The following is a 286,963-nucleotide window of genomic DNA, read 5'->3' as shown; positions in this document are numbered from 1 at the left end:
AGCTAACAAGCTTTCAAGTAGTTGCATGAGGGCCCTTGCTTCCTCTCGATGGACCGAGACCTCAGGTACGTATATCCCCATTCCCACGCTGAGTCCCCAGGCTGTGTGTAGAGCATGAAGGCTGAATGAAGAGGCCGGTTTGTGCTTTATCCAAGAATGATAACATTAACTCACAGACCTGAGTGTGCAAGCCCTTGGGGCTCGAGCCTTCCTGAGCAGTTCTAGGCAATGCCTCAACCAACTCCCTGTTTCTTAGGGGGAGGTCTCCCAGGCCTCAGGCTGACAACTCCCTGCCCCATCTATGTCTTACAACCTTCCAGGCTTCTTCTTGCCGATAATAAGAACATTCTCGTGCTCACAACCTGAATAACCTGAATACTGGGCTGAGGTTACAGGGTTCCGGGTGTTCAGTGGTTTCCTTGTGATTCATCTGTTTGCTTTCTTAGTTCTTTCTCCCTCTCCCTCTCCCTCTCCCTCTCCCTCTCCCTTTCCCTCTCCCTCTCCTTCTTCCTTACCCCTCTCCCCCTCTATATATCCCCCCTTCCACCATATCTAACTCTCAGAAGGTAACCTTACTTCCTATTTCCAGGCCTTTTTGGAAGATATTTTATTGTTACCCCATCTGCTGCCAACAAGGGTTTTTTGGGGGGGGAAGAGTTGTTTTTTGTTTTTGTTTGTTTGCTTTTGGTTTTTTTTTAATTTGTTTTTTTCGAGACAGGGTTTCTCTGTATAGCCCTGGCTGTCCTGGAACTCACTCTGTAGACTAGGCTGGCCTCGAACTCAGAAATTTGCCTGCCTCTGCCTCCCAGAGTGCTGGGATTACAGGCGTGCGCCACCACCGCCCGGCCCAACAAAGGTTTTTGTTTATTTGTTTGTTCTTGTTTTTTTAAGTCTCATTTGGAAAAAATCCTCAAGGCAAGTGTCTCTAATGTCTGAGGTCAGAAGTTTCTCTCCTCTTGTTTTTACTTTTCCTCTCTGCCTCTCTTTCTCTTCTCCATACATTAGGGGAGTGTGAACAGGGAAAATATCATAAAAGATTTCTGAGTCAGATGGGCATGGTGGCAAACACCTTTAATCCCACCATTGGGGTGGGGTATCGGGGGAGGGGGGAGGCAGGTGGATCTCTGAATTTGAGGCCAGCCTGGTCTACAGAGTAAGTTTCAGGATAGCCAGGGCTGTCTCCAAAAGTAAAAATAAAAATAAATAGATAAGATTATATACAAATATACGTGTGTGTGTGTGTGTGTGTGTGTGTGTGTGTGTGTGTGTGTTGGGCTGGAGAATTTGTTCAATTGGTAAAGACCTTATGTAGCATACATGAGGCCCTGGGTTTGATCCCCAGCTCCTCCTAATCCAGGCTTGGACTCTGCTGTGCAGAGTGTACAACTAAAGGATGTGCTAGAGAGTGACTCAGTGAGGTCATCAGTGACAGCCTCTCTGAAGGGTAGCATTTTAGATGAAACTTGAATGATGGGAAAGGAGCCAGTCCCCCGTGTCCCCCCCCCCCTGAAAAAAGAAGGAGGCGGGATCACAGGAAGATGAGGATAGAGACCAGGTCAGGGCAGCAAAGGTCAGGACAGAGCTCAGTCTAGGGAAGGACAGGGAGGAGAAGGAGACCAAGAAGAACAATCTTCCATTAAGAGGCTGTAAAAGGTGTTCGTGGCAAATACCGCCCATGATTTCCTCATTTAGAGAGCATGGCCACTGGGATTGCTTTATGCTGCCTCGTTTTATTTGCCCTGTTTTTAAAATGTGAGATAAGGAGGGAGGGGTGCGCCGCATGGGCTGTTTCAGCCTTCGTGACATTGGCCCTGGCCAAGCTCACTGTGTGTCTTTTCCAAATTTACTAGGCTATGACTCAAGCGTACCATGACAAATGGCATTCGAAAAAGCAAAAGGGCAGAGATGTTTAAACTTTATCGACATGGGCCTCAGTGTCTCAGAGGTCACAGGTGCTGAAAACCAGAGGATAAAATGACAGGACCCAGGGGAGTGACTCCGGCTGAACAAACTTTGCTCTCTGGAAGGACAGAAGGACCAGGATTCTGAATTTCTACATGTTTCTTCCCATTTGGTGCATGTACAAATTAATAGAAAGATAGATGTCCTTAAAATGTGTGTTGGCATGGTATAAACTCACTGATAAGTGGATATTAGCCCAAAAGCTCAAAATAAACAAGTTACAATTCACAGACCACAGGAAGCTCAAGAAGAAGGAGGAGTGAAGTGGGGGTGCTTGGGTTCCTCTGAGAAAGGAAACAAAATAGTCACAGAAGCAATAATGGAGACAAAGTATGGGGCAGAGACTGAAGGAAAGGCCACCCAGAGACTGCCCTACCTGGGGATTCATCCTATAAACAGTCACCAAACCCCGACACTATGGATGACAAGTGCATACCAAAAGGAGCCTGTCATGGTTGTCTCTGGAGGGGCCCTGCCAGAGCCTTATAGATACAGAGGTAGACGCTAGCAGCCAACCATTGGTCTAGGCATGGGGTCCCCAATGGAGGAGCTGGAGGGTGGTTCGGAGGAGCTGAAGGAGTTTACAGCCCCATGGGAAGAACGACGATGTCCCAGGATTCCCAGGGACTAAACCATCAACCAAGTGGTACACATGGTTCCAGCCAAAAATGTGGCAGAGGAATGCCTTGTCAGGCATCAATGGGAGGAGCGGTCCTTGGTCAGGTGAAGGCTCAATAGATGCCCTAACAAAGGGAAATGGGGGCGGGAGGGGGGAGGTGGGAGTGGCTCAGGTGGAGAGGTATATATGTGGAGGCAGGGGGTGGGAGGAGTGGTTGGGGGTTTTAGGGGAGGGGGGAACCTGGAAAGGTTTTACCATTTGAAATGTAAATGAAGATTAAATTCAATAAAAAGAAGAATATATCCAATAAAAATATTTTTTAAAAAATGTGTGTTGGATCCAGGCATGTGACTCAGCACTTAGAAAGCTGAGGCAGGAGCACTGCCAGGAGTTCAAGGTCAAGGCTCAGAGAGAGAGAGAGAGAGAGAGACAGAGACAGAGACAGAGACAGAGAGAAACAAAAGGAGAGCTAAGCAGAGAGCTCTAGATGTAAAATCTTTGCTAAACAACTATGAGAACTTGAGTTCATCGTGAAAAAGCAAGGCATGGTGATACAAATGAGTCAAAGATGATAAAGATGGTTACTGAGGCTCGACGACCAAATCAGTGAGCCCCGGGTCTCGGTAAGAAACCCTGTCTCAGCATACAAGGTGGATGGCTCCTGAGGATCACGCTCAAAGTTAACCCCAGGCCTCCACACGCTTGCACACACAGTGCAGGCCCACGCACACACATTCGCCCTTAGCACATTCTTTTTCTAAATTATGTTGGTCTGAGGTCAAGAGTTTGTAATTCCATTGCTTTTGGCTCCCTTAAAGAGCTGGCACTGAAAAGACGATTAGCATTAATCAGAATTATAATGGGCTGACTAATAAGTACAATATCAGTTATTCATTATTTGTATCTGTTGGTCAGCACAGGCTCTTCCTGGTAGGATTCCTGGTTGTGAGAGGTCTTGGGGATTGAACCCAGGACTTAGTACAGGGAAGATAAGCATTCTACCGCAGAGCTACACCTCAATCCTTAATTTTATTTATTTTCTATTTCTAGACAGAATCACTAAGTGGACTAGTCTCAGACTCAATAATCCACCTGCATCAGCCTCTAGAACTCGAATGACAAGCAGGCACTACTGCACTCAGGCTAGATCAATGTAGTTAGGACACCAAATTAAAGCCAGTAAGGTGACATGTCTCTGCATTCCTAATACCTAAGAGGCCAATGAAGAAGGGAAGCCAGTTAAAGGCCAGCCTGGGATCCACAGCCAGAACCTGTTTCCAACAGAGGGGAAGGGGCGGTAAGGGGTGTGAAGGAGAAAAAGAGGAACCGATTTCCCATCAAGAAATTGAAATTTTAGATATTCTGCTGTACTTATAGATTGGAGCCTAGCCTGACTCACCAGAGAGGCTTCACCCAGCATCTGATGGAAACAGATGCAGAGAGCACATAGAGCTTGAGGAATCCTGCGGAAGAGTGGGAGGAAGGATTGTAGTAGGCAGAGGGGCAAGGACACCACAAGAAGAAAACACAGAATCAAGCTGGGCTTATAGGAGACTGAACCACCAACCAGGGAATCTGCATTGGATTGACCTAGGTCCTCTGCATATATGTTCCAGTTGTGTCACTTGGTCTTCGGGTGGAACTCCTAACAGTGGGAGCAGGCTGTCTCTAACTCCATTGTTGGCTTTGGGACCCTTTTCCTCACACTGGGTACCTCGTCCAGCCTTAATATGAGGGGAGGTGCCTACTCTTAGTGCAACTTTGCATGACATGTTTGGTTGATATCCATGGGAGGCCTGCCCTTTTCTGAGGAGAAATAAAGAAGGAGTGGATGGGGAGGGGAGCAGGGGAGAGGGAGCAGGGAGGGACAGGGAGGAGAGGAGAGGGGAAATTTTAGTAGGGGCATCATCACCAATCACCAATCATCATCATCATCACCATTATCATCATCATCAAGCTGATCAAAGTTTGTGTTACAGAGCATTTTCATTAAGCAATAGAAGGCTGTGCACCCTTTGATGATCAAAGAAACCATTGGCAGACATTTCCTGGGGAGATGGAAAGAAGCATTTATTCACCCTCAAATAGACCAAAGACAAGGTTCCATCCAAATCCAGAACCCCAGAGTTTATTTAGTTTATTTAATAGACTCACAGGTTACTTAAAGGTGACTACATGGCAGGAAGCTTCTCGGGCAACTTGTAATCAGTTACAGCACTGAAGCGACGGCTACACTACTGAAGGGTTCAACCTGCAGTCAGCTTCTCCATAGACAGACCCTTGTGAGGAACGCATGAAGACTGCGAGTCTTGTTGAGCCCATATGCCTTGTGAGACCCCACCCCACCCAGTCCCTCCCCGAGGGAATAATAACAGGTTGTATCTCCTAAAGGTTCCATGCATAAATGGTCACAGATGATTTGACTCAAAAAGACCATGGCCATATCCAAGAGAGAGGGGCCAATCACATGACAGGGGAATATGGTCCCAGTTGGGCAAATGACATTCGATTCAGCTGGACGGGGAAGGCCGATGCCAGGGAAACAGTGGCAACGTGTTCTTTTCAGCCTTTCCTCTAAGCCTGCACCCCAGTGCCCAGAGGCTAAGCTAGAAGTCATTCATACTTAATTTGCCTGGAGGATTACTTTTAAGCCACACCTGTAATCCTAGCACTGGAGAGGCCAATGCAGTAGGACCACCAAGTGTTCTGGGCTAACCTAGGCTACATAGCAAGCCCAAGCCTTAGTGTGAGAACCAGTTTCTCAAAAACAAAACAAATTGCCACAAGTAAATGTATATACATTATTTTTTTTTCCATACTAGTTCCGAACCAGAGCAACTGGCCTTAGATTGGGAATATACATTCCTACCTGTTCTCGGAAGGGCTATCATGAACATTTCTGTTCACAAAACCACGGTTAGTTGTCAAGGTGTACAACCTTGAAGCAGTTGCTAAACTTCTTTAAGCCTCAGTTTGCCTGTTAGAATCACAATGGGTTTTATCTTGAAGGATTAGTTCGGGGGTGAATGGTGTATGAGCTATCAATACAGCACTCGCTCACGGCTGTCGCTGTCACCTCCTTTGCTGTCATGCTTCACGTCCTTATTCGGCGACCACAGTTCTGTTCGCTCAGCTTTGAGTTTCTCAAAATCAAGCATGACCACGTTCGTTGGTTACAGGATCAAGGAATCACACTCTTGCCAGACTCTGAGTACCGTCTGCCAAACCGCTTTTTGTCTATATGTCCGGGCTATGATTCTGAAGGCTGGAAAAGCTGGCCTGTGAACCCTAAGCCATTTTCCAGCCACGTTTCTAGCAGTAGCCACAGAGTTTGACTTAAAGTTCGCTCACCTTTGATCTCAAAGTTTGACATATTTTTGCCCTGCCTTGGAAGATGAGTTGCATCCTATTTCTGAGCTGATAGTTTCGTGTGCGTGTGTGTGTGTGTGTGTGTGTTCCTATGGAAATCAAAGGTCAACTTCAAATGTTGTTCCTCAGATTCCATTAACCTGTAGTTTGATATTTGTTGTTGTTTTGTTTTAATTTGTTTTGTTTCCAGTTTTTTGTTTGTTTTTTGGGTTGTTTAGGGGGGGTTGATTTGTTTTTTTTTTGTTTTTGATACAGGGTCTCACTACATAGCTCTGCCTGGTCTAGAACTTGCTGTGTAGACTGGGCTAACCTTGAACTCATGGAGAGCTGCCTGCTTCTGCTTCCTGAGTGCTGGGACTATATAAAGGCATGCACCACTATGCCTGCCCTGCCTTGGTTTTGGAAACAAGAGTTTCTCACTGGCTGTCAGATAAATAAGGCTACCTGGTCATCAAGGCTCAGGAATACTTCTGTCCCAGAAGTGGAATTACAATAGCAGCACAGGCCATCATGCTTAGGTTCTTTCTGTAGGTTCTGAGGCTGGAATTCAAGTTCTCATGCTTGGAAGTCAAGCACTACACTGACAGCTGTCTCCCCAACTCCAAGCTGGACGCTCCTTATGACTTCAACAGTGCACCAACTTATTTAGAACCATCCCTCCAAATGTTTTAATTATACACCACGTTATAGTGGCACTATCCTTAAAAAAGAGAGAGAGAGAGCAAAAATTAAAATTAGAAGCTGGGCAGTGGTGGTACATGCCTGTAATCCCAGCACTTCGGAGGCAGAGGTAGGCGAATTTCTGAGTTCGAGGTCAGCCTGGTCTACAGAGTGAGTTCCAGGATAGCCAGGGCTATACAGAGAAACCCTGTCTCAAAAAAAATTAATACCCAGGACATAATCCACAAATTAAATGATGTCCAAAAAGAATGGAGGAGTGGCCACTGCTTCTGGAAAGACTCAGTGCAAGAGTATAGGGGAATTCCAGAACAGGGAAGAGGGAAGGGGTGGATGGAAGAATAGGGGGACGGAAGAGGGCTTATGGGACTTGTGGGGAGTGGGGACCCAGAAAAGGGGAAATCATTTGCAATGTAAATAAAAAAATAAAATAATAAAAAAAATTGGAAAAAAAAAGAAAAAAATTAAAATTAGAGTCCCATCTTTGGCTGAGGAGCAGCAATCAGGAGGAGGCAGAGGGGCTGTGCTAGCACAGTCGAAAGGGAGACCACACATCACTTTCCAACCTTGCTGGACTTTGAAGGGAGAACTTACAGTGGAGCCCTTCCACTGCCTCTTCATAGGAACACTTCAAAGCCGTTTGTGAACAGTCATTAAAGCCTCAAAGCATCGCTGTGACAGGGATAATTACTCCAACCAGAGAGGGAAGAAGACAAGTGGGGCAAATTCCTAGACTAGGCTGAGTCGGCAGCAAAACCATCTGGCAAACCTTTTGTCCCTGCAATGCAACTGTTTCTGCACCTGTTTTCTCCAAATGTCAGCATAAGATTTAAAACTGAGCTACTGGGGGTTGGGGAGATGGGTCAAGGACTTGGGTTCAATCCCTTCAACCCCTAAAACTCAATCCCTAGGAGCCATGCATACAAGCTGTCTGGGCATGCAACTGCAATCCAGGCAGTGGGGAAACGGAGGTAAGTAGACCACTGGAGCTCCATGCCAGGATGAGGAACTCACTTGGAGAACTACAGGCCAGTTAAAGAACCTGTCTAGGAAGGAAGGGAGGGAGGGAGGGAGGTAAAATAAAATAGGAGTTGGTAAGAAGGCTCAGAGGCTAAGAGAAGCTACTTGCCCCTGAATATAAAGACCAGAATTAAAATTCAAAAGGAAAAAAAAAACCCTCTGGAAAGTTATCCTCTGACCTCTATACCATGTGCCATGGCACACACACACACACACACATAAACACACACACACACACCACAGGCACACACACACTAGATAGATGATTGATCGATAGATAGATAGATAGATAGATAGATAGATAGATAGATAGATAGATGATAGATAGATAGATAGAGATAGATAGATAAAATAGTTTAAAATTTTGAGGACTGTCCTTTACACATGTACTCAAACACATCTACTTGCACATACATAAAAACAAAACAAAACAAAACAAAAAAAACCGACTTGTTAAAAAGTTTATCTATTTTTACAAAAACAAAACTGGCTAGACTTACCAGGGGAGGAGAAAAGGAAAGTATGGGTGGTACATTTGGGGACTAGCCAGGGTTTAGGTTCTCTGAGATCCTTTGTGTCTGGTCAGCTTTCCAGTGGACTCCTGTCCCTCCCTCACCCCCACCTCCCAGTAACTGAGCTCCTACGCTCTGATACTGGCCAGACTAGGACAGCCGGGGTTCCTGTTGGCTGGCCCAGCCTGGCTTAGGAGAGCCACTGAGGATCGCCCCAGCAGCCGGAAAGCATCCGCTCAGTTCTACCTCATTCTTCTCCAGCTCCGCTCCTGCTAAACATAGCTCAGCTCCGGCTGGCAGGACTCTCAACTATTTTTAGCTGGGTTCAGAGATCAGGGCAATAAATGGAGATAGGTAGCTCAGATTTAGCTCTAGTTAAACACACACTCCTAAAAGTGAAAGGCTAGAAAATGTTCTACTCAGTGCATATGCAGGAGAAATTTTGTTTTTAATTGCTATTAAAAATGATACTTTTGTGACATATTCTCAGACTTTGAATTTTCTCATCTATGCCATAGAATAAAAAGCCCAACTTGGTGGCACACAGCTGTAATCCCATGGCCTTGGAGGCAGAGACAGAATATTTGCCAGGTGAAGGCTAACCTATGCTCTATTGTGAGTTCAAGGCTAACCTGAGCTACATAGTGAATCACTGTATCAAAACAAAACAAAACAGAACCAAGGGCCAGGACTGCAGCTCAAGGGCATAAGCATGGCTAGGACTCTGGGTCCGATCCCAGGGGTTCACAAAGGGAAACAAGCAGATGCAGGTCCTGACATTAAGATCCCCCCAACTTCTAACATCTCGCTATTTCACTTCATGAGGTTTGTCGAGTTCATGGGGTCAAAACAGTTGAATTGAAACAACCAAAGCAAACATATGAGGAAAAGCACAGAATGACGGGGAAACACATATGCTAAACATGAACAATAGGAGCTGCCCATCCCTGATGGCTCAGGTTGATGGTCAGCATGACCTGAACCTACAGTCACCCAGGAGACAGGCTTCTGGGTATTCCCGGGAGTGGCTATCTAGATGAAGTTAATTAGGTGGGAAGACCAGCCCTGAGTGAGGAATGCTACCCTTCCACCCACTGGGGCTCTGGGTTGAATAAAAAGGAGAAACAAAGTCGTACTCCAGGATTCACTTCCCTCTGCATCCTGATCACTGATGCAATGTGAGCAGTGGCTTCCAGATCCTGCCGTCGTGACGTCTCTATCATGGTGGACTGTACCCTGAACTGTGAGCAAAAATAAACCTTCCTAGCCGCCGGGCGGTGGTGGCGCATGCCTGTAATCCCAACACTCTGGGAGGCAGAGGCAGGCAGATTTCTGAGTTCAAGGCCAGCCCAGTCTACAGAGTGAGTTCTAGGACAGCCAGGGCTATACAGAGAAACCCTGTCTCGGGGAAAAAAAAATCCAAAAATCCAAATAAAATTAAATAAGTAAACCTTCCTTCTTAATTGCTTTTATCAGACAGTCTCTGTAGCAGTAGGAAAGGCCACATGCCATCCGAAATATGGAAACTGAAATAAATAGATTTAAGTGTGAATAGCCAATGTCCAATTATATCTTCCTTAAGTAATCAAGAAAAGCGAACAAGAGGGTCATAAATCATAAATACAATAAGGCTCATTAAAATAGACAGCTAACACGTGGTGAGCCTATCACCAGATACCCGTTAAACTAGCAAAAATAAATAGGAATATTAAAATGCCAATATGTCTAGATGGTGGAGAGACACGCCATTTCATGCTTATGAAACATAAAATGATAGGTTTGGCAAGGGTAGAGATCAGAGGGCAGGGCCAGATCAGGGAGAACGAGATGCAGAAAAGGCGAAAGCCACACCTTGGATTGGGCAAGGCACGGTACACCCAGCTAGGTATTTAGATGCTATCCTGAGGATGAAGTGCAGAGGCTTGACGTGAGCTGGTAACTGGTGCAATCGCTATTCTGGTGAAGTGTGAGTTGGAGGATCGGGGAGGAGTAGCAGGTTGGAACAGTGTTAGTGCTCAAGAGGATGAATTGACACTATCCTTCTCCTGTCGGCATACATGCCTGGTGAGGAAAACCACCCGACTCTGCTGTCTCCCCAGCACAGAGGATACCCAACAACTACATATTAAATAAACACACACAGAACATTTCTTGTGTCAAACAGCATCCAGCTCCACTCTCCTTCCTTCACATCTTAGAGCCTTCAGGACTGTCTTCTTACTCACCCCATCTGCTCTGGGGGGGGGGGGGTCCAGCCTCCCTGCTATTGTATAAACTTCACCTGGGGCTCCTTGCCAGAATGAGTCTTTTTTAACAAGTTTTGCTGGGTTTCCTTTAGTTCGGGTTTTTGAAATCTACACCAGTGAGAAGTCACAGAGGGAGTGCATAGTGCTCTGAGGGCCCTTCCAGAGGCAACACCTCAAAATACAACATTGAGTATTGTTAAGAAAGTTCCCTAAGTAATTTAGTGTTTTGAAACAGAATCTCACTTTGTAGTCTGGCTTGGAACCCACGTCTTAGGCCTGGCTTTGCCTCCCATGTGCTGGAGTTATAAATGTGGACAACCATAGCTGGCTCCCTAAAGAGATTCCACAATAAACACAGCAGTCACTTTGATCACAAGTCTCTGATCTAAATGGCCCAATGCTTCACAACACAGGTCAAATCCTCTCTCAGCACTGAAGACTCGTGTAACCTCCTTGACCTCCCTAACCTCTTTTTTGTTAGAAGTCTAAAAAGGGCTTAGGAACTGACCCAAACCTCTCAGAGCAGTCCTGCTGGATTTGCATAAGAGAAAAGGACAGATGAAAGCTTCTTGGGTTTGTTTGTTTGTTTTTTGAGTTTTCGTTTTTTGAAGGGAGGGTTTCTCTGTGTAGTCCTGGCTGTCCTGAAACTCACTCTGTAGACCAGGCTGGCCTTGAATTCAGAGATCTGCCTGCCTCTGCTTCCCAAGTGCTGGGATTAAAGGCGTGGGCCACCACTCTCTGGCTAGATGAAGGTTTCTTATGTGTGAGTATTGATCTGAGCAGGGAACTATAAGCAAAGACAGTAAACTCCCAGTCTTTTCTCTAGTAGGGGACTTGGAATCCTTCTAGTGCTTCACTTCTGAGAGGACTCCCTTCATTGTCTGAATTGCCTGCATTCCTTTCTGCTGTGAGTCTAAGCTGACCAACCCACAAGGTTGCATCCAGAACCTCAGGTCCCTATACGTTCTGCTTCCTCTCACTCCAGCTTCCAGGGCTGCTACCTAACTAGCCCCAGGCAGTTGGAGGCAATCAACCCCTCTGCCTTCAATTCCATACCTAGGAAAGGAAAACTACTTATTGTAAACATTCTCAGTCGGTGGCTCTGGGATGTGTGTTCATGGGTTGAGGCTGTCACCAAGCCTGTGTTCAGTTTCCAGGACACTATAAAACTGGGTGTGGTGGTGCACGCCTGTAATCCTAGTATTCCAAAGGTAGAGGGGTAAGAGGCTAGAAGTGGAATGTGATCCTTGACTGTATAGCAAGTTTAGGGCAGCCTGAACTACAATGAAGCCTTGCCTAAAACAAAAACAAAACAAAACAAAACAAACCCCCACCAAACACAAAAGAAACAAACAAACAAACAAAAAACCCAAACAGCAGCAGCAGCATATGGAGAATCCAGCCTATGGCATTTGACAAAAGAATAATGTCTATGGTTTGGGTACTGGGACACAGAGCATCTCGATGAAAGCACTAGAGTGGGTTGCCCATCACATTCCCTAGGTGGTTTATGTAAGCTTTCAGTGGGAGAGCAAGGCCCAGTTGTGAGCAAGCGGGCTGCCATCCTCTGGGCTGCCGGGGTTGTTAAAGCGAACCATGGGGGCAACAGGAAAGTATTCTTCTGGTTGCTCTGGAAAATAAAATAAAGAATGTGGGTGGGCAGGGGCTGCCAGGTTCTAAGATCCCAGAGTAGGAAGCAGAGAGGCAGAAAAGAGGAGTTTCTTGCCTAGTATGGTGCCTCTCAAGTAAAAATCTGCAAGAGACAAAGAAGAATAGAAACAGCAAGGCTCAGAGGGCAGGTTTCAGTGTCAGGATTATGTCAACAAGATTTAACCTTTATAGACCTCAACTACTAATTAAAAATAATTGTGGTTTTGTTTTTTAAGTTCTTAGCACAGTCTCAGCACATTTGCTGTGTTCCTTTTGTCCTTTCATCCCCATCCTTTGGTTCAGAAGCCAACTTCTTCCTAGCAACCAAACCCCTAGATACCATGGCTCTGCTGAGTCCACCCTGCAGGTAGGCTCAGACGTATCAGAGCATCCCTGTCTTTTTGGTCTACAAGGCTAACCTTTGATCTAGGACCATATGAAATTGGAAGAGAATAGACTTCAGCCATGCCAAATTAGAATCCAGGGGAATGATTACCACTGATGTTTTAAAGACTGGTGGTTGAAATTCACACCACCATAGACCTTTCTTTCTTTCTTTCTTTCTTTCTTTCTTTCTTTCTTTCTTTCTTTCTTTCTTTCTTTCTTCCTTTCTTCCTTCCTTTCTTTCTTTCTTTCTTCCTTCCTTCCTTCCTTCCTTCCTTCCTTCCTTCCTTCCTTCCCTCCTTTCTTCCTTCCTTCCCTTCTTTCTTTCATTCTTTCTTTTTACAATTGCATTAAGTATCAAATTGGTTTTGCAGACCAATATAGAAATTCACCATGGTCTTTGTGGAAAAACATATTCTGTGTTCCAAGCAATTGACCTTTTGAACTGAGCCAGTTCCTAAGCTGGGACCTTCTGCACTGTTATATATATATATACTTCATTTGTGTGCCTTAGAATCAAATAATTCTCAAAAGGAAAAGGTGCCATGAAGACCACTTGAATAATAGAAACCATTTGTAGATAACAACAGCCAGAGTCAGAAAGACAGCTTTAGTTGTTCAGCTACCCTGCTCTTCCACCTTTAAGCCAATTTCTTTCCTCCAATCCAACTCATTTTGTTGTCCTTTTCCCATGTGGTCAGTGACTTTCCCAAAGTATCTTCTTTAGTGCAAAATTAAACAGTTTCTTAATGCTCAATTGGTCCATTATTGGTCCATTTAATTTTAGAAGTCTGTTCATTGTAAGCTTTCTGTAAATAGCATAGACCACAGGGTATTTTAATTAATAACATATTGGGGGTGAAATGGCTCACTTAGTAAAGATGCTTGCTGTTCGAATTCCTGGAACCCATGTATAGGTAGAAAGAGATAACCAACGCCACAAAGTTGTGGTTGTTATTGTTATTCTTCTTCTTCTTCTTTTTTTGGGGGAGGGGTTGGTTTTTTCGAGACAGGGTTTTTCTGTGTAGCCCTGGATGTCCTGGAACTCACTCTGTAGACCAGACTGGCCTCGAACTCAGAGATCTGCCTGCCTCTGCCTCCCAGAGTGCTGGGATTACAGGCGTGCACTGCCACGTCTGACTTATACAACTTTTTAAAAAGAACATATGCAATGAACTAGACATACTTTAAGTTGTAAATAATAATTCATAAATACGATATTTAATCAGTATTTTCTACCTAAAAGGATTTATTGGTAATAAGTCTAACCCCAGTAAATATTTCTCAGTCACAGATAAATATATGGTTTTATATTAAATATAAAAATAAATGGTTTTAGTTTTAGGAGATCTATTGATTTCATAACATTTTAGAAAACTCATCTTGGGCTAGAGATATAATTCAAAGGCAGAGCACTTTCTTAATATGTGTGTGGCTCTATGTTCAATTTTCCAGAACCAAAAGGAGAGAGTGGCAGGGAGGGAGAGAGTGGGAAAAAAGAAAGGAAGAAAAAAAGAGAGAGATCAGCAAATTATCCTATTTATCAGAGTCAATTGAAAGAGGAAATCAAGTAACTAAACTTCCAAAGGAGAAAGTGAATGGAAAGATTTTGGTTGCAACAGACTAACTTGTATTAATGACAAATTGTTTCAAGTATTTCATTTGAAACAAAGTTTCATTTTGTATACTTTTCCTCACCAACAAGAGCTGTGGGTTTGAACTCCTGGTCTGCTGTTTGAAGGACGCATCCTCCAACACTAAAATAGAAACACTAAAATAGAAACACTTTTACCTTTGTAGAGGACAGGTTTCTTGTAACAAACTAAGGCTGACCTAAATACATACTGCCCCTATAATCAATCTCCTTGTAAGAGAAAAGGAAGGGCCACAGACTCAACAATTCAGCCATTAAATAGTCACCATTGATGGTGACTGTTCATCTAACTTTAATTACCTTCTACTTAACAGTTCTCCTAGCTTTCTGTGGCTAGTTAACTCCTTCAGTCACTAGGGATTTGTTTTCTATTCAGTTTATCTTGAAGAATAGTAAAAGATAAATTGTTCCACTGAAAATCAACTACCCCACTCCAGGTGGTGGCGGTGGCGGTAGCGATGGTGGTGGGTGAGGGGAATATCTGTGTGTCCCTTTTGGGAGCCAGGATAAAGGCAAAATCTTTGCCCAAAGTCAGGAAAGAGGCATTTGGTTATATTTGCTTTAATTATTTTGGACTAGGGGAGCATAGTGTGTGTATGATAAAAGTACATATGTACATATAAATATAAAAGATAAGGAGTCTCTTAATGGACTGTGGACATGTCTTATGGCCCTAGTTTCCTTTTCTTTCTTTATGTCTTGTTTTGTTTTAGACAGGATCTCATTATATATCTCTGGCTGGTCTGGAACTCACAGAGATCTACCCACCTCTGCCTTCCCAGTGCTGGGACTAAAGGTGTGAGCCACCACACCTAGCTTTAATTACTTTTCTATAGCTTCAATAGACACTTTGGCTAAGGCAACTTTGAAAGTGGTTAATTTGGAGTTTAACAGTTTCAGAGGGTCAAAGTCCATGATCATTATGGTGGAGAATAGGCAGCAGGCAGCAGGCAGGCAGGCAGGCAGGGTCTGAAGCAGTAGCCAAAAGTTGGCATTTTTTTTTCCTTCTTGGTGTTTTTGTTTGTTTGTTTGGTCATTTTTTTCTTTTTGCTTGTTTGTTTTTGTTTTGTTTTGTTTTTGAGACAGGCTTTCTCTGTGTAGCCCTGGCTATCCTGGAACTTGTTCTGTAGACAAGGCTGGCCTTGAACTCAGCGATGTGCCTACCTCTGCCTTCCAAATGCAAGGATTAAAGGTGTTTGCCACTGCAACTCTACCAAATTTTTACATTTCTTTAGGTGGGGCATTCCATAGAAAAGTTCGTTGAAACACTAGTAATAAAAATTCTCTCAGCCCCGTGTAATGATACACACATTTAATCCTAGCACTAGGGAAAACTCAGATTTTCCCTAGGCAGGCAGATTGCTGAGTTTGATGCCAGCCTGAGCTACATAGTGAGTTCCACGCCAGCAAGGGACTGCATAGTGAGATACTGTCTCAAAGTCAAATATACCAAAAATGATGCCCCTCCCTGCAAAAACAAACAAACAAACAACAACAAAAAAAAACAAAAAACAAAAAAAACCCCAAAAACCAAAAACCAAAAATAACCAAATCCCAATATTTTTTACTATGACCCATTTTTTTCTCAGCCTTCCAAGACACTGGAAACTCTGACTGGAGTGGAAGCCTTGAACTTCTCTCTTGTTTCCTCTAGCCCATAGTTCAGTTGGACTGAACTGTGTCCTGTTTACAGCATCTCTATCTATCTCTCTCTCTCTCTCTCTCTCTCTCTCTCCCTCTCTCTCTCCCCCTCCCCCTCCCCCCTCCCCCCCCCCTCTCTCTCTCTCTCTCTCTCCCTCTCTCTCTCCCCCTCCCCCTCCCCCTCCCCCCCCCTCTCTCTCTCTCTCTCTCTCTCTCTCTCTCTCTCTCTCTCTCTCTCTCTCGGTTTTTTGAGACAGGATTTTTTTCTCCATGTAGCCCTGGCTGTCTTCGAACTCACTGTGTAGACCAAGCTGGCCTTGACCTCAGAAATCCACCTGCCTCTGCCTCCCAAGTGCGGGATTAAAGGTGTGTGTCACCAACGTTGGGCCAGCAACTCTTTTGAATGCTTACTTTCTCTCTTTGCAATCACACTGGGGGAGGGGAACCCTTCCCTTTTTAGCATGACTGCATATAATTGAACCCTACTTGTGGTTAAAACTTAAAGCTCTACCATGGGATTCATGGGTCCCATAAAAACATAAGACATCTATGTAAGCATTCCCAAGTATTCTAAATTCTTAAAGTCATGGAAGAGTTTTGGAGAAGTGGCATCACAATACTTACCTCCATTTGTAACTGATGTTTCAGTTTTAGTTTCTAGAAAGCAGAGAGTCAATTTTGTGGCCCATCCTTTTCAAATAAACAGGATCTTCCAGCATGCATTTTGCCAATAAAGCTCCTGGTTTAATCTAATCTTTCCCATGCTCAGTTCCCTGTTATTCTATTTTCCTCTGTACTTTTAAAAAGTATTTTTATGTATATGAGTGCTTTGTCTGCATGTATGTTTGTGTACTGTCTATGTATAGGGCCCACAGAGCGGACAGAGAGGGATGCCCTGAACTTTTTAGGTCTCAAGCCTGGGACAAATGACAGAGGTCAAAGTGGATGCTGGCCCCTAGGTTCTCACAGCCATTTCTACCTGTTACAGGGTATGTCTGGCATACCCACCCTAAACTTCTCTCCCCCTCCCCCTCAGGTCACGGTCACTCAGAACTTTCCGAGATGTCTCTCCTTCTAACTATACTCTCCTTTTTATCTATAATTAATCTTCTTCTTCATCATACCTAGGAGCAATCGTGTCCTTTCCTTTTTTATTTTATTTTTATCAGAATCAAAATTACAGATTGTTGTGAGTAACCATGTGTGCTGAGAATTGAACCCTTCTCAGCCCTGCAAAAACAGGCAGTGCTCCTAACCTCTGAACCATCTCTCCAGCCCCTATATTTGTTTTTAATTTACCCCAACTGCAAGTATTTATTTAAGTTATCTTAAATACTTTCTTCTGGAGTAAAGTTTGGCATAAGTGATGTGTACTTGAATGAAATATAGTGAAAAGGGGGCATTCCTTTACCTCTAAAAATCCCCAAAGCAAACTGCTAGTTTTCATGGATTAGTTCAGAGTCTGTAGTTTACAGTAGTTATCAATATACAGGCTTAATTCTAAAACAGAGAAATGACTAAGGGGAGGGAGTAAGGAAATTCTAGCATTCATCTGGATGTGTAAGCACTTGATTAGACAGTGACTTTCTAAAACAAAGCTCACATGTGCATGAGTGAGTGCGTGTATGTGTGCGTGCACGTGCGCGCGCGCACACACACACACACCCCTCAATTTCTAGTCTCCAAGCTTGTAACAGAGCATTTGCATGCTGGAAAAACTATTTAGTTCACATTTTAGCACTAGATTTCTCGGCCAGAATCCCAGCTCTGATGTTTGTTTGGAGTGAGACTTATTAATCCATTCAGTGTCTCAAATAATCTTATTGACAAAGTAGACGTAATAATGCTACCCAACACCTAGGACTTGCTGTAAGGATTAAGTGAGATAATATTGGGTATTATATCTAAAATAGTGCCAGGATACATGATCCCAGTAAGTGTTAACTATTAGTTGTCTGTGAGCCAGAGAAACAGCATCAAGTCTGCGTTTTGGAAAAGCACAAGTTTGGGGATAGGTAAAGGCTTCGACCTGACTTCTTTAAATCTTTGCCTAGATCTTTTTCGTGGTTTCTCCTCCTGCTGTCCTTTGATGGCCATATTAGGTGTTGGAAGGAAAGGTGAGTAAAGAACCTTTCCAAGTCCCTGAGTTTCTATTTCTCCCTGACTTGTAAGAAGCAGGGAGGCACTTGGTAGGTGCTGCAGACTTAAAGATCAATGTAGTGTATTTGGTTGGTTTCTTGAGATGGGAAGTTCTGTAGTACAAGCTAACACACACACACACACACACACACTCACACACACACTCATTCACATACTCCAATTATGTAGCTGAAAATGACCTTGGACTTCTGGATCTTCTGCCTCCATCTCCCAGTTGTAGGGATTACAAGTGTCTCATGCCCAGCAAATGTGATTTTATCCTCTAGGAACCGAGTGCAAGAGAGAAAAGTTTAAAACCACAAGATAAGAGGATTAAGCAATATAAGAAACCAATGAACAGAAAAGAACTATTGAAAAGTGGTATCCTGAGTGTACGGAGATGTCGGGAGTGTGTAAAATCATATTGTTGTTGACTGACTCTTTGTTGACAGACCACTTTGACTCTTGTTTCTTCAAAGGCCACCTGGCGAATCAGATCACTGGTGACCCGATAAAGAGCCCCTGATCTGCAATGTCAATCTTTTTCCGCCGAGAAGTCTCTATCTCCAACACACCTGTGATTACAGCATGGGCAACTGCAGCCCACGTTTCCGGGGTAGCGGAAACACGAGCAATTGTTTGGAAAATCAGTGAATGAAGCCAAGAAAAGCAAGGCGGGAAGAACGCAATCGTTAACTCTGCGGAACCACCAGGCCCCAGGGAGCAGGGAAGAGGAAGGTCATTCGTGCCTACGCGGGCTCTGCGTTCACTTTGCTCCGCAAGGCTGGCTCCGCCCTGCGCCTGCGTAGTGGAGAGTGTTCGGCGCGGTGGACCGGGAGAGGGAGGGAGTCGCTCCTGCGCATTAGCAACAGCGGAGGGGAAGGCGAGGCGCCGGAGAGACCGGAGGGGGACGTGGCGCGCGTGCGCGCGGCTCGGCGCGGCTCGGCGGCCCGCAAGGGCGGAGGGGAGGGAGTGACGCTGAGGGCGGGGCTCTCCGCGGCGCCCGCGAGCTTTGCGGAGCTGGGCGGTGCCGTGCCGAGGAGGAGGCGGAGGAGGCGGTGGCGGCTGGGGTCTGACGCGGCCCGGTTCGTGGGGGCCTGCTTATTTATTTATTTATTTCTAGTGAGTGCCGCCAGCGTGTGCGCGCTCACACTGCTCGGCGGGGAGGGGGTGGGGGGAGGGCCCGCGCCCGGGGGGAGTTGGAGCCGGGGTCGAAACGCCGCGTGACTCGTAGGTGAGAACGCCGAGCCGCCGCCGAGAAGCCCTTGTTCCCGCTGCGGGGAGGAGAGTCTGGTGCCGACAAGATGGCGGACGGGGAGCTGAACGTGGACAGCCTCATCACCCGCCTGCTGGAGGGTGAGTGCGGCGCCGGCTCGCCTCCCCGCCCGGCCGCGGGGCCCTTCCCGCTCGAGCCGAGCTCGGGGAGAAGGGCGGGCGGGCCGGGTGCCCCGGGAGGCCGGGAGCGCGGGCGGGCGGGCGGGCGGGCGGGGAGGCTGGGCCGAGGCCCATCGGCCGGTACAGCCTTCCCGAGAGGCGGCCGGGCTCCGCTTGGCCGCTGTGCTTGCCTCCGCAGACAGTCCCGAAGAAGGGGCGAGGATGGCTGCCGCTGGGCTTTGTGTGTCCGTGGAATGTGCATTTCTCGGCTCTCTTTGTGCGTTGCCCTTGGCAGCCTCCGATTGTCGTTCCGGTAGTGAATTTTACAAAAAACCCTCCCAGTAAGGCTCTCGGATCGTTTGCATTTTACTGGATGCTCTAGAAAGAATAAGGGAGAGAGTGCGGTGACAAGTTTACCATTTATTATCAGGCGTACAAAAGTATAGTAAAAAATCTTGGATCAGGTTAAAGACGTCCGTTAGAACTACGAAACGCTCGGATACCAGTGCTGAGGGGATTGATTTGGGGGGCTTGCTTTTTTTTTTTAAACATGTTTGAGCCGAGTTTAATATCTGCACAAACTTAGTACATGTGTGTTGTAAAGAATCTCTTGGGTTTAAAAGATATTTTACAAGTTTTGGCAGCATTTGAAGTTCCGGGTTCTTATACTTTTATTGATTAGTTTTGTGTTGGTGGGAACATACGGAGAAAAGAGGAGATGGAGAGGTCAGTAGTTAAATGTATTGGTCCGTTGAGGGATACTATTCCAAGTTAAAGGCGGGTCTTGGCCAAAAGAACTCTTTTACTCTAAAATTTGCGTCGTTACTAATTGCTTGGGGAGTGTGTAAAAAAGAATTGTCTTTTTGGGTGATTAAGAGTCCTCTTTGTCAGCCTCCTAATGAATGTGTGTTTACTACAGCTAAGCAGTTTGTGTTTGGAATCTTACCAACGAGTATGGAGAGGGGTGACTTTTCTTCAACTAAAGTACGAAATATTTATTCTTTCTTTAAAACAACAATAACAAAACAACAACTCTGTATACTCCAGATGTAAACGCTTTCCAGCAGCCTTAAGGCTGAGAAAGAGGCAGAACTTTTTACCAGGAACTCTTTCTTATTTACCTTTTCTTTTAGTATCAAGTTATTCCTGGGAGGCCCCCTGGTGCTTGATGTGTTCACTACTCGGGATTTTGTGGTCTTTAATTATAGAAACATCTTGCTGGGTCTGTGAGAAATTTGTTTAGAAAAAAAAAAGTTATGCTTGTAGTATATGGCTGGCTCTATTAGGGAAATATAGTTATTTTAAAATTTTATATCTTGTTACTCTTCGTAGAAGGGAAATTTAAGCCAGCCGCTGTTTTCATATAAGTTAAATTTTAAATTAAATTTGGATCGGATTTTATCTCAGTTTATTAATATTTTTTATTTTTCATAAATAACTTGTAGCAGAAGCATGTATTTTAAACTGATCTAGAAGCCTTTAAATCAAATGTACTTCTATATGGTTACAGATGCTTAAATGTGATTAATAGAGTGGGAGTTATAGAGAAAAGGGGGAAAGTAGCCACAGCTATATCATTGTTAAATATTTGGTTCTAGCGTCAGTCACCACCACCCACCACTCCCCCCTTTTTGGGTAAGAATACATTATTCTTTTTTCTAATAGAGCAAGTGTTTATTGACTGCACTGCCAGGCACCAGGAATCCAAGATAAGGCACACTCTCCTCACTCAAGGAGCGCAGTATAAACAAGTGACTCTTCAGTGTTTGCTGGCCTTCCTGTTCTTCCTGTGTTGAATGCACAATTTATTAGTACTTTTGTTACATTCTTGTTCCTTAATCCAGAAGAAGACTGTTTTTGTTATTCCTTTTCTCCCCAAACCTAAACCTGTTCAAATAAATTTCAGAAGACTTGGATTTTCTAGTGAGTAATTTTGGTCTTTAAAAAAAAGTTTTTTGAGACAGGGTTTCTCTGTGTAGCCCTGGCTGTCCTGGAACTTGCTCTGTAGACCAGGCTGCCTCAAAACTCTGCCTCCCCAAATATTGGGAATTAGAGTCATGCACCATCTCTGCTGGGCAGTCTGCCTTAGTTTTCAGTGATGTTACATGCTAATTTACCTCAAATTCAAGTGGTGCTATTCTGCAAAGTTGCCTAGCAGAACAGAATAACTTGGTTATATAGTTTGTATGTCCTAAATGAAAGTGAACATTAAAAAGATACATAATTAGCTGGGTGGTGGTGGCGCCTGCACTTGGGAGGCAGAGGCAAGTAGATTCTGAGTTCAAGGCCAGCCTGGTCTTCAGAGTGAGTTCCAGGACAGCCAGGGCTACACAGAGAAACCCTGTCTCAAAAAAACAAAAACAAAACAAAACAAAAGATGTAATTAAATTTCAGAAGACATCTATCATAGCCACGTACTACAGTTAGTGATCATTGCATTGAAAATGTGAAAAATCAATCTGTTCTGCCATTTTCTTTCTTTCTTTTTTTTTTATGTATAAGCACACTGTAGCTGTCTTCAGACACACCAGAAGGGGGTGTCAGATCTCATTGCAGATGGTTGTGAGCCACCATGTTGGTGCTGGGATTTGAACTCAGGACCTTCGGGAGAGCAGTCAGTGTTCTTAACTGCTGAGCCAACTCGCCAGCCCCCTAGTCTCATTTTAAAGTGTTTATGTTACACTTTATTCATTTAAAAACATATTAAACTCTGATTACCTGTTAAGTGCACTCACTTTCAGTAACTACTTTTTATGTTACTTTGTTTGATGTTAAGACATTTAAATAAAAATAATGGTACATTGTTTGGACTGGGTGCCCATCTCCAGTATTATTTTCTTGGTTTAAGTTTTACTTACAACTAAACAATAACTTCTACTGTTTTGTCAACTGTAGTGACCCTACTATAATATTCTTGTGATATTATCATATTGATTACTTAAGTTCAGATTAGATTCTGTGGATGAGCTAGAAAGCCTAGAAAAAGGTTGTGCTTAGAGTAGTTGTTCTCTAGATATTTGAAGTGGAAATGGGAGTCACCTGGGGGCCTTAAGTCACATTCCAAATGCCAAGTTTGTTTTGGAAGAAGTCAAAAGGAGTAAGTAAAATCCCGATGCTTTGAGAAAGAGAATCAAATGATGCCCTTGGAGGCCAGAAGATGCCCTAGAACTGAAATTATGAGATTGTGAGCCACCCTGTGGGTGCTGAGATTTGAACCCAGGTCTTCTGCAAGAACAGCCGTGCTCTTGCTGAGCCATTGCTCTAGGCCAAACCTTCCCTTTTAAAGACATGGCTTGCCTGCGGCTGCTGTTCAGTGATTTTTTAGTGTGCCGAGTGTTTTGCAGCTTTCACCACAGTCAGCTTTAGAACATTCTCCCTCCCTCCCAACACCTACCCCTTCCCCCCCCCCCCCCCACACACAAGCCCTGTTTCCTTCATCTGTCTCCCTCTAGTCTAGGCTGTAGAGGGGATCATTAATCTGCCTTTCTCCATAGATTTGCCTGTTTATGCACATATTATGTAAATGAACGTATATGATGTGGTCTTTTATGACTAATTTTCTTTTGGCTCTTTTATTTTTTTGAGACAAGGTGTTACTGTGTAGCCTTAGCTGGCCCCAAACTCACAGTGATGCTGCTGGGATTAAAGGCTCTGTGACTCCTGGGCCTCTTAGTGTTTTCAAATTTCATCTATGCTGTAAAATGTATTAGTACTTCATTCCTTTTATGGCTGAATAATACTCCATTGTCTCTGTGCAACACTTTTCAGAAATACTCACTGGTTGATGGCTATTTGAGTTGTTTTCCCTTTTGACCTTTGTGGACAATCCTGCTCTCAAGTGGTTTTTGGATTTAGGCTTTCAGTTCCCTAGGCTATATTGCCGGCAGTGGAATTGTTACATTGTAACTCTCTTTTGACTTTTGGAAAACTTTCCCAGGGTTTAAAGCTTTACTGGTTACACTGTTTCAAGTTCAGGCCCCGCAGTTTAAAAGACAGGTGGAAGTAGGTGCTAGCTGCTCTGCTGCCTCTGCACAGGGGACATCATCATACTGTGTGCACATGAGGTAGGGTCCAGTAGAAGTAGGAGCAGGCTGGAGAGTAGCTCATGGGATGGAGGTGGACTGTTCTGGGTGTAAAGCACTAGGTCATAGACCAATCCTTGTTTGTCCAGCAAAACAAAACAAAAAAACAAACTCCAGAGATGTTTTCTGTGAAATTTCCAAATAAGAATTCTTTGACATTTAGAGATGTATTTGAATTACTATCTGTGAAGAGAACAGTAAGCTAACTCTAGTATGATTTTTGTTTTGATACCACCCCCTCCCTTTATGTTGCAGATGCTCTACTGGTGAGATACTTCTCCTGTTCTTTTAACTTTTTTAAACAAATTTTGCTAAGAGAGTAGCCATTCTGGCCTTGAGTTTGCCCAGTATCCCAAGCAGGCCTTGGACTTTGAATTTTCTGACCTGGACTCCCAAGTAGCTAGGCTTACAGGTGTATGCCCCCATACATACTCTTTACCTTTGTCATTTGACTGTTCCATTTCCAGTGGCCATAGTGACAAATTCATACCAGTAAGTAGAAATGTTAAGGTATTTTTATGTGACTAAACTCCTGTTGAACATTTCGGAAACAAAATTTCAGAGTTAATGTCAATGTCAGTAGGCAAGAAATGGCTTTCTGGGTTATGTTTGGTAGACTCTTGACTGTCCTGGGGTGTTTTAGCTTTGTTAGGGTACAAATTTAAAACCTCTGGCAACCACTTTTTTTGTAACTATAAATAACCATTTCAAGGCTTGTTTTCTCTAAGAAAAAAAAGTAGGATCCATGAAGGTTGGGAAGAGAGATCAAGGTCACTAATCTTTCTGTATATCACTTCATTCTGAAGACCAAGTTGCCATACTTCCAAAGTTGTTTTTAGTAGGTAAAGTGTGATTTTTACAGCTGTTTCTGAAGTACATTCTATAACAGAATCTCCATTTGATTAATGAGATGGAAAAACTGAGACAGTCTTTATTTTACTGTGGGAGGTACAAGACCAAAAATGGAGAAACCCATTCTGAAGTGAGAGGAGTTCTAAACAGCCCTAGCCAAGGCCCTGCTTGGTGGAGGAGGATCTTTAATGTTTGGTAGGAACTTGTAATGCAAGAAGCACAGGTGTGGTGCTTTCATCCAGCTCTTCATGTGTGTAGCACAGTGATTGATAAAGTATTCCCAGCTTCCCTGAATCTCTGGCCAGTTCTCAAATTTCCTTGCCCTGTAGAAGGAGGGACAAACAGATGTTGTGGGAACATTTTTTTGGTGGTTGGTTTGTGTTCAGACTGTAACAGGGAGGCTTTGACCCAGTTTAGTTTACCATAAAGTAGTTTTGTTCCAAGAGCATTAAAATATCCCAGTGTAACAGAAGCTACCACCAGAACATCTACAAAACATAAGAACTTTTATGATTAATTTATTTGAAGCAATAGTCATTGTAATTTAGCATAAGTGATTATTTGTGAAAAAACCTTCATAAATTATTGAGAATGTTGGTCATTTTTGTAAACCTAAAGTCTGCACAAGAGACAGCTAAATTCTTTTTTTTTTTTTTTAGATTTATTTATTTTTATGTGTATGAGTACACTGTAGCTGTGCAGATGGTTGTGAGCCATCTTGTGGTTGCTGGGAATTGCACTCAGAACCTCTGCTCGCTCTGGTTGGCCCCACTTGCTCCGGCCCAAGGATTAATTTACTGTTATATCTAAGTATGCTGTAACTGTCTTCAGACACACCAGAAGAGGGCGACATCTCATTGTGGATGGTTGTGAGCCACCATGTGGTAGCTGGGATTTGAACTCGGGACCTTCGTAGGGCAGCCAGTGCTCTTAACTTCTGATCCGCCTCTTTAGCCTGAGACAGCTAAATTCTTAGCCCTCTTTGTTTTATTGTGGTTGGTTACTGTATTTTGTTTGCTTGTTTTGAGACAGGGTCTCATGTAATCTTGGATGGTTTGGAACTTTCTGTGTTGATGAAGCTTGCCTGGAACTTGCAGGGACCTGCATGCCTCTGCCTTTGCCTCCTGGTATCAGGTTCAGTCTGTTTTGATTCATGGCCTTGGCTGAAATACATGAAAAAAAACCTGTATTTGTATTATATCTATGTTGGTATTTTAAAATTACATTTATTTTGTATGCATGCATGTGTGTTTGTATGTGTAAAAATCAGAGGATGGCATTTGGGAGCTGGTTTTTCCTTCTCCCACCGTGGACTCCCGACTCAGCTACTCAGGCTTGGGGGCAGGCAGCTTTGCCTCTGTCTGTATTTTTACTAAGTTAGGAATTGGTGCCTTTGGGGCACCGTGGGGCACATCTCTGTGAGTTAAAAGTCACCCTGGACTCCACAGTGAATTCCAGGTCAGCCAGGGTGACATAGTGAGGTACCATCTCAAGTAAGTAAATAAATAGCCAACCGTTGTAGATAATTGTGAATACTTTTTGGTATTATCAGGAATCAACAAGGGGCTTTTTTAATTGTAATACAAATTATAATTTATTTCTATGTTAACCTAGATCTATCTTGTACTGTACATGTCTTACGCATGACTTGGTGATGGACATTGGCCGTTTGGAAAATGGTTCACTGAATTATATAGATCTAAACTCATCTAAATGTCAATAGAGCTCATCAGAAGAGACCTTAAGACTGGAATGAGGTAGAAGAGGAGACAAGGTTTTCAGTGTTTACAGAAATCTTGAACTTCATCATTGCCTACAAGGACTGGTTTCTTGGAAATAATTGTTTCTGTTTGGTTTGATTTTCAACTATCTGTTAATTATCTAAGTCTGGTAACAACAGTTTTCAGGCATGCATTTTCTTTTGAGACAGTTACTGTGTGGTAGTATGCAGCAGATGCATGTTTGGATACTTTGCATTTTCTCATAAGGACAATTAAAGATAGAATTTTGGGAGCTGGGCTTAATTGATCATCTTACTCCTCTTTTCTCAGTCTTACTGAATTGCTTGGCAGTGAACACACTAGATTCCCAGTGTGTTCCCAGTGCTTGATACCTCAAGTCAAGAATGTGTCAAAGTGTCGAGAATTTTAAGGACATTGCTTTGTCCCCTCAATGTCAGCACAGTAGAGCTCATACTTTGAACTGGATAGTTCTTTATTCCTGAGCAGTATCATCCAGCCCATCTATAAACATCTTTCACTCTTTGTACTATACCACCTGTTTGTTTTGGGGGGGGTGCAGGGGGATTACTTATAGTGTGTCACAGATGCCTTTGAGAATTCATGAAAAACACTAAAAGTGTTACTTTTGCTTTTGTTGCTAGTAGACGTGTGCTCAATTTAGGAGTGGTGCCTATACAGAGTTTAGGGACTCTAGCTGACATTAGTCAGTGGTGGGTGATGCGGGCAGGGGAGGAGGGCAGTAATGAGATGAGGCACACTGTAAGGGGATACAATTGCTTCCTTTTGTTTTCCTGCTGTCCTTTCTGTTTTAGAGTGAACTGGAGAAAGTATACGCAGCAGTGAAAGAGAAACTCTAGTGTGCATGCAGGGCCCATGAAGACACAGCACACATCCTTCTTAGTTCAGAAGACAATTCTGTAATGGGAAATTTTCACACCTAAAAAAAATTGTACTAAAATGGTTAAGTACAGTTTGGGTTTTTTGTAATCACTGAAATGGAATTGGAGAGACTAACATTTTACTTAAGATTCAAAGTTAGCCTTTTCAGTATTGATCATCAAATTTGATTTAAGTGGGATTTTATGTATTTAATCTTGGAAGATGTCCTTTCAGAGAGTTAAGAATCACCAATGTTAACAGTGGTCTATACGCATACGAACACATTTGTCTTTTAACATGTTGTTACCTATTATTTTTACAGAGCTAGGGGAAAGCTGCTTAGCTACAGTAAATGGACTTTGATGTGGAAATTGCTTTTGCACCCAAGGTCTGAAGGAGGCTGTATCTTGAATTGAGAAACAATTTGCTGTAGATTTATGAGAATAAAGGCCTAACTTATTTTAACTATTAATAGCATGGAAAATGAAAATGCTATTGTTAAAATGATGTACACTATGTTTGCAAACTGTGGTGGTGAAGTTCTTACAGGTTTAAGTTGAACTTGTTAAGTAGGTTAAGGTATTTTTTCCACAGAATAACTATCATAGGCTTTAAAGAGCCTTTACATTTTTACAAACTTTATAGTTTGTCCAGCTAAGGCTTTCCCAACTCCCTGTTTTATTTTTACCACCATTGGGTGTGACTTTTATTAGGGTCTGCTATTAGTTATACTGAGTTGTTTTTTTCTCAGCCTCTTTGAAAACATTCTTGCTGTAGTTCCACACTGGCTATCCTAGAGGCTAACTTTGCAGTCTCAATTTGAACACCAGCTCCTAAAACAGTTTAGAGTGTTAGTAACAACTGCCAACTAGCCAGGACTATGAAAAAACACTTGAAGTCATCTCTTTAATTGTTGATATTGCCCTCAGTTTCCTTAATTGACTGGTAGTCTTTAAAATTATTGCCTCAAGATTTTTTTTAAAGAGTATTCCAATCAAAACATAATTGACATACCATTGGTAAAATAGCTTACCTCTCTTGGCTGACATTTGAAAATTTCTTTTTGAATTCTGAGTTTGAAGCGAGCCAGGGCTACATGGTGTGACTGTGACTCAAAACAAAACTAAGCAACCAAACAAATGAAGAATGCTACTAGAGTTCCCAGTCCCTTTAGGGAACAGCAGAAAGGGTAATGGCCGATCTGTCAGCGAAACTACAAAAGCCCAAACAGAATGGCTTTTTTTAAACAGCAAAAGAGCAAAAGAAAAAGAAATGCTTACCTAGAATTCCAAATCTAGTACGATCATTCTTCATCAGTAAAAGAAGAAATAAAGACAAGTTAGAGCTGAGAAAATTGGTTGGTTAAAGCGTCTGGAAAGATGGCTCAGTGGCTAAGAGCCGGGCTGTGGGTGAGTCCCCACATCCACATGGCAGCTTGCAAACATCTGAGACTCCAGTCCCAAGGAATCTGAGCCTCTTCTGGTATCTGTAGGAAGCATTTCACCAGTGTGATACATATACACATAGGCTGGCAAAACACTCACTCACACACAGACAACTTCAAAAAGCAAGGAGGAGCCTGGCCTGGTGGCACAGGCCTCTTTTAAAAACATTGTGGGGATAGAGGTGAGGAGCGGGGAGGGGAGGGGATGGGTGGGTTGGAGAGTGAGTAAGAGCACTCACTCTTGCCAAGCACCAGACCTGGGTTACATGAGACCTTGTTTAAAAAACAAACAGTAAATGAAAGACAACCAATGGAATTGGGAATAGAATGAGTTGATGTCCCCCACCCCAAGAAATGCAAAATAAGAAAGAAAAAAGGAAATATAGAACAGATAGGTTAGAATGGAAACAAATAGCAGAGTGAGAAATTCTGACCTGACTTGTCTTATTTACATAGTGAATGTAAATAAATAATAAAAAAAAAGAATCTAATCAATACCCAAAAATCTTGAGCAAATTTGTGTCACCATGAAACCCATTAATGTGTGTTAATAATTAGGATCTTAAAAACTCAGCAAAAATATTTGCATGTTGAATCTGGCTCTGTATAAAAGATAGCACGTCCAAAACTAATGCGCTTGTTTTAGGAGTCCAAATTCACTAATACTCAGAATGTCAGTTAAGATAAATTCTGTTAATATAAAAAGGGAGAGTTAGTGGTTATCTTGATTTAAAAGTATTTGGTAAAATTAAATATCTTTCCCAGCAGAAGATCTTAGTAAAGTAGAAACAAGCTTTTCTTCAAGCTAAGGAACATAAAGATGTAGGTGACCTGACTTGGGTTGCAGGATGCCATTTCCTCCTATTCAGGAACATGATGAGAGAAGCAACATTACTCTGTTCCTGGATGTTCTGGCCAATTCAACAAGGAAGAGAAAATAAACAAGGATTATATCTTAGTCACTGTTCTATGGCTATGAAGAGACTTTATGACCAAGACAACTCTTTTTTTTTTTTTTTTTAAAGATGTATTTATTTTATGTGAGTACACTGTAGCTTAGCTGTCTTCGGACACACTGAAAGAGGGCATCAAGATCCCATTACAGGTGGTTGTGAGCCACCATGTGGTTTCTGGGAATTGAACTCAGGACCCCTGAAAGAGCAAACAGTACTTTTAACCACAGAGCCATCTCTCCAGTCATCCAGAAATTGAGGCCTGAGCCTTTTGGAAACTCAAAGCCCACCCCCATGACACATCTCCTCTAACAGGACCCACCGAATCCTACACATAGGCTTATAGCCGTATCATAATGCAAACAAATTTTGATTGAACTAAAAAGTCCCCATAGTCTCAATGCTGTTTAAAAGTCCAAGTCTTTTCTGAGACCCAAGACAGTCTCTAACTGTAATCCGGTGTAAAATCAAAAGGCAAATTACATACTTCTAACACACAGTGGCACAATATACATCACCATTCCAAAAGAAAGGCAAGAGAGCTAGTGATAAAAAACAGGACCAAAGCAAGACTGAAACAGAGCAGGACAGACTCCAAATTATGTATCTGTGTCTGATGTCAAAGCACTATTCAGATGTCCAACTAACTCCTTTCAGTTTTGTTGACTGCAACACACTTCTCTCTCCTGGGCTAGTTCCATAATCTGATAGCAACTCTCCTTGGCTGGTTTCCCATGACTCTGATGTCTCCAACATCTTGGGTTCCCTAACACAGTCAGGACTTCACTTGTACCTTCATGCAGTCTGTACTAGGAAGTCTTTGAAGTCTGCCAATGACATTAATCCAAGACTCTCTGGGTTTTTTTTTTTTGATCCCCCCTCCCCCCCAAACAGGGTTTCTCTGTATAGCCCTGGCTGTCCTGGAACTCACTCTGTAGATCAGGCTGGCCTCAAACTCAGAAATCCGCCTGCTTCTGCCTCCCAGAGTCCTGGGATTACAGGCGTGTGCTACCAAGGCCCAGCCCAAGACTCTTTAATTAGCCTCAGATGCTTAGGATGGGGGCAGGCACAAAGCAGCTAAGTTCTTTGCCAAATTATCACAAGAATGGTCTCTGGGTCACCTGATAATATTCTTCCTGTCTGAAAACTATTTATTTGTTTGTTTATTTGTTTATTTATTATATCTAAGTACACTGTATCTGGTCTCTGGGTCACCTGATAATATTCTTCCTGTCTTAAAACTTTATTTATTTATTTATTTATTTATTTATTTATTTATTATATCTAAGTACACTGTATCTGTCTTGAGACACACCAGAAGAGGGCATCAAATCTCATTACAGATGGTTGTGAACCACCATGTGGTTGCTGGGATTTGAACTCCGGACCTTCAGAAGAGCAGTCAGTGTTCTTAAGAACCGAGCCATCTCTCCAGCCCCCGTCTGAAAACTCTTGAGTTGGGCCTGCACAGGTTCAAATTAGCCTTCAACACTACTATCTTTCAGGCTCCTGCTAGAATGTTAAGCCTCACATATACTCAAAATCTTCTACCACAAACTTCTGTCTTAGTTATTCTATCTTTGCTGTGAAAGAGACCCCAATGACCAAGCTTTCTGGGTTTTTGGTTGTTTGTTTTTTGTTTTGTTTTTATCTTTAAATAAGGTTTTTCTTTGTAGCCTGGCTGTCCTGGAACTCTCTCTGTAGACCATGTTGGCCTGGAACTCAGACCTGCCTGTGGTTCCCAAGTGCTGGGATTAAAGGCATGCAGTATCATGCCTGACTTCAAGGCAACTTTTATAAAAGAAAGCATTTAATTGTGGGCTTGTTTGCAGTTTCAGAGGTTTATTCCAGGATCATTATGGTAGGAAGTGGATAGGCATGGTGTTGGAGCAGCAGCTGAGAGGTGGGGAGGGCACAGGTGACTGAACAGCTAAGCTTGGGCCTTTGGAACTTCAGAGTACACCCCTGTTGACACCCCTGCTTTCCAACAAAGACATACCTCCCAACCCTTTCCTAATAGTTTATCAACTGAGGGCTAAGCATGCAAATATGTGAGCTTATAGGGGGCATTCTCATTCAAACCACCATGGATTGGAAACTAATGAAAACTTATAGCAAATGATTTGCTTTAAAGATTCAAAGAAACTGTAAACTTATTTAGTAATACACAGAGTCAGCGTACAAAATTGAATCCTATATATATTCCAATTATATATAATATCACATAGTGGGAAAATAAAACATATTAACCCATATATTGAGGCTTTAAAAAGTTATGATAGCGTGATGTAAAAAGAGACAGCACTAAGAGGATGGGTTCTGTTTTTACAAAGCTGCCAATGCTGTCTAATGGGGGAAAGAATCGTCAATAACAAATGCTACAAATCGGTTGGTTTTGCGCTTGGATAAAAATGAGCTCTGGCGTGAAGAGATGGCTCAGCAATTAAGGGCTCTTGCTGCTTTTCCAGAGGCCCTAAGTCCCATGTGATGGCTCACAACTGTCTGTAACTCTTACTTGTTTTGGATCTGACATCTTCTTGTGTTTTCTACCGGCACTACACACACCGGGCACACAGACATACATGCAGGCCTATACACATACACCTGTACACATAAAATAATCTTAAAAACAAATCGACTTTTATTTCAAGCAGTATAACAGCCTAATTTACAATATATTATACAATTAAATGTCAAAAAATAAAAAAGAAATGTTCTTAGCAAGGGTAATGGTTTCTTGGTAAGATGCAAAAAGCACTAAGAAGTGAAGACAAGATTAACCTAGTTGAAATTGTTTTAAAATTTATGTTCATTAAAGAACTTTTCGTTGAAATAGTATTAAGAGAAGGGAAAAGATCCATCACGGTTTTTAAGAATAAGCAAACACTATTTAAATGACCCACTAATTATAGGAAAAGGCACTCAAAAACCTTAGTCATCAGGGAAATGCACAGTAAGGTGTCCGTGAATGCTATTACATATACAGCAAAGCCATTAAAATGTAAAATACAGGTAATAGCTAGTGTTGACACAGTTACAGAGTAGCATGACGGTTTTATTATAAATTGATACAATCACTAGGTAAAACTGTGCTGGTGCCTCTTAAATAAAAGTCAGCCTTCTGTGACTTTGTTCTACTCAGTGTTAAGACATGTTCAAGAGAAATGTACTTGAAGCTCTTGGTAACGTTGATGGTGGCACCAAAGTGGGAAATCCTTCAGTGGAGCACTGCAGATGACTGCACAGTTACCAGGGTAGTCAGTGTTGCAGAAAAGATGATGAACAAAAGAGTTTATTTCCGTTTTCTAAAATTCAAAAACTTCAGCCACCATCATTGCTACATGGGTTTATTTGATAAAATGTTTAGTTTTGTCGATTAATGAATTTTAAACTTTGTAAATGTGTTAATACAAATCATAGAATTACTTGGGGGTTTAAACATTAAGCCTGCACTGGGGAAATGGCTCTGCAGGTAAGAGTTCTTAGACCAAACATGAATGAAGAACCCCAGCACCAATGTCACAAGCCAAATGTAGCCACCTGGGCCTTAGCCCACCATGCTGTGGGGACGGCTGCCAGCCTGACTCCATGTTCCATGAGGGACCCTGGAATAGCACAGTGTGGCTACAGAAGGTCTAGTGTCCTTGTCTGTCTGCTGCTGGACTTACGGATGAGTCTGTACCCAAATTAAATACATTTAATTTACAGATAACAGAAAAGGATGTCAACTGTAAACTGACATTTTAAATGACCCACACTAATCTTTTGACTTAATTATAATTGCCATTTAGTTTCAACTAATTTTGTTCATAAAGTAAAAATCATAAATTGTGAACCTCATTGATGTTGCTGAGGGCTCATGTTGTTCAGGCTGACTTTGAATTTAGAGTCCTTTCACCTCAAGTACATGCTGTTGTGCCAACTTTAAATGTTCTTGTGGTAACCAAAAGTGCCTTTGTTGGCTCCATTGCTACTATCCTTAACAACTAATGCACAGTGGGCTTGCTGAATTGATGACTTCTGAACACTCATTTTTAGCTCTGCATTTACTTGGCCAGAGACCTTATCTTTCACGGAGCATACTTTCCCCAGTGAAACTAAAAGTTTTCCAATTTAAAACTAATGCCAAACCAAGTATGGTGGCAGATACCTTGTGAGACAGAGACAGATGGATCTCTGAGCTCAAGGTCAGCCAGAGCTACACAGTGAAGCAGTAACATACATGCATGCATACATACATACATACATACATACATTACATACATTACATACAAGCAAACAAGGGAATTTGTCTGTCCTTCCTTGCTTGAACATATTTAATCAATGGCATGAATATGCATGTGCGAGGACAGGGGACAGCCTCTTGATATCATTCCTTAAGTTACCTCCACTTTAATTTTGTCATTTGAGACAGTCTCTCACTGGCCTGGAATTCACCCTTGAATTCAAAGTAACAACCAGCAAAACTACTTTTTTATTTTATTTTTAAATTATTATTTTTAAAGAACGATTTATTTATATATATAAGCACATTATAACGGTCTTCAGACACAGCAGAAGAGGGCATCTGATCACTTCACAGATGGAGATGGTTGTGAGCCATCATGTGATTGCTGGGAACTGAATCTTTTTCAGAAGAAAAGTCAGTGTTCCTAACCATCTCTCCAGCCCCAACAGTAAACTTGGTTTTGTTGTTGTTGTTGTTGTTGTTTTTAAGTAATTTTTATTCACACGGGTTTTATTTATTTATTTACTTATTTTTAAATTTGTTTGTTTTATGAGTACACTATGTAGCTGTCTTCAGACACACAAGAAGGTGCCATTACAGATGGTTGCAAGCCACCACGTGGTTGCTGGGAATTGAACTCAGGTCCTATGGAACAACAGTCAGTGCTCTTAACCACTGAGCCATCTCTCCAAAAAGCCATCTCTACTTTTTTAAAACTGCAAACCCAACACAACTTTACATGAATGCTCAGATTCCAAGTGAGCTGGCCAGGGATCTACTTCCTGTTTCTGTCTTTGTGGTGCTGGGGTTACTCCACTATGCTTTTAAAACAGTCTTATTAGCTGGCATATTTGCCAACATAAATATTAAGTGATCCATACTCATCTTTTGACCTTAATTGCCATTAAATTTCAACTAATGTACAATGTTGTATTCTTTTATCTTTCTTGCTAGTTTGATGTTAAATATAGTCACAGAACATACAGTTTTAATGTATGAGTGCCTGGGTTGACTTTTTTGTTGTTGTTTTCTTGTTTTGTTTTGGTTTTGGTTTTTTTGTTTGTTTGTTTTTTTCGAGACAGGGTTTCTCTGTGTAGCCCTGGCTGTCCTGGAACTCACTTTGTAGACTAGGTTGACCTCGAACTTAGAAATCTGCCTGCCTCTGCCTCCCAAGTGCTGGGATTAAAGGCCTGCGCCACCACTGCCCGGCAACTTTTGTTTTTTTGAGACAGGGTTTTTCTATTTACTTTTGAAGTTCATTCTGTAGACCAGGCTGGCCTCAAACTCATAGAATAGAGATCCACCTGCCTCAGTCTCCCAAGTGGTGGGATTAAGGGTGTGCCACCATTGACCATTTTAGCCTGTTTTAGTCTGACAAAGGAATCAGCAGAAGGATCGAGGGGGAAAGGGGAGTCATTCACAAATGGGAAATAGCAGGGCTGGGATGTTGTAGTATTTATTTTAATCAGCAACTAGAAGAATGCAGTTGGGAGGCCTTGGTGCGGCTGATACTTGATGGAACTGGTTGAAGCAGGATCACCTCACCCGTGTTCTTCATGGCCACTGGCTCCCTAGTGATGCTCTTCTGCTTCCTGCTCAGTACAAAGCTTGAAGTCCATTAAGTATCTTAGTCTACTAGCTCATGCTGGCCGCTGGAGAACAAAGAAGAACACGCATAATTGGTATAGATTTGAGGAGTATTCTCAGAAATCAGCACATTGGGGATTAATACCACAGTTCATAAAATAAACTTATTGTTAGCCATGCAACCCAATCCATGTGTGATTTTGTTGTTGTTCTTCAAAATATGGATGTAGCTATTTTTAAGCATCTTTATGGATGATTTTGTAAAGCTAATGAACTTCCTCATTGTTTTATCAGTACGAGGATGTCGTCCGGGAAAGATTGTGCAAATGACGGAAGCAGAAGTTCGGGGGTTGTGTATCAAGTCTCGGGAAATCTTTCTCAGCCAGCCCATTCTTTTGGAATTGGAAGCACCACTGAAGATTTGTGGTATGTAAATGGGTAAAGTTAAAAATGAGTTTTCTGAAGCATATTTTCTCCTGTATGTATAGTGAGGGTGATTTAGAGAAAAATTCTAAATTTAATGGGTTTATTAAATTGGACTCCATTGGAATTCATAATAATGACAAGTTAGAAGCAACAGAAATATTTGGTACATTACAGAAGGTCAAGGTTGCTGTCTGTAGTGTATAAAATGGCCCTGGAAACAAAGAGAAAGAATAGTGTTAAGAAAATGGGTAGATCCTAGGAGATTCTAAAATCAGTGGAATGCAGTTTAAAACATCCCTAATTCATCAGATTACGAACAAAAAAATGCCAGAGATTGGTATTTAGTGCTTTTAAGAATGTGGTGAAATTGGCATTTTAGAATGCTGCTTAGAAAAACAGTTAATAGGGCCAGGCAGTGGTGGCCCACACCTTTAATTCCAGTACTCTGGAGGCACAGGCAGGCAGATCTCTGAGCTCAAGGCCATCTTGTACTACAGATAGAGTTCTAGGACAGCAAGAACTACACAGAGAAACCTGTCTGGAAAAACAAAAGTAAAGAAAAATCAGTTATGGAATCTTGAGTGTCAGTTGTGGCAGTGTCCATGGTCTTCTAGTGATTTTCTTTCTTTCTTTCTGTTTGTTTGTTTTTTTTTTTTTTCTCTCTCGAGACAGGGTTTCTCTGTGTAGCCCTGGCTGTCCTGGAACTCTGTAGACCAGGCTAGCCTCGAACTCAGAAATCCGCCTGCCTCTGCCTTTCAGAGTGCTTGTATTACAGGTGTGCGCCACCACTACCCGGCTTGTAGTGATTTTCAAGATAATACTTAGACTCTGTGTTTGTTCTTTAAAGCTTATAGTTATTTTAGCCCAAGGCAAAAGCTTAGAAATTATTACATTAAAGGTGGCATTTTTCTGTAGTTCACATACAACAGGAAGTGGTATAAATACTACAGCGTACTGGCTCTTTTTTTTTTTTTTTTTTTTTTTTTTTTTTTTTTTTGGTGATATAGGCATTCTTTGTAATGGGTATAGTGTTTCTAAAGATACATACATCATATGCACTTAGGATAGCTTTGGCCATACACAAAAATACCCTTCTTTTTGCTTGTTTCTACCTTGAATCCAGAGAACTTGGAGATGTTTGAGGCATTTTCTTTTAACTGCTTAGAAATGTTTATTTGCTGATGGGGTACTTACTGTCCTTTCCAAGGCTGCTGCCCTTCCACACCAGGGTTCCACTGAGCCCAGCATCGTAATGTCAGGGCGCAGGTTTAGAGGAGGAACTCTCCCCTCTCTGGGGTTGCTGGTCTATTGGAACAAGGTGGGAAGGGACACGTCCATCAGGGCTCAGAGCTCCACAGTGCCCCCTGCTGGGGTTGCAGGGTAGTGGGTTGGGAGTAGCTCCTAACCTCAGTACCAGGCTTCTGGGATAGTGCCAGAGAAGCAGCTCTGGACAAGGAGACAGGATTTAGGGAAAAATCATGGGCCTGCAGTAAGTTTGGTCATTTTATAGGTCAAGTCAGGAGAAATGGGTGGCCATGTTCGCCTTGGACAGGACTGCTTGTGGAAGAGCTCCCTAGAGTCCAGGCAGAAAGTGACCCCAGTGGCTGCCCACTTGTCCCAGCTTGGAGGGCCTCCTCACTCCAGGGGTATTGTAGAGCCATTGTGGTTAGATTGAGGGTCCTGCAGATTTAGTGTACATCTTTTGTTCTTTGTATTCTCTTTCTCTGTGGGGTTTATTAAGTCATGTGTGGTGTCTTGTATGGTATCCATCAAACAAATAGGAGCAAAGTGAATGTTGATTAGTCTACTTAGAGTATCACCCTAAGGCAGAAGAGGTAATTTGAAACTTTGTACAAATGTTCAGTATCTTATGATCATAAATAAAATAATAACATTAAGTTGAAAATATGTTAAGTTCTAAAATAACATTTAGAACACTAATATTGAACATTATCACTGGATACATCACACTGTGAACCATCGATTTTGCAGTCATGATCACTTGACTGGTGAGGAGTTAGAGCTTGCTACTGCCAATCAGCATTTCCCAAACATTGTGCCACATTTCACTCGCACAGAAAAAGTCAGCAGAGCTACAGTGCTCATGAAGTGAGAATCTTGTAAATTAAACCATTTTAAGTCATTGTTTGTATTTCTTACTAGTTCCCCTTTATTGTTTCTTAATAAAGCAATAATTTTAGGTAATAGAAGTATTTTAGTTCTTGATATTTGGTATAACAAGTATGACTTAAGTTTAGCTATCAGCTAATAAGAGTAACTGTGCCAGTTATCTAATATTTGATAAGAAATTGCCTGACATTTTTGTGGAGTACAACAATATTAGTTTATCATCCCAGTTTCTATGGGGTAGGGATTCAGACACAGCTTTGCTAGATCTTCAGGTTCTAAGTCATAGAAGCGTAAAATTGCAATCAATTTTTGTAACCTGACTTCTTTTGGTTTCAGGAGATATTCATGGACAATATACAGACTTACTAAGATTATTTGAATATGGAGGTTTTCCACCAGAAGCCAACTATCTTTTCTTAGGAGATTATGTGGACAGAGGAAAACAGTCTTTGGAAACTATTTGTTTGCTATTGGCTTACAAAATCAAATACCCGGAGAACTTCTTTCTTCTAAGAGGAAACCATGAGTGCGCTAGCATCAATCGCATTTATGGATTCTACGACGAGTGTAAGTAGATTTAAAACAGGGGACGGGAGTTTCCATATGCTTGTACAGTTCAGATGAGTTTCTTCAATTTAGGAAAACTGGGTTTTTTGTTTTTTAAATAGAATCTCAGACAAAGACCCAGAAAGAAGAGCCTAAAGCTAGGAAACACATTAAACTGTTTTCTTGGGATCTCCTTGGTCTGTTTCAGGCTGGCTGCAGCTTAGTTGGCTGAAGGAGGTCCTCTTTTGATTAGTTTATCTGGTAAAATATCCAAGTGAAACAAATACAGGTCACTACAGACAGTGGTCTCTGTTTTTCTGCCTTTTGACAGGGTTTGCTTTTTACATTTATTCATTATTGTAATGGTGTGAGTGTGTGTCCGCGCGCGCACACACCCACACACAATGCATACATGGTATCATGACACATTTGGAGATCAGAGAACAGCTTGTAGTTGGTTCTTTCCTTGTACCTAAAAGTTGGAAGTCGAGAAGTGGCTCAGCAGTTAGGAGCCCTTGCCGCTTCTCCAGAGGCCTTGGGTTTGGTTCCCAGCTTCCACATTAGGAGATTCACAAACTGCCTTTAACTCCAGTTCAGGGGATCCCATTCTCCTATGGCCTGGACAGTCACTTCATGTACATGGTTTATATATACAGAAGAAAGTATGTATACATGCATACACATAAATAGGATGCTAAATAAACATTAGATTTCACTACTAGGATTTTAGTCTGTTTATACACCTAGAGAGACTACTGAGTCCTTGGTCATATAGTGTTCTTGTTTTTTAATCAGTCTGATTTGCTGCTGTGTAGCAGTCTTTCCAGTGTCATTAACCCACATTTGGGTTTAGGTTTTCAGTTTAATTAAATTAAATATGGGAATAGGTGTGTTTGGTCACTTAGAATTGAGTCATTTCCAGTAGTTTCTTGGTTAAATTTATTTTTGACTGCTAAATTATCCACTAATATCTATTTTTCTTTCTTTTTTTTCTTTCTTAAATATGGTAGTCTTCAAAAAACTCATAGAGCTTAATTCCTGTGTTGATATAGCAAATGTTTGTGACTGTGTTGTGTATGTTAGTCACTTCTAACATTGGAATGTGGTCATACTCAAGGCAAATTACTAAAAAAAAAAAAAAAAAACCCAACAACCAAAACCCTCAGAATTTATGTTATAATAGTAATCAAGTATTTGAGTTTTACATTACGTTTTTATGACCTTAAAGTCAGACTTGTGCAGGGAAAGTAAGTTGAAGTGCATCAGATGATAGCTATCTTTCTATGAGGTGTATTGGTATGTTCTTAGAAGATATCGTGAGGTGTGAGTGTCTGTACAGGTAGAAAGGACATCAAATGGAACAATGTATGGGAAAACTGCTTGTAAACAGTCTATAAATTATACTTATTCATTAAAAGGTAGGCTTGGACATAAAACAAGAAATTAATAGTTGTGACTTTAATCCTTTCTCTGGCTTGGTAGTTGAACTTAATGCCAAACCAGGAAAATCAGGTAACTCTCAATGGAAGCTGCCTTTGTTATAGCTGGGCTATGGGAAAATTATAGCCTTGTGTCTTTTCCCTTGCTGTAGTGGCAAGGTGTAATTTGCTCTAAAGTGAATACCACTTAGGCACTTGGAAGTGTTCCTTTGCTGGCAGTAGGTTTCTATTTCATTACTTAGTGCATTAAGTTAACATGGACTAGCTCCAGAGGTACCATTTTCACTTATGTCTACTTACTTGGCTAGGAAATGTATTGAATGGGGAGAAATTAACTAATACTCTATTAGATGACTTCAAAAGTATCGTACTATAGTGATTTTTATAAGATTAAGTTGTTTGGTGAATGTGTTTCATAGAACAGTACAGTATTTGAAATCTTTGCAACTCTACAGAAGGTGTTGAATGTTTTATTCCCCTTTTAGAAGTGTATATAAGAACAAAAATTACGTGTGGCCATAAACCAGAATGCTGGACAAGTACTGAGACATGAGCTCCATCTCCAGTGTGTAAAACAACATAGTTTATTCACTTCCAGAAAAGGGCTAAGTAATCAAGCACAGAGAAGAGAATTAAGACATCATATTCTGGCGTTCAGTTAACTAATGAGAACAGTTATTGATTCTTTAATTCTCTATGTTTTCCCTTTTTATAGGCAAACGAAGATTTAATATTAAATTGTGGAAGACATTCACTGATTGTTTTAACTGTCTGCCTATAGCTGCTATTGTTGATGAGAAAATCTTCTGTTGTCATGGAGGTAGAGTAATAAATTTGCTATTTAGAAGAGAACTGTAATCCTCGCAGTGCTGTGGGAAAGCTGAGTGTGGCAGGAGGTGAACAGCAGCTAGACGCCAGCTCGCCATAGCAGATGTCAGGCCAGGCAGGGCCCCGGCCGGCGCCTTGGAACACCGTCTCAGAATAGTAAATTCAACACTGGTCCTTATAAAAGTGTTAACGTAAGAGTGGCCCATACAGACGGGCGGTGGTGGCGGATGCCTTAAATCCCAGCACTTGGGAGGCAGAGGCAGGCAGATTTCTGAGTTTGAGGACAGCCTGGTCTACAGAGTGAGTTTCAGGACAGCCAGGGCTACACAGAGAAACCCTGTCTTGGAAAAAAATTTTTAAAAATTAAAAAAAAAAAAAAAAAAACAACAAAAAAAAGAATGGCCCATACACACTGTGATCCCAGGATTCAGAGGCTGAGGCAGAAGATTCTCAAGGCTATCTTGGGCCATAGATTCTATCTCAAAAAGAAAAAATAACTAGACAGTGTAGGAAGTATTTTTACTTTGCTTTAGTCAAGGCTTGACCAGCTGGTCAGATAATTTCCTGTGGTATTGGGATCTAACTCATGCCTCAGATTTTAATAAAAGGTACTCAGACATCATTCAAAATGAGAGGCTAATTATGTTTCTGTCTGTAAATGCCTTTTTATCAAACTCTAAACACAACATAATTCATACAACTTCCAAGTCTTGTGCACGACGTCAACCTGTTATGAAACGAGGACATTAGAAAATGGAGATTAGAATTCAGATCAAAAAAGTTTTCAGTTCTCCAGCCTTAGCACCCAGCTTTACCTCAGTGTGTTTCGGTGCCTCTCTCAAGGAACTACATTTCTGATTAATGCTCTGGGGATCGTAAATGGCCATGACTAATTGATTGGGGAACTTTCTAAAGAACCCCAAATGAACAGTTTAGTCTACTTCAGATGAAGATTTTATGAGTTCACATACATGAGAACTCACTGGAGAACATGCAGTAAACTTTTCTATGATATTACCATACATATGCACACACATACACACGAAAATTTTTGTTTTCAAAAGTTAGGGAAGATTATGGTAAGGACTTGCTTTGAAAGCCCTGTGACCTAAATTTAATCCTTAACCAGTGATCTTGAGGCCATTGAGGTAATCTTCCTTAGAACAAGGTAGAGGCAAGTATACTTTTACTCTCAGCACCCAGGAGACAGGCAGGTGCATTTCTGAGTTCAAGGTATCCTGGCCTGTATTCCAAGGACCATGCCAGCCATGGTCTCCATAGAGAGAATCGGTCTCAACATGCACACTCAGTGCACATGCACACACACACATATGCACACATGTATACATACTTGCACACACTGTGGAACAATTTAATAGTTATTAATTATTCATGTAGGGAAGAAATATAATGAAATACAGGAAAAATGGTTTCTTGGTATCATACATGGTAGTGTCTTATGAGAACTGTTGAAGTGGAGATGCTGAAAAGATGGTGGCAAGGCCTGAGGGGTGAGCAGTTTATTCTGACAGCATGATTCACTATATTCGTTGAAATGTTGTTTTCCACAGACACTGACCATGGAGGGGTGTTGGCACAGTTGAGATGGGAATATGGCAGTTTGGAATGTGTGTATTTAGCTTCATTTCTTGTGGTGATACATGAGTTACCCTCTTGAGAAACAATATCATATTTATGTTCTACTTTAAAGATACATTCTTGTGCTTTCTTTGTTTATCCTCCTGATTAGTCGCTTAATACACATTTTTGCAGATAATGAGCATGTTAAGGTGGGATATGGGAAAGGTTCCTAGGGGACCAAGAGAGGTGTTTCCAGTGCGGTGGCCATGTAGGGACAGAAAGTGGGAAGGTTACAACCGAGTGTGTTCTCAGGGAAGGGAAGAGCAACAGGACGAAACAGTGCAGGTCCTCTATGGAGTCTCTGGAAGGACTCCTTGGTAGAAAACACAGTATAATTCTGCTAGATATCAAGTCTTTCTTTTTATAGGACTGTCACCAGACCTACAATCTATGGAGCAGATTCGGAGAATTATGAGACCCACTGACGTCCCTGATACAGGTTAGTATGTACAGAAGTTTAGTTAATGGTCTTATGCAAAATACTCATGTGCTTGGACCGAAGTATATTTAGTGAAAGTCACTTAGACACCTACCTAGAGCCAGGCGGTGGTGGCGTACGCCTTTAATACCAGCACTTAGGAGGCAGAAGCAGGTAGATTTCTTAGTTCGAGGCCAGCCTGATATACAGAGTGAGTTCCAGGACAGCCAGGGGTACACAGAGAAACCTTGTCTCGGAAAAAAAAAAAAAAAAGAAAAAAAAAAAGAAACCTACCTAGTATCATCCCTGAAAACAGTTAACAAGGGGTCAGAGCAAGAAAAGTAGTCACCTTGCCAGTCTTATTTAAAAGCATTAGTGTTCATGGCTTCATGATAAATAAGTAAAGTAATGCAATAGGCTGGCACCAGCTCAGTAGTAGTATAATGTAAGGAGCAGATAAGCTGACTATATAGGAAGCGATAGCCAGGAATGAAATAAAGGCTTCTACCTATCATACTTGAGTGTGCCACACACATATTTCCTGTATGCAGAAGTCAATAGAAGGAACTCCCCAGGAACCCAGGGAAGGTTGGACTTGTGTGGTTGCTTTAACAGACTGGTTTAGACTGGAGTGCTAGGGACAAGTGATGATCATTAAAGCAGAAGAAGGCAGGAGAGATGTGCTGTAGTGTGTGCTGTACTCTGTGCTTGCTTCTATTTCATTGTTTTGTTTTTGTTTTTGTTTTTTTTTTCTGTTTTCTAAAGGTTTGCTTTGTGACTTACTGTGGTCCGACCCAGATAAGGATGTACAAGGCTGGGGAGAAAATGATCGTGGTGTTTCTTTTACTTTTGGAGCTGATGTAGTCAGTAAATTTCTGAATCGCCATGATTTAGATTTGATTTGTCGAGCTCATCAGGTATACAGTATAAGATATTTTGTTGTTACTTTCACACATTTTCATTTGTTTGTTGGTTGGTTGGTTGGTTGGTTGGTTGGTTGGTAGGTAGGTAGGTAGGTAGGTAGGTAATTTACCCTGATGTCTTTTAGTTACTGTGACACTTGACCAAGGCAACTTATAAAAGAAAGAATTTAATTTTGAGCTCACAGATTCAGAGTCTGTGACCATCTGGCGTGGAGGGTGGTGGCAGGCATGTAGGCATGACTCTGGAGCAGTAGCTGAGAGCCTCATCTGAGGCCACTGCCACAAGGCAGAGAGAACTGAGAGAATGGCTTCAGCTTTTGAAACCTTAAAATCCCCAGGAACGCCTAATACTTCCCAACAGTTCCACCTTCTGAGGACCAAGCATTCAAATATTCAAATACTGATATTTAGAGAGGCAGTGGGGGAGGGGCTAGAGAGTTGGCTCAGTGATTTAATACAGCTGGCTTTTCTTCCAGAGGACCCAGGTTTGATTCAAAGTATTCATGTGTCAGCTCAAGACTGAAACTCCAGTCCCAGGAGATCAGACACCTTCTAGCCTCCAGTGGCATCAGGCATGCAAGCCATGCACAGATACACTTGCAGCAAAACACCATACACATAAAATAATGAACTATATTGTGGCACACGCCTGTGATTCCAGCACTTGGGAGGCAGAGGCAGGTGGATTTCTGCATTTGAGGCCAGCCTGGTCTACAGAGCAAGTTCCAGGACAGCCAGGGCTACACAGAGAAACCCTGTCTCAAAAAACCAAAATAGTAGTAGTAGTAGTAATTAACTACAAACTTAAAAGGTAATGATTTATATGTGAAGAACAGAGATGAGGAGGCCAGACTATAGATCTCACAAGTCAGTGGCCCAGGCAGTATTAGCTAAGCCAACTCACTCTGTGTGATTGTTTTAAAAGAGAACATTCTGTAGTACAGTGAGCTAATTGCCGCCCTAACAGTGCTCTGCTGAAGTTTCCAGAGATGATCTGTTCTCTGTGTGGTCTCTGTTGTAATACAGCAATACTCTGATGCTACCCAAATGTGACAGTATTGCTTTTTAACTAAAATAAATTGTGAGAATTTTTCTGAAACAGTTGTGGAATGCAATTATAAACTGATTAATAATACAGTTAATTATTTTAGCTTTTAAAAGATCATTGAGGGCTGGAGAGATGACTCCGTGGTTAAGAACACTGACTGCTCTTCTGTAGGTCCTGAGTTCAGATCCCAACAACCACATGGTGGATCACTATCATCCGTAATGAGATCTGACGCCCTCTTTTGGTGTGTCTGAAGCAAGCAAAGGTCCTGAATTCAATTCCCAGCAACCACATGATGGCTCACAACCACCTGTACAGCTACAGTATACTCATAATATGTAAAATTAAATAAATCTTAAAAATAAAAAACATTGATACTACCTATAAACCATAATTGGTTTATAATACATTGGTTGAAAATAGTTTTGACCTCTTTGGTTTTTAAAGTATGTATTATATTTTGTATGTGTGAATGCTTTGCTTTGGTGTATGTGCAGGTACCATAGGCACGCCTGGTGCCTACAGAGGTCAGATGAGCATGTCACATCCCTGGAACCTAGAGTTTCAGGTGCTCGTGAAACCATGTGAATGTGTGAGAACTGAATTCAAGTCCTTCTGAAAGAGCTACATGTGCTCTTAACCACCGAGCTCCGTTGGCCCCTTTTCTTTGTTGGTTTGGGTTTGTAGGTTAAAAAAAGTTACATGTGTATATGTGGATTGTGTGCAAATGGAAGATTCATTTTTTTTTAGTGTTCTTACCATATTAGGAATAAGGTCAGTGTTTTTGTTGTTGTCTGGCCTTCGCTTCATTAACCTGTATTAGCGCATGTGGTTTAAATGACCCACTAATAAGTGGTTTTTTGGTTACTTCCTTTGACAGGTGGTGGAAGATGGATATGAATTTTTTGCTAAACGACAATTGGTAACTTTATTTTCTGCCCCAAATTACTGTGGCGAGTTTGACAACGCTGGTGGTATGATGAGTGTGGATGAAACTCTGATGTGTTCATTCCAGGTAAGACAGGAAATGCAAATGGATGGATGGATGGATGGATGGATGGATGGATGGATGGATGGATGTCTGTCTTTCCCTTCCCCTCTTTTTCTTTGAGACAGGATCTTCCAATATAGCCTGGGCTGACCTTGAACTTGCACTTGGAGTCTTCCTGCCTCTCCCTCATGAGTATCAGGATGATGGGCATGTATGGCCCTTCTGGCTTGGTAGTTTTCTAACAATTTAGACATTCATTACCCCTGTTGTCAAGAGTAATTTTTAAATAATCCCTCTGAGCAGAGTATGTTGAAAATGAGTTTAATTCATAATTTATTACCATTCAGGGCTAGAGATACAGTTCAATGATGAAATACTTTATCACATGTAAGACCTTTTGTTCAATATCCAATACAGCAATGGAGGGGACACCCACTCCATCCCCTCAGGAAAAACAAACAGACAAAAGTGATTACCATCCAGACTCCACTAGAATATTTTTATTTGCTCGTGAGCTTTCTAGCTTTGGGGCTGTATATCTGAATAGTTTGAGAAAACTTTAGTTGCACCATTCTTGTTTCAGATGGTTAAACTGTTGATCCTTCTGTTATATACTGGATAGAGTATAATTACTAAAGGAGTATGAACGGCAAGTGGGAAGGTGGCTCGTGAGAATAGTGTTTGCCATAGAAGGATGCAGACTTTAGTTTGGATCTCCAGGACCCATGAAGCAGTGGCAAGTGCCTGTAATGTCAGGGTAATGAGGTGGAGACAGGAGGATGCCAGGTATTTGCTTGCTGGCTAGCCACCGTAACCCATTAATTGACTCCAGGTTCATGGAAGCAACTGAGGAAGACACCCAGCTTTGGCTGACCTTTCTGTCATACACAGGTACCCTCCTACACAGAAAAGAATGAATGCAGCAGATAAATTAGGTTTTTGTTTCCATTTGCAAGATTAGTGTATGAGCTAGGCTTTGGAGAAGAAAGATGAAAATAAAATAAGATAGTGTATTTACCTAAGAAGGGGATTTCCAGTCATCTTAAGTGCACTTACAGAAACATGCACATTTCAAAGGATTTGCTCTCATTGGTTGTGCTTGGTTGTGCTGCTTGTGCAAACTGTTCTTTCTTACTGACTGAGAAACTGCTGCAACATGCACACATTGGGATTGCATTCAGAACTCTCATTACCAACATCTGAGAATTCATACATTCCTTGTATAAAATGGTGCAGTATTTACATATAACCCATACATAGCCTTCCTTTCCATACGGTTTAAATGATCTCTAAATTGTTTACAATTCTTGGTACAGTGTATATGCTGTTTATATTAGAATCATGTTGTTGGCCTGGTGGTAGTAATGCATTTTATTTAATCCTAGCACTTGGGAGGCAGAGGCAGGCAGATCTTTATGAATTCAAGGTCAGCCAGGTCTACTTAGTGAGTTCCAGGACGGCCATGGCTATATAGAGAAACCCTGAGGGAAAAAAAAAAAAACAACAAAAAATCAAAACCAAAAAATTTATGTTTAGAGAAGGCCGGAAATGTCCATACATGTTCAATCCATAAGCTTCTTTTCCTGAATAATTTCACTAATATATAGTACAGTCCAACAGCCAAACTAATAGGTTGCAGACTACTAGTGTGTACAACTGTCAGCAAGTTTTCTGTAGCTCTTTCCCCTTGTTTAAAGCACATCCATCAACTACAGTTGAATTTCAAACGTTGGTGTCTTCATTGTGTAGTAAGGGTGCTAATCAGGTCTTGTTCTTCAGCAGTTTTCATAGAGCAGTTGGATTAATGTATTTCTTTTTTACTAGGACACTCTAGTATGTAGCTTAGTATTAAGAAATACTCTACAGGGACTAAAGAGATGGCTTAGCAACTAAAACCACTAGCTGCTCTTCATTTAAGCAGACCAATGTTCAATATCCAGCACCTACATGGCAGCTAACAATTGTAACTCCAGTTCCCCGGGATCCAACACCCTCACACAGACATAACACCAATGCACATAAAATTAAAAATAAATTATTTTTTAAAAACTATATAAATTTTTCCATACTTTTTATTTCTAACAAATAAAACTCTATATGCCTACTATAATGAGTGTAATAAAAGCAACAACTGTTTATGCTTGATGTGGTTGCATATATCTTTAATTCCAGCTCTCGGGAAACAGAGACAGGCAGTTATCTTTGAGTTCAAGACTAACCTGGACTACATAGCAAGTTTGAATCCAACAAGATGACATAGTCAGACCCTGTCTGAGAAACAAAATGGTGCAAGGGCATGGTGGAACAGTTTAAAATTTAATACTAATAATGGGAATGCAGATTACTGCAGCTGCCTTGAAACAGAGTTTGGCAGTTAATTAGAGGGGGTTAAACATTGTGTCATTAGATGATTGAGCACAATTAGATCCACACAAAATCTTTTATAGCATTATTTATAATAGCTAAAAGTAGAAACAACCCCAGAGCCCAGCTATAGAATTGACAGATAAAATGTTCTGTCCATCCATACAATAGAACATTTTAGCAATAAAAACTGCTAACAGATCTTGACAGCACAACGTGGTAGAGGTTTAAAATCTTAAGTGGAAGAACCTATTTGCAGAGATCATGTTATTTGCTATCAGTATTGATGATGCTAATAATTGACATCAGTTATATAAAATAATATAGACTAGGCAAGTCTGTAAGGACATAAGGTGAGTGATTGCTAACACCTATGAGGAAGGAGATACTAAATAAGTAAATAAAAATACTAAAAACTTGTATACTTTAAATGATTAAACCTGATGATATGGAGTGGGCCATATTGATAGATGCCTTTGATCCCAGCAGTCGGGAGCAGAGGCAAACAGATCTCTGAGTTCAAAGCTAGCGTGGTTAACAGTGAAGTTTAGGACAGCCAACTACACAGAGGAACCTTGTTTTGGGTGGGGGTGAGAGGGGAGACTTTTTCCTATGAAAAATACCATAAAAACCTCAAAATAAGATTTGCCTGTATATGAAAGATACAGTGGCTTATGCCTGTAATCTCAACACTCAAAATGGTGAGGCAGAAGGATTGCCACAGATTTGAGGTTGGCCTGACTACACCAATAGTGTGTCTTAGAAAGCCAGGGGGAAAGGTCAAAATTAAGATGAGAACCTAGGGTTTTTTACCCAGACCAGTATTTTTTCCTCTCTAATAAGGTGAACTAGTAGAGAATTTTTTTAAACATAATTTTAAGGGCTCAGCGGTTACTGAGGCTATATTTCTAAAATCTCAAGCAAATGTTAAGCAAATGTTCTACCTTGGGGGAGGGCGACGCTGGAGACCAGATCCAGGCACTTCCTGTTGAGCCCTCAGGAGCTACTGCTCTGCCAATTTACACTTCAGTCTAAGAAATGCTTGTGCAGAGTTGCTGAGCTATTTCTAGTTTCACTGGACAATTGATGGCATTTATTGAAAGAATAATATTGTTAATAAATTATTTATTTCAAGATATTGAAACCATCTGAAAAGAAAGCTAAGTACCAGTATGGAGGGCTGAATTCTGGACGACCTGTCACTCCACCTCGAACAGCTAATCCACCGAAGAAAAGGTGAAGACAGGAATTCTGGAAAGAGAAACCATCAGATTTATTAAGGACATACTTCATAATATATAAGTGTGCACTGTAAAACCATCCAGCCATTCGACACCCTTTATGATGTCACACCTTTAACTTAAGGAGACGGGTAAAGGTTCTTAAATTTTTTTCTAATAGAAAGATGTGCTACACTGTATTGTAATAAGTATACTCTGTTATAATATTCAACAAAGTTAAATCCAAATTCAAAAGTATCCATTAAAGTTCTATCTTCTCTATCACAGTTTTTAAAGTTGAAAAGCATCCCAGTTAAACTAGCTCTGTTAGTTACCCAGATGAGAGCATGAAGACCATCTGTGTAATGTGGTTTCAGTGTCGCTTGGTTGTTTCATTATTTTGGGCTTGTTTTGTTTTGTTTTGTTTTTGCTAGAATAATGGCACTACTTTTCCTGTTTTTCCCTAAACATTTTAAAAAGTGAAAATGGGAAGAGCTTTAAAGACATTCACCAACTATTCTTTTCCTTCACTATCTACTTAACTAACTGTTGGATCTTACTAAGAAAACTTAGGCCTCATTTTAATGAAAAAGAACTTTAGAGGTCGATAGGTTTTAAAAATACACAAACTATCTGATCCAATGATTTTAATCAAACAGTTTGACTGGGCAAACTTTACAGCTGATAATGATATTTCGCTTTTTACAAAATTGCCACTGATTTGGATTTGTGCACTCTAATCTTTAATTTATTGATGCTCTATTGTGCAGTAGCATTTCATTTAAGATAAGGCTCATATAGTATTATCCAAAACTAGTTGGTAATGTGATTATGTGGTACCTTGGCTTTAGGTTTTAATTCGCACGAAACACCTTTTGGCATGCTTAACTTTCTGGTATTACCCTCACCTGCATCGGTTTTGTTTTGGGGGGTTTTTGGTTGTTTGTTTGTTTGTTTTTAGATCCACAGAACATGAGAATCCTTTTTGACAAGCCTTGGAAAGCTGGCTCTCTTCTTCCCCTCTATGTGAAGGATGTATTTAAATGAACGCTGATCAGTGGGACATTTGTCAGCTCTGAGTACTGGGTGCTTCACTGTCTAATAATTGCCATGTGAATGTTGTTTTTGACTGTAAGGCTATGTCACTAAAGATTTTTACTCTGCGTTTTCATAATCAAAGGTCATGATGTGTATAGACATGCTTTGTAGTGAAGTATAGTAGCAATAATTTCTGTACATGATCAAGAGTTTATTGCAGCATTTCTTTCCCGTAATCTTTTTTTAAGGGTTAGCATTAACAAATGTCAAGGAGTAGCAAAGTCAACAACAATGTCAGAAGGAGGAATTGAGAACTCACACAGATTTGTGATTCTTTGGATGTGACACTTACTGGATGTGATTCTAAAGTCTTTTATTGAACATTGTCAAATTTGTAAGCTTCATAGGGATGGACATAATGTTTATATAATGCCCTTCTTATGTGCTATACCATGGATGTGAAACCTTATATTGTCTTTGAAAATGTTAAATTCAGAACTCTGTTAACATTTTATGGATTGGCACATTATATTACTGCAAGAAACATTTGATTTTCAGCACAGTGCAAAAGTTCTTTAAAATGCGTATGTCATTTTTTTCTAATTCCATTTTGTTTAAGGCACATTTTAAATGTAGTTTTCTCATTTAGTAAAAGTTGTCTAATTGATACAAAGTCTGAGTGATTATTCTGTGTTTTGTTTTACAGCGAGACATGTAAGCACAAGTTGACATAGACTGAAGCATGGACAGTCCCTGAGCTGTAGCCATGTTCCATTAGGTCACACATGCTTTTTATTGAATGCTATTTGATAACTTTCGTACTGGAGTATAAATCAAACAATTGCTAATAGGATTTTAGATGTTATCAATGAGAAATCAATACTTAAGGTAGTTCAAGAAAATAAGCCTTAGTCTTAATATTAATCTACACTAATCTTTATCTTAAACTGTTTTTTTATAAATGCTCATTCAAATTAAAACTAAGAGGGGAGTAAACAAATTAGTATTTGTTAAAAGATAGACATTTACCATGTTGAAAAATTATTCAGATCTCTTAAAACTACAGCTTCTCATACAAGTACTTAGTGCTCCTAAGAATGATAACATATTATTAATTATACCAATTTACTGACAAAGTCACAAAGACAAACAGTAAAGTACAGGCTGCCTTTACCCTCATGATTGGTGAGGCAGACAGGTGGGTCTGTGACTTGAAGCCTAGACTACAAGTTACAGCATCTGTTTACTAGATGAAAAAGCACAAGCAATTGCAGAGGGTTTGGGTTCAATTCCCAGCACTCCCAAGGCTGTCTGTAGGGCCAAGCCAAGGGATCTGCTGTTTATGACCTCTGTGGGCACCAGGCACACACATGGTGGGTGCATGGACATACATGTAGAAAACCCTCATATACATAAAAAAATAAAGGATTTTTTAATTGAGTGTTGAGCAAATTATGTTTTTTGATTGGAGTGATTATCACTGTTTTTGTTGTTGTTTGTTTAGAGACAGTCGAGTCCAGGTTGGCTTCTATCTTTAGCCACTCTTCCATGAGTTCTGACACTGTAGGTGTGATTCATGCTGGGTTAAAGCAGCCATGTTAGTTTATAACCCTCTGATAACTGGCAGCTTCTACGAATGCTGCAGAACCTATCTGTGATTGACCACATGAACCTATTTACATACCAAATAAAGCTGCTTGCTGATTTGCAAAGTTTTGTTTTTTGACTTTTAAGATTTACTCATTTATTTAATGTATATGAGTGTTTTTGCCTGCGTGTATGTATATGTACCATGGGTACCTGGTAGCTGTAGAAATCAAAAGAAGGTGTTGGGTCTCCTGGAATGGGGTTATGGTTGTGAGCCATCATGGGTGTTGAATGCAGCCTGGATCCTCTGCAAGAGCAACAAGGGCTCTTAACCTCCAGCCCATGCTTAAAAACAGTCCGCCAGGCAGAGGTGGCGCACGCCTGTAATCTCAGCACTTGGGAAGCAGAGGCAGGCGGATTTCTGAGTTCGAGGACAGCCAGGGCTACAGGGAGAAACCATCTCTCAAAAAAATCAAATCCAAAAAACAAAAGGGGGGGGGGGGACAAACAATCTTACTGTAAGGTGTAGTGACACACACCTATAATCTCAACATTCAAAAGTTGGAGGTAGGATTACCATTTGAGCACAACCTGACAAGATACTACCTCAAAAATATTAGTAACAAATAAAAATGTTCCTCATTGGCCAGGCGATGGTGGTGCACACCTTTAATCCCAGCACATGGGAGGCAGAGGCAGGCGGATTTCTGAGTTCAAGGCCAGCCTGGTCTACAAAGTGAGTTCAGGACAGCCAGGGCCACACAGAGAAACCCTGTCTCGAAAAACTAAAAAACAAAACAAACAAAAAAAAATCTTCCTCATCTTAGCCAATTGTAATGGCATCTGCAGTCCAGTTCTTAGAAGTTGGAAGCAGGAGGATCAGGAATTCCAAGGCCAGTCTGAGCTACAAGAGACCTTGTCTTAACCACACATGGCAGCAGGGAGGCTGGGTATAAGTGTTCAACCCTAAACCCATCTAGGACCCAACCCCCACGCTTCAGTCTCAGAGCATGGGTGAGGGGGTGAGGGTGGAAGACTGGGAAAGGGTGCCATTGAGCACTGTTGGTGTGGTATAGCATGGCAGTATACATGAAACATGGCTCGCTGCAGAGAATCGAGCCTGTCAACATACAGCCTGCATGGTTGATGGGCTCATAGAACCCTGCCCCAAGCTGAGGATCTTTTGGCAGTTAATGGTTACTGGGGGAAAGGAAGTCATCTTCAGTGGTGTAGCCGGTGCTGGGTTGTGCCACACCCATGTTCATGCATGTAACCTTAAAGTCAGTGGGGTCAGAACAAGTCAAGATGGGGTGTGGGAAGAAGGGGGCCAGAAGGAGAAGGTAATGGGATGAAAAGTATCATGGTAAATGTGCTCAAAATTGTCAACAAATAGTTTTGAATCTACTCTCCTAGCATTAGAGCCCTGAACCTACTAACAGACCTGTTGACCCCACTGAAGCAAATTCACCCAGTCACTGGAGACCTAGGTTGCAATCCTACCACACTGTTATTGTCTGATTTGTTAGGAGACTAGACTTTTAACTTTTGAATTCCCCAAACTGAGTGAATTGTAAATTCTGACTTGGAGCCTTGTGTGTGTTGAGTTGTTCCTTTAAGACTATGTCAAGCTTGATCTGAAAACCTTTGGGGGGTTGGGGGGTGGAGAGATGGCTCAGTATTGAAGAGTATTGATTTTTCTTCCAGAGAACCTGAGTTCAATTCCCAGTAACCACATGGTGGCTTACAACAATCTGTAATGGGATTGGATGCACTCTTCTGGTGTGTCTGAAGACAGCAACAGTACTCACATACATAAAATAAATAAAACAACAACAACAAAGAACGTTTAGGTGATTTAGACAAGCTCCAGGACACAGATTCATGGTTTTATTACTGATGTATTTCCTAGAGTGATGCTTGGTACTTCAGACATGCAAGTATCTAATGAATCACAGATTTTAAAAATGATTGCTCCTTTACTGTTGGCACTTTGACCTTATGGAGAAATTTATAACACAATTCCAATTTCCCTTTATTCATGTGTCCTAAAACAAGAATTGTCTCTGAGGAATTTGAGTATGTACCCCCAAAATAACTGGTTCATTGTGAAAACTGTAGTCCTAATAGTTAAATATAAGAAGAAATAGAATAGTTGGTTTGTTGAAGGAAGCTGACACCTTTTAGAAAGGAGGTTTATTAGGAGAAAAGTCCTTGAGATCATGATCTTGTCTAAGGAGCAATAGAGAACATTAGAAAGAGGGTCCAGTGGTGGTCACTGTTTTAATCCCTGCACTCAGGAGGCAGAGAGAAGCAATCTCTGAGTTCATTGCAGTCAACCTGGTCTACAGAGCCAAGGATTACATAAAATAAAACAGAAACAACCAAACCTTGTCTGAGAGGGGAGGGGGAGAAAGGGATATAATATATTAAAAATTACATAGGGGCCTTAAAGGGAAAGAGATTTTCCTTTAGATCCTGAGGGGAGTTTAGGATGAGTGAAGAGCAGAAGAGAAGTCATCATGAGAACGGTTGGCAGGGTTGTGGGGAAGAGAGAGAAGGACTTCCAGAAAAGTCCAATTTTCCCCAGGCAAAGGGGATACCCCCTTTATACATGCTTTCACGGGGTGACAGGAAGTTTCATACCATGCAATTTTTATCAAGGTAGCCTATGTGACAGTGCACAGATAGTAGCCAAGTTAATGCTCGCACCATAAGTTAGCTGTTAGCCACTGCACAGCTCTCCCTGAAAGCCACAGTGCAGGTGTGGCCTGAGAACTTCTGGCTATGGGGTGTACATGATCCCAGTCTTAAAGGGCAGGTTTATGTACAGGCACTAAGAAGTCCAAGTGCTCAGTTAAGATTTTGCAGCTAGCTCATTATCAGCAAGGTGGGAAATTTACATATTCAAAGTCAAACATCCCCAGATACTTTGTCTTGATTTCTGCAGTCTTCCTTATCTTACAGACCGGCTAGTGAGCCACTGCACATTTTTGAGAAACTGGCATACTTACATAATGGTGCATTTTTACACATACATCTACTCAGTATGAACATTTTAAACAAGACTTGAAAGCAGAAAAGATTTTTGCCTCATTTGCAAAACAAGGATTGTGTCATGGGTTCAAGAAAATATGGAGAACACCAACAAAAATATTTTCAGTAAGGAACAAAGTGGCTGGGCAATGGTGGTGCACTCTGGGTAGATTCCTGAGTTTGAGGCCAACCTGGTCTACAGAGTGAGTTCCAGGACGGCCAGGGCTACACAGAGAAACCCTGTCTTGAGAAACCAACCCCCACACAATAAAAAAAGGAAAAAAATGGTACTGTGGAAGAAACTGTTAGAAAAGCAGATTTTATTTTTGTATTAAATGACCAGGCTGAAAACTTGGTTTCAGTTTTTAAAATACACAAAAAAGAATTTTGCACAGCCTGTGTCTCCCAGTAACAGGGCTGAGGAAGAGATGGGTATCCATGAATGTGGTTGCTATCCTTGGCTCATAAGGCTGCCAAACCAAAAGAAAAAAAGAAAAAAAGGAATGCACAAAAAGTCACCTCCTCACCTGTAGGAACTACAGCTGGTGAAGGAAGAGGAATATGCAGAATCTAAACAGTATTGGTAATCTGTTCCTTGGATATAAATTTGGAATGTGGGCTGGAGATGACTCAGTGGGTAAAGAGCACTTAACTGCTCTTGCAGACAACCCAAGTTTGGTCCCCAGAGCAGCTCACAGCCACCCGTTACTCCAGTTCCCGGGCTGTCATGCCCTCTTCTGACCTCTAATGGCACCTGCACGTGGGTGTTGTACTTAGACACACATATACACACACACACACACACACATCTTTAGAATTGAAATGTTTGATGGGTGATGCCTATTTACATCTTTGTAATTGTTTCAGTCTACATGGTTATATATGTTCTTTGTATATATTTTTGAAATATATGATTTCCTTCATGTAAAATTGTATATGAATACAAAAGTAGCTTTATTTTAAAAACCTAATTACCTAAATGAGGACTGCCGAAAATGCTGTAAGGACTCAAAAGTTGCACAGCAGTCTGTTTCCAGCTCTGCAGGCAGAATGTGAGGTCTGAGGGTGAGACAAGGCTACATAAAGCACCATGCTGGACTTCAAAAGACAACACTATGTGGCCCTCTTTCGACTCCTGCACATAGCAAGCAAGTCAGGCTCACTGGCTTAGGCTGGGCCTTGCAGCACTGACATCAGGAGGAAAGTTAAATGGTGGAGAGAGCGTATCATAAGCTAGGTTTGATTTTTTAAAATACTATGTTTTTACTTATTTTTTTAAAGATTTCTTTATTTCACATAACTACACTGTTGCTGTCTTCAGACACACCAGAGGAGGGCATCGGATCCCCATTACAGATGGTTGTGAGCCACCATGTGGTTGCTGGGAACTGAACTCAGGACCTCTGGAAGAGCAGTCAGTGCTACTATCTGCTGAGCTGTCTCTCCAACCCCTAGGTTTAATTTTTCCAAACTGGAAATGTTTCAGACATACTTAAGAAAACAAAAATATAGAGGCTGGAGGATATCTTGGTGGTTAAGAGCATGGACTGCTCTTCCAGAGGTCCTGAGTTCAATTCCAGCAACCACATGATGCTCCCAACCATCTATAATGGGTATCCGATGCCCTCTTCTGGTGTGTGTGAAGACAGAATAGTCATATACATAAAATATTTTTTAAAGGAAAACAAAGTATAATGTTTAGTCTGAAAAGTTGTGATTATGGATGCATTATTTAAGTACAATGAGAACAAGCTGCTTTTATTTCAGACAGTGCAAGAAATAGACACTTTTATATAGCAAGGTTATAGGCAGTTGTGAAATTCTCAGAAGGTGAATACCAAAGGCATGGCTCAGAAATTGAAGGAAAGGGAGGATAAGAAGAGGGAAGAGATCAGGGAGGTGGTGGCTCACACCTTTAGTCCCACTACTCAGGAGGCAGAGGCAGGCAACACTCTGAATTCAGAGTTCAAGGCCAGTCTGGTCTACATTTCCAGAACAACTAAATCTACACAGTGAAATGCTGTCTCAAAAAACTAGAGATAACTTACTTTCATATATGTGTACTACCTGTGTGTGCCCACAGAGTCAAGAAGAGGGTGTTGGATTCTCTGGGACTGGAATTACCAAGAGTTATGAACTGCTATATATGTGCTCGGTATTGAACCTGGATCCTCTGGAAGAGCAGCTGTTGTGCCCAAATTAGGAAAACCCCAAGCAACCGCCAGGAACCACAACTCCAGTGCAAGCACATGAGTCTTTTTATCAAGCTGGAGCTTGGGTCACAAACCTCCCTGATGCAGTAGGATAGGAGAACGACCCTGAGGTCTAGGGGGTTATAAAGGAAAAATCCTCAAGCGAGGGTTACCAAGCCTTGATGTTACAGGAGAGGGTAAAGAAATGTTGGCCTTTAAGCTATTTGATTTACAGCACCTGTTAAACCACAAGGCGGGAGCATACATCCTAAGGGAGGGCTTTGACCTGGGAAAGACGGGTTTCCTTAGCCCACTCTGTTACCAGCCAGCTGCAGCTGTCTAGTTTGCAACTGCCAGGAACATTCTGTGATTTTTCTCAGACCTCAAGGGTAGGAGCCATGCCTCTCTAAGGGCAAGTTAACCTAGAATGGAGTCTTAAAAGCAAAATGGAATTTATTCTGCTACCTCAGTCCCTTCACACCCACCGCCGTCTCTCAAGCCTCCAGAGGCTTGCTTTAAATACTGAGTCATATCGAAGTCTCAGATGTGAGAGAGACAAAAGAGAAACAATGCTTTCTGTGTATCTGTCCACTACTAATTAACCCACATTATATGAGATTTGTTCCAGGATGACACATTTGTGTTTATACTAAGACATACTAAGGTCACATCAGCCGCCTACAATTATACCGCCAGTAAAAAAAAAAAAAAAAAAAAAAAAAAAAAAAAGTAATACTAACTTCAAACCTGAACTCAAATTCTCTAGTGCATTCACATTGTACACAAAAATAGCTTTAAAACAGGAGTGAGAACATTCTTGAAGGCCTCACTGGTTGTAACCTTTTAAGCCAAAATATTAGCACTGTTACTTTCTCAATACCTTTATTTTATCAAATTGACCTTGATACAAAAATACAATAAAATACAAATTTGATTATAATTATTTAAGGACCACCGTCAGTCATGGTGGCACGCCTGAGAGAAGTTACTTCAGTTATTGTCTACTATGTATGGATGGAGTGGAGGCGGGCCTTGGATACACAAAATCCTGTGTGTGTGTGTGTGTGTGTGTGTGTGTGTACTTTACCTCTCAAGGATAGGGCTCATTCTGTCTTGTATTCTAGTTATTTCTGTATCTGTTCTCAACTATTTTGCAACATAGCGATGTTTGTGTGCTGGACATTCATTGCTCAGTAAATCACACTTTATACGAATGGTTGGAAATTAGTGATCACAAGGATGCCTGACACCTGGGGTCTGGGGGTGAAGGGAGGACAGCAGGGAAGGATCCTCAGGAAAAGCCAGATGAATAAAGCGTGGAGCAGCCACCCAAAGAGGTTCTTGACACATTTATTCACATAAGGGCCATGGATAAAACAAAAACAAACAAAACCTCAAAAGCCTCTCTCCCCCACGAAAAATTAGTTCTCAAAGTACCCCTTGTAAAAGTGGTTTTTAGTGTAATTATAATATGCGTTTGATGATCAGAGTAACTGACTGAGGAACTAATTGCTAGGAAGTACCGCAAACAGGCAAGGCTGAATCTCTCTTAAATGCTATAATTACAGTAACAGAAACCATAGAAGCAGCATTAACCATCAGTGATTTAAATATGGAGTATGCAGTCAGTAAGACATGAAAGACTAACAGCATGGAGAAAGGATGCGGTATGTCAACGGGCGCGGGGTAGGGGGGTGCGGAGGGAGCAGATTCTGGGGCTGGAGAGATGGCTCAGTGGTTTAAGAGCACTGACTGCTCTTCCAGTAGTTCCTGAGTTCAATTCCCAGCAACCACATGGTGGCTCACCACCATCTGTAATTCTATCAGATGCCCTCTTCTTGTGTGTCTGAGACAGCTGCGGTGTACTCACATACATAAAATAAAATCTTTAAAATTAAATAAAAAAGGGGGGGATTCTGTATTAGAGAAATGGGGCTGGCAAGCATATGATTAAGCACCAGCTATATCCTAGGCGTTTCAGGAAGGCATGGGGATGACAAAAGGAGCATTTAGGGCTGTGAATGGGGGAGTGTTGCCCTTTGCTCACGGTCACTTTATTCACACCTTTTGGGCTAGCGTGGGTGAGCTCTTCCTCCTTTTACACACTTGTGCACAAGAGAAGCAGCGTTCTCTCAGAAGCACCAGGTTCAAGGCGCGTGCAGAGAGGCAGGGAAGGGGAACGGCGAGGAGCCGGTCTCCGTCCTGTGCGGGGCTCCTCAACCGCGCTCCATACAGACATCGTTCGCGGGAAAGCGCGATCGCGTCAAGAAGGTCCGGAGAGCTAGAGCAGCGGAGTAACGGCAGAAGGGTTCAGCAGAAGGCTGAGGCTCGTAGGTCAGCGCGGGGGCGGGGCGGGGCGACAGCGCCGGCCCCGCCCTCGGCTGTTCCCGTGCTCTGATTGGCTCAGGCGGCCGCAGCTTAAGGCCCGTAGGCGGGTGTTGCGGCCTGCGGTGAGCGACCAACTCGCAACCGCCTGAGGTGGACCACTGAGGCGGAGGCTGCGGGCCGCTCGCTCTTCGCAGGCCTGCACAGGTACCCTCGCCCACACCGAGCGGCCGGGCCTGAGGGCGAGTCCCGAGTGTCGGCGGCGCTAGTGCCTTCCTCTCGCTCCCGCAGTGCTGCGTGAGGAGGCGGGAACCCCTCAGCGCCGCAGCCCCGCGGTCTCGAGGCCTCGAGCGCCCCGCCAGCTCCAAGGGCCGGGACGCGGGCGGGCATCCCGGAGGCGGGGACCGGAGCTGGCGGCGCGGGGCGACAGGAGGGACCCCCGAGGCTGAGGAGACCGGAGCTGCGGCTCCCGCAGGGGGCGCGGGGTGCTGCACCGAGGGGACCGAGGCGCTGCCTCTTCACCGGGCTGAGGGGATGTGAGTCCTGCCGCTTTGTCCCGCGTCCCACGCCCCCAGCCCAGGCCCTGCCGGGGTGCGGACTTCTGGGCTGCCGCGTCTCATCGCGACACTCTTAGCCGGTTTCTCCAAAAGTACGAAAGTTGTCGTGCCTGCCTGTCCCGGGCGTCAGGGACTGGCTGTCAGATTTTCATCCAGAGAAACCATTTCTATTTTATGATCCCGTCGCCAGGCGCAGAGAGAACTTTCTTCCGATGCTTACAAAACCTTTACAAAGCAAACAAACAGAACCCCGACCCTCACGAACCCAGACGTCGCCTTTATGAATTTTGGTATGAGTTTTCAAATGTTGCGTAGAATGCGAGCAAGTGAATTGAAGGATCGTTACCTCACGTTGTGAGACGTTTCCTTCAGAGGTCCAAACCAGTAGTATCTGCTCGCCCTAGTCAGGGAATCTAGGGAATGACAGACCAAAGCAGGGATTCCACCCCAAGTCCAGTTTGGTGGAGCCCGAGTTAACTGGGGTCACTTAGAGGGTATGGGTGAGGCTCACTGACAAGCTGTGACTCGAGCTGCCACCGAAAAGCCCCCCAGCGCGGGGACGCCGGGAAAGCTGCCCTGCGACTCCTCTCCCCGCAGCCCTTACTGCTTTAGAACCTCCGGCGACCGACCCGGTGGTGAATCTTGTGAGTTGTTTATTTTTCTGAGCCTTGTTTTGTTCACTTCGTGAGTCTCAAGCCGCTTCCCTTTAGGACAGAATGTGTCTCGTTTGGAGACAATCACAGAGCTTCTCTTATTTCTCCTGTCACTCTTTCTCTTGAGAAATGCTCTATCTTTTAATGTGTTCTTTCTTTCTTTCTTACAGCACAACTCTTAGTCTCTGATGCATCTAAGCAAAGCGCTAAATGAAAAGGATACCCCAAAGCAGAATTTGACACAGGCTGTAGTTTTTCTTCGTAAGCTCTTAACTGCACAACTTTGATCCAGTCGTTATTAACTTAAGTGAGTCTCTATTTGGGAATTTCAGATATTCCCTTTTCCTGTTTTCTCAAGTCTTAGATGAAATAATCTGATACATGAGGTTTACATTTTCTTAATTACCTATAGTTTCAATATAAAAACATTGTTTGAAAGTCACTTACCATTGAGTAAAACCACTCCTGGAAAGTGTGCCACCGTGTTCTTTATTCTGTTATGTTTGTTGTCCTCCTTCTGAATCTAGCCCTGCCCCCTTCCATTTGAGAAGTTTAATGACTGTTTGGGTTGTTGTTGGTTTTTTCACCCAGAAGAAAGACAGATGAAGGAATCACAAGACAATAATTGTAGAACTAATTATAATTTCTGTCTATTTTGGTTGTTGGTTTGTTTGGTTTTGAGATAGTCTCTATATATTGTCCATGCTGGTCTCAGACTAAAGACACAGCTGTGGCTACAGGTGCTATGGCTAGCAATCCTCCACCTAGTTCCTCTCCCCCCTCTCTCCCTCTTCTTCCCCCTCTCCCTCTCCCTCTCCCTTTCCCTCTATCCCTCTCTTCTTCACTCCCTCTCCCCTCACCCCTCTCTTCCTCCCTTCCCTTTCCCTCCCTCCCTCTTTTCTCCCTCCTTCCCTTTTTACACACACACACACACAAACACACACACACACACCACTTGCATTCCTGCTGCCTTCCAAGGCCAGGAGAAGGCATTGAATTTCCTGGAACTGGAATTGGATGCTTATGAAGCGCTGTGAGTGTTGAGATTCAAACCTGGGTTCTGTGTAAGAATGGCAAGTGCTCTTAACTATCCAGCCATCTTTCTAGGCCCTCTGCCTAATTCTTTATAATCTAACCCTACACTGACTAATACTGTAGCCACTAGCCATATGTGACCATTAAACACTCGAATTTGTCTGGGTACAACAGAAAAGATTGATTTTTATTTAATTTAAATATAAAATGAAAGGAGTGTAAAATATTATCTTATATATTTTTTGTTGTTATTGTTTTTTTTTTTCAAGATAGGGTTTTTCTGTATAGCAGCTCAGCTTGTAGACCAGATTGGTCTTGAACTCACAGAGAGCCGACTGCCTCTGCTTACCAAGTTCCCATGGATCAAAGGCATGTGTCATCACTGCCCAGCGCTACTTAATTTTTTTTTTTCTGAGACAGGGTTTCTCTGTGTAGCCCTGGCTGTCCCAGACTGGCCCCAAACTCAGAAATCCACCTGTCTTTGCCTCCCAAGTGCTGCGAGTAGTGCCCGGCTGCACTACTTCATTTTTATAGGTCTATATTTCAAATTATTTAGTAATTAGCATCAAAATTGAGATATGTTTAAAATATTAAAAAATGTACCAGACTTAAATAATGTAGGATTTCATTAGTGGTTTCAAAATGATTTCATTAATTTTTATAATAATTAGATATTCAAATTATATGTTAGAGCTATTGCATTAGATATATCAAAATTAACTTCCATTTTTTAGCACTGAGGATTGAGCCCAACTCCAGTGTGTGCTAAACAAGTAGCTATAGTTCCAGCCTTCATGGGTTCTCTTAGTACAACTTTAAAAATATAAAACTATCGGGGCAGGGTTGGAGAGATGGTTCAGTGGTGAAGAGCACTGGGCTGCTTTTCCAGGGGATCGAGGTTCAATTCCCAGCACCCACTCACAACTACCTGCCACTCCATTTCTAGCACATCTGACATCCTGCAAGCAAAATACCAATGTACATAAAATACAAATAAATATAAACTATAAAACTATGGATGTGATGCTCAGATTGGACAGTATTGATAGTATCCAGCTAGTTTTTATACTGGGTATAGCCTCACCCACAGGAGGGAAACTTTTAAGAGTCAGGAGAGAAAGTCTGTACATAACTCTGAATACTAAGGGCAGGCAGTGGCTGCCTCAGTCACTCTGAGACATAGATTCAGAGATTCTCATTAGCATCTTGGAGTTGTTCCTTACTTTGTCTATCCATCTCTCGATTCCTTATTATTATAGAAACAAGTTGACCAAAAAGTAATATTAATTGTAATAATATTCACTAGTCACCAACAAATCCCAAATAGTAATGAGCATTCATATAGCTATAATGACAGAAAAATTTCATTTCAGACTTACATAGCACTATATGTTAACATATGCTTATAGTCAGCTATTCAGATAGAATGGTAACAACTTTAAAAATTAGATTAATTTAGAGCTGGGCATAGCGGTACATCGTTTTTAAGCCAGCTTCAGGGGGGCAGAAGCATGCAGATCTCGTGAGTGTGAGGCCAACCTACTCTGTCCAATTAGTTCCAGGCCAGCCAAGAACTACATATTGAGACCCTGTCTCAACACCACCACCCCCAATATTAATTTGTAAGAACCCTACAAAGCACATGTGCCATTTATTTGCTAAAACTTTTCAGAAAATACCAATAACTGCTTATTGAATATGGAAACTTTGTGACCAAGGAAAACTTAGCAGGAAAAAAGGAAGACCACAAAAAAAGAATAAACAAGTTTATGATTTGATTTTGAGTTCTAGAATAACCAAAGCAAAATGGAACAAGAGGGAGTATACCATTTACTCAGAGGAACTATAGCATTTCTGAGCACTGTAAGAACAATTTCTAATACGGCTCAGGGTTACAACTAACATTTTAATAGCAAAATCAACATTTGTATGTCTGTATCTGATAGTATCCAGTTAGTTTTAATATAGAAATGCATGAATGTGATCAATAATTTTGTATTTTTATTTTTATAGGAATCTTGGGAAGCTAAAATGCGGCATAATCAGATGTGTTGTGAGACACCACCTACTGTCACTGTTCATGTAAAATCAGGTTCAAATAGATCACATCAAACTAGAAAACCTATTAGTCTGAAGCGTCCTATACTCAAAGATAGTTGGCAAGCATCTGAAAAAAATGCACATAATAACAAATCTAAGCGGCCCAGAGGGCCTTGTCTAATTATACAGCGTCAGGAAATGACTGCTTTCTTTAAATTATTTGGTAGGTGTAATATTTTATTAGTCTAACATTCTTAAATATGAGAATGTAACTCTATTTTGCCAGTTTTTTTTTTAACAGTGTATTTATTTGTGCGGGGTGGGGGGAGTGCACACATCCAGCATGTCTGTGGAGGTCAGAGGACCACTTACTGTAAGTAGGTTCCCTCCTTCCATCATGCACTTCCCAGGGATGGATGCGGCCGTCCAGTGTGGTGGTAAGAGCTTTGCCCACTGAGCCATCTCACCAGCCCTCTTTTGTCATTGTATAATGAAAATATTCAGATTGATCTGTTTAGGCTATTTAAATCTAAATGTCAAGTGTATATTTTGAACAATTCAGAAAACAAATTTTGTTTGACCTAAAAAAGTATAGGGATTCAGATGAGGTACCAACCCAGTCTGACTATGTCAGAAGGTGTTTTCCAAGACTTTTATAGCTAAAACAAAGCAAAGTAGGACTATTGACCGATCTAGAAAGTTTCAGTCTTATTATTTGGAATATTATTAAAAAGTAAGAATATTTATCAACATGTTCATAAAATGACGTTGAAATTGAAATTTCATTTATATAAGACTATTTTGTTTATATATTTAGTAACAGACAAATAGAGACTTCTTTGTAGTATTTATTCCAGACAAGAAAGGAACCTGTTTTGCAGGCATGGCAGCAAGGTAGACATTAAAATAAGGGATAGTGTTGTTGTTTACTGATAAGGAATCAAATCATACTACACAACTGTCTCACAGACCTCCTTGTTTATAGAAGAAAGTTATGTACATTCAAGCAAACTTGGTAAGATATAAAGAATATCTAAATTAAGAGATGATATAAAATATGTAAGGAATATAAACAAGTTACAAAGATTTCCCCATTAGAATATAGAATGTTAACATGTTTCCATTCTCCTTATTAAGAATAAAACAAATTACCTACAAACTTTCCTTTATTCCCCCGATTTTGTTTTAGAAAGTGTCTCACCTATGCTAGGCTAGCCTTAAACTCTTTATGTAGCTAAGGATTACCTTGAGTTTCTAATCCTTCTGCCTTGACTTGCCAAATACTGGGATTACAGGCAAGCCAAATTCCTATTTTGTTGGTCATCTTCAGCCCTTATCTACAAACTTTTTGAATACTCTTCACTGTCCTAAGAAAACACTTGATTCTACCATTTTAGCTAACTTGTGAAATAGAAACAGAATTAACAAAACGAATTCTCAGAAAATCAATAGTTATTCCTAGAATTTTCCAAATATTAATTACAGTTTTATAATTTAACATGAAAAATGAATATAAAGAACTTTTTGCCTTGTTCTTTATATTACGCCTCATAAAATGAAGGGGACTTTCTTATATTCTGATAGTTTTCAACTATTTTAAGATTATCTGTTTTAATGCTTTCAAGTCAAAACAAGAGTTGTTTTTGTTTTTGTTGGTCTTTGCTGTGTTTTGTTTTTGTTTTGAGACAAGGTCTCATACAGCACTGGCTGGCCTGGGGTAGACCAGACCAGCCTTGAACTCACAGAGATCCGCCTGCCTCTGCTTCCCAAGTGCTGGATTAAAGGCTCGCACCACCAATGCTGGGGTAGATATTATTCTTGATTTTGTTCATCTTTCAATCCTAAACAATTTCTCAAAATTGAATCCTAATTATAAATCTAAGTAAAAGTTGAAGTTATTATATACACATGGTTATATTTTTGTTTGAATAATAAGTAAACTAGAGAGAAAAGGATCCACCCCCCCTAAAAAAAAAACAACCCTGTTCCTTGAAAGGAGAAAGTAATAGAAAAATAATACCCTTAGAACAGTATTAAATTATTTTTTCTTAGCTGGGCAGTGGTGATGCACGCCTTTAATCTCAGCACTTGGAAGGCAGAGGCAGGAGGATTTCTGAGTTCAAGACCAGCCTGGTCTACAGAGTGAGTTCCAGGACAGCCAGGGCTATACAGAGAAACCCTGTCTGGAAAAAAGAAATTATTTTTTTTCTTCAAAGTTGAATTATCTTGCAACAGATTCCATTTCTGCCTCTTAAAATTGACACGCAAAAGACCAAAGAGCTGGAGCACCTAACAACTTGTTGGATACTCAGGAAACAAAATACATTATTCTCCTTTAAAACTGAGTATATACATAATAAAGTGAATCAAATGGGAAATGCATAGTCCTTGCAATGATAAATATACTAAAAACCTGACAACTACACCTTAGCAACCATCTTTGTCTAATTTCTAAACCTTTCTTTCTTTCTTTCTTTCTTTCTTTCTTTCTTTCTTTCTTTCTTTCTTTCTTTCTTTCTTTCTTTCTTTCTTCTTTCTTTTCTTTCTTTCTTTCTTTTCATTTCCAGACAGAGTGTCTCTGTGTAGCCCTGGCTGAACTCACTCTGTAGTCCAGGCTGGCCTCGAATTCAGAAATCTGCCTGCCTCTGTCTCCCAAGTACTGGGATTAAAGGCCTGTGCCACCACTGCCCAGCTAAACATTACTTTAAAATGTCCCAATTTAGAAATTATTTCTTCAAAAGGAAACCTTTTTTAAGAAGATAAGTCAAAGTTATCTTTTGTTATAGATGATGATTTAATTCAAGATTTCTTGTGGATGGACTGCTGCTGCAAAATTGCAGACAAGGTAAACTAGAAATAGTATAACCATAAACCATCATTGTTATTGTTACTAGACCATTAAAATTTTTATGAGATACAATAAGAATTTTCTCCTTCATTACAGTTAGAAGAAAGAACTAGTCTAAGTTCTTTCTTCAGAGTGAAATTCTGTTGTTATCATTTGTGTGTGTGTGTGTGTGTGTGTGTGTGTGTGTGTGTGTGATAGCATGGATGCCATAGCCAGTAATGTGAAGGTCATAAGTCAATTTATAGACAGTTGATACTCTCCTTCCACCATGAGGGACCTAGGAATTGAACTCGAATCATCAGTGTGTACCTTTGCCACTGAGCCATCTTACTGTCCCCCAAAGCAGAATTTTTATACTTAATTTTTACCAAATCTATCTGGAAACAAGAATCTATAGGGATTCCATACTTTGGTGAGGGAAGTGCAAGTATACAGTTTCTCTCCAGCTTCACGTTACCTCAGCCTCATAAGAGCTGGGAGAGCAGACACATACTATGCTCAGCTGGATTCAATACATTTCGGTTAGAATGACTACCTTTAATTGGTATAGAGAAAAAGATCTTGAGAGTCACTCCATTAAGGCAGTCTTCTGTAAGTTTGAAATATTTTATAAGTAAATCAGATAAAAATATCCAATTGTCTTTTTAAACAATTTTTTTTACTATTTCAATAGGTATTAAGTTGCTGTTGCTATAATTTATGATAGTATAAATAATCTCTTATTCCATGTTGGCTTCCTCAGTGCTAGATAACAGCCATAGATTAGCATTGTCACATTTTTTGAGAAACACTAGACAAATGAAAATTGAGAATTATTCTATAAAAATAGATTAGCAGTTAAAAGCACGTATTGCTTTTCCAGAGATTTCAAGTTTGCTTGTTAGCACCCAGATCTGGCTGCTTACAGCTACTTGTAACTCCAGCTCCTAGAGGGCATGTGCTACATACACACACACACACACACACACACACACACACACACACAATTTAAAATATTTTAAAAATAATAGCTCATCCTCCTTTCATTGTGACATTTTGATCCATGTGTATCATTATTCTTTTTTTTCTGAGACAGGTTTAACTGTGTAACACTGGCTGGCCTAATACTTTCCTTGTAGACTTGAACTGGAAGATACCTGCCTCTGCCTCTGCCTCTGCCTCTGCCTCTCTGCCTCTCTGCCTCTCTGCCTCTCTGCCTCTGCCTCTGCCTCTGCCTCTGCCTCTGCCTCTCTGCCTCTCTGCCTCTGCCTCTGCCTCTGCCTCTCTGCCCCTCTGCCCCTCTGCCCCTCTGCCCCTCTGCCCCTCTGCCCCTCTGCCCCTCTGCCCCTCTGCCTCTGCCTCCAGAGCGATGGGATTAAAGGAATACGCCATGGTGCCCATCTACTTTATTTTTATTCAGACTGGTCACTCATTATCCTCTTCCTAGTAATCTTACAGGCTAGAATTCGTTTAACATGTTCTCCATTAGATATTGGAATACCATAAACTGTCTAATATATTAGAAATAGTAATGGTAAATGTTTATTGTGGACATATTTCAACATTTGTTTCTATGTTTTTGAGTCTGCTGAACAGTTGTCATTTTATTTTTGTAGATACCCATTTAGATACTAGGCAGTCATATATCAAGTTCAATAACAGTTAAAATATAAGCCAGGCGGTGGTGGCGTACTCCTTTAATCCCAGCACTTGGGAGGGAGAGGCAGGCGGATTTCTAAATTCAAGGCCAGCCTGGTCTACAGATTGAGTTCCAGGACAGCTGGAGCTACACAGAGAAACCCTGTCTTGAAAAACAAAAAACAAAAACAAAACAAAACAAAAACAAAACAAAAACCCCAAAAAAACAAAACAAAACAAACAAAACAAAACACACACACACACACACACACAAAAACCAGTTAAAATATAAATAAAAAATAAAGGAATGTTCAGAAGATTAGCATGTGATTTCATACTAAATGTCAAAATGAAAGCTCTTTCATACTTAAACGTGACAAAGATAAAAATGTTTAACTTTTTTTTAATTTGGAAGACTGGAGAATTTGTTAGCGGTTAAGAGCACTTCCTATTCTTCCAGAGGACCTGGGTTCAGTTTCCATTACCCACATGAAGTAACTCATAACTGCCTTGTAACTCCAGCCCCAGGGTAGCTGACAACGTCTGGCTTCCTCAGGCATCTTCACTCATGAGCACACACACACACACACACACACACACACACACACACACACACACATAATTAAAAACTAAAATCGGAAGCTGGGGAGATGGCTCAGTGGTTAAGAGCACTGACTGCTCTTCCAGAGGTCCTGAGTTTAATTCCCAGTAACCAAATGGTGGATCACAACCAACCATCTGTAATGGAATCTGACGCCCCCTTCTGGTGTGATTGAGGACAGCTACTCATATACAATAAGTAAATTAATAAAAATCCTAAAATAATTTTTTTTTAGATGGGGTTTCTCTGTGTAGCCCCGGCTGTCCTGGAACTCACTCTGTAGACCAGGCTGGCCTCGAACTCAGAAATTCGCCTACCTCTGCCTCCCAAGTGCTGGGATTAAAGGCCTGTACCACCACCGTCTGGTCCTAGGTTTTTGTTTTTGTTTTTTGTTTTTTGTTTTGAAAATAATTTTTAAAAATTAAATATTTTGGAAACTTAAAAAAGCTTTAATGTATTTGGATGTTTAGCATGTATGTATGTCTGTGCACCACTTGCATGCCTGGTCTCTTTGAAGGTCAGAAAAGAGTATTAAATCCCTAAGATCTGGGGTTATAGACAGTTATGAGCCACCATGTGGTGCTAGGAATCAAACTTCGTGTCCTCTGAAAGAATAGACAGTGCTGTTAATGACTGAGGCATCTCTGCAGCCTCTGGAAACCAATTTAGAAAAATTGAAGCACAGCCGGCAGTGGTGGCGCACGCCTGTAATCCCAGCCCTTGGGAGGCAGAGGCAGGAGGATTTCTGAGTTAGAGGCCAGCCTGGCCTACAGGGTGAGTTCCAGGACAGCCAGGGTTACACAGAGAAACCCTGTCTCAAAAAAAAAAAAATAAATAAACCAAAAAAAAAATTTGAAGTACATACAACATATAATAAAAACAAAGACCTTCCATGTGGCTCTTAAAACTAATCAGTGTGACTATTCTTGTTTCTTCTCCAAAATGTAAATTATTTTGAGGTAAATCTGAAGCATGCTAACATTTTATCATAAACATTTGATAATGTGGTGTTGGTGGGATACATACAACTGCGTCAGCTGGTAAAGGTGCCTGATGCCAAGTTTGATGATTAAGTTGATCCCAGGGTTCACATGTGGAAGGAGAGAATGGAACAGACTTCCATTGTTCTCTGATCTCCACACCTGACATATAACATACATAAACAAATAAAGAAATATAAATAAGTGTAAAACTATATCTCCAAAAATGTAATTTTTAAAACAATCGAAGTATCACTTTTCTTTTTTTAAAAGATTTATTTATTTCATGTATATGAGTACACTGTAGCTGTCTTCAGACACACCAGAAGAGGGCATCAGATCCCACTGCAGATGGCTGAGAGCCACCATGTGAGTGCTGGGAATTGAACTCAGTACATCTGGAAGAGCAGTCAGTGCTCTGAACTACTGAGCCATCTCTCTAGCCCCAAAGCATCACTTTTCAAATAAACAGTAATTATATAACCAAATACTCAAAGTTTCTTTAGAGTTGTGGTAAACAGTACAGCCTAAGTGCTTTAATGCTGGTGTACAGCAGGGGGCAGTGTTTGAAAAGTAACTAACCCAGAATACCTGACTATATTATTTCAAAAATCCTTTACTCAGAAATAAATGGAAGCCCTGGAATCATCTTGTTGTACAATGCAAGATAAGTATAAGAGATAAAAACAATATTCATATTATAACTTGTTTCAAATTTGAACCATTAGATATTGACATATGTTCTAATAAGCTAATTGTGTGTCTTTGTAATAAGACATTTAAAATGTGTTTTTCTCAATGAAAATTGGGCCTTGCTATATAGTTTTAAAACTATTGGTGATTCTAGGTGAAAGATGTTTGGCTATTAATTGAACTATTTCAACTCCTTTAAGTTTGAAATTTAAGAGAAAAAAATGGAGTTTTAGTTTTAAAATGTACCAGCTATAAAAAAAAAAGTTAGAAATCCTCCTAGCTAAATATAATAAATTATTGATAACTGCTTCTCACACTATTCAAGTGGATTAACTACAGGGGACCTGTATACAGGTGATTGTATACAGATAAATATTTAAAGTTTAAAGTCAACTAATTTATAGCAGTTATATTACTGAAAGCAAACCATTAATACTAATTTCTAACTTTTCCTTGTAGTATCTTTTGGCTATGACATTTGTTTATTTCAAGAGAGCTAAATTTACTATAAATGAGCATACCAGGATAAATTTCTTTATTGCTCTGTAAGTATGCTTTCTACTAAATTTTAGTAGAATTTTATTGGTTATTTTAATATATGTGATTTGTAATTTAAAGCAGAAATGTTAAAATTTTATGGCTATTATTAATAGCCATCTTGTGTATGAAATTTATGTATTTTCACTTTATGTTAATAGTTTTATGTTCTTTTCATTGGCCTTACATTACATGCCAGAAATGTGTTATTCCTACTTCAAGTTATGTTGTCTCTTTTACATTTTTTACAGTGTTCTCATATAAATTTCCCCAACACACACACACACACACAGTCTCTTATCTCTCTGACACACACACATACACACACACACACACACATACACACACATACACATACATACACACACACACACACACACACACACACACACATATCAGGGGTTTTTTGTTTTGTTTCATTTTTTGAAACAGTTTCTCAGTGTAGCCCTGGCTGTCCTGGAGCTCACTCTGTAGGCCAGCTTGAACTCACAGAGATCCACCTACCTCTGCTTCCTGAATGCTGATTAACCATGTGAGCTACCACATCTAGCAATTTATATATATATGTTTTTAAATATATATATTTAAAAACAGGCTATTCTCTTTTAAACTGTCAATTAGTATGTAATAAAACCATCATTATACTTTTATAATGTGAGCCTTTGTGGAGAATATTTTGCATATATTCTTTGTAGGTCTGTATCTAAAAGTAGTTATGCATATTTAATACTTTCGTGTTCACCGATGGTATAATTATTTTCCAGATTTTCTGTTGATATTACATTAATTAGTAATAGCTTTACTATCATTTAAATTGTTTCCAATGATGTTTTTCTAATTTATAGATCATAACTTAGTTAGGAAAAATATAATTTCAAAGCTGGAGATAAAAACTCAGTGGTGGAATTCTTGCCTAGTATGCACTAAGCTCTGAAGTCACTCCTCAGTACTGCCCGCCCCCCCCCAAAAAAAAAACAGGGTTTCTTTGTATAGACCTGGCTGCCCTGGAACCCATTCTCTAGACTAGGCTGGCCTTGAATTCAGAAATCTACCTGCCTCTGCATGCTAAGGGCTGGCATTAAAGATGTACACCACTACCTGGCTTCATTCCACACTGCTTTTTTTTTTTTCTTTTAAGGGGAAAGCTTAAATTTAAGAATACATTTTGGAACTTGTGGTATGCCAAGAAGTAGAGTGCTTCCCTTATATACATGAAGCCCCCCTCCCCAACCAAAAAGAAAAAAAAAAGGACAAAGAACATGCTTTCTCTACCCTGTAACTGGACATAGTGAACATGCTTTCTCTACCCTGTAACTGGACACAGTGAACATGCTTTCTCTACCCTGTAACTGGACACAATGACACTAGAACGAATGTACATAATTTTAGTGTTAAATTAGGGAACTACATAAAAGCATTGCTCAGCTGTTTAAGATGGCTGCTCTTCTAGAGGACTGAGGTTCAATTTCCAGCACAACCATCGTATCTAGGGAATCTGATGCCCTCTTCTGGCCACTGTGTGCACACACATGGTTCACAGATACACATGCAGGCAGGACACTCAAATAAAAATGAATAAGTAAAAAGATATTGGAGTATCACAATAGCTGTCAGCATTGAGAAGTAAGTTGTAACTCAATATCTATTTAACTCAGAATCAGAATTGGTAAATCAGACCAGAAGAACTTGATCTCTGATTAATTAGATATTTTCCAAAACATAGGAAAAATGAACTGAATTTAACATTTGGTAATGATTGGTAAACTAGAAGAATTTAGTAGTAATAGCTAATTCTGAATGTTATGAATAAATCACCACATCTTTTATATTTATACATTTAGTTTTCTTGGGTTTTGTTTTTTTTATTTTTCAAGACAGGGTTTCTCTGTGTGTAGCTCTGGCTGTCCTAGAACTCCTGTAGACCAGGCTGGCCTCAAACCCACAAAGATCCACCTGCCTTTGTCTCCAGAGTGCTTAAAGTCATGCACCACCACTGCCCAGCACATTTAGGCTTCTTATGAAATACATTTCTTATTCCTGTTTTATGGACAAGGAAACACTTTGACAATAAAGCACTTTGAAGATCAGGGAAATTAGTAAGGTGTCCGGGTATTGTAGTATGCACCTATACTCCCAACATTTAGGAAGCTGAGGTAGAAGGATCATGAGTTTGAAGCCAGCCTTGGCAAGAAAACAAGCAGAGATGCAAATGCATGTATGATATATTCCCAAGAGCCAAATTCAGCCTTAACACTGTTAATTTGCCATTTATAGGTTTCCATTTTATACCATATTCAATATCATTCTATTCTGTAGTTTTCTCCATCTGAGAATTAAAGACAAGCCAAAATGGTTTTAGTGCAAATCCATGTAGAAGCCTGAAACTAGATTTGTTTCAATTGTTTGTTGGCTATAGCCATTACAGTGCTATTTAGCTTTTACTGTGTAGTTATCTTTTAAAATTACATTGCATATTGTATTATATTTTAGGTAACTTAAATTATAATTTCTATCCTGTGTCTAATCATATCTTTTCTGAAAACTAACTCAGTATCTCTTTACATTAAGCATCTCTTATTAGCCACAGTTCTAAAGCTCACAATTTCCTTCTATATAGTCATGTAATGTTTCCTTTCAGTAGTCTTGTAACACCCTGAATTTCTTTTTCTTCTTGTTTTTTTAAAATCTTTTTGAGACAATGTATTTGTAGCCTAGGCTGGTCCCAAACTCCCTGTGTAGCCAAGGATGACTCTGACCTTCTCCTCCTTCCTGCCTTTGCCTTCCAAATGCGGAGATTCCAGGCATTGACACCATGCCGGCAATGCTGTTTCACCTCCCACATCCTCGTCTGTGTTTATTAGTTACATGCTTTTTTTCTCCTTTACCTAGTTACTGATTGAGCTCAAATCCAGCCAAAGCAACTTAGAAAGACCTTTACTTAAAAGAAAAGGTAAAAAGAGGAATGGAATTAAGTTGGTGGTAAAACACTTGCCTAATATGCTTGAGATCTTTAGCCTTCCTTTCTAGCTACCTTTAAGCCTTTTAAAAAATGTTGTTAGAGCCTACTTGAGATTAGATGAGCTTCCTTGACTTCAAGATACCTTTCAACAAAGAACCCTTAGAAAATTCTAGCTACTATCCTTCAAATTTTCCCCATCTCCTCTGTTAACTTCCATTGAAATCCACTAAATATGCTGTTATATGCTGCATTCTGCTTTCCAAATCTGTTTAATAATTTGGAGGTGCTGGGCAGTGGTGGCAGATGCCTGTAATCCCAGCACTCTGGGAGGCAGAGGCAGGCGGATTTCTGAGTTCAAGGCCAGCCTGGTCTACAGAGTGAGTTCTAAGACAGCCAGGGCTATACAGAGAAACCCTGTCTTGAAAAACCAAATCCAAAAGAAAAAAAACAAAAATAAAATAATAATAATTTGGAGGTATTTTGCCCAAACACTGTCAGATTTTAATGTGTGTAGGTGTTTCTATCTAGGAATATACACTCATAAATAAGTGGCACGATATCCCATTCCTGTAACACTCTCAGTATGCAAGAGGTTGAGGTAGAATGATCCTAGATCAAGGCCAGCTTGGACTACATAGGGAATTTCAGGCTATCTTGAGCTTTGTAGAAAGATCCTGTCTTAACCCACATCCACATCCACACACCCACCACATGCACAGGCACATGCTTTAATCCCAGCACTCAGGAGACAGCAGCAGTCTCTGAGTTTGAGGCCAGCCTGGTCTACACAGCATGTTCCAGTTATCCAAGATATCATAGTGAGACCTTGTCTAACAAACAAACAAAAAGAGAAAGAAAGAAAGAAACCTTTGTACAACGTCTGCACCCTGGGCATCAAGGACATGATGGCAAGGTATTACTAGGTGGGCTTAAGAAGTGAAGGTAGAGCCCTTGCCCTCTGCCCCTAAATGCTCACATTCCTCCTGAACAGGGGAGTAGACATAGGATTCTGGGGAGGGAAGAATCACGAGCTCCCAGGTTAGTGGTACAGTGACAGTCTGTAAGAGGGATCTGAAGGAACTACAGTATTGTTTGGTGTCACTACTGCAGGGTAGCTTGTTGCTTGTATATCTTCCATGGCAAACTTGGAACCATATATAAGCTCCATACTACTCAGGATGTGGTACAGGCAACGATGACTGTTTCTAGCCTTTGCCAGGAGGATAGAAAAGAAGCATTTAGATTCACATGGATAGTTGATGGTACTCAATGCAGTGGCAACCACCATGATGTTATACAGTTTTATATTTGTTTCTCCAAGCTACATTTTGGATATTTCTTTAAATTTATCTACCATTACTAATTTGATCTTTGTTATATTTGTTATGCATTTTATGTATATATTTTTAATTTTTTCAAATATACTTATTACCTTATTTTTACAAACATATTAGTTATTTTTATTTGAGCATATAAATGTGTATATGTGTGAATTTATGTGCACCATTTACAGGCAGGTGCCTGTGTGAAATCTTCTGGGCTGGAGTTAGAGGTGTGAGCTGGCAGATATGGGTACTGGGAACTGAAGCTAGATCCTCTGCAAGAGCAGTAATCAATCACTCTTCCCCGCGGAGCCGTCTCTCCAGCTCATAGACAGCTATTTTGTATTCTGTTTAAGTTTTGGGTTGTACTCTGATCGTGATGTCTTGCTTTCTTGTGTGTTTGGAATGTTTTTGTTGTAAAAAGTGGCCTATGGAGGCTGAACTGCTTCTGATTGGGAATCTCTCCCATTATTAACTTTATTCCTATATTGATATCTTGCCTCATTTTTGTTTTGTGGAACAGGGTCTCATGTGGCCGAGTCTGTCTGGACTCAAACTCACTATATAGCTGAGAATAGCTTTGAACTCATGATTCTTCTGTCCGGATTCCTCAAGTCCTGGGATTAGAGAGTGTGCCAACACACTAGTTTAATGTCTCTCTCTTTTCTGACCGCTTTTAAAGATTTTTATCAATGCTTTTGAGCAATTCATCTATGATGTGCCATCATATAATTTTCGTGTGATTTCTTGTTTCTAATTCATTTCTTATTCAACTACTAGTACAGTTTCAATTTGTCTACTTTTTTTGAGTATATAGAATAGTTATAGTAAGGGGGTGGAGAGATGGCTCGGGTTAAGAGCACTGGCTGCTCTTCCAGAGGACCTGGGTTCAATTTCCAGCAACCATATGACAACTCACATTTGTCTGTAATTCCAGTTCCAGAAGATCTGATACCCTTAAACAGAGACACATATGCAGGCAAAACACCAACAAACATAAAATAATCATATTAAAAATAGTTAGAAATGTTTTGATGTCCTCCTAGTATCAGTTTTGGGTTGGTTTTGATTGATTATTCGCTTTATCATGATTTGTGTTTTTCTGCTTCTTTTTATGTCTGGTCCCCTTCAAGTATTGGCAAAATACTGACTTCTAAATGTGAGGGAGCTGTTTGAGCAATGAAAGATTTAAAAAAGAGAGTGCCTTAAAGAGAGTGTCCTACAGTCATTCATCTAGAATTATAAACAGTTTTCCTCAGCCAGAGTAAAAAAGCCACAGTCCCTGAAGTAGTAAGAAAAATACTCTAGAAGAAGGAGCTAATTAGTTCCTGATTGAACACTGCTTACAGATTCATCTATAAAGTCAGAAAAATCTCAAAAGAGATTGTTTCATGGTAACTGACTTGCATCCCAGAACAAAGTTCAACATTTACAGAAACACCTAGAAGGTGCAACGATTCATTGTATCACTGCTTTTGTTATGTATTTTAGATATGAGGATCCTTTATGTATTGGTAAGTCTTTCACATTTCTTTTTTTTATTATCTATTGTTCTTGCCCTTACCCATTTCTTTTTTGGGTTGTTGATCCAATTTGTTAGGTATCTGGCTAATACAGTTGAAGAAGATGAAGAAGAAGCCAAGTATGAAATTTTTCCATGGGCTTTAGGGAAAAACTGGAGAAAATTGTTCCCTAATTTCTTAAAGTTAAGGGACCAGCTCTGGGACAGAATTGACTATAGGGCTATTGTAAGCAGGCGATGCTGTGAAGAGGTAAGTGTTTAAAATCACTTTTTATAATTTATCTTTGTTTATCTAATTTTCCTTGGCTTATTATTTATTTTTAGTTTGGTTTTATTTATTCTTCCTTATTTGGGTTTAGATTCTTGCAACTAGCCCAGCCTGCCTTGTAACTCACAGTCCTATTTGGTCCCCTTCAGTTTAGGATAAAAGGATATCATGCCACTATGACCTCCTACTTAGTTTTTAACAATCTATGTCTGTCTTTCTCTTTGTATATGTATGGAGATCATTAGCCTCAGACATTATTATGAGTGCAAATTTTATATCCTGCTTCTATTTGAATTTTATCACATTTATTAAAAATTGTAATATCCATTTTTCAGAGCAAATTACTTCTGTATTATTCTTAATGTAGTGTTCCCCTTCCCCCATCTAAAAGATCACCAGTATTCTAGCAAAAGGTTTGTGGACATACTAAAGCATCTTATTATTATAAAACTAATAATCTCCACTAAAGTATATGAATTTTCAAGTTTTCAACATTGATGCCAATGGCATGGTTATATAAATTGGATAAATTTAAATATGTTTAAAATCCATACCTCTTTTCTCAAAGAATATATTGTTTTGCAAGAAGTCGAGGTCTCATGAATTCTCCCAGTAACCCTCACACTTCCTCTTCCTGTAAGTGGCCAGAGACTTCTGAAGATGGTCTGCTACTCTCTTAACCCAAAAAAACCCTACAAAATCACGCAAATCAAGAGGTTCAAATCTTCCTTACTTTAAGAACACCCATTAAGTTGCCCAGGCTGTCAAGGGTATGCATATCTGAAAATCGACTAAGTATCTGAAAGATGTCACTTTATTTGTTTTTATTTTGTTTTGTTTTTCGAGACAGGGCTTCTCTGTGTAGTCCTGGCTGTCCTGGAAGTCACTCTGTAGACCAGGCTGGCCTGCCTGTCTCTACCTCCCAAGTGCTGGGATTAAAGGCGTGCGCCACCACTGCCCGGTGAAGATGTCACTTTAAAGAAGCAGTATTTGGTGGTATAAATGGTGGAGTTGGTAGGTACCCAGGCTAAAGAGTAGGGCTGGATACACAGTTGGTGGTCAAAAATGAGTGCTGAATTTTTGCCGCACATGCTTAAAAGCACAGAGAGTAATGCTGAACTTAAGGGTTTAGATGTAGATTCTCCAGGCATTGAACATACTCAGAGAACAAAGCACCTCAGATGTGTAGACAAAGTCACAGAGCTTATGGCTGGATATGTGAGATCCCCCTGCCTCGATGAGATGATTCTCACTGAGAAGAAACAAATTGTCCCAAAGCCAGAAGAGGAGGCTGCACAAAAGAAAAAGATATCCCAGAAGAAAGTGAAGCAACAAAAACTTATGGCATGGAAATAAATTCAGCATAAAATAAATGCAGATAAAAGTTTTAAAAATACATTTTTTAAATTTTTTAAAAAAGTTTTTTTAAAAGTTTTCTTTTTTAAATTTAATTTTCTTAAATTTCATTTGAGACAGGGCCTCTATAGCTCTGGCTGTCCTGGAACTGTCTGTGTTGGCTAGGCTAGCTCAGAGATCATACTGTCTTTGTCTCCCAATAGATGGGACTAAAGGTATGTACCTTCATGCCCAGCACATTGTTTTCTTATGTCAGAGCTTATTAAGATAGTTTTATTTATAAAACTAATGTTTTATTATAAAACATTATAAACCAAATGTTTTATTAGTATTTTAAACAAAAGTTATAGAGTAAAATTAAGTGAAAGCAACAATTATTGTCAACTCTTGTATTACTGTTTCAGAAGTAATGTAAGTTAGATAATTCTGTAATTAAATCCTACCCAGCTAAATAACCTTAGAACAAAGGAGCCCAAAGTAATGAATTCATTTCAAACTTGAGTAAAGACTTTAGCTGCATGCCACAGAATTTTCCCCAGAATTAATGTTGTTAATTATATTTGTTAATGAGAGAAGATACAATTATGCATATTTAAATTTGGATTATTGACTCTTGAAGGAAATGCAAGGATTCAGAAATAATAGAGGACAGAAAATAAAAGAAAAACTATATAGCAGGCCAAGACTATACAAATTAAATTCAATGGGAAAAGATAAAAAGTTGCATATGCAAGGACTCTAAAATTAATGTACTCTCATTCAAACTGAACTCAATCCAGTTACATGATACTGAAAGAATCCTGTAACTTACGACTCTATTTCTTGTATGCTTTTGTTAGGTCTCTACTTGGGTTAATGTTGTGGTCTGTTCCTCTAATCTCAGTACTCAGGAGACTGAGGCAGGGGGATATAAAGTTCAAGGTCAACCTGAACTATGTAAATAGTGAGACCCTGTCTCAAGAAGAAATAAATGGCAATTACATAGCAATTTGCCAACTTGGAGAGTGACAGAGGGCCATACTTAAACACTCTAATCTTTTCCAAGTACATGCTACTCTGCTTCTGTTCTGTTCTCTGCGGTTCTCCATAGAACTATTATGGAAAGCCTTTTCTCTATTGTTCAACAGAATTTGTCAAAACCTCCTGATCGCATTATGTTGCCAAAGCATAGATTAGCTTTTAGTTTCTAGCCTCAACTTAGCCACATTTGGCACTGCCTTCATGTGCTTTTCTGAATAGTGGGATTGAGGGTTTCCCACTTATTTTGTCAGCTCCCTCTCATCTCACCAACCTTAAGGTGTCTGGGAGTTCAGTCCTGAGACTTTTTTTGCCTCGACTGGAATTAACTTAGTAATGATCTTGTTCATTCTCAATATGTTAACTATGAGGGACTGGAGAGATGGCTCAGCAGTTTAAAACCACTTCCTAGTCATCCAGAAGACCAGAGTTCAGTTCCTGGCACCTATATCTGGCAGCTCACAACCACCTGCAAATCCAACTCCTCAGACCCTAACTCTTAGGAATGGTCCCTACAGGCACGTGCTCATACATATAAAAATATTTCAGAAGACTTAACATAGAGATCTAAAGGTATCTCCTAAGTCCAGATCTGCATATCAGATTACTTGTTTATTCCATTGTCTGATTGAACCCTTAAACTTGACGTGTAAAATTCAATTCCTGATTCCTACACACAGACCCATACACTTGCCTTTTTAAAATCTTCTCTATGTTAGTAAAAGGCAGCTCCATCCTTCTAATTGCTCATGTTACAAAACTGTATCTTTGGTCTTTTTCTTCCCCTTATATCCTTGCCTTCAACCCTATTCAGGAGGCTGGAGAGATGGTTAAATGGCCAGAGGCTCCTAGTTCAATTTCATGGCTTCTCACAACTGTCTGTAACTCTAGTTTCTTGGGATCTGATGCCCACTTCTGACCTATGTGGTCACTAGACGCTAGACATACAAGTGGTGCAGGCATACATGCAGCCAAAACACCCTTACACATAAAAAAATTTAAATTTAAAAGCCCTAGCATCCTATTTCTAGCAAGTCTACCAGTATTTATCACTAGTTGTCTTAATTGTTGTCATAACTTTGCAAACGGTCTCTCCTGGACATAGGATGTACCTTAGAATGTTTGCCAAGCAAGCCTTGGGTTCAACCCCTAATATCTTAAAACAAAAGCAACAGAGTTTCATAATATTCCCCCCTACTCCCATAGGCTGTTCTTTATATAACTGTGAAATCATTTGTTAAGTCTTCATATAGTAAGTTATTTTTAAATTGTATTTGTATGGGTATTTTTACATGCATACCTGGTGCCCACAGACCCTGAAAGAGAGGATCAGAACTCCTGGGGCTAGAGTTGTAGACTGTTGCAATCCATCAGGTGGGTGCTGGGAATGAAACTCAGTGCTCCTGGAAGATCAGTTAAGTGCTCTTAAACACTGAGCCACCTCTCCAGTCCCTACCCCAAGGACGTCTTTTTCATGACTTCTTTTCAAAAGCACTCAGTAGCTTCCCACTTTTTATAAAGTATAAGGCAACATTGCCCTTACCATGGTCTACACCTCCTCTATCACTTGGTCCATATCTCCTGACCTTGCTTATCCATTGTGTTCTTTTTTAACCTATTATATATAGTCGTCTTTCAGCTACTCTAGCCTCCTTACTACTCTCAACCAAGCCAGACATATTCACCGTGTAGGATCTTTGCACTTGCCATTCTCAAGGGAAGGCATGGGGATATTTGCACTGGTCATTGTCTATGACAGCCCTAAGTTTTTGTTTGTTTGTTTGTTTGTTTTGTTTTTGTTGTTGTTTTGGATTTGGTTTTTTTCAAGACAGGGTTTCTCTGTATAGCCCTGGCTGTCCTGGAGCTCACTCTGTAGACCAGGCTGGCCTCGAACTCAGAAATCCGCCTGCCTTTGCCTCCCAAGTGCTGGGATTACAGGCATGCGCCACCACCGCCCAGCTATGGCAGCCCTAAGTGTGGCTGACACACCCAGTGACATTCAAATGGAGATAAATGACCTTCTCTCTCCCAGTAAGCATCAACTGCAAGGATCCTCTTGGTTTGGGGTGGGACTGTGTCTACCTTTACTTCTGAGTGCTGGAATTTTGTCTGGCTTGAACCCATGTAGGTTTGAATACTTGCAGGCTAAGTAATAAGTTATGTTGTTAGAAATTAAGCATCCTATACATTTGTTACTGAAATCCTGGTACTAGCATACTGTCAGTCAAAATAATCTTTAGTCTTATATTCTAAAGTTAAGTTAAACACCTATGAAGCTACTATGGAATAGTAGCTACCAATGTGCTTATAATAGTAATATGTATTTGCATAGTATTTGTGGTATTCAAATTCATAGTATTTGAATTAGTATGCCCCCCCTTAGGTTCATAAGTTTGAAAATTAGTCTCCAGATAGTGAAAATGTTTGGAAAGGATTAGGAGGTGTGGTCTTGTTGGAGGAGGTGTGTCACTGGTATGTCTTTGAGGTTTCAAAACCCACTGCCTTGTGCTAGTGAATCAATGGGAGAGCTCCTAGTTCCTGCTCCAGCACCTTTCTTGTCTGCCTGTGGCCATAATGGTCATGGGTTCTGTCCCTCTGCAGCTATGAACCCCAAATTGAACACTTTATGAGTTGCCTTGTTCATGTTTTATTACAGCAATAGGAAAGAAACTAAGACTATATTATGACTCAATATGCACTGCTTATCCTCACAAAGATATCTCCGAGGATGGAGGCACTTTTCCTTTATAGCTGATGAGATTAAGGGCCCAAGGATATTAGAATCTACTTAAGCCCGTACAAAGACGTACCAGTGCCACATCTTGACTGGCTGCATATGTCATGACTTCCCACTGTTCTGTTTTCTCTGATATATAGCTTCCACATAAACTTTTCAATAGTAACTTAGAAAAATCATTTGTATCTTATCTGGGGAATTAAAAAGCATAACTATTCTATTTCTCAGATTTAAAAAAGGTGTCACTAAATTATGGTACTACTGTTAAAGAACATATGCTCCCCTTTTAGGTAATACTGAGTTTTGTGATTTGTCTCTTTTTCTTTTTCTTTTTTTTTTTTCGTCTTTTTTTTAATTCGATATATTTTTTATTTACATTTCAAATGATTTCCCCTTTTCTAGCCCCCCACTCCCCAAAAGTCCCATAAGCCCCCTTTTCTCCCCCTGTCCTCCCACCCACCCCTTCCCACTTCCCCGTTCTGGTTTTGCCCTATACTTCTTCACTGAGTCTTTCTAGAACAAGGGGCCACTCCTCCTTTCTTCTTGTACCTCATTTGATGTATGGATTATGTTTGGGGTATTCCAGTTTTCTAGATTAATATCCACTTATTAGTGAGTGCATACCATGAGTCACCTTTTGAGTCTGGGTTACCACACTTAGTATGATGTTTTCTAGCTCCATCCATTTGCCTAAGAATTTCATGAATTCATTGTTTCTAATGGCTGAATAGTACTCCATTGTGTAGATATACCACATTTTTTGCATCCACTCTTCTGTTGAGGGATACCTGGGTTCTTTCCAGCATCTGGCAATTATAAATAGGGCTGCTATGAACATAGTAGAGCATGTATCCTTATTACATGGTGGGGAATCCTCTGGGTATATGCCCAGGAGTGGTATAGCAGGATCTTCTGGAAGTGAGGTGCCCAGTTTTCCGAGGAACCGCCAGACTGATTTCCAGAGTGGTTGTACCAATTTGCAACCCCACCAGCAGTGGAGGAGTGTTCCTCTTTCTCCACATCCTCTCCAACACCTGCTGTTGTCTCTTTTTCTTTTCTTTTCTTTTCTTTTCTTTTCTTTTCTTTTCTTTTCTTTTCTTTTCTTTTTTCTAGGTTGGGTCTCTCTCACACCCTTGGCTGTCCAGGAACTTATTTACTACATAGACCAGGCTGTCCTAGAACTCACAGAGATCCTCCTGTCTCTGCCTCCCGAGTGCTGGGATTAAAGGCATGTGCCACCATGCCTGGCCCACTATTTTTTTAGAACTATTTTGAAAAACTATTGTCTCTAACCATATTAACTACATGGTATTCTATTACTCTATGTCTGCTTTTTCTCATTTGAGCTCAGTTTCTCTTTGGATCCAGTTTAATGAATTCTTTTTAAAAAAAAATTTAGACTTAAGTATATGAGTGTTTTACCTGCATGTATGTATATATGTGTGCCTGGTGCCCACATCAGAAGAAAGCATTAGATGCTCTAGAACTGGAGATGCAAGTGTTTGTGAGCTACCATGTGTGTGCTAGGAACCCAATCCAGATCCACTGAAAGGGCAACAAGTGCTCTTAAGAGCTTAACTTTCTCTCCAACCCCTATCCCTTTAGTTTTATGTTTAGCTCCCTTAAATATGTGTTTGAAGAAAGATGGACCATAATTATATGCAAATAAAAATACACACTTTATATATGCATACATACATACATACATGGATACTTATACACACATTGTGTGTGTATATATGTGTGAGTTTGTGTGTGTGTTTGTGTGTGTGTGTGTGTGTAAATGGCTTCTCTGGAAAGAATGGCTATTTCCCTACCAACTCTGATCTTGTCTTCTTACATTATTACTTTTTAGACACAGTTCTTTTGTAGTAGAATTAATTTACATTCATGATGGCTTAATTTCTAGACTGGTCCACATATTAGAGTGGGTGCCTATCCACTGAGAGATTCTATCCCACTGCCTTTCAAATACCATAGAGGATAGCAGTTGCTTAGAGGGATTTTTCTTTATGCTGCTTGGTGTACTCTGGTAGAGTTTCTATAGTAACATCATAACTAAATTCTGTTTATTCCTACTTGATTTCACATTAGTAACTTAGGAAGTATTGGGCAAAATAAAACAATGAAGGTATACGAAAGATATCCTCTATTGAGAATGCGCTGGAAATAGCCAAACTTGCTAGAGTTTAGGAACTAAGTAGCAGTACTTCAGAAGTGATGCCAGTGTTAGAAATGCTACAAAATTCTAATTGGCATGACTTAGTAGTAAGCTGGCTGTAGCATATCTGGACATAAGGATACTTTGACTTCTTTTCATTATTTTTACCCTTTTAATTTCTTTTTCTGTCTTATTACTTTATAAGACTCAAAAACACAAATACCACTTTTTTCTCTTTCGTGTATCTTAGATTTTTATAGAGAAGTACAGCTTATATATATGTACAGCTGACCTGAAAATTATGGCTGGGTATAGTGGCACATGCCTTTAATTGCAGCATGTGGGAGGCAGAGGCAGGTGGATCTCTGTGAGTTTGAGACTAAGCCTGGTCCCCAGGCCAACCAATAATATTTATTATTATTATTACTATTACTATCATTATTATTAAAAAAGAAAACACCAAAAATATAAAGGGAACTAATAGAGAGGATAAGGAGCAAAAATAGTGAAGGTAGCTCAGTATGGGTATATGCTTAATTTACATTACTTCTGTCTTAGGGTTTTACTGCCCTGAACAGATACCATGACCAAGGCAACTCTTATAAGGACAACAGTTAATTGGGGCAGGCTTATAGGCTCATTATCATCAAGGTAGGAACATGGCAGCATCTAGGCAGGCATGGTGCAGGAGGAGCTGAGAGTTCTGCAGCTTTATCTGAAGGCTGCTAGCAGAATACTGACTTCCGGGCAGTTAGGATGAGAATCTTTTTTTTAATTTATTCATTATATGTAAGTACACTGTAGCTGTCTTCAGACACCCCAGAAGAGGGTGTCAGATCTCATTTTTGATGGTTGTGAGCCACCATGTGGTTGCTGGGATTCAAATTCAGGACGTTCAGAAGAGCAGTCAGTGCTCTTAACCACTGAGCCATCTCTCCAGCCCCAGGATGAGGGTCTTAAAGCCCATGCCCACAGTGATATACCTACTCCAACAAGCGCACACCTCCAAATAGTGCCACTCCCTAGGCCAAGCATATTCAAACCATGACATTTTACTCACTGGCCCCATAGGCTTGTTCAAACACATGAGTCTATGGGGGGCATATCTAGCTATAACATGATAAAGAAGTACATTTATTACAACTTCCAAAGTCCCCATAGTCTGTAGCAGTATCAACAATGTTAAAAGTCCAAAGTTCAAAGTTTCTTCTGAGATTTATCCAATCACTTAACTGAAATCCCCAATCAAGACAGGAAACCAGCTGGGCAAACTCCAAACTCTGCGTCTCCATGTCTGATGTCAAAGGTGTTTTCAGATCTCCAACTCCTTTTTCATCTTTGTTGACTGCAACAAACTTCTTTTCCTGGGCTGTTTCCACTCCCTGTTAGCAGCTTTCCTCAACAAATATCCTATGGATCTGGCATCTTGAGAATCTTGGGGTCTCCAAGGCATCTTCAGTGTTACAGTTTCTTGTTTCAATGTCTGGGATCCACACAATCTTCTGGGCTCCTCCAAAGAGTTGGTGTCACTTCTCCAGCTCTGCCCTCTACAGCACCCTAAGCTCAAGTTGATCCACTCCACTGCTGCTGCTATTCTTGGTGAATATCCCATGGCAATACGCTAGAGTCTTCCGCTGCAACTAGGCTTCAACAATAGCCTCTCATATGCTCTCTTCATGGTGTCAAGCCTCACATCATTTGCATGATTCCTTTAGTCCTAGGCAGTCAACTGCAACTGAGACTGTACCTTCACCAATAGCCCTTCATGGCCTCTCACAGTGCCAAGCCTCAGCTGCTTTTCATGACCCCTTAGTGCTTTCAAAACCAGTACCACCTGGGTGACTCTTACACATTACCAAGTGCAGCTGCAGCACAAGGTACAACCTTGGCTATCTCTGGAACACAGCTTCTTTGTGCTCTCATAAAACTTCCCAAATTTCACCTCAATGATTCTGGTATCTTAATTACTATTAATCTCTCTGTTCCAACTAACCAACATCAATTGTCCCAGTAGTCTCCTTTTCCTCTTGACTATAAAGCAAGAGCCAAATAACCAAAGCTGCTGAGTTCTGCTGCTTGCTGGGGCTAGAACATGGCTCTCTTGTTAACTCCATCTGTCTTAGGGTTTCTATTCCTGCACAAACGTCATGACCAAGATACAAGTTGGGGAGGAAAGGGTTTATTCAGCTTACACTTCCACATTGTTGTTGATTACCAAAGGAAGTCAGGACTGGAACTCACACAGGGTAGGAAGCAGGAGCTGATGCAGAAGCCATGGAGGGATGTTACTGGATTGCTTTCTCTACCTTGCTCAGCTTCATTTCTTATAGAACCCAGGACTACCAGCCCAGGGATGGCACCACCCACAATGGGCCCTCCCCCCTTGATCACTAATTGAGAAAATGCCCCACAGCTGGATCTCATGGAGGCACTTCCCTACCTGAAGATACTTTCTCTGTGATAACTTCAACCTCTGTCAACCTGTGTCAAGTTCGTCTAAACCTTGTTCTAGGCTGGCCTTGAACTCAGAGATCTGCTTGTCTTTGCTTCCTGGATTAAAGGCTTGTACCACCACGCCTGGAGCTAAATTTAGCTGGAATCTGGCACCAAGGTCACTAACTCCATTACTTCAATTTAATATCCTCAAACACAGGATTCAGCTCCATTTCACTTCCTGGTGCCCCTTTACTACTCTAACTATATATATTGTATTTTTCCTTTCTCTGCTTTCATGCTTCTTTGAAATGCTCTTCATGAGACTTAACCAGAGAACAGTCTGTGATAGGTGTATCTGAGACTTCCTTTGTCTCTTCACCTTAGACTCAGGCAGACTTTCAGACAATGGCAAAAATTAGGTACATTTTTCACCAAAATGCCACAAAAACAGTCTCTAGGCCACATACTGAAATTCCTCCCCACTGAAACCTCTTGTGCCAGGTCAGCACAATTCAAATCACTCACAGCAGCAAAGTCTTCCATAGTCCTTCTAAGATAGCCCATTAAGCCCCCGCTTACAGCATTCCAATGCTTTCACAGTTAACATTCTTTTTGTTTGTTTGATTGATTGATTTTGTTTTTTTGAGACAGGGTTTTTCTGTGTAGCCCTGGCTGTCCTAGAACTCACTCTGTAGACCAGGCTGGCCTCAAACTCAGAAATCTGCCTGCCTCTGCCTCTCAGAGTGCTGGGATTAAAGACGTGCACCACCACCGCCTGGCCACAGTTAACATACTTATTTTATGGATGAAACCTCATTAAATGGTTTTAGTTGAAAACTTAATGGATATAACTGACTTATAAACAAATTCAATCTTTTTTTTTTTTTTTTTGGTTTTTTGGATTTGGTTTTTTCGAGACAGGGTTTCTCTGTATAGCCCTGGCTATCCTGGAACTCACTCTGTAGACCAGGCTGGCCTTGAACTCAGAAATCCGCCTTCCTCTGCCTCCCAGAGTGCTGGGATTACCGGCGTGCGCCACCACCGCCCGGCTCAAATTCAATCTTAAACTATACTTATGAGCTGAAAGTGTGAAGCTCAATTGGTAGAGTGCCTGCCTAGCATGTCCAATGACGTCGGTTTGATCCCTAGCACCACATAAAAGGGGAATGGTGGTAAACACCTGTAATTGTAGCACTTAGTAGGTAGACAAGAAGCTCAGAAACCGAAGGTCATCCTTAGCCATATAGTGAGTGCAAAGCCATCCTGGGCTAAATGAATTGTAGTTTCTCTCTTCCCCATACCATCTTCATGTGTGTGTACATATATATGTGTGTGAATATTTTATATATGTATTTATTATTTTATAGATTTATATATTATTTATATGTGTGTTTATATAAATTTAAGAAACTTGCATGGAGACTTGTGATATGGCTCAATGGTATAGCACTTGCTTTGAAAAGGCATTATACCACCACTTGCTGAATAATCTAATACATTTTTACTTTCATATTAAAAGTTCTTTCTTGAAGGTAGTTAGTCCCAGCACTTGTGAGGTAGAGGCAGGAAGATCTCTTCTCTGAGTTCAAGACCAGCCTCGTCTACAGAGCAAGTTCCAGGACAACTAAGGCTACACAGATATGTCTTAAACCATAAGAAACAACAAAAAAGAGATCTCATCAAAAAATATATAAACCCTTATACATACACCCCTAAAACAGCTCCTCTACCGCTGCCTTCCTTTGTCCCTCCTAGGCCCCCAACATAGCTCTAAAATTTCAGAAATTTTAAACATTTTTAGAAATCACTAGTTTAGGCAAATAATTTGGCTCTTATTTTTAGGATTATTATACTTATTTACTGTGGGTCATTGATAACTTCAACTAAAGACTTTGACTAATCTCATTGATATTTTGGATTTCATAAAATCAGTACATTATGCTTTTCCCTAGCTTTACTTCTTAAATGGCTATCATTTGCCAGATGCTAATTATGCAGTAAGGGTTTTACATATAATATTGAATCTCAAAACAATATTTGTGGTAGTTAGTGCCCCCATTTTATCAATGAAGTAACAGAACCTCAGAAAGGTTAATAATTTGCTTTGTAGCATATATAGTCAGCAAGTGGTAGGACCAGGATAAGAATGTCTATACCTAAAGCCCATGCTTTAAAAACCTTATATTTTTTAAATAGTGCCTGATAGTGAGAAATCTTAAGTGCTTTATAAAATGTATCCTTTCCTCACAACTTTCTAAAAATAGACCCTAGTCACTGTGTAACAAATGAGGAAACTGAAAAACAAAGAAATCAATTTATATGTTTTTTTGAAAAATAGCACATCCCTTTATATAACTGTAAATATTTTAAGATTAGCCTCATATAGTTAAGAGCCGATTTTTTAACAACACACACAAAAGTTAAGAATTATATAATGTTTTATACTATATTATTGTTTCTAAACCTAGAAATATTTGAAATTTTAAAAATAAATACCCTGGTATACTCCTTTAATCCAAGAAGTCAAGAGGCAGAGACTGAGTTTGAAGATAGCCAGGTCTGCACAGAGACCCTGTCTCAAAAAAACCAAACTGACTGGCTAAACAGCAACTGAAAAAGTTTGCTTCATCTATATTATCTACTTGAACTAATTTAGATACTTTGTCAATATTAATAATCCAAGAAATCACTCTACAGAAAATGTTGCTATGGATCACTTGATGTTGTTGATTTAAAGTTTGTAACTTCAGTGTTTTTATTGTTCTGGGGGGGTGTTGTCTGTTTGTTGTTGTTGTTCTTCTTAAGACAGGGTTTCTCTGTTTAGCCCTAGAGGTCAATTCTGTAGACCAGGCCAGCCTCAAACTCAGAGGTTTACCTGCCTCTGCTGGGATTAAAGGTGTACACCACAACTGTCCTTTTTTTCTTTCTATTTTAGGTAACTTAACTGTGATTTTAACTTAAATGTTTAGAAAAATCTGCTTCTGAGGTACAATTTCTGTACTTTACTCCATTTTAAAATGCTATTAAATTCACAAAGTAACCTTTTCACTCTAGGTTATGGCCATTGCACCCACCCATTACATCTGGCAACGAGAGCGGTCTGTGCATCACAGTGGAGCTGTTAGGAACTACAACAGAGACGAAGTTCATCTGCCCCGGGGACCTAGTGCCACACCGGTGGATTGCTCACTGTGTGGTAAAAAAGGAAGATATGTGAGACTGGGACTGTCTTCATCATCATCTTCATCCAGTGACACAGTAGAGCTAATGGAAAAACGTTCTCAGCAATTACACAATTCATTATCAATGGACACGATAGGTGATCCTTCTCAAGCTAATACCTATTCTCAAGGTATGATTTAATGGTAAAGTAGAATTAGACTAATGCATGTTCTTTATTTATCTAGTCAGACCTACAGGCAGGGATGTATAATTTACATAATTGAGTTAAATTTGTATTGAAAGTTTCTCCCCTTCAAGTTACCACTTTTTATCCTGTATATACCCATTTCGTGGTAGCCTACACACACTATAAAGGATCTTAACATATCCTAAACTGAACCTCACTATGCTATGAGGTCCAGCTATTAATAATAAGGCTTGAAGGGTTTCTATGACATGTTTATTTTATTTTAAAATGTTTTCAAGAAAATAAATTTACTTCTAATCACCATCCAACTACTGGTTTCTTCTCTATACTTTTCTATTTCTAACCAAGTTAGGCCATATTTTAGCCAGGCTAGTTTTTTATTATTTACTATAAATCATTTTCCTATGTCATTTAGTCTTTGAAAACCTTATTGTTACATGTGTAATTTATTTGCATATATCATTGTTGAGCTCTAAATGATTACTTAGAACAATGATATATTAACTATAAAATAATTAACCATAAAAACAAACTATGCCATAATTTTCAAATTATTTTTATATGTAGTATCTCCCTGTCCTTTCTTTTCTACATTTGAAATAGTCCTAGAATACTCTGCAATAGGATCCCACTTACTTCCATCAGATTTCCCTCATTTGAAAAATAGATTTTGCCGGGCAGTGGTGGTGCATGTCTGTAATCCCAACACTCTGGGACAGAGGCAGGCGGATTTCTGAGTTCGAGGTCAGCCTGGTCTCCAGGACAGCCAAGGCTATACAGAGAAACCCTGTCTGGAAAAAAACAAATCCAAAAAAACAAAAAACAAAAAAATAGATTTCACTAGGCATTGGTGGCACACACCTTTAATCCCAGAACTTGAGCAGTAGAGGCAGGAGAATTTCTGAGTTCGAGGCCAGCTGGTCTGCAGAATGAGTTCCAGGACAGCCAAGACTACAGAGAAAACTTGTCTCAAACAAGACAAAACAAAACAAGAAAAAGGAAGAAAAACAGATTTCTTGTAGTCTGTTCTATCATAGAAAAAAACCCAGACCACATCAATCAGATTTTTACTGGTTTATTTTTACCATATTCCTGAGAAGGACAGGTATGAAGAGGAACTTCAGAATGACTTCTGAAGCTTTACTAAGGGTGAACTAAACTCCAGTCCAGTGGCTCTCAACCTTCCTAATGCTGGGACATTTTAACACAGTTCCTCATGTTGTAGTGACCTCCAACCATAAAATTATTTTTGTTATTACTTTATAACTGTAATTTTGCTACTGTTATAAATCGTAATGTAAATATTTGTCTTCTGATGGCTGTTTGGGGGTCACGACCCACAGGTTGAAAACCACTGCTCTAGTCCCTTGACAGTAGAGCATAGTTCCTGTTCCTTTTACTGGACACAGTATTTGCTTAACAAATTTTTCTGGCAGTATAGTTTCTTGCTTTTCAACATCTCCAAGCACATGCTTTTTGTCATATACATATTTGACAATAAATAGGACTAATTATTAGCTCAACTATAAAGTGTCATTGTCATCCCAGGTTTTTACTTTTACATTCTTTGATTCTTAGAATGGGTAACGTTTATTGGAAAACTAAATGTCCCAGGCAATACAGAAAGCTTCTTATATTCATAATACACTTAATATTCACTACCACTGAAGGTTAAGTATTGTTATTTCCACATGGCAAACAAGGAAACCACGGCTCATGTTAATTTTCATAAGGTTTGTAGAGTAATATTAGAATCCTGGTCTAGTGACTGGAGCCTGAATTCTTACCTATTATATTCTACTGCCTTTGATAAAACACTGCTTTTAGCAGTGAAAATAAGCTGTGGTAGGAGCCTTTAAGAAGGCTGCTAAAGGAGAAATGGAAATACCAAGAGACAGATTCTTCCTGGAATAAGTTGGGAGTAAATTTTAATAATTTGAACCTGTATCTACAGAAAACAGAAGAGAAACCACTGTGTTTTATTTTGAGCAGCCCGGTAGATGTCATTGGAGCATGTATATAGATTCTAGACCTTGACATCCCACTAGGGGACTGGAGCACATGCCAGAGGTACGGTGCTTCACTAGTCATTATGCTGAAAAAGCTGAGGGTAGAGGATGTGTCAGTGGATAAAGGCTTGCTGCTAAGCCTGATGTTCTAAGTTCAGTGCTTGGTGGAAGGCAAGAACTCTCTCTCTCATGTTGTCCTCTAACCTCCACAGGAACATTGTTGTGCATGAAGCAACCCCCCCCACACACACACACACCAGGGGGAGGGGAAAGAGAGAGAGAAGGAAAGAAGGGGAGAGAGAGCAAGAAGAGACAATAAATGTAATTTAAAAAACCTAAGGCAAGCCTTTGAGGGATTATAAACAAAAGTAAGACACTGATGTAGGGGAGTTGTAAAAAGAACTATGCTTTTACTTTATTGAAATTTATTGAATTTATTGATGAAATTCCCAATTTAGGGTTTATAGGTCCATTTTAGGAAGCAACAGTTTTTGTTTTGTTTCCTTTTGTTCTTTTTATTCATTGTTATATGTAAGTACACTGTCACTGTCTTCAGATATACCAGGAGAGGGCGTCAGATCTTATTACAGATGTTTGTAAGCCACTATGTGGTTGCTGGGATTTGAACTCAGGACCTTTGGAAGAGCAGTCTGTGCTCTTAACTGCTAAGCCATCTCTCCAGCCTTTGTTTTGTTTCTTGAGACGTGGTCTCACTATGTAGCTCTGGCTGTCCTGGAACTTAAGGAGATCCACCTGCCTCTGCCTCCTGAGACTGGGATTAAAGGTGTGTGCCACCATCGGGTAGAGGAAGGAATAAATATTTATCCAACAGTTTTCTTGTGAATCTTAAAGTTAACTCTAAAAGCCTTTGTTAGTGTTAGAGGGCAAACAATATAAAGAAAAACTATTGCTTAGGTATGGAGACAATGCCTTGGGATCCCAGCACTCAGGCTGAGGTTGAAAAGCCCCAGCTGGAGGCCTCTTGGGTCTACACATCCATTTCCTTTCTAAAAGTGTCGGGGAGGGAGGATACACTGAAGAGATGTCACTCAATGGTTTATAGTCATCAAAAACTCATTCCAACATTCTACAAGAAAGACACACAGGAGCTGGTCTTGGCTCCAGGCCTTTATGTTACAATTTATGTAGGTAGTGATCACTGTCCCACCTTTCAAACTAAAGAAAACAACTTTCTTTCTTCCATTCATCCTAACTTCCCTTCCCTTTTTTTTTAAAATACATGTTCTCATTGTGTGATACTGGGTAGCTCAAACTCACTACATAGACCAGATTGGCCTCAAACTCACAGAAATCTACCTGCCTCTGGGATTAAAAGTGTGCAATATCATGGCTAAAGTGGTTTGTTTGCTTTTGTTGTTGTTTATTTCCAAGTAACATGTACCAAAAAGCAATTTTAACACAAAAATGCCTGTAACATTTTTAAACAAAATGTCAGTTTGACAAGATAGAGGGAAACACTGTCAAACACTTTGGGGGTGATAGACATTCTAAGAACTCAGAGGTGCCTGGCGGTGGTGGTGCACACCTGTAATCCCAGCACTTGGGAGGTAGAGGCAGGCGGATTTCTGAGTTCGAGGCCAGCCTGGTCTACAGAGTGAGTCCCAGGACAGCTAGGGCTATACAGAGAAGCCCTGTCTCTAAAAAACCAAAATAACAAAAAAAAAAACAAAAACAAAAACAAAACAAAACAAAACAAAACAAAAACAAAAACAAAAAAAGGTCAAAGGTATTATGACTATCAATATTATGCTAGTCTTTTATACTAATCACATCTAAAAAACCCAATCCCCCAAGACATTTTGAAATGACTAATATTCATTTTACTGCATAAAATAAACTCAGAAAAGTTACACCATTACCAGCTAAAGCAACAGAAAACAATGAATGTTTTGTCTACATGTATGTCTGTTTACCATGAGTTCAATGCCCAAGGAAGCTGGAAGAGAACATAGGATCCCTTAGAACTGGAGTTACATGTGGTTGTGAGCCACCATGTATCATGTGGGTGCTGGGAATTGAACCCAAGTCCTCAGGAAGAGCAGACAAGTGTTTGTAACCACAGAGCTATTTCTCCAGACCTCGCTTTTCTACTTTTTGCTTTAGTGTTGGTGTTTGAACCTAGGGCCTTATATATGCTACACATAGGATCTTCCCTTCAGGTTATACCTTCAAATCTGTAGGAAACTACTACTGTTACTCTTTACCCTGCTCGCAGCCTCAAGGCACCTATGCTAGTTCAAGTGAAACATGGGTAAGCACTATCTGCAAACCTGAGGTGTTAAAATAAAGATAAGGAGAAAATACAACTAGCCTTACCTTTGGCATTGATGGGCACAGAATAGTCTATATGTTAGATAACCTATAATGAAATAATTTTCCTAAAAAGTAAGTCTCCTTTTTGAACTTCATTTTGTGCCATATTGTCATTCACTGTTCTGGTTACAATCACCTATGTTTAAAATCTTTGCACTTAACTATCAATGTAACTTTAAAAGTGTTAGTTTTTTATCTACATTCCAGCTTGCTCCTAAATGAATGAGACAGAGACTTTAAGAAGTATTTAATCAAGCTTTTGATACATAATAGCTGAGCAGTTATTAATCTATCTTAATCATCTGAAATAATCTGGCTACCTCCCAGCCCAAATCTCCAAGATACTTGAAATTTAGTATTCATCTGTGTCTCGATGAATTACTTAATAAATGCTAGTTTATCGTTCAACTCAAAATTAAAATAGGCACAGTGATAGAGAGGTATTGCTCGGTTCATTATTCATCGAACACAATGTGCTAAGCAGAAAGTAAGTACACTTAGTTTGAAATGAAACAGGTTAAAGGACAAAATTTTCCTCTGCTGTAATCCATCTTCTTCATGTAGACTCTTAGGACCTGACAATTAATGGGTGTCAAAGCTCTAGTTATAGTACAGAGAGAATATAACACCAGAAAAGCTAGCTCTCCTCAGTCAGAACATAATGCAGCCAGAATAACTTATCCAAACATAAATCTAAGAATATTACATATTACCCTTAATTAAATCCTTCAATGGCACCTCAGGGTTTTGTTTTTTTTTTGTTTTTTTTTTTTTGCTTTTGTTTTTTTAAGATAGACAAAATTGGGTTGGAGATATAGCTTAGTGTGTAGAGTACTTGGTTAGCATTCACTAAGCACAGGATTGACCACCAGTATTATGTAATAAAGGCATTCACACCCACAATCCCAGCTTTTAGGAGATGGAGGAATCTGAAGTTCAGGGTCAGCTTCAGCTACGTACGGAGTTTATCTGAGACCTTGTATTCAAAAAAATAAAAAGACAAACTCCTTAGAAGGCCTCTAAGGTCCTACCTAGCCTGATAAATGACTCCAATCTCTGATCTTCCTGCCTCTTCCTGTTAAGTGTATTTTGACTACTTTCAACTCCCTATTTCCCTCTTTTATACCCCCTCCTTCTCCTTCTGGAACCCTTTTTTACAATATATCCCACTCCTAATTCCATATCTTTAAATTATTATTTTTAGTAGTAGTGTTATTATTGACAGGATCTCACTGTGTAATCTTGGCTATCCTGAAGTTTGCTATGTAGACTAGGTTGGCTTGAACTCACAGAGATGCACCTGTGCCTGCCCCTGAGTGCTGGGATGAAAGGATTAAATGTCCTTAATCCTTCCCATCGTACTAAGTTGGGTTTGTTTTTTGTCCTTTGTTTTGTTTATGTTTTTGTTTTTGGTAACCACCAAGTTTAATTAGGGTTGCATACATGTTCTGGGCTTGGGGTTATTTTTTACTGGAGCAAGGGCACCTTACTAGCAAATACACTCCTGGGAGAAAATGACTGTCCTCTCCCACCTATGCTAGAGTATTGGTGGTTTTGATCTTGTGCAGGGAAACTCAGCTGTTGTGAGTTCATGAGCACAATGCCCATGTCATTTGCAGAAGTATTTCACAGCACTTTGCCTCTGACGTTCTTTCCACCAGCCTTTCCGAACTGGGAATGTGTGTAATATGGAGATATCCCATTTAGGGCTGAGCATCTAAGAGTCACGGGTTCTCAGCACTTTGACCAATTACATGATTCTTCACTAGCCGCTGTCCACTGCACAAGGCTTCTCTGACCAAGGTTGAGAGCAGCATTAACCTAGGGGTCAAATGTTTAGAAAGCAGTTTGACATCATGTCCATTTAGCAAAACAACAGTAGTAGGTTCCCCAGCCTTGGGCTAGGATGTTCTATATAGCTCAAGCTGGCCTGGAACTCACGGCAGTTCTCCTGCTTCAACCTCCTGAGCTCTCAGAATCTTTTTAACCAAGTTAAAAGATTGTCAGACTTAATGACATACATCAAATGATGGGAGAAATATACTTTAGGAACATGAATTAGGAACAGGGATTATTCATAGATACCAGTTATATTAATTCTGATGTTCTTTTAACCTGGTTAAGAGTTCTATGGTGACTCACACCTGTAATTCTAGTGCTAAGAATTGTCATGAGTTCTAGGACAACCTGGAAAGTGAGATCCTGTCTCAAACTAAACAAAAGCAAGACTTGAGTGTAACATAAGAGATTAAAGAGCTGTTACATCTTGAAACCAGGTATGGTAGAACATGCCTGCATCCTGGCACTCCAAGGCTTTTGAGCAGGTTGGCAATACCACCTCCTGTGGAATGGAAGTGGTTGATGACCCCCAGAGTAATCATGCCACTAGTTCACCAGTAGGCACATCCTGTTTTCAAGTCTGGTGTTATAGCATGCAGGGGTCACTGAGGTGTAAGATGAGTAGTTTTCCTCCTCTGCAGCTTGCCATAGCACCACCCTCCAGTATCGTGAAAGCTAGCCAACAAAGAAACATCTACAGCTAAACAACAAAAACTGAGTAACTATATAAACATACAACCTTGAAGATGTGTTGTTTGAAAAACATGAATAAAGTTCTTTAAACAATGTTATTATAAAATACATAACAACTGCTATCTATGAATATTTCCTATTCCTAATTCACATTCCTAAAGTACATTTCTCCCATCATTTGATGTATGTCATTAATTCTGGTGGCCTTTAAACATGGTTAAAAAGATTCTGTCTTTGGCAATTCTCATCTGCTATTCCAGTGCTCAGGAGACTGGAGCAGGAAGATTTCTCTTAGTTCCTAAAAGCTCTAGATGATTATTCTGTCTTCACTTCCCATATTGCTATAGGAGTGCTGGGATTGTAGATGCCCACCACTGCATCCAGCTTTTAAAAACAAGACATCCTGGGCTATATATAGTAAGTTCCAGGACAGCCTAAGTTATAGAATGAGACCCTGTCTCAAACCATATCAAACCAATATTTAAGTAGACTAAAAAGATTTAAGAATTGTTGTACCTTGAAGCAATGTATGGTAGAACATGCCTGTATCCTGGCACTCCAGAAGCCAAGACAGGAATATCACTATTTAAGGCCTTTCTAGAATACAGAGGGAATAAGAATGTCTCAAAATAACACTATAGATAGATGGACATGGTAGGCTTATGTCTATAATCCCAGCACTCTATAGAAGGGAAAGCAGGAGCACCAGGAGTTCAAAGCCAGCCTGGGCGACATTAAACCTCATCTTTTAACTCTAGAAAAATAAAAACCAAACAAACAAAAAGAGTTATTATATCTTGAGGGCAAACCCTATTAATAGTATGATTTATGACATACCAGGTTCTAGGTTCTGGCTTCAATACCCAGAACCAAAAGCAACAACAAAGTTACATTTTTATTATAATTTTAAAAATTATATTATTCTCATCAGTTCTCCCCTACTATTTACTATAGCCCTGTTTTCTTTTTGTTTATGGTGTGTGTGTGTGTGTGTGTGTGTGTGTGTCTATTGGAAGTTAGAGGACAATCTTCAGGAGTCAGTTCTTGCCTTCTACCTTGTTGAGGTAGTGCTGCTGCACCAAACAGTCCAGGCTAGCTGGCCAGTCTGCAAGCTTCTAGATGATTCTTCTGTCTCCACTTCCTATATTGCTATAGGAATGTTGGGATTACAGATACCCACCACTGCATCCTGCTTTTTAAAACAAAAACAAAAAACACATGAGTGGGTATCAAAATCAAGCTTGCAGAGCAAGTTAGTGGTTTTACACACTGAGCCATCTTCCTGAGCCTTCAGCCTTCATCTGTCTGTCTGTCTATCTAGTTCATTTATTTACTTACTTATTATTTAGATTTTTAAGATTTATTAATATATAAGTATACTGTAGCTGTCTTCAGACACACCAGAAGAGGGCGTCAGATCTCATTACTGAGGCACCATGTGGTTGCTGGGATTTGAACTCAGGACCTTTGGAAGAGCAGTCAGTACTCTTTTTTTTTGGGGGGGGGGGGGTTGAGACAGGGTTTCTCTGTATAGCCCTGGCTGTCCTGGAACTTACTATAGACCAGGCTGGTTTCGAACTCAGAAATCCACCTGCCTCTACCTCCCAAGTGCTGGGATTAAAGGCGTGCTCCACTAAGTCTGGCTCATTACTATTTTGAAGTTCCAAATAAGCACTCAAAATATGTACTGGGTCCAGGCAATGATGAATGCCTGTAAGTCCAGCACTGAGGAGGCTGAGGCAGGAATACCAAGAATTCAAGACTAGCCTGGGCTACACAGTAAGACCCTATCTCAATATTTTTGTTGTTTTGTTTTTGTTTCTTGAGATAGGGCCTCATGTAGCCCGATCATGCTGCTGCTTCCTCTAAAATGCTGGGACCAAAAGCAGGATCACCACTTCCAAATCACAACTCTGTCTCAAAAAAGACAAAATATTTAAAATACATAAAGTTTTATCTTAAATATATACAATTTACCTTAAAATGCATATTTTATTTCAGTAGCCAATGACCATCAATCAAACAAAGAAAATGAAACTAATTTTGTGAAGAAAAACAAATCTATGGGATGGTTCGCAGAGAGTGAAGAATGACAAGCTCAACTAAAGCAAGCTGGAGTCACAGCTACAGAGTGGCAAACCAAATGCGAGGAAATGTCAAATGGGACAGTTGCCCAGTTGTACAATGGTCTTTAGCTTCTGTTGTTTTTCAAACATATGTAAAAGTCATACAAATCATAGTAATGACTAAACATACCAAAATAAGGTAAAAATACTTTCTGAAGTAGTGACTGATAATATACAGTTCTAATTTGATACTTCTTTATCTTCAAATTCAGTGCTTTCATCTCAGGCACCAGTTCAGTTGTGGTCTGAACTTCCTCAACCAGTTTAAAAGGCTAAACTAGAAGACAAGGAGCTAGTTTAAAAGAGAAAACAATGTCATAACACTGAATTAATTAAAAGAAACATTTAATTAATATATTCTGAAAACAGTATTGACATGTGTGACCACTTTACCAGTGAACAAGTCTAGCAATATAGGGACATGATCTGTGTGGAAGATCAGAATGTGACTCTTCTGTAACAGAAATTGAACACTACATTGTATAAATGTTTTATAGTTTGTTCACAAAAAGTGTTGGAATGTTAAACACTGTCCCTTTCCTGTAATCTTTTTCTCAGAACTTTCTTTTTGAGCATTTATTTTGGGACGGTTTGGCTAGTTAGTAACAGAAACATTTGTCAGTGATCATTCAGTAACTTTACAGAAAGGCTTAAAACCAAATGGATAAACCTGTTTCATAAATCAATGTATCTCAAACCATTTAATGGCCTCAATAATGTGTACTTAAACATATGAGTACTTCAACTTGTTTCTTGGAAGAACTCCAGCAACATTTTAGGAGCTGCATTTTGCACTCAGAAGAACAGAAAAACACATTTTATTTTCTGTACAAAAAATTTTTTAAAAATCCCTGAAGAGTATCTGATAGTTATTGTATGAATGTGTTAGTCAATATGGTCAATATACTTAAGAATCTACATTATTATCAAAAACAAGCATAAATTAAAACTGAAGTTTACCATGGTTCTCCTCGTGAACTACTTCATTTCCAAACTCCAATTTCCTTTTGAGAATGTAACTGTAGACTTGCGTTGATGTTTGGTCTGATTTTCGGACCACTTCTGACCTCCCTTATCTGTTCCCATGAGAGAGCAGTTCACAGACGCAAGTCAGATCCAACAGTTCAATCCCCTGTGTGATGCTTTCAGAAATGAAAAGTGCATTTTATATTTTGATCAAAAAAGTGAGAGTATAGTCTCTTTAACTGTATTTCTCATCCAAATTTAAATGCTATTACCTAAATCTAGATGTAATAGTTAAGTGAAAGGAAGGATTAAAAAGGCAAGTTAGGCCGGGCAGTGGTGGCGCACACCTTTGATCCCAGCACTTGGTGCGAGACAGAGGCAGGCGGATTTCTGAGTTCGAGGCTGGCCTGGTCTACAGAGTGAGTTCTAGGAGAGCCAGGGCTACACAGAGAAACCCTGTCTCGAAAAAACCAAAAAAAGGCAAGTAAGGTGGGGATGCAGCTTAGTGGCGCATGCTTGCCTGGCACGCACGACCCAGGACTACAAAAAAAAAAAAAAACCCAAAAAAACAAAAAATAAAAAGGCATCAGGTCATGTGTCAGTTTATAGTCTTAGGTGAGAAAACACCATTTCTTTACTGTTAACATTAAACTTTCAATTTTCCAACCTGTCAGAAAAAATACCTCATTACTTTTTTTTTTGTAAAAGATGATTCAAACAGCAATATGGAGTTTGGGATGTGTGGTCATTTTATAACATTTTTATGAAATGATATGTACACCTTACCAAGTTACAAAATTATTATTTTGTGTTGTCTTTCAAAACAGGGTTTCTCTATGTAGCCCTGGCTGTCTGGAACTTGCTCTGTAGATCAGGCTGGTCCCAAACTCACTGATCCACCTGCCTCTGCCTCCCAAGTGCTGGGATACAAGACATGTACCACCACTGCCTAACATGAAATGATCGTTTTAGCCTGACATATAAACAAAATAAAACTTTTCATTAGGAAGCTTAAGCAAGGGAAGTTACAGCCTAGACTAGACAGTGAACTGAAGCTCCAGACCACCCTGGGCTGCAGAGAAAGACCCTGTCTTTAAAACCTAGGGAGTTTCTTTCACCCCTCCTTACCTGAGGCAGGCAGGAAAGCTGGCTCCCCACCCCTCACTAGCTGCAGGAAAGTGAGTCCTGCACCTTGCCTGGGCTACACAGTAGAGCTGGCCCTGGTGGTGTTCATGATGGGGAGCTATTGGGCTGACCAACTCAGCTTCCACCCAGGCAGATCCAGAACTCTTGAGTTGACCCACCCAACATCTACCCCGTCTATGAACTGCTGGAGCGTGTCAAAGGGTTGTAGATCCAAAACACGACCCCCATGGCAACAACAGAACATTAGGAGTCCCAGTGAGGATCCAGTATTGGTAGTATAGCAATAGCAGAAGCCAGAGGTCTGAAAACACACCAGTTCATACTACAATGTGTGGACAGAACGGTAGACTGTGGGACACACTGTGACACACTACAGCTTCCAAGATTTTTTTTAATCCTAATTTCATTTTAGGAGGGTGGCTAGGAAGGGATGGGGACATGAATGGGATTAGGGTGCATGACAAGAAATTTGCAAAGAATAAAAGTTAAAAACATGCAGGAAGAGAGGGATAATTTAAAAATCACCACAAAAACCAGGCTAAAGCTGTAGCTCAGTGGTATGACACAGGACTAGCATGTGCAAGGTTCTGGATTTGATCCCTGGCACTCCAGACATAAGAAACAACAAAAGCTCCACTCCTGCTACTCTCTTTGTCAAGTATCCAGCACACATGCCACAGTTTAAGATTTGGGACCAAGGCAGGCAAAGCAACTTGAGGATTTAATACATCCAAAGCTACCTGTGGGGAAGAAAGAATCTAGCTGCAGATCAGCCTATTCGTGCTTAAGAAGAACACAGGGAATCCACAATATGAAAAGCAATTCTGCAGGTAAGGAATTGCATTTTGCTATGTTCCTGCTCCTCAAAGAGATAGGTTTATTATTATACAATGATACAGTACTGAACTATATATAACAATCCTAACAGTATTTTGAATAAGGAATCTTTCCTTGGCTATGTATGTGTGCATACAAAGATACCTGTATTAGCAATATTGCCCAATTTTAAGAAGGAATATATATATGAGGTCCTATGAATTCCTACTGCAAGTTTATACATAACTGCTTCAGCTGAACTTTGACAATAAAAGTTCACATGGTTTCTGGGTGTGGTAGCTTATGCTCCCAGCACTCAGGAGGTGGAGGCAGAAAGACTGATTTCTAGGCTAGCCAGGGCAAGGAAAGATTCTGCCTCAAACAAAATGAAAAGGAAAAAATTCACATTTCAATGATGTTTAAATTTTTCTTGTTGTTTTGGAGTCAGGATCTCACTATGTAGCTAGTCTTGACTAGTCTGGAACTCACTGTGTAGACCAGGCTAGCCTCAAACTCAGAGCTCTATCTGCCCAAATTCTTTCCTTATCCTGAAAATAGTGAGCTTCACAGTGCTCAGCTTTTACTTCTTGCCATTATTCAACAGTCATGGATGCTTCGGACATATTAAAATTAAAGTATTCTTTGTACCCCGGAGAAAAGGGCAAATATAGTGAAGACTGCTGCCCATACAAAAGAAGACAGATCCTTGGTTGCTTTTCTTTTTTCTAATTTAAAATTTTCACTGTTGGGCACATGCCTTTAATCCAAGCACTTGAGAGACAGAGGCAGGTAGATCTCTGAAGTATAAATTTCTGGTTTCTTGGGAGACTCAGTTGTGTTATGTGATGTTTTTCTGGAAACTGTCTTATGAGAGGATGTTTTTGCTGAAACAGACACATGAGAGGATGTTTTGCTGAGAACAGACACATGGTATTTTTCTGGAAGCTGCCTGAAAAAAGGACATGTGATGTTTGCTAGAGTGAATGCTTGAGAGAACACGAGATGTTTGGAAAGGGTATAAATATAACACAATAGACAGTGGATGATGCTGTGTGATACTGGTATGCCTTACCATTCTTTGCTGGTCATTGTTGAGCTTTGCTGTTGCTGGTCTTCACTGTCATTATTTGTTTTGAATTCATAGAAATGCACCAAAGAATTTCTGGTGGTGTTTTGGTGGCTTCTTGCCACTTCCAAGGACTAGGACCGATTGGTAGAGTCTTGCCGTTTCTTCTGGATTGAACTGCTGTTGCTGATTCGTGAATAGTGTTTGCTAGTGGGTAGAGCTACACTGGTGATTTGTGTGATATGCACTGCTGTGTGGGCCTTTGGACTGAAAGTCAGACTTGGTGGCAAGTACCTTTACATGCTGAACCATCTTGCTAGCCTTAATCCTTTTTTCCTTCATACTCAGTAACACAGAAACCATTTAAAACAACTTAGTGTATCAAATGTTCGAGACTTTATGCCTTCCTTTGCTTTTGAAATATCACAATGAATGAAATTCACATGGTCTGGCCATTCTTGGATTTGAACTAAGCTCCATGAATTAAACTAATGATAGTATTCTCCTTAATCCTATCAAGGTGTTCTTTCATATCTCAAAACTTAGAACTTGCCCTTGTGATCCAACTGCAGCAAAAAGTAATTTATATCCCATAGTATTAGTTTATAATTTATTTTCTCAAGAATTGACAAAAACAAAAATCTCTTCCCAATCCCTAACCCCAAATTTTCCTCTTTGAAGGCAGCCATAGTATTAGGCCCTTCCTGTGACAGCTTTTTTGTTTGTTTGTTTGTTTTTGTTTTGTTTTGTTTTTCGAGACAGGGTTTCTCTATGTAGTCCTGGCTGTCCTGGAACTCACTCTGTAGATTAGGCTGGCCTCAAACTCAGAAATCCGCCTGCCTCTGCCTCCCAGAGTGCTGGGATTATAAGCGTGCGCCACCACCGCCCGGCCACCCACGACAGCTTTATTTATACAAACCTGCAAGTAATTCTGTGTTTTTAATCCACAGTACGGCTAAATCACATTGTTTGCAATATGCAAACACTGTGTTCTTTTTAACTACTGCATTCCATGATTTATTTACATAAGTGATAAACATTTACCTGTTTCTAGTCTCACTTTCATATGAATACTTGAGGGAACATTCTTTTGCCTAATGTGTAATGGCCATCAGATACAAATTAAGCTCAGAGAATATGTAAAGTTTTATATTAAAAAATATGTATAGTTGTTTACACTAGAGTGCCTGTTTCTCCATTCCCATCCCAACAGTTATCCAACATTCTATGTGTGAATCTAAAATGTGAAGTTTGTCATTGTTCTTTTCTTGAGATAGGCTCTTATTGCATAGCCCAGGCTATCCTAGAACTCATTAAGTAACCCAGATTAACCCAGAAGTCATGTTTCTCCAATGCTGAGATTATAGGTATATGGTTCCATGTCTGGTCTACCACTGCATAATTTTCATTTAAAATTACAGATGATATTGAGACTTCCTTGTGCGTCTGTTCATGGAGAGTATGTACGTCTGGGTAAGGTCAGGGTTGGTCCTGGATGTCTGCCTCTTCTGCTTTCCACCTATCTCATCACTGAACCTGGAGTTCACTGATTCTTCTAGATTGGCTGGCCAGTGAGTTCTGGAGATCCACCTGCCCCAAGTCATCCTTTATCTACTCCACTCTTACCTGCTTTGGATAGAAATGAGCTCATTCTACCAGAGCCTGAGTCTTCTTCCAAAACAGTGTCCCCTGGCTGATGTCAATAGTGTCATTTATATACTATGATGGAAATATGGTGTGGGTGACTCATAAATACATGCTTAGCACCCATTCTTGCCTTATGCTACCATCGGAGAGTCAAAACAAGAATGGAAAGTGGATTAGACTCTGGCCCAAACCCAGCAGCACTATGGAACCAACTAGAAATTACAGCTAAGGGCCATACAGGCTCAGAGGCAGCAGAGCAGCCTAGTGTGAAGACAAGAGTGGAGAACTGGAGAAAACTACTAGGGTAGGGACGGTTCTAAACACAGCACAAGAAGGATGCGCGCTGCTCCCTTAGGAGGGGAGACAGACTAAAAAGCCAGCCTGAGGCATTTGCACTTGGCCTGGTAAGCAGTCGGGGCACGTCCCTGCGGCTATAGAAAGGGTATTTTATTTAGATTAATATGGCAAGGAAACATATGAGAGGCTGGAAAATCAGTTATCAAGTTATTAGACACCTTTTGCTTGAAATAATGAAAAAAATTTAATGTAAAAAAAACAGGAACTTTACCAAGAAATTGACTCCCACTCCCCTGTTGAGATGGGGGGGGGTCTCAATGTTCCCCAGGCTAGTCTTAAACTTACTATGTTGCCAAGAAACTGAACTCATCTTCCTGCCCCCCACTTCCACATGCTGGGATTACAAGTATGCACCACTGCATGCTGACACAACAAAGAACACTCCTTTGGGTAAGAACTATGTACTGAAAAGAAGGAAGGGAAGGGGAGGGGAAGGGAAAGAAAGGGAAGAGAGAAGAGAAGAGAAGAGAAGAGAAGAGAAGAGAAGAGAAGAGAAGAGAAGAGAAGAGAAGAGAAGAGAAGAGAAGAGAAGAGAAGAGAAAATGGGCTGGAGAGATGGCTCAGTGATTAAGAGATCCTAAGTTCAATTCACAACAACCACACGGTGGCTTACAATCATCTGTATTGGGATTTGATGTTCTCTTCTGATGTGCAGACATACATATAAGCACTTATACATAAAATATATAAACAAACAAACCTTTATTTACTAGAGTGTGATGGCACATGCCTTTAATCCCAAGAGGCAGAGGCATGTGGATCTTTGAATTTGAGGCCAGCCTAGTCTTCAGAGCAAGTTCCAGGACAGCCAGGGCTACACAAAGAAACCCTAACCAAAAAAAAAAAAAAAAAAAAATTAAAAAAGGGAAGGACAGAAAAGAAAAGGAAGAGGGAAAAGGAGAAAGAGGAGGAAGAGGAAGAGGAGGGAGAAAAAGAAGAGGAAAGAAAAGAAACTGTTAACTTCAACTTTTAATTTAGAACTATAATATTAGGGAGTTTGGAACCTTGCTATGTAGACTAGGTTAACCCAAAACCACAGTGAATTTCCTGCCTCTACCTGCTATGTGCTTAAGGCATGCACCACCATGCCCTGCTACTTGTCTAAAAGCCAAAGCAGCCAGACACAGTGGTGATACATCTACATGGCTTTACTATGTTTTGTGGGGCTGGGGTAGGAGTAAAGGAACTCCATCCTTTAGGGAGATAGGACCTCTGTAGTCTTGAAATCAGAGTAGCTGTGATTACCCAACTGAGACCCCAAAATAGGCATGGATGGCCTAGTCACCTCACCTTCTTGAAGTTGGGCAGGGGCGTGTTTTCAGCTCCGGAGCAGCTCCTGCTCACCCACCAACACCAACCAACTTCCCCACCGCCCCATGGCGGTTTCACACGGTCTTAGGGGTGGCCCAGCTGACAAGAGGTAGGTTTACTGGGGTTGGGACTCCAGTGATGTGGCTTTAGGAAGGAGTCATCCACAGTTGGATGGGGCTTTCCCAGGCTCCTTGGCATGTCCACACATCAGTATTTAACCCAATAATCAAACTGGCTTTAACCCCAGTAACCAAACAAACTGGAACTGGATGGAGTGGATTCTTTGGATGAACTTGAATGGAGCGGATTCTTTGGATGGACTTGGATGGAATGGTCTGTTGGTATCCTAACTGGGGTGAATCTCCCCTGGGAAAAGGCATGCAGGCCTTTGATGCACTCTAGGCAAGCCCTCTACTAAGTCACATCCCTAACCCTAATATAAATATGTATGTGATAACGTATTTCCAGTAACATACCTTACTAAGCATCATTATTAAAATACTGCCACAGGGGGCTGCTGAGGTGGCTCAGCAGGTAAGAGCACTGAAGGTCCAGAGTTCAAATCCCAGCAACCACATGGTGGCTCACAACCCTCCCTAATTTGATCTGACTCCCTCTTCCAGTGTGTCTAAAGACAGCCACAGTGTACCTACATGTAATAATAAATCTTGGGGCTAGAATGAGCAGCGGTCCTGAGTTCAATTTCCAGCAACCACATGATGGCTCACAACCATCTGTACAGCTTCAGTGTACTCATATACATAAAATAAATAAATCTTAAAAAGTTACTGCCACAGGGCCTGCGAGATAGCTCAGCCAGTAGACACTGTGGGCTAGCCTGGTAACCTGAATTTAATTCTAGTATTCCAGGTAGCAAAAGAGCACTGACTGGGAGTTACCCTCTGACCTCCAGACGCAGCGGGTTCCCACTCAGGCCCACTCCCCTGGGCCTGACTGAGTGTGTGTGTACACACACACACACACACTATGGTATTATTACAATGGTACTACAAAATTTATGCTCAAACAGTTCAACATCCTAAGGTCAATACCTAAACACTTCAGAGCTGTGGGAAACAAGTGCGTTTCTGTTTAGCGAGTCCACACCATTCTGCTAATAAACTGGCATAATCTTCATTTTAGATAAGGGGGTGGCAAATATCAAATGTAAATTCTGTTTCTTTCTAAAATTATCACTATCTGAACATGTTTAAAAATTCAACATGTTTAAAAAGTCCAACATTCGGCGATGAGAACATTCATCATGCTGTGGTAGTGAGCCTGTCCTTGCCCTTCCTGGAACCCACAGACTCCTAATTCCCATGACAATTATCTTTGGATATTGCGGGCCCTCTTCCATCAGTAATACATAGTGCTCCAAAGGGGGCCTCCGCAGAAAACTCTTACCCGAGAACTTGTCAGGATCTGGTCAGGAAACTTGCCCTCCATCTCCCTGAATGCAATTGCTCCCCAATTACTATTAAAGTGTCCGACGTTGCAGGGTCGAAATAATTTCTTTAATTGCCCGGCCGTGGTGGCGCACGCCTCTAATCCCAGCACTTGGGAGGCAGAGGCAGGCGGATTTCTGAGTTCGAGGCCAGCCTGGTCTACAGAGTGAGTTCTAGGGCAGCCAAGGCTACACAGAGAAACCCTGTCTCGAAACCCTCTCTCACTTGAGCACTTGGGGCACCGTGTACAGCTCGCGATCCTCGCAGTCACACCCTGTAGGGGGTCAGCAGCCCCGCTCTCTTCTCTGGTCCTCCAGATCTCGAGGGGGTGGCTCCTCCTTCATAGCCCGAGGGTTTCCACATACCAGAGACAACCAGGTCGGGACAATCCGGACGCCGGGAGCAAGAGGTGAGAACGACCTGCGCACGCGCGCTCCAACTCGCGCGTCTCCAGGCAAGAAGCCGCAAGCCGGAACTGAGCTCCCTCGCAGGGCACCGACCCAAAGTCAAACAGGAATGAATCTCCGAGCTTCGGCCGCCTCGGAGGCGCCTCAGCTTCACAAGGAAGAACCACGGCGACCCTTGAGAGCCGGTCGTCCCGAGCAGGTGCGGTCGTACACGTGTGATGTAACCACACCCCCTTTGCCGGGTTTCGGGGTGATGTCGGCTGCAGGCGCACCGGCGTCGCCGGCAGAGTGCGTCACTGCCTCGGCGTCCAGCAGAAGCGGTGGCCGGGGCTTAGGGCTCGTTGGCCTCGGGGCTAAAATTCCGGCTTTCCCCGAGTGGCAAAAGCACAGAGTTTACTTACTGCTCACAAACCTCCGCTAGCCGCCCAGGGACAGCAGGACCAGGAAAGACAACGTAGAGCTCTGTGGAACCTGGAAAGTCTTCTACCAGGTCAAAGTTGCTATTGGTGGACAGGAACGTCATCTGTCACCCCCAAGAGTTAAAAGTAATCTAGCCCAGAGAACGTTGGTCGGGCGTCACTGCTTGCTGACCCGCACACCTTGCTCATAACTGGCAGGTCCTTTTCGAATGACTAGGGACTGTCTATTCAACCTCAGCCCGAGGTCTAGAGTGTCCACAAAGGCAGAGTCAAATAACAACAGTTGCTGGGGGTATAGCTCAGTGGTAGAGCATTTGACTGCAGATCAAGAGGTCCCTGGTTCAAATCCAGGTGCCCCCTTGCTACAGTTTTTGGAAAAACTTGTGTGCTTGTTTAACAGAGCTTTAAAAAAAAAAATCAACACAACTGTTTTAGCCACCCTGTCCCCAAAGAGACCTAAATAAACGCTTCTTAAAACTGAAGTTACCTTCTGCACTCAAATTATTTATCATTAGCCCGCCTACAAGTTTATTGAGAATCAGGCAATACCATACATATATATTGAAAATTTGCAATATATGTGGGATATTGTAGGATCCCGGTGGAAAAACAGACTTTCATGGTGCCCACCTCTGGTACTCACACATATTTTGTAGGATGCATTTCCATCCCTCCCTTCCTCCCTTCCTCCCTCCCTCCAATATTTCTTTTAAATCAGGGCATGGTGACACACATTTCTGTATGCATTTCTGATCCTAGGCGAGCAGAGACAGGCAGACCTCCCTGCACACCCTCCACTCCAGGATACTTTGTTTTCCTTCACTAACAGGCCGATTGTTGGCCACAGTGTCTGTCCTCTAGGCTGCTTCATTATGCTGTTGGGTTCAGAGAATAGATCTCTCTTATCCCGATCATATCCCTAAAGTCCTAGCAGGACTGAATAAAGGAAAGTTGCAAACCAAAGCCATAGTACTTCCCTTGCTGGCAATATACATTTGCTGTGATGCACCTTGACATAGGAAAACAGACCAATGCTCAGAGACAGGGAGAAGAGAGGACTCAGTCACTTAACTACTTAGCTACAGTATCAGTTCCTCTGCTCAGAGATCAGAGAAGAGGGTCCCAAAGTTTATGTTTTCACATCCCTTAAATGGACGCATCTATGCAAATGTCACTTTTTAGACAATATCTCCTTTCTGCAGTTTTGCTTTTGTTTTTTTGAGGCAGAGTTTCTCTTTGTAGTCCTGGTTGTCCCAGAACTCATTCATTCTGTAGACCAGACCGGCCTAAGACTCAAGAAATCTGTCTGCCTCTGCCTCCTAACGGCTGAGACTAAGCGAAAACTGCCACTGCTGCCACCACCACCCTGCCCCCACCATCCCAACCCTGTGGCAGTTTTCAAATTTCTATAATCCACTATCATCCCGACAAGGAAGAAGAGCGGCTTTCCCCTGTTGTCTGTGCTGCAGGAAGAATGCAGAGAGCAGTGAGGTTTGGGAAGTCATGGAGGCAGAAAGATTCGGCTTGCACGTCACTTGTGGAGAGAATGCCGTGCGCCAGAAAAACTAGCCTGCATGACCTTGTTCACAGAGAAGTTCTCAGAGCATAGAATCGCCACAACTGGACTTAGAGCTGGATAAGTCCCTGAAAGGCGCCGTGCAGCTTTTTTCTCCATACTTAATTTTAGTTTTCTTCTAAACATACTTTAAAAAATTCAATTTTGGTAAGTTTTCTTTTTTTCTATTTTTTTTTTGTTTTGTTTTGTTTTATTTTTTCAAGACAGGGTTTCTCTGTGTAGCCCTGGCTGTCCTGGAACTCAGTCTGTTGTAGACCAGGCTGGCCTCAAACTCAGAAATCTGCCTGCCTCTGCCTCCCAAGAGCTGGGATTAAAGGCGTGCACCCGGTGGAAGTTTTCTTTAAAAAAAAAAAAAAGATAATCTCCAGTTGTTTACATTTAAGTTTTCCAAAATGACTATAATTGCTCAACTACATTCTTTTATTAGTAGTGTGGATTTTTCAGCTATATGCATCATTTATTATTGCCGTCTCATGATGCAGCTGAGATTTTAGCCACCTCCCTCCATTGTATTCCATTAATGACCCATGCATTCCGTTTCCTACCTGTGTTTCCCAGAGCTATCTTACCACAGTTCTAGCTACATTGATATTCAATGCTCAGATAACTGTAGTCGTATGAGTACTATTTGCCACTGGATTTTGGGTTTCACTGAGCCACATAGCAGAGCTTTGTTTGTTTTTTTTTTTTTTTTTTTTTTTTAGGAGACTAGAGAGATGACTCATTGGTTAAGAGTGCATACTCAGGAGTTAGGATTTAGCGCAATGATAGCATACACGCCTAGCAAGCACAAGGCCCTGAGCTTAGACCCTGAGAATAATTGGCAGAGCATGGTGGCACATGCCCTCCACCCCAGCACTTGGGAGGCAAAGACAGGAGCATGTCTGTGAGTTCAAGGCCATCCTGGTCTACAGAGAGAGCTCCAGGACAGCAAGGCCTCCATAGAGAGACCCTGTCTCAAAAAGACAAAGTCGATGCTGCTCTGAGTTCAGTTTCCAGCTCAGGCACAGCACCCACGTCAGGGAGCTCACAACCTCCTGTCACTCCAGCTCCAGTGGAGCTTGTGGTGTCCAAGGACACTGGCATCCGTGTTTAAAACTGTTTTAAAGCCTTTTGAAGTGTGTGTGTGCGCGCGCGAGTGTGTGTTCAGGATGCACATGCACGTGTGTGTCTGTGTGGAGGCCAGAGAACAACCTTTGGTGTGTTATTCCGGAATACCTTCCACCTCATTTGAGGTAGTGTCTGTCACTGACTCACTAATTGGGATAGAGCCCTCACTTCAATCTCTGCCTTCCTGGCACTGGAATTATAAGCCTGCCACCATGCCTGGCTTTTGACATGGTGCTGAGCAAAGTTCCTCAGAGCAAGCATTCTTCCCAGCTCTAAAATAACTCTTTAACATTTTATTTTTTTTTAAAGATTTACTTATTTTATGTATATGAGTACACTGTCGCTGTCAGACACACCAGAAGAGGACATCGGATCCTAATTACAGATGGTTGTGAGCCATCATGTGGTTGCTGGGAATTGAACTCAGGACCTCTGGAAGAGCAGTCAGTCAGTGCTCTTAACCTCTGAGCCATCTCTTCAGTCACAATATTTTAAATGAACCCAGGCCTGGCGATGCAGGTCTATAACCTCGTTTATTCAGGAGGCAGAGGTAGGAAGATCACTCTGTCCAAGGCCTGCCTAATTTACAGAATGAATTTCAGACCAAGCAGGGCAAGTTAGTGAGACTTATCCCTCCAAAAAAGGGGAAAACTACATAGAAGGTTGAGGATGTAGTTAGGATCTGCTTTGTTTGCCCAGCGGGCATGCGACTGTAGGTTCAGTCCCAGTGTTCCCAATGTATCAACCCCAGGAGAGTTTAAATCGGTGATCCTCAGCCAATGGGTAAATCAGTAATGCTCAGCCTACAGGTAATGACCACTTGGAGGCTGAACTAGCCTTTCACAAGGTCACTCAAGACCGCTAGAAAACATTTACATTACGATTCATAGCAATAGTAAAATTACAGTTAGGAACTAGCAATGAAAATAATTTTATGGTTCAGGGTCACAACAACATGAGGAACTGTATTAAAGAGCCGCAGCATTAGGAAGGTGATGTCATAAGATTCAACAATGTAATCATATATTTTATAGTTGTTTGTTCTTTTCTGCACGTTTTAATTGTTTTGTCATAATCAGTGGGTAATTGCAAAGTCCATCATGACCCAGCTGACCGGCTTCCAGCTGTATGATGCTCCGCCCATACCCGCATTCACATGGTGTTTTGTCCTTCTCACCCTCTTCTGTTCCTCAAAGACGTTGGATCCTCTTGTGTTCATCAGCTAGCCCTGTCCTACGGCGTCTCCCTTGACTGCGGATTGCTCTCCTTGTTAGTTCTCCATGCTTCCTATATTCCATCTTTTTCTTCCTAATCTGCTCTCTTTCTGGTAGAGAACATCACCCTTCACTCACTTCCCACAAGAACTTAGGAAGTAAAGTCTTTGACACCCCATACACCGGAAAGCACCTCTCTTCTGCTCTCCTGATAGCTGTGTTTTCTGACTTCAAATTCTATTATCCCTTAGTGGTTTGACCTAGTTTGATTACCCTCTAGCTTTCACATTCTGATAAGACAGATCTCATAGTAATTTTTTGCCCTTTCTTTCTCAGAATCTCCTCTTGAATTGTTCAGTGATGTATTTTTCAAGTCTGATCTCACCCACAGTGTTCATCATTTGTGGGCATTTCTTTATTTTTTAAATTTGTTTTTGTTTTGTTATGCTTTTTAAAATTAATTAGCTAATTAATTAATTTATTCACTTTACATCCAGATTTCTCTCAGCCCCCTCCCTCCTCTCCTCCTAGGCCACTATCACATACCTCTTCCCCAATTACGTCCTCTCATTCTCCTCAGAGTATCCCCGCCCCCACAAGGGTACCAACATCAAGTAGCAGCAAGACTAAGCACATCTTCCTCCATGGAGGCCAGGCAAGGCAGCCCAGTTAGGGGACGGGGATCCAATGGTAGGCAACAGAGTCAGAGACAGCCCCCGCTCCAGTTGTTACTGGACTCACATGAAGACCAAGCTGCACATCTGCTACAAATGTACAGGGGGCCTAGTTCCAGCCCACGCATGCTCTTTGGTTGGTAGCTTAGTCTCTGTGAGCCCCCATGAGCCCAGTTCAGTTGACTCTGTGGGTCTTCTTGTGGTGTCTTTGACCCCTATGACTCCCTCTATCTTTCCCTCCACTCTTCCACAAGACTCCTCAAGTTCCCCCTGATGTTTGGCTATGGGCCTCTGCATCTTTTCCATCCACTGCTGGATGAAGCCTCTCAGGAGACAGTTGTGCTAGACTCCTGTCTGTAAGCGCAGCAGAATATCATCAACAGTGTCCGGGGTTGACTTGCTCTCTCATGGGGTGGGTCTCAAGTTGGGCCAATCATTAGTTGGCCATTCCCTCAGGCTCTGCGCCATCTTTACTCCTGCATATCTTGTAGGCAGGACACATTTTTTGGTAAAAGGTTTTGTGGGTGAGTTGGTGTCCCTTCTCCCTTTATTGGAAGTCCCACCTGGCTACAGGAGGTGGCCACTTTAGTTTCCATATTTCCAGCTGCTAAGAGTCTCAGCTTGGGTCACTTCCAAAGACTACCTGGAGCATCCACCCTCCCAAGTCTCCAGTTTGTCCCAGAGATGCCTTCCCACTGATTTCCTTCCTCTCCCCCAGCCCTCTTCCCCTCCCCTTCCCCATACCTGGTCCCCATCCCCATTCCAGTCCCCACCCCCTCTCGCCCAGTTCCCTCTCTTCATCTACCTCTGATGCCTATTTTATTTCCATTTCTGAGTGAGATTCAAGCATCCTCCCTTGGGCCCTATTTGTTACTTAGCTTCTTTAGGTCTCTGGATTGTAGCATGGTTATCCTGTACTTTGTGGCTAATATCCACTTATAAGCGACTACCATGTGTTTCTTTCTTAGCTGGGTTACCTCACTTACTATGATAGTTTCTAGTTCCATCCATTTGCCCGCAAATTTCCTGATGTCTTTGTTTTTCATAGCTGAATAGTATCTCATTGTGTAAATGTATCACATTTTCTTTATCCATTCGTAAATTGAGGGACATCTAGGTTGTTCCCAGTTTCCAGCTATTACGAATAAAGCTGCTATGAAGATAGTTGAATGAGTGTCTTTGTGGAATGTTGGAGAATCTTTTGGGTATATGCCCAGGAGTAGTATAGCTGGGTCTTGAGGTAGAACTATTCCTAATTTTCTGAGAAACTGCCAGATTTCCAAAGTGATTGTACAAGTTTTCACTCCCACCAGCAATGGAGGAGTGGTCCCCTTGCTCTTGCCAACATGAGCTGTCCCTTGAGTTTTTGATCTTAGCCATTCTAACAGGCCAAGTGGACATTTCTGATTTTTTTTAACAACTAAGTTGTGTCACTTGATGTTTTTCTGGAAGCTGTAATCACCCCCAAGGAACTACTTCTGAAAGGTCCTCAACACTTTTTCCTCTTAACCTTCTTTTCTCCCTCCTCTGGTTGGTGGGTTAGAAGGAGGCTGAAGCACTTAAAACCCCTTAGTGAAGCAGGCTTTGAAGATGAGTGTAAGATGGAGTCTCAGAGTCACTTTGATTTGCATTTCCCCGATGACTAAAGATGTTGAACATCTTTCTTTCTTTCTTTCTTTCTTTCTTTCTTTCTTTCTTTCTTTCTTTCTTTCTTTCTTTCTTTCTTTCTTTCTTTCTTTCTTTCTTTCTTTCTTTCTTTATGGTTTTTCAAGACAGAGTTTCTCTGTATAGCCCTGGCTGTCCTAGAACTCACTCTGTAGACCAGGCTGGCCTCGAACTCAGAAATATGCCTGCCTCTGCCTCCCAAGTGCTGGGATTAAAGGTGTGTGCCACCACCACCCGCAACATTTCTTTTTTTTTTTTTTTAAGATTTATTTATTTTTATTTATATTAGTACACCACAGCTGTCTTCAGACACACACCAGAAGAGTGTCGGATTCCATCACAGTGGTTGTGAGCCACCAGGTGGTTGCTGGGATTTGAACTCAGGATCTCTGGAAGGGCAGTCAGTGCTCTTAACCGCTGAGCCATCTCTCCAGCCCTTGTTGTTTCTCAGCCACTAGAGATTCCTCTGTTGAGAATTCTCTGTTTAGCTCTGTGTCCAATTTTTAAAATTGGGCTATTTGGTTTGTTGGTATCTAATTTTTAAGTTCTTTATATATTTTGGATATTAGTCTTCTGTTGGATGTAGGGCTGGTCAAGATCTTTTCCCATTCCGTAGGCTGTCGTTTTGATCTATTGACAGTGTCCTTTTGCCTTTCAATTTCATGAGGTCCCATTTGTTGTTGATCTTAGTGCCTGAGCTACTGGTCTTCTGTACAGGAAATTGTCTCCTGTGCCAATGTATTCAAGGCAGTTCCCCATTTTATTCTCTATTAGATTTAGTGTATCTGCTTTTATACTGAGATCTTTGATGCACTTGGACTTGAGTTTTGTGCAGAGTGATAATCGTGAATTTATTTGTATCCTTCTATATTCAAATGCAGACCCTTAGCCAAATTAACTAAAAGGCAGAGAGACAGTCCAAATTAATGTAATCATAAAAGGGGAACGTAACAGTAAAAGACACTTAAGAATCCAAAGAATCATTAGGTCTTACTGTAAAACCCTGTACTCCACAAAATTGGGAAATCTAAACGAGATGGACAATCTCGTTGATAGATACAACTTATAGAAAATTTTTTTTTCTGGTTTTTCAAGATAGGGTTTCTCTGTGTAACTCTGGCTGTCCTGGAACTCACTCTGTAGACCAGGCTGGCCTCAAATTCAGAAATCTGCTTGCCTCTGCCTCCCAAGTGCTGGGATTAAAGGCGTGTGCCACCACTGCCTGGCCAACTTACAGAAATTAAATCAAGATCAAGTAAACAATTAAGGAGGTAGAAGCAGTTATTAAAAGTCTACCAACCAACAAAAGCCAGACAGTTGTAGCAAAGAATTCTAACGACTTTCAAGGAAGAACTAGTACCAATACTTCTCAAACTATTTTATTAAATAGAAGCAGAAATATTGCCAAATGCATTCTAATTTAATTTTTTAAAATACATAGGTGTTTTGCCTGCATATGTGTCTATGCACCACTTGCATGCCTGGTAACCATGAAGGCCAGAAGAGGGCATCTAATCCCCTGGAAATAGAGTTACAGATAGTTGTGAGCCACCATGTAGGTACTGGGAATTCAACTTGGGTACTCTGGAAGAGAAGCCATTTCTCTTAGTTGTTGAGCCATCTCTAGTCCCTATTTTCTTTTATTAAGTTTCCCTCCCCTTGTTCTTTTAACCACCATTTGACTCAGTTTCTACCAAACTGCTTCTATTTTTGATGCCATATACGTGAAGCCATGCAGTCCTGGTTCTGTGATTGACATCCACAGTTGGTATAATGCCAACCTCCAGGTTTACCCATGTCATGGTATTTAACAACTAGCCTGCCTTCATCTTAGGCTTTGTCTTAGCTAGGGTTTTACTGCCCTGAACAGACACCAGGACCAAGGCAAGTGTTATAAAGGACAACATTTAATTGGGGCTGGCTTATAGGTTCAGCAGCTCAGTTCATTATCATCAAGGTGGGAGCAGGGCAGCATCCAGGCAGGCATGGTGCAGGAGGAGCTGAGAGCTCTACATCTTCATCTGAAGGCTGCTAGCAGAATACTGACTTCCAGGCAGCTAGGATGAGGGTCTTAAAGCCACACAGTGACGCACCTACTCCAACAAGGTCACACCTACTCCAACAGGCCTGTACCCTCTAATAGTGCCACTGCCTGGGCTGAGCACATACAAACCATCACATTCCACTTCCTGGCCCCATAGGCTTGTTCAAACACACAAGACTATGGGGGCCATACCTATCCATAGAGTAATAAAAAATACATTTAGTCCAACTTCCAAAGCCCTCATACGCTATAGCTGTCTCAACAATGTTTGTTTTTTTTTAAGATTTATTTATTTTATGTATGTGAGCACATTACACATGGTTGTGAGCCATCATGTGGTTGCTGGGAACTGAACCCAGGACCTCTGGAAGAACAGCCTCTGTGCTCAAAACAGCTGAACCACCTCTCCAGTCCTCAACAATGTAAAAATTCCAAAGTTCAAGGTCTCTTCTGAGATTTATCCAATCACTTAACTGTAAGCTCCAAAGCAAGACAGGAAACCAGCTGGGCAAACTCCAAACTCTGCATCTCCATGTCTGATGTTGAAGCAGTCTTCCGATCTTCAACTCCTTTTTCATCTTTGTTGACTGCAACAAACTTCTGTCTCCTGGGCTGGTTCCACTCCCTGTTAGCAGTTTTCCTCAGCAGATATCCCATGGCTCTGGCATCTCAAACATCTTGGGGTCTCCAAGGCAACTTCAAAGTTAGAGTTTCGTTTTTCAATATCTGGGATCCACACAATCTTCTGGGCTCCTCCAAAGGGCTGGTGTCTCTTCTGCAGCTCTGTCCTCTGTAGCACTCTAAGCTCAGGTTGATCCACTCCACTGCTGCTGCTGTTCTTGTTGGTCATCCATGGTATTGGCTTCTCCAATACACCGGGGTCTTCCACTGCAGCAAGGCTTTACCTTCCTTCTCACAGGCTCCCTTCATGGTGCCAAGCTCACATCCCTTGCACCCCTTCAAGTCCTGCACAGTCAACTGCAACAGAGGCCATACCTTCACCAATGGCCTTCCATGGCCTCTCACAGTGCCAAGCCTCAGCTGCTCTTCATGGCCCCTTCATGCCTTCAAAACCAGTACCACCTGGGTGACTCTTACACAGTACCAAGTACAGCTGCAGCATGAGGTACAACCTTGGCTATCTCTGGAACACAGCTTCTTTGTGTTCTCAGAAAACACTTCCAAGAGGATTTCATCTCAGGGATGCTGGTCTCTTCTTAATCACTGCCAATTTCTTAGCTCTAGGTAACCAGCGCCAATTGTCACAGTAGTCCCTTCTATTCTTGAGTCTAAAGACAGAATCACATGGCTGAAGCTGCCATGTTCTGCTGCTTGCTGAGGCTGGAATGTGGGCCTCTTTATTCTATCACCATCCTTCTGTTTTCCAACTCCTTCACTGCCTAAGCTTAGCTGCCCTGGAACTTGCTCTGTAGACTGACCGTGAACTCAGAGATCTGCATGGCTCTGGGATTAAAGGAGTGTAGCATTAAGTCTGGACGTAAGGTTTTCTTCATCTAGAACTTGCTCTTTTCCAGGCTGGCCTTGAATTTAGAGATCTGCTTGTCTTTGCCTCCTGGTATTAAAGGCTTGTACCACCAGGCCTTGACATAAAATTAGCTGGGTGGGGTCTGGTCCCACTGTCACTGCTCCCTTAATTCCACCTAATATCCTTGAACACAGGATTCAGCTGCATTTCACTTCCTGGAGCTCTTTTAATACTGAAGCCACATATTTTGTATTTTTACTTTCTCAGCTTGCTAGGCTTGTTCAAAATGCTCTTCATGAGCCTTACCCAGAGAATGCCCATCTATGATGGGCATTTCTGAGAATTTCTTTGTCAATGCAATTAATCTGGGTCTCTTCACCTTAGTCCCAGGCAGACTCTTCAGACAAGGGCAAAAGGCAGCCATGTTCTTCACCAAAATACCACAAAACAGCCTCTAGGCTACATTTTGAAATTCTTTTCCACTGAAACCTCTTGGGCCAGGTCTGCACAGTTCAAGTCACTGACAGACAAAAGAGTCTTCTAATATTCCTACTAGGATAGCTCATTAAGCCCCACTAAGTTCAAAGTTCCAAATCCACCGGGTGGTGGTGGTGGTGGTGGTGGCACACATCTTTAATCCCAGCACTTGGGAAGCAGAGGCAGGTAGATTTCTGAGTTCGAAGCCAGCCTGGTCCAGAGAGTAAGTTCCAGGACAGCTAGGGCTACACAGAGAAACCCTGTCTCAAAAACAAAACAAAAAAACAAAGTTTCCAAATACACATTTTTCCAAACAAAACTATGGGCAGGCTTACCACAGCAATAAAAGCCATGTTTTAATAAAGACAGACTAGGTTCACTCCTGTTTATGATTAAATCTTTGTTTCTCAAGGATTGGGCTATGCCCTACTGTAAACTTTTTTTTTTTTTTTGGATTTGGTTTTTTCAAGACAGGGTTTCTCTGTATAGCCCTGGCTGTCCTGGAACTCACTCTGTAGACCAGGCTGACCTCGAACTCAGAAAACCGCCTGCCTCTGCCTCCCAGAGTGCTGGGATTACAGGCGTGCGCCACCAGTGCCCGGCCCACTGTAACCTTTAACTACTGGTTCTGTACTGACTGTTCCAGGAATGGAAATTATATATTTTTTTTAAAAAAAATTAATAACTATCTTGCAACCCTACCTTTGTTTCAAAAGGGTTGTTATGACTACCTGATGTTACGACCACCTTGCAGTCATGGCTTAGTTTGGGGAGGTCATTATGATTAACTTGTTATGTGTATCTTCTGCTCCTATAAGTCTGCCTATTTTTGACTGCCAAATCTCCCATTTGGAAAACCCATATCCCTGAGTTATAAAATCTTTTGTCTTCATATCCAATGCTAGCCGGGCAGTGGTGGCACATGCCTTTAATCCCAGCACTCGGGAGGCAGAGGCAGGTAGATTTCTGAGTTGGAGGCCAGCCTGTGTAGTTCCAGGACTACACAGAGAACCCTGTCTCAAAAAAACAAAACAAAACAAAAACCCCCAAAAACATTTCTTCTAAGTGGATCAAGGACCTCCACATAAAACCAGATAAACTGAATCTAATAGAAGAGAAAGTGGGGAAGAGCCTCAACTACATGGGAAGAGAGGAAAATTTCCTGAACAGAACGCCAATGGCTTATGCCGTAAGATCAAGAATCGACAAATGGGACCTCATAAAATTGCAAAGCGTCTGTAAGGCAAAAGACACTGTCAATAGGACAAAATCTTTACCTCTACATCTGATAGATAGCTAATATCCAAAATATACAAAGAACTCAAGAAATTAGACTCCAAAGAATCAAATAATCCTATTTAAAAAATAGGGTATAGAGCTAAACAGAGAATTCTCACCTGAGGAATCTCGAATGGCTGAGAAGCACTTAAAGAAATGTTCAGTATCCTTAGTCATCAGGGAAATGTAAAGTGCTGGGATTAAAAGGCTGTGCCACCACATCCAGATGGCGGTATGTTTGTTTTTTTGAGACAGGGTTTCTCTTTGTAGCTCTGGAACTCTGTTGACTTGGGTGATCGGGAACTCAGAGATCCACCTATTGCTGCCTTCCAGATTGCTAGGATCAAAGGCATAAGGCACCACGCCCAGATTCTTTATTTACATTCAACTTGACCTCTCATTTCCAATAGTATCTCTGTGTAACATAGATAAAAGAGGCATCTTGGTTTTTCAAGCCCAACTATAACTTGGATAGTACTATGATTGGATAATTATGTATGTACATGACTACGTCCTCAAAAAGGCTAAGAAGAAACATGGAGTTGTTACAATCTTGAAGATGTAAGTAAACATTCTTTTAAACATTTCCTCTACTTGTTTCACAGGACGAATATATATATTTTTAAAAAGGGTCTTGTTCTGTAGTACGCAAATCACTTCCCACGCTCTTCCGTTTCAGAGCAAGTTAAGATAGGCCCCACTGAGCCACCGTCCACAGGGTGAGCCTGGATCAACGCTCAAGTGCGTCACGATCAGCCACTCCCTGGGCTCTCAGCGTTCCCTCCGCCCCACTTCCTCTCTCCAGGCCCCGCCCCACGCCGGTGCGCCTGCGCCCAGGCGAACACGTGGCTGCTGCCGAGCCAGAGCAGCAATGGCGGCTGGTGGCGGCGGTGTCTGCGACCCCTTGGCCCCGGCGGGGCTCCCCTGCGCCTTCTCGCCGGACAGTCAAGCCTACTTCGCTTTAGCCTCTAGCGACGGCCACTTGCGAGTGTGGGAGACAGCGAACAACCGGCTGCACCAGGAATACGTGCCTTCATCGCACCTAAGCGGTACCTGCACCTGCCTGGCCTGGGCGCCAGCACGGCTGCAGGCCAAGGTAGAGTGAGCGGGACGGCGATGGGGAGGGCGCCCTCCTGGCCAGGCTGCGGCATCCCGGGCTGGGCGGCGCGTGGCACCACGTCGCGCGTGGCTCTGGGCGGCCCGGGTGAAGAGGCGCGGAGCGGGACAGCGGCGCGCCCTGGGCCAGTGCGGGTGCTTGAAAGTGCGGCCTCCCCCCAGGGGGTCTGTGAGAGGGTGCGGCCCGATCCCGCGGTCTCCATGAGATCTGCGCCCCGCTGCCCCTGGGCCGCCATGTTCACCGAAGCCTTTGCCCCCCGGGGGCGGTCTCAGACTTCCAGGCCTGGGTCCTCAGCGTGTCCCATCAGAGCTACTCTGTGCGCACTTTAGGACCCTCACGCGCTTCCGCATCCCAAACCGGGTATTGGTTTTGCTCTGGGCAGTTGGAATGCGCACGTCTTGTTTTCTTCCTTCCGGGAGCCCCTTTACTCGGATGCGTGTTCAACACGTGTTCTCTCTTCTCTCTGTCTCTAGGTTGTGGGATTCGTCGTCCCACAAACTCTTTTCTAGGTTCTAATAATTCTCAGCAGAGGTAAAGTGAAATAGTAGAGTCGCTTGGTTTAGGGCATATGATGTACGTCCTGGTGTATTTTCTCATAGTTGGGAAACTGCTTAGCTAGGGAATCCTTTTCGATGTCAGGTAAATGCTGTTCACTGTTGACTCACTCGGTTACATCTTAGCACGCACGTGGTTCCTGCAGTTAGGCAGTAGGTAAGAAACTGGTCTGGAACTGGTGTAAAAGGTATTCTAAAGTATGTGACGTTTTGCTGTTACTGGTGTAAAAGTTACAAAGTTAGTGTTTGGGATAGCTTACACCTTCCCATCACTAGAGAAAACTTCCAACACATAAATTTAGCTTTTATCTAACTTGTGTGACTAAGCTACATCTTGAGTTTCTCTTGGTGACAAAGAGCAGGTATCAGGCCCTATAAATCAAACATAATCAGATTTGTGAAAAAGCATTAGAGCTGCTGAACTTTTTAGTTTATACAGTTTTTAATTTGACAGCCCTGTAAAGTGGTGAGAATGCTAACACTCAGAAATACAGAGCAGTTAGGTAAGTGCTTGTGGCCAGGCTGTAAGTAGGAGTTCAGCCTCTGTAATAATCGTGTTCTTTTGTTTCCTATTGATAACATGAGGATAATCACTTAGAGTAGCGTACAGTGTCTCTAGTGCAGTGCTAATTATTATTGGTGTTATTATCTTGTATTTGTGTAGTTAGTCGTGCAAGGTATGTGAAAGCAAGCAGTTTCTATAAAGACCAAAAGGAACTAGACTCGGAACTCAAAGTTCTTCAAAAAACTTCAAAGTTCTTGTTGTCTGCAACAGACAACAAAAGATTCACTCCAGTCTTCTATGCCCCAGAACAAAACCCAAATTTCAAAAATCATGGTTCGGATTTTTTATATATCCATCCACTGTGATACAATAGGGACAAAAGCTTTTTTTTTTTTTTTTAAATTTGTTGTTTTCGAGTCAGGGTTTCTCTGTGTAGCCCTGGCTGTCCTGGAACTCACTCTGTAGACCAGGCTGGCCTAAAACTCAGAAATCCGCTTGCTTCTGCCTCCCAAGTGCTGGGATTAAAGGTGTGTGCCACCACACGCCCGGTTGATAAAAGCCTTTTTTTTTTTTTTTTGGATTTGGTTTTTTGAGACAGGGTTTCTCTGTGTAGCCCTGGCTATCCTGGAACACACTCTGTAGACAATACTTCTGATGGAGTCCTGGTTATGAAGCCCTAGGGGTGCCCTGGGTGTGCTGTGCAGAGGAGCATGCAATTAGCATACTCAGAGCCCTTGCAGTCAGTCCTGGCAAGCCCTCCCTGCTTCTCAGGTGTTAGTAAGTTTCATTTTCCTTTTATCTATATGTTGCCATTTTTGCTATGTAACCCTAAATGTCCAGGAATTAGTGCATTTAAAATAAACTGACTTAGGCTGGGATGTAGCTCAAAGAATATTTGCCTAGCACATGAAAAGTCCTGGATTTAATCAATAGCACCCCAAAATCAGAGCAGAAAAGCAATCAGAGCTCAAGAAACTAATTGGGGAGGGGATAAGTAAAGCCTTGGTCACTAATAAAGTGGTGGCACTGGGGTCCCAATCCTTCCACTATTAAGTAGTACCCTTACAGTTTAGCATGGAATCAGAGCCAGGATGTCTGCAGAGATAGGCAGTTCCCAGCCTGAGTATATGACTTGCTAAGCATCCCTTTTACTTGAACAATTAGAGAAGCAGTTTAACTGGAACTAAGTGGTCTGCTTTGTGCTCGGGTGGCCTTATAGGTTCCAGTAGTTTGTGGGTCAAAGTTTGCGGCTCAAGCTCTGGTTTGGGCTCACGGGATTGTGTGCCCTGCTAGTTTAAGTACTCAGACGCTCATCATACTAAAGGTATTTATTTTACATTTTTGAGTGTTTAAAGTATGAGACATAAAAATGATGTTATAAAGCCCATGTTCCCAGCATATTGGTACAGTCTGGCTGGGATTTACTCTCAGGTGTGGACATAGACATACTATCCTACTTCCAGAGCTTTTAGGATTAAATGAGATAATAATATATGATGACTGATATAGTGAGACTTGGTCCATAGTAAGTGGTTTTCGTATGAACCAGTGAATGTTCTGTCTAGACGCATGTCCTTATGTAGTGCTGTATTCTGTAATGTAAAGCAGTATGTATGAGTGTCCTGCACTTGGCTTAGTTATTGGCGGTTTGCTACAAAGGACAATGTCTGATACTCTACCAGTAGAGAAAGGTAAATTCATACTGTGCTTCTTGAATAAGGTTGTGGCATTTCATAAATGTTTAAAAGGCTAGATTGCTTTTTTCCATTTAAAGATTGCTCCTAAGGCCTTAAAGGTTATGCCATGATCTCTCAGTGCTTCTTTGGTTTATGTTTGTACTGAAGCTGTTACACTGGTAGGGGGCTCGAGCCGTGAGTTAAACCACCTAGACATTGATCTTTTGTTCCCCACCACCCTTCTCTCAAACTTGTCTCTCTTCATCCTCTGGTAGTAGAACCTGGGAGTCCAGCCCTGTCTGATGTTGGGACCACAGCTTGCATCCAGATGCTTTGTGGAACCATGAACACATAAAGCTTAGAACCTGACTGAAGGGCAGGGCATTTCTGGCATTAGATGGCATTAAAGCAGGACGGGAGACTGGTGAGAGTGCTCGGAAAAGTTTAAGCTCTCTTCAGCCCCAGCTCTTGAATACTGCACTCACTCACTATTCAGCTGTATTCCTGACAGTATGGAGGTGCTTACATTTCAAAAGGAAGGTAAAGGTTACAGATTAGATTCTATTAGTAGAAGAACATTTGTTTTGATATATTTGTAATTTGATGAGATATATGCTTTTTCACTCTTATCTATGAAATACATATGCCAGAGTAAACACCATTAAAACAGGTAAAAAAATAGACTTAAACTACTTACTAAAAATTGAACATAACTTTCAGTGTCTGGGGTCAGTGTTTAAGATCAGTTTAATGCATTAGTGGGTCGTGAGCTAGGCTTAGCGGGCTATAACAGCGTTAAGTGAGATAGAATGGAATGGGAAGGACATGGTGAGGATACATTTTCCTGTGAAACTTTTTTTTGAGACATGATTCTCTACGTAACAGCCCTGGTCATCCTAAAACTCACTTTGTAGACCACAGGAGCCTCAGAGATTTGCCTGTCTCTGCCTACTGAGTGTATCGTCATGCCTGGATCTTTTTGTGAACCTTTCATGTTGTTTGTATCCTTGAGTGTGTATGGGCCTCCATATGTATACAAACTCTTACTCTGCAGTTTCAACCTGAAAAGTCATTGCTTAATTGTTGACACTCTGGACGTCTGCTTATGCTTTTTAAATCCTTGTCTTCAGCCTGCCTATAGCGGGTTGGTTTTTAAAGTCACATGTGTGGCTGCCTCAGCTTTCTGACGCCCTGGATCAGGTGGGCTTCTGGTGTTTATTTCTTAGCTCACGTTGGAAAGCTCTTTAAGAAATCAGTCTTTTAATAAACTAATAAAGAGTTCTGCATGGTGCCTTCATGCAGATTTCCAATGACAGATACTTGAACCAACGACCTTTCTCAGTCCTTCAGCTGTATATGTACAGTCAGTGTTCAGGTGACATGATGCTGACTTCTTTAGAAGGAGCAGCTGTGACAAACAAGTCTGGATTTACTGGTCTTGCACAGTCTGACTTCTTTTGAGAAGCAAGAGGTTTCTGGAGGAAGAGTGTGTGTAAAGTTTAGAGAGCATGGTATTAGAATGGAGCTGGAATCAAACCTGGAGTCAGGACTATATGTGTGGAATTTTACTTATAACACTAGTTTTGGAGGTGGTGAGGTAACACAGGAGCTAGGAGTGAGCACTTAGGGCCTAGTCACAGGACCTGAGTTTGGATCTCAGCACCCACTTTGGGTAGCTCACAAATGCCTATCTATCGCCAGAGCACCAAGGATCTAATCTAATACCCTGTCTCTGTAGGCACTCATTACAGACATACATGCAACGAAACGATTTTTTAAGCCATTGTCTTTTACTAAAGTGCACATTGGTCATCAGATTTGTTTGATGTGTTATATGGTGGACCTGATCATCTTCCCATGTTGAACATTGGCAGATGCATTTACTTGTGTGTGTGTGTGTGTGTGTGTGTGTGTGTGTGTGTGTGTGCGTGCGCGTGCGCGCGCAGGCGCTACAAAAATGCTCTAACCCTGAGCCCTGTGCCAAACTCCATACTTGTTTCTGAGATGGGGTTATTTACTCAGGCCAGTGTGGAACTCTGTAGACCAGGCAAGCTTAGAGTCCATGATCTTCTTTCAAATCTTCCCTGCTCCAGTATTGGGTTGAGATTGTTTTAAACAGAGTAATTTTAAATAGCGAAACTTTTTTTTTTTTTCAAATAGAGAAACTTAGGTTTCTCCTTTAGTGAATGTGAGGTGTTTCAGAATTAGGAAGTTAATTTTACAATATTTGCTTTCACTTTACTGAAAATCGAAAATCTGAAACTATTTAGGTTAGTGCCGTGTGTGTGTGTGGGGGGGGGTGGGGGGGTGTTTCTGCTCGTAACCTTGTGTAGAAATCACATTTGTGCTTTGGGGCCAATTAAAGTCACTTTAAAAACCATGAAACTGATATAGGGCTTAGCCTTTCCCTAATTCAGAAGCTTCAGTGTTTCAAGCTGAGACTGTCATATATTTCTTTTTTTTTTAACTGCTGTTGGATTTATTAATATAGCTACATTTCTAGGAACTTGCAAAGATGTTTAAGTGAAAAGTTACTTTTGTTATTTTTATTTTTATTTTATTTATCAATGTTCTACAAGTAAAACTCTTCAAATGTATTCTTTGAAGACAACAAAAAAAAGGAAATATGCTTTAGGAGTCTATTGATCAATTGACTTATCTACATCTACCTATCACCTATCTAGCATATATATATATATATATATATATATATATATATATATATATATATATAATATGTGAGAGAGAGAGACAGGGTTTCTCTGTGTAGCCCTGGCTGTCCTGGAACTCACTCTGTAGACCAGGCTGGCCTCGAACTCAGAAATCCATCTGCCTCTGCCTCCCAAGTGCTGGGATTACAGGCATGTGCCGCCACTACCCGGCAAAAAAGAAATTTTTGTTCAGGTGGTCTATCTATTTAACATCTGTCTCCCTATCACCTATCTGCCTGTCTGCCTTTCTTAATTATTTTGAGAGGAGCTTATAAAGCTTAGGTTAGCCTGGAACACCTGGCCTTGTTTAGGAAGCTCCCAGGTGCTGGATTACAGGCATGCTGTGCCATTGCTGCTTCTATCCCTTGGTCCTCTTCTCTGCAGAGGCAAAGTTGTAGCTTTCATCAGTAATTCTTTTTTGGTTTTTTCAAGACAGGGTTTTTTGTGCAGCCCTGGCTGTCTTGGAACTCACTCTGTAGACCAGGTTGGCCTTGAACTTAGAAATCTGCCTGCCTCTGCCTCCCAAGTGCTCCCAAGTTGCTGCACCACCAACGCCTGGCTCCATCAATGATTCTTGAATTGAGAGTGGATTTGTGTTTGTTTTGAGTTTCTTTGTAGAGCCCAGATCCTGCTTGGGTAAGAGAAGTTCCTTTCCTAGAGTATTAGTCTTTCTTCATGCCAAAAGAATGGACTTCTAGAGCTTCCTTATACTAAAATTTAAATACTTACATAAGTTGAAAAGGTCTAAGAAATTAATGGAAAGGGGTTGGAGCTCAGCCATTAAAAGCTTCTCTTCTAGAGTATTTGAGTTATGTTCCCAGCACCCACATGGCAGCTAACAACCATCTGGACCTCTAGTTCCCCTGGCATCTAATGTCTTCTTCTGGCCTCTGTGGATATCAGGCACGCATGAATCACATACATATAAGTGGGCTCATGCATACAAAATTTATGGAGGAAGTTAATAAAATAGGATTTTTAGCATCACAAGCTCTGATATAATGGTACTCTTAAGTTGAGATCATTAATTTTTGTTTTTTAGGTGTTGAGACAGGCTCTCATGTGGCCAAGAATGTCTTTGAACTGATTCTCCTGCCTCTATCTCCCGAGTGTTGGACTTAGATGGTTGGTATCCCATGGCCTGCTCACTAGTTATTTTTGATGGCCAGATGTGAACTATATTGTATCAAATTTGAAATAAACAAGTCTGCCAGGCGGTGATAGCGCACACCTTTAATCCCAGCACTTGGGAGGCAGAGGCAGGTGGATTTCTGAGTTCGAGGCCAGCCTGGTCTACAGAGTGAGTTCCAGGACAGCCAGAGCTACACAGAGGGGAAAAAAAAAAAAAAAAACAAAAAAAAAACCAAACAAACAAGTCTGAGGGCATTTCCCCACCAGATGGATAGCTGGGTCTTCAAAGTCAGTAGAAGCAGTAACCTTGCAGGAAAATACCAGATTAACCATTAACCAGCCTGACCAGGCCATGCTGCTACTCAAAACTATTGGTTGACTCAGATTGAAGTTAATGTATGTGAATATAAAAATGTGTTTTCTTGAAAGTGAAGTGAGTTTGAGGAACATGGAAGAGTTGGGTGTGTGGGTTCATAGCCTTGGCGTGGATCTCTTTCCTTGGAGAGAGGTTTCCTCGGACCTGCTAGGAGGAATTATTGGTGTTTAAGAAGTAGAAGGAACGTTGAGGCTGTTGGGTCTGTTGAGTGCTGAAAGCATCTGAAGTGGTAGTTTGTGCCTTACCTCTTTAGGGGTGGAAAGTGGGCCAGGACACTTAAAAGGGCACAGCACTGGCGGTTATGGAGGGTTATGGAGGTTATGATGTTTTGGTGTATATTTGAAAGGCTAAGTTAAAATCTTATCTTTTCTTTTTTCCAGGAAAGTCATCAAAGGAAAAAACGGAAATCAGAAGTTATAGGAACGAATGACCAGGTTGACTTGTTGGCTCTTGGCACGGCAGTTGGTAGCATTTTATTGTATAGTACAGTAAAAGGAGAGTTGCTCAGTAAATTAATAGTAAGTATATTTATGTATTTATGTAAAAGATGTGACAAATTATTAGAGATTATTAAAAATACTCCAAGATTTTGACAGCTCTATGTAGCAGCACTTTGCCATCCCATTAAAACAGCTACATGACACTTGTTAAAAGCTGTAGTAGGTAATTCCTACTTATGAGTTAGATTACAGAGAACTTTTGACTAAAGTCAAAAGGTATCAGAAAGCCTTGCAAATCAACACAGATAGCAGCTTCAGGAAGACCATTGGACCTCTTAGAGGGAGCAAGGGAGGCACTTGGAGTTGACTGCCAACACTTTGAGGACCAGGGGCTCTGTGGGCTTGGGGCACACATTACAGGAGAGTGCTACTGCTTCCTAATGGTTCCAAAGGGGGAGATGACACTGGTTCCTCCAGGGTTAGGAAGATTGCCTGTTGGCTTCAGTTTGTCCCATCACAGGTGAAGAAGCCAACTGTTGGGATGGTGCATACAAGAGGATGGGAGAAATAAGGCCCTGTCTGTCTTGTCTGTCCTTCCAGCCATGTCTTCTTGAAACACACAGGCAGCTAGTGAGTGGATCTAGCTGTCAGGCAGAACTGTGCTGCAGTCTCAAACTGTAGAGGACAGTCTAGCATAATTGCTTTCAGGCTATGTCTGACAGTGTGCTTTTGTTCACTGTCTGTCTGTCTGTCTGTCTGTCTGTCTAGAGGAGTACTTACTATGTGAAAGAAAAAGGCGGCAGGGTTTCCATTCTAACCAGCGGCCACCATAGGAAATTTGGAACGACATGAAATTGAAAACGAAAAAAGGCTTTATATGGGAATCTCACCAAGAGAGATCTCTATTTATTAGTTTGTGGGTTTTTTCTATGCTTAATACATGGGCTAAATGAAAAACCTTTTAGCTGGTCATTAATTGTATTCTGGTTTTGTTTTCATTGTTACAATACAAGCAGTTTTTATCTTATCTAAAACTAGCTGTCATCTTTCTAGTGATTGTCCTAAGTTTGCATTAAATTGCATAATCCTTTCAGTACAGAACTGTTATTGGAAGTTTCTAGTTTTTCTGTTACTAAAGAATGGACACTTCCTTGCCCTGCCACCCAATAGCCTCTTGAATTTATAAGTGTACTAAGAAGTCAAAATCTTAGAACCAAGAATGATTTCCAGAAGTCTTCATTTGTTGGCATCACTAGTGGGAAGAATGGTCCCGGGGTTCAGCAGCACCTGGACAGCCCATGTCAGTAAGCCTGAGGCAGTAAGGAACCCTAGCTAGCATCCGTTCAGTGATGGCAGATGTCACATATACATGCAGATGGGCACACATGCACACACATAAATTAAAAACATGGCACCTAAAAACTTGTTCTGTCTTTAAGCTGCCTTTTGAAATTGTCTGCATTGGATTGGGAGATAACTTAGTTGGTAAGATGACTGCCTTGCAGCAGAGGACCTGGATTTAGTCTGCAGGATCCACTTGTGATTTAAAAATGCTGGGCATTGGTAGGATACACTTTTAATCCCAGAATTGGAGCTGGGTGGGCAGCCAGCCAAGCCTACTTGGCAAGTTCCAGGCTAGGGAAAGACAGATAGGTCTTGAAATTAAAACAAAACAGTTTTGGAGGAATGTCATCTGAAATTGCCCTCTGGCCAGCACTCTCACATGCATGTGCATATAACACACATATAATTTCCCAAGCATGATTATACACACCTTCCATCAGAAGTGTCTGTTACAGATTATAAAGATAGAATTTTGACATAATAAAAATGTATGTATGCTTTCTCTTCAAGCAGAGGGCAGTCCTTTGTGTGAGCTCTACCTCTGTTGAAAACACAAAGATAAAAGCAATGATGGTGCATATTTTGTCTGTCACATGAGACTTTACCTAAAGAAACACTGATTTCTTTATCGAGAAAAAACTCCCTCTTCCCTTTTGAGATAGCACATTACTGTGTAGCTTAGCCTGGCTTCAGAACTACATCAGCACTTCCAATGCTATGATTAGAGGCCAGCACCATTCTGGTTGGCAGATTTTTGGGGGTAGTGGTACTGTTCTCAGCTAAACACCTTAAAAGGTAATTTCAGCTGGACATAGGCATATGTCTGTAATTAAATGTTTGGGACACAGAGGCAGGAGGATCATTGCAAGTTTAGGCCAGTCCCTGTCTCATAAAGAAGTCGATTTTTGAACTCCATGATTGGGTCCACTAGTTCTTTCTAGTATGGCTCATATCTTAGGCTGGCATGTCTGTCCTGAGCAGATGACATTTAGTCTGGTCTCTTTGAGGATGTACAAGTAGCTTTACCTACAGAGAAACGGGGAACATTAACATTGTAAGATGTTGCTGGTTTACCTCATTTTTGATATAGGGATACTAAAATGGGTAAGATGTAGTTAAGGCCTTAGTTTAAGGACTAAGGTTTTAAGGTAAATGTTTAATATTTCCAGATTCATACTATTATGTAAGACTTTTTTTGTTCTGTTTTGTTTTTTAATCTGTAGAGTGGTGGGCATGAAAACAGAGTCAATTGCATACAGTGGCATCAAGACAATGACTGCATGTATAGTTGTTCAGATGATAAGTATATTGTGGAGTGGAGTATACAGACATGCAAAGTAAAGTGGTAAGTACCAATGCCTGGGAGTGGAGGTTGGCCCAGCATATTTTGGGAATATAAACATTCATAAGGTTATGTAGATGGTTGTCCAGGAACTTTGAGTCAAATTGGACATTGAAGCTTTTACTGCATCCAAGTGAAGTAGAGGTGGTTAAGGAGAATTGGGTAGTGGGAAAGCAACTAAATGGTACACAGTGAAAACAAGTGTCAGACGGGGCATGGAGTTATTTGTCAGATCAGCAAGGTACAGTTGGAAAGACCTGGTGCACCTAGGATAGATAGATGGGTTTGGGTAGGGAAAGGTGGATAAGCCATTTAAGAATGGGCAAAGGAGCATAGAGTATGGCCAGAGCAAAGGCCAGGGGATAGGAAAGTAAAAGATTAACTCGGTAGTGAGTAAATTAATTTAGAGGTGGGTGCCAGACTGAATAACAGACAGTAGAGGATAAAAGTGTCCTTTAGTTAGAGGAATAGGGTCTGAAGAGAGAGATGATTTGGGGAGCTTTTATACAACTAAAATAAAAGACAAGAAAGACCTAGTGTATGTGGTCTCAAGGAGGGTTTACCATCTAAAGAAGCCTTTGGGGCTGGACGTTCAGGTGAGTGGACCAGTGTCTGTGCTGTACTTACTGCCGGTCATCTTTACATGCTGGTGACTGGCCAGTAGAAACCCATGGAGAGTCTTGACAGTGGGCTGGGCTGGGGCTTGCAGTTACTCTAGATAAGAGTTTATGATCATTCATATAGAAACTGTTTAGTATGGTAGACATACCGTTGTATTTAGTCATAACATCGTGAGCCTGGTGTGTTCCTGCTGTATACTTAAGAAATAAATAGGTTAGATAAATGCCTGACCTCTTTTCTATTAAACTGTGCTATCTCATAAAATAATTGAGTTTACAGCTGTCCCTGCAGTGTTCTCTTTCCTTCCCCGTGGGTCTGGGCATGGAATTCAGGCTGTCAGGCATGGCAGCTTGCACTTTTCCCCATCGAGCCATCTTACAGGCCCTGATAGCTCTTGTGCTTGTGTTCACACCTGAACTGAAGGTCCTGCCCTCACTTCCTGGCTCCTGTCACACAGGTGTCCACCATGATGACTTCCCTGTGTGTTGAAGGAAACTCATTGGTGCTTGGTGGGAACATCCTGGTCTTTCAAATATTCTGACTTTTCCCTGATTTTTCATTTCATGTATTTGTTCCTACTGATACATTTCTTTATAGCTTTGAAGATAATACAGCATTTTTCTTTTGTACTTCTATTATCTATGAGGGTGGCATGATTTGAATCATAGGATGTAGTCCTTGTTTTCATGTTGAAAGCATTCTTCAAATTGCTGAAGGTTCTTGGCTTTCTGTTGGCATTTGAAATGAAATTGTTTAAAAGCAAAATTGAAATCCTAGGTAGGTGTGTGTGTGTGTGTGTGTGAGAGAGAGAGAGAGAGAGAGAGACAGACAGACAGACACACGCTTTTTCTGTCAGAATTCTGTAGAGCAATCCGAAGGCCTTTCCAGTGTCAGTTTATATGGGTTATTACTCTGCGGCTTGTCATGCGCCTCTGGGACTGGAGTTGTAGATGGTTATGAATTGCCGTGTCAGTTCTAGGATTTGAACCTGGGTCCTGAGTAGCCAGTGCTCTTGATTGCTGATACTCTTTCTCTCCAGCTCTTCCTTCCTCCTTTTAAAAAGACAGGTTTTTACTCACTGTGTTGCTCTGGCTGTTCAGGGATTTACTGTGCAGACCAGGCTGGCCTCAGTCTGCATGACTCTGCCTCTTGAGTGCTGGGATTAAAAGTGTACTCTAGTGCTTTTTACATGTGCTGACAGATCTACTCTAGTATTAATTAGGCTGAGCCTTGGCTTGGCAGTCTGTAATAATGAAAAGTTCTCAGAAAAAGTTACAGTTTCTTTGGTTGTGGTTGGCAGCAGGGGTTGCTGGGGCCATGGGTATCATCCTCTACATATGGAAGCAGGGTTAGGTAGTTTTTCTGCTTTCATGGCAGTGTGAGGAATTCATCTTTGATGCGTGTGTGTGTGTGTGTGTGTGTGCGCGCGCGCGCGTGTGCGCGCGCGCGCGGGCGCCTGTGGAGGCCCAGAGTGTCTTCATCAGGTACTCTGTCTTTTTTGTTGTGGGTTTTTTTTTTTTTTTCATTGATATATTTTTTTATTTACATTTCAAATGATTTCCCCTTTTCTGGGTCCCCACTCCCCACAAGTTCCACAAGCCCTCTTCCCTCCCTGTTCCTCCATCCACCCCTTCCCGCTTCCCTGTTCTGGAATTCCCCTATACTCTTACACTGAGTCTTTGTCTTTCCAGAACCAGGGGCCAATCCTCCATTCTTTTTGGACATCATTTAATATGTGGATTATGTCTTGGGTATTCAAAGTTTCTAGGCTAATATCCACTTATCAGTGAGTGCATACTATGATTGATCTTTTGAGTCTGGGTTACCTCACTTAGTATGATCTCCAGATCCATCCATTTGTCTAAGAATTTCATGAATTCATTGTTTCTAATGGCTGAGTAGTACTCCATTGTTGTTGTGTTATTTTTGAGACAGAGTCTCTCACTGAACCTGGAACTTGTCAGTTTGGCTAGACTGGTTGATCAGTAAGCTCTAAGGGCCCTCTTGCCTTTCTTTAGTCTAGAAAAACTAAAGAAAGTTCTCTTTAATGAAGTGATTTTATATTACGGTTATTTTTAATATGGGTACTGGGGCGTGAACAGTATGCCTTTTAAATATGTGTCACTGTGGTGAGTACATATGAGTAATTACTGTAAAAGAGCCTTAAAATCATGGAAATTGATAAGAAATTGGGAACATTTAAAAGCCAGTAAGGAAAAAGGGGATTTTTTTTTGTTATCAGTGGGTTGTGGGTTTTCTGCTTTTCAGTAGTATTTGTCTCATAACTGCCTTTTTATACCCTTTGTTTTCATTTTGAGTTATTAGTGCTACAAAGGAGTTACTACTGCGTTTAAGTATTGCCCCCTGTTTATAATATATACTTTTTATGTGAAGAGCCCAGTTCCCCATTGCTTATCCCAGCATCACTATGTACAGAAGACTAGATGTGCTTCCAGGACTCCATAATGTAGGTCTAGGATAGAGAGAACCTTTGGGACTTTAGAGAAGGCTGGTGTTGTCAAGGGGATTACAGACTAGCAAGCGAGAGACAACAGGACTCTAGGGGTAGGATGACCAGAAGAGTAGTCTCCTGCTGAGGGCGTGACAGGCTCCTTCAGCTCACATGTGTGCTGCTCTCTGTTACTTCCTCATAGCATTTGTCCACCAGTCTCCTGACACTGCAGGGGGGGCGGGGGTTCATCTTGTGTTTGCCTAAGAGAGGTCTAACCTTGTCAGGGACACGTTCACCTAGTGGGTGTCTCAGGCTACTAACTTAATGTAAGGTTGTAGGGAATGCACTTGGCATAGGTAGGACCTTAAGTAGTACTTTTAATGTCTGACTTACCTTTTTGTTATTTTCTACTCTTGATAAAGTTTCCTTAGTTCATTGTGGTGTTTTGGTTCTCTCCACAATTCAGCAAATGGAAAGGAGACAATAGCAGAGTCAGTTCCCTGTGTATCAGCCCAGATGGAAAGATGTTACTTTCAGCTGGCCGAACAATCAAACTATGGGTTTTGGAGACCAAAGAAGTCTACAGAGTGAGTTGATCACATTGTTTTAAAAATTATAGTTCTACAGAGCAAGTATGTACAAGTTGGAGTCAAAAGAGTATGGATCCTAGCTCAATTAGTAGAAAGCTTGCTTCACATGTATAAGTCTTTGGGTTCAGTCCTAGCACCATAGCACAGCAGCAGCAGCAGCAGCAGCAACACACACACACACAGTACTGATATTTGCCCAAGTGTGATAATGTGGTTGTGTGCATCTGCATTCCCATTGGGAGATGGGGTGATTAAATTAAGGCTCTAGCTGTTGATAAGATTCAGTCTTAACAAACTAACAAACAGCCTAGGTTCTTTATTTGTAGATAGATTAAAACTGAACAGGGCTCAGTTGGTAGAGTTCTTGTCTGTCAAGCATGAAGCCACGGGGCTTAGTCCCTAGCACTGAGTAAACCATATCTTGTAAAAGGTGGGGAGACTCAGGTCATCTGAGGCTGTATACCAAGGCCAGCCTGGGCTACAAGAGAAAAGATAATAGAGTTACCAGTTGCCAAGTAATCTGTTTAAATAATAGAATTAGGACTGGAGAGTTGACTTAGATATTGAGAGCACTTGCTGTTCTTCTAGAGGACCTAGGTTCAATTCACAGCACCAAGTTGTGGTTCTAGGGCATCTGACACCCTCTCCTGGCCTCTGTGCACCCAGTTCACAGCCATACATGTAAGCAAAGCCCCCATACACCCAAAATGATTTTAAAAGTAAATAATAGAATTAATAAATAGCATTTTTCAAATCTGATTATTAATCCAGTCATGTTCATACACATTTTCAAATGAGTAAAACAAGTGTAATTTGAATCTTCATTATGCAGTGTTTATAGTTGTGTGTTTTAGTGTGTAACCAGCATTTTGTAGAGATTTGCTGTCAGGAGTTTTAAATAGTTGTGCTCAGGGGTGTTGAATGTATGGTGCTGTGATGATGCCTTAAAATTGTGGTTTCGACTCACCGAGAGTAACGTGAGGACCTACAATTCCTTGGCTGTGTCTGAGCACCGGAGCACCCCTTTAGAAATGGTAGGATCAAGTCCAAACTGGTGCTTCCTGCATTAATCCGTGCTTAGGAGGTGGGGCAAGCCTCACTGCACAGTTCTAGGACAGCATAGCTTACATCCTGTCCCATTTAAAAAAGACGGGTGGGGAGGGGAGAAGCAGAACCAAGATAAGAGGATAAAACCAGGCAAAGTTGATTCAGAAGTGAGAGGCTGGTGGTGGGGAGGGCAACAGGAGAGGCATCTGAATTCTTGTCTTTTTCTTTTGTAAAGGGCAAGACAGCATAGCACAAGTAGATTTTGTTTGGGATGAGTTTTAACTGTTCCTGTGCTGTAGGTGCAGCTGTTACATGTGATGTGTAAGAACTTATGTTTGCACTGTTTATCGTCTGTCTCCTAAATGAGATTTAACTTCTCTAGCACTTCACAGGACATGCGACGCCTGTTACATCGCTTAGGTTCACGACCGTCCGACCTAATGAGAGCCAGCCTTTCGATGGGATTACAGGCCTTTATTTCTTATCTGGAGCAGTACGTGACCGATTACTTAATGTCTGGTATGTAGCTGTTTTGGGTTTCATTCAGCTTTGCTTTTTAAGAATCTGTCACAGTTTATAGGGTCAGTATAGATCATAAATTGGTTTATTGCATTGATTATTGGACTTATATTGACATAGAATAAGTTTGAGTTAGAATGGACCTTATTAAGAATTTAAGAGTGCTTTTTTATGTAATTTAAACATTTTTTTAAAATAATATCTAATTTTCACAAGAACATAATTTTAAGTTAAAGTGTTTGTACATTTACTGCATATAAGTTAACGTAATTTTCTTCTAGACTAAATAAAGGTTTATTAAGAAATAAATTTAAAGCATATTTTTTAATACTTTTTAAAAAATTTTATGTGCATTGGTGTTTTCCCTGCATGCATATCTTTGTGAGGGTGTCATTCCTTGTGACTAGAGTTACAGACTGTTGTGAGCTGCCCAGTGTCCTCATGTGGTTTATACCACTATGAGTTGTGGGTAATGGGAATTGAACCCCGGTCCTGTGGAAGAGCAGCCAGTGCTGAGCCATCTCTCCAGCCCTGATTTTTCTTTTATGTGAATGGGTGTTGCCTGTATACGTGGTATCCTCAGAGTCTAAAGAGGGTATCAGATCTCCTTGCACTGTACCTCTAGATGGTTCTGAGCCACCATGAGGGTGCTTCAGGTTAAAGCCAGGTTCTTTGGAAGAGCAGCAAACACTATTAACACTGAGCTATTACTCCAACCCCTAAAGCATACTTTTAAGTCACATGTTAACTTTTTCTTTATCATTTAATTTGTACCTAGATCTATTGCTGTAAAGTTTCAAGTGTATGAGTGTAAAGATTGAGCCTGGGGAGATGGCGTGGATTATAAGTGCTTGCAGTGCAAACATAGGGCCTGAGTTTGGTCTCCAGATACTACTTATTAAAGAGTTTTGGTGGCCGACACACAATGGTGGTGCAAGCCTTTAATCCTAGCACTTGGAGGAACAGGCAGGTATGGTCTACAGAACAAGTTCTAAAACAGCCAGGGCTGAGTAGAAAAACCCTGTCTCAAAAAAAAAAAAAAACAAACAACAAACAAAAAAGCAAAAACCCATAAGCAAACAAATATATATAAGTGAATTCAAACTTAAAAAAAGGTAGGCGTAACACAGTTGTGCTCATGTGAGGGCAGGGAATCCCCCCAGCCCCCCACGTGTAGATGCATTAAAAAATCTTTATGACTGGAGAGATAGTTTAGCAGTTAGGAATACCTGCTGCTCTTAACAGAACAGGTTTGCAGCTCCAGTTCCAGAGACCCTGCTCCCTGTGTCTGACTTGTGTGGGCAAGTAGGCATACACGAGGTGCAGATCTACCTCCTTCAAGAAATCTGTCCTCTTACCTGATGGCTGGCTTTGTTATCTAGGCAGGTTCGGTCAGAGAACAAAGAGAAGAGTGCAGTGATGTCTTTTACAGTCACAGATGAGCCTGTCTATATTGACTTGACTATGTCAGAAAACAAAGAAGAGGTAAGTGGCTTGGTGGGAGCATCCATTTTAGATTCTACAGAAGTTACGGGACTGAAGAGTGCATAAATTGTTGGCTATGTAGGATCTCCAGAACCCATGTCAAGCTGTGCCGGTGTGGTAGCTGCTAGCAATCCTAGGCTCACCAAGGGATCTTGTCCTAATGGGTGGGAGAGCAGTTGAAGATACCTAACAGCTCTGGCCACACATGTATGCACCACATACTAGTTTTTTCCCTTTTAAGTTACTGAAGTTTTTTAAAGATGGTATTTTTGTGTGTATGTATGTAGTGTGTTTGTGTGTCTGTGCAGGTAGGTATACATGCCCATGCACACATGGAAACCACGTGAGGACATTGGGTATTTAGACTTTTAAGGTGGAGTTTCTCACTAAGCTTGGAGTTGGGGTAGTGGTAAGCAAGTCACTGGGATCTTCCTGTCTCTGCCTCCTCCCTTCCCTTTCCCAGTGCTCAGGTTACAGGTGTGCATGTGATCCTGTCTGGCTTTCCTTGTAGATTCTGGGGTTTTGATCTCAGGTCTTCACGTTCACATCCTGAGTCATTGTTCCAGCCCTGAGACAGTCTGGCTGAATAGCCCCTACTTCGCCTGATAGCTGCTGTGCATCTCAGGCTGGCCTTGAATTGATGGCGATCTCTTGCCTCAGTCTGTCAGGCTCTAGGATTATAGGCATGTACCAGAATGCCCAAGTAAATTATCATCTTCATTGTTTTGTTTTTTTTGAGGTAGGGTCTCATCTGTTCCAGGCTTCCCTTCAACTCATTAATTGCTAATGGCAATGATCTTGAACATCTCATTCTCCTGCCTCTACTCGAAGGTGCTTGGATTGAAGATACATACCACGTGTCTTGTTTATGGGGATTTAGGATTGAACCCAGGATTCTGTTCATGTTAGCAAACTACTGAGCTATCCCCTAACTTATGCCTAATACCCTTGCTGAATGCTGTTTTAATAATCCATATGTAGATATTAGGGAGTAATAACAAAGTGTAAGCTGGGTAATTAGGTTAGCTGACTGGACTGCCAGTAAGCCACAGGGGTCTTTGTCTCTTCCTCTAGTACTGGGATTAAAAAAAATCAGTGCCACTATGCCTGCATATATGTGAGTGCTAGAATTGAGCTCAGATCCTTATACGCCGGTTCTTAATGTGGTGTTAGGACTGAACTCAGGTCCTTGCACTGGTGTGGCAGGCACTTAGCTGACTGAGCCTACTCCCGACTCTTTCACAGACCCTTTAAAAGCATTTACATATTAAACTAAATAATGGATCAAGAGTCTCTCTCTTTTTTTTAAGCTCTGTTTATTTTATACATATGAGTATTCCTCTATTCTCTTCAGACACACCAGAAGAGGGCATCAGACCCCACCACACAGATGGTTGTGAGCTACCAATCAATCGGTTGCTGGGAATTGAACTCAGGACCTGTGGAAGAGCAGTTGGTGCTCTTAACCGCTGAGCCTTCTCTCCAGCCCAAAAAACCAAAGTCTTATCTCTCATATAAATTTTAAGTAGTAATTGCTAATTAGTCATAAGGTCCAAAATAAAACCTTGATTCTGATCTAGGGAACACTGGTTAGTTACCACTAGTTTGGGGTTAGAGATGCCTGTTAGGGGTTATAGAAAAGGGAAGTCTTAAATGTGGTGGTGGCGGATTCTGATCTTCAAGGACCACGAGCATTCTTTCAGTAGCGTCCTTTCTTCCTGAGGGCTCATCCTGGAAGCTTTCCATGCCCTCGTGTTTTCCATGCCTGTATTGCAGTGTTTCTGAGTGTGCTGTGCATTCTTTGAATTCGATTCTTTGACTTTTTGCACTAGACATAACTTAGAATACAAATGGCAAAATGTTGGCAGTACTAAATATTAAAGCTTTTGACAGGAAGCTGATAGCAAAAGTGTGATGGATGGTGGGAGCCCCAGACCATGGGGCCGTAGGAGCCGACAGACAGAACCCAGGAGCCAGTGGGCCCTCCTCCTCCATGGATACGAAGCTGTGTTTTCATCAGTCCTGGCTGCTGTGACTGAGTCATTTAGTCATTCTCTTTCTTGTTAACCTTGGAGGCTGCTTTGTGCCCATGCCACCTTCTTGGCCTAAACATTATTGTACAGTCTTGATAAGAACAACATTAGTTTGTGAGAGATACAGATTCGTTAAAGAATTGTGTGGGTCAAGAACAGTGTGATGGTGTGCCCTTTATTCACAGCCCTCCAGAGGCAGAGGCTCTACAATAGTTCTGGGATGGCCAGGACTATCCACGCCCCCCCCCCCCAAGTTTGTTTGCCTGTATGCATCTGTGTGGTCAGAGGACAGTTCTGTAGTCAGGCTCTCCATTTTTATATAGATTCTGGTCAGCCAAACTGAGGTTGCTATCCTTGTGTGGCAAATGTCTTTACCTGTTGGCTGAGCCATCTAGCAGGCCCCAGTAACCGTGTTGTTGCTGTTTTTATTATTCTAATTACTAAAGAGATAGGATAAGAGTTGAGTTTTCATGAGCTAAACTGAAGACTGGGTATATCATGCACTAGAATTAATCAGCCTCTGTTTTTCTTTTAGCCTGTCAAGTTAGCTGTTGTTTGCAGAGACGGTCAAGTTCATCTTTTTGAACACATATTAAATGGGTAAGTAGAATTGCTTGTTTCTGTGTTCCTTTGTGTTATAATCCAACCTCATGCTTTGCACTGCATTCCTGCTCGTTCCATTGGATTATTGTGAAAGCGTTCTTGGTTGCATATCCACATGACTGAAGAACTCAAGTGTTGGGGGTGATGGGCCATGTCATTTCTTTGTGTGGTTAGGAGAGTGGCTTTTCACGGGGTGTATGTAGTGAGTGTTGGTAATAGTAAGAGAAGATTGGGAGGGAGTTGCTTGTGGGTTGGTGTGAGTTGTGACTCATTTTATATTCCATGGTGGGTTTATTTGCCTATGTTCATGGGCATCTCACTCATTGAAGTGTTCCTGTCCTGTTTTCCTGATACCAAGGAGTAGGTAGAGCTAGGAAAGAAGTGTGCACTACTATAGAACATTCTGGAGGACAAGGGGCATGACCTTGCCTAGGAAGCACAGTGCCAGGGCTTGGTGTCTAGCATACCAAGAAGGGTTAAGGATAAAAGTTCAGGAAGTTTGTGTCTCCTTCCACTTAGCCCTCTTAAAGAATAGCATTTTCATGTGTAGTACTTGAGGACTTTGCACAGTAGTGTGTATACAATGTATGTGTTCCAGTTTGTAATTAGGACTGCTGAGGGTTTTTACATTTCTCTTTGGCACAGGTAGGCCACAGTTTTTTTTTTTTTTTTTTTTTGTTCTAATTATTTTATATAAATGGGTGTTTGCCTCCAAGCATATATGTGTATCACTTGCATGCCTGGTATACGTTGAGACCAGAAGGTCTTGGATTCCCCTGGAACTTTTGAGTTGTCATGTAGGTACTGGGGATCAAACCTGAGTCCTAAAAGAGTAGTCAGTGCTTTTAACTGCTAAGCCTTCTCTCCATCCCACTTTGAAGATTTTAAAGCAGAGGATTTGTGACCTAAGGCTCAAGAGCGTTATTCTGTCCAAGCTGTTGAAAATAGTTTAAAGAGAGGTAAAGGATGAACAGGTGTGCAGCCCAGGGCGTAGAGACAGTTGTGGAGTTAGGGTATCAGAGGCAGTTGGAAAGGTGTCACAACATGATGCTTAAAACTGAGATGGTAAACGGTGTGAGCGCTTCAGGAAGGTCACAAGGTTGATGCAGTGGGAGAAGGTGTGTGGTTGTGGTGCAGTGAAGGGCCTGAGTCAGGAATTGGGAGACCAGAGTTTCAGAAGGATCTGCAGCTTGAAACCTCAGGCAAATGTTCGTCAGTAGTGGAGCTGGGAGAGATAGTAGTGAGCCAGTGAGCCACAGATGGCCACGGGGTAGAGAAGGAGTTGGTGTTGCAGAAACCCAGAGGTTTTGGGGGTAAAAGGAGAGATTAGTATCTTAGAGTGTTCGTGAGGAGCAAAAGTTCCTGGTGAAAAGAGTGTGGGTGAGAAAACAGCTACTGCTCTGGGTTGCACAGGACAGCTGGAACAGGCGGGGCAGTGTGATCAGTTCTTAGCTAGATACCAGAGGTGATGAGGCTTTGAAGGTAGAGTAGTGGAGGTGGGGCTAGTGAAGGGGCGTGTGTGTGTGTGTGTGTGTGTGTGTGTGTGTGTGTGTGTGTGTGTCCCCGTCTGTCTGTCTCTGTGTTTGTGTCTGGTGCCTGACAGTATGGGACAGAGAGAGGGACATAAGAGTTTGAGGGCTTGCCGGTGGTGGTGCACACCTTTAATCCCAGCACTTGGGAGGCATCGGCAGGCGGATTTGAGTTTGAGGACAGCCAGGGCTACACAGAGAAACCCTGTCTCAAGAACCAAAAAAAAAAAAAGAAAAGAAAAAAGTTGGAGGGCTGGTGCTGGTAGTGTATGTGAAGTTTTGGAAGAGACTTGTGCCTTTCTGGCACTTGTGCTGTGAAGATGAGGGCAGGCAGGGTCTTGTGTTGTGTCTTGATTCTCTAATCTTACTTTCCCTTTACTCCTAGACACTGCAAAAAGCCCTTGACTTCAAATTGTACAATTCAGATAGCAACACCTGGAAAGGGCAAGAAAGCAACACCAAAACCCATCCCTATTCTAGCAGCTGGCTTTTGCTTAGACAAAATGTCCTTATTGCTTGTGTATGGCGATTGGTTTCAGCCTACCATCGAGCGAGTGGTAAGTAGATGCTTCTTTGGATACAACAATTCAGATTTTCAAAGGGCTTGTTTTGGTTCCTCATTGGAATACTTAAGAGAACATAAACATTCTCATTTAATTAAGAAACTTTCAGTGATTGGTTTAATTTTTCAGAATTCTTCTGTTTTCCTTCATGCAACAGATACCTGAGGGTTACCATTTCCTCTTGTTATTTTGTCTAAGAAATATGATATTTCCTATATAACTTAAAAATAGTCCAGGTTTCTGGTTTGTTTTTAGCTGGGGTCAGCATATGTATTACTCAGGTTGAATTCTGCCCTATTATATAAAATGCATTTCTTAGCAGTAGCCCTGGGTGTGGCGCCCACTGTATTCTCTTAAAGTAGACATGTAATGGAAGTACCCTGGCATTTTTTACTACAGAATATTCTGTAAAGACTTGCAGGTTCAGCCGGGTGGTGGGCCTGTAATCCCAGCACTCTGGGAGGCAAAGCCAGGCAGATTTCTGAGTTCGAGGCCAGCCTGGTCTATAGAGTGAGTTCCAGGACAGCCAGGGCTATACAGAGAAACCCTGTCTCGAAAAAACCAAATCCAAAAATCAAAACAAACAAACAAACAAAAAAGACTTGCAGGTTCTTAGTCTTGTCCAGTGAGTGCTTAGGTTTGGTTTTATAACTTGGTAAGGCTCCTAGAGAGTCAATTAAGGTCTCGTGAGTTCATTACAGAACATTCTTTTTTCTTCCTTATAATGCTAGGAGTCAAACTCAGAGCCTCATTCATGCAAGACACCCTCTGTGCCACTGGCACAGGCTCTTGTTAGGTAGCCCCGGCTGGCTGTGAACATGGAGGGGGCTCTACTGCTTCTGCCTCTTGGGCGCTGGGATTTCAGGTGTCTGTCAGTCCAAGAAATACTTTGAAAATTTGATTGGAGGAAAAGATGCTGCTGGAAACTCGTCTGCTAGCTAAACGGAGAATCCCTTCCAAATAATAGCCTTTGTCTGTTTTTATAGATATTAACTTTCCAGGCATATGGTGTTAAAGCAATTTTAAAAGTGATCCTGGCTAGCTCCCAAATAAATGACACAGAGTCTGTAAGATTTACTTCATCAAGCTTTACATCTGGGATCAGAAGTCTAGCCCTATTCTCTCTTCTCCTCAGCCACTCGTGGGCCACCTTGTATTGACCATGGGGGAGGTGGAGAAAACCGCATTTGAATAATACGAGAATAATATTTACAGTGTTCAATAACATTATACCCACATAGAACTTTTCTGGGACTTAATGTAATTTGCGTGTGGCTTCTGGTCCCTCGCTGAGCATCGGGCCTGGACATGCAGGTCCCTCTCAGAACAGCCTGTTATGTTAGTAAGCAGTGCTGTCCTCAACTTGTTTGAAGAATGAACTTGTTTATGGGAGGACTTGGTTGTTTTATCTGTGGGTTTTTATTTATAAGATTGTTGGACCGCATACCTTTTCCTGTAAATGAGAAGTTCAAGTGGTCCATAATCTAGGAAGTACACATTGCACTGGGGCCTTCCGGTCTGTTTCAGCTCAGCTGCCTTGAGTCCCAGTGGTGATTGGCTGACTGGCATATTCTATGAGAACAGCATCATTGATGGTTGCTTTGTTTGACAATCTTCTTTTTCCTTCAATCTTCCATTGAAAACCCATGTCCAGGCTTTGAACTCCAAAGATACTCATATATGTTTGGAAAGAGACATCTCAAATTGCTGGGCTCCAACAGTAGAAACTGCTATAACCAAGGTAAGCACATCATAGGCTTTATGTTAAAACAATAGATTTGGTTAAATTAAGTTGAATATAGTGAGTGCTGTGAGTGCCACCACGTTAGATGACTTCATTTATTTTTTTTTCCTCCTGTATTCTGAGGTACAGGTTTGCTATTTGGTCTAGATTGAAACTTCTGATTCTTCAGCCTCAGTGTTGGGGTTACAGGTGTATGCACTACCATACCTGGCTTTTTTATTCTCTCTTCTCCTCTTTCTGCTTTGTATGAGAAGTGCGGGACTGCATGTAGACACAAGCATTGTAAAGCTCCCACTGTGCTGTGGCTGTGGTGCGTGGTGTTTGGGACAGGGAACTGTAGGATTGAATGAGGAGAGCAGATTTCAGTATTGCTTATCCCAGCCTGATAGAGCATAGCTTTAGTTAGCAAAATGTGTTTCAGGGAAAAATCAAATCACAATGGCACTGGAGTTCCCTTACCACTCAGACTGCCATTGGGAATTTCTGGATTGAGTATGACTTGCTGTAGACATGTAGATGTCTTGTTTGGAATGAAATAGCAAGGAAAGCCAACTCAAGCTGTGATGATATCCACATGGTTTCGCATCTGGCTGAGTTTCAGAGATGACACCTTTCTCTTGGCTGTCTGAGCATGGTTGGCAAAGATTTAATTCTAGAGGTTGTGAGATATGTAACTTGAATATTTTTTTAAAATCACAGTACTGGTTTGTACTCTAAATGAGATATTGTAAACTTTAAAACCATGAGCTTTTAACCAGTATTTTAAGTTTGCCAATATTCAGTTACCAGTTTGTCTTGAATTTCTGTCATGGTGAGTACATTGTATTGCACTGTCTGATGGAACAGCCTTTGGGAGGGCTGCTTGCTTTGGTTAGTAGGAAGCCCAAGAACTATGTTACATCTTTCCCATATCCTTCCTGTACTGTGTGTGACAGGTGAAAACACCGGTAATGAATTCTGAAGCAAAAGTTTTGGTGCCTGGGGTTCCTGGACATCATGCTCCAGTTAAGCTGCCGCCTGCCCAGCCCAAGGAGGCCGAGAACAAGAGGAAATTGGGCAGCAGTGAGGTACGCTGGTCGGTCCGTCCGTCTGTCCGAGGGTTGAGGAATTACAGTGATGAGGTGGGTGGGGCTAGAGCTGGCTTTTGAGAAGCTTGCAGCTTACTGCTGTTTCTAGTCTTTTAGCTAACAGCAGATTTTGACATTTCCTCATAGCTGCGCAGATAATCAAATAGATCAGGGTTTGCTGTGATGACTTTGATTGGGTTTCGCATACTGCTGAGCTCCCATGATGCCTCTTCTCTTGGCTGTCTGAGCAACCCTGTCTGGTTCTGTGCCAGTTGGTCTTGTACAGTGATGATCAATTTATAGAGGACTATAAATTCGGCCTTTTAAAATTGGATTACTTTTTTCTTTTGGTTGATGTTGGTGAGGGGGGAGTGTGTTATAGTGTGCCTGTCATGTGTGGAGGTTGAAGATAACCTGGCTCAATTGTTCTCTTCTTCCACCTCATATGTTCCAGGATCAAACTTGAGTTGATGGGTAGTCGGGAGGGATAGCTGTGTTAGGGAAAGCTTAGGTACTGGTAGCTCTTTGCTTGTACCTTAGTAGTAAGATGCCAGGTCCTTTTATTTTTTATTTTATTTATTTATTTATTTTTTTTTTTTAAGATTTATTTATTATATGTAAGTACACTGTAGCTGTCTTCAGACACTCCAGAAGAGGGTGTCAGATCTTGGTATGGGTGGATGAGAGCCACCATGTGGTTGCTGGGAATTGAACTCAGGACATTTGGAAGAGCAGTCGGTGCTCTTGACCGCTGAGCCATCTCTCCAGCCCCCAGAGGACTTGTGATTTATATGTTTAGGGTATGTGCCTCTTGTTAAAAAAAAAAATCCAAACCAATTTTAGTTGTATTTGTACAGATGTTTTGCTTACATATGTGTCTATGTACTCTGCATGCAGTGCCTGTAGAGACCAGAGGGAGGGCAGAGGGCATCATATTCTTTGGAACTGGTACTCTAGTGATAGTTGTGAGTTGTCATGTGGGTGGGGTCCTGGGGAAGAGCAATTTAACTTCAGAGCCATTTCTTCAGTCCCCAGTGTGGCTTAGGTAACTGTTTCTTGTTAGGCTGTGGGAACTTTTTTCACTTTTCTTGCATAGTATTACTATGGTGTTAAGAATGCCGTTCTATGCCTAAGGTGTGAATCTGAGTGTTTGCAACCCCCCAGTCCTGTCTGGCTAACTTAGCCATGTTTCCATTCTGTAGGCTACCATTGAGGAGCGCCTTGGTGCCATGGATCTAGATAGAAAAGGAAGGAAGGATGACCTTCTGCAGACAAACAGCTTTCCAGTTCTTCTCACTCAAGGCTTAGAAAGTAATGATTTTGAAATGTTAAACGTAAGTATTGCGACAGATTTTTGATTAGTTGAGAAAGTAGAAACCTGTACTTGTAGAATGAATAGTCACGTTATATAGCAACATAGGACTTTTTAGTCAGAGGTTAGTTATGCTTGGTGGAAATATTCAGTCACCATAGGGGTGTGCTAATTCTCTTAAACCTGGAATGCATTTTCTCATAGAAATGCTAGCTTGGATTGTTGGGTTATTTAGGCTTTAGTTTACAAAAGCCTGTCTGCACTGAAGCTGAACTATAACATTCAGCATTCTAGATCACAATTTATATTTCTTTCTGTAGGAAAATGCGTTCCTGAGTTTTTACTCTGGATTCCAGAAACTTATTTCCCCTGGCCGTGAGGGGGCAGTGAGGTGGAACCCTGCCAATGGGTAGGAGTTTGGGGGGAGATTGAAGAGGGTTGGGGGTTATATTGTTGTTTAGCTGTAGAAACTTAAGGAAGCATTAATATTTGTTTATGTAAGTTGGTGACTGCTTGTAGCAAGCTACTCAGTTTGGCTCTTAAATTCATAGTTTATACAGAAAAATTGAAACAATAGGCTTTAAGTACTGCCTGATCAGATTAATGTGATTTTTCATTTAAGTTTTTTCTTACTAGTGTAAGTTCAGTCAGTATAGATGACTTTAAATTTGTGACCTGTGAATGCTGTCTCTGATTTTCAAATAGATTTCAATGCGATTATCTAATATGTCTTTATAAAGTAATTTGTATAAAGAGAGGAATCCAGCAGCTCTAAAAACCTCAAATTGCTTTCCAAGTAGTTTCTGGTGATATATTTTAGGTGAATTTTAGTTTTATGTTGCTTGGAAACCTAGACAGATTTGACAAAAAATAATCTGTACAAAACACTTGTTTGGCAGTACTTTTGAATGTAGTTCAAATTGGCTGCCATTGGTGGTTATAAATACGATCTGAAATCTCAGTAGATGAACCAGGTTCTAGAACAGTATAGTAGATGACCGGAAACCCATCTCAGGTTCATAAGTGCCCACAAATGCTTGGCTGTCCATCGTGTGCTCGTTTATCAGTTCACATGCTTCTACAGGTGGAGTAAAGCTTAGAAATGATCAAATACTGTTTCATTCATAAGTAGGCCTTAAAAAAATGAGCCACAATCTGTTACCATACCTAACAAAAGTTAACAGCAATTTTAAAAAATGTTTTATTATTATATATTACATGAATGCTGGTGTGTGTATAAGAATCATAGTGTAAAGGAATAAATCATTTTTTGGACACTTTTAGAATCAGCTACTTCTGCTCTTGAAGACGTGTTAGATGCTGGAGGTATTGGGGCCTTTTGTTAGTCTCAGCAGTTGAGATAGGCAAAAGATCAAGGGCAGCTTGATGTGCTTAGCCAAGGGCAGTCAGGGTTACATAGAGAGATCCTGTCTCAAAAAAAGACAATGGTAGTCTTTATTGTACTGCACATAGAAGGATGAGGCAGGAGGATTGTGCTTTTTAAGCTAGCCTGTTTGTGACATAACAAGAGCATATTCTAGCAAACCAACTCAGAGTTTTAGGACCGTGAAACAAATCACTGGTACAGCATGCTGAAGATGTCTGCTAATATCACAGTCTTTACCCAGTGTATATACAAATCATTTAACAAGATATCATTTAAAAAACCACTAGAGATATGAACAGACAACAAACATAGAAGTCAGATGGACGAAGGAATGTGTAGCAAATGTTGATTGTTAATTTTTACATTTGCTTGTTTGCTTATTTGCTTGCTTGTTTTATATGCCAGGGAGTGCCACAGGGGATAGTGGAGGTCAAGGACAACTTGGGAGCTGCTTCTATCCTTCCACCATATGTGGGTCCTAGAGGCTGACCTTTAACTGTGAAACTTCGTAGTAAGATCCCTGCCTCTGAGCCATCTCACCAGCCCACATCAAAAAAGGTTTTTTAAATGACATTAATCATCACAGAAAGGCAAAGCAAAATCAGTGTGATTTTTTTTTTTTTTTAAACACTGTATATCAGCTATATATTGCTGGAAATTTTAAATGATGACCTTGTATTGTCAGGCTACTTAGCAGCTGAAAACCATGCCTTGCTGTTGCAGTGTGAAATGGAATGGCTACCTTAGGAAAACAGTTGGGGAGTTGAAAATAATGAAGAATGCACTTACTGTGCATGTCCACTGTTTTGCTCCGGCGCACCAAGAGACTGATGAGTGTGTTCTTGCAGATTCTGGCACCAGAATGTTCATTGCCAGTGCAGACAACTTTTTAGATCTAGCAGCGCAAGGATTGTGCTACTTACAGACTTATGACGTGGGATGAATCGCTAAGTATATACTCTTAGGGTGAAGTCTGACAAAAAGGGAGACCATTGTATAATAGATTCTGGAAAATGCATGCCCATGTGAAAGCAGTGACTATGCTGGGGTGGAACTTAAAGAAGAGATTGTAAAAGTCCCAGGGATCAGAGGATGATAGAACTTTCTTAAACTGTTTCCTGTATTTTAACATGTTTTTTGCTTAGTTATATAGTAAAGTTGTGAGGGGGGAAAATCTCATTGCTAGACTTATCTTCTTGGTAGTCATAACTGATTTATAGGGTTGTTTCTTTAAACATGGCCTTGAGAGAAGTTACTATAGCTGATTGGTTGTTGTTTTGTTTTTAAGACTGGGTTTCTCTGTATCTTTGGCTGTCCTGGAGCTTCCTTGGTAGACCATCCTGGAGTCATTCTAGAGGTCCGCCTGCCTCTGCCTTCTGTGGGCTGGGACTAAAGGTGTGCCCACCACGCCCCAGCACTGATACAGCTTAGTTTAAGATAATTTATTTGTATTGTTTTACTTTTTAATTTAAATTGCTAGCATTATAGCCTTTGTTGATAGCATAAGAAGTATTGGGTAGCTTATTTAAAACTTTTTCTGCTGGATGGTGGTGGCGCACGCCTTTAATCCCAGCACTTGGGAGGCAAAGGCAGGAGGATTTCTGGGTTCTAGGCCAGCCTGGCCTACAGAGTGAGTTCCAGGACAGCCAGGGCTACACAGAGAAACCCTGTGTCAGAAAACAAACAAACAAACAAACAAAAAACTCTTTTTTTCTGCCTTGAAGTTTCAGATTACTTCCAAGTAGTTATAAAGGCCTCAATCTTTTTTTTTTTTTTTTTTTTTTTTTTTTAAAGATTTATTTATTACATGTAAGTACCAGAAGAAGGCATCAGATCTCATTACAGATGGTTGTGAGCCACCATGTGGTTGCTGGGATTTGAACTCAGGACCTCTGGAAGAGCAGTCAGTGCTCTTAACCGCTGAGCCATCTCTCCAGCCCTAAAGGCCTCAATCTTAATTGGCACCTTTTAGTTCTGGTGGCCCATCATCTGATGAATACATCTAAGTATACTTATTAATAGCAGCCTCTTTTCCCATTCTCCCAAGCTGTTTAGATTGACCAAGTACATGAACATTCTGTACAGGTCGTGAAGAGATTTCTTCCTTCTGTTTGCCTTCCCTTTGATTCTTTGTTTCCTTCCTCCCTTCTTTCCTTCCCTTCTACCTTCCTTTCTTTTTTAAAAGATACCATGCTGGCCTCATGATGCAGTTGATGTTGGCCATGAACTCCCTGTTTTTAGGATTAGAGGATTATGTGGTTCTAGGGACTAAACTTGTGGCCTCCTTCATGCTAAGAAAGCACTCAGCTAACTGAGCTACACCCCCAGCCTTCCACTCCTTCCTTCCTTCATTCACTCAGGTTTAGACATGGTCTCACTGTATTGCCCAGTTGGCTTGAACTTACTGTTTTCCTTACTCGGTCTCCCTTCCATCTGTTTGCTTTAGCTCTTTCTATGTGTTGTCTTTCCATCTGGAGACAGTCTCTGTTTCTTTGCTTGTCTTACATATATTCCTAAACACATAAATACTGTTTCGCCTCTTGGATGCTGGAATTACAGGCATCGCCGTGTCTGGCTCTTGTGTGTGTGCTTGTGAGTCTCTTTGTCTTTGGCCCTTGCACATGCAGCAGTGTGTCCCCCACTACCCCCAAGGGGCTTATTTAGCCAACCACAAAGAAAACAGACACAGCAGTAAGAGTGTGCTGTGTCTTAGTTTAACACAGGGGAGCAACAGTCTGGCTTTTTTTCACTTCCTGCAGCTACACCACACTCTTGCTTTCATTAAGACACGGGTCCCTGTGTGAGCAGAGCACTAAAGCCGCTGACAACAGAGTGACAAAGTCCCAAGTCCACATGCTCTTGGTAGCTTCTAGATGATTAGGACTTGGATCTCAGATTTATAGTAGAGGTTATTTTAGGAATGTTTGAAGTCACCATGCATGTTTAGTATTGTTGTTAAAGTTTTAAATCAGCACGCTATGCTTTAGTAGAGTAGGGTTTTCTCGTTTGTTTTTTACTGCTGATGCTCACGCTCAGGGCTTTTGTGTGCTAGCTAGGCGCTCTGCCCTCCTGGGTTATGTTTGTGGTTGTTCTGTTATTGTTGTTGAGTCAGTATAGACCTGTGCAGTCCAGGCTGGCCTTAGACTCCTGAGGGCTGGGGGTGTATGTAGCTCTTTTCTTTTTCTTTTTTTAAAGCAGTGGTAAAATCAAGCTCTTGGCCTTATATACGCCAGGCAAGTGGTCTACCTTAGAACTTTAAAAAAAATTCTAAGACATTATGTTGGTAAATTGGCCAGACTGGCCAAATTTGTGATCTTCCTACCTTAGCTTCCAGAAGCTGGGGGATGGTAGTGCCTGCCGCTTTTTTGTTTGTTTGTTTCTTTTTTTCGAGACAGGGTTTCTTTGTGTAACTCTGGCTGTCTTGGTACTTACTCTGTAGACCAGGCTGGCCTCGAACTCAGAAATCCGCTTGTCTCTGCCTCCCAAGTGCTGGGATTAAAGGCGTGCGCCACCACCGCCTGGCAATGCAGTGCCTGCCACTTAACATCATATTTGCTTTGGACCTCATGTATTGTTTATTTGAAAATGAAATTTAGGGAGCTAGAGAGATGGCTCAGAGGTTAGGATCACTGACTACTCTTCCAGGGGTCCTGAGTTCAAGCACCCACATGGTGGCTCACAACCATCTCTAATGGTATCTGATGCCCTCTTCTGGTGTAATTGAAGGCAGCGACAGCATAGTCATATAAAATAAATAATCTAAAAAGGAAAGAAAGAAAATGAAATTTAGCTTAATCAAGAACTATTAGATCAGGACATTCTGTACTTCACTTTCCCAATGATTGTATAAAAGATGTGTGTGTGTGTGTGTGTGTGTGTGAGCCTATGAAATCTTGTAATTATGTGATGTTTAAAGATAGTATTTGGTGGAGTCATGTTAGTGTAAAGGTCATTTTTACAAGCAAATAACATTTGATGGGCTTCTGAAGGATCCTATAGAACTGAGGACGTAACTGGACGCTGACTTGCTGTGCTTGCCTCAGGCCCTCTGTCCTTAGACAGGAAGTCTGGAAGGCGGGCAGGCTGCATCAGAGCTGATTGCACTCTTCTCTCCCACTCCCTCCTTTTGGTTTTTCTGAACTGTCTCTGACTGACATAAAGCACTAATCTCCCTTTCTACAGCCCAGAGTTGAATCTGGCTTTCTCGGAGAGATAGAGCCTGAAAGGACTGTGGTTGAAGCGTCTATTGATGTAATAATCATTTGACTAGTTTACATTTTTATCAAATGGTGACGATTTAAAAGAGCTTTCTTTGAAACAGAAAGTTACTTAGCTCACTCTGAGACAGCTCTAACTTAGTAAAATGGAGGTTGGCGAGCATCATCGCTAATGGCACATTCTTGTTTTTAAGTGTCTAGAGACAGATGTTCTTTTGAGTGTCACCTGAAGGCAGCATTACCTGATTTCTAATTTGATTTGCCCAGTTCAGTCAGTGTGCTATTGCCCTGGTCTCTTTCTAGTTTACAGAAGTGTTTTCAGGTACTGGATCCTTGTTGGAAGTGTGCTTGTCTTAATTGTCGCTTATTTTTTCACAGAAAGTGCTCCAAACTAGGAATGTAAACCTAATAAAGAAGACGGTGCTGAGGATACCCTTGCATGCGGTTATCCCACTGTTGCAGGAGGTACGTGCTCCTGTTAAAGTGAGCCGGAACACTGCGTACAGCGCCACTGTGCAGGTTGTGACGTACTCCAATCCTGCATGGTTTAGTTCCTCTGTTTGGAAAATAATAATATTACCTAGTAGACCAGCCTCTGACACCAGAAGTAACTCACAGAATTCCTGCAAGAGCTAGTTCCACCTTCAATGACTCTGTCTAACTGAGTTAACACGGGTAGGGTGCACCTAGGCTAAGAGGAAGAGTGTGGCACCAGGTATTTAAATGGAAACTCGGGTGAAACTTAGGACCTGAATCATTCTGAGTGTCAGGGAAAGTAAATCCCTGAGGCCGTCAATACACTGAACTCAGTTTAAGTGTTCAGTCACTAGTTAGTAGGGAAAATGGAATTTCCTTCAAAAGTACATTTTGCAATATACTTTTATTTCCAAAAGTATAATTCTGCTGACATAGAATTGTATGTTTATTATTCAATATTAGACTGGAAGAATGAATTCTTTGTAATAGAAGTTGTACTTGATAGTTTTATTTTTTTAAAATGATGAGAGTGGTTTTGGTAATAGTATATGCTGTTTTTACATCATTGGTAAGAAAATTGGTAAGAAAAACTGTAGAGATGTCTACTCATGTATTGGGTTATTATCTGTTTTAAATTAAAATTTGCCTTCTCTGCATTTTTCCATACATTCTATGTATTTTAAAAATGGACATACTGTTTATATACCATGAAGTTATGAACGCTTTTCTAGTGTACAATGGTGTTGTTAAAAAGAACAACATATGTTCATAGATTGTCCAAGTGCCGTTCTTAAAAGTCTTGGACCCATTAGTAGTGACTCTGTATGCCCCTTCCCATACCTTCATATTTATAGGCAGTCACCAGACTATATTTGGTTGCTATGCATTTGTCTATTGAACATTCATTCAAACCCTTGTTACATATTACTCTTATGAAAATGAAATTTGTTATGTTGAGTGAAAATAGGTGGTATAGCTTCTGCAGCCATCAGCCATCATTACATTGGGGAGTTGGTGAAGAAAGCTTGACTTTGCAATGCTGATGTTAATTGTATTTTCTCTCCTTTAGCTTACGAAAAGGTTACAGGGACATCCCAATAGGTAAGCAGTTTCAGTGACTTAAGTTTCTTCTTGTTTGACACAGAGCCTTACTATGTAATTTACTGGCCTAGAACTCAGTCAAAGGTGTGTGCTACCCTGTGAGCTGAATTAGTCTTATAGGTGTTTTAAGAGCAGTATATTTGGATGCTTGTTACTGTACTAGTATAAATTAATTATATGAGGTAAAGCCTGGTCTTCAGTCTTGAAATATTAATTGGGAGGGGGCTGTCCTGCTTGTTAGTAGAACCTGCAAAAGCTAATAATTTACAGAAATTTCTGCTAGATTCATCTGTGGTAGAACAAAAGGCTTGGGACATACAGTGCATGACTGTCACCTTCCTTCACAGATCTCGTGTTCTAGTTTGTTTTATTTGGTTGTGCATCCATGAGCATCTCCTTTACTTGGATTTCTTTTCTCTGCTAGTGCTGTTTTAATGGTTCAGTGGCTGAAGTGTGTGCTGACGGTCCATGCATCATACCTGTCCACGGTAAGTCTCCTCAGAATGCCCAGGTAGGCTTGGCGGGGTTCAGACACTAAAGCTGCCCTTTGCTTCTTTTAGAGAGTTTATTATTTATTCATCATCATCAATTGTTTTTTGGGGTTTTGTTTGTTTGTTTGAGTCAGGGTCTTGGTCTGTAGCCCTCCCTGTCTGTCTTAGGATTTGCTCTGTAGACCAGGCTATCCTGGAACTCAGGGAGCACTGCCTGTCTGCCTTTGCCTGCAGGGTACTGTGAGGGTACTGTGATTAAAGGCGTGCACCATCACTTCCTGGTAGGAGATAAAATCTTATAGCAAGCCTTTAAAGACAAGCACTTGGGAGGCAAAGGTGGCATTCTGTGAGTTCAAGACCAGCTTGGTCTACAAAATGAGCTTCATGACAGTCAAGACTATATCATACAGAGAAACCCTGTCACAAAACACCTAAATAAATAAATAGATAAATCTCTAAGACTGGGTTTGGTGATCAAATTCAGGTCATCAGGCTTAGCAGTAAACAGTTTCACTGTGCCATTTCACTGGCCTGCATCCAAGTTTCTTTACTTTATGTATATGAATATTTTGTCTGCATATGTACATGCATGCCAGATGCCTGTGGAGGAGAGCATTGGATATCCCGGATCTGGAGTTGGCAATGACTGTGAGCCACCGTGTGTGTTGGGGAACTAAACCTCAGGCCTCTAACTGACCAGTCCTCTCTGCAGCCCCGTCCTGAGGGTTTTGTGTTTGAGGCAGGGTTTCACTCTGTAGCTGGGGCGGGCCTGGAACTCACTGTGTGGCCAGGTCTGTCTTTGTACTTCAGCTGTTCTGTGTAGCCTAAGGACTACGGTTACAAGCATGAGCTGTCTGTCACACAGCCGCCAGTTAGATTGTAAACTAAAAGCAAAATGATAATTTTATTTGTAGCATTTTAAGGTACATTTTCCTGAACATTCCATAATTAAATTATAGGTCCCCTCCCCTTGTGTGCATGTATATAGTATGCATTTGCATGTGTGCGAGCACCCATGTGCACATGTTACATGTGTGTGGAGACCCAAGGTTGGTATCAGGACTCTGCCCCCATCAGTCTTCCACCTTATTCTTTGAGGGAAAGTCTCACTCACACCAAGGCTTGCCACTTCAGGCTGGAATTAGAGCAGGTTGCCACTTCCATTTGCCAGTCTCCCGGGTTCTGGGTCCTGCTTGTGCAGCCCCGACCTCCGAGCCATCCCTGTAGCCAGCGTGCGGCTCCGTGTGCACTCACTCGGGTTCCACTAGGCTGCTGTGTCTCGCTCGCTCATTATCTCAGGCTCCTCTCCTTCAGTGCTTCCCGACAGGCGCACATCCTATTGTACATCTGGGGTGAATGCTGACAGAATGCTGGAAAAGGGGAGAGACAAGCAATAATTGTTTTGTGTTCAAATGTCAGAAATAAGGTTAGTGAAGGCTAATTTAAAGGGCAATGTTTAGGATCCTTTCCCATCTACAGGGACAAATAAAGGGTTTCCTGTTGGATTCTTCAGTGTGGTTGATAGGGTTCATTTATAGGAGCGATCTTTACAGTGCTGTGTGAGGTGTCCTCCTCTGCTCTGTTCTGACAGCTGGGAGGGCCTTCCAGAGCCTCAGCCTATGGCAGGCGGCTGATGCACTGGGTACTGACAGGAGTCAGGAAAGGCCTCCAGCCAGGAGAGGTGTAGTGGGGTGTTCTTGTTATCTATCCTCGGCTTGCCTTTCACCCTTCCACCTGTTCTGCCTGATGTTTTTGTGTGTTTTGAGGTTATTTTCTTACTAGGACATCAAGGCTTTCTTTGAAAGTTTGTTTTTGCTAGGCTGTGGCTAGAAGAACTTCTGGCAGCTGCTTGAGTATGGCTGGCTGTTTCTGTCCTCTTTAGATTGTGCTGATGATGCCAAGCACTTACTTGCCTGTCTGTCTGTCTGTCTGGTTCTAGTTGCCTGACCTGGTACACCAGCTGGGGACACTCTACCAGCTAATGGAAAGCAGGGTCAAAACTTTCCAGAAACTCTCCCACCTGCACGGGAAGCTCATTCTCCTCGTCACCCAGGTGAGCAAGTCAAGATGGCCTTGGGCTCAGATCTGGGTGTGATAGCGGAGAAGGCAGTGAAGAAACCCAAGTAGTGAGAGCCGGGGGCCAGTAAGGAGTCCGAGTCCTGGCTTTAACCTGGGAGTTACCTGCGTGACAGCAGGGAAGCCTGACTGGCCACAGTCTGCCTCCTGCTCATTCCTTCCTCCCCGGACAGGCCTTGAACTGACTCTGAAGCTAATGAAGATTTTCCTGGTACCTCTGCCTGCAGCAGGGCAAGCACTCATCAACAGAGCTATATGCCCAGACTCTCACCGTTGTGTGTTTAGCTCGGGATGTATCGTTAACAGTTTGTGCAGTGAGATATTCTAATCACTGCACATGGTGTCTGAGCACTCACAGAGGAATTTTCCCTTTTATGTTTGTCTCATGTTTGTTCCAAATTGTTTTGGGGTCCTTCATTCCTTTGGAGCAGGCTAGTCGGGGAGGGTACACTAGGTGAGTGTTGGAGAGCTGAGTGTCTTGATGTCTATACTTGGAATAAGCTTATATATAATTGCTTTATAATTCCTTTCAGGTTACAGCATCAGAAAAAACGAAAAAAATGTCTTCCCCCGGACAGAAGGCAAAATTGGTGTACGAAGAAGGTAAAGTCTGGAGCAGAGGCTGGCAGTTGATCTGGGCTCTGTTTTCTCTCAGCCATGTGGCTCCCTCACATTTGGAGAAATGCCCAAGGAGGGTCTTTTTAACAATTAATGTTTTAGGGTAGTGTTCAGAGTGATGGCTTTGTCCTGGAATTTTTAAACTTGTGTCCTATACGAAGTTTTCACCTGTTCCATCCCTCAGCGCTAACTTACCCCATACCACCTCCTCTTAAGTTAGGCAGTCCTCTCCTATTTTGTCACCACCGCCTTGAAGAGAGGTCCCACTTGTTCTTAGGAGTGTCTTATAAGTTTGTATTTATAAGTTTGCATGTGTGCATATGTGCATCCTTTTATACCTAGTTTCTTCATATAAAAAGAGAACGTGAAACTGTCAAACCACTGACAAAACACAAGGGAAGTGGCTGGCATGCGGTCTGCTGAGGGGTACTAGTTGAGGTTGAAGAAGAACTTGACTGTAGGAGACTATGGTATTGGTGAACAAGAGTGCCAAGGACCAAGACTGACTTAAGAGCCAATTGTTCTGAAATGTACTGAGAAATCTGTAATACAGTGATCACTTTAACATTCTACTGGAGAACGCTAAGCATAGAAATGAATTTGAAAGTACACTGTTGACACATCTCTAATAATCTAAGCACCCATGGAATTAAAAGAAATTTCCTCCTCATCATAAGTGGTGAAGCTAGGAACCAGATAGTTTTTATTTCTTCCAGATGTCCCTCCTAAAGACCTTGGCCTTTACATATATTATCCTTTTGCATAACAGAATCTGCAGTCAGCTGTTGTTAGTGGGTGCTATGCAGATCACCAAGACCAGCCCAAGGAGTCAGCATTATTATACCCCAGGAATGTCATAGAAAGGTTTTAGGGAGGAAAAAAAACGCATTACAGCAGCAATCAAAACTAGGAATATTGGAAACTGTCTAAACGTGAAGTAGATAGAATCTTTATAGAAAAAAATTTTTTTCTATAAACTTAAAGGTATTCTAGTAATTTTCCCTGTATTTTAAAGTTGTTAGTAACTTCCAAATTATGTTAATATTTTGTTTGCTTAATAAGTGAGTCAGGAAAAAGCACAGTGATTGTGTTGTAGATGAGCATGGCTGGAAGGCTAGCCTTGCTTGTCCCACTCAGCCCTGGCCTGTAGGACTGTGGGCTGTGGGCAGGCAACGCACAGGACAGCCTCGGCGTCAGGGCTGACAGCCTGTTAGGAAATGCTGCCAACACTGACCATTTATGAGGTGCAGAAGACTGTCACACGGTCATTTGCTTTTCACGCCTAAAAAACGCCTACTAAGTGTAAAGGTTTAGTGATTTTAAGTGAGGCAGCACTTCATGCAGTGTTTTAAATGTCAGTTGAGATTTGATGTTGGCAAGAGTTCAGGGTGTGGGAGCTCATGGGGGCAGGGTGCGTATTTTTGTCCTTTGTATAGGGCAGCTTTGTTAGGCATCAGAATTGAAGGTTGCTGTATCCACTTGCATTTGGGTGCTTCTAGGAGTTTGAGTGAGTGCCACGTCCTTAGTCAGCGGTGCCCGGACATGCTTGAGGGGCCTCTGATGGGTCCATATGGCCTGATGTTTTCTGGGTTCTTAATGCTTGGTGCTAGATTTTCTTTTTCTCTCTCTTTTTTTTTTCTCCCGAGACAGGGTTTCTCTGTGTAGCCCTAGCTGTCTGTAGACCAGGCTGGCCTCAAACTCAGAAATCTGCCTGCCTCTGCCTCCCAAGTGCTGGGATTAAAGGCATGCTCCACCACTGCCCAGTTTGGTGCTAGATTTTCTTAATGAAATTTAAATGGAGCACTAAATCTCAAAAGTTGAAGGAGGAAGCAGACGCGAGAAGTTATTTTGAAAAACAAAAAGCACTACCAAAGAAGGTCCCCCTTTCATTGTAAAATATTTTTATTAAAATATATATCAGGTAGACAGCATTATTTGTAATTGCATTATACATTTTCACGTTTAAAAATTGAATTTTAATTTTTAATGAGGTAATTATCTTGTTATGAGACTGTCTTAGTCAGGGTTTCTATTCCTGCACAAACATCATGACCAAGAAGCAAGTTGGGGAGGAAAGGGTTTATTAAGCTTCCACGTTGCAGTTGATCACTAAAGGAAGTCAGGACTGGAACTCAAGCAGGTCAGGAAGCAGGAGCTGATGCAGAGGCCATGGAGGAATGTTTCTTACTGGCTTACTTCCCCTGGCTTGCTCAGCTTACTCTCTTAAAGAACCCAAGAGCACCAAAGGTGGTACCACCTACAAGGGGCCCTCCCCCCTTGATCACTAATTGAGAAAATGCCCCACAGCTGGATCTTGTGGAGACACTTCCCCAACTGAAGCTCCTTTCTCTGTGATAACTCCAGCCTGTGTCAGTTGACACACAAAACTAGCCAGTACAGAGACTTAACTCATAAATAAAACCATCGGGGAACCTCAGCTTTGAAAATGAGTATATTGAGACTGAAAGACTGGAGAAAAGTGGCTTTAAAACACTCTTGTAAGAAGAGGTGTATAGATTTGACCATTATAGTCTTATTTATAGAATACTGTAACAATTACAGACAGAACAATTCTTCATTAGTGTGGAATGGTTTATTCCCTCAGCACACAAATCATGTAACATGATGTACGTGATAGAGTAGTGAGAGCTAGGAGGTAGAGACACACGGAACTCATTTTAAGTATTAACTGCTTTATAGAAAAAGAAAAACAGGGTTTCATTTTATAGCCCTGGCAAATACTCTGCTTGCCTCCCAAATGCTGGGTTTAGAGGCAAGTGCCTGCAGGCCTGGTTAATTCCTTAGTTGGTTTTAGATTAATTTCTATGTTTGAGTATTTTGCCTGCATGTGTGTGTGTTAAGCTTTTGTGTTGGTGCTGGGAACAGAGCCTTAACTTTATCCTGTGCCAGTGTGCCTTTTTCTTTTCTTTTGTTTTTCTGTTTATTTAAAAAAAAAAATTCTGTGTAGAAGTGTTTTTGCTCATTCAGACCAGACTCCAGCCTTGACCTGGCATTACATCTGACTTTAAAAGTCTTTCAGGTCCGAATGGTGGAGACTTGCTGAAAAGTCACCACAGAATGTTCCTGTGTGTAGTTGTGGATTTGTGGGTCTTAATTTGTTTTATTTTTAATTTTGTTTATTTGCTTGTTTTATGTATATGAATGCTCTTTCTGCATATACATCTGTGCGCCAGAAGAGGGCATCAGGTCACGTTACAGATGCTTGTCAGCCACCACATGGTTTCTGGGAGTTGAACTCAGGACCTCTGAAGGAGTAGAAAATGCTCTTTAACCACCAAGGTCCTTTCCTTTATCCTGTCAATGTTGAAATTGTTTTGAGCTGGACGAGGGTGGCTGGCCGAGTCGGTTTCCAGTGCCTTGTCTTGTGTCCACGTGAGGCAGCTTCCGAGCTGCCTTAGCTGAGCCCACTCGGCTCACTCCTCCCTTCCGTCCCCAGGTGCTTAGGAAACAGTCCAGCCCTGTTGTTTTGCACATTTGAGTGTTTCTCAAAACTATACAATTAATAGCAGGTTGTTTTCCTGTAACTAGTACTTTTGTTGTTATGGGTCACAAACCATGAAAAAGCATTTATTTTAGATAGATGCATAGCCCATCATTTCTTGTACAGAATATTTACACACCCACCATCTATTTGGTGGTCCAAAAATGATTGAATATTTTAAGATTTATAGGCGGTGGATACTTGAAATAATGTTTCTGTGCATATACATATTAATTTATGGCTAGAGATGGCTCAGGGGTAAAGAGCATGTTGCACTCCTAGCGTCCACATCAGATACTGTTCTCCAGCTCCTGGCAGTGTCTGCGCAAGTGCATGCACAGTTTGCATAATTTTAAAATAAAAATAAATGTTAAAAACAGGAGTAATAAGCCAGGTGGTGGTGGTGCACACCTTTGATCACAGCACTAAGGAGGCAGAAGCAGGCAGATCTCTGAGTTTGAAGTCAGCCTGGTCTACAGAGTGAGTTCTAGGACAGGCAGGGCTACATAGAGAAAAAACAAGGGGCTTGGGGGTCCTAGTAAAGTTAGAAGCTGAATTTAGAAGGTGTATGCCCTGTACTTGTAATCTCAGCTGAGGTGGCTGATGCAAGCTCCAGGCCTGTCTGGGCCACACAGGATCCTCACTCAGCCATGCAAACAGTAAAGAAAGCTCATTGGTTGGGCGCACTTGGTGCCTGGAGGATGGCTCAGGATGAGTTCCTGTCTCAGCACTGTTCTGCTGTTGTCTTGCAGAGTCTTCTGAGGAGGAGTCTGACGATGAGGTTCCAGACAAGGATTCTGATGTGAGTGTTGCTTCCTGCTCCATCTGTTCTTTATCCTCACTGTCAGGGAGCTTCATAAACTCCTTTCTTTGCTTTTTCCACCAGGATAATTGGGATGAAGATGAAGAGAAAGACAGTGAAAAAGATGAGGGTGTTGATGAAGACAATGAGGAGGAAGAAGAGGACATGGAAGACAAAGAAGAGAATGAGGAGGACAGAGAAGTGTCAAGTGAGAAAGAATTAAATGGAGATTCGGATTTAGATCCTGAAAATGAGAGTGAAGAAGAGTGAAGACAGACGCAGCCAGTCGCCTGAGAATGCCGGCCTGCCTGCCCAGCGCTATCTATCTCATCCTCCCAGGGAGGCTTGCCCTGTGCCAGAAGACAAGAGGCCGGGCCGCCATATGCTTCCAAAGTCACAGAGGCGATTCCTCACCTCCTTCCTGTCCTGAGTGCCCCAGACTTTAACTGTGTAAATAAGAGTGTTTCATTCAAATGTTAATAAACTTTACACAGTAAATAGACACACTTTCTGCAATGTACTGACATGAGTGTCCAATATATGGTATATTTTTATAATATAATACTCTGGTATGATTGGTCTGCGGGAACTGACGTAGGTGACTAGACATGCATAGGATCAGGAACTGGACACGTGTAAAGGAGTCTGCTCCCATCTCAGCTTGGTACCTTCCATCCAGTCCAGATGCAGGCAGCATTGATGAGTTGTTTCTAATCCGGCACGTCTAATTTGATACATTTTCGTAAAACATGACGGAATAACTAAAAGTTTAAGTGAAAATGGTTGTGACTTACAGAAATAAAGTCACAGTCTCCCCAATTTGTCCACTCACTGCTGATCTGACCCAGATCTGGTTGGGTGGTTGGAGTGCTTCCCCAGATAACTACTTATTTTTTAAAGTGTCATGTGAGATATTTTTTTAAACAAAACAAAATAATGGTAATTAAAGAAGCAAAGCTTCAGCCATCCTGAGGGGTTTCTTGTCTGCAGACTGTAAAGACTCATCATTGTGCAGATGAGGCTCGCTCACCGTGGGACCTCAGACCCTTCACACCTAGCTGCTTTTGAAGAGGTTTCCATTTTTATTTAAATTACTAATGGATCAGAGAACAATTGTTTATTTTTTTCTCTTTGGTTTTAGATATTAATAATAACCTTGCTGGAATTTTTTTCCAAAGAAACTATTTTTATAATTCAGTAATTTAATGTTTTTGTTCCTTTTCATTACCCACTCTTGGCAGGGCTAGGGTATCTGTTTATCTTTCAAAATGGTAAATCTTACTCAAGATTTTTTTATGTATGTATAAATAAGTATTTTGGTGTGCTACACAGCTTTTTCAAATTACCAGTAATTTGTCTTGTTTCTAAAGAGTGGGCCAGTACTAACTTGGTGTTCAGTAAGGGACACAGATGGAGAGCTCACTTCTGCAGAAGGACTGAGCAGATACGTGTCTTTGACCGTAAGAAACACGTTCTCTGGGAGGACTTCCGTCAGGGCAGAGCAGGCTGCACAGCCGAAGCGCGAAGAGCATCGGGCAAGCTGCTGGAGTGATTGATGTACAGTTGTTATTTGTCTATAAATGGAGCTGTTTATGGCAATTTAATACCATTCTCTTTGTAAAGTGAATAAATACTCATCTTTACCCAGCGCGTGTCTCTGTGGTGTGTATAGAGGCTGTACAGCCATGTGTGTGGGTGAGGGCTTACGGATCGAAGGGCCTTAAGGAACTTTCACTCCTAGAATTCACAGGTAAATACGTTTAAGGCTTGCTGTGTAATCAAGTTTGCAACAGCAAAGCCAATAGGCATCTTGTTTTAAATCTCTTGTAACACCTGGTTATATTTTTAGTCTCATCTGGTCTGGTTGCAACACCATGTCTCAAGGTTCTAGGCAAACAGGAGGCATTTATGTCTAAGTATGAGGAGACAGAGTTTTTATTGTTTGTTTTCGGTTTAGAAAAGTCTAGTAAGGGGCTGGAGAGATGGCTCAGCAGTTAAGAGCACCGATTGCTCTTCCAAAGGCCCTGAGTTCAAATCCCAGCAACCACATGGTGGCTCACAACCATCTGTAATGGGATCTGATGCCCTTTTCTGGTGTGTCTGAAGACAACTATAGTTTGCTTACATAGAGTAATCAAGCCGGAGATCCTGAATTCAAGTTCCCAACAACCACATGAAAGCTCATAAGCAGTACAGCTACAGTGTACTCATACATTAATACATCTTAAAGTCTAATAAGGCCTACACTTATTAATTTGTGATAAGAGTGTTTCACTAGACAATTGGCAGTTGTGTGGTATTGGTTGAGAATGAGATTGGGTTGCATGGTGGTTTCTATCCTACTTTTTTATTGTTGAAAACTTTGAAGCCTGCAACCATTGTCTGTGGTCACGTCCCAGGTGGTTTTATGGTTATTCCTGTATTCTCCCTCAGTTTGTGTGCTATTTTTATATTAGGTGAGTTCTCATAAATTGTGTTGTCCAGTGCTGTAAGTCCTGGGTTTGTGTGACGGTTGCCTTAGATACAACTACTGAGTATGGAATGTTTTTATGTGAGAAAACGTTAGGGCTTCTGGTTTGGGATTTTGACTTTTTAATGGAGAAGGTTTGGAAATGAAATTGATATGTAAAATGAATGTGACCCCTGTGAAGGCCAGTTCCCAGCATGCCACGCTCCAGTACTCGCTTGACTCATTGTCCACTCTACTGCTGTTTATGTAGGTACATGTTGTTACTGATAAGCAATGGCACCCCCTAGCCCAACCCCCTAGCTTGTGGTTTCGATAAATATCTCTAACAGCTGAGGCCTTAAAGGCTAGGGTGTTAGGCCATGGCCCCCACCTCTGCATTCCCAGCCCCTCCCCCATTCTTAGTGTGTGTGTATGTGGGGGGGGGGGGACTCACCCTAGGCCCTTTGTCTTTAGCATTCTTGGTTGAAGAGGTGTTTTGCCACAGGTGAGTTTGTCACCTCAGGTATTTGTTACAACATTGAGCCCATGGTTTGTCAGGGAGGTAGGGGTGTATGTGTAGAAAAACTAGGGAAGAGGGGTCTGAAGTAGGAAGGTGTAGATTACATAGAACATAATCTGGCTACTGAAAGATCTGAACACTGGAGCAGGTGGGTCAAGTGCATTGTCTGGGAGAACCTTAGGCAAGCAAAGGCAGATCACGAGAGGTCAGTCAGAGGGAGCTGGTCAGTGCTGAGGGAAAGAAGCTGGGCCGGAAGGGTGAGCACAGGCTCTGGCACTTACACTCCGAAATGAAGGGAAAGGCTGTTGTTTTTGAATAGGATAAACAGATTTCCAGTTGAGCATCCTGTTATCCAGGACTCTCGATAGGAAAAATCTTGTCTTTGCTGTAATGCATGACAGTGACTTGGGCTAGAGTGGACGTTAGGTGGAGAGGGGTGGTGTTGGACTGTTTTAAAGTTAAATTTAGTGTTTGCTGCAAAAGTGTGACAGGTATCGGGTCCATTGCCGCTGTTTGCAAGGACTGTTCTTTTGGTAGCACTATGACTTGAAATTGGTGGTGTCTCAGGCATCACTTAACACTAAGTTGGCTAAGGCTTTTTTTTTTTTTTAATAACTTGGAGTACTTTGTGGTGATGCTATCATCTAGTTGTGTTGGGAGAGATTTGAATGGAGATAGCAATTTTTAAAAAAAGATTTATTTATTGTTATATCTAAGTACATTGTAGCTGTGTTCAGACACCCCAGAAGAGGACATCAGATCTCATGATGGTTGTGAGCCACCATGTGGTTGCTGGGACTTGAACTCAGGACCTTCAGAAGAGCAGTCAGTGCTCTTAACCGCTGAGCCAGGAGATAGCAGTTTGGCATTGGCATGGATGCACCTTGGCTCCAGAGCCAATTCGAGATTCCTTGGTGAGCGAGAATGGAAGAAGCACAAGGTATGGTGTACTCAGCAGTCCAGAAAGAAAAAGCGAAAACCAAGAAGTTATCGGCTCTGCTGTTCTTCTCTGATCTGAATCTATAAGCTCATAGCTGTACGGTCTTTGAACTGTGATTGTCGGGTCTGGCTGAAGCCACCCAGGCAATGATTTAACGTTTCCTTTTAAGTGACTATTTGTTGGTCTTCCCTTTGAAGGCACCTCAGGCATACAATTCAGTTTTTAAATCTAGTATAGTGGACTTGACTGGTACCTCAGCAGTACTCCTTGTGCTGACAAAACTTTACACCAATTCACAGAGCGGTGGTGGAATGAAGCTACAGTTAATGGGTTAACAATGGTCAAGTTTGTTCATTCAGACAGGAAGCCAACATAGGAATGAATGTAGTCTATCTGGTATAAGCTGACTGGGTCAGAGCAGACTTCTCAGTAGCTTTTTAGAACTGTGGGTAATTTTCTCTTTTTAGGTTGCTTCAGACAACCGCATTTCTAATTTGCCCAGGTAAAATGGAGTTGGCTTGATTGTTGCTAGGAGGTACGGATGCCAAATGAAAAAGTTCACGAATTGGTGTATGCCCCTTGTAATCACCGCACTGAGGAGACTGAGGCAGGAGGGTCTTAAGCTCACAGTGGGCTTAAGCACTAAAGCTTTGCCTCCAAACCCACACAGTCGGCCTGATCGCTGAAGGTTATCGAGGTTTAAAACGGAAGAATTCCTGACCTTTACAGGTATAAGCACTATGGTTCTTAGGAAGAAAATAGCCCAAGAGTTTGCCATTGGCCTTGTCGGGCCTGACCATTAGCTTCCTTAGCCAGCCTGGTGGTCAGAGTGGTCTAGCGCTGGGCCAAAGCTGTCTTCATGGCTAGAGCAGGGGGATTCTGTTGCAGTGTTCACTAAGAAAAAAGGCCTCAGAAGAATGCATGTTGGGTGGGCATGGCTTCTGCCTACACAGGGAAGTCACAGAGTAACCCAGTTTTATCACTAAATAGATTTTTGTTTTGTTTTGGTTTGGTTTTGCTTTTGTTTTTTGTTTTTTGTTTTCCAAGACAGGGTTTCTCTTGTGTAGCCCTGGCTGTCCTGGAACCCGCTCTGTAGACCAGGCTGACCTCGAACTCAAATCTGCCTGCCTCTGCCTCCCAAATGCTGGGATTACAGGCGTGCGCCACCATTCTCTGGCTCACTAGATGATTTTGAACCCAGTGTGGCAGAGATGGACAGGAGGGTTTTCAGAGCTGCTGCTGGGGAAAGGTGGAGTCTTTTCCCAGCGGTGGGTTTTGATGTCCTGGCTTCGTGAAGGGCAGTGCACAGTCCTTTTCCTCCACCTCTGCTTTTCTCCTTTTCTAACAGACAGCAGTTTAAGATTTGCCTATATTGGGTCTCCTTAAGTTTCATTTAAAGCTGTTCCTTAGGGTTGTGAGTCTAGCTAGTTTGTTGTGACTGTGGGTTCTCCAGCAGTCTGTAGTTGTGTCAAATGAACAGATTCAGCTAGATATTTATTTATTTAATCTTGATAATTATTCCCAGTCAGACAGAGCCTTTTCCCCTAACTGTGGTAAAGACACACGATTAAGATGAACATTCTAACCATCTTTAGGTGTAAAATTCTGTGTATTGGGAGGTCACATTGTATAGCTGGCAGCCTGTTAATTGATGACTTGTGATAGATTTGTGATATAAGAAAGGTGGATCAGCAGGGCACAATTTAGTTTATCGTGAGCAGAGTTTAAATCAAGGGGCAGAAAGAAGCCAGAGTGCCAATTCTGGGCTCACAGTACAGTGTGAAAGCCATCAATGCAGACTTCTTTTTTTCTTTTCTTTTTGATGTGAGACAGGAGAGTAACCACAGTGCCATTTGCCTCAAGGATGCTGCAAGAACCTAGTGAGACAGTAAATAAGAGAGCCTGCTTAAGGGATTAGTTTCAGATTGATTGTTAGACATTTTCCCAGTATGGGAAGGAAAGAGCAAAGGGCAAGGTGTAGAGAAAGTTTCTGTTTTTTAAGTCTGGCACTTTAAAGAAATTTAGCCCTTTGAGTAGACTTTTCTAAAGCTGAGCTTATTTTTTTTTTTTTTTTAAGATTTATTTATATGAGTACACTGTAGCTGTTTCCAGACACACCAGAAGAGGGCATCAGATCCCTTTACAGATGGTTGTGAGCCTCCATGTGGTTGCTGGGAATTGAACTCAGGACCTTTGGAAGAGCAGTTGGAAGTGCTCTTAACCACTGAGCCATCTCTCCAGCCCAGCTGAACTTATTTTTAAAAACTACTGTTTTTAAAACAAATGCTGGACCGGGTGTGGGATTACAAACTGGTGCATCCACTATGGACATCAGTATAGAAAATTCTCAAAAAGCTAGGAATAAATCTACCACATGACCCAGCTCTACCCAAAGGTCTTACTCTACTCTCCTACCCAGCCATGACACCAATGGGCAATATCAATGACCAAAATGGCACAGTAACCCTAAGGCTACAGTAGTGACCAGCACGCCTCGCTGATAACCAGCAGTTCTCTAATTGGGCTTAAGAATTCATAAAGAGAGAAACTATGCCTGGTACTGGAAAGCTAGCTAACTAACCAGCACATGTAAAATCATGGTTATTAGAGACCCTACGTTCACTAATTACCAAACCAGCACAATCCCTAACAATTTATAAACATCTATGCTTACAGAGAGATAAGTCTAGTTTTTACCTCTCATCAAGAACATTTCTCTTAGTAACAGATGGAGACCACTACAGAAAACCACACCAATCAGAACGCAGAGTTGTGGGGCCAAGTCCCAGTGGATATGCCTACAAAACACTCCTCTGCCTCAGGCTCAGGGAATATTGCAGGAGACAGAGAGATGACAGAGAGATGTAAGAACTAGAGGATCAGGGAGTCTGCTCTGAGCCTGTGCCTCCTAGTAATGTCAGAAGCTACATCCACAGTCACCAACATGACAGTATGAATGAGGATGGGACCCAGTGACATGCCAAAGTGGGCGGAAAACCCATCTGCTGCCCGGCACCAACAGTCAGCCCTGAAAACATACGAGCAACAGTATGTAGACCAGGGCATGTTTAGGTATAAACTATGTACGTACATATATAAACATACATGCATGCAAGGACAGTGAGAAAAGAGGCCGTGAATCTCAAAGAGAGCAGGGTGGGTTTGAAAGGAGAAATGTAATTAAATTATAATCTTACAAATGTAAGATGAAAAAAAACCTATATTGTTCTGATAGTATGACATTATTGAAGAGATTTTGGAAAATATCAAAATTTCTAAAGGAAGACAGTACTCTAACGGCAGTAACCATTAAGGCACAGAATGCTTGGCAGCAGGAACGAGGCAGCTGGTCACACTGTGCTCGCTGCCAGGACGTGGGAAGGGAGACTGCTAGTGTTCATTCCCCTCCTGGATCTTTTCCTGTTTGTTGGGTTTGAGGCTCCAGCTCATGGGATGGTGGTAGCCACGGAGGGGTATTCCTCCTCAGCTAAACCTCTCTGGGAACATCCTCACAGGCAGGCCCAGAGTGTCTCCCGGGAGACTCTAAGTGCAGCAGACTTTGATAAAGATGATAACATTTGCAGATGGGTACGATTCTGAGTACAGGTCCTTGAGATTTCCATAGGGCTGGAGAGGTGGCTCAGCTGTTAAGAGCACTGACTGCTCTTCCAGAGATCCTGAGTTCAAATCCCAGCAACCACATGGTGGCTCATTTCATCCGTAATGAAATCTGATGCCCTGTTCTGGAGTGTCGGAAGAAGACAGCTACAGTGTACTTACATATAATAAAGAAATAAATAGTAAATAAGTAAATCTTTTAAAAAAGGAGATTTTCATAGATCTGTCATATTGCCTCTCAGTTGGCTTTAGCAGATTTTAGGTGAAGTTTCACACAGCAAACCCTCCTGACCCAAGTTAAACATAAATCCTATGGAAATTTGATTTGCTTTTTGACCAGCCAATAGGTTTGTGAGAATTGATTTCTTGGAATATTATAACTGAATACATTTCTCTTGGCTTAGAAAATTTGATTATTATTTTTAATCCTTTAGTTATTTTATGTGTGTTGTCGTGTCTGCACTGTTGTTTTGTCTTTATGTGTATCTGAGTGAGGGAATCAGATCTGGAGCTGGAGGTGCACACAGCTGTCTGGAAGAGCCACTGCTCTTTCTTATCCACTGAGCCATCTCTCCAGCCCTGTCTTTTTTAATTTTGGAAATGCATGCATGTTGCTTCCTCTTCCGTGGGCTTGAGTAATTACCTCAGAACAGATGACCAGAGCCTGCCAGTTCTGGAACAGGCAGAACAAATGGTTGTTTGATAGATGCATTCTAGAAACTTGCCACTAAAACTCCTTAGAATTGATTGAGGCCTTCGACTCTGCTAACAGAGATTTCAGCTTGCAAGAAACCAGACGGGTGAGGCGGAGAGAGCATGGCTGTTCTCGGGACCCAGTGGACATCTTGGCTGCGGATTTTGCAGCATATTCTTTTTTTTTTATTCGATATATTTTTTATTTACATTTCAAATGATTTCCCCTTTTCTGGTCCCCCACTCCCCGAAAGTCACATAAGCCCCCTTCCCTCCCCCTGTTCTCCCACCCAACCCTTCCCACTTCCCCGTTCTGGTTTTGCCCTATACTGCTACACTGAGTCTTTCAAGAACCAGGGGCCACTCCTCCATTCTTCTTGTACCTCATTTGATGTGTGGATTATGTTTGGGGTATTCCAGTTTTCTAGGTTAATATCCACTTATTAGTGAGTGCATACCATGAGTCATCTTTTGAGTCTGGGTTACCTCACTTAGTATGATGTTCTCCAGCTCCATCCATTTGTGTAAGAATTTCATGAATTCATTGTTTCTAATGGCTGAATAGTACTCCATTGTGTAGATATACCACATTTTTTGCATCCATTCTTCTTTTGAGGGATACCTGGGTTCTTTCCAGCTTCTAACTATTATAAATAGGGCTGCTATGAACATAGTGGAGCATATATCCTTATTACATGCTGGGGAATCCTTTGGGTATATGCCCAGGAGTGGTACAGCAGGATCCTTCGGAAGTGACATGCCCAGTTTTCGGAGGAACCGCCAGACTGATTTCCAGAGTGGTTGTACCAATTTGCAACCCCACCAGCAGTGGAGGAGTGTTCCTCTTTCTCCATATCCTCGCCAACACCTGCTGTCTCCTGAGTTTTTTTTTTATTCGATATATTTTTTATTTACATTTCAAATGATTTCACCTTTTCTAGCCTCCCACTCCCCAAAAGTCCCGCAAGCCCCCTTCTCTCCCCCTGTCCTCCCACCCACCTCTTCCCACTTCCCCGTTCTGGTTTTGCCAAATCCTGCTTCACTGAGTCTTTCCAGAACAGGGGGCCACTCTTCCTTTCTTCTTGTACCTCATTTGATGTGTGGATTATGTTTTGGGTATTCCAGTTTTCTAGGTTAATATCCACTTATTAGTGAGTGCATACCATGAGTCACCTTTTGAGTCAGGGTTACCTCACTTAGTATGATGTTCTCTAGCTTCATCCATTTGCCTAAGAATCTCATGAATTCATTGTTTCTAATGGCTGAATAGTACTCCATTGAGTAGATATACCACATTTTTTGCATCCACTCTTCTGTTGAGTCTCCTGAGTTTTTAATCTTAGCCATTCTGACTGGTGTAAGGTGAAATCTCAGGGTTGTTTTGATTTGCATTTCCCTGATGACTAATGAAGTTGAGCATTTTTTAAGATGTTTCTCCACCATTCAAAGTTCTTCAGGTGAGAATTCTTTGTTTAACTCTGTACCCCATTTTTAATAGGTTTATTTGGTTTTCTGGGGTTTAACTTCTTGAGTTCTTTGTATATATAAAGTTTCGTGAGCATGGTGGAATCGCGTTTATGCCTAGAGTCAAGGAATGCCAACGGGAATGTTCCAGGCCTTCTCTGGGCCTGATGGTTGTCTTGGTTTCTTTTTGGGGTCCAAGTGTGAATCGTCAAAATCAAAGTGAACCACAAGGTGTCAGTCTTGCTCCAGGCGCGCCATCACCGGCAGGAAGTGGGGCTGAAGGAGAAAGCTCCCCGGTGAGCAGGTCAACTTTCTCTGTACAGCCTTCGGGAAGCTAAGAGGTGCTTCGCGCCCTTTCTTTTCTGGAATGCATCCCAATTTGGAGGACACAGGGTCTTCCGGTTGCGGCTTCCAATTTCCTCCAGCCTCTCTGACAGAGCCTCCCAACTGCCTTCCCAAGCTGATATTCTCATGTCCTGGGCCTGGACCCCGCCCAGTGGTAGCCTGAGCAAGCACCCAGCTTGTCAGAAGCGGCCTAGGCGACTTGTGTTGTGTAAAGTTAAGCACTGGAGACTGCATGCTTCCCCTCATTTTCACAAGAGGAACGGCCTGCGCTGTGCAGCAATGGGCATTCTTCTCCGCATGGACTTATTAAACATTTGTTCAGTGGCAGTTTTGTTTTTCCCAAACTTTTGAAAACTTCAAGTATATGGAAAAGTGAAAACAATAAGTCAGCATGCTTTTAATCTCAGCACTTGAAAGTCAGAGGCAGGTGGGTCTCTAATTCGAGGCTATTGTCTACACAGCAAACCACAGGACAGCCAGGGTTATATATACTGGTGGAAATAGGTCACCAATAATTTTGATTCTGAAGTAAACAAAACCAGTGTTATCGCATGTGCCCTTCCAGACTTCTCTATGACTGTGTGCACATAAATACAGGGGCCAGACTGCTTGCCACGTGAGGGCTCTACTATGATCCCCCCAGCTTTCTGTATGTGGCATTCAGTGAGTTTCACAGGCCAGCACTACATTTCAGAGGTGTTTGTAAATATGGACTGAGAAATTTCCTGCATTAGAAAACCATATTTCTTTTGTGTTTAAAGTCTCTGAGTCTGCAAATGTAAAAGTTTATAAGAATAAAGGCCTTCATTTGTAGAAATGTGCAGTGCATTTTTAGGTTCACAAGGCACTTAGTTCTTTTCTTGCTGAGGCAAAGCCTCGTGCAGCCCAAGCAGGTCTCAAACTCTCAGTGAGGCCACTCCGGATGCCCCTGCCTCTGCCTCCTTACTGTCGGGATGACAACAGCACAGCTCCATGCTCTGTGTACTTGCTTCATGGGTTTCTTTCTTTATTATTAATTTTATTTATGAGTATGTGATTGTGTGTCTCCGTGTGTGTGTCTGCCACGTGTATGCAGGTGCTCACAGAGCCCAGGACAGGGTATTGGCTCCCCTGGAGCTAGACTTACAGGCAATTGTGAGCTGACAACATCATGGTTGCTGGGGACAGGGTTCTGGTCCCCTGGGAGAGAAGGAAGAACTTGTAACTGCTGAGTCATCTTTTTAGCTCCAGGTCTCTCTCTCTCTCTCTCTCTCTCTCTCTCTCTCTCTCTCTCTCTCTCTCTCTCTCTCTTATTTGCTTCAAACAACATCTCACTATATAACCTTGGCTGGCATGGGACTTGCTTTGTGGACCAGGCTGGTTTTAAACCCACAGATTTGCCTCCCTCTGCCTTGTGAGTGGCTGGCTTGTTTTTAAAAGCATTGTTTAAGTGAATGGGCAAAACCAGATAACTTTTTTTCAAAATAATTTGGACCTTGTCTATTAATTTAGATCTTTAATTTTTTTAACACAACACAAGGACAACCATTCTGCTACAGAAGAAGGAGAAGAAGAAGAAGGAGAAGAAGGAGAAGAAGAAGAAGAAGAAGAAGAAGAAGAAGAAGAAGAAGAAGAAGAAGAAGAAGAAGAAGAAGAAGAAGAAGAAGAAGAAGAGAGGAGGAAGAGGAGAAGGGGGAGGAGGAGGAAGAGGAGAAGAGAAGAGAAGAGAAGAGAAGAGAAGAGAAGAGAAGAGAAGAGAAGAGAAGAGAAGAGAAGAGAAGAGAAGAGAAGAGAAGAGAAGAAAAGAAATAGTATTCATTAAAGCCCAGTAGCTTTCCTCCAGCCATCCTCTGCTGGCTCCATCACGGCTGGCCCTGGCTGACCTGGCGTGCCTGCCTTTTCCTGTGAAGGAGCTGGGTATTTTGAAGGCTCTAAGGTGTCCCAGTCAGGCCTAGCCCTCTGTGGCCTTGGGCGAGCTGTTTACCATCTATGAGTACCATTTTTTCCATCTACAAATGGAAGACTGGATGGGGCACCTCAGACAGAGGCTCTGGAGGGAGCTAGAGCAGTTTGTGACATGTCTGGGAACCAGCACTGCACAGAGCTCAGGCTAGACCAAGGCAACAGAGCCACCAGGCCCACAATCCATTCTTCTTCCTGTCCCAAGGACATTTGAATTTATTTAGAAAAGATTTATTTTTACTATTGTTACATTGTGTGCCTGCGTGTGACTTTGTGAGTGTGTGTATAGGTGCCCGGTAAGATGAGATGTGTCAGATCACCTGGACTGCAGTTTAGATGGACGTGAGCTATCTAATGTGGGTGCAGGGACCAGACTCAGATCCTCTGCAAGAGCAATATGTGTTCTCAAGCACTGGGCCATCTTAGCAGCGCCATCCCAAACTCTGTATGTTTTTAAAAAATAATTATTGTATGTATATGAGTACACTGTAGCTATATTCAGACACACCAGAAGAGGGCATCAGATCCCGTTACAGATGGTTGTGAGCCACCATGTGGTTGCTGGGAATTGAACTCAGGACCTCTGAAAGAGCAATCAGTGCTCTTAACCACTGGGCCATCTCTCCAGCCCCAGTCCTGTACATTTTAAAGCTTTGTTTACTTGATTTTGTGTGTTGGCTGTTATTATTATTAATATTATTGATTATTGCTATTTGTTTTTTGAGACAGGGTCTCCAGTCGGGCCGTGGTGGCGCACGCCTTTAATCCCAGCACTTGCAAGGCAGAGGCAGGCAGATTTCTGAGTTTGAGGCTAGCCTGGTCTACAGAGTGAGTTCTAGGACAGCCAGGGCTACACAGAGAAACCCTGTCTCGAAAAAAACAAAAAAACAAAACAACAAAACCAAAAACAAACAAACAAACAAAAAACAAAAAAAACCCCAGAGACAGGGTCTCCATTGCCCAGGTTGCCCTGTGCTGGAGGAATCCTCCTGTCTCAGCCTTTCAGGTACTTGTTCTATAGATGTATGCAGCCATGCCTACCTTTCTAATTCTAACACCCCGCCCCCCCCCGCCCCATTCTCTGGGCTTCTCCTTAAATAAATAAATATAACAAAGTCTACACTTGGCTGCTGTTGTCATCTGTTTGCCTGTAACACAATCCCTCAAGAGAAGTAAGTTGTAAAGATAAAAGGTTTATTGTGTGTTCATGCCTGTGGGTCCATTTGCCTGGGCTGCTCTCTGTCTCGCTGTCTCTCTCTGTCTCTCCGTCTCTCTCTCTCTCTCTCTCTCTCTCTCTCTCTGTCTCTCTCTGTCTCTCCGTGTCTCTCTCTCTCTCTCTCTCTCTGCCTGTCTGGCCATGGCTCTGAGGAAGGATGCTCCTTATATTCAAGTGGCAACTGACAGGTTCCAAAAATTGATTTATACGCTGGTTGCTGTCACCCAGGAGAACAATGAGAAAAAAGAGATTTTTCTTCCCATTCACATCTAATTGAGCCATTGCTTAAAACCATTGGGCTGTTCTCCCTATGGCCAGGCCTGGCTTGTCCTCTCCTGGAAGGTGTGTGTGTGTGTGTGTGGTGTGTGTGTGGTGTGTGTGTGTGTGTGTGTGTGTGTGGTGTGTGTGTGTGTGTGTGTGTGTGTGTGTGGTGTGTGTGTGTGGTATGTGTGTGTGGTGTGTGTGTATGTGGTGTGTGTGGTATGTGTATGTGTGTGTGTGTGTGGTGTGTGTGTGGTGTGTATGTGGTGTGTGTGTGGGTGTGGTGTGTGTGGTGTGTGTGTGTGGTGTGTGTGTGTGTGGTGTGTGTGTGTGTGTGTGTGTGTGTGTGGTGTGTGTGTGTGGTGTGTGTGTGTGGTGTGTGTGTATGTGGTGTGTGTGGTGTGTGTATGTGTGTGTGTGTGGTGTGTGTGTGGTGTGTATGTGGTGTGTGTGGGGGTGTGTTGTGTGTGGGGTGTGTGTGTGGTGTGTGTGTGTGTGTGGTGTGTGTGTGTGGTGTGTGTGTGTGGTGTGTGTATGTGTGTGTGTGTGGTGTGTGTGTGGTGTGTATGTGGTGTGTGTGTGGTGTGTGTATGTGTGTGTGTGTGGTGTGTGTGTGGTGTGTATGTGGTGTGTGTGTGGGTGTGTTGTGTGTGTGTGTGTGTGTGTGGTGTGTGTGGTGTGTGTGTGTGGTGTGTGTATGTGTGTGTGTGGTGTGTGTGTGTGTGTGTGTGTGTGTGGTGTGGTGTGGTGTGTGTGTGTGTGTGTGTGTGTGTGTGTGTGTGTGTGTACCATCCCCACTCACTGCCTCTTTCCCAGGGAGCCTGTGCTGAGGACTTGGTGCACTGGGAGCAGCTTGGAAAGGAAGCCAGGCAACATCTCAGGAACCTGAGCTCTCAGAAGGGTTTGTCAGTCACTCCAGGGGAGGCACGTGAAACAACTCCAGGAGACTCTTGGGTTGGGGATTGTTGATAGCTTAAAAAACCTGGATTGGCAGGAGACATCGTTAGCAAACTTCTCTGAGGTGACCTCCTTTCCTGGCTTCTAGTAGTGGCTTAAGGGGAGCGATGAAGTTGTTTCTGGGTCTGAGAGAGAGAGGGAGAGAGAGAGAGAGACAGAGACAGAGACAGAGATACAGAGAGACAGAGACAGAGAGAGAAACCTGGACAGATGTGGGCATTTTCCTGGGAATCTGATTTTTTTCTTGTATCCTTAAGTGGTCCAAAATTTGTATCTGAGCAGAATAATAGATTTATTTTTGGTTGGGCTCGAGCTCTGGCCAGTTGCCTTGAACTGTCTGAGAGCGGCGATTTACAAGAGCTCTTCAGAACCCTGGCCCCCAGACACCTTCACGCACAGACTGGGCTCCTTAATCGTTTGGATTTGGAGTTTGCTTCACACTCCCACCCTGTTGGAGCTCAGCTGCTCCTCAGTTCCCAGAGCGAAAGAGTACCTACCGCCTGCCTCGTTGTCTGTCTCCTTCTCTGTAGAACCTTCTATGTCTGTTTTCACATCCTTATACAAAACTCACCTGGGGAATATGGGGACTGGAGCGTCTCGCTGGCCCCGGGCAGGCCTGGCCAAGGGCACGATTCAAGACCCTGGAAGGAAGCATGAGTTACCAGGAGTTCAGGGCCCCGGGCCTGCCTTTTCCACCACACTGCAAAGTTTCTAGAATTTTCCATCTGTAAAGGCTCTTTTCAGGGTTGGTAGACAGGTGACAGAGGAGCCCAGATCTGTAGTGAATGTTCTGGAAGGTGATCTGGTTTCTTGAGCATCTCTGAGGGTCAGGGGACTGGGTTTTTTCCTGTGAGTGCTGATTGTTACAGCTGTGTGTTAAGTTGTTGACCGTCCTCGTCCTCCACGCCAAGATCCTGCAGCCTTGTGGCCACCGGGGCTTGGTACTCTGTTGGCCCCTGTGTTGTGTTGCAGGGTATTTGATCCTCCAACTGTGAAGACAACTGTGAAGAGATTGTGTTATTTTACTGGAAAACTCTGATTTTAGTTGTGGTGTGACTCAGCCTCAGCACACATCTTTAATCCAAGAGCTTTCTGCTTGAATTCTGTAAACAGGATCAAATAAAATCAGCCTATGTCGAGACTCGGAGCAAGCAACGCGTTGATAGGAAGGAAGTGAACACAGATTATTAAGATAACAAAGAAGACAGAGAGACGCACAGGAAGTAGAAGAGAGGGACATTTAGTTTGAAGGCAGTTTTTTGTTTTTGTTTTTGTTTTGTTTTGAGATGGCCGGAGAGAAGGGATTTGTTCTGGGAATGCAGTGGCCTAGAAGCTGGATGTTTTCTCCTCCTCTCTGAGCTAGCAGGCTTTCGCCCCAGCATCTGGCTCCCGAGGCTTCGCTGGTAAACTTCAACAACCTAACGTGGCTGAATGGTGCTCACCGTCCTCTGGGTCCCCGTTCTTTGTCCTCACTGCTCCCTGTGTTCTGCAGGCCTTGTCCTGGCTGGTTTTATGTCAACTCGACATATACTAGAAGCATTAGAGAGGAGGGAGCCTCAAGGAGAAAATGCCACCATAAGCTTGGACTTCAGGGGGCTGGAGAGATGGTTCAGGGGTTAAGAGCACTGACTGCTCTCCCAAAGGTCCTGAGTTCAAATCCCTGCACCCACATGGTGGCTCACAACCATCTGTAATGAGATCTGATGCCCTCTTCTGGAGTGTCTGAAGACAGTTATAGTGTACTTACATATAAGTAAATAAATCTTTTTATATATATATATATATATATATATATATATATATATATCCTGTAGGGCATTTTTTAAATTAGTGACCCTCAAGGAGGGTCCAGCCCATTGTGGGTGGTGCCACCCCTGGGCTGGTGGTCCTGGGTTCTATAAGAAAGCAGGCTGAGCAAGCCATGAGGAGCCAGTCAGTGAGCAGCACCCTCCATGGTCTCTGTGTCAGCGTCTGCCTCCACATGCCTGTCCTGGTGTTTTTTAGTGATGGACTACAGTGGGGAAGTGTAAGCCAAATAAACTCTTTCCTCCCCAGCTTGCTTTTTGGTCATGGTGTTTCATCATAGCAACAGAAACCCTAAGCCAGGCCTGCATGGTTTCTGATGGGAAATCCATTTTTTTTGTCCATATAATTATTGTTTATTGAGAGAGAACTACTCCTTAGCCCACATATTCGTGTTTCATAGTTCAGGAGCACAGGTCAGCATGAAGTTCTATGGAGCGCAATCCAAAGAATTCTTTGCATTCTGAAATCACTTCGCACTCTGAAAGATACCAGCCTTCCTCATCTCTCCAAAATCTTTCATGGAGTCATAATTCCTGTAGAAATCTGCATATGCCTCCTTTCTCGGTTCAGCCACGCCAAACTTATAGGCAGCGGCAACTCCCAGGGCCACAGCGAATGCGCCAACCATATGAACCCGCAGACGCTTGGCCAGAAGACAAGCACCGGAGCTCATGGTAGCCAAAGCCCTTTACACCAACGTCCTTTCCAGTTCTCGGAGAAGGGAAAATCCATTATTGTTCATAACGTGGGCCTTTGTAGGCGTTGGCCTTTCCCCTCTAGTTGCGTTCCGAATTCTCTTTTTCTTTGTCTCTAATTCTCGGAGCCCTGTTTGTGGCACGCCCTTGGCCTGGCTGTGGGATGCTGACATCCTGGCGAGGAGAAGCGCATCTTAACCAGGCGTGGCCTCTCCCTTTGCAATCTGCCTCCGGAGATTGGTCCGGGCGGGCTAAATCCGACCAGCTTGCTAGGGGAGTGGCTCTCTTCTGTGTGGGGCCAGGTCCACTGTAGTCCACGCCCACGACGTGATCCGGTTCACACGGGTCAGAACAGCCATGAGTGCAGTGAGCAGGATGTGCCAGGCTTCCCACGCCAGCCACCATATCCTCCCCTCCACAGCACCCGGGGCTCTCACACAGACGTAAACCGGTCTAAAGGAAGATGGACGACGCCCTTCATCCCTTGACTCAGTGTGACTTCCTCTCTGGACTTCCGTCTTCATGTTTAACTTCCGTTCCACTTGTATTTATGTATCCGTTGATTATGAGTGACACACGAGTGTCTCCTCCATTTCATTTCTTCCTCCCATTCCCAACTTTCTCCCTTTTCTGGAACGTGTGGCTCTGTCACGTGGACTCTTCATCCGTAGCTCCTGATAGGTATCGCGGGAGACCAATGCCTGAGGAGACACAGCCCAAGCATTCCACCCCTCTCTTCCACACGCTTCATGTCTTCTCCAGTCGTGGCCGGGACCATCCTGGTGTATCATGGGAAAGTCAAGAGGACCAGAACTCCACAATCCACAGGCTCTGCAGGCTGGAAACAAGGTCTGGTCTTGGGGACAGTGGCTTATCTCAGAGAAAAGGGAGTTCTTAGGGACTAACTGTCCCTTCTCTAACTAGACTCAGATCTCTCTCTAGTCCTGTGACAACCTGGCTAGTGAGTGATATGAGATGCGACACAGCCCCCAGGCGTCCCAGCATAGCAGGTGGCTGGCTGGCTGTACTAGGAGCCAGTGGATTGAGGGGGCTGTGGAGGGCATGCTCTTTGTGGTAGGAAGGGTCTTCAGGTAGAAGGAATAGGAAAAACAAGAAGAGGCTGGACAGTGTACCTCAGAGCTTGCTGGGCAGAGCAGAGTCCCCAGGCTGAGGCTGGCTGTGTGATTAAAAGGCTGCCCCCACACTGTACACAGGGCACACGCTCGGGACTCCTACATCTTTCTGCTGCTAGACATAGACACTCGACCACTTCACAGATCAACAAAGGCTAAGAGAATCCTCGGTGACATGTTTGTTGAAGTAATCAGTCCTAACAGTGGTCCTCAAACTGTGGGTCGAGTCCCCTGTGGGTGGCTCAAAGGACCCTTTCACAGAAGTCAGTTAAGACCATCAGGAAACGCAGATATTTATATTATGATTCATAACAGGAGTAAAGTTACAGTTATCAATGAAAAGTATCAATGAAAATAATTTTGTGGTGGGGGGGGGGGTCATCACAATGTGGAGAATTGCTTTAAAGGGTCAAAGCAGTTCTAGGAAGGTTGAGAACCACTGGATTAGGGTCAGAACTGAATTGTCTTCCACTGACTAAAATTGCCAGCCTGGGAAGTGACAGTGACTGGACCTCTTGAGAGGCTTCCAAGGAGGAGGAAGTCCTTGAATGTGTCGGAGAGCTTGTGAACCAACATCTTTTAGCTGCTTATTTAATTTATTTCAAGTGTTCATACAGAACTTTCTGTGAGGCTGGCATGATGGTGCACACCTTTAATCTTAGCATTCAGGAGGAAGGAGCATTTCTCTGTGGGTTCAGGCTAGCCTGGTCTTCACAGAGAGTTCCAGGTCAGCCAGGGATACAGAGAGAGTTCTTGTCTAGGCTGATTACATTGAAGGTTCCAGGACAGCCAGGGCTACATAGAAAGACCCTTCCTGGGGGTGGGGGAGGGGCAAGAAAAGAAAAAGAAAAAAAGAGGGAAGGAGCTACTGTGGAGGTGATATGGCTCTGCGTGGTTAGTAAAACATTTGGTTGCTCAGATCCTCCAGGGGCAGCCTGTGCTCTCTCTCTGTATGTCTCCTGTACCCTGGAGGAGGCCGAGCCCCACCCCCCACCCCACCTCAAGCTAAGGCATTTGGTGCAGTCAGCTTCTCCCTCAGAGGGCCCTGCTGGCGCCCTCTGGTGGGACCATCGCTCTCTACAGGTAGCTATCTAGTACTGTTTTTTTTTTATTTTTTTTTGTTTGTTTGTTTTGTTTTTTGCTTTTTTGACACAGAGTTTCCTTTTGTAGACCTGGCTGTCCTGGAACAGGCGGGTCTCAAGTTCAAAGATCCTCCTGCCTCTGCCTCGCGAGTACTAGGATTAAAGATGCGTGCCACCGCCTTCCTACAAGTTTTCCGTTCTTCCTGGCAGGCCACTATTGGCCTCTCTTGCTCTTGGGGCTTGCTCCTTAGAGAGGCTTCTTCCTTAGAGTGGCCCCTGTGGACCACAGAAAGGAAAGCAAGCTATTCAGCCGCTAGGCTTTCTGGGAGCGAGGTGGCCTGTTCCAGACTCCTCTGCTCTGTATTCTTGTGTCTGTCAAGCTGACACCTCTGTGAGAACTTGGAGGAGCCGCCTAAAGGATCCTTTGTGTCTGGGCAAGTGGTTCTTTGAAAAGCTGCATGAAATCAATGGAACCTCTGCTCCTCCCCCGTATGCCTTGAAAGGTGGGCTGTAGCGGACCGGAGAGGGCAGGGCAAGGGGCAGGCGCAGCTGCTGTCTGAGAGGATGCTACACCAGTGCAGGGAGCACTTGAGGAACCACACACAGAATGATGGACTTCTTGTCTCCCAAACGTTGTTCAGGGGAATGTGGCTGCGGAGGACGCTTTGGCTTTCGGCTGCATAAATATCTCTGGAGAGATACACAGAGGGCCTGCTTCGTTCTAGACAAACACCATGCCTCTCCCTGGCAGCTATTTAAGCCTGATATCAATTCTGTGAGTGCCATTTTATAGATGAGAGAAACCGAGGCTGAGCAAGGTTAAGCCCTGGCCATAGAGTACGAGACAGCAACAGCAAAATCGGGGTGAGACCTGGCGCTGCTTGCTGCCTGTCCCTACCTGGCCTTTTGCCTACGGAGGCAAGCTAATGAGCAGAGAGGCCCACGGGGCCCAGAGATGGCGTCCATACACAGGCTCGCCTGCCTGTGGCTCCTGCCTCAGTCGGCTATGCATTTCTTGACGCAGCAGCCACTACCCAGTGGATCCCAGCTGGCTCTGGTATGCTTGTGTGTGTCACCCCTCCCCCATGCCTCATGGCCCTAGAGGACAGACAGGTTGGCCGCTGGGGCATGCCCAGCACCTGGGGGAGCCACTCGGGAAATGAGGCCGAGGGGAAAAGTCTTAGCTCTGTCTCTCCCCCACACAGGGACTTGGGCTCCTTCAGAGAGCGGTTGCCATGCAGCCGTGTTTATTCAAGAGGAGCCTGGCAGAGAGCAGGAGTGTGCCAGCAGCGGCCGTGGGCTTTCTCCTACCTGCTTGGACGGAAGGCCGAGGCCTAGGCCTCCTAAGCTGGGCCAGGGCCCAGGCCGGCCAGGTGGGTGATGCCCTGCCCTTGCCTCCCTCTCCAGCATTATCTTCGGAGAGATTAAGGACGCTGGATTCCTCCACTGACAGGGGAGTGGCCTCTGGAAGGAGAGGTGAGAGATAATGGTGTTCACTGAGCTGTTCGGATGGGAGGGCCAAGCCTCCGAATCCTTTGAAGGAGGAATGAGATCCTAACTTGGAGCAAGCAAAGGGAGCGCAGTGAGGGGAGAGGGAAGCTGTGAGATGGTAGGAGACCCCTGCCCCTCCCCGGGTCTCTCTAAACGAGGCCAGACTTGCTGCTGTCTGGCCTCTGTGAGTCAGGGAAGAGGGCTGCTCTGGGCTGTCCCCTTCCCTAGAGTTGTGACCCTAGCCGATGGTTGGTTCTGCTCCTCTGGGCTAAATTCCTTGGGGGTGCTGAGAACCGTGGTGCTGGCAGGAGTGGGCACAGTCCTGGGCTTGGGGACCAGAGCACCGAGTTACAGTGAAGGTTTGGAGAGATTCTGCTCTGGGTTTGAATTCTAACACCAGACACACTTGCTGGGCATATGGGGCTGGCGTTTGCACTTCTGAGTCTCAGTTTCCTTGTATGTAAAGCCTCTCCTGACCCTGGTTTTGAGGGTGGAGATAGGGGGACACTTGGCCAGCCCAAGGGCAGAGTGGAACTTTTGTTCTTGTGCTACTGTGAAAGTGGAGAGCAGCGGTTTCTTGCTTGACTGATTTGGTCTCCTAACCCTATGGTTCTACTGATCAGCGTCCAGAAGGAGGCCCGCACCGATGGATGGTAGGGGATTTGGAAGGGTGACTTTTGTTTCTTTTCCCTTTGTCTTTTTTGAAGGAGGGTAGTGCAGGCTGGCCTTGGACTTGCTAGGTAACTGAGGATGGTCTTGAACTTCTGGTACCCCTGTCCCTCCAGAGTGCTGTCATCACAGGTGTGTGCTCTCAGAAGGCCTCGTTCTTCCTCAGAAGCATGAGGGGTAAGGAGAGCTTCTATCTGTCTGGGCACCAGTGAGATAGCCCTAGACCATGCTGGCCCCTGGCCCCAGCTGGGGAAGCCACAGGCCCATAGCCAGGAGGACATCTTGATTTAGGCAAGTCCTGCATCATTCCCACAACTGACTGGAGTTCAGTCCACGGAGCAGCAGATCTGAAACAGGCAGAATGTGGTGGAGGGTCAGAGTCGGGAGGATATAAGCTGGGCTCGAAGGAGACCTGCCTCCGAAGGCATACTGTCCCGTCATTCCGAGGACCGCCATCGTCAGACAGTAAGGTATATGGTTCGCAGTCAGGTTCTGGAACAGCTATTAAAGGAGTGCAGCTGAGGCGTCTGCCCACATGGCGGACCCCAGGCCTCTCTTTGTCCTTGTCACAGCCACCTCCCGACTAGGGCTTATGACTCTCCTAGTTTCTTCTTGTTTTAGTACAAAGCTATTGATGCGTTCCCAAGGACGCAGTTCACACTTGCCTTCCTTTGGGTGCTTGGTAAACAGTGTCACAGCCAGTGGAGGGGCCTGGCTTCCTCCACGGAACTCACTGCCGTGCTCACCTGTGGCACTGAGTAAACACAGCAATCATTTATTTCCACTGCCGTGTCCTGCGACGAGCCTTCTGCCACATATCCGTCCATTTCCCCCGGCGGACGTTTGGATGGCTCCCAGATTGGGCAGCTAGGCCACCTCAGAGCTGCTCTGAGCATCCTCACGCTTCTCCCCTGGACCAGAGGCACAAGACTATCTGTGGGAAGCCGAGCTGCTGGCATGGGACGGAGGCGCCTTGAGCTTTGTTAGAGAGCGCGGGCGGCGGCCGGGGCCAGAGTCCCGGTGAAGGACTGTGTGCCATTTGCTTGCGGCCAGCATGGGTTCCCATCCCCCTCCACCCACGCCAGCTTGTGGGGCCACTTCTCACCTTAACGCACGCCAATCTTTGTAGAGCAGTGGCCGCACCATATTTCTAGCATTTCTCTGGTAACAGAGATCGGTGGGGTGGGGGTGGGGCACCTGGGGTGGGGGTGGAAGTGGGGGATATTCATCTAGCTTTTCTTCGTCTCCTTTTCCTTTGCCTGTAGGTCCTGCTCTCCCTCAGCCTCTGCTTTCTTAGCCCCGCCCTGTGTACTACCGGCTGCTGTCTTCCTCCTGCTCTGCTCTTCCTGCTGGAGGGCGGGTCTCCAGCCAGTGCTGTTGGTCTTTGAGATTCAGGTCTGGGCTCCAAGGCTGCTGTCCATTTGTCCTCTTTCAAACCCTTTGGTTCTTGGCCCCACTCATTTTCTTCCTCACCCTGGGATTTCCCTTCAGTCCGAGATTAGAACACAATGACTAGCTGGGTGTGGTGGCGCACGCCTGTAATCCCGGCACTTGGGAGGCAGAGGCAGGCGGATTTCTGAGTTTGAGGCCAGCCTGGTCTACAGAGTGAGTTCCAGGACAGCCAGGGCTACACAGAAAAACCCTGTCTCGAAAATCCAAAAAAAAAAAAAAAAAAGAACACAATGACTTTCCATGAAAGCACCCTCAGTGTCCCAGGTAACAGCCAGCCTGTGGCCATAGGTCCCTGCTAGGACGGTTGATATTCCCCTTTAAAAATCTCATTTATAACTGTTATTGCATGTGTATGTAGATGGCATTGTAACCGCACCACTGTGCCTCAGCACATGGGCAGATGACAGAGGACAACTTCCACGAGTCAGTTCTTTCCTCTTGTTGTAGGTTCTGGGGATTGAGCTCAGGTTGTTAGGCCGGTGCTGCAAGAACTCTTGCCCTCTGAGCCATCTTGTTAGCACAACAGTTGGCTGTCTCATGATGGGCCTTTGGGAAAAGACCAGAGCTGTAGCCGTAAGTTCCTTGAGGGTCTTGCTAGACCTTTCTGAGGAGCCCTGAGGAGAGTCCTGAGAATGTGGCAGGTTGACATTCAGATGGATCAGTAGAAGAAAGTTGCTCTGACTTCACCTGGACCAATGTTTCATCCTTTTCACTCTCTCCTGAGCCTCTGGGAACCAGCGGTGGCCATGGACTACGGCTGGATAATTTGAGCCCCAGAGATGGGCAGGATACTTGGACAGCCAAACCATGCAGGACGTGTGTCTTGGTGACCATTGGAGAGAGAGAGAGAGGTGATAGAGATAGAGGTGGGAGCAAAAGAAGGAAGATTTCCCCCTTCTCCTTGAGGCCTTGTTAGCTGGTGACCACCCCGTATCTGCAGGGGTTGACGCCCGGGCAAGTGTTTGCATTTATGACTGGATACTGTGTCCCTTCTGAAGCTCACCCTGAATGACCGATACCCCTTCCCCATAAATTAGTGCTAGAGGAGGGCCTTCACAGGAGTCATTGCGTTCATAGAAGGTCATGACAGTGGCGTCCCCATGACGTGGCCCCACAAGAAGGGACCAGAGTGTGTGTTCTTACTCTGCTCCGTAGGAACATCCTAAGAAGAGCCCTCAGCAGCTCAGGGAGTCCTCAGCAGACCTGAGTCCGGTAACTGACCTTGGCATCGCCAGCCAGAAACCAGATGAAATTCTATCTGTTGTTTAAGGCGGCAGGCACCCTGCTGGCTTCGACAGAGCCGCCAGTGCAGAGCAGACACACAGGGAAGGGCAGAGTTGACCTCCAACCCCCTCCCAGCTTGACCCTTCGTAGCAGGTCTGGCAGGACCAGATGCTGTGTTCAATGCCTTGTACGTGTTTGGATTCATCTCTCATTTCTATTGCACACCCACATGACACACACAACAGGGTCACATCCAGCAGATTTTCAATTTTGTAAATGGAAACAGAAAGCAGGAGCCCTGCTGTCCTGAGGGCCACAGCTCACCTGTGCAAGTCCTTCTCCTCATCTTCTAAAGGCCACAGTGAATGTGTGACAGCAGTGGGAACTGAGTGAGTATTGTCCCCTAGATCATGGTGCCTCCTGTAGCCCAGACAATCAGGCACAGTGGGGTGTTCACTCACCTTTGTTGATGATCACGAAGTTTCTTTCTTCCTTCCTTTCTTCCTTCCTTTTTTTCTTCCTTCCTTCCTTCCTTTCAGATATATTCTTTATTTACATTTCAAATGATTTCCCCTTTCCTAAATACCCCCTCCCCGAAAGCCCCATAAGCCCTCTTCCCTCCCCCTGTTCCCTCATCCACCCCTTCCCACTTCCCTGTCCTGGTATTCCCCTACACTGCTGCACTGAGCCTTTCCAGGACCAGGGGCCTCTCCTTCCTTCTTCTTGGGCATCATTTGATATGTGAATTGTTTCTTGGGTATTCCGAAATCCTGGGCTAATATTAGTGAGTGCATCCCATGTGTGTTCCTTTGTGATTGGGTCACCTCACTCAGGATGCAGCTTCCTTTACTCATAGATTTCTCGATATCTGATACCTCTTCTGTTCACTTTCAGTGCCGGGCTCAGACCCAGTGCCGCATGCACACTACGCTCCCATTGGCCCACTTCCTCAGCCCTTTCCATGCGGCCTTCGGCCCCATGATTCTCAGGTCAGAATTCCCTATGTGGGAAGCAGGGGCACAGCTGTTCAGTTTCCACGGTCCTAGTCATGGGTGCATGCAGCCCTCTTCCTCTTGGAGCGCACGTGTATACACACACACACACACACACACACACACACACACACACACATGCGCGCACGCTGTAAGTCACTTTTCTTGTGGTGCATAAAAAAGGTGAGGTAAGGCACTGCTTGTGGGTGTGGGATGCGTGTGGGCTCCTGGGTGGACATGGCCCCATCCTGTCTCAGAAGGTCATTTGCAAGATTACCAGTTTCTACAGACTGTGCTCTTTAAGGGGGATTTTCTCAGCAGAGCGGCACCAGATCTGTTATTCCGAGTGCCCTGCCTCAGCTGGCCAGCTATCTACTGCTCGGCCCAGAAAGCCCAGGAGTTACAGCTGCATTACTCTGGGGGGCGCATCTCCACCTTATTCCTGACCTCAGCCAGGCCTCTGCCGTTTCCCACCCCTTCCTGGCTTTCAATGGGTCCACGGGTCCCCTTCAGCAACCGCTGGCCCAGCAGACTCTTCCCAAACCCTGCCCACCACTGACTGAGACGGCTAGACACAGCATTCCATGATGGTTTTTTTGACTTTCAGCTCTGGGGTGTACCCAGGGCCTCAAACATACTGGACAAAGTACTTACCATACAGTGACTGTCTTAGTCAGGGTTCTATTCCTGCACAAACATCATGACCAAGAAGCAAGTTGGGGAGGAAAGGGTTTATTCAGCTTACACTTCCATGTTGCAGTTCATCACTAAAGGGAGTCAGGACTGGAACTCAAGCAGGTCAGGAAGCAGGAGCTGATGCAGAGGCCATGGAGAGATGTTTCTTACTGGCTTGCTTCCTCTGGCTTGTTCAGCCTGCTCTCTTATAGAACCCAAGAGCACCAGCCCAGGGATAGCACCACCCACAAGGGGCCCTCCCACCTCGATCACTAATTGAGAAAATGCCCCACAGCTGGATCTTATGGAGGCACTTCCCCAACTGAAGCTCCTTTCTCTGTGATAGCTCCAGCCTGTGTCAAGTTGACACACAGAACCAGCCAGTACAGTGACCTTTTATTTTCTAATTTTATTTTGAGACAATGTCTCACTAAGTTGCTCAGGCTGGCCTTAAATTTTCTCCTATCTCAGCTTCCCATCAGGTTTAGTTTTTTAAAATATATATATTTAATTTATAGATTATTATATTTTATATGACATATACATTATATATAGAATTTTTATAATACATAAACTATATAATTTTACACATATGTGTAAAATATATTTATTTTTATTCTTTGACAATTTCACACATATATACAATGTATAATGCGTCCATCCATCCCCAGCTACCCAAAATTCCCCAACGTACTGCCTTCCCTGCCTCATGTCTTTTTAAGTGGACCCACTGAGTCCACTTCCACTGAGTCCACTTTGGGCTGCTCACGGTGGCCGACTCGATCCCATTCAGGTGGCAGAAGCGGCAGTGCGCCCAGGAGTCCACCAGCCACAGGAGACAGTGTTTCATAGCTCTTCTCAGATCCGTCCTCCAGCTCCCCAACTCGTTCTTCTCCTTTGATGTGCCTGAGCCTGGGGGGCGGGGTGAGACAGGCGTCTCGTTTAGGGTTGGGTACTAAACACCCGTTATATTTTCTGAGTATGCCTCCTTTTAATTTTTAAGATAGATTTAATTGTTTACTTAGGTGTGTGTGCGTGTGTGTGCGTGCGTGTGTGTGTGTGTGTGTGTGCGTGCGTGTGTGTGTGTGTGTGTGTGTGTGTGTGTGTGTGTGTGTGTCTGCCCATCTGTCCATCTACCTGTTTGTCTCTGTGTGTATGTATGTGGGTGCCTGCAGAGGCCGAAGGAGGGTATCTGATTCCCTTGGAGCTGGAGTCCCAGGCTTCTGGGAGCTGCCGGCTGTGGCTTCTGGGAACTGAGCTGAGATTCTCTGCGAGATGAGCAAACTCTCATAGAAGCTGAGCCAGCTCTCCAGTCCCTTGGGTTCTCTTGATAACCTTGTGAGATAGATGCTTTTAATTCCATTTTGCCGTGAAACAGAAGCTCACGGAGTCTACTACTGTGCCTGAGGCCACAGAGTCAGACTCTTGGCGCCTGAGTGAGCAGTGAGTGACACACCTCGTGTGAGTGTCAGCCTTTCACTCTTCCGCTGCAGCTGTGTGGCCTTGACCTGCTTTCCTGACCTCTCTGAGCCTCAGTCATCTTACCTCTAAAACATCCACTTTCTTATTCTATTTCCAAGGCAAATGGCGTTTTTGGAAGCATGTCGCCCAGGACCTGAAGCACAGTGACATGGGACTGAAGGACATTAATTCCCTTCACGCAGGGTTTTCTTGGCAAGACCGTGATGAGATGCTTCCACCTTGAGTTCCTTTCCTTACACTACTAACACTTACTGAGGTGTTACTATACACCAGGCACTGTGTCTGGCCCTTTGTACTCCCTTGTGAGTGTGCGCATGTGTGTGAAAGTGTGTGTGGGTGCATGTGGAGGCCAGAGGTCCACCCCAGATGTCATTCTTTGGTACTGTCCACTTTGTTTTTTTGAGTCAGGGTCTTGTTGGTGGAAGGTCACTGAGTAAGCTAGACTGGCTAGTCTCAGGGACCCACAGGTCACTGCTTTCCCAGGATTGGGTACAAGGCTACTGTACCTGCCCTTTAAAACAAACAAACAAACAAACGCCGAGTTCTGGGGGTTTGAACTAGGATTCTCATGACTGCCTAGAAAGCATTGTGGCAACCAGACCATCTCCCCAGGACTGTCTTTACACTCCTGCAGGCTGCTAGTGGGCCTGCGCCTTGTGTCAGCCAACCTGCAGAGCGTTTGCAGGATCAGGAGTACCCATCTATCTTATAATGGAGGGATGACGGGACCAGCAGGCAGTGGGGCGGCTGCAGAGAGTGGAGGGGCCCCTGATTGTGTGTGTGGGTCTTTCTCTGCACTTTCTTCTTGCTGGCCTACAAGCCAGTCTCAGTGGGAGCCTGGAGCTCTGAGTGGGTGGGACCGCCTGGGATGCCTTCCATGTAGGGTGTGGTGGGTGTGGTGGGTGTGGTGGGTGTGGTGGGTGTGTGCAGCAGTTTCCCCGGTCAGGGTGGAGGTGGCTTTCCATGGCTGTGACATAATGCTTGTGAAACCGGACTTGAAGGGTGGATTTGGTCTTGGCTCATGGGTTCTGAGGTTTCGGTCCAGGGTGGACGGCTTTGTTGTTTCTGAGCCTGTGGTGAGTGAACTGTGAGGTGAGTATCAGAGTAGGATGTACAGGGCGGGGCAAAGCGGTTTGACTGCAGAGGAGGGAGGAAGAGACCTTAAGAGAGGAAGAAGCTGAGGCTCCCAGATCTCCCTCAGTGATCGTGCCTAGGCCTGCCTTAAAGATTCCTCGCTCCCCCTGTCTCCAGCTCTCCTTCCCTACCTGACCTTCTTATGCAAATGTCAAGGAATTGTCCCCTCATAGCCACCCCTGTCCCCAGCACCACAGTTGACATTGGATGTCTTTCTCAGTCACTAGCCCAGTTTTGTTTTTTTTTTTTTTTTTTTTTTTTGACAAGGTCTCTCACTGAAACTGGATTGTTCTAGTTGTCTAGACCTGCAGTTCTCAACTTGAGAGCCAGAACCCCCTAGGGATCCCTATCAAATATCCTGCATATCAGATATTTCCATTACAATTTGCTCCAATAGTAGCAAAGTTACAGTTATCAAGTAAGGAGGAAATAATTTTAGGGTTGGGAGGTCGCTGTCACATGAGGAGCTGCATTAAGGGGTTGCGACACTGGGAAGGTTGAGAACCAGTGCTCTAGACCGGTGGCCGGTGAGCCTCCGGCACCTTGTCTAGCTCTCTCTGCAGATCTGGGGTTACAGATGAGTGCTGCCACGTCCAGGTGTGTTTTTATGTGGCTTCTGGGGATTGGAACTGGAGTCCTCATGCTTTCCTAGCAAGCTGTGTACCGGCCGAGCCTTTGTTAATTGCAGCTGTATTAATGCTCAAGCGCACCGAGCACTAACTAGGGGTCAGACTCCGCATTAAGTGGTTATCTCTGTTTCGTGACTAGGTACTGAGGCTTGCAGGGCTATCTCCTTTTTGCAGCAGCAGAAGCAGGGCTTTAGAGCTGTCGGTAAGGTGCTTCCAGTCGAGTCATGCTCAGGGGCTGGGTGTGATCTCACACACCTTCTTATCCTAGTATCAGGGACATGGTGGGCTGACTTGAGCAGCAGACCCCTAGTGACAGCTTGGAGGTTAGAGCCATCAGGCCACCTAAGGACAGCGGGGCTTTCTCTGGAGGTCTATGGCTGGAAGTAGAGGCGGAGGAGGGCTTTGAGGAATATGGCTGCTCCTCATTCCCAGGGAGAAAGAAAAGAACCTTCAATCCTGCCTACACCCTGTCTGGACCGACAGGTGGGTCCTGATGCTGATTTTTTTTTTAATAAAACATTTTTCATTTTATTTTGTTAATTCTTATACTAAGACAATTAATGTATATAACACTATATATATTTTCTATACTTTACCTATTATACTATTGTTTTCCTTAAATGCTGAGTATTGTTTACATCTTTTGGACAGAAACTCTTAAATAGTACTAATGCTGATTTTTATTTTCTGTGTTTGTACTAGTGTTCCAGTGTAGGGTCTGCAAACTGCCGTTCTCAGATCTGGTCAAAACGATTGCTTTCTAAGTATGTCTTTCTAGAGGCCCATTCCAGGGGTTGTACCATAGCCATCACTGCCTTCCCAGGCTAGGCTTCTGGGTTCCCCAGACTCATAGGCGCGTTTGTCCCTCCATGCCTGGACCAGTTGACATCCCGAGGCAGGCCCAGCAAAGTTGTTTTCCCTCAGTTGACTTCTTGAATAACTGTGTGGTCCCCCGTGAAGCCTACCTGCCCACATACGTGAGTGCCCCTCAGTCCCTGCTGGCGTGACAGTGAATGCTTTTCCTGATGGGGTGTTGAGGCTTAAGAACTAGGCCCACACAGGGTGGCAGTGAGTGTCACTTGCTTCTCCTGCTCTTACAGTAAGTGTTGTTCCGCCCACCTTGGTGACAACACATGTTCACATAGAAACATGGACTCATAGTGAGCCCTGGAGGAGGCCAAAGGGACAGCTGAGGTAGGTATGGGGACACAGACCTGGGATCTCAACACTCCAGAGGCTGAGATAGGAAGATCTTGAGTTCTAGGGTAGTCTGGACTACATACTGAGACCCTATTTCAGAAAAGAAAGACAAAAGGGTGTATATGGAGTGAAACCCAGTTTGACCTTCCAGCCCGTCTCCTCCATGACACCTGCCAGCAACCTGCTCTGAAGGGTGGAGGACTCTCTCCACTATAACATTCAAGATGGTGTGAGGTGTGAGTGTTTGTCTCCCCCCCCCCCCCACCCGAACTGTTGGCTGTTCTCTTTGCTCCTGGGGAACAAGGTGTGCATGGCCCTGGCCCTGACTCCTGTGGTCTGTGAGAGGCACGGGAGCGGTCACACTTTGTTCTTGGGGCTGACATACTCCCAAGCCAATGCTAAGTTTGTTTCCATTCCACTTGAAACCCGAGTCTCTTCTGTCCCATAGCTTCACTCCTGTAGTGTGGGTCACCATGGAAGCCCTGTGGCCACAGCTTTAAGTGAAGCAGCAGATAATAGTTTTTTTTTCCCCCTGGGAAACTCAGGCTGAGAGTACGGAATCAGTCATTCGGGACAAAGTAGAACATGGGGAAATGAGAATGAAATCCCGCTTGCTAGAGTCTTCCGGCTGTTTGAGCTCTTTAGGTTGAGGTCGGATGATCCAACAGGCAGAGAGTAAAACCTCCATGGCCAGAGAGTGTACAAGTGAGACCTTAGTGAAGGCTACCTAGGGGCTGGGGGCTGGGTAGCAATTGAACCAAGCCCAGAGCTCTTAGGGTCTGAGTGATCTTCCTGTGTGTGTGTGTGTGTGTGTGTGTGTGTGTGTGTGTGCCACTCATGGTTGTCACATGGGACATGGTTGCCTGTCTGTTAGCCACTGTGGCCACTTTCTCTGGGGGCAGATTCTTGGGAGACCGTGCTCTGTAGATCTTTGGGGACTGAGGGGTTGAACAGGCAGACCTGACTTGGGCTCGTGGATGAATGCACTGTGATAAGCTAGGCGATGGCTAGTGGTTTCCTTTCTGCGAGTCCCAGGACGTGGAGGAAGGAGGCTGCCTGGGGCTGTGGACAGTCTGACTTCCAAGAGGTAGCCCGTGAGGGCTGGCCTAGTTACAAGGCATTGCAGTAGCCAAACTTAAAAAGTACGTAGTCTGTGCTGTGGGCAAGTCCAAATTGTCTGCTTAGAAAGGAGCGCTTTGAGTAAACTGAGGTACCAAAAAGTACCTGGACAGCCTCCAGTGAGAGGAGAGAGAGAGAGAGAGAGAGAGAGAGAGAGAGAGAGAGAGAGAGAGAGAGAGAGAAAGAGAGCACAAGTGAAGCCCTTGCTATAGGCTGAACCAGAACCATAGTCCAGTGGCTCAGTCCTGTTTGAACATCCAAAGTTACTTCGGACTTAAAACAACGGGCACATCCTTGTAGCCTGCTCAGTAGAATCATTCAGGGGGCAGCCTGTGTGGCGGTGTCTCAGCATGTAATTTTAACCAGACTTTAGGTGATTGAGAGCTTCAGCCATGATTGAGAACAAGACTCCAGATAGATGTTTCTTATTTACTTAGACTGTCCACAGATCGTGCATCCTCTGATGAGAGTCAATTCTTGGGACTTCCAAAGCCCTGGAAGAGAAGTCCTCAGTCTTTCAGGGAAGATGGTGGCCTGGCCAGTCTCTTATGCCTCTTCCATATCTCTCTGGCTGAAGGATGGGGTGTTGTCTCTATGGAATGGAAGCTTCCCTATCAGCTTGGAAGAAGTGCTTCATCTCACAGGCCTTGCTGGCTGCTGTCACCACCATGTCCTCCTCAGAGTCACTGAGGAAAATTATGGGTCAGAGAACCCAACTGGCTTGAGATGCTAAGCAGAGAGACAGGGCTGGTGGGTCAGGGCTGGGCAGCTGGCTGAGCCTCATTCAACCTGTTGGGCCAGACGTTGCTAGGCACTCCCCTGCCCTCTGGGGCCAGGCGGGGCCTGGAGCAGGCTGGTTTCCAAGCAGAAGGAAGGTTTCTCAGTCCCTGAGCCAGGTTTTGTTGCTCAACAAAAGGAAACTGGCACAGTGCCCTTGCCTGTACCCAGACAGCATCTGGAGGGAAGCATTCTCAGGAGTGACACCGGGAGGTTCAACTCTGCCGCTAAGCTGGTCTGGGCATCCCCAGACTCGGCCTGGCACCCTGTTTCAAGAAGAAATGCATAAAGCTGTGTGGTGTTTCAGAGCCTGCAGTGAGACCTCCTGTCAAAGGAGAAGAGAAGCTCTGACTGGCAAGAGCTGGGGGCTGACCGCCGAGGCTCGAGGGAGGTGGGGAAGAGGCTCAGAGAGAACAAGCTGAGGTCAGCAAAGGTCGAGGTGGCCAAGGCGAGAGGCGTGGCTCGATCAGTCAGGTGAGAATAAGGTCTTCGTGCAGGTGCGGAGGAGCAGAACCTGAAGGCAGCCAATGTTGAGGCGACCCTGCCAACACCCCGAGCTTAAGCCGGGCATCAGCATCCATCACAGGCTCCAGACAGCTCTGCAAAGGGCTTTGGAAGAAAATAGAAAGTTCTGGAAAAGAATGATAGAATTTTACCTCCCGGCCAGGCGGTGGTGGCACACGCCTTTAATCCCAGCACTTGGGGGGCAGAGGCATGTGGATTTCTGAGATCGAGGCCAGCCTGGTCTACAGAGTGAGTTCCAGGACAGCCAGGGCTACACAGTGAAACCCTGTCTCGAAAAACCAACCAATCAACCAAACAACCAAACAACCAAAAACCAAAACCCAAAACAAAACAAGACACAAAAAAGAATTTTACCTCCCCTGAGGCTTGAAGCTATCATGTCTAAGTGACAAGGGGTGACAGGTTGATTGGGCTCCTCATAAGGAACTCTTCTCCTCGGGACTTAGGAACTTGTGCATTTCTGTGAGAGGGCAAAGGTCAAGATCTCTTCACCTCAGCCAGGCTTTATCTCCCGTGGATCTCACAGAGGGTTTTAAAGGGTTTTGTTTTGTTTGCACGTAGGGCCCTGGATGTCACAGACCAGCACCCTTTGGACCCCTCCGGCCTACACTCAGGGCCCAGGCACAACTGCTACCTCCAGGCATCCTGGTGGGCTCCTTCTTCACCCGGGGCATGGACACCCGTGAGGATGTCACTCTAGGTAGGGGGGCCTTGATGGGCTGTAAAACTTCCTCGGATAGTCCAGGGGTCACACTCTGCTGGGGAGATGCAGCCAGGTGGGGGCTGACCACAGGCTGATACTGGGTTTCCTGACTTCAATTGCCTTGACTGTCTGAAAGACTTCCTGGTCTTCTGAGTGTGTGGGGGGAGGGCACGGGGTTCCCCGGGACTCTGGCTGGCTTTGTGTCTGCTCTGAGACAAGGCAGGTTGGTTCCTTGAAGGGTTAAAGCAATCTTGTGGTTGTGAGTGTGTGGGTGGCTGGGTCCAGGTACTCCTGTTTCTGCTGGAAACAAATTCCCCTGTGCCCCAGATGAAATGGATGATTGTCAAGTGTAGAGTTGCTATTCACCTCAGATAGACCGAGATGCAGCAGGCATATGTCCTGGGGACTTTGGTAAAAAAGGTAGTGGTTGGGAAATATGTCCTGCATAGACAGCATACTGCAGAATATGAAAACAACTTGGTAATTAATAACTTAATCAGTTCTAGCCTGGCTTCAGAGTCTAGTGGAGGAGGAAGAAAGACTGAAAGCCTAAAAATAAATATCTAGGGACAGGAAGAATGTATTTTATGAATCTCAGTGCAATCCAAATTGTTTTACAAGTATGAAATTGAGTTACAGAGAGGGTAGTTTATTTCCTCCAAGTCACACAGCAGTAGAAACAAGAACAACCAATTCTCTCAAGACCTGCTTGGTGTGTGTCTGTCACTGTGTAGGAGGGTGGCTAAGCTCTCCTTATGTGGTTTATCTGCTGGTCGGTTCAGCCCTTAGGTGGTTCTGAGCTATGCTTGGGAGGGGCTGGGCCTGAGAGCTTGGGGGATGACATTTGTTAGGTGCTGATGGAGAACTCTGGCCTTTGGGGCCAGGCAGGGGAAACTCCCCTTTGTTTATTGAATTTTTTCATATTCCTTCTTTTCCCTCAACTCTTCCCAGATCTTCCCACCTCTCTACCCACCCAACTCCATGATCTCTCTCTCTCATCCCCTCCCTTCCTCCCTCCCTCTCCCTCCCTCTCTCTCTGTCTTTGTCTCTCTGTCTCTCTGTCTCTCTGTCTCTCTGTCTCTCTCTCTCTCTCTCTCTCTCTCTCTCTCTCACACACACACACACACACACACACACCAAATAATAAAAATAAACACACAAAATAACCCAAGAAGATAAAAAATATCCAAATGTAACCAAATAAGACAAAGAGCCCACAACAAAACCAGGCACAAACGGTGGAGCTTGGTAAGTGGAGCCCATCCGCCCGGATGTGGAGCCCACCCCGGAGTGCGGTTGATATATCTAATGTTGCTCCACTGGAGAGAACGGATTTCCCCTTTCCTAGGCGGCATCCATTGCAAGCAGTAGTAGGTGCGATGGCAGCTTCTCACAGGGGCCACGCCTAGCCTGCTCTCTTCTTTCCTGGCTTCTGCTCTGCTTCCTCCCCTACTGGGAAGCCTCCTCACCAGCCCCCTGCCAGGGCTTCCTGTGTTGTTACTTATTCTTCATCTTCTGCCTGTCACTGGCCATCCAGGCTCCTCCAAGGGAGGACCAGGTCAGCCTCGCAACCCTGGTCAGCATGTGCAGACCAGAATCCCCGCACAGTACAGACACTAGGAGATGAAGGGTGCTGTTTGCTAAACCAGGGAGGCAGTGGAGGGAGGACTGGAGCTCAGTGCTTGAGGCCTTCTGGGAGAGGCAGGCAGTGGATGCTCTTAGCCAGGGCCTTTGCTAAGGCGAAGGGAGCTATCTGTGATGAGTGCAGGTAGAACTCGGAGAGCCACTGTGACAGAAGCCAGGGCTGTGGCCAGCAGGGATCAGTTTTATTGGCTGCTGGAGGAGGAGACTCCAAAGGAGACTGAAAAAAAAGCCCAACTAGTGGGCTGGACCCAAAGCTGGATGGTGGTAGAGAGCAGACAGAGAGGGACAAATAAGACAGAGAGGAAGAAAGCAGAGAAGGAGAAAGCAGGCCCGAGGGAGGAATGCTGCAGAGGCGGGGCTGGTGGGATTTGTGGGATTGTGTGAGGCTGCTGCCTGGTTGCTGCCTGGCTGGTACCCCCATCAGGGGACCAGGCTCTGGTGTGAGGACTAAGTTCTTCTAGCAGAGAAGATGGTAGTGGGTACTCCTGCTCCTCCTTTGGTCCCAGAGGGCTCTAAGGTACCATTCTCCTCTGATTCTGTCCCCAGCCAAAGTTCCGGCTCCAGTGGCTGTGTACTGTGGGAGCGTCCCCCGGACTAGTGTTGGGCTCCGGGCTCCCTCGTCCGGAGGCACCGACCCCAGTCTTCTCGCTTATGGTGAAGGTGAGGACCTGGCCCGGTGTCTTGGTCACACCAAATTGCTCTGGTGACCTCTCTGAGGTCTTTGGCATGGGACAGGAGAGGATCCCTTAGAAACTACCCAGTCAAGGCTACTGGACAGAGAGCTGGAGCCCAGGCCAGAGGAGGAAATGACGGCGTCTGCATGTCTGGACATTCACCATCGATGGCAGGCGTTTTTATATCATGGCCATTTAAAATGCTCCTAGGGACTAATTCCAGGGCGTTTGAGGAAGTAAAGGTTCAGAGTTCAGTGAAAATCATCCTCAGCTACATAAGTTTGAGGCTAACCTGAGTTACATGAGATTCTAAGAGAAAAAAAAAATTAAAGTTGAAAATTATATATTTGTGAGCATCTAAATATGACAGAACTTTTACATGCCAATTTTTATGTGAGTGGGGTGATATCTACTCTTAAGAATTATTTTAAGTAGAGAAGCAACGCAAAGCAGAGCAAAGCAAAACTAATCCAACCAACCAACCAACCACCAAACCTCCCCAAATCCCCAAAACACAAATCTTAAACAAAAAATAGAAACAAACAAACAATATCATTTGGGTCTCCTCAGGGAGTGCGGGTGGTAAAGGGAGCCCCTAGGGATGGGGGCTGTCAGTATGGGTTAACCCTTTGGGAACTTGGAGCCCCTCACAATCCAGCAAGACAAGGCCGGCCTCCCTGGGGGCCTGCATCTTGGCCTCTGGAAGGCACTGGACATGAGTAGCAGGCAGTGGCGTCACAAGCATGGCGGCGGCCCTGCTCTGCTATCTGTCTTGACTCCACTCAGCCCCTCTGTGACCTTCTGCTCCTGGCCTCTGCTCTGGTGTCTAGCTACAGACTGTGTAGGGCAGGGCTCAGCCCTTTGGCTCTGAGTGGCGGCTTCTGTGACTGCAGATGTGTGTTCTCTCAGGCCTAGGCTGGTCCGGGAGTTTGGCTGTCCTTGGGTTGTATGCCAGCTATAGTCCAATCTCCACAGGTTGAGCATCAGGTCTTAGGACTTAGGTCGAGGGATTCTGAGGGGAGAGACAATCTGGATGAGCTTTTGTAAGCTCCCCGCCCACAATTTCCCTCATGTTTCCAGGTTCCAGGACTCCTCTGGTCCCAGAAGTTCACCAACCCCCTCACCACTCACCACAGCTGAAGAGCTGACTAACTTAGGGCACATCTTCTATACACCTTGAGCCTATTAGCTTTGGCCGAAAGCCGCTTGTGTGTATCTCTCTCTCTCAGCCTCTCCGCAGCCAGTGTCAAGTGTCCTGCCGAGCAGTGAGAACCCGTCACAGCTCTCGAGTAGACATGAGGACCAGCGTAGTCTCACTCTGGATGCTCCTCTGAAAGGCTGGCAGGCCAGGAATGGCTACCCCAGGAACCTCGGAGCTCTGCCCTTGGGGCCCCACCCGGTGGCAGCTATGCCCTCCCTGGAATCAGAGGCCAGCAGTGTGGCCCGAGACACTATCCAGATTAAGGACAAACTCAAGAAGAGGCGGCTCTCAGAAGGCATGGCGGCATCTTCTCCAGGTAAGCCGAGGCCCAGCTACCACCCACTCTGAGATCAAGCACACCAGGCCGCCCAGGCTATGAGAGTCAGCAGGTGTTCGAGCTTTTGGGGGTTCACTGGCGCTGGTCAGTGGGTTTCTGCCGAGGTGGGTGCTGTTGTGGGATGTGAGGCAGCACTGAGGATGAAGTCTAACAGAAATGAGGGGCTGTGTGTCTTTTAGACTAGCTTAGGGGTGCCAAGGCAAGTCTACCCCGCATCGGAAGGAATTGATTAGCAGCTGCAGCTGCCTGGCAGTAGACTGGCATTTTGTGGGCGTGCACAGAAGGACTGGGCTTCACCAGGCACACGGCTGACTTTTCTCTGGCGTGTATTCCTTGAGTTGTCGTGTGTTCCTTGAGTATACTGTTACTTGCACGTCTCTGACCATCACTCGGAGCAGAAACAACCGAAGAGGCGAAGATCTGTGTTGGTTGACTGTTTTGGAGCATGGTGGGGCAGGCAGGGTGGAGGGGCTCCGTTCACAGAACTGGCTGCACGTGGCTGAGGCTGGTCCTGTGGGGAAGCTGAGTGCAAGGTTGGACCCAGAGTCTGGGCTGTAACCTTCAAAGGTCTGTTCCCAGTGACCTACTTCCTCCCTCCTCCAGCTGGGCCTCATCTCCTGAAGGCTCCACAGTTGCTCCAAATAGCACAGCCAGCTGGGAAAGAGTGCTCCAGACAGGAGTCTGAGGGGAAACATTTTCCATCTGAAGTTAGGGTCGCGAAGGGTTGTACGCCGTCTATCCAGCGCCAGCTGTGCCCTCTCTTAGCCCAACATTGTTGTTCTTTGACTTTGATTTGCATTTCTACCAAGTATGATGGAAATGAAAAGGGCCCGCAAAACCTGCTGCTTAGCTAGCGTTCTGGTGGATGCTGGGTGCCACGCTGGAGGGCGCCCAGCTCTCTCCTGTCCCCCTCCATCATCCCTTCTTCCCCCAGGACATGAGGTTAGTATAGCAGTCACCCTCAGCTCTCCGTGCTCCATGTATTAACTCGCTCCCTATCTCAACCCTGCCCAGCCTCTCTGGATCCGGTGGGAGGCTCTAAAGGAGTTCCTCTGCGGAGCACCATCCCCCGTACCACCTCACAGAGGCTCCTGAGGGTGCCCAGGCCAATGCCTCCCATCCAGAGCATTCCCACCACCCCTGAGGCTAGCAGTGCCAAGGAGAAGGACCTGGACCCTCCTGGAGGCAGACAGGATCTCCAGGACTCGGGTGCCTGCAGGGCCGGGGAGGTAAGGCAGCTCTGCAGCGTCCAGTCTTCCCCCCCCCCCCCTCGCAGTTACCTTGTCTGCTTTCCGTTCCTTTACCAACTCTTGTCCCTGAGCCCCGTGCATCTCTGTGAGTGTCTCAGGACAGTCCTCAGGACCAGGGTGGCCTTGAGAGAGACTCTAGGCCTGCATTTCACTTCTCCCTGTAGCGTTCAGACTGTTACCTCTGGCACGAGAGTGTTGGGGGGCTGCCCGAGAGGTATGGGGGCTACAGTACTTTCATTACTGGAGCTGGTGGCCCCCCAGGCTTTCTTTGGTGCTCATGTTTTGGGATTTTCCTGATTTACTGGTCATCTCTTGCTTAATGCCAACTCGGCCTGGAGAAGCACCTCCTTCCCGGAGCTATTTTGTACATCTGTAAAAGCAGAGCTTTGAACTGGGTGTTTTAGAGGGTCCCTTCCAGATCTGTGTAGTCAGAGATTTTTCTGAAATGAGAAGATAAAAAAAAAAATCCAAAAAAGAATTAAAGCAACCGAGAAGCTCGTCAGCCTCCCTCCCCGGTTGGGAAGGGTCGATCTTCCCAGAGGGGTTGGAGTGGGGCGAAGAGACCGGAAAGGGAAACAAGAGGACATTTCCCAGAATCCTCTCACCGATGGATGGCAGGAGATGCTTTGTGTGAGGTTACCAGGAGCTGAAAGTACAGTGTGAGTCACGCTTCCAAGGACCAGGCTCCCTCCCCTCCCCCTCCCCCTTGCAGGTGCAGATTTCCAGGCAATACTTGCATTGTGCTGATGAGAAGATGCACAAGTCTTTAGGAGGCATCGTGATCCCACCCATTCCGAAGGCCCGGATGCCCACAGACACCTCTTCCTGCAGGCCTGGCTCCTTGCCCAGCCCCTTGTGTCCAGGCCAGGATGCACTTATGGGACCAAGGGCCCCACATACGCGGTAAGCAGGCCTACTTAAAATCTCAAGTCTGTCTGTGGTCATCTCTCCTGTGGCTTCTCTCACCCCACCCCCGACTCCTTTGGGCTCCTCACTGCTGAGTCACCATGGCTGGCACAGCCTAGAGGCACCAGGTTTGGAAAGGGTGAAATCCCCTCCCATGGATGCCAGACACAAGGAGGCCATAGCATTGCTGTTGCAGCTTCTCTGATCCTGGACTCTGGCTGGCTCCGAAGGCATCTATGACAAGCAATATGGGCAGCTTGTTTTCTGTTTCTTAATGTCTACAGTTGCCATAGTGACGAATAAAAATACACATTGTTTTAGGGCATGATCAAGCTCCTGGTGGCTCGTTCTTGTTATGTATTTTCTTAGCCAACAGATACTGAAACCACCACCATGAATAATGTGTGTGTGTGTGTGTGTGTAAGGTATATAGTGTATACTCATGTGTGTGCATGTTTGCGTATACATGTGTGTGGGTGTATGGGTTTTTCATAAAACTTTTGGACTTCAAAAGGGTCTTCATACTCAGAAACAGTTGGGGCAGAGGCTCTAGGTTATCATGAACCTGCTTGTAAAGAAGACAGGCAGAGCCTTCTAGGTGGCTGTCAGCATCCAGTGCTTAGCCCAGACTGATGCCCCAGTGAATGTGTAAGAATTCATAGGCACATGTCTGTGAATGTATGTCTGTAACTATGTTTGTGTATGTGTGTGCATTTGTATACACACATGTGTATGGGAATGTGTGCGAGTGTGAGTGCGTGTTCAGCACCTATGGGTTTGGCTCTCCTAGTGCAGCGTACACATTGTTAGTACACATTTCTATTGCTATGATAAAACAGCACAAGGTCAAGCAAGTTACAGAAGAGTTTACGCGGATGGCCAGTTCCAGAGAGAGGGTAAGAGCCCAGAATGGTAGGGAACACCAGGCATCACGGCACAGGATGCCGATGGCACAGGGTGCTGATGGCACAGGGTGCTCACATCCTGACCCTTAAGCCGGAAGCAGAGGAGAACACTGGGAATAGGTCGAGGCTTTTGATGGCACAGCCCCTCCACCAAGGCCACACTATCCAAACACTGCCACCCACCCTGGACCAAATGTTCACATGCCAAGACTATGGGGGCACATTTGTCCCTTAAATCACTACATATGGTTGTCACTTCCTCCTCCTGAATTTCTTTGGCCTGATCTTCCAAAGTTTCCCATTTCTCCCTGGCTTTCTTGATCTCCTGTTTCCTGCGCTGCCTTCTCTGGTCACCCCTGCATCCCCATCTGTGTCTGGGCCCTGCTGGGCTGTGGGACCGTGTCCATTTGCTCCCGGATGGGATGGGAGCTCTCTCCCATTTTCGCCTTCGCACGCAGCTCACCTCTACACTGGCTTCCCTACGGCCCTTCTGGTGCACAGCTTCTCCTCTCTCAGTAGCATTAGTGCTAGAGTCCTCACTCTGCCCAAGGCTTTCCTTCTGTCTCATGATTCTTGGGGCTGTGGCTAGCCTTGACATTTTTCCTCCTTCTCTCTGGTTCTGTACCATGTCTTGATCTTCCAGGCACTCTCTACACACCTTTCATCTGTTGCTTAAATTTACCCATCCTCAAAATTCCTGGAGTCTTTCCTTGTGGCTATGACCTCCAGGATCACGGGGCTCTGGGTGACTTTGCCATGACCTGACCTCTCCCTGGAGACTCACACTCTCACTGGGACTTCTGGTGTCTCCTGGCATGCTGGTCAGCATTGGAGGAAGTCGGAAGAGAGGGAACACACATTACCATGGCAACGCGAGGCACCTTGTGTTTCCCCAAACTGCCCTTTGGTGGAGGAGCTGCTCTGTCTGCATCTTCAGCAGCAGACCTGGCTCTGGCTTCCGGGGCTTCTGGAGCCTCACTGAGAGCCCCTCCCCATGGCTTTCTTGCAATAACGAAGCACACAGAAGCTCCCATCTGCTTCTTGTCTCCCTCCCACATGGCACTCACAGCTGCTCCTTAACGTCATCCAACCGGTGGGTCAGTGGGTCAGTGGGTCAGTGGGTCAGTGGTCCGGCCTTATCCAGCCCCTTGCTGTTCAGCCTTCTCTTCCTTCCCCAGGCAACCCTCCTGTGATCTTTGACTTTATTCACCTTTGGCTGCCGGCAGCTTTGAGAGGAGCCTGCCTGGCTTGACTTCCTCTCTCCTTTCTCCTCCCTCCTCCTTCCTCCCTCCTCCCTCCCCCCTCCTCCTGCACTATCTATAGGGTCCATCTGAGGCCTTGTGGGTGTGCTAGTTCCTGAACCAGAGCCTCATTTACTCTGTGGCACTTTTCTGTCCTGCACATCAACACGGGCCTTCCACCTCTGCCTCACCTGGCTTTCATGGCCGGCAAGGACAGGAAGGGGTCGCCTCTGTCTTGTCCATATAGACTGTCCACCCCCCCCCCCCCACCACCTCCCTTCCATTCTTGCTTTGATCTGACTATTTAATAAATCTTGGCTATTTAAATTGATTTTGCTTCTTTTTTTTTTAAATGTCTGTTCATTTTATTTATCTTGTCGTGTCTAAAACCTCATTCTATTCTTTAACTTAGCACTTTATAGATCTGGGGCCATATCTCAAAAACCTGTGATGTTAAGCTAGGAGCCTGGCAGGAATTAGTCACACAGAAAACACCTGCCTTAGCTGTCCACCTGCAACTTGGCTCTCTTCTCCACCTCTGTAAGGCTGTCTAGCAAACAGGTGGCAAATCTCCCCTATTGCCACTTCATTCATCTGCCTAATCATTTATTCATTTAAAAAAACTATCAAGCACCTACTATCTGCTAGATGCTTCGGAAACCGGGGTGAATACATTTGGGGGGTGGGGATGAGAGAGACTTGAGGGTAAATCATTGAATCCAAGTCCGGTGGATCAGAGGTGAGACAGAAGGTCTCACCAGTCTATCGAGAAAATAGCGTCTCAATGAGGCTGGGATGATTTCTTGGGGGAAATTTCGAAGGAGGGACAGCACAAGACAGAGGACAAAGACACTCAGGGAGGAAGGACAGAGGCGTTTAGGAAGCTGCAAGAGTCTGCTTGTGAGACCGCCTCAGCCTACAAGGGGGCTTATGAGTCCTCATCTGAGGCCTCTAAGGCCTGTCTTAAAGCTCTTAGATGCGGGGATGAGACAAGCTCCGTTAGAAGGCCACTGTGGGGCTGGGGAGGTGGCTTGGCAGGCAAAGTGTGCAGTGTGCGTCTGAGATCTGGGTCCCTAGAACCACCTGAAAGCTGGTGGCCACCAGGATCTATCTATGACCCAGTGTGTGAGGGGTGCAGATGGGATCCTCGGAGCAAGCTGGGTAGCCATGTCAGCTGAAACAGCAAATTGTGGGCTCAGCGAGAGAGCCGAACTCAAAGCATGGGGGAGAGATGGCTGGAGGCACTCAGCACTGACCTTGGCTTCCGCACACAGGCACACACAGGCGTACACGGGCGCACACGGGCGCACACAGGCGCACTCAGGCACACACAGGAGCACACAGGCTCACACAGGCACACACGGGTGCACACAGGCGCACTCAGGCGCACACAGGCGCACAAAGGCGCACTCAGGCCCACACAGGTGCACACAGGTGCACTCAGGCGCACACAGGCGCACACAGGCGCACTCAGGAGCACACAGGCGCACACAGGAGCACACAGGTGCACACACTTGCATGTGCACCTTCCACACGTGCACTGCCCCTCAACAAACACCAACACAGCCAGGAACGGACAACATATGCATACGTTTTTAAAAAGTGTGGGCAACAGTGGGTAGGCGAGGTGGCTAAGCGGCTAACACACTTGCCATGCAGCACAGGCCAAGGCAGGGGATGTGGCTGGAGCTGAGGGGAGACATCCAGGCCCTTCATCCGGCTACACTACAAAAACAGAGTCTAACTTAAGACAGCAGTTTTCATATGGACACTGTTACCTAGGGAATAGATGTTTGCAGAGCCAGGGAATCGCCTAGCCCTGGGCATGGATTCCGAGGCTGGCCTGGCTGATAATCAATCAACCCAGTCTTAGTGTCAGGAGCTATACCTTCTGCCACTCTGACAGGGAAATAGCCCAGCCCATCTCTGTCCATCTCAGCATCTGCCACCTTGGGATAACCCCGGGCTGCTGGTCCTGGTATCACTGGCTAACTGGGGTTCACACAGTTCTTTTCTCTCTCTTTCTTTTAAGATTGACTTGTGAGAACGGACCTCTGGAAAAGACCCCTAAATCTCTGGGTACGTATTCCCATGAGGACTCAGCTTGCTTCTCTTTCTTTGCCTCCGTGTTCTGGGTCATGGGATTAGGCCAGGGGAGACCTGAGGGCTCTCGGGCCAGGCCTGTCATTTCACAGATGGATGGGGAAGCTGAAGTCATCGCACTTTAGAGTGGCGATAAGTCTGTGTCAAGGACCAGGAAGGCTGAGCGCCAGGATGCACACCGATTCACATAGCACATGACAGTCCAGACTGGGGTGTGTGTGTGTGGGGGGGGAGGTGTGAACCAGGGGATCCAGGCTGAGTAGTTTGATCCAGGCTACCTTGAACCTCAGTGAGCTCTTGAAGACTGTTCAGAGGCTGGGCTAGACCTGCTAGTGTGCTGGGCTGCACTGTGGTAGAGTGGGCCTGACACAGCAAGAACAGGCTTCTTTCTCTGTGTAAAACATATAAAGATGCCCTCACTGGACCGAGTGAGACTGTAAACCACTGCTCATAAGCCTCGGGCAGTTGCTCTCAGCAGATTCAAAGGTCAGGGGAGCAGGGCCAACCAGAGGGTGGACGTGGGGGAAGGGCAGTTTTCAAGAAGGAGGAGGGAAAGGAGAGGGGAATGGATGTAGAAGGTCATCCCTCTGGGCTGATGTCTGCTGCTGGGGAGAGATTGTGGGATGAAGGGAAGCTGTGCTATGGCTGAAGAGTGATTAGAGGGCAGGGAAAGAGGGCGCAGCCCATGAGGGGCACTCTGAGCTCAGGCTGCGCAGAGCTGACTGGAGGGAGGGTGACTGGCTCTCTGGCAGGTCCCTGACTGAGCAGCTGAGCCAGTGAGTTGGGGCAGAGTGGCAGGCTGCTGCCCTGGAGGCTCTGAGCTGGGCCTGAGAGGCAGGGCTGGCGGCGACGCCTCAGAGGCAGGAGCCTCTCCTGTCTCCCTGGCTCCGTGTGTGGAATGTGCCTGGGGTACCTGAGGTGAGACACATGAGACCCCGCATGCCCTTAGGTGCTAGCCCTCAGATGGCTGGATGGGGGTTTGGTCCAGGAGACCATGTCACCAGGTGTCCACAAACAGGGACAGCCTGCTCAGACAAGGCTTTCTAGGTGTCCCTAGAGGGTGTGGGCCAGAAATTGGATATTTAGAAGATCTTAGAGCACAGTTTGTCTCTGGCTGTCAGCTGGGGTGACATTGCCCAATAGTCACTGTAAGGGCTGCCGTGCTATCTTTGGTCTTGCGTTCTCACAAGCCTCGCTCTGAGCAGTTGGCCCTGAGCATCTGCATCCCCTCCCACATCTTTGACCTCTTAACCCTTCCTCACCCTGCCACAAGCAGAGGGACCCTCCATGAAGAAATGGGGACCAGAGAACCATGTAGATACACATACTCAAAATGCCCTTTCCAGTCCTGGGCATTCCCAGATGGCAGGTCCAATCTCAAGAAACCCCTGGCTGGCCAGCTCTTGTGATGTGGTGAATTTGGTGGCTGGAGGAAATTAGGGAACTCATTCCTATTCCAGCTCTGTTTTAAAATGTACCTTTAAACCCACTATTGGGAAAATACAGGGTGATGGTGAGCAGCTATGGAGTTGATGTTGTTTGGAAAAGGAGGTTGCTGGGCCTCAGTTTCTTCATCTGTGAAGTGAGAGGATTGGACTAATGTTCAAAAATTCTCAGCCCCCTTCTGGTTCTGCTGGAATGGTATAAACATTTGGCCGAATTATTTTATTTGACTGATTTTCCACTCTCTGCCCACTTAGAATAAAATGTGCAGTTCTTGCTTTCTGGATGAATGAATGAATGAATGAGTGAGTGGTTGGAGTATGACCTGGTCCTTGACCTTCCTGGCAATGCTACTCTGGAGAATATCTAACTTCCCCATTAGGAAAGTGTGGGGCAGAAGGACTGAAGATTGAGGGCTTGTACTGTAAAATCCATCAGGCACAGGGTCAGGGACCCACTGACAGGCCACGGTGGGTGCCACTGTCTTCAGCTCTGTCCCTGCTCTTGACTTCTCCAGAGCCAAAGCCTTTGGTCCCAGCTGTCAAAGCCAAGTCTGCCGAAGCCACCCCATTGTCCCTGGCTTCGTCACAGTCTGCCTTTACTCTGACAGCATTCTCCAGCCATGCCAAAGAACCCCGCTCCCTGGCGAATGAAGAAGAGCAGAGGGAGTCCAGCACCAAGGTACCGGGGAAGCAGGAGCAGGACAAAGTTGAGGTCCGGCGGGCGGGATGCAAGCACACTTCTAAAATCTGCTGTGCGCAGCTGGCCAGCCAGCTGGTGGGGAATGGGGCAGAGGCAAGAACTGCCTGAGGCTGCTTCTCCAAGCACTTAAGGCCAGAAGCTGTGGACAGTTTGGGAAGGAGTACTGCAGAGATGGAGAGAAACAAGAAGGGAGCTACGATTGAGGGTGGGGACCAGGAACAAGGAGGAAGGCAGATGGAAGGAGGCGGGAAGGACAGAAGAAGGTCGCACGTGGGCCGGAGGGGAGCAGGATGCTGGAAAGAGGCCAGAGGCTTAGCTGAACCAGGCTGGGTAATTTGAACTGACCCCCAGGATAGCAGCCGAGAGGCAGCTGACTCAGGCTGATGGGCCAAAGCTGTTCCTGACAGGCTGACAAATACCTTGCTCTTGGAAGGTGACCTCCGGGAGGTGGCTTCTCTTCCCTGATTGAGATGAATTTAGTCATACAGAGTCATTGTTCTGGGATCCTTGAGGTTTTCCTTTGGAACACGGCATGGCAGCTTAGCTCTGAAGCACATGTGGAAGGCCCGCCCTGAGTGTGTGCTGTATCACAGACACCGATGACTTGCTGACAACATGAGAGCCAGGCTCTAATGAGGGTGGCCATGAAAATTCTTTATGTGGCATGACTTTATCTTACAGCCTGCCTCAGCCACTCACTCCACAGTCATTTCTCAGGCCTGGACACTACAAGTTGTCTTGTCCCAACCATAGTAGCCCAACTCCAAGGTCCCACATGCACGCTCACTACCATCTCCTGTTCTGGCTCCACCCCCCACCCCCTGCCATCCCCCCACCTCCCCAGTGCTCTAGCATTTGCCTTTGGCTGTCGCTTTGTATCAGCAACACTCTCCTGGAACCCAGGGCACTCCCAGCAGCCCAATGACTCTCTGTTGGCCTTTTCTGGCAGCCTCAGTCCTCACTGCCTCTCTGAGGCCCCAGATGTCACATCTCAATCCTCTGCTGCCTCGCACCAGCTTTTGACACAGCTTCTGACATGTCCCTTCTGAACTTCCTGCCTAGGGACACAAATGAGAAAGAAGGTGTTCTGGGCATTCATTAAGGCCAGTTCATCTCCTCCCTCCTTGGCACACCCCTCCATCTTCCTGACCTGTAGACGCTGAGGACCCCAGGGCTCAGTCCTCTGGTCTCTGGTCTACTTAACTATTGCAGAAAGTGTGTCTGAAGTACTACTGTAGTCTACAGACTGACAAAGTCCTCCCCAACCTCCCCTTACCTTCAGCATCTCTACTTGAATATCTAATTAGGTTCTGAGTCTACCATGCCTTGACTCCTACTTTGGCACCCATAACTCACAAGGTCTGTACCCAGTGAATGGCAGCTCCTAGCTTCAGGCCAAAACTCCCAGGTCCACTTTTGGCTCCTCTTCCCCTCTCCCTATCTCTTTTCCTATTTTGTGTATCAGCAGAACCAACTCTACTTGCAACAGCTTTTGTGCTTCACTATCCCATTGCCCTCCCTTTACCCTGGTCCACCCCCATCTCAACTCTTGCATGGATATCCTACTATTTCCTAATGGTTTTCCATGTCCTTGATTCTCTCTATACAACAGTCAGCATGATCTTTGGGAAACAGAAGTCAAAGTGTTCTACAGTTGATGATAACATCATTGGTGAAGGCTGCATAAAGGGGCTTCTCATCCCCATTTTACAACAACAATTTCTTCTATTTCTTCATCTTCTTCTCTTCCTCCTTTCCCTTCCCCATTCACTCCTCCTCCTCTTTCTCTTCCCCCTCCTCCTCTTCCTCCTCTCCCTCCTCCTCTTCCTCCTCCTCTTTCTTCTTCTTCATCTTCTTTGTCTCCTCCTCATCCCTTCTTCTTCTTCCTCCTCCTTTTCCTTCCTCTTCCTCTTCTTCTCCTTCTCCTTTCTTCTCCTTCTCCTTCTTTCTTCTTCTTCTTCTTCTTCTTCTTCTTCTTCTTCTTCTTCTTCTTCTTCTTCTCCTTCTCCTTCTCCTTCTCCTTCTCCTTCTCCTCCTCCTCCTCTTCCTTCTCCTTCTTCTTCTATCTTCTTTGTCTCCTCCTGCTTCTTTTTTCTAAATGTACAATTTTTTCTAAAATGTATAATTTTTTAAAAAAGATTTTATTTATTTTATGTATATAAGTATACTGTCACTGTGCTCATACACACCAGAAAAGGGCATCAGATCCTATTACAGATGGTTGTGAGCACCATGTGGTTGCTGGGAATTTGACTCAGGACCTCTGGAAGAGCAGCCAGTGCTCATAACTGCTGAGCCATCTCTCCAGTTCTTACAACTTCTTAAGAATATCAATCCATTTAAAGATAACATGTGATGAAAATACAGTCTTTGGAGAAACTGCTCTTCCCAAGTGGAAGAGTTATATCCTATCATGCTTCTGCTCAAAACTTTAAATGGCCTCTTACGTCTTGATGAGAGCTGGAACCCCTGGTTACTGGCCCCAAAAGTCAGTGTAAAATGGATCCTGCCAGTTCCTGGCTTGCTTTAACTCAGTGTTCCTCATTTATTTTGGGCATACCCCAACCTTAGGGACTTTGCAGTCAGTCACTCACTCTTGTGCTAAAATGTTTCTCTCAGCAAAATGGTGTGCCTGTTGCCTGTCTTCATTTGTATCCCCACTTAAATTTCATGCTGAAAGGAGTCCTTTCTCTAAGGGGCTTCTTCCCTGAAGTCAAAGCTGTCGCCCTGTTGCTTTACTTCTAGCATATCTCATATGACATTTCAGACAAATTGACTACTTACTGTTTGTGCCCCGCCCCTCCTTCCATGCCGCTCCCAGGGCCTCAGGACTTGGCTCTTCTTTGTTCGCTCTGGAACAGTGGCTGACACATGGGAGGCAGTCTTCTGTTTCACAGCTAAATGAATAAAAGCGTAGAAAGACTGGTTGGGTTTTCCAGGTTAATAGGCATTTCCTTGACCTTGTGTCAGGTCCATGTCACCATTTCCAAGTCTGCCCAGGAAAAGATGCGATTGAAGCAGATGAAGGAGATAGAGCTGCTTCGGAGGGCAAAGGAACCAGAGCGGGAGCGAGAACTGGCTTCCCAGGGCTTAGGCACATGGAGAACCTCGGCAAAGGAAGGTACTGGTGCGTTGGGTGGGTGTCTCCACTGGGAAAGCTTCCTGGATAACTCCTGGGCTCTCGACCTTCCAAAAGAGGGGCTGCCCACACCGCCTCCCCTTCCCCGTCCTGAGACAGGACAGAGAATCATCCCTTGCCACCTGCCAATGTACCCATTGCCACAGAAACATCTTGCCAGGGATGTGAAGAACCCGCTTAGTCAAGGATTTATTTCCACAGGCCTCCTTCCTTTGCGGGGCAGTGGAACCCTGTCGGAGCCTGCTGGCATGAACAGCCCACACAGAAACAACATAGGAGCCCTCCAGAGGAAGCGGGCCAACCGAGCCTCCCTGCCCAGCATCCCAGTCAGCAAGCAGGAGCCTGGCTTTGCCCGGCACGCATCAGGTGGGACTTGACCTCTCTCCGGACCACCTCTGGGTGCTCTGGGGTCTGGTCAGGGGTATCCTGGCTACCTGTCTTTGCCATGCTGTCCAGTACATGCTAGGCAGTTCTACCAGCCTAGTATGACATGCTCTAGAGAAGTCATCAGTATATGAGGACCAAAGGACATGTACTAGAGAGGTCATTAGTATATGAAGCCACCAAAGACACGGGCAAGGAACTACTTCGGAGGGGAGCTCTGGCTACATTTTGGATGTCTGCCTGTGCCTTCACACTGTTGGGACTGGATAGGGCTGGCTGGGACCAAGGAATCTAAGAGCTTGCAAGGACACCTCAGGGGACATGCCAAGAAACCAGGGGACATTCCATCTCACTTTTAAAGGAACCTCACCTCCTCCTCCTCTTCTTCATACTAGGCATTCAAGTGTCCTTTCAGTTGAAAAGACTTTTTTTTTTCCCGAAAAAAAGCAACTAAAGGTTGAAACTAATCATTCTGATTCATATTCATATAATGATGATCAGGTAAAGCAGGGCTTTGGTACTGTAAGTGTTTTTGACTTGCATTTTCCATTGTTTGTATCTTTTCGGTTGTGTCAAATAGAAAGCCTTAAGTTGGGACCCTTCTTCAGGAGCTATGGTTTTATCCTTACCACTTGTGTACCAGGTCTCTCTCCGTAGCCCTTGGTCTTCCCCCTCAGCCTCTTGTGTGCCAGGTCTCTCTCCGTAGCCCTTGGTCTTCCCCCTCAGCCTCTCAGGGTTAGGACCACAGGTGTGTGTCCCATTCTGCCTTTTGTCTTTGTTTTGGCCTTTATTTTAACAAATGGACCCATGTTTAGGTTCAGAGGCTTCCTACACTACCTGAAATTTCATAGCTGGGAACTGAAAGATTAATCTCCTTTTATTATAAACACCACAGTCTATCACAAGTAATACTAGTTTGCATGTTGATTGTGACCTAAAATTCCCTTTAAAATAAGTGTATTTAGGATCTAGAAAGAGGCTTGATTTGAAGAAAGTGCAAAATAGGTGAGAATTATAGGTAATTAAGAGATATGGTTAGCTAGGGCTTTAGCTTAGTGGTAGAGCATTTGTCTAGCACGTGTAAGACCTGGCTTTCTTTCCCCGTTTCTATCTTTCTCTCTGCTGTCTGTCTGTCTGTCTGTCTCTCTCTCTCTCTCTCTCTCTCTCTCTCTCTCTCTCTCTCTCTCTCTCTCTCTCACACACACACACACACACACACACACAGGAGAGAGAGAGAGGGAGCGAATGCACTGGAGTTAGCAGATGCCCTCCTCCACAGCAATGACTGGTGAGGAGCCGCCATTCCGAGTGTGCCCTGTGACCTGGGTTGTGTGTGTTACAGAATGAATCATGAAAGTGATCAATACTGAGAAGTGCTTACCTGCCTAACCCACCACCCTCACTGTGTAGACTGTAGAGCAGGAGAGATCAAGACTCATGCCATCCTCAGTGATGGCAGACTGTCAGTCTCAGACTTTGGCTGCTGAGTCTTGAACCCAGGATGGGCTGTCATTGTTGAAGCTGTGGTGTTTGTGAATAGATAGATTTAGGAAAAGACAGTGCCTTCCTCTCATGACCTCCCTGGATGCAGAGTCTGAGTCCTCTTACGCTCTTGACAGTCCTGCGAGTGTCCCTTTATTGGTTACACCTAACTTTTGGTCAGTTTGGAAATGATGGGGTTTCAGGACTGGAACTTGGTTGTCATTGCATCACTAATGTACTCCATGAGATTGCAGCCTGTCTCAGGAGACTGGGTGCAGGTTTGCCTTCACGTGCGTGCAGCACACAGAGGTTCCTGGACTGCTCGTGGGAAGGCATATTCACGAGAACTGTGGAGAGGCTGGTGGGCGAGGGCAGGCCAAGACAGAGTCAATGCAAACCCTAGAGACTAGAAGCTGAAGTGACCCCTGTGTGGCCTCGCGTGTCTGAACCTGTGTCTATGAGCAAGTCCGTGGGAGAGAAATGATGTCAGAGGGTGGTGTGGAGGTAGGGAGGGCAGTCAGAGGCTGGCTACTGCCGCAGTAGTAGTGATGCTACAGGACTATATTCTCAGATATCCAGGAGGCTGAATGTTCAAGGCTAGCTGCTTTACACAATGAGTTCAAGGTTAGCCTGGGCAATTAGGTGAGAGCTGTCTAGAGATGAAGTAAAGACAGGGCTGATGATAAACTCAGTGGTATAGTTCTTGCCTGGTGTGTATGAAGATGATGAGTTCAATCTCCAGTAAAACACACACACACACACACACACACACACACACACACACACACACACACACACACACATTCTCGGGGAGGGGAACCAAGGAAGCCTCACAGCAACAACTGACCAGGAAGAGAGACATGGGAGGGCGGGAGAGCCCAGTGCTGGCTCTGTGACGGAGAAGCTGAGGGGTATGTTGTGTTTCTGAAATTCCTTCCTGTTCTAGAACTTTCTGATTCTAGAATCTATCCATAAGAAAGAAAATGTTTTCTCTGAGTGTCTGTCTGTCTTTGTGTCTTTCTCTGTGTGTCTGTCTTTTTCCGGCTCTGACTTGTGTGTGTTTGTGTGTATGAGTGTATGAGTGTGTGTGTGTGTGTGTGTGTGTGTGTGTGTCTGTCTGTCTGTCTGTCTGTCTGTCTGGACTGCACCAGGAGCCTCACACATGCTAGGCAAGCATTTCCAGCACTGAATTACACCCCAGCCATGCTCTTCCCCGTTTTCTGTTAGTTTCTGTCAGTGGCTGCATCGTGACCCTGCAGGCGACAGTCTCCTGCAGGGTTTTTCCCGGTCCCCCTGCCTTCCTTCAGCCATCTGCCCATGAGTGCTTCCACCCCTAGGCATCTCACAGAGGAGGGATGGGAGGATTGAAGTAACAGGGGTTCCTGGTGAAGAGTGAGCTTAGAATGCTACCCAGCTAGCAAGGGGTCTATCGGCTGCCGTGCTCTATATCCCCACCAGGGTAGGAGAGAACTGGAGGTGAGTCACAGGCTCAGCAGCTTCCTATGATGCCCAGCCGCCTGTGTGTTCCTAATGGTGGCGCTAGAACAGGTGAGAAGTCAGGGCAAGTGAGGTGTAGCTGCTGGCTTTGCAGCCTCCAGGCCTTTCTCCCTGTGTGTGGGGCTGCACTGAGATCAGGCTCAGTGTGTGTGTGTGTGTGTCCTCTCTGTCCTCCTGGGTAATGCTTGCTGCCTCCCTCTCATACAGCTAACTCATTACCCGCTGTGCTTACCTTGGGCTCCCCTGAATGGGAGGAAGACGAGGAGGAGATGGATCTTCGGGCTCTCAGGGAGTTGAGGCCCTTCTCCAACCCAGAGCTGGGGCTGACAGATGCCCTCCAGTGCCTCAACAGCAATGACTGGTGAGGAGGGGCCTTCACTGTATGTCCTGTGGCTTGGTCTGTGTAGGGGTGGTATTTAGGAGGGCTACAGAAGATCTCCTGCCCCCAACTTCCCTGTTCCCTCATCCCTAGGGTCTGCTGCCATGGAAGGTGTGTGTGCATGTGTGTGTGTGTGTGCACACGTGCGCGCGCACACGTGTGCACATATATAGGTTCATATGTTTGGTATTTCTAACTTCTTGTACATGGGCCCTTCTAAGTCTGCCCGTGTACTGTTCTGTGACATGTTAGAGCCAGGCATGGTTGGTAGGAATCTGAATACGGAACAAAGAGAAACGAGGAAGGTCAGATGGGAGCTTTATTTCTCTAAATCAAGTTTGTTAATTTATGTGTTTTAAAACAGGGTCTCATGTATCCCAGCCTGTCCTTGAACTCAGTGAGAATGACCTTGAACTTCTGGTCCTTCTGCCTCTGCCTCCTGAGTGCTGGGATGACAGGCATGTGCCACCACGTGCAGTTTATGTGGTGCTGGGGACCAAACCCACACCCTTGGGCATGTTAGGCAAGCACTCTCCCGACAAAGATACATCCCCATCTGGATCAAGTTTAATACAAGGGACCCGCCCCCACGATGCAAATGAGGCTTGTGGTCTTAGTCATGGAAGCAGTGACTGGTGGCCTACAACACTTGCACAAGCCTTCCAATCTTTAGCCCCCATTTTAAGCAACTTCTTGGCATTGTCTATCTTGTATCAAAGACCCAAACAGATCCTGGGTGGTCAGTGTGGAGGGCCAGCCAAGATCAATAAAACAGCTTGCATTGACCAGCTAGTAGGATTCCAAGCCAGGGTGTCACCCCAAGAAACCCTGCTTCTGAGGCCTTGGAATCACACCCTGCTGGGAGCTGTCTGCAGAGAAACAGGACGCCTCCCCCTCCCCTCCTGTGACAGGCCTGGCCTTGCTTCTCAGGCACATGAAGGAGAAGGGCCTGGTGAACATCCAGCGTCTGGCAGCTTGCCACTCGGAGGTCCTCGGTACACGGCTGCATGATGTGTCCTTGGCAGTGACTGCGGAGGTGAGGCCTACCCACAGCTTCTGTGCTCTGCCTCTTCCCCTAATCCACACATACCCTTTCCCTGTCTTAGCTGTTCAGGTGAGTTACACAGCAGCTGTGAGAGACCATGGCTCTCTGGAGCCTGTCTCTGCTTATTCACCAGCCTCCAGCCCCTGAGGTGGGAGTTCACTACCCATCCCTCAGATGCCAGCACTGAGCACAGGGCCTTCTTTATCTTGTAATCTGGGAGTTGAAACATTTGGAGTCATTCGTTCCCATTTGTCACTGTCCATTGTCTTCTGTTCTTGCAAAGTCTAAAGAAGGATGGGCACTCTGGGTTGATTCCCAACCTCAGGGCTGGTGTAGCATTTCCCAAGACTTGGCTCTCAGCCGAGGTCCTGCCCTGAAAGACAGTAACATGAGCTTGATCTCAGTAGAGGCCAGTCTACAGCCTTGGGGACAGACTGTCCTGGTGAGGATGGGAGGGTTGTGATGCAGAGGACATCGTGTTGACACTTGGCTGGTCCATGTCATGTCAGGGTTGGCTTCTGCCTCTGCAGCGTGACTGTGGTGTGAAGAGCAGAGTGGGCCATTTCTGTGAACCTGTTATATTAGATATTAGTTCTTTTCCTCGCTACTGTGGCAAAACTCTGGAGAGGAGCACCCGGAGGAAAGATTTATTTTGGCTCACGGTCTCAGGGGGATTTCAGCCCGCCATGGCAGGGGAGGCGTGGCAACTGGGAATGCTTCTATGCATGGTGGTAGGAGTGTACTGTGCATCTTGTTCACACAATGGGCAGATACAGCTAGCAGAGAGCCCAGTGGAAACAGGGGACTGGCTAGAGCGTCAAAGGGCTGCCCCTGGTGACCTACATTGGTTAAGCTCCACCTCCTGAAAGTTCCCCATCTTCTTAAAGCAGCAGCACCAACTTGGGAACAAGTGTTCACAGCATGGACCCGTGGGGGACATGTACAAATTTCAGACAATGTTGAAAATGGGATTATTAGTTCCAATGATAGCAGAGTAGCTTTGATAACGACAGCATGGGCTACTCTGACCAAAGATGCTGCAGATTTTTTTTTAACTCCAGTGTGGCAAAGGATGAGAACAGGGCTTTGGCATAAGTGAGGAAGTGGCAGTGGGGGCCACACTGTCTTCAGAGCCCTTGGGAAGGTACAGCTGACCTGGAGGCCCCTTCTCCTCTCTCTCTCCAAGGTCACCAACCTCCGCTCCAAGGTAGCCCGCCTGGCCATCAGCACCCTGGGAGACCTCTTCCGAGCTTTGAAGAAGAGCATGGACCAGGAGGCTGAGGAGATTGTTCGGTGCCTTCTGCAGAAGATGGGGAACACCAGCGAGTTTATCCAGCGGGCAGCCAACCGGGCTCTGGGCGCCATGGTGGAAAATGTGACCCCTGCTCGTGCCCTGGTGGCCCTCACATCTGCGGGTGTCTAGTATGTGCTATCCCTGTGTGTGTGTGTGTGTGTGTGTGTGCGTGCGTGTGTGTGAGGGGATACTGGTGACCCTCACATCTGTGGGTGTCTTGTATATGCTGTGTGTGTGTGTGTGTGGGGGGGAGATGCCCTGGCACATGGAATGAGCAGAGAAGGATAGGAGAGAAGAACAGGGAGGAAGGAAGCAGAAACTGTGGCTCTAGAGGGTCTTTTGGGATGGTGTGTGTGTGTGTGTCTGTGTCTGTGTGTGTATGTTAGCATGCTGAGGCATTCACCACAAGCTTTACTGAAAGTGCCTTACACATTTAGTAGAGAGAGCAAAACCCTGTATCCTGTGGGCTCCTGCTACCCTTCCCAGGCAGTCTTCAGGGACAGGGCAAGCATGGCTGGAAGTAGAGGATGCTGTTGTTCTACTTAGGCTGGGAAGTGCATGGTGGTCATGGTAACGCTTGGGCGACAGGGCAGTAGAAGCAGCCTCAGCTGTGCCCTGGGGGACTCTTGCCCCTCTCAGGGGAGCTATGTTTCTTTCTGATGAAATGTGGACCAGGAACAAAACTGGCCTCTCAGGGGGAGGAGGTGAGCCACTGTTAGACCCAGATTTACTCCCCCTCAAGTCAAAAACAAATCAGTAGCAAAACCAGACATTTCCCAAGCCCTTCCCTCCACAAAACAACAATGCCTCCCTACCTCTGCATGTCACTCATCACACCAAGGCATGCCTTCTCAGCCTGCCTAGAGCCCACTGCTCCTGCCAGCAGACCCTGGCTATTGTAGCAGTAACTGTTGCAATGTATTGGCTGCTCCTGGGCACCATGACCTGGATTCTCTAGGCCTTTGCTTTGTCAGCTGATGGAGATAATAATGGTGTCTCTCCCTGAGGTGCTTCTGAGGTGCCAATGACTAGCTTCCTGAGGCAGCCTCTAGAGGAGTGCCTGCTTTCCCTAACGTTACTGAAGAACCGGTGCCTTTGCTAGATGTTTTTCTCTGTGCCTCAGTTTTCTCTCCTGTAGTGTGATGGCAACAGCAGCTCATGGTTGGCAGGAGATGATGGGCAAGATGACCCTGACATGGCACCTAATAGAGGGTGTGACAGTTGATCACTGACAACAAGGACCAGGTAGACTGTCTTCAAATGCCTGGGTTCGAGTCTCCGAGTCTCTTTGCTTATGTGCAGACTCTGCTTTAGATCCAAGGTGGGGATTTGTGGGTCACACTGAGCAGGGAGAGCGCTGGTGTTCCCCACTATGTGCACAACAGTCGGGGCACCATGGATGTTCCTGCTTGGTAGTCTGTGGGCACAGAAGCCTCGTTTTGGGAGAGGTAACACTTTGATGAGTTTTCTCACCAGAGGTCAGGTTCCGCCCATTAAGTGGCCAAAAGTGTACCCAACTATCACTAAGCATCACTCAAATGCTTAGCTCCAGCAGGAACCTGGGAGATGCAACAGAGGGTGGTGTGGTTCCCAATTCCAAGGACCTGACACCCTGACGGAGCTGGGGAGGGATATAACAACACAGTTCTACTTACCAGGGGACCGAGCAGGTGCCAGCCCAGAGTAAGCATCTAGTTCTGCCTGTGGGAGTAGAGAAGGAAGAACAGACACTGATTGCGAAGGGGTTTCCTGGTTGGAAGAAAGATGGCTACCCTCATGTACAGACAGGAGTGCCTGGGTTCACAAATGCCCTGGAAATGTGTACAGGCCTCTTTGGGGACAATCATGTGGCTTCATGCAGCTGTCCTTCCCATTCCCATTGATGCTATGGTCAACTCTGGCCCTGTCACTGGGAATGACACCTCAAAGGCCAACCCCCTGCCCCAGTCATGTGAGGGAGGCTTTGAAGTCATGACTGGTGTAAACGTGGGTCTACGGTCAGTGGTTACAGATCTGCATGTGTGACAGTCTGGGGCCCCTCACATCCCCACCCTGTCACCAACCTCTCCGCCGTGGTTGTTTCCTTTTAGCCACCGGAACCCCTTAGTCCGGAAATGCACTGCCAGACATCTCTCGGCCGTCCTGGAGCAGATCGGGGCAGAGAAGCTTCTCTCGGGCTCCAGAGATAACACAGACATGCTGTTGCACAACTTGGTGAGGCTGGCCCAGGACTCTAACCAAGACACCAGGTAGGTCAGGACTTGGGGCTGGGCGTGGTCAAGGTGACAAGCCCATGGGTCAGGTCCTGGCCTCACAGTTCAGTGTCCTCTGAGTTCAGCAAATGGACAGTCAGATAGATGGAGGTGGATGCTTTCCTTCCAGCTGTGTTCTCGTTCCCCCAGTACCACGGCCAGCCTGTCCAGGCAGCGTTCCGTGACCGCTGCCTCCTTATCTTCTGTTCCACCACTCCTTGCAATAGGGCTCTTGTCCGTCTGCCCCAGCTCCAGTTTCAGACTGTTTGGCTGGTTTTGCAAGGGTGTTCACTCTTTAAGCTAAGTAACCATATGAGAATGAAAAATTAAGCTCCAATTGTGTTGAAGCTTGCCTCCTACTTGAGGAAGATACACAACAGACAATAACTATAATGACCAGTTTAGATTATAGATACAGGGCACAAAAGTAAAAAAAAAAAAAAAAAAAAAAAAAAAAAACAACCAACAAAATGGAGTGGGGGATGCAGGGATGCGACTTGAGGCTGAGGCCAGGGATAAACTGCAGGGACAGGCTGATGGGGCTGGTTCTCTGAAGCTGTAAACATGTAATCCAGGCAAAGGAAAGAGTATAAAGGCCCCGGGATGGAAACAGATTGGACAAGGAGAAGGCTGGGCAGGCTGGGAGAAAGACTAGCTCATGGTAGGCAGATACAGGTCATGAAGGACCTTGGAGGGCAAGGATTGGACTTTAGGCTGTGTGATGGGAGACTTCCGGAGGATTTTAAAGTGTGTGTGTGTGTGTGTCTCTGTGTGTGTGTGTCCCTGTCTGTCTGTCTGTCTGTCTGTCTGTCTGTGTGTGGATGAGTGGGTGGAGCTTGAAACAAAAGCACAACAGGGGCTTATTGTCCTCCAAACCAGAGTTGGGGCCCAGTTGATAGCAGTTGAGCCTGCCCTCTCACTTTCTGGGATGTTTGGATGTGAGGCTGACAGTCTAATGCTGTTATTTCAGAGAACTGGGACTGTGGTTCAGGGGATCAAGGCCACCAGGGTCTGCTGTAGAGGTCCCTTCCCCCTCCCCAGTCAGTGGGGCAGAGGTGTTGGTCACATGAGCTGCTCACACCCCAGTGTTCCCTGGAAGGCTGAAGTGTCTGTCCTTCTGTCTTCTCTACTGCACAGGGGGTTGCACACGGGCTCTTTGCCTGCTGAGTGGGAATTTTCTGGAATAAGTCCAGAACTACACGGGCACCCACTCTCCAGTGGCCATGCTGGATGACCCAGAGTGCCTCCCCTGAGAACCTCCTGATGCCTGAGCTTCTCCTGTTGTGCCCAGATTGTAAAAACCCCAGAGAGGCCACCAGGAATCACAGCCTGCTGTAACTGCTGTCATCGCACGAGGGTCTTTATTCAAGCTTGAGCTGGGGCCACCAACCTTCCTGATGGACAGGAAGGACAGTGACTCCCAGGTCTAAGTGAAGGGGTTTATAAAGGAAAAAAACGCAAGTGTGTTTTTAAGCCTTGGCGTCACAGGAGAGTGTAGAGGGATGCTGTCGCCAGTCCTTCAAACCTGTTTGTTCAGACAGTGGGGCGGGGCCACGCAGCTGGAAAGGGACCTTTCTGACCTGGGAACAGAAACTTGTGCTATCAGAAGCTGGTTTAGGTTTACAACTGGCCACAGCTGTCCGGGAACACATAATTGTCTTTTTTTCATAGTCCAAGAGTGGGCTGTTATCATTTCAAGGGGATTGGCTTCTGTCTCCTTCAAGGGCAGGAGCCATCCACACTGGAGACTGTTGGTTGTTAATCAAAATGGGGTGCGAGTTTCAGTGCTGTGGAGGCTAGGGTGTGCTGCTTTTTATCTGTTCCCAAGGCTGGCATTTGCCCCCTGACCCTGGGGGACATGGGGGGGGAGGGGTCAAGTGCTAACTGCTCTAGCTCCGTGCAGGGTCGGGAGAGTGTAGGATTTGATGTGCAGCTTTCTTGTGTTTCTACACGACCTCCCCTTGGTCTGGCCAATGACTGGCAATACCTACCTCTTCCTTCTTTTTCGCGATGTCCCTCAGTGCTTCAGTGTTGCTTCTCTGATGGGTTTGCCTTTCACACAATGGCAGACAGATGATGATTCCATAGTCCTGGAGGGAGATCCTGGAGGCCGGGCCCAGGACATGGGTTGGGCATTAGGTCTGCTTTGAAGGCAGAGCTATCAGGGATATGGGCTATGAGGCTTTCAAAGATACATCAAAGCCAAAGATGGCTTGTAGGTTTTAAACTGAATAGCTGGGTCAACGGAGGTGCCATTCACTGGAGTGAGGAATCCTGCAGAGGCAGGCTTGGGGTTGTCGGTAACTGTTGGGTGGGAGGATGGAAATCAAGACCTAAGTCTCCCTAGATCTAATCACTCGCTGAATGATGCTGACCATGTTTCATTTTCCTCTGTGGCATTCTGGTTTCTGGAGCCTCAGGACTTCCTGCTTCTCCTCGCCTCTTAGGGCAACTTCTCCCTTCTGCCTATCATCTGGAGGTGGCTGTAGGATGACCTTAGTCCTCTGCCTCAGATTCATTGACTGTTCCTGTGATAAAATGCTCTGACACATCAGCTCAAAGGAGAAAAGGCGTTTTTTGTTTTGTTTTGTTTTCTTTCTTTTTTTGTTTTTGCTAGAAATTCTAGGTTTCAGTCCATCCCTGTGGGACAGTCAGGCAGTAGGAATCTGAAGCAGCAGTTCTGTTTCACGCCTAGTCAAGAGCACAAGGCAAGGAGTTAGTGCATGCATGCATGCATGCGCTCAGTCAGCTCTCGCCCACCACTCAGTCCAGGGCCTGTGAGATGAGCCACAATGTAGATGCGTCTTGACGGTTCAATGAACTCAACTAAGAATATCCTCACAGGTCTGTGCACAAGCCGGCCTAGTCTAGATCTATTGAGACTCCCTTTCCTGGTGACTCTAGTTATGTCAAGTTGACAATTAAAGCTAACCACCATCTCTTCTTTCTTTGGCTCTTCTACCACAAGCATCAGTCTCTTCTCTCTAATACCACCAGGGCATCCATTCCCATGCTGCACCCCCATCTTCAGTATAAAGTATCCTTAAGAGAACTCTTTGCTTTTTCCCAATTCTGCTTCCCTATGTTGTTCAATGTCACCAATACTCACCACGTCATGCAAGATGCAAAATGAGGATCCCCTCACTTTACTGAATCCTCCCGGATACATTGTCCTCCAGGTCATAGCATCTTTGAAACTGGCATGTATGCATCTTTTAGTCTGAGGCCTCGTGCCCACTTGCTGTTGGCCGGCCAGTGACTGTGATCTGGGTTTTGTTTTCTATCTGTGCATTTGCAAACTTGGTGGTGGCTGTTGCTCATTGCATGGACTTTGGAATTAAAGTTCGTATTGCAGGAATGGTGCTTGGAATGTTTCCTCACTTGTTAGCTGGGGGTTTGTTTTCAGAAGTCTTGTTGGGTGCTGTTGAGAGAATGCTGAGCTAATTTCTGTCTCAAATGCCTTAGAAGTGCAGTACAGCCCCTTGGCATTGAGACCACGGTTGCAGCAGTGGCAGAGAGCAGCAGGACAGCAGCACCAGTAGAGCAAAACTTAGTGTTAGAGGGATGACCCAAACCCCAGATTTTCTTACAAAGCAGGGAAGAGTGCATATAGGAGGAAAGAAAGGGCTAGAAGTCACGTGACCTTTGTTCCTCTGGAAGCCTCCACACACGGGGCAGTGGTGCCCAAGACAGGGGAAGTGGCTAGCATTTGCTTCCCTTGGTGTGTGTGTGTTGGGATGATCATGGAGGTCAAGAAAGAATGTTGAGTCCCCTGAGGCTGGAGTTGTAGGCAACGATGGAGACATCTTTGCTGCCTGGAAGCTAGCATGAATATTTGCCTACTCCTCAGCTTCCCATTGCTGTAGGCCAAAGCCCAACCGCTTTGTCCTAAGTGTGGACTAACCCTGCCTCCGGCTTCCTTCAGCCTCATATTCTCCAACCCTGTCTAGCTGTTGTGTCAGATTATGTTGTAGACTTTAGAATGCCCCTCCCTCCTCTTCTCTCCAGTCCCAAACCTGAGCTCTCCTTGAATCTTGTACCCAGCCAGCACTAATTACCAGGTAGAGTTAAACTGTTCCCTCCTATACCTTTCCACAGACTTCTGAGTATCCCAAACTGGGCCTGGGCCTGGGCTGGGGCCGGGGGTGGGGGATGTGGGGGGTGGGGGGGAGTTAAGGACACTTATGCTAGCTGTGCGGCAGAATATTAAATATTCTTCTATTAGATATATAGCTATATGAATATTGGATATATTAGATAATAGCTATAATAGGCATTTATTGAAGAGATACTTATGGAGGCTGGAGATATGGCTTAGTGGTTAGGACCACTTTCCCAGTGAGGAGATGTATGTATGGCTGCTCTTACGTTTATGGCTAAAGCTGCTAATAGTGTCTTGGAGGTGGGTTGTGCTTGGGTACATCTGAGAAGTCTTCCAGGGAACCTCAATTTGATTCTTTGTACCTACAGTGTACAGCATACAAGGACCCACAACTCCAGGAGTTCTGACATTGTGTATTGGACTCTGCAGTATCTGTACACACACATATACCTAGATAAACATACATACACACATAAATTTTAGAAAAATTTGAAAATAAGATACATATGAAGAAGCCGGGCAGTGGTGGCATACGCCTTTAATCTCAGCACTTGGGAGGCAGAGGCAGGCAGATTTCTGAGTTCGAGGCCAGCCTGGTCTACAAAGTGAGTTCCAGGGCTACACAGAGAAACCCTGTCTCGAAAAAACAAAACAAAAAAAATATGAAGAATATTGCATAGTTTGGGAAGATGATTAATAAGAAAGTGAAAAGTCTGGAAACAAGTTGCCCATGAATTCTGCTATCTATTAAAATGTAAATGCAGAGAAAAAAACCTAAGAAAATATATAAAAATTTAATAGTGATTTCCTCTTGGTAATGGCATTATGGATGATGTTTATTCTTTTATGAATCTAATTTTTAACTGGGTAGGGATTGCTTTCCTAATTAGAAGTATGCAAAGCTCTCCAATTATAATTGGGAAAGTTGTATCAAGCTGTAGAGTGAATTTATTAGCCTCTCAGTGGCTGTTTCTTCATTTGTTCTCTCCCCGGTGGCAGGTTTTATGGCCGGAAGATGGTGAATATCTTGATGGCAAATGCAAAATTTGATGCATTCCTGAAGCAGTCCCTCCCATCTCATGACCTGCGGAAAGTCATGGCAGCTATCAAACAACGGGTGAGCTAGTGGAAAGCGAGTGCTCAGCTTGGCCCTCCTGCAGGTGGGGGAATGAGTCTGGGTTCCAGAGGCTTCCATTTCATGACGGCTATTGACAGGTGGCTTAAATGTGCTTTCTGCCTCCAGTGCTTATACTGGGGTCTTCCCCAATGTGTCTCAAACTCTGGGACCTCCATTCCTTCTTAAGTGGAGATCGCAGTCTCTACCCACCTGTAAGCCTCAGGCCACCCCTTCTGGCTTACATTCTGTGTCTATTTTTCAAGGGAATACAAGACAATCATGAACTCCCATCTGCCAAAGGTCGGAAGGTGTCGAGGAGTCTGGCGGTGTGTGAGAACGGGCTGCCTAGTCAAGAGGGGTATGGCTGTTTTGTGTCTCGGGGCCCCATGACCAAAGCTGCCAATGGTGTCTTACACGCCCATGGGGGTGGATTGTGGACTGGGGCATGTCAGAAACTTAGCTGCATTTCTGCAGCTAGGTTTCATCCATTGCATCTGTAATGGATGGATTTGTATGGTATGGTCTCCTCCCCACATCTTAAGCAGACCTAATTCTAGTGTGGCAACTCCTGCCAGAGACATTGAGTCCTGGAGAATGTGGTTTTGCTCTGTCAGGCTCTCTGTTTAAGCTCAGCGTCTCTTTGTTCACTTAAATTAGTGCGTTCCTTAGCTGCTAGCTTGGTCGGCCTAGGGCTAGTTCTGAGGCAGATCTGGACATAAGCAGTCAAGGAGACCTGGCCTGAGGGTTGGAGGGCGTGTCCTGGGAACAGTTAAGAACCAAGCAGGACTCCTCTGCTTGAAATGTGAACCTTTCTGCCCTGTCCAGTGAGGATTATAGCAAACTGCCTGGGAGGGTCCTGCTGAGCTCCCCAGTGACATCCTGTGTCTCCTGCTCAACCCCCCCAAACCAGATCAGCTCCCAGCTTTCCTATCTCCATGCTTTCTATCTTTGCTGCATTCTGTCTTTGCTGATCCTGAGTACCTAGAACTTGCGCATCGATTCTTCAGGATGCAGCTTGCCTGCCATCTTCTCCCAAACCCCCTCTGGCACACACGGTGGCCCCACATCCTCAGGGTGGACAAGCTGCCCCTCTTCTTCATTCTTTTGTCTCCTATCTATTTGTGAGATGTTTAAGGAAAGACTGTGTGTCTCACCTTTGTTCTCAGGACCCAAACACAGTTGTTGGTATACAGCAGGCGAGAACGTGAGCCGTACAAGCAAATGATAGGATGGGTGATACTGGAGCCTGTGGGTGGGGCCTGGCGCTCTGAGACCCTGGCTTTGAACTAAGCGTGGGAGGTGGGAATCCTGGGTGGAGCTTCTCATGCTGGCTGAGACAGTCTGGGCTCTGATGGACATGCGATCCCAGGGTGATGAGTAGGTACACTCTCTATTCCTAGAGGCGTGTGAAAGCCAAGTTAACAAGGGACAGGATATGGGAACCAACAGGTGGGATGTGATGGCCTCCAGAATCGTGAATCTTCCTTTATCCATAGGTTAAATATATTCTAGTTGGGCTGGTGGTGGGCAGGCTTCTCTGTGGCACAACACTTGTCTAGTGTGCACGAGACCCTGGGTTGGTCCCCTCTCCCTCAACATTTGCAGGAGTCATCTGTCTGTGGTACACTCCCACTTAACCTCCCTACCCTCAACTACCCTTTAAACAACCTCAGCAAAGGAAAAGGTAAAAACCAAGAAGAAAGAACCTTGCTTACCGTCCTGTGAGGGAAAAGAGATGCCCAGAGTCCCCAAGTGCAGTGTCCCCAAGCAGCATTTAGAAGAGAGGCGGGCGTTAGAGTAAGTTGTAGGAGACACACTGTTTCTGCCCTGGCAGTGGGATGCAGCTTGGGATGAGAGATGTGCTCATCTCCTGGGCTCTTCCCCAGGGGTCAGCCCCTGCTTCCGCCTAGGCTGGACTCCAATGGCCCGCGGCTGATGGGGCTACGCTCCTCTGCGCGGGGTGGTGTGGAGATGGCAGAGCAGCTGCGGGAGCTGGTCAGGCTGTTGGAGGCCAAGGAGTTCCAGGCGCGGATGGAAGGTGTTGGGAAGCTCCTTGGATACTGCAAGACCAAGCCAGAGCTCGTCGCTGCCAACCTAGTCCAGGTGAGCGCCCACACACGGCCCCTTCTTTCTCTCCGCTGGTGACAACTCCGTCTGGAGAGCTTCGAACTGATTTGGAGGGACACACAGGGAGCCCCTGAGCACTCACTTTTCAGATGGTCTTTGTAAAAGAATAGGCGGATGTGACTGAGGGTTTGAGCACATCTTTAGGATGCTCAGACATTTCCTGGGTGACATCGGTCCCTCTGCCAGTGAGGGTGCTGTCATCAATGACTTGGGCCACATTCAGTTCATTATTTGTGTAATATTTGATATCAGAGCCTGTGGTTGGACAGTGGCTGGGCTGTAAATGGTGGACAGTCTGGGTAGCTGGAGTGTTGTCTGTTTCTCCCTGGAGTGATGCTGACAGGCAGCTGGCAGCCCAGGCTGAGTCAAGTTCCCCATTAGCTGTGCGATCTGAGGAGACTCACTCTCCTCCATGAGCCTTTGTTGTCAGTGGGAAACTGCAGTGACAGCGGCAACAGCGACGTGGGTTGCTAAGGTCGCCAGTGGACGACAGTGAAGAGGACCTACCTCAGTGCTCTGGCGGACTGACATGTGAAGACATGCTCAGCACGTCTGTCCCTTCTCTTGGCCTGTTCCCCCTTTGAGGAGACAAGCTCCTCATCATTGGGAATGTGCTAGCATGGGTCTGGGGGATCCACTTCAGGGATGTGAGAGGAGTCCCCGCTGACTGCTGCCAAGCCCACAAACTCTTGATTTTTGTTCCCTCCATAGGTCTTTGATGCCTTTACCCCAAGGCTTCACGATTCCAACAAGAAAGTGAACCAGTGGGCGCTGGAATCCCTTGCACAGATGCTTCCCATCCTGAAAGAAAGCATCCACCCCATGCTGCTGTCCCTCATCATCGCAGCTGCAGACAACCTCAACTCTAAGAACTCTGGGATTTCCACTGCTGCCGCTACTGTGCTGGATGCCATGATGGACAGCCTGGGTGAGCATCCCTGCTGTGGTCCCCAAGGGGCGGTGGGAAGTCCCTGAGTCTAGGTCACCACACTCGGTGTCTTAGTTAAGGTCTCTACTGCTGTGAGGAGACACCACGACCACTGAAACTCTTAATGGAAAACATCTAATTGGGCTGGCTTACAGTCTCAGAGGTTCAGTCCATTGTTGTTAAGACAGAATGCATGTTGGCATGCAGGCAGACATGGTACTGGAGAGGTAGTTGAGAGTTCTGCATCTGAATCAGCAGGCAGCAGGGAGAGGGAGTGACACTGGGCTGGTTTGAGCATCTGAAATCCCAAAGCCAGTCTCCCAGTGACACACTTCCTCCAACAAGGCCACACCTCTCAATAGTGCCACTTCCTGTGAGTCTATGGGGACCATTTTATTCAAACCACCACACCCATTTTCTTGTGTGCGGGTCAGCTGCGTTGCAAACAACTCTAGTTAGTATGTCAGAGGCTGTATAGAGCGGGTTTTGACATTGTAGTTCCTCCAGGTTTCTGGTTGGAGTTTTCCCATGTTCTGGGAAACTCCCATGTCTTAGTCAATGTTCCATTGCTATGAAGAAACACCATGGCCTTATACAACAAAGCATGTAAGTGGGGCTAGCTCGCAGTGTCAGAGGGTTCGTCCATAATGCCTCGGTGGGAAGCATGGCGGCACACAGGCAGACGCGGTGCTAGAGAAGTAGCTCAAGAATTCACATCTGGATCCTTGGGCAGCATGAGGACAGAGACACCAGGAGCTTCTGAAACCCCAAAGGCCACCTCCAGTGACACACTTCCTCCAACAGGGCCACAGCTAGTAATCCCCTTCAAGTAGTGCCACTCCCTAATGGACCAAGTATTCAAATCTATGAGCCTATGGGGCCATTCTTGTTCAGACTGCCACAGTCTACTAGGTACTGCATGGTCAGGAATGGAGGCAGCGAGACAGGGCCTGACCTAGCTTCCCTAAGGTCAGTCACACACGAGGAAAATTACTTTCTCAGGGCCACAGGGCACCGCAGCGGTGAGTGAGGAGTGCCTGGCAGGGCTCATCTGTGCCAGGGGTTGGTGATGGACTGTAACAGAGGAGCAAAGAACACACAAAGGAAGGAAGGCGCAGGGGGCAGTCACCACGCCAGGCAAGAGCATGCCAGTCAAATGTCCTCGAGAGCATCTCTGCTCAATTCCCCAATGTCAGGGGGACATTTTGGGGCATCTCCTGCTCCTTTCCTGGCTAGGTGATATTTAGTATATCCCTAGAGGGAAGGGTAAGCTTCAAACTTCAGGTCTGCTGAGAAGGTAGCCTCTGAGTAGGGCTCTGTGTGGGCCAGTGTGAAGGAACTCATATCTGAAGACTGCCTTTGCTGTGTATGTGGTGCAAGGTGGCACCTGGTCCCTGGCATTCACAAAGCGTCCTGGCAAGACACCCCCGGATACCCACCTCACCTCCCTCCCCATGCCTTGGCCAGAACCCAGTTCCTGGGTCTGGGACAGCAAGTTGTGTCCTTGGCTCGATCCACCAGGAGACGTTTCAGTTACAAATCAAAGGCCTGGTCAAGTTCCTTTTTGTCTCCTGAGTTCATAAATATTGTCAATTTCCACATTTTTATCTCGGAGAAAATTTATGATTTGCTGAGTTTGTTGCCGTGGAACAAACAATACAAATCGAGCCCTAAATTACAGCTTACTCGATGTGCTGCTCTGGGTGAGTGCGACTGCTGCTGGTGCCAATAATCAAGGCTCTTGGTAAATCACGCCAGGCCCTGGATTTATTGGGTGAACCTCCACAGAGCAGAGTAATGGGGCTTTAGGTATTCGAGAAGGATGAGCACTCCTGTCAGGGGAGAGGGCTCTTTTAACCCTGCCTGCCAAGGGTTTTGGGTTGCTCTGTGCCACCAGAGCCAGGCCAACCTTCCTAAACATGGAAAAGCCTGGTGCTTTGGACAACAGAGTTTACTGTCTCCCATAGTTGTACGACTCAGGTGCCCTCTACTGAAGGATCTGTTGCTGTACCCACCTAGGATGAGGACTTGGGAAGTGGTAGGCTTGGGAGAAGCCTGTGTATTAGTCTGTTTCTGCTGCTACAACAAAAATCTCCAAGGAAGTTTATGTTAAAAAAAAAAAAGAAATTTAATTTATGGTTCCCAAAGTCCAAGTGTATGACACCAATTTCTGATCAGCTTTCATGGAGGCCTCATAGTGAAAAGACAACACAATGGTGATGATGTCACAATGATGATGATGATGATGTCACAGAGGTGATGATGTCACAGAGGTGATGATGTCACAGTGGCAGATGGTGTCACAGTGGTAGATGATGTCACAGTGGTAGATGGTGTCACAGTGGTAGATGGTGTCACAATGGTGGGAGCACTTGTGAAAGAGATTACACCTTTCCCCCAGGAAAGATAATTGTGCTCAGTAAATAGTTTTCTGTATGAGTACACAATTTCAGACCCCAGGACCCACTTCACGTGGGACATGGCAGTGTAAGCATCTAAAATCCCAGTGCTCCTGTGGAGGAATGGGAGGCAGAGATGGGAGAGTCCTGAGAAGCTCTGTTAGCCTAGTGAATGGTGTGATTAAACAAGAGACCCTGTTTCAAACTAGGTAGATGGTACGGACTGACACCTGAAAGTTCACACACACACACACACACACACACACACACCCCATACCCCACATACTCACACACACTTTTTAATCTATTTAAAGGACATCATGGGAACTAATTCACTTCTCAAGGCCTATATTACTCTTCATGGGCAATGTTCTTCATGATCGCCTTACTTTATGCTAATTCTACTTCATCAAAGTCTCACCACCTTTCAACATGTCCAAACTGAGGACCAAGCTCCTAACACAGAGACCTGTAGAGATCAGCGTACTGCAAGCAGGGTTTCAGCCATGTAGTTCTCCCCGTTGAGACAAAGTCCTCTTGGATACAGTTGGAAAGAGCCCTTCTGGTCCACTAGCCAGAGGCTCTAGTACAGGGGAAATGATGCAGATGTATGTGTGTGTGTGTGTCTGGGTCTGTCTGTCTGTCTGTCTGCCTGTCTTCTGTACTGCTTTGGTCAGTGCTGAGGTTTGGTATGGAATGGCATTGGCCTCAGAGGTCCAAGGGAGCCTATAAATCCTTCACAAATGTTTCTGTGGAGCCTACACAATGCACTGTATTATCTTGACTCCAAGTATGGTTCTGTTCGAGCAGGTGTAGGAATGAGTTGGCTAGGTGTTTACTATGAAACACACCTTCCCAGACCCACCAACAATGTTGATCCTGAAGGGTATTCCTGACCATAAAGTGACAAGCTTAAGGATTTAGGTTAGTGACATGGAGAATTTAATTCTCCCCTAGTGAATGACAAGGATAGAGTCATGTTGGCCCTAGGAAAGGCTGTCATCTGTCTAGAATGAGCTGAGCTTAGCCCAGGTGACACGTAACCAGACGTCCTACTGCCCAGAAGATGGGTGATAGCTTCAGAGCCTTGGGCAGTAGGGACAGAAAATGACCCAGCTAAGCCTGGTGATGCCAGTCTACTGGACTCCTCCAGTGGAGATGCTTTCTTGCCAACCTGCTTCCTCATGGTCCCCATGGATTCTGGCTCCAGGCTGGAGATGCTCTGTCAAATGCTGGGCAGCGCTTAAATGTGGAAGGCCAGAGTGTCAGCACAGCATGCTGCAGTCTGCTTCCTGCTAATTGCAGGGCAGGAGGGTCAGGAGCAATGCCAAGCGCGTCTGCTGTCTTCTGGCATGAAGTCCAGATGGTACAAGAATGGGGAGGCTGGCTTTTCTAGGACGAGTCTGAAGATGCGTCTCCGTTGTGAGATTCAGGGGTAGCATCATCTCATCAACCACAATTATGTCTTCTTCCTTGGTTTTCCTGAGGGTTGGAAGCTTGGATGATGTGTTGCCTGTCATAACAGCTGCTGGTTTCTATGACAGATCCCTTAGGGTGGAGGAAGGAGATGGGGAAGCTTGCTCCCTGGCCTCTGCCCTTCATCACCCACTTCCTGCTTTGGGGTTTCTCCAAACCAGAGGCTCGGTGTCTTTTTTCCTACTAAACACTGAGAAATGATTTCAGGGGAATTTTTTTCTGAGGATTAAGGAAGTGCTGGAGCAGACTTGCTGGCCCTCTTGGGCTCTGTCACTATTGGGTTAGTTGTAGAAGATATTTGCCTTGAGCTGCAGACACCTCCGCCTCCCCCAGGTGACCTTGGTGTTCCCGCTTGTCACAGCCAAGAGGAACGCTCTCAATTTAGCTCAGCCTCTGGCCGGTGCTGGAGAGGCCAGATAAGCTTGGGGTTCTGGTGGCCTTGGATCTAGTTTGCTGTCTGCTTTCTGAGTTTAAATGTCTGTAAATCATATGACTGACATTATATTGTTAACGGGCTTAGACTCTGCATCCAGATGCCTCTCCAATATACCAAACATTCAAAATCCCTGCCTTCTGTAAGTGTCCATATCTGTCTAAGTTTACCCAGAGAAAAGCCACAAGTTAATGGAATTTGGATATATAGGCTTTCATTTAATTTTATTTAGGACAGACATTGGTGCTATATACCTGTAATCCAAAGTTTTAGGAGGCTGAGGCAGGAGGATTAACGTGAGTTTAGGGCTAACATAAGGTTACATGTGATCCCTCTCCCCCGTCTAAAAAATTCAAAGAGAAAACAAATGAACACCAACCAGTTTTCAATGCTACTATATAGATTTCCCAGTTACTTAAACATAAAAGGTTCTTTTTTTTTTTTTGGCTGTGAAAATCATGCTGTTAATTACTGAGAAATAGAAAATCTAAAGCATTTGAAAAGAATACACCCATTTATAGCCAGTACCAACTCGTGAAAGTGTGTGTGTGTGTGTGTGTGTGTGTGTGTCTGTCTGTCTGTCTTTCTATCTATGTAGGTGGCCGGGACAACCTCAGGTGTAGTTCTTTGGGAGCTGTCTACCTTGTTTTGTAAGATAGGAACCTGGAATAGCTTCCTAGCAAGTTTCAAGGATCCACCTGTTTCCTTCTTCAGTGTTGGGAATTCTATATCCCAGGGCACAATGCCATCTCAGGCCTTTGTCCCCTGTGTATTCTGGCCATAGAGCTCAGATCTACACCACTGTATGGCAAGTGCTTTACTAACTGACCCATCTCCCTAACCCTCAGAAGAGTTTTCTTTTAAGAAAGTGTGAAAAACATGGCAATGTGCGCAGTGGCTTTGATGGCCTGTGAACAGTCATCATAAATGTAACTGAACACACTGTAGTCCTCCCTGTGGCCCAGACTGGGTGTGGTCATCCAGGAAACACGACGAAGAGGGGTGGGGAACTGACCCATCTACATAAGCAGCCTGTATCTCTGGGCAGCCTGTGGCCCGAGTGTCATCATGTGAAATATTCATGCTCTGATTTGCGTAACAGGATGCGAATTCAAATGTCTAACATTACAATTACATTCACAGATATGCACAGGCAGATAGATCTCTGAGAGCTACACACTGAGACCCAATCTCAAAACAAAACAAAACAAAACAAAAACCAGATGCTAAATATTAAGTTGTTGATTTTTTTATTTGTTCTTTCTGACTCATACAGTCCTTCTGTGGCCTTCCAGTAGTCTGAAGATAAAATGTCCTGGTGGCCTCGGGGATTCTCTAAGTGGAACACGTCTGATAACACATGGAGCCCCCTCTGTGCCCTTGCAGAGAGGGAAACCAAAGGAGAGCAGGGTCTCTGACCAACTAGCCAGGCCTGCTTTCTTCTCACAGCACAGAATCTTGTGTTCTTTTCACTGCACAGCACATCTCGACCTCCTTGGGAGGCAAAAAGAACCTTCTGGAACCGTGGGCCAAGCTAATGGAGTGCTGACTTTAGACTTTCAAATATTAGAGTCCAACATCATCATCACCACCATCATCATCATCATCTCCAACATAGCGCTCCTCTCTCTCTCTCTCTCTCTCTCTCTCTCTGGAATAGAACTAACTCAGGACCCTTGCACATGCTAGGCAAGTATTCTATTGCTGAGTTGCCTCAAGCCAGATCAAGATTCTGGCCTTTTATTTGATTTTTCCATTGTGAGAATTTTAGGACAGTAATAGAACTCATTGCAAATAGGAGATAACATCATTGATTATATATGATATGTGGCCAAACCTAAACATTAAATTAAGCCATATAATCCTCACAACAACTCAATGAGAAAGGAGCTGGGATTATCCCCATTTTATAGATAGGTAAGTCAAGGCATAGAGGGAGGGAGTAGCTCCTATGTAGTGTTATGTCGTTAAATAAGATAGAGGCTATAGGCAACTTGCACCCAGAATCTATACCCACTCACCCACTCGCTATGCTTTCCTGACTCATTAAATCTGAGTGTGATCCAAGAAGGCGAGTCTCATAGAGGTGACCAAATCAGGAGAGACAAATGTAAACGGCTCTGGCATTCATAAACCAGCCAGGAAAAACTACTCTGTAAACATGTACCAGGCAGGCGTACTCTGAAAGCATTTGTCAAGAACATGTACTCAGCCAGCATCTGTTAACTACATGTACATGTAAGCATTTATGAGGCACCTGCTGTATGCCGGCTGCCATCGGAGCATGGTCTGGTTGATCTGCTGCTTGTTTTCAAGGACTTTCCAGGAGCACTTCTCTCTGGCCCTGGAGGACTGTGCCCAAGGGCAGGAGCTGGGCTGAGCCCTGTGAGAGAGGACTAAGGCGAGAGAGGTGCTTTGCTTTCACCGTGCTCCATGGGACCGCCCACTTATCAAATCCAGGCCCCTTGACGTCAGGCACGTTGCTTTGCTGTCCCTTCCTCTAAACTACACTAAAGTTGAAACCCTTCTGTGGTAGTGGCACGACCTTCGGGAGTTGCTTAGGTCAGGGCCTCTGCCCCATGGACGGATTTAATACTTTGCTGCAGGGACAGCTCAGTTATCCGGGTGGGATCCTGACGGAAAGGATGGCTTTGGGTTCCTTTCTTGTTCGCACACCGAGGTGCATTCTGCTTTCCACCGTGGGCATGCCCTCACCAGAGGCTAGTGCCTACTCTCGGACTTTCCGGCCTCTGAACCCTGAGCCAAATAAAGTTTTATTGTTTATAAATTGCTAGTTCTTTTTCATTTTTAAATTATAGAAGCAGAAAATTAAGGCACCAGGACACAGGCACCTGCCCTCCCCCTCCCCACCTCCCTTGGGTGTGAGCAAGCGGCACAGCCATAACCCTCAGAAGGGCATTTCACTTCTTGCCTTACCTTCCATTATGTTATTCTATGACTGTTGTAGTTGCAAACATGCTGGGCGCTGGGCATGCTGGGCGCTGGGCATGCTGGGCGCTGGGCATGCTGGGCGCAGGGCATGCTGGGAGCTGAGCAAAGCGCTGCCTCTAGGTTCACGGCAGGAGTGGTGGGGAGGTAGCAGGAAACTGGTCTGAACTTGTGTCTTCTTTGGACAGACCAAGGGGTGTTGATCTATCCTTATGGATGTTTGGGCTCCGGCTACATGAGCACAGTTTCCCACTCAAGCTTATGATTCATATTCAAATCAAAGAAACCTCCCGGAGGGTAGGAGGACTCCTTTGTTCTGGTTCTGGGCTCCATGTCTATCACATAAAGGGCACCAGGAAGTGCCCACTGTGGGAATAAATGCCTATCCAACACGGAGTGTCCTAGTGACGAGGGTGTGAGTCCAGACTTACTGAAAGCCTTGACTTCTGAATACTCTTCCCAGCGCTGTGATGGCCTTCGTGTGACCATCGAGGAGTGCCTCAGTTCACCCTGAAGCTACACATACGTGTATATCCATTTATCCATTCCCTCCATCGATTGCCAGCGTCAGCACCTGTGTGTCTGTCTTCTGTCTGCCAGTCATTCATCTCAAACCCCACTTTAAGACAATTTAGAAAATTGCAGACTGTACGGGAGTAAATGGAGGACTGACTGACTGTTCAGGAGTCAATCTAACTGCTTGAGAACGCCCCCTCTTCCCCCGATATCCTGTGCTCATTAGCTTTTTCAAAAGCTGGTCCCAGGCTGGGATGATAGGCCAGTGGGTAAGCTACTTGTCATGAAAGTCCCAGATCGATCAAGGTGCACACCTTTGTTTTCCCTGCTGGAAGCTTGGGGGCGTGCTAGCCTGACAGTGGTGGCAGGTTAGAGATCCTGCCTTAAATCAGGTGGAAGTTGAGGACCAATACCTGAGGTTATCCTTCTACCTCCACACTTGCACATGTATGCACACACACACACACACACACACACACAAGTGTACAGACATACACACAGACATACACACATGCATGCACACACTCACAGACACACGTATCCACACCCACCAACCCATCCTCACGCACCCCCATACACAGTCAGACCGACACAGACATGCGTTCATACATACCTACAGGCAGACAGACACTGTGATCTCCGAGTTAATAGGGCACCCCCCATCATGAGGGCACGTGAACACCTAGCACCACGAGCACCTGGTGTGTTGGCGTGGCTGGCGATGTCATGGTCATGGGTGTCTCTGTCTCTTTCAGACCACATTTGCCTCCTGCAAGCGTTTGCTGGGCGTGTGCGTTTCCTGACTGGTCCTGCGGTGCTGGAAGTCACAGATCGCCTTTCAGGTGAGCACCTCTGACCCCACAGCCCGGCAGCTTGTCCATCATTGTTCTCCCCTGTACTGTAGTTCCTTAGGTCTCCAAGGCCACTTAAGAATTTTCATAGTCTGCCCTTTCTATGACACTCTCTCCATGGCCAGGTGACAATCTGTGGTTTTGGTCAATGTGAAACATGAATGCAGAGAACCAAATAGTCTCTAAGAATGTAGTTATTTCTCCTTACAAGCCTGGGTTCTTCTAGTCCACTGAGTACTTTTTAAAAAAGTGTGTGTATGTGTGTGTGTGTATATGTATATATGTATATATGTGTGTATGTGTGCATGTGTATGTGTGTATGTATGTGCATATGTGTATATGTATGTGTGTATGCGTATGTGTGTATGTGTGTATGTGTATATGTATGTGTATGTGTGTGAATTGTGTGTATGTCTGTATATATGTGTGTGTGTGTTTTGTGCATGTGTATGTATGTGTATGTGTGTATGTGTATATGTGTGTATGTGTATATGTGTGTATATGTGTGTTTTTGTGCATGTGTATGTATGTGTATATGTATGTATATGTATGTGCGTATGTGTGTATTGTATGTATGTATGTGTATGCGTGTATGTGTATGTGTGTATGCGTGTATGTTTATATGTGTGTGTGTTTATGTGTGTATGCGTGTGTGTTTGTACGTGGGTATGTACATGTGCACAGAGGAATGCACTCAGGGAGTTTTGAGAGAGGGACTCTCATTGACCTGGAACTTGCTAAGCAGGCTAGGTTGGCTGGAGTTTACTTACTCCTAAGCAGGCTGGGGTTATAAAGCATGAGCCACCACACCCATTTAGTTATTCATTACCATTTATTTATTTACTTATTTATTCTCTCATCTATGTATGTATATATGTATGTATGTATGTATGTATGTATGTATGTATCTATCTATCTATCTATCTATCTATCTATCTATCTATCTATCTATCTATCTACGTGGTATATTAGTTATTTTCCTGCTAGTGTGATGAAACACTATGACCAAAATCAATGTATAGAAGAGAGAGTTTATCCGGGCTTACATTTTCATAGGGATAAGAGTTCATCATGATAGGGGAGGTGTGGTGGGAAGCAGCTGGAACGGGAAGCTGAGAGATCACACAGTTAAATACAAACATGGAGCAGAGAGAGTGAACTGGAGGTGAGGTGAGGCTGGGAACTTTACAGCCCCTCCCCCAGTGACGTGTTTCCTCCAGGAAAGCTGCACAGTCTCTCTAGATAGCACCAGCTGGGCCCTGGGTGTTCAGGATCTGCGCCCTGCGGGATGGCATCTCTCATGGGAACCTCCAGACGTGGGTTCTAGGGATAAAATCCATGTTGAGCTATCACCAGACATGTAAACTCCTTCTGTTTATTTTAGAAACAGCCTATGTAGCCCAGGCTGGCTTCAAACCTCAAGTCTCCCTGCTTCGGCCTCCTTACTATTGGGCTTAGAGATATGTTCCCCTGGCTCCCACCGATAAGTCAGGAAGGCCTGGCCCTTCCAGATAGGCACTGCCAAGCCCATGACTCAGCTGCAAAAAGCATTGTTGTGAGAATTAGGAAAAATGCTGCTTAATTGTCTGGACCCATCCTCTTCCTCCTCCTGGGTGATGCCCGTAGAATCTTAGCACCTCATATCACCTCCTCTGTTCTTTCCTCCCATGGTTTTTGGGAGTACACCCCATGCTAAGTCACTGGTGTGTTACCTGCCCCAAAGCCCCCTCTTCTTGGATTCTCAGGAGGTGCTTGGTCATCACAGGTAGTATCGTTAAGCATTTTGGTATGACCTCCTAATTCTGGCTTCCCTGTCCTATCTCTTGCCTCTGATCTTGTCTCTGTGTCCTGCTTCAGTCTTCCTTACGTCCCTGAAGAGACTCCTTACCTTCCATCCAGGGCTTTAGTGTTGGGGTTGGATGCCCTGGGGGTGGGTGAGGATAAGGGCTTGGATCTCAGATCACACAGGAGACTGGATACAACCCTTCTCTGTTGCCCCAAATCAGTGTTGTGCAGACTAGAGATATGGCTCAGTGCTAGAGTGCTTGACCATAATGTTCAAAGTCCTGGATTCTATCCCTTGCACAGGGGTTGGTGGGTGGGCCGGGGTATGAGGCAGGGGAGTGCCTGGGACAAGCTCATTTGTTGGAGTGCTTCCTTAGCATGCATGGAACCCTGGGCTTGAGTTTTAGCACTGCATGAACTGGACATGGTGACATAAGCCTGTAATCCCTGTGCTTCGGAGGTGGAGTCAGGGGGACCAAAAATTCAAGGGCATCCTTGGTTACATAGGGAGTTTGAGACCAGCCTAGAATGCAGAAGACCCTGTTTAAAAAAAAAAAACCCACCAACCAACCAACCAACCAACCAACCAACCAACAGCCGACCTAAACACCTGTAAGTAACTTAGGGAGCCCAGAGATGGGTGAGGAGTCTGACCATAGATTACCTGCTTACTGTTAATTTTCCCCATTTCTTTTCAAGAGGCCTCAGTTTCTCCTGAGTTTTTCTGCTAAATAACGATTGGCTAGAAAGGCCCATGCCACAGGCATGGGCTAGAATAGCACAGCACTCTAGGGGTAAATCTTTATAATCACTTCAGCTGTTTTTTTTATTCTTTTTTTAAAAATGATTTATTTATTTATTATATGTAAGTACACTGTAGCTGTCTTCAGACACCCCAGAAGAGGGCGTCAGATCTCATTACACATGGTTGTGAGCCACCATGTGGTTGCTGGGATTTGAACTTGGGACCTTCAGAAGAGCAGTCAGTGTTCTTAACTGCTGAGCCATGTCTCCAGCCCCCACTTCAGCTGTTTTTTAAGCTCAAGTTTAAGGGGGTTGCTCCCTCACAATGGCTCCCAGAGAGCTTCTGTCTCTGTGCCAATTTGAGAGACTGACCTGGCCAGTTGACCACTAGAGTGACTGTCATGTATATCTCTGCGCCTGGGGACTATGGTTCCGAGGTGGTTGAAATGTGAGCCTGTGAGAGACTATAGGCTAGGTGCTGAGGCAGACAGGTTGTTGTTCTTGAACTCTGGTGGTCAAGAGAATACACCTCATCAAAGAGAGAGCACCTCATCAAAGAGGGAGCACCTCATCAAAGAGGGAGCACCTCATCAAAGAGGGAGCACCTCATCAAAGAGGGAGCATCTAATTGCTCAGAGATCCAAGGTCCATGAGGGTTTGTAGGCAAGCATGGTGGGACAGAAGGGGTCAGATAGGGGAAGGGCTGGTGAACCCATTGGTGGAAGTGGTGCCTTGTCCCTGGACTGGGTTAGAGTTAGGCTTAGGAGCTAAGGTTGGGGTTAGGGACAGTTCTTGGGATTGCTCTCATTTTCTTCTTCCTTTCATTTCGTTTTTCTGTTTTGTTTTGTCTTCCTCATTTTTATAATTGTTTTAAGATGTCCTTGGCCTGAATCTTGTTTTCCCCCTCTGAACAATGGGCTCACATCCATTCTTTTAGCATTGAAGTTCCAAGTCTTGGACTGAAGTAGGCCCAGTAATCTTCCAGGACGTTCCAGTTTCTTGGCCTTATAAATTAATGAAGCACGGCTCTTGCATTGATTATCTTTACTAACACTTGAGCAGATGCCAGACAGAGCAGGCAGCCCCAGACCAGTCTCAGGCCAGGGTAACCTCCATGAAGGCCTGGGAGGCGTTATGTCGCCTGAGGATTGAGAACTACTTTGGTGATAGAGTATGCTTGGGTTTACAGGGTTGGGTTCTGAGATAACCAGGTTCGGGGGTTCTTCACTGGGGTGGAGGATCTATTTGGAACCCGATGGCTTACACACATTCATCCTCACAGACTGCTGCTTGCTTGTGAGGGTAGACGACCAGACACTGGGGAGGCCCTGTGGATCTTGTTCCTTGCTAATGGTTTTATATGCTGGACTGCTTCTTTGGAGAGTCTCAACTTCTCTCCCTATCCCTGGAGTTGCTAGAGTCAGAGTCAGAACCCTGGTGCCCCTGACAAGCTAGTCTCCGCTCCCCATCCTCAAGAAGCCAACAACAGAACAAGATAGAAGGAAAAAATAGACACGAGATTTACTTAGTGTGGCTGCACTGGGAGGAGGAACAAAGAGGCCTAGTGGCCTTCCCATCTATCTTTGGGGTCCCGACCTGAGGTTTAGGTAGGAATACACAGTGCCCCAGGCCAGGTGTATTCATGCGCATAGTCGGCTCTAGTCTTACTGCAGGGTGATCTAGCAAGGACCAGGGAGACCAGGGAGTGCCTCCTGTAGCTGGACGCAGTCCTCCACCTCTTCGTTCTATCAGCACAAGATTCCTGGGGAAATTCCAGTTTTGGGGGGGCCATTGTCTCCATAGTTGAATAGTCCAAGAGACGGTTACAAGTATGCCTCTAGAATAACTTCTGTCTGACTTGGTCACTTATGGCTAGTACAGCATTTCTCAGTGTTGGCCTGGCTTTCACAGGTGGCAATGTGGATTTACACAACGCAATATTGGCTCCTGTTTGCCCCCTGCTGGCTTAAGATACCTGACATTTATTTATTACAGGATCCTAATGATCTTGAAAGCATTGCTTGGGCCTGTGGTCCCCGCTTTATGAACATAAAAGGCTCAGAGAGGTGGTGTGTCTTTCTCAGGTTCACACAGCGGCCAGCGGTGGAGGCAGGACTGTGCCACACCTCATTCCCTCACTGGGTCTGAGGGAACACGTCATGATCATCAAGGCTTTGTGGGCCTTTCTTTCATAAGAAATAACATTGTACTTTACGATTGCTATACAGACCAATATTTCTCTTCTGATGTTAAAATACATTGAAACATTTTTAATGGGCCTCTGAATGTCACAGGGCTTGAGACCGTGCCTAGGTGGGAAGTAAGGCCTGCTGGGTGCCTGTCCTTTGGAGTACATCACCTCTGGTGACCCCAGAGATGGGAAGCGAGAGTGTGCAGCTCAAATGACCCTCCCTCTTTTCTTTGTGACAGCTCTGGTTGCCTCAGTGTACCCCCGAAAGCCTCAGGCTGTGGAGCGGCACATCCTTCCAGTCCTCTGGTACTTCCTGAACAAAATGACCGGCAATGGCGTGCTGCCTGGGCGTGGCGGGAATGTCCGCACAGCGGTGTGCAGGCTGGCCAGGAGCCTGCAGGAGCAAATGGGGCCCCGCCTGCAGGACTTCGCTGCCAATCAGCCCCAGCAAGTCCTCAAGACACTGCAGGGACTTTTAGCCTCTGAATCTCTGGGGGTCAATGACAAGGTCACCAATGGAGGAATGGCCCCTGACACCAGATGATTGGAGCCACCTGTCCCCAGCAGCTGGATTAAAGATGGGTCTGAAATGGGCAAATCATTATTTTTTACCTTATTTTATTTTTATGGTGGTCACCTCATGGTCTACTTTTGCCCTTAGGGTCCCCAATGTATATAGTATATTTTGAAGTAGAAATAAAAGAATTGCTTATTTTTCTAAGGTTTTTCTTATCTTACTTTTTTTTTTAACCACAGAGAATTTTCCAGTAGACAGGTTTATGAAACATGGAAATCTTGAGCCTAGTTTTAGATAAGATAGTGACAAATATCTAGGAAAGGGCTACCAGAGCCACCTAGGCCCACATGGGGCAGGAATACAGCCCCTGCCTCCACATCTGTGAGCAGCTGGATGCTCTCCTGCATCTCAGAGCTCCTAGTCGCTCACCCAGATGTGGTCTGTTTGTCCCTGACTGGATTAGAAGTCATTGTATCACACATCTTCTAGCCTATCATGTCTCAACACTGTGACATCTTGAGGTATCTGTTTATCCCATGGAACTTTCTAGGAGGATCTACCCAGCTTGTCACAAAGCAGGAAGAACCTGACAAATGTACCACTAAATGCCTTAGATAGAGGTTGCCCGCCTGGCTTGTTCTGACAAAGACTAGCTGATGTCTCATGTTTAAGACATTGTGGATGGGGACGTGTGGTAGAGTCTGCATGCTGTACAAAACTCAGGTATCACATGGCTATGTGAAATGGCACAGGTGTGAAATGACACAGGTGTGAAATGACACAGGTGTGAAATGATACAGGTGTGAAATGGCACAGGTGTGAAATGGCACAGACTGTTATGGATGGGCTGACTCATGGGAATTCTGGGCTCGGTGTGAGCCAGGTTGTGAGAAAGCAGAGAAAAGTATTGGTCCCTAAAGAAAAGCCAGGGGTCCTGACTATGGGAGGAGAGTCTGGACATCCGTGTCCAGGTGGCCCTGCTTTGTCTTGACCAGCTGCAGGTTGGCAATGACATGAGTGGGACTGAAGGGCTCAGGCCACTGGCTTGAGCACACAGCCAGGCAGCTCTGAAGGCATGAAGGCTGAAAGGGTGACATTTCACTGACGGCCAAGGACTCAGACAAAGCACCATATAGGGGCAGGTACAGATGGTGAAGTCCTGAGCCTCAGCGGGTTTTCTGGCAGGGTCTGCCCACCCAGAGGAATCCCCCTGCACCATCCATCATCTAGCCCCTGCGTTTGATGTGAGTTCTGTGCTGTTTTGAGCCTCTCCGGGGGGCCTGGTCCTAAGCCAGGGGCGCTTGGTGCCAGGTGGATGTTGGCCAGCCCCTCCCACGCTGAGTGGGTGAGGGGAAGTCAGGTTGGGGCTTGGCTTTTAATAGCCAGGCGGCTTAAGTGTGACTTTGGGCCATTCCAGAGCCAGCGTGAGCGGCTGTTCACCTGATGGTGACCTCAGGAGGTCTTCCTGGAAGCCATCTGCGTCTCGGCCAGGAGAAATACTTGCAAAGGAAGTTGTGCAGATCCACTCGAGGAGGCTGATTGTAAATCTTTCTAAGGATTTATACAACTTAATTAACTGAGTTTGCTTATTGTCTGAGCAAGCTTTTTCCCCCAGTGTGTGTGTGTGTGTGTGTGCGCGTGTGTAGGGTACTGGGATCTGTATTTTCTGCTTGTCATGACTCAAGGAGAGATGAGACTATTCCAAGATTCTTTGGAATTGTAAGCACCCAGGAAAGTAGAGGCTGACAGATCTTTGAAGGCAGAAATGAAAGTTAGCAGATCTGGGAGGATGGCTCAGTAGTTATAGCGCTTATATGTGAGCATGAGACTTCAGATCCCCAGGAGCTAGGGCGGTGCTGGTGGATGTGTGGTCGCTGGAAAATTTCAGCCTCAGAAGGGAAAGGCGGGATCCTCAGAGCAAACTGGCTAGCAGACTAGTCATGCTAGCAAGCTCTGGGGTGATTGAAAAGCCCGGTCTCATTGAATAAGATGGGAAGCCTTCTACATACACCACACACACACACACACACACACACACAAACATCACACACCACACACATATACCACACACACATACACAACACACAAACACAAAAACACACACACCACACACCACACACATATACCACACACACATACACCACACAATACACCACACACACATACACATATACCACACACACACACACCCCACACATATACCACATACAAAAACACATACATCACACACACACATACACCACACATACACACACATACACATACACCACATGCACACACACACACCACACACACACATATACCACACACATACACCACACACACATACACTACACATACACACACACCACACACACACACATATACCACACACACACATATACCACATACACACATACACTACACACACACATACACCACACACACACACACACCACACACACACACATACACCACACACATACACCACACACACATATACCACACACACACATACACCACACACACACATACACTACACACACACATACACTACACACACACATATACACCACACACACACATATATATACACCACACACACATACACCACACACACATATACACCACACATACACACATACACCACATACACACATACATCACACACATATACCACACACACATACATCACACACACACACATATACCACACACACACATACACCACGCACACATACATCACACACACACACATATACCACCCACACACATACATCACACACACAGACACACACCACACACACATACACCACACACACACACACACACACACACATACACCACACACACACATACATCTCACACACACACACACACACACACACACACACAAGGGAGGGGACAGATGGGGAGAGATTATTGAGAACTGAAGGCAAAGGGGATGAAGCTTGATGCTATTTCCTGTCTTCTGTTCTCACTTCAAACCCTAAGCTTCCTGTCTCTAGGGTTCTCGGGGCAAATGTGTTGAAAATAACTGTCAACTCTGGAAGAGGGAAGGACAAATCTTTGCTCTGTTCTGTTTTCCTTCATGATATTGGGTCTAATCTATTTCTGGGAAGTCAAGGCCTCTGCAGCCCACACCCCCACCACAGTGTCATCAAGAAAGGGCTGTGTGGTTCTGGCAGACATCAGGAACCCCAAATCAAGTGTGGTGGATTGAAGCTTCAGGCAAGCCTGGGCTACAGGTTATCGCTTACAAACTAAAGAGAAGCTAGCCTCAGCCTTTAGGGAACTCCTCCAAGAACCTCATATGAATGTAATTTATTTATAGGCAGTGAGCATTGTCCCGATAGACCCCAAAGATGGTGGCCTGGAGCTGGGCTCATCCCACTGTCAAATTTTATAAACTTGACAAGCTAAAGTCATCTGAGAGAAGGGAACCTCAATCAAGAAAATGCCTCCATAAGATGGGCTGTAGGGGCTATGCCATCGTTGGTGGGACCATCCCTGAGCTGGTGGCCCTGGGTTTTATAAGAAAGCAGGTTGAGCAAACCACAGGAACAAGCCACCCCCATGGCCCCTGCTTCAGCTCCTGTCTCCAGGTTCCTGCCCTGCTTGAGTTCCTGTCCTGACTTCCTTCAGTGATCCACAGTGATATGGAAACGTAAGCCAAACAAATCCTTTCCTCAAGTTGCTTTCATAACCGTAACAGTAACCCTACAAGATACAGGAGATGCTCCGGATCCCACTTCCATTTCTGAAGCAACTGAAAGATTTATTTGGAAGACATGGGGGAAGGAGAGTGAGGCAGTTGGCCACATTCTGTCTTCTGGCAAAGAAGCAGACAGAGCCATGCTGGTGTTCAGCTTGCTTACTCCTTTCTGATTCTGTTTAGAGCCTCAGCCCAGGGGTTGGTACTGTGGTGGTGTGAGAGAATGGCTCCCATTGGTTCATATAGTTGAATACTTGATCTCCAGTTATGAAACTGTTTGGGAAGGATTGGGAGGTGTGGCCTCGTCAGAGGGGGTGTGTGTCACTGGACTGGGCTTTGAAGTTTCAAAAGCCATGCTAGTTCTAGTCTCTCTCTCTCTCTCTCTCTCTCTCTCTCTCTCTCTCTCTCTCTCTCTCTCCCTCTCTCTCTCTCTCTCTATGTCTCTCTCTCTCTCTCTCTCTCTCTCTCTGCTTTGTGGTTGTGTCTCAAGGTGTAAGAGCTCCCAGCTACTGCTCCAGTGTCATGTCTGCTGGCCTGCCAGCCTGCTAGCCTGCTAGCCATGCTCTTTGCCATGATAATCATGGACTCTAACTCTCAGAATCTATAAGCTTCAAATAAACTTTTCTGAGTTGCCTTGGTCATGGTGTCTTATTACAATAGAAAAATATCTATGATGGGTACCATTCATACCCAGGATACATCTTTCCCACTTTGTTAAACCTCTCTGGAAACACCCTTAGAGGCGTGTCTGTCAGGTGATTTCAAATCCAGTCAAGACAACAGTGAAGAATGATCATTGCAACTTGCTTTTGCATCAAGTGGAATGTTTGGGATTTTAGGAAGCATTACCTCTCAACCCAGCTTTTTATCTTGTTTTTGCTCCCTATATGTTAGAGATTGATGTTAACCTGCATTCCCAGATGATGAAGGGCCTTGTTCCCCAATTGGTTTTTGATCTATCAATAAAGATGCCGGTAGCCAATGGCTGGCCACAGAGTGGCACACTTAGAGTTTCCAGGGTAGGAAGCAGGGAGGAATGGGGATCTTCAGGAGATTGGGGGTGGGGGAGAAGAATGGGATTCAGGAGCAGCAGGGATAAAGCCACCCGACCATGTGGAACTTCCGGTAAGTGGCCACTGTATCTGAGACAGCGGGTGCGCATTTGTAATTCTCCCGGAGCACAAAGCAGGGCAGCCAAAAACTACACCCAACACCTGTATTCATGTTCGTCCTTCTATGTAAAGACTGGGTCTTCTGTTCTCCTTGGTGGAGGAGGGAAAATGGAGTCTAGAAAGAAAGGTGGGAGAAAGACATAGCTTGGCAATCCACCTTAAGCTTCAGACTCTTCTGGCTACAGTCAGAGAATTCAGTAGCTGGGCCCCTCCCTCGGGGTTTGGTTCAGTTGGTCTGGGGTGGGGCTCAGGTTACTTTCCTCACTCCCTCCCTCCCCCCCTTCCTTCCTCCCTCCCTTCCTCCCTCCCTCCCTTCCTCCCTCTCTCCCTTTGTCCATTCCTTTGTTTGTTCCTTCCTTCTTTCTTCCCCTCCCTCTCTCCTTTCTTCTTCTTCTTCTTCTTCTTCTTCTTCTTCTTCTTCTTCTTCTTCTTCTTCTTCTTCTTCTTCTTCTTCTTCTCCTTCTCCTTCTCCTTCTCCTTCTCCTTCTCCTTCTCCTTCTCCTTCTCCTTCTCCTTCTCCTTCTCCTTCTCCTTCTCCTTCTTCTCCTCCTCTGCCTCCCTCTCCTCCTCTTCCTCCTCCTCCTCTTCCTCCTCCTCTTCCTCCTCCTCTTCCTCCTCCTCCTCCTTCTCCTCCTCTTCCTCCTCCTCCTCTTCCTCCTCCTCCCACCTTTCTACAAGAGATTCTAATCTGTCCAACTTCAGGAACCATACAATGTCTCTGGCTCTCTGGGGCTTTGGGCCTGGCAGTTTTCCTCTCATCTCTGGGGTGTCCTTGGAGACACAGACTGAGATCAGGTACTGGGGCGAGAGGCCTGAGCTAAAGACTAGGCACTGTGACTTGCTGATGTGAGACTCTGAGACCTTTTGTCAACCTCTGTGTGCCTGCACATGACGTAGTGAGGTGGGTTATACATGATAACAATATCCACCTTAACGGAGCTGCTATAAAGATTAATGAGGTAATTCTTACAAACTGTTTAGCATAAGACTCTGGGAACCCTTGACTGTGGCTGTGATGTTATGGGGGACAGGATGTCAGTGTTTTGGAGACACTATTGATGCTGATCTCAGCTTTCCTTGCAGTGTTGGGGTCACAGAGACTGTGAGGGCTTAGGATGAACAAGTCAGTTTGCTTTGTCCTCGTTACCCACTGCCGGGAAGTTGGTCCTGCTCATCTTTTGGGGCCCTGTCATTTCTGCCCCTTTGTCCTTGCTTGACAGGGCCCTTGGCCTCTCTCACTCCCACTCCTTCTGTTGGGGAACTGATAAGGAGCCCTGGACAAGGCCTTCCTCCATGCTGGGTCTCTCCTAGCTCCTCAGGAGGTTCACAGCTGGAAGCAGAGATGGCTGGCTGGCACAGCAGTCTCCACATGACTGACTTCTCCTCTCATTATGATTCTGTTCCATCACGAGGGGGGTGCAGGGGAGGGCAGCACACTTTCTGCTCTCCTTGTGGAGTGAGGCAAGGGAGGCTGGAGAGCAAGGCAGCCTGATAATCAAACGCTTGCTGTGTGTTCTGTCTCTCCTGTGATGCCCTTGAAGGAAGAAGTTATTTCTCTCCTTCCCTGGGGGGAATAGGACCCATGGGGGTGCAGTGAGTGACCTTGGCCAGTATAGAGTTCTCACGGAGTCTGGTCCAGTACAGACTCTGATCAGGTCCTAACATTAGCTAGAAAGTGGCTGGAGGTTGATGTGTGTCCAGGTCTGTCCTCTACGGAGCTGGACCCATCAGGGTTCTCTACACCTTTAAGATAGTTCTTTTCCCAGGTCAGCCACGGCCTTTTGAGAGGAACTGTTGAAATCCCATGGGCTCCTGGAGTTACTCTGATCCCAGAGATTTTCTGTCAAAACCTCAGCTCAGGGAGAGCCTTTAGGTATCTGAGGCAGGGTCTCTCTGTCCCTGACCCAACACTCACTGAGAACAAGGCTCTGCTGGCTGCCAGTGAGCCCTTGGGACCCAACCATCTCTACCTCTCTAGTTCTGGGGTTATGGTAAGAATTACTGTGACAGTTTCTTTGTGTGGATTCTGGAGACTGACCTTGGGTCTTCACATTGCACGGAAAACACTCTACCATTTGAGCCATGCTCTCAGCCCAGAACCAGCCCACACAGGACCTCGGCCACATCCAAGTGGTCAGGATCTTTTCAACCAGAATCTCCAAAGCATGAGAAACCCTGGGGAGTGGAGGAAAGAGGAGGCTGGGCTGGCGCTTGGTTAACCTCCCTGTAGATCTGGCCCTGGGGGAGGGGGCTGGGACGCTGCAGAGTACTGGGCAGCCAGGCTGATGAGGCGAAGAGGAGGCAGGTTGGAGGAGGAGCTGTTGGTAGCTGGGCTACAGGGTGCTCCCTCAGTGGGTGTTTCTGAGTCAGGACCATGTGGGGGATGTGTTTGGTCATTATTCCTAGGCTTATTCAGGGGGCGGTCTGGAGTCTGAATTCCTGTCAACTTGGTGTTCCGTTGAAGAAGGCTGTGACATCTGAAGGGTTTGGTTTGTTTTAATCATGGCTTTATAATTACCTCCTTGTGGGTTGACAGCTGTTATTAGCATCACCTTGGGTTCTCCTTGAGGAGTTTTACATGCAGAAAGTGATCCAGCACCTCTAGAGGTGATATCAGAAGCCCGCCTGTAACCAAACAATAGTTTTAAAAAGGCACCAGGTTTTCTAAACACAGTCAATTCTGTCCCATTCTAAGGAATGGGGGGAGTGGTAGCTAGATAATAATTTTCACAAAGGGCCTGTATTTTCTTTTTCTGTTGAATCTGTCATCTTTTACCAGTTTGAGGTATAATGCTGTTTCCTGAAGGGGACATGCAGCAGCAACTGCTGGGGACTGTCATATTGTCACCTGACAGCCACTCCATGGTCCTGGCAGTGAGGGGCAGCGAGGTTTTGGGAAAGACTCCTATTCCCTTAATGCTAGGAGCAGTTTGTGTTTGGAGAGAGAAGGAGGGACTAGTTGGGTCCACAGTGAGGATTGTTTAAAAGTCTACCCAGGTCAGTGTAAGAGGAATACATGAAATAATGGTGGAGTTGTGGTTGGATATGAAAATTAGCTTTCTATTTGTAAATGGATTCCACCCCATTCCACCCCCAAGAAAGCTGTGCTATCTCCTTTAAGAAGGAACCTCTCCAGGGGAACCATCTAGAATAGTGGTTCTCAACGTATGGACTGAGACTTTGTGGGCATCAATCGACCCTTTAACACGGTTCCATCAGAAAACAGAGTTATTTACATTATGATTCATAACAGTAGCAAAATTACAGATATGAAGTAATAATAAAATAATTTTACAGCTGGCGGGGGTCACCACAACATGAGGTATATTAAAGGGTCGTAGCATCAGAAAGGTTGAAAACACTGCACTAGAAGCTGCTTGAGGCAGGCGCCCTGGGGAGGAAGCTGTTTCGTAATTCCTGCTACTAGCTGGTGACACATCTTTGGCCAGCTCTCAACATCACGTTTTATTCATTTTTATATAGAGGTGAGGAAGAAATATTTTGTTCATAATCTGGTGGGATGTAAGTTTAATGAAACAATGTAGGTAATTGAATATTGGAAAGGAAGATTATTACACATAGAGAAAATATAATCCTTGTCAGGTCTTTTCCTCCTTCCAGCCTCTGTATCAAGACTACCGTTTAGGGGCCGAAGTCACTGCTGACCATCTATCTGACTGACAGATCACCCCAAGACTCTGCCTGAGATAAATGAGCATCAGGAACTTAATCTTCCCCATGTTTGGTATATTTGACATATAGACTTTGGGTTGTAAGCAAAATGTTTTAATCTTTTAGTTTCACATTGAAAGACATGGAAACTTTCAAAAGAACCCAGTCAATTCCTGCAGAGTTTGACAACTGATTTTCTTCTCTTCCCTTCCTGCCTTCTTCCCTTCTTCCCTCCTTCTTCTCCCTCTCCCTCTTTCCTTCCCTCTCTCTTTAGACAAATTTTGCTATATAGCCTAGGGTGTCTTTACTTTTGTATATGTCTGTGTATATATGTGTATGTGTATATTTATGCAGGACTGACACATATACATATACATACACATACACATACACATACACATACACATACACATACACATACACATACACATATACATATACACATCTTCCTCTTCCCTTCCCTCTCCACTGCTGAGATTGACTTGGGCTACTAGGCCCAGCTTTTTGATAGCCATTCTTCACTTTCCTTATGGGTCAGTGTGAAGATCTGGGAAGAGAGGAAATGATATTAAGTTCTTTATCAGAATTGTAAAATAAAGACAGGCAGAAGTAAACATTCAAGACACAGAGAGAGGGAGAAGGAGAGAGAAAGGGAGAGGGAGAGGGAGAGGGAGAGGGAGAAGGAGAGGGGATCTCTAAGATGGCTCAAAAAGGTGATTTAGACAAGCGTGTCTGCACCCTAATCCCAGTCACCAGGAGCCATCTTGGTTTCTAAGAGTGAGCCACACTTCTGCCACCCCCCCTCTCTAATTCTACTCTAATTCTTGGTCAGCACCCCCCTCCCCCACACACCATGTGGCTATCCCTAAGTTAACTAAGGCCTGCCAGTGCCATTACAGCTAAGGCCTGAGGCTGGTTCAAGCAACAGATTTGTAGGGCATCTGGGATGCCAGCACTCTGAACCCTGGTTGTCAGATCAGTAAAGAGCTGGTAGTACCCCAATGCAGGGCCCACACATAACCCTCGGAGTGACTTTCTGAAGTCCACAAGTGTAATCAAGCCAGCAGAGTCCGAGTTCTCCATAAACTTGAGTTAGGGGAGCTGAGTGAATTAACTGTTTGTGCCTCCTCATGTGCAATGCATCTTTAATTACATTTCATAAAAACGTCTGGTTGGATTGATGGGTCTTTATTTAAGCTTTAGGTAGGCACAAGAAGAGAACAGTAGTGCAATATAGCATGTTCTGTTAATATGGGCTCAGAACTCATTTACTTTATGGTGGTTCAACAAAATCTTTGATGTGGGGCTACTTAAAAATATATTACCTTTGAAAAGATTTCCTTTGGAAGCAGAGTGGGTGCTTGGCAGCCCGTAAGCGGTAGACCAGATGATCAATTGACAAACATGTCAACACGAATAATTCACAGTACCAGCTCCCCTGGTACATGCAAACCACTGGTTTATTTCAGAAGAAAGAATACATTTCTAAAATCTCTCTTCATTCACAGGGTAGGATTTATGAATCAAGCCTTGTTGAGCACCAGCTCTTTGCAACGGGAAGGAAAAAATATCTCTTTGGTCTGTCTGCCCTGCATTTCTGTCCATTTGGATTATTTGAGGTTCTGGACTGGGTGTGTGGCAGAAGGAAGGAAAACAGATGTAGCTTATAGTAAACAACAGCACAATCCACAGAGAGAGGTTATATTTCATCTTGAGGATTGCATTTATACTTGCAAAAAGCTATCACTGCTCTGTCAGAATACTATATTTGCACCATTTTTTTCCCTTTGTGATGCTTTTGATGGAAATAAAAGATTGTGTTTTCCCCTTGGGGCATATCTGTTTGCTGCATTACTAAATGTGTTGGGTAAAAGCTGGGCTGATCCCTCCCTCCTTAGAGCTCTGAGGTTGCCGTGGGGATGAAGACTGTATCTGAACTGCCAGAGACAAGTCAGCCGGCTCAGACTATGAGTGTGATGTACCCCACGGATCTGTGGAAACACCTCCTTGTCTAGTGTGAAGAATGTCAGGTTAAATGAGGTTGCTTGCTGGTTTCCAACTCTACCATGGGAAAGTACATCTGTGAGTGCTTGGTGGGTTGGGCTCATTGGTTTAATAATAAACAAAAATTGCTATCTTGTCTCTTGCACAAAAGAAGTAGATTTGGCCCCAGCAAGGGCAAGGCTCTTTGACAGATTGGGTAAGCATAGGTGAAAGACTCCGAGAACCTGTGCAATTGAACCCACCCTTCATGCCACCAGTAATGTTCTGCCTGTAGCAGAACCAGAGACATGGCTTTTGGGGAAGGCCTGGTCTCCAGGAGGCATACACCTGAGTTGATACTTTAAGTCTTGCAGATTGAAGTGGGTTTCGTTTCTTTTGTTTGGAGTTTAACTCACAGGTAACATAAGCTAGGTGAGGTTGGTGTGGTGACCAAGCCTCCATTTCTTTCAACCACCTCCTCAGGGGTCAGCTCATCATGTCCAGCCTTTGAACTTCATTACGTCTCTTGCTTGCAGCTCCTTAGCTTTGGCAACTCTCTCCTGACATGTGCTAGTAGAAGATACCTCAGAATTCCCATAGCCTGTGGGTCACTGGGCCATAGGAGCACTTGGTCATTGCCTCCTGGGTCTAGTGGCAGTTGGTCTAGTGGCCTCACATTATATCACACATTAGAGCATATGGCAAGTCATCAAGGCTCTCAGTACACGACATCTCCTCTAGAGGGGTGAGAGGCTGCCATGTCTGGTTGGTGGACTGCTTGAAAGCTGCTGTTCACTGCCTCTGTCTACAGCATGGCATCTGAGGGGAAGGCCTAGTCTCTGGGAGGCCCCTAGCATGCGCCTTCATGGGGCATGGCATAAGCTCATCCCTGGCTCTAACACAAAGAGCTGGTTTAGAGTGCTCCTCCTCTATGAGGGAGCACGTCTTCTGGTTTCAGGCTGTTTGCCTCCAGCTCTCACAAGTGCAGTAGCGGCTCTCAGACACTAATGTACTCAACCTGACCTGAACTTCCACAGTTGGGCCCTTAGATGAGGGAGGCCTGCATTGGTGATGTGCCTTCCTCTGGGATTATCTGGTTCATCTTTGCATCTGGGTTCCAGAGGCTACAACGTTTTAAAAACCCTCTTCTGTTGCATCCACCTGTACCCAGTGTAGTGAGCAAGAGGTCTACGTGCTCACAGATAAGCACCAGAGAAAACAGAATTGTTAGACACTCGGGCTTTTTTCTTCAATGGAAGAAACTGACACCTGTTCCATCTCGAAGGCTGGAGTGGATGTTGGTTAATAATTGGGTGATCTTTTGCTAGTCCATGGAGCCTCACCTAAATCCCCCAAATCCCGAGCATTGCTTATCAGTCAGTAGAAACCATTCTAGTGCAAAAGGTACCGGGTTCTGTTAAGGAGATTGTACTTTGCAAAGGAGTTTGGATTTGGCCACAGCTAAAGCTTTATTGTGATAATTGTCATGAGGAGACTTTTTTTTTTCAAGTTTTACTGTAAAAAAATTAAACCACTTGGCATCAGTCAGAGTCCAGAAGCTTGGCTCAGCGCTGACTAACTAATTTGAGCTGGGCTGGATCTCCTTCTTACCTCACCGGGATCATTTCTCTGCTGTCAGGGTCCCCTATACCCCAATTTCATCTACTCTGCTTCTGTGTAACCCCAACAGCTGAGGCTCTGCCTTGTTTCCTTAGAACCTCAGGAATCTACCTCTAAAGCCATGGCTCTCAGCCTTCCTAACGCTGCAACCCTTTCATACAGTTCCTCAGGTTGCGGTGACCCCCAACCATCAAACTATTTCATTGCTACTTCATAACTGTAATTTTGCTGTTGTTATGAATCATAATGTAAATATCTGATATGCAGGACATCTGGCATGTGATCCCCAAAGGGATTGGGACCCACGGGTTGTGAACTGCTATTTAAACCCTAGAACAAGTCAAGAGATACTTGCCAGTCAGTGGTTCCTGAAGCCAGTAACATTGGGTAAGCTCTCAAAGGCCACTTGCAATGCTTGCTTCTGCTTGCCCTGATGTCCTGGGCTTGTCCTGATGTGCTGGGCTTGCCCTGATGTTCTGGGCTTGCCCTGATGTCCTGGGCTTGCCCAGTCCTGCCTGCTTATTCCCCAAGCTGCTTGCCAACCATTTTGGGTGGTACCCAGGTTGAAAGCAGCACGTTTTAGACTCTATCTCAGAACTACACCCATGGCTCAGGTACCGCCCCGAAGTCAACACAACGACATTGACAAACATAAGCCTGCATAACAGGGGCAAGCATGGCGCCTCTTGGTCACTTATTTAATCAGTGGTGACCCTGGTGTCATTGAAGAGATAAGCCCTGCCACTCTCATTTTAATAACGTGATAATTCGTATGAGATTCACATAGTCAGAGTCACAAGTCTGACTTTGGGGAGAGAAGAACAGGAGGTAGCTGGAGGCTCCAAGACCCAGGCCACAATCTTTTTTTTTTTTTGTTGTTGTTGTTTTTTTGTTTTGTTTTGTTTTTGTTTTTTGGATTTGGTTTTTTCGAGACAGGGTTTCTCTGTATAGCCCTGGCTGTCCTGGAACTCACTCTGTAGACCAGGCTGGCCTCGAACTCAGAAATCCACCTGCCTCTGCCTCCCAGAGTGCTGGGATTACAGGCGTGCGCCACCACCGCCCGGCGATGCCACAATCTATTTTAACAGCAACAGCAACAGCAGCAGCAGCAGCAACAACAACAACAACAACAACAGCAGCAGCAGCAGCAGCAGCAACAACAACAAGATTAGAGGTCTATAATCTTCTCAACTTAAAACATCAGCTTTGCAGCAGATCTGCCAAGTTCAGCCTGCTTAGCTGTACCCGTGGGTGAGAATTCTTGTCTTTTGACAACCCACTGAGCAGGCATTGAATCACCTAATTATTGCAAATTCTTTTCTAAATAGAAAGTACTCCACAGCTCCCAATGGAAAAATTCCAGGATCCGCAGCAAGTATCTGGCTGTTTGGCAGAAGTGGGGTTTGGGGCACTGGCTTAGCTTCCAGCCCTAGCAGAACTTCTCTGTGGATGACCTAGGGATCAAGTCAGTACGCACGAAGCTTCGGGGAGCCAGGTATGCGAGCCTGCATCCTACCCTTCCCACCTCTGGTGCATCAGCCCCCGCCCGGAGCAAGGAACAGGCCTCTGGTTTTGGAGGCTTGGTGTTCACTCAGAGCAATAGCTCAGCCAGAGAATTGGATACACTCCGGGCAGAGGGAGGAGAGGCTGCAGGGGATCTGGAAGCTTTGTGTTTGTAGCATTGGCATGAGGAGGGGGTGCAGGGTGGGTTGGAGGGGCTACATCTTCTAACCCCTCCTCATTTTCTCATGTCAGGAGCAATTAGCTTCTAAATAAAGCTTTGAATTGAGACTTCACTTGTCTTAGATCTCCTTGATGGGACACGATATCCTGACAAAATCAGCTTAAGGGAGGAAGGGTTTCTTTTGGCTCACAGGTTGGGGGAGGCGGTCCATCAGAGTTGTGGCAGGAGCTGGAGGTTGCTGGCCACATTGTATCCCCACTCAGGAAGCGGGAAGAAATGAATGCTTGTAGCAGGTTGACTTCCTCTTTCTGCAGTTCAGGACCCTACCCACTCCGTGGAATGGTGCCAGTTACAGGGGGGTAGGTCTTCCTACCTCAATGGACTCAACCTAGGAAATCCCTCACAGACATGACCCAACCTTAACCATCATACCATTTAACCTTAAATGAAAAAGGCTTCTTTTTATTCTCTTTAAGCTTATGCTGCAGGCAGGTACAGTGATGGAATATTCAAAGGCAGTGGAACAGAGTGAAGAACGCAGAGTCTAAGGCCACCCACATCTGTACCTGTTTTTGCTCCATTCTCACATCTGTCTGAACCCCAGCATGACTAGTGGGGGCCCCTCCCCTGGACACATTTGGTTTTCTTATCTGTAAAACTGGAGGACACTATTTCACACACTGTTCTGGTTTAAATGACATGTGACTATCACCAGTTATCTTCTAAGACACATGGCCCTCTAAGCATGAATATATTATTTCTCTAATTAAGGCCAGCACTCCAAAAGATAAAAGGTATCATTGTGGGGGTCTAAAGTTTTCATTAACATTTAAACCCAAGGCAAAGCAGGATCTGGAAGTGAATCCAGCTCTTGCTTAAGATTTTGGAGACCCTTTGGTGGGGCGTCTTCGAGATCTTTCCAAATCAACCCCACTGTGAGTTGGTGCAGTGTGAACATGTCTCTAGTCCTTCTTGGATTCTAGGGTGACCCCACTAGCCACGTGTCAAGATACTTCCTTGTGTTGGGCTTGTGACTCTGGCTGGGATCTGTCCTGGCTGCGGCTCATTCGGGCTTCTGGCTGCAGCCCCTGGCCCAGCACACAGAGCTCCAGAGGAGATGCCCACTTGGTGCCAATGCCCTGCAAGTCTGGGACGCGGGAGTTGAGCCAAGGTGGGAGTTCTTGCTTGGGGCTCTCGCTGCTGCTGCTGCTGCCAAGAGAAAGTACAAGGACAGGTCAGACACTCTGCCACTGTTCTGGTTCCTTCCCTGTACCTTGCTCCCCTCTGCCCACCACTCCCCTCCGAATCCCTCTGACGTTTAGCCTAGAGTTTGGCCTGGGTACCAGGCCTCTGCCTTTCCATATCACACTTGGCAGGCTAGATTGTCATTTCTGCATGCCTGGTCTGGTTAGGCATGGTGGGAACCAGTTCCCAGCACTTCCACAGCAGGCTGATTCCTCCTCCCTCCTGTAGGCTTAGACTCCTGGGGCTCTGAACTGAACCCGAGAGGACTGGGACTTTATTTTGTTTGTTTTGCTTTTCTAAAGCACTTCTTGCTTAATAAAGAGCTAGGCTTAGTTGCTTGAATTAAAAACAACAATAAAAGCAAGGGAGAAAAATCCTACCTGCTTGGCCCAGCTGCCATTCCTTTCCTGAATGGAATCAAAGAGAAATAGCTTTGCGCATTGTCTCCCAGTGTTTGGCTAGACTAGAGCTTCCCTACTCCTGAGTGCCCTGACTAAGGGTGTGAAAGGGGAAAGGACCCTCACAGAACTCCAACGCTGATTGGCTGTGCTTGAGAGAATGGATGCTATTATAGCGAGCGCTGAACAAGCCTAGGTAGGCAGGACTAACTGAAAGCCACGCAGGGCCGCTGGCAGGCTGGCCTCAGGATTGCTGGGGGAGGCTGGCGTCTGGCTGCCTGGGTTGAAATCTTGGCTCTTCCTCTTGCCATCTGTGCGCCTTGCTGCATGTGAATTAACCACCATGTCTGAGTTTTTCCTTTGTAAACTGGAAATCGTAACGGTGCCCAGCTCCCCGGGGCCCAAAGGTACTGGGTGAAATGGAAAGCTGTGCAAACTCCCAGGCACACAGTGGATAATGGGGAGCTGCCTCTATGATGCTACTGTAAAGATAGATGCACCCGGAAGGGACTGTAGGGACCACGCATCATACAGTTTTGGTACCCGAGGTTCAGAGAACTGGGCCTTGGCTAGAGAGTTCTTAGTCACTTCCAGTTCAGGACAAGAGCTCTGCCTCCTACCTGTACAGCCCTGTGACATTCTGCCTGTGACAACATGCTCTTGGCTTACCATGCACATAGGTGTCAAACCTGTGGACAAGCCTGTGTTTGGGTGTGAACAACATCAGGGTGGGAGGAGTAGAGTGTGGTCAGGGTAGCGCGCGTTCATATATTTCAGGATCAAGAAGCCCACTGGGCCTTTGAGCCACTGTCACAGGGCTCTTCCTGCACGTGCTCAGGACACACAGTGATCTCTAGCCCTCAGCTGTCTCCTGGAGCCCCCTGGAGTGTTCATAGGGCTCCAATACTTTGAGACTCGAGATGCAGTCTCACCTGGGGCTTTGGCATATACACAAAAGGTCAAAGCTCAGTGGTTGGGCCTCCTGGAGGATCCCTTTGAGGACTGTTCCTGATCCCCAGGGCCCCTGAACAGGAGGATACAAGCATCATTTTTTTTCCCCTACAAAACAGGCCTAGCATGGAGTGAGTGACAGAAGGGGCGTCAATGACGACTCTAGGGCACTGGAGTCTGCATGCCTGACTCAGCTGCAAGACAAGGCACATGGCAGTGTATCCTTGCAAGCACCAGGTCTGGAAGCACTCTCTCTCTGGCACCAACCTGCATGGTCTTGGGGAAACAATACCTAAGCTCCTCATATGCAGGATGATAGAAAATTGTACTTGTTTTCTGTAGAGAGGCAAAGGCTCAGTGTGCTTACTGCAGATGGGCTTCTGCGTCTACATGCAGAATGCGCTCCTTGGTGTAGAGTGGTTGGTGGGAGACAGGCATTTCCCCTTCATGGGTTCAGACTTTGTAGTCGGACCCAAAGGGAGAGGGCCCTTTCACTTGACTTTGGACTCTGCCTCCTTAACACACACACACACACACACACACACACACACACACACACACACACACACACAGAGTATTGAGATTCAGAACATGAAACAGCCTTTTAGGCTGTTCTATTTGGATGAGAATCTTGGGAGAAGAGCATTATTTGCTTCTTGAGCAATTTTACGCTCCTGCTGTTTTAAAATGTTAGTGTTTTTAATTAATGCCTTTTTATTGTTCCTGTATTCTCAAGCTCTCCTCCTGAAGGGCACAGTTTTTGAAATCTAATATCAGAGTAAGTAGTGTTTATCGAGGTTCTTAGAAAGAAAAGAGCAGAGTTATGCTAAGATTCTTGCAAAAATAATCAATATTTCATTTCTTTCAAGTGACTGGGGAAGGTTATAGAACTATTACCATGTACAATTTTCCCGAGATACTATCTTTATTTAAAATTGACTGCCTAGTATTTTGTAAAAAAAAAAAAAATTACCATTTATGCCTAGACACATTGTGAAGCCTGTGATGCATATCACCCAGGCAGAAATTAACTGCCGGTTGACACGCCGAGAGCGACACGGACAGCAAGTGCTGGCGTTGGAGCTTTGTCTGATCTGATATCAAGTGCCCGGAAGAGTGTGTCTCTAATAGGCCCCGGGCTAACGTGTCACCTGCTCCCACCCCTGCATATTCTGTAACACAATCCATCAAGTGTAGGAGTCTTTCAATGCCCGCGGGTGGTTCTTCTGGCTCCTGGACCCCACGGCTGTGTGCCCAAACTGTCTGCAGGTTGGGCCAATAGCACGTATCAACCTGTCCCTGCTGAGAAAGGCACACTGGACCCAATTCAGTCTGTCTGGGGCAGGAGAGGCAGCTCATCCTCCGGATGCGCCCACTCCACAGATGTCTGAAGCCAGTGGAGACACGGGGACAAGCCCTTGGAGATCTGCACACCTGCTCCGCTATTTCTAGTCCTGCCTTCAGGACCAGCTGTTCTTTGGATGTGGGCCTTGGGTATCTCAGAGACACTTCTGGGTGGGGGGAGCTCAAGGTACAACCAAGTTTCCTCATAATTCAAAGGTGTTCCTGGTCCGTGTTCTTAGGAATGTGAGGGTAGTTTTGAATCAATGGATGTGTAGTATGTACTATGGAAGATCTGAGAACTCAGCTGTCTTTTTACTAAGCCGAATGATACCAACTGGTCTGCAAAATGCAAGATGGAAATATTTCTTTTGACATCTCTCTCTTTCTCTCTCTCTCTCCCTCCCTCCCTCTTTCCCTCCCTCCTTCTTTCCCCCCCCTCTCTCCCTGTCTCTCCCTCTCCCTTTCCCTCTCCCTCCCAGTCTCTCCCTGTCTCTCCCTCTCTTTCCCTCTCTCTCCTTCTCCCTCTCCTCCCTCCCCTTTCTTTTAACAAATACACATTTTTGGCCTGCCATGGTGACTCATGACTATAATCCCAGAACTCAGGAGGCTGAGGCAGGAGGATTGGGAGTTTAATGTCAGTTTTTCTTTTCTTTTCTTTCTTTTTTTCTTCTTCCCCCCCACCCCCCAGGAATGTACTATTTTTGTGAGTATAAAATGGGCTTATTCTTTAAAAAATACTTAAAATATTTCTCAGTTTAAACTTCTAATAAAAATAGTAGGTATAACTCACATATATAATAGTTACTGGGTTCACAATAATTTTTAAGAGTTTAAAGGATCCTGATGATTAGAGAACCTCCCAGGGGTAGCTGTTGTGCTCAGGCAGGCTGGGAGCCAGCCACTGGGGCAGGGCCATCCTGCAGGTGAAAACCTGCAGTCAGCAGGAGACCTGGCTGTTCTCCACACTTTCTCTCTTCCCCCTCCCGCCTCCTCCTTTGGAACACAGTTCGAAATCTATTATGCCAGACAGTCCACAGTGCCCACTCCCTCTACCTGGACAGTGGTGTGAGGCAGCTTTTACCTGTTTTGGCAGGGATGGGATTCCCAATCTGCGCCAGGCAGCTGAAGAGGGTCGCCCTGCTGGCGCTGGCGGTCTGAAGCTGTTCTTCCGACAAAAGGCAGGGGGTTGAGGGCATTCAGAACCGTTCTCTTCTGTGAATCTGCCCTCAGTCGCGGCCCTGAGCTGCCCCTCCAGCCTCCTATTGGGGTCCTCAAAAGGCCCCCAGGGTCTGGCAGCATTCGTGGGTGAGATGTTGAGGAGGATGATTTAGCTTCAAAGAGAGAAGTGGCGGCTGGGAAGAATATGGAACACGTGTTCCTGGATGCTTTGGCTGTGGTAGCCCCACTGTCCTCAGAGTGACTTGTGTCCTTGGACTCCCGAGACGGAGACACTGAGGGGGATGAAGAGGAAGCAGAGGAGGGGGTGTTTGTTTCTGTCCGTTGGGCAGGAGGGCTCCCTGGGGCTGGGTTGGACTGTGGGTGCTGAAATGGTGGGGAAGTTGGTTTCCTTGTGGCTGTGGGGCTTAGCGTCCTGGGGCTCAGAGGCGGACTCGGGGAGCTGGGGACAGCAGGGAGGCACGGCTGGGATGGTCCATGAGTGGAGGGCAGGCTCTGCAGCCTCCTGTCCCCTGGGGATACCCACTGTGCTCTTTGGGGAGAGGCCTTTCTGACTCCTGGAGGGCTTCTCTCTGGACCCTTCCTGGATGCTTCTGGAGAGTGTGGATCTCGTGAAAATCTGACCAGGCTGGGCTCCAACGTCCTGCTTTGCCCAGGTGTCAGGTTGGTGTGGTGCCAGGGAATTGCCTTCTGGCGATGCTTGGAGAAGCCTGCCGCGTCCTCTGCTGGCACCTGACTGTGAGCCCCACCCTCCGCCGCTGGGCTTGGGCTGGCTGTTTGCGGAGAGTTCAGGTCCAAGGTCAACTTTCTGGAATTGCCCGCGTTCCTGGTGTTCCCCGGCCTGGTGCTCTGTAACCTCGGGGAGCTGCCATTGCCTTTGCTGGGGAGCAAGTCCACGGGGCTCATGGAGGCTCTCAGCTTGGGGGAAGCCCATGTTCCTTTTGGGTGGCTAGCCTCTTGAAGCCCTGGTGATAGGGTCTCTTCTAGGGAGCTCCCTGCTGGCTGGCTGCATTCTGCATGTTCCAGAGCAGTGAAGGATTTGTCCATCAGGACTTCCAGAGGTGGTGGAGGGAGGTTCTCTAGGTCCTCCTCCACTTCACCACTAATGTCTTCACTCTCAGATGCCCCTGCTGGAGGAAGGGAGGGAAAGGGTGCGGAAGGCCTCCAGCCCATGCCTGCCTTGAAAGGGTCTCTGCCTGCTGCTGGAGAAATCTGGGGCTTAGAATACATGGGGGCTAGCCCCCTGTATATAGGAAACCTGGGAGGCATGGCAGGAATACCCCACTTCTTGAGGCAGGGGCTTGACCCCGAGTTCCTGCCGTCCCTTGGCATCCTCGGACTCTCGGCAGGACTGAAAGTTTCAATAAGCTTCTTCACCGATGTTCTGCCGGAACAGGCCCTGATGTCCCATTCGTTGTCCCTGGGAGCCCTACTGTTCTTCTTGCCACAAAAGATGACATTTGGCAGCTTTCCAGCCTTCCCCTGGCAGGGCTGGTCACCGTCAAAGCAGGGACTACCTCTTTGGAAGATGCTCTTGTCCTGATTGGGCAAAATGCTAAAGTTTTGGGTCAGAGAGGCCTTGAACTTGCTGAGGGTGCTACTGGGACTCACCCTGCAGCTGGTGGGGGGCCATAGCACGGACACCCTGGATGGCAGACACTGCTCCCGGCTCTGCCCCTGCCGTGTGGCACCCAGGGCATAAAATACCTCCAGCCTCCGACTGAGGTCTGTCTGGACCCTCCTCAGCTCCTGAAGGGTGGGGTCTTCCACGTGGCCCTTCAGACATCCCTCTGAGTGCGACCTCCTTTGTCTCTCAGGGACCCTCCTGCTGCCACTGACTGATCTGGGTCTGGGAGGGGCCACTGTCCTCCCCTCCTCGTCCTCAGCCCAGTCCTGGGGCCTGGAAAGCACGGGGACAAACTTGATCCTTTCACTGATGGCCTCTTTCATCTTCAGAATCATCTCCTGGGCCTGGGGGCTCCTAAGCTTCTTGGAGTAGGGTTGAAACAGGCTTTCCCGGGTGCCGGGTGAGGATCGTGGTCTGGAAGGTAGGGCTTTCTGAGGCTCAGGATGCAGGCCCGTGCTGCTAAGTTCATCTTCCTCCTCTGGGCTACTGTCCTCATCTTCACTCAGGGATGGCGCATCAATCAGTCCAGAGCTTCGAGAAAGGTGTGTCCCCACAGGGATCTCAGTGCCCAGAGAGTCCCACGGAATGTCTTTGGCAGCCTCTGAGGGCCTGTGCGTGACTGCTTCTGGGCCTGCGGAGCAGGTGCTCGAGCTCCTGGCTTCATCCTGTACTGCAGGTTGAATCTTTGCTATCCTAGGACTGGACAGTGGACAGTCCTGGGGTCTGTCTGAACCTGCCCAGTCTGGACCTTTCTGCCAGGCATGTCCTGACGGCCGGGCCTCCACTTGGGCTGCGGTCCCGGGCTTCCATTCTCCAAGCTCTGCTGTAAAGTCCCAGCTGGCCTGCTTGCCCAGCTTCTCCAGGGAGTGCACGGACTCATTATCAGCACCAATGCCACTGTCCTCAGAGCATAAGGGTGCACCCAGCAGCCCAGGGTCACCGTGGCCACTGGCCAGGCTCTCTAGTTGTCCCAGGGCCCTTAGGATACATTCATCAATACCTCTCTTGGTGCTCAGCTTACCTTCCAGGTGGCCGGCAGTGGCTCTGAGGCAGCTGCTGGAGCCTTCCAGGAAGCTCCCAGTGAGGGCGGCCACTGTGCCGTGGACCACCTGCAACTTGCTGACCGTGTACTGCAGCAGCTGTTGCAGGAGGTCTGGGGGGTGTTCCCAGGGCTCGCCTTTCCTCAGCGGCCATGCCAGATCCCCTCTAACTTCCTGCAGGAGCACATCTCCATCTTTAGCGATTTCTCCTAGAAGCTGGCTGGTCTCCTCGAAGCACAGCAGCAGGAAGCTGAGCATGGGCCTCAGCAGCTCCCAGGTCTGGCTGGCTTGCTGGACAAGGCGCACCACTGCTTCGTATCTGGAGAGGCTGGAGTGCAGGTAGGCATAAGCGCGCTGGTGGGCCTTCACCAGGGGCTCCGGGAAGTCCACTTTGCCTTTTGACTCAGGAGCGGTTTGGCAACAAGGGTCCTGGCTCTCTGATTGAGGGCATGTTGGCTCTCTGTTCCCCTTTGAGGTCTCCTGGGGAGTGTTTTCCTTACTCCCGTCCCCAGAAAAATCTACTTCTGTCCTATGCGAGCCTTCTGTCCTGGATGAAATATCCGTAGCTACGTGGCTTTGTGATTTGTTCCTCTGGAAGGTTTGGCTTTCTGGGATCAGTCCTTCCATATCTTTTGGGAGCTGACAAAGATCTTCAGCCATGGCCTGGAGCTTCTTGGAACTTGCCGTCTCCTCTGCCAGCCTCTGTCCCAGGTGCAGCTCCCCACCGGGGTCACAGAAGGTGGAACTTTGAACCAGCAAAGGGATGGGGCATTGTTGGCTGCCCCACTGACATCCTGGCAAAACTGCCTTCGGCTTCTTAAAAAACTGAATGCCACTCTTGGCAACGCTGTTGACGATGGCATTGTGTGATGGAGTGCACCCCATGGTTTCAGCTTGTCACCATCTTCTGCCTTTACAGTCCTTGGAGAATCCTTAGAACCGGCGACAGAAAGCTCTCTGCCTGATGGACAACTCCAGACGAGATTGGGAGTCCGTGGTACAAACTCCTAGATTTGGAGCCCATGCCACAATGAAGAGGAAGGCGCGCCTGTCGCCCTAAGTTTTGATGCTGCCCCTGAGCATCGTGAGGGTCCCCAGGGGCCCCAGTCTCAGGGATTACGAACCTGTGTTTTGCCCACGTCCTGACAGATGTGGATGGCAAGAGGCGCTTTAAGCTTATTAGGTTAATCACGCCCCAGCCAGTCAGCACTCGGCGTGTTCCAATATAGAACTTCTCAGCGTTTACTATCTTGGGAACAGATTATGCTGGCACATGCTCGTGCTTTAATTCTGTTCAGATGCCTGCCGTAGGAAACCTGCAGGAATGAGCCATAATTGCACAAGGCTTGGGAAGACATTGCGGGAGGGAAATGAGGGCTTGCTGATTATAGAGCCTGGGAAAGAAGTGACCTTCGCAGTTTAATAAGGGCAAACCAGCTAAGGGCTGGGGCCTGCTTTTGTCAGGAAGATCCAAATGCTGTGCCTGAAGTTCTGGCACTCAGGGGGCTGGGGCAGGAGGATTGCTAGTATGTTTACCCAGTGAGTTCTAAGCTAGCCTGAGCTACAGAGTGAATCTCTGACTTAAAGAAACAAAAGCAAAGCAAGACAAAACTAAATGCAGGAATAAACAAGAAATCCAGTGGTAGAAAATGGAGTCAGATAGGAAGCATCATGCTCTTCCGGGTCTGGAGGAGGAAGGTGGGAAAAATCAACGTCATGCAAGCTCAAGCCCAGCCAACAGAGCCCACCATGACCCAGGCCCAAGGCCTTCTGGGAAAAGGCTTTTTAGTAAACGTCTATAGGAGAACAAGCAAATCCTGGGCAGTAGAGGGTTATTTGTTCCCAAGAACATAATTCTGACACATAACATAGTCTATCCCTCTCCCCCACATCCCTTCTTTGAGTGAAGAGCTCACACTATAGCTCTGCTGGCCTGGAACTTTCTGTGCCAACCAGGCTGGCCTTGAACTCACAGAGATCCCTGCCTCTGCCTCCTGAGTGCTAGGATTAAAGGCGTGCACCACTACTGGCTCTGATTCCTTTTAAACATTATTATTGTTCGGGAAGTCTAGAGCAGGCACATCCAATATGCTATCTAACATGAAATTGGAAACTTATTTAAAACATTATCATCATCATCATTATTATTATTATTATTAATTTGATTGCACGGTTCTCAAGTGTGAGCTTTGTAGATGACACTGTCCTGTTGTAATGTCAGAAGGTTCTAGAGAATAAGGGCTTGGAAAAGGGAGATGTAGGTTGACTTGGGGAAATAATAATAATAATAATAATAGTTTTAATTTTGGAACTGTGTAACCCAGGTTGGCTTTGAGCTCAACATAGTCCTATCTCAGCCTTCTGAGTAGATGGGCTAACAGGTTTACAAACACACAGGCTGAGTTTGGGAGAACTTCTGTTAACTCTGCTGAAGGAATTTTTTGTCATTGTTGTTGTTTTTGTTTTTATTAAAATTAGGGTCTTGCTGTGTACCTAAGGCTAACCTGAAACTCACAACCCTCCAGCCTCAGTCTCCCTAGTGTTGGGATTAGTATATTGCCATGACTGGCAGAGACCATCTTTAAAATGGAGTCACTGGTTTTACACTCACTGGGTTTGCGTGGGAATGAAGTCAATCAATGGTCTGGTATCCACTTAACTTAGTCTTTTACTCCCCTTACACTCATGCTAGACCACTTGTAAGAGTAAAGGTCAGTTGAAAAGTCATGATTTATCAAGGCTTAGTCTTTTCTGGAATTGTTTGGAAATACCTGCCAACAGTGTGTTCTGAGCCCTCTAAAACCACCTTGTTTTCTTGCCGGCCTCATCTGTGTGGAAAAGTCTCACTTGGTGCCTGGCTGATTCTCTGATGCTTCACCTCGACATCTTTTTTGCTTTTAAACATAATGGTTCCATCTTTCTGCAGAGGGCTAACAGTAAGCACTTCTCATTCTTGGACAGCTAGCTTATTGTCAGTTATGAATTTATATAATAGGAGACTAGGTCCTGAGAGCGTAGTAGGCATTCTGGCTTTGCCTGCTTTGGGTCCTTACTGAGGTCAGAGCAGCCAGGACACCCTCGAAGCAGAAAGGACTGAGGAGCTGCCTCTCTTGCTGTGTGCAGAGCCTCATGCCAGTCACGGCGGGTGCCCCAGAGTGCATCATTAGTAAAGCTCCCTGCTCTGTTTATTTGAAACAGCGGTACTTAGGGCGAGCTAGGTTAGGCAGTGAGATGACTCATTTTTCACCTTCCTGGGCTGGCGGGTAAACATGGACCCCATGTGGAGACTGTCTTTGTGGAAAGCACATCTGAAGGTGCTACGCAAACTCTGATCCTTTTGGGATTTGAGTCTCCCATGTGAGTTATCTGTGTACACACCTTTGATCTAAATGACTGAAAGTATTTCTAAACAAGTGAATGTGATCGCAGTGTTTGCGTGGAGATAACCATCAGCACTCCATCTTTCTGTCCTGTATAAATAGTTTTGAAGGCTGTTTCTTCGCTGCTGTTCATTTCACATTAGGACCAACTTTTATTTTTCTTTCTTTTTCAAATGATTACAAACACAAAAACAAAAAAACCTCTCAGAGGTGAGAATGGGAAACACTACTACTTTGGATAAAACTCATATTTAAACATGTGCTCTGTGATACATCAATTCTAAGGTTTTTTTTTCCAGGAGTGTTGAATGCATATGTCCACAGAGAAACTGATGTGAGAATATTCATTGCAAACATATCTATAATGCTCTCCAATTGGAGACCATGTGATTGTCTGTCAACCGGGAAGGATAAATTTGATATTAGTGCAAAATGGAACAGCACTCAGCAATAAAAGGAGAAAACAAACAAAGTATATACCACACAAATAAATTTAAAACTGGTTATGATGATGTATGGCCTGACCATGGGGGCTCACACTCGCAGTTCTGGGTACCCAGGAGGCTAAGGCAGAAAAATCTTGTATTTAAGTCTCACTTGCCTCAAACAAACAAACAAACAAAAAAGCCAATTGTGGTGGCCCTCACCTTTGAGCCACACTTGGGAGTCAGTGGCAGGAGGTTCTCTGTGAGTTCGAGGCCAGCCTGGTCTACAAAGCCAATTCTAAGTCAGTTAAGGCTACATAGTGAGACTCTGTCTCCAAAACCAAAACACACGAACAACACTGTACCTCTCCCCCAAGGAAAACACATAGCCAGATAAGGTGGAGAAGGTTTATAATACAGACTTGGGTGGCTGAGCCAGAAGAATTGCTGAGTTCTTGGCTAGTTGGACTACAGCAGAAGTTTAAGATCACCTGGGGGTCATGCTGACATCTTGTCTCAGAGCAAAACAAAATATAAAAAAGTATATGAAAGATACCAAGCATAGAAGAATGCATATGGGAAGATTTCATTTATCTGGTCAAAAACAAGCAAAACTAACCTATGACTATTGATCAAAAGAATAGTTTCTTTAGGAAGAATTATGGACTGGCTAAGTGTAAACAGTTTATATCTTGACCTGGGTGGTGGTTATCTAGGGCTATGTATATGCATAAAAATTCCTCAGGTTACACACGTAAGTTGTGCACTTTGTGAACATTACAATATATTCCTAATTATGATATAATATTGTATACTTCGTGCCAGACAGAGTTCTAACTATGATGTTGCTGGTTTGGATAAGGGTGCCTGTTTTCATTATCTGTTGTTATATGAGCAGCTTAAGATCATAAATACTATCTCATGTTTCTGTCTTTATCACGAAAGACTCGCTATAGAGCTGTGTGAAAGTTCTTACAATATGGTGGCCAGCTTTCCCCAGAACAGGTGGTCTGGGAGACTACCGTACCCTGATTTCATGAAGTCACTTCACTTTCTTCATATTGTGCTATTCAGAAGACACTAAATGGAACCAACCACACTCAAAAGGAAAATAAGGTCTACCTAGAAAAGGTTGATAAAAAGGAGGTCATCGGGCAACCATGACACCCAAAACGGACTCATCTGTAGTATAAATATCAGTTTGTAACGTGTTCACTCTTTGTTCTTCAGCGAGTTGAACTGCACTCCATTTTGATTCACATGACCCTGAGCCAATTAGCTAGTGTGCTGGCTACTCTTGTGTCAACTCAACACAGCTAGCGTTATCTGTAAGGTGGGAATTTCACTTGAGAAAATGCCTTCACAAGATCTGGCTATAAGACATTTTCTTAATTGGTAACTGATGGAGGAGGGCTCAGCCCATTGTGGGTGGGGCCATCCCTGGGCTGCCGGTCCTGGGTTCTATAAGAAAGCAGGCGAGCAAACCAAGCAAGCCAGCAAGTAGCACCCTTCCATGGTCTATGCGTCAGCTCCTGCCTCTAGGTTCCTGCCCTGTGTGAGCTCCTGTCCTGACCTCCTTTAATGATGGATGGACTATAAAGAGGAAGCAGAAGCCAAATAAACCCTTTTATCCACAACTTGCTTTTGTTCATGGTGTTTCATCACAGCAATAGAAACCCTAACTAAGACAGATAACAAGAGATGGTTTCAAAGTGCAATGAGGTTTGACCTGAAACTGAATGTCACTTAAGCATAATTTAGAGTTTAATATAGACCGGTTGACTGGATTTAATTTTTTTGCTCCTTTTCCTCTGTGAGGTTACCAGTATAGATCATTGGTGTTGGTGTGTGCATCAGTGTATGTGTGTGTGTGTGTATACACATATAGTTTACATTTAAGAGAAGGTTTTTGATAAATAGCTTGATACTTCTCCTAACATAGTGATTCTCAACCTTCCTAAAACTGTGACCCTCATGTTGTGACCCCAACCATAAATTTGTTTTTGTTGCTACTTCATAACTGTAATTTTCCTAACGTTAAAAATTATATTGTAAATATTTTTAGAGATAGAAGTTTGCCAAAGGGGTCCCTACTCACAGTTTAAAAACCAAATTCTCAGGTAAACTAAATATTGAACTACATGCAGTACTGATTATCAACTTTGAAATACCACACCGTTGACACAAGGGTTAAGGCTGGGGCTGGAAGGTGGCTCAGAGGTTAAAAGCTTTTGCTGCTCTTGCAGAGGTCCAGAGTTCGATTCCCAGCACCCATGCTGAGTAGCTGATAACAGACTGTAACTCCATATTCATCTACTCACACAATGTCCCCACTTCCCAAATAAAAATAAAAAAGCCTTTACAGGTGGATTTTATTTTCTTCATTATTGTTCATATGATGCAGGGTATTATGGGGGAACTTTAGTGATAATGGATAAAATAATAAAAATTTCATTTCCAAGCTCTCCAAAGATATATATATATGTGTGTGTGTGTGTGTGTGTGTGTGTGTGTGTGTGTGTAGTGATCCAGTATCAAATACTATTCTCTTAATTCTTGAAAAAGCCATATATGAATATGCTTTGTGTTGTAGAATGAAAGAAGTATGGTCATTCACATTGTTTTTCTAAATAAAAATACTGTTCAATAAAACAGATATATAATTTGAGTCTAGAGTTCACATGTGCAGTGAATGGAAGACTGGATCATTGAACACAAGTAAACAAATTCAGGAAACTTCTGAGCAATTCAGTGTTGGCATAGACCCAAGTACTTAGTACAACTTAGTTGGATATATTTTAATAAAAGTCTTTTAAAAATATAGACACTAAGTTTTCAAATGAAAACTTGCATATGTGTATACACAGCAGCACAATTCAAAATGAAGAGGGAAAACAAACCCAGTGTTTATGAACTGACAATTGGATAAATGAGATTTGGCATATCCACACACTAGAATATTGTTCAGCTGTAAAAGAGAATGAACTATTTTACACTTCATAACTTGCATGGACTGTGAAGTCACTGCATTAAGTGAACAGAGCTAGACAAGAAATTAAACTCCCCCATCCCTAGCACAGAAGCTATCTCCAATTGATAGCTGCTTACAAAGGAAAAATCAGTCATCACCTAGGGAGTCTTACTGGGTATACAAACCACTCTTAAAGACAGACACAATTCCCAGCAACACACAGTCAACACAAAATTAACCTAGTGTCATTTTCGAAGGGTCATTTGTGTGTTGTGTAGGAAACCTCCTGAACTGGAAGATCCAGAGGCGGGAAGCAGACAGGTGTTGTCGCTACTTTGGGGCCTAGGAGATGGGGAGAGGCAGGTTGTTGGGTATAGGGCTTCCTTTTGTGGCTGTGGCATATTCTGGAACTAGACAGTGGAAGTTGTAAATCACTGCTAATGCTCTAAATGGGACTGAAATATAAGCTTAAAATAGTTAAAATGGTCAACTTTGTCTTATGTGTTCTTTCCTATGAAAAAGGAACATATGCCATATAAATTTTAGAAAAATATAACCTTAGAGAGAAATCAAACTTTTTTATCTCTGTCTGTCAATCCTATTTCTGACTCAATATGCACAGAATTTCCTCTACATTTATTTCATAACCTAGCTTTTCTTCTAATATGCCATTGGTTTATATTCATATTGTTCAGTATACTTGACTTCAGTACCAAGGTCTGAGCCTCGGGCCTCACATCATCCCACCACCACGCCATGTCCCTTGCACAGTTTTTCGTTCTCAGGCAGGGTCTCGCTACAGAAGTCAGGCTCTTATTTAACTTTCTGGTATTATTGATGTGTGCCATACAGCTACTGCATTTTTCACTGCTAAAATATCCCATTGAATTGAAGGCTAATTTCTCTGGTCAGACTAGTTTTGAACACTCATATCTATTAGATCTACTAGATCTATGGTAGATAATGCAATGTGGACACATCCTTGTGTGTAAAGTTTCATCTTTTCCTGCATCTGCAGTCATTTTCTTAGAAAAAAAATTAGGACATGAACATGCTAAAGTTCATGTAAAAACCAAATAAACATTCTAAAAAAATCCCTCACAGACTTTATTATTATTTTTAGAATAGTTTTAGATTTATAGAGCAAAAGTGCAGAGTTCCTATAAATCTCCCACCTTCTTGCCTTGTATAAATATCTCACTTTACTATAGTGCTCTGTTACAATTAAGAATCAATAGCAATGCATACTTGTTAAATAAAACTCAGACTTTATTCAGACGTAGAGGTTACCATGTTCTCCTTTCATTCTAGAACCAGGACATACATTAGACAGCCATGCCTCTTTAGACTCCTCTTGGAGGTAAGTTCTCAGAGCTCCCTTAGTTTTGGTGACCTTGACAATTTGGAGGAGTACCAGTCAGACATAGTGTAGGCTGTGTTGACATTTCTCTGATATATTCTCCCATGACTAGATGGGGTCATGGGTCTGGGAGAGGAAGCTCACAGAGGTAATGTGCCAGTTTAATTCTGTCATGCAGTTTGTCAACATGGTATGTGACTCCTGCTGGTGACCTTGCTCACCTGGTGGCAGTGGTGCAGTTTATAGAGGCTGCTGTTGTAGAATTGTCCCTCCCTCCCTCCCTCCCTCCCTCCCTCCCTCCCTCCCTCCCTTCCTCCCTCCATCCCTCTCTCCTTCCCTCCCATCTTCACCGTTTGGGAATAAGTCACTATGTACTGCTATACATAAGGAGTGGGGAATTACACTCCCCCTGGATATAAGCAGTTTTAGAGAGACTGTTGTAGCTTGTGAGCGAACTTCCTGGGAAGGTGACACCAGTTTTGATTCCTTGCATCAGCGTGAAAACACCTGCATTATGGCAAGCTTCTTAGCTTTGACTGTTAATCTTCACAAAAAGTCTCCATGGATTCAAGAGAGGAATTGCATCTCCTTCTAATTTATATTTTAAAATGTGCTTTCATCGTCACTTACTTATTTTCTTCCAGGTATCGCCTGTCCATTCCCTTTGTTCATTAAAAGAATGCTCCATTCATTAGTGTTAATCTTTAAATTAATGTGTTGGGGAGATGCTCAGCAGGTAAAGGCATTGTTGTCAAGCTAGGTGATCTAGGTTCAATCCCCAGGACCACCATGGCAGAAGAAGGGAGCCAACTCCTGTGAGTTATTATCTGCTCCCCCACACATGGTGTGGCTACACACCACACACACACACACACACACACACACACACAGACATGCACACGCACACAGATACACACACAGACACAGACACACACACAGAGACACACACATAGACACACACAGACACACAGACACACACAGATACACATACACATAGACACACACAGACACACACACAGACACACACACAGACACACACACATAGACACACACAAACGAATTAAATAGGATAAAGTTTAAAATATTACTTGTATTCCTAGTCATTTGTATTATTTATTTTTAAATTTTGTTTTGCCTTTAAATTTTATTATATAATATAGTTAGCATTTTATATAATTGATACTATCTCTTCTCTTTCTAATTTCTATCTTCTGTTGCATATATATGTGTATAGACAGGTTTGTGTGTGTGTGTGTGTGTGTGTGTGTGTGTGTGTGTGTGCAGCCCTGTGTAGGTACATGTGTACTCATTTCTGCAAAGGTCAGAGGTCAGTGTCACTTGTCTTTCCTTCTCACTCTCCACCTCAATGTTTTGAGACAGTTTTGCACTGATTTGGCTCGACATTGAGCCCTGGGGATCCTCTTGTCTCTGCAAGAGCTACACATGTGTCCTGCCATGCCCAGCTTCTATGTAGGTGCTGGGGATCAAACTTGGATATTTTTGCTTTCTTAGCAAGCACTTTTCTGGCTGAGCAACTTTCCCAGTCTAAAGTTTTACTCTGCAAACTATTCAGACTTATTTATATTAAGGCAATCATTCCTCTGTTCTTTTCTTTTCTCTTTTCTTTTCTTTTCCTTTCTCTTTCTTTCTTTCTTTCTTTCTTTCTTTCTTTCTTTCTTTCTTTCTTTCTTTCTTTCTTTCATTCTTTCTTTCTTTCTTAAACCCATCAGTATGGCTAAGATCAATAAAACAAGTGACAGTCCATTCTGGCAAGGATATGGTGTAAAGGAAACATTCATCTATTACTTGTGGAAGTGCCAACTTGTACAGCCACTGTGGAAATCAGTGTTCCTAAGGAAGATGGGAATTGATCTACCTCAAAATCTAGCTACACCACTCTTGGGCATATACCTAAAGGATCCTACCACAGAGCCACTTTCTGCTCTATTCATAATAGTCAGAAATTGGAAACAACCTTGATGTCCTTCAACAGAAGAATGTATAAAAAATGTGGTACATTAATACAATTTACTCAGCCATTAAAAGAAAATAAAATAATGAAATTCACAGGTAAATGGATGGAACTAGGGGAAAAATCATCTTGAGTGAGGTAACTCGGACCCAGAAAGACAATATACAGTATGTTTTTGCTTATATGTGGATATTAGTGGTTGAATCAGTGATAAATAAGCCACAACCCAAGAACCACAGAGGTTAGGTGTAGAGTAATGGACTAGGGGGCACAACTAGATCTCCCCATGACAGAGAATTAGAACAGATAGTTGTGAATGGATTGGGGAGGGTTGCACAATCTGGGAATCAAATGGGGATAGGGAGGGGAGAAGGGGATGGGAGAGGGAACCTGGGAAGAGACAGCTAAAATGAAGGGCTGTCAGAGAAGTAGAATGGAAATCTACTACAGTAGAAGCTTCCTAAATGTGCACATATGAAGGCTATCTAACTGAAATTGCTAAACAATGGGAGACAGAGCCCCAACTGGGTGTCTCTTGTGACCAAATGAAGTTTCCAATACCAGGGCTGGGTTATGACTAATTGAGTTGTTGGATACAGGGGTCCCATAGGAATCCCAAACAAGTCAAGTTATTGCTGGGACTATAGTTTACTCTCTACCAACTGATGTCAAAGTTCCCCTTTGAAAACAATACTTAAACCACTCACTGAACATGGAGAAGTCAAGATGGTGCCACACAGAACTTTCGCCCCTGTGTTCTAGTGTCTTTGGTACAGGGAGACACTCTGCATGATACCAAGAGAGAAACATGAACACCAACCCAGCCACAAGCCCTTTGATCTACAATGGTATGCTGCCTACAAACAAATCCAACTAATATTTGATTTGAATTAAGGCCCACTTCATGAGATGAAACCCATATTGCTAGAGTGATGCATAACCCGAGACTAGATAACCCAGGGACCTAGGATAAATCCAAATACTACTGTTCTTTAAAAAAAAGTAACAATATAATGACTCCTAATGACATTCTGATACTCGAAGATCACTGTCTTGTTCCGTTATCACCAGAGAAGCTTTCTCCTGCAGGAGATGAGAAGAAATGCTGTCAGGAGCTGTCAGAGGAGATGCTAATAACTAGCATATGATCTTCCTGAGATTATAATCTATGATGGATTTGCACCAATAGGTAAGGCCCAGGAAAAGTTCATTTAGGAAAGATTCCTGCTATTTATACGCTTTTTCTGTCATTAAATATATATAACAATCACTAGGTGTTAGCACATCCATTTGAGCAGATCTTTGCAGAACAATGAAGATGTACTTATTGTCTTGTAGTGATGCTACACAGATAGATGACTTCTTAATTCTTGATGATGGTCCTATAAGAATTCATAAAGTTATAAAACATTTACTAAGCTCTTTTATAGTAGGTTCTCTCTGATAATCTCAGCTGCAATGAGAACTCTGCCAGTCTCTTAGTCTCATGAGTTTATTACTTCTGAGATAGCAAGCAGGCATCTACTCCTCAGAGCACATTCTAAGAGGTTTTGGACAGGGCTTGTATTCCTCCAAAACATCATGACCAAGAAGCAAGTTGGGAAGGAAAGGGTTTATTCAGCTTACACATCCATATTGCTGTTCATCACCAAAGGACTGGAACTCAAGCAGGTTAGGAAGTAGGAGCTGATCATGGAGGGTCATGGAGGGATGTTACTTACTGGTTTACTTCCCTTGGCTTGCTCAGCTTGCCTTCTTATAGAACTCAGGGGTTGGTACCACCTACAATGGGACCTCCCACCCTTGATCACTAATTGAGAAAATGCCTTACAACTAGATTTCATGGAGGTATTTCCTTAAGGGAGGCTCCTTTCTCTGTGATAACTCCAGCTTGTGTCAAGTTGATACACAAAACCAGCCAGTACAACAAAGGTCATCAAAGGGGAACTGATGATTTACCATAGGTGCTAGGACAGAAGACAAAATATTGACTGGGTTTATCTATATAAAACGTCACTAATACCTTGGTCACAAAAGTGACTATCTGTGAACCTGTTGAGTTTGGGACAGATAATGAATGGATATATATGCAAACATTCCCTGTTATAAACTTATTTGACTTATGATTATGACTTGAATTTATGTGTAAACTTGTGATGAACTTCTTACCATGTGATCATGTATTCTGAAAGATGTATAAGTGTTGAGGACAAAGACACGAGAGCATTCTCCTTGCCCTCTTTTCTTAGCACCTCATATCCCTTTTTTCTTTATTCCCGTTTTTTCTTAGAAGCCTCTTCCCCCTTTATCTTAGAGAGCTTTCACAGGAAACCTTTTAGAACTTAAAAATAAGGAACTCAGAAGGCAGGTCAGCTACTGAGCAGAGTGACTTAGAATTGAGACAGAAAAATGTTTTATTATTATATATGTTGTCTTCCTAAAAAGCAAATTGAAACCAGCAGCATAGTCTGACTAGTTTAAACAATCAGAACTCAGTCCCCAACTTCTGGAGGGAAGTCCACGGTTCAGATGCAAACTTGATTTCTTCCAAGGCCTTTTTTTTTTTTTTTGGCTCAGAAATGTCTGTCCTCTCTGACATCTTTTGGTGTCTCCTCTGTGTGTGCCCCCTTATGAAGATGAATTACCATGTCTAAAGACACCAGTCACATTGGACTAGAAGCCAACCTGACAACCTCACTTAACTACCCATTTGAAGGCTCTATCAATAATGCATCATCTTCTCATAAGCTTTCTTTTGTATTTATACTCTTCAGGATTCCTCAGAGCACCCTGGGCACCTTTATGCACAGCCATGTGACCTGCCTCTGGGATTTTCATCTTCTAAACTAAAAGGCTGTGCTCTGGAGTAAGGCAGGGAGTTCTGAAAGGAGACAGTATCAGACAGAACATCGGAGTGTATCCAAGGGTTTGGAGGGAAGCCGCCAGGTTCTTTGTAAGCGGGGCTTCTTTGTGCACTATGTCTGATCTCAGAGCCTCATTGGAGAGGCCAGAGTTTGAAGCTTGGGAAAGAGAAGGGATCAAGCTTTGTGTACAACTATCCTTTGCTATGTCGATGAGGCAGAGTAGGATTGGTGTCTGTGTACAAAGGAACGGGGAGCCCCCTGAGTCTGCTGCCTTTATGTCCCACAGGTCCAAGTGGCATAGGAGGGCACTATGATGTTCTAAAGCAATGATTCCCAACCTGTGATCAGGGTCATGACAGCTCTTTGAATGGGCGGTCACATATAAGATATCCTGAACATCAGCTACTTATATTATAACAGTAGCAAAATTACAGTTATGAAGTAGCAACAAAAAATTATGGTGTGTGGGTGTGTGTGTGGATCACCATAACACAAGAAACTTTGGTAAAGGGTCACAGCATTAGAAACATTGAGAACCACTGTTCTAAAGGCTTCCATGAAGAGAAAACATTTTTTTTTCAGAGCGAGAAAGCACCAATGAATCAGTCTAGAATGAGGCCTGGGAAGCAGGTGAGAAACACAAGGGCATTGTGAGGACAGAGAAGCCATGGGGTCCTGTTAGATGAGTCACCCAGGGTCAGGTACCCGGTATCGAGTTTTTCTAAAGGTTGTTTATTTTCTTTTTCTTTTTCTCCTTTTCTTTTAGTATGAAATAGAGTTTATTCATGGCATGGGGTGGGCTGTTGAGGGGGGAGAAGAGACAGAGAAAGGGAGGGATGGAAGAGAGAGAGAGAGAGAGAGAGAGAGAGAGAGAGAGAGAGAGAGAGAGAGAGAAGAGTAGTAGAGGCTGGCCATGAGCACCTGGAGAGAGAGGGGAAGGGAAATGGGGAGAGAAGGGACAGAGAGGGAAGAGAAGAAGAGCAAGAGAAGGCTGTTTATTTTCAAAAGGCATAGGTTACATCTGACTCTTTCTATAACCCCTTAAAACTTTAGTTTTAGCCGGGTGGTGGTGGCGCACGCCTGTAATCCCAGCACTTGGGAGGCAGAGGCAGGCGGATTTCTGAGTTCCAGGCCAGCCTGGTCTACAGAGTGAGTTCCAGAACAGGCAGGGCTACACAGAGTAACCCTGTCTCGACAAAACCAAATCCAAAAAACCAAAACTAACCAAACAAACAAACAAAACCAAACAACAACAGCAACAACAACAACAACAACAACAAAACAAAAAACCTTTAGTTTTGACCCTCCATAAATATGACAGGTTTAGTACCAGATACAGTTTCTATCAAGTATAATATCAATCCTAAGCACGTGCATTATCTTCCAAAACTTCATACCACCACTGTATCTTTTTATTATCTGTATATATTCATTGTACACAGTACTGGCTCTTATGGGGCAATTTATTCAATTACATTAGAGTCTAGGCTGACCTGAAACTCAGAGTGATCCTCCTGCCTCTTCCTCCTAAGGGGAATACCTGACATCTGTGATACTCAGATGCAGACAGTACAAATTAATGCCAAGAAGGGGACCTATTATATAAGCCCCCTGGAGCTTAGATTGAATTCCAGAGAAGAAAGAAAAAAAAAAGAAAAAGAGAATTTCCAACTTAATTGTGACTGAATTATAAACTTGAATTGACTAAGACATGACTGTATTTGAATGAGTTTATCTGAAAGTGGCTAGATTCAATTTTCTCTGCTTTGAGGCAGAACAGAGGCTCAGGGAAGAAATTACACTCAATTACAGGAGAATAGAGAAAATTACATTTTTGCACACTCAAGTCAGTAGCTGTGAAATTTGTGTTGGCTCCAATAATTACAGGCAGAACAGACCGACAGATCATTATGGGCAGTTTTTCCAAGTTATTACCTGATCCACAGCTGTAATTCAGAAGGTCAGTGCAGTGTCTCATTATTAGACATCATGATAAAGTGAATTCGAATTTCTGTTCAAAATCTTTTCCTTATATCAGAAATCAGAGTCAAGTCTTGAGAGGTAGACAAAACTTATTTCTTTCTAAGTTTTCAGGGGCTCGGTCCAGAATATAGCCTATGACCAGCATAAGAAAATATGAAGTCTACGGTAGTGTTGGAATCCTGTTAACACCTGTGAACCTCCCCCCTCACACCTTTGCTCAACACCACTGAGACCTGGGCGTGGGTCCTTGTTGGTGTGTCTCACAAGGACTCAGGCTTTTAGTAGGTTTTGGCAGGCAAGGATCACAGAGGGAGGAAGGAGGGTGAACTTGGCTGTTCTTCCATCTTCCAGCCCTGACTCTGTGGTTTGGTTGCAGACCCTTGGAAGATCATAGTTCCTGTCAGGCAGCCTCCTTCACACATTTATGTGTCTCCCCTGGACTCTTGCTCTCTACACATTCAGTTTAGGACAGAAATGTGCTTGATAAACTTCTCCTTCCCATGGGGACTCTCCTAAAGCACTGCCCACAGAGCCTGAAAATCACACCTTTTGTAAACTCTCCTCTGATTACTTTGTCATGTTCTGTGGTGTTTTGGCTGATGCTTCGGCAACAGTTGTGGGGTAATCCCATGCTACCTGTGTGGATCGGGGGGAAGGTATATAATATCTGTGCAACGAAGGAATGGTTTTCTTTTATAGACAAGTCTGAAGCCCCATATGAGAAGGCTTGTTTGTTTATCTTTACTTGATTTGCTGTTCTAGGAAATGTTCTAGATGTGTTTCAAAGTCTTTCAACTCTCAGATTCTTCATTATGAATGGTAATTCCTATTGACGTGGAAAGTGATGATCAATAAAAAGTTCTGGATACTAAAGGGCAATTGTTCAGTTTAAAGTGAGCAACAGTCACTGCTATTTTCCTGGGTTCACAATACCTGAGAAGTCACCTTTGGATAAAAAGAAGGAAGGTGGGGTGGGGTAGGTGGGGGGGATGGGGGGGTAGCTTGCCGTGTTAAGCCTCTGATCTATTATAGCCAGTGACATTACCTCAATAGGAATTGGGATCCCTCAAGCTTTTAGCCATTCGCAGAAAGTTCCAGAAGCTTGCAGGCTTCTCTCACTGTGATAACCCAGACTGAGGGACAACGTCTTATTCAGTGTTCTTATTTTCATTAGCTGAACACTTTAGTTTAAAAATAGACATATTGTCCTGATAACTGGAAGAGGTTTTCTTTTAGTGTGGGTGTGTACTCGGTGGGAGGCATCCTTCTAGATACCACACAGTGAGTGACAGTTGGGTCAGGAAGGCTTAGAGTTAAGCGTGCAGAGCCGTGTACTGTGTGGTGTGTCAGGTTTACCTTTATAGCACCTGCACTAGGAAATGCCACTACAAGTGATTTCCATCTGGAAGGAAGACTTCATCTTCCCAGAGACTTGCCACAACTTGAGAACTCTGGGACTGGCATGGGAGTGATGTCATTCCTAGCATGAGTGTGGCCTCTCTGTGTGCTGGAAAGAGAGTCACTGGCATCCATTTCTCTGCCCTGTTCCTCAGAGCACAACAGAGGGTACAGCTTTGAAACACTGGGTGCCCTTTGTCTCTTATTAATCTAAGGAACTCCTGTAGCTTAGTTTTGGGTGATATGACACTTTGGGCAAAACCAGTAGTTCTGTTTTCCAAAGGTGGGAGCAGGTAGCAGCCACACACAGCCAAAGGCACTCAGGTACTTAACTGGTTAGCTGCAGCCTGAGTTCCATGTAGGGCATTCCGGGAAGGTTTGTCCCATGAACACACCTGAAGAAGGCTCAGGCATTCAGAGAGGCTACTGCTCGGAGGTCTGAGGGGGAATCAGGGTGGTTGTAACTTGACAGTTACTTGATTGATAGTAACTTGACAGTCACTTGAGAGGGTCTGTTAAAGCATCTGAGCTTCTTCCCTGTGGTGAAATGAAGGGCTTGTAGGGGTTCCTAGGGTCCTTCCCCGCCTTAACGCTGCTTTGGCTAAGCATTAGGTTAAGGGTCGGAATTAGCGCCTGGCCCTTTAAATCTTGTCTCCATAGCGCCATAGCATGGCATTGTTATGCATTGGTTGCCTGTGGTGACCTGGCTGGCTGGGGCACTCAAAGGGGACTCCACCAAAGGGAGGCAAGCCAAAGCCTGCCAGTACCACCGTGGCTTTCTGGAACTGGAATCTACCTAGGGCCCGAGGGAGCCCATTATGAAAACACCCGTTTCCATACACCCCCAACTAACACGCTAAGCAATTTGTACTCTGCCGAGGAAGGCTGATGAGGAACTGAACATTTTTGACATTGAGAAGACAGTCACATGATTTGGGTAAGTTGTATTATAAAATAAGTGTGTCTCCTCAGACTACCAGTGAAGCTCACGTCTGTAAAGGCAGAGGCAGATAACCGGTACAAAGCAGAGCACACAGCATAACTCAGACAAAGGAAAACAGGCTGTCCTGCTTGAATTCACACACCGCCTGGCCACGTAGACATATGTCAAAGAAATACACCTTTTTAAAAATACGCTACATGATCAGAAAGTATGGAGGGTGCTCCAAACCCAGGCAGAGTATTGGAATTCCTGCTCTGTCTGTTATTTCTTTTTGTAATTGTTGAAATTATTGATACATTATTATTAAAGAAGGCTCGTCATTTCTGATTAACCCATCATGTTGTAAGTCATCTGTTTTTTTAAAAATTCATGATGTCTTCACTGTTAGTATCAGAGCAGTTTTCTTGTTCCTCAAATCCCTAACTCTCCGCTCCACTCATCCAACCTCTCTTCCCTAGTCCTGATAACCACTCAGCAGGTTTTTTTTTTTTTTTTTAACCATAGCTTCACTTTTTCCAGGATGCCAGTTAGAAGGCAGTTACCCTCACTACTGCCCATGCTAACTGGATGCCACATAGCTGAAGACATGCAGTGTAGTCAGGTGACATCTCTCTTTGACCGATATTCACTTAGGTCAATTCCCCCTTGTCTTTTTGTGGCTCAATAGCTAATTAGTGACTGTTGCTAAATATTGTGTTTTTCCACCGTTTACCTACTCACCTGCTAAAGGCAGCGAGGCCTTAGTTGCTCCAATGTTTGGTTTTAGTTGTATGTGTGTGTCTATGTGAATATATTTTTAAATCACTTGGGCAAATGCCTAGGAGTATGGTTACTGGCCCATAGCTGCAGACTGTAAGAAACCGCCAGCCCATATTGTGAGGTGAATGATAGTTTCTCCATTTTCCATATTCGTCAGCCTTTGTTAGTGTTTGGAGTTTCAGCCCTTCTAATAGACGTGTGTAGTGGCCTCCCATTCCTGTTTTCAGTTCCCTAATGACTTGGGATGTCTGCTCATATACTGATTGGCCATTCACATTCTTCTTTAGTGAGATATCTGTTCAGATCTTTGGCTCATTTAAAGAATTTGAATTTTCTAATTGTTGGATTTGTTTGATTGCATGTTTGTGGTTTTTTTAAAATGATATTTCTTCTTGCCTTGCCTTTTCTGTAAAATGATAGCTATATAAAGAGATTTTGTTAATGTCAGTTCCAATGGGAGAAAGGGGATCATTGAACGAAAATTCTCACAGAAAGTAGCTTGATGATACTTATGTGTGTCAGATATGTTTCTAGAGGTACCTTGGTGGCTAGAAATTTAACTGATGTGAAAAATGTACTTCTTGCGCTTGTGTGTGTGTGTGTGTGTATGAGGGGTAAGCACAGAGGTCAGAGGTCAATGATGGGTGTCTTTCTCAGTCACTTTCCACCTTGTTTTTAGAGAGGGAGTCACTCACTGAACCTGGAACTCACTGGTTTTAACAAGGATGTCTGGCCAGGGAGCCTCAGGAATCCCGTGTCCGCCCCAGTGCCAGGCCTACGCTGTCACAGCCAGCTTTTCATGTGGGGCAGGGGTTTAGAGCTCAGGCACCTCACGTTTGTGCAGAAGGTGGCTTTTTGACTAAGCCATCTCTCCAGACCCTGAGAACAAATATCCTGTGCCACAGTGGCCGCTGTGACCCTAATGCTATGAAACATTCCCTTGGTCCTGCCTTCCTTCATCTTGGCTTACAAGTTTGGCCTTTACCTGTGGTTGTGCTGTCTGATGCTTGGAAGCGAGAGCAGCCAGAGGGCCTGGGTAGCCAGGGCCCTGTTAGCAATAAGTTGGATTTGCAAAAAAATCCATTTGTTCTTTTTGGGAACCAAGGCTAACAAAAGGCAGAATAAGCTATAGGATATCTCACGTCTACATAAGACCCTGAATCAAGAGTATCTGAGGACAGTTTTCAGGTTTACTTGGCATGCTTCCTGGAGACCCCGTGGAGAAGTGCTTGGGGGACTGCCGGAGGGATTCTCCGAGGCGTACATAGGAGGGCAATGGCTGAGCCACAAGGCATCTCACCTGCGCTCAGTACTGCTAGACCATGCTACAGGGTGTATTTCTCTCATCCAATACCCATCAACAGTGCAGGAGGTTTCCATATCCTCGCCAGCGCTCGGGATTATCTTCATCACTTCGCGTCTGACTGGGAAGAGCCTATCTGTATTCATCATTTTTATACTTTGACTTTCAATTTTATTTTTATGCACATAACCAACACACACACACACACACACACACACACACACACACACACACACACATTGAAAAAAACAGGAATTAAAATTTGAAAAACAATTAGTTTTATATCATCTTCACTTCAGTCCTTCCTCGTGGCCTGATATTACCCTTTCTAGGCCCCCTTCTTTTTGCATATACTATGCCCACAGTACATTTGCTCACACACATACATACATGCATTGTAGACTAGAACCCACATGTGAGAGAGAACATGTGGGTTTTCCTTTCTGAGACAGGGTGACTTTGCTTAATATACTTTCTAAGTCCACCCATTTCCAGGACATTTTGTGTTAGTTATTATTTCTTGCCCATCTCGCTGCTTGCTCATCATTCTGGGCTTTCCTTTGGACAGTCTGGATAGTCTGTGTGTCTTAGGTGGGGTTGTTGTTGCTGCTATGGCACAGGTTGAAAAGTAGCCTGGGAAGGAAAGGGCTAATCTCACTGTAGTCCCACATCATCAAAAGCAGTGAGGGTAGGAAATCACACAGCGCAGGAACCTGGAGGCAGGAGCTGATGCAGAAGCCATGGAGGGGTGCTGCTCACTGGCTTGCCCCCCCCCCCCTCATTTCCTCAGCCTGCTTCCTAATAGAACCCAGGACCACCAGCTGAGGGGTGGAACTGACCATGGTGGTCTGGGCCCCTCTCACATAAATCACCAATTGAAAAATGTGCTCTCCAGGGTTGCCTACAGCCCAATCTTAGGGAGGCATTTTCTCAGCTGAGCTCCCTTCTCCTTGGTGATTCTCCCTGGTGTGTCAAGTTGACATAAAAGTAGCCAGCACGCTGTGTTAATTTTCTATCCAGTGCATCTCGGGTTGCTTGGATAGGCCTCTGGACATGCCTACAGGATGCCTGCAGGGCATGCCTATCTTGGTTATGCTAACTGATGTGGGAGAACCCACCCTCCTAACTGTGGGCAGAGCCGTTCTCCAGGCAATAGATTCTGAACAGAAAGTGATCTGACACCAGCGGGCATCCCTCTGCTTCCTGACGGTGGACATGATGCGACCAGCTGCTTCAAGCTCTGTCGCCTGGACTTCCCTGGGGTGATGAATCTTGGAATTGTTAGCTCCTTTCCCTCTTCAGCTGTGTTTGTCAAAGTATTTTATCACAGCAGCAGGGAAGGAAACCGATACACATCCTCATAAACTGCTGTTATCCTTTCCTCCGTTTTTTATTATTTTTTGACTGATTTTTGTTGCTTTAGGCACTAATTTCTAGTTATGTTTATACATTTCACATAGCTCCTTTCAATTTATCACACTTTTACAACTTTCTTTTTAAAAAGGTATCTTTAAGTGTGTATCTGCATTTGGGCATATGCATGGTGCAGTACCCACCAGGGCCAGAAGAGGGCACTGGGTCTGATGGAGCTAGAGTTATAGGTGGCTAGAAGCCAGTCTTTCTTGGATGCAGGGACCAAACTCAGGTCTTCTGCAAGAGCAGAACACACTCTTTACTGCTGAGCTGTTTCTCCACTTCTTTTTATGGGAGGTCACCTATTGCCACTCAGTGGAAGAATTTTGTAAGGATTTATGGTTGTTAGTCCTAGTTCCCGATCAGAACAGATGAAGTTGTTCTATGGCATTTCCTCCACCATCTTTGTCTCTGACTTCAGGCCCTCCATCACGTCAGGCCCACTGGTCCCCCCAGAGGCCATTGCTTTAGTTGTGTATTAAGAATGCATTCTTTTTTTCTTTTTCTTTTTTTTTGTACTTTCCTTTTTTAAAAAATTCAATATATTCTTTATTTACATTTCAAATGATTTTCTCTTTCCTTGTTCCCCCCTCTCTGAAAGTCCCATAAGCCCTCTTCCCTCCCCCTGTTCCCCAATCCACCCCTTCCCGCTTCCCTGTCCTGGTATTCCACTATACTGCTGCACTGAGCCTTTCCAGGCCCAGGGGCCTCTCTTTCTTTCTTCTTGGGCATCATTTGACATGTGAATAGTTTCCTGGGTATTCTGATTTCTGGGTTAATATCCGCTTATCAGTGAGTGCATACCATTTTGTGATTGGGTCACTTCACTCAGGACATTCTCCAGTTCCACCCACTTGCCTAAGAATTTCATGAATTCTTTGTTTTTAATAACTGAGTAGTACTCCATTGTATAAATATACCACATTTTCTGTATCCATTCCTCTGTTGAGGGACATCTGGGTTCTTTCCATCTTCTGGCTATTATAAATATGGTTGCTATAAATATAGTGGAGCATGTATCCGTATTACATGCTGGGAAATCCTCTGGGTATATGCCCAGGAGTGGTATAACAGGGTCCTCCAGTAGTATTATGCCCAGTTTTCTGAGGAACTGCCAGACTGATTTCCAGAGTGGTTGTACCATCTTGCAATCCCACCAGCAGTGGAGGAGTGTTCCTCTTTCTCCACACCCTCGCCAGCACCTGTTTTCTTGCAGCAGACTCACAGCATCTCCCACACTTTCTTTCCCTTTGCATGTTCACTCGGACTTGCTCTTTGTATTTGGCACATGATTTCTTTTTGTTTCCATTATTAAGTAAGGCTGACCAACTGTTCTGTATATAATTCATATTTTTTAATCATTGGCTGTGGTAGCACTTCTATGTATATCACGGACACGCTTACCCAGGGCTCTCCTTCAGAGTCCTCTATTCTAGGCCATTTTTGTTTATTCCTAGAGCAGCATCTAATTATTTTTATTATGATATAGTAAAGACATAATCTCTAGTACAGCAAGTCTCCCTTTGTCCTTGCTTTTAGAAATTTGTCCTACTTAAAGCTATACCTGTCCTTCATATTTGATGTTTATGGAGCACCTTAAAATTTTAGTTATAACGAAGCATCGAGTCCAGTGATCAGCTTGACATTTCTACAGTGCAAAGCCACCCTGCCCGTGGCATAGTTCTTAATCTGTTCAGTTGTTGTCGTTGTTGTTGTTTATGTCCTTTGATAGAGTTTTAAGAGCTTCTCTAAAAAGGTTTGAAAAGTTAAGTGGATCCCCAGATGCCGCGAGAATGAGAAGTGTCTCACTGTCTCCTTCCTGCTTTTTCGCTGCTGATGTAGATTATTGGATTTTATAAACTGATCTTGTATTTGGCAGCCTTGCTGAACTAATTCCTTCTAACAATGTGCTAATTTCTTTTGGGTGTTCCAGGCGGAGAGTCCTGTCACCTGTGAAGACTTTTCAAGCTCGGCTAAGCGCTGTAAGCATCCCTGTTGGTTGATTTCCTGTCCGTCTGGCTCCCCCAGAAGACTGTATCTCTTTGGGAAAGTGAATCTCTCTCTTCTCTCTGAATGATACCCTGCCCAATGCGTGGAGCAAGGAAGAGCATTGTCTGAATTTCTGAGTGATCCCTGCTCACCATTCAGACATCTCTGGGCACTTCCCAATGGCCACAAGGATATTTTGTGTAGGCGATGCCAAACAATGTCTTGAGAAACTTTTGGATCATACTCAGTGTAAATCTTCTGTTCCACTTCATTTGTGGTGAAGACAAATTTTATTACGGGTAGTGTTCTGTACAGTGGACAGTTGGCCGCACCTCCTCTTCTCTCTGTGGTACTGACCACTGATGGATACCATCCCTCTTGGCACTTTGTTTCATTGTGATATTCCTCTAAGCACATGTAATGGATCATATCCTGTGTGCTTAGCCATTCCAATGGCTACTTTAAGCTCCAAATTTTGGCCCCATACAATTGTCCCATTTTCTTGTTATTAATTGGCAAGACCTAGCTGCAAAATTTGTGTGATATGTGCGTGTGTATGCGCCAGGGAAGAGCACAGCAATAAGGGCCTGTGTTCCTGATGGGGGGAGGAGTAGTTTCGGGTTTTGGAATAAAGGCAACTAAATGAGTGGCAGACTTTCCCTGGTGACTTGTTGTCCTTGGAATTTGCCTGTGTACTGTGTACGTAGGGTGTAGCAGGAAGAGCCAGTAGTCTGGCTGGTTCTAACAGAGATCTTCATTATAGCTTAGAACCACTTAGCTTGCCACACCCATCACGACTAATAGTGGTATCTTGGTGGATACATTTTTAAAAAGCCCAAAAAATGTTGCCAGCAGCCCCTGTTACAATAGATCCTTGTGAGTTCCGGTGTTTCAATGGCACTTAGAGCCAATGAAAGGCAAATTGCTTTCTCTTTTAGCCAGCAGAGGCGGTGGGTGGCTTAGGCAAGAACTGGGTGTGAGAAAAACAGGGAAAGGGGGGTGGAGTCCTCCAAGGGAGGGATACGCATCTGTTTTACATTGCCATCCTGGAGACTGCATTAAGACAGAGTCTTCAGGAAAAGAGAACCTGGCAGCTGCCCAGGGGTGTGGGAAGGTGGAATTTAGTACTGCATAAGCACCCTGAGTTTTAGTTGGCCCTGTGCCCCCACCCAGTTCTCCAGCGTGGTGTGACCGCCTCACACAGCTATTTGGATATCTTGGGTTGAGTTAGTAGAAGCTCAAGAGGTAGACAGAGGTGGCAGGCTCTCCTTGGTACTGACCAGGTCACTGTTCCTTTCTGAGCATCACATTCAAGAGGTCTCAAGACTAGCCAGGATGCACCCCGAGGAGTCCTTCAACTGACTGGTGAGTAGGGTGGCAAAGCATGCCACAGAGGAGCAGCCTGAGAGACAGGGAGCATCGTTCGATCTTGAACCGAACTTAGATGTTCTTTGAGTCCCCATGGCAGGAACAACCCTGGATTTTGGCTCCTAAGGAAGGATGTTTCACAAAAGGCTAGTCTAAGCTACCTTAAGAGTTAGTGGGTCCCTTCTTAAGAGGGTCCAACTAGAGCTACTTGGTGGGAGAATGTTGTGAGAACTCTAGCAAGGAGAAAGTGTTTGTGTTTGTTTTCCTAGCCTTTAGAGCCACTAGTTTTCTGTTAGTTACCACACGATAAGGAAGAAACACCAACAGGGTAATAATAGCATGGCTGTGCTGTGACACTCTTAAAGTTTACAAACTTGCCAAAGTCACATTAGCTCTCCCTATTAAAGATCAACATCTGTCTGCAGTGTGGGAAAGAACTAGAATGTCAGCGTCCACATCTGCTAGGGGTCAGTTTCACTTCTTTCTGGTTATGGGATGATGGAAGAGATGGGGGGTAGAAGGCGGTTGAGGAAGGAGCAGAAACTAAGGAAGTGTGGGCTGTGACTATTTATTTCTTCCCTTGGCTGGTACACTTCCTTTGTAATCACTCA

The 286,963-nt window shown here is 44.3% G+C and overlaps 5 protein-coding genes and 4 non-coding genes across 19 annotated transcripts; 8 read left to right on the top strand and 1 right to left on the bottom strand.

The window, feature by feature from the left end:
• The first annotated feature begins 18,879 nt into the window (after positions 1-18,879).
• On the top strand, positions 18,880-51,739 carry Ppp1cb (protein phosphatase 1 catalytic subunit beta). 2 transcript variants are annotated; one of them, XM_052186330.1, is made up of 9 exons: positions 18,880-18,959; positions 19,109-19,230; positions 35,310-35,441; positions 37,908-38,138; positions 40,272-40,376; positions 42,393-42,464; positions 43,209-43,360; positions 45,295-45,429; positions 48,905-51,739. In XM_052186330.1, the coding sequence occupies exons 2-9, from the start codon at positions 19,179-19,181 to the stop codon at positions 49,007-49,009; spliced, it is 984 nt and encodes a 327-aa protein (XP_052042290.1). In that variant the 5' UTR covers positions 18,880-18,959; positions 19,109-19,178; the 3' UTR covers positions 49,010-51,739. The 2 variants fall into 2 exon arrangements, with proteins under 2 accessions (XP_052042290.1, XP_052042291.1); XM_052186331.1 differs by having other exon boundaries at positions 18,917-18,996.
• Positions 51,740-60,550: 8,811 nt separating this feature from the next.
• Positions 60,551-99,834, top strand: Spdya (speedy/RINGO cell cycle regulator family member A). The gene is made up of 7 exons (XM_052186329.1): positions 60,551-60,681; positions 63,423-63,672; positions 66,236-66,294; positions 70,648-70,733; positions 76,607-76,778; positions 89,558-89,855; positions 98,750-99,834. The coding sequence occupies exons 2-7, from the start codon at positions 63,441-63,443 to the stop codon at positions 98,839-98,841; spliced, it is 939 nt and encodes a 312-aa protein (XP_052042289.1). The 5' UTR covers positions 60,551-60,681; positions 63,423-63,440; the 3' UTR covers positions 98,842-99,834.
• An 8,911-nt stretch (positions 99,835-108,745) lies between these two features.
• On the top strand, positions 108,746-108,817 carry Trnac-gca (transfer RNA cysteine (anticodon GCA)). The gene has a single exon. It is a non-coding gene; the product is annotated as a tRNA-Cys (tRNA).
• An 11,987-nt stretch (positions 108,818-120,804) lies between these two features.
• Positions 120,805-163,061, top strand: Wdr43 (WD repeat domain 43). The gene is made up of 18 exons (XM_052186328.1): positions 120,805-121,077; positions 128,432-128,569; positions 131,059-131,180; positions 134,717-134,837; positions 136,270-136,406; positions 137,789-137,891; positions 140,460-140,524; positions 142,442-142,613; positions 144,274-144,360; positions 145,299-145,430; positions 146,633-146,764; positions 152,725-152,811; positions 153,893-153,924; positions 154,349-154,412; positions 156,355-156,468; positions 157,025-157,094; positions 161,364-161,413; positions 161,498-163,061. Exons 1-18 carry the CDS (start codon positions 120,853-120,855, stop codon positions 161,681-161,683), a joined length of 2,037 nt encoding a protein of 678 aa, XP_052042288.1. The 5' UTR covers positions 120,805-120,852; the 3' UTR covers positions 161,684-163,061.
• Positions 135,769-135,853, top strand: LOC127688199 (small nucleolar RNA SNORD53/SNORD92). Its single transcript, XR_007978609.1, has one exon. It is a non-coding gene; the product is annotated as a small nucleolar RNA SNORD53/SNORD92 (small nucleolar RNA).
• LOC127688196 (small nucleolar RNA SNORD53/SNORD92) lies at positions 144,919-144,996 on the top strand. Its single transcript, XR_007978606.1, has one exon. It is a non-coding gene; the product is annotated as a small nucleolar RNA SNORD53/SNORD92 (small nucleolar RNA).
• Positions 145,606-145,681, top strand: LOC127688197 (small nucleolar RNA SNORD53/SNORD92). The gene has a single exon (XR_007978607.1). It is a non-coding gene; the product is annotated as a small nucleolar RNA SNORD53/SNORD92 (small nucleolar RNA).
• A 26,395-nt stretch (positions 163,062-189,456) lies between the features above and the next one.
• Positions 189,457-240,822, top strand: Togaram2 (TOG array regulator of axonemal microtubules 2). Of its 8 annotated transcripts, none has more exons than XM_052186321.1 (20): positions 189,458-189,594; positions 194,464-194,602; positions 196,796-196,909; positions 198,153-198,440; positions 199,476-199,690; positions 200,424-200,614; positions 204,796-204,842; positions 206,827-206,990; positions 210,003-210,138; positions 210,352-210,516; positions 213,721-213,874; positions 214,823-214,928; positions 216,124-216,359; positions 218,322-218,480; positions 223,585-223,702; positions 223,966-224,060; positions 225,589-225,805; positions 226,541-226,757; positions 235,286-235,372; positions 240,341-240,822. In XM_052186321.1, exons 1-20 carry the CDS (start codon positions 189,496-189,498, stop codon positions 240,643-240,645), a joined length of 3,252 nt encoding a protein of 1,083 aa, XP_052042281.1. In that variant the 5' UTR covers positions 189,458-189,495; the 3' UTR covers positions 240,646-240,822. The 8 variants fall into 8 exon arrangements, with proteins under 8 accessions (XP_052042286.1, XP_052042281.1, XP_052042285.1 ...); XM_052186325.1 differs by having other exon boundaries at positions 209,982-210,132; positions 225,613-225,805; XM_052186320.1 differs by having other exon boundaries at positions 209,982-210,132.
• A 14,625-nt stretch (positions 240,823-255,447) lies between these two features.
• Pcare (photoreceptor cilium actin regulator) lies at positions 255,448-263,109 on the bottom strand. 3 transcript variants are annotated; one of them, XM_052184788.1, is made up of 3 exons: positions 259,463-263,109; positions 256,707-256,787; positions 255,448-255,652 (listed from the first exon to the last, which is right to left on the bottom strand). In XM_052184788.1, the coding sequence occupies exons 1-3, from the start codon at positions 263,107-263,109 to the stop codon at positions 255,448-255,450; spliced, it is 3,933 nt and encodes a 1,310-aa protein (XP_052040748.1). The 3 variants fall into 3 exon arrangements, with proteins under 3 accessions (XP_052040748.1, XP_052040750.1, XP_052040749.1); XM_052184790.1 differs by lacking the exon at positions 256,707-256,787 and having other exon boundaries at positions 259,463-259,670; positions 261,159-263,109; XM_052184789.1 differs by lacking the exon at positions 256,707-256,787.
• Positions 263,110-286,963: the final 23,854 nt, after the last annotated feature.

The sequence above is a fragment of the Apodemus sylvaticus genome, chromosome 6, assembly GCF_947179515.1.
Source record: "Apodemus sylvaticus chromosome 6, mApoSyl1.1, whole genome shotgun sequence".
NCBI classification, from domain to species: domain Eukaryota; kingdom Metazoa; phylum Chordata; class Mammalia; order Rodentia; family Muridae; genus Apodemus; species Apodemus sylvaticus.
This window is presented reverse-complemented; position numbering and strand designations above follow the sequence as displayed.

Excerpts from the sequence above, each read along its gene's own strand:
- Pcare (XM_052184788.1), bottom strand. The coding sequence starts at position 263,109 with ATGGGGTGCACTCCATCACACAATGCCATCGTCAACAGCGTTGCCAAG. Across the intron at positions 256,788-259,462 it reads TCCCATCCCTGCCAAAACAG|GCTTGTCCACAGGTTTGACA; the intron begins GTAAAAGCTGCC and ends ACCCAAACACAG. Across the intron at positions 255,653-256,706 it reads AATGTCACAGGGCTGTACAG|CAGCAGCAGCAGCGAGAGCC; the intron begins GTAGGAGGCAGA and ends TTCTCTTGGCAG.
- Spdya (XM_052186329.1), top strand. The coding sequence starts at position 63,441 with ATGCGGCATAATCAGATGTGTTGTGAGACACCACCTACTGTCACTGTT. Across the intron at positions 70,734-76,606 it reads ATAAATTTCTTTATTGCTCT|GTATCTGGCTAATACAGTTG; the intron begins GTAAGTATGCTT and ends CCAATTTGTTAG. Across the intron at positions 89,856-98,749 it reads AGCTAATACCTATTCTCAAG|TAGCCAATGACCATCAATCA; the intron begins GTATGATTTAAT and ends ATTTTATTTCAG.
- Togaram2 (XM_052186319.1), top strand. The coding sequence starts at position 189,496 with ATGCTTGTGAAACCGGACTTGAAGGGTGGATTTGGTCTTGGCTCATGG. Across the intron at positions 199,691-200,423 it reads GTGCCTGCAGGGCCGGGGAG|GTGCAGATTTCCAGGCAATA; the intron begins GTAAGGCAGCTC and ends TCCCCCTTGCAG. Across the intron at positions 225,806-226,540 it reads TCGCTGCCAACCTAGTCCAG|GTCTTTGATGCCTTTACCCC; the intron begins GTGAGCGCCCAC and ends TTCCCTCCATAG.
- Ppp1cb (XM_052186330.1), top strand. The coding sequence starts at position 19,179 with ATGGCGGACGGGGAGCTGAACGTGGACAGCCTCATCACCCGCCTGCTG. Across the intron at positions 40,377-42,392 it reads AATCTTCTGTTGTCATGGAG|GACTGTCACCAGACCTACAA; the intron begins GTAGAGTAATAA and ends TTCTTTTTATAG. Across the intron at positions 42,465-43,208 it reads CACTGACGTCCCTGATACAG|GTTTGCTTTGTGACTTACTG; the intron begins GTTAGTATGTAC and ends TGTTTTCTAAAG.
- Wdr43 (XM_052186328.1), top strand. The coding sequence starts at position 120,853 with ATGGCGGCTGGTGGCGGCGGTGTCTGCGACCCCTTGGCCCCGGCGGGG. Across the intron at positions 131,181-134,716 it reads CAGACATGCAAAGTAAAGTG|CAAATGGAAAGGAGACAATA; the intron begins GTAAGTACCAAT and ends TCCACAATTCAG. Across the intron at positions 134,838-136,269 it reads AGACCAAAGAAGTCTACAGA|CACTTCACAGGACATGCGAC; the intron begins GTGAGTTGATCA and ends TAACTTCTCTAG.